Source organism: Salmo salar, chromosome ssa24 (genome assembly GCF_905237065.1).
Source record: "Salmo salar chromosome ssa24, Ssal_v3.1, whole genome shotgun sequence".
Classification (NCBI taxonomy): Eukaryota; Metazoa; Chordata; class Actinopteri; order Salmoniformes; family Salmonidae; genus Salmo; species Salmo salar.
Genome location: NC_059465.1, coordinates 4,419,624 through 4,656,250, shown reverse-complemented (window position 1 = coordinate 4,656,250; position 236,627 = coordinate 4,419,624). Strand labels below are relative to the sequence as shown.

Here is a 236,627-nt window from a genome sequence, read left to right as displayed (position 1 = left end):
AAGTTTGCTGAAAATAAACGTAGTTGACAGTGAGAGGACGTTTCTTTTTTTGCTGAGTTTAAGAATGATGTGTAACAGTGTAGGTTCCGTCCCTCTCTTCGCCCCAACCTGGGCTCGAACCAGGGACCCTTGCACACATCAACAACTGACACCCACGAAGCATCGTTACCCATCGCGCCACAAAAGCCGCGGCCCTTGCAACACAAGGGGAACAACCACTTCAGGTCTCAGAGCGAGTGACGTCACTGATTGAAACGCTATTAGCGCGCACCACCGCTAACTAACTAGCCATTTCACATCGGTTACAGATGCATGTTTCGGAAAGTGAATGTTTGTTTCGAAATCAGCACGGTGAAAAGAGCTGGAACTAAGGGTTGTCATTGTAAAACATGAGCTGACAATTATGCAGTGACGGGTGTTAAGACTAGTGGCGACCCGTCCTTCAGGGGAAAAAACAAATTGGAATAAAGGATTTTATTTTTTACAAAATTGCATGTTAGTGTGGCATTAATACGTGTCACATCAGTTAACAAACAATGTAAATTTTTTTTTTTTAAATCCATCAGTTAATAAATCCACATACAAACATGGTCTCTTTAGCTTTCTTAAGGCAGCTCCAAAATGCAGGTGTTTCAGCCTAGCTCAGTGCTTTCTGTGGTGGTGGGGCAGCCAGCGGAAAATACAGAGCGTAGGGGTTGGTAATGTTCTCTAGTTGCGCCATGATTGGCTCAGTGTTCTGTCACTCATGGGGACACTACGTCACCGCAAAACCTACAGGGAGAGCAAGAAAGTTCGAGCCCTTTGGGTGCTGCCATAGATTTACATTATAAGTGCCCATCCAAGAAGGCTCAAGGTCATTGGCCACAGATAAAATGACGTCAAATCACGTTATATCTACCATACCTTTGATTGGACTGATCATGTCAACATCATACTTTCAAAATCTCAGCTAGCAAGCTAGACAAGCAGTCATAATCATGAATTAAGTCGACTATCTCTTTGTAAATCCTTTTCAATCCTTGTCAAATGAAGAGAAATTATAGATAAAACGTATCGGTGCCCATCGCGCATTGGACATAAACATTACACAAGTTGGAAAATGCTAATTCAACAATGAGTGGTTTGGAAGGGATCACTGCAAGCATTGCAAGCAATCACTAGCATGCTATTCAGTGGAGAGGGTGTGTGGTCCAAGTATGGGTTTAAGGGTCTCTTCTAAGCTTAAAAGGATAAACATTCACATGCAACACCATGGGCCAGAAAATGTTGAATACATTGGCCAATCCAGCATGACTTATGCTATGTTGAAAGCATCATAAATCTAGAGAATGCCAGACTTTGATGACAAAATTTGCCCACAAGAATGAACGCTGTGCCACCTTCCTGTTCAAGTGAGCACAGCACAACAAAGTGAGTCCAAAAATGTATTGTATGCTGCTGCATAAATGATGTAATATGCCAGGGAGATATGATATATAAAATGTATTAGTTTTAAAATGTAGCCTATTTCTGTTGATAATACTCAATTGATTTATTAGTGATAATTAATGTGATTGATTTAATAGAGATAAACAGGGAATTCATTTCAGGGGTGAAATATAGCCACGCTAGCTTCGCCCTCATGTGAGTGCTAGCAAGCAAGCAAGCATACTAGGTAGTGCTAGGTATCTATCAACAGCCAATCCAGTAGGGGCTGGAAGCTATAGTGAGCTTTGATTGGTTAATAGCGCTGTGATGTCACAGAGTATTGCTCTCCATGGTGCTGACACCTGGTCAGATCTGTCTCCAGTATCTATGCTGCAATAGTCTATGTGCTGGGGGGCTATGGTCAGTCTGTTATGTCTGGTGTAATTCTCCTGTCTTATCTGGTGTCCTGTGTGAATTTAAGTATGCTTCCTCTAATTCTCTCTCCCTTGCTCCTTCCCCTCCCAGAGGACCTGAGCCCTATGATCATGCCTCAGGACTACCTGGCCTGATGACTTCTGGCTGTCCCTAGTCCACCTGGTCGTGCTGCTGCTCCAGTTTCAACTGTTTGGCCTGTGGCTAGGGAACCCTGACCTGTTCACCGGATGTGCCACCTTGTCCCGGACCTGCTGTTTTTGACTCTCTCTACCACACCTGCTGTCTTGACCTCTGAGTGCTCGGCTATGAAAAGCCAACTGACATTTACTCCTGAGGTACTGACCTGTTGCACCCTCTACAACCACTGTGATTATTATTTGACCCTGCTGATCATCTATGAACGTTTGAACATCTTGAAGAACAATCTGGCCTTAAATGGCCATGTACTCTTATAATCTCCACCCGGCACAGCCAGAAGACTGATCACCCAGTCCTCTCTAGGATTTTCTAGGTTCCAGCCTTTCTAGGAAGATTTTCCTAGACACCATGCTTCTACATCTGCATTGCTTGCTGTTTGGGATTTTAGGCTGGGTTTCTATATAGCACTTTGTGACCTCTGCTGATTTGATTGATTGATTGATTCCCCTCCTCCACTGGTGGTGGTGCTAGCAGTTTTTCCCTTCCCCCAACTAGCTGCAGCCACGCAGATCAACTTCCCCAGCAACACTGGAAGAATGCCCAAAAGCTTCCCTGGCTCAATGTCATGATGACTTTGCTGCACGCACTCATGCGAGTAGAGAATGTCTAACTATCTAAAATGTCCATTAATTATATGAAAAATAATTATTCACATTTCCTGTTGCTGTAGAATTGTTTTCCTGCTGTGAGAAGCAGGGTCAATTCAAACTCTGTCATGGGTTCTCACTTAGCCCTGGGCTACTCTTTTGAAACTTTATGTCAGCGGGACTTATAGGTATCATAAACATCATTAGTATATGACTGACAACACACCGCCCTGTTGCCCAAAGAACCAATCTCAATAGATGTGGGGTTATTTCATAGACTGAGGTTAGGGTGCAATAGGGTTAAAAGTGCTTACCTGCAGAGGGTTGTTCTCTGTGGAGCAGCATTGCCTCTCACTGACCACAGCTGGAAGCCTCAGGCCAGGTTCTTGTATGAGTAGGCTACGACCCACTAACGACTCCAGAGCTTCCCTGTTGAGAAAATACAAGTATTTTGAATTGGAGCGTTTTTAACTCTGGCCTAGCTGTATTTTAGATCTGCTACCTGTGGAATCTCCACAGACTATCCAAAATCTATTTGAAATACTCAGAACACCTGTTTGAATATCATCATCGCATTGACTCGTCTCGCAGATTAAGTTCAATGCCTACACAGACCTAATCGACTCAAATCCGCTTGCTAAAGTAAAATGATTCAATCATGGATTTTACGCCATAATAGACCAAATGCCCTGTGCATGCTCCCTGTGGTGGCGCTAGCTAGCCATTGCTACTGTATCTAGAGGCCAAGTGTTTGAAATTTTTGGCAGTAACCTACAGTAGACTATTGCATCTAACATTCTTCTATATCTCTCTTGCTACATGGACTGGGAGGCAGAATTATCTTTATCAGCTGTCACCAGGTCCGGTTCATTTTAAATCCATGGGGGGGCACAACTAGTATTACTTTGGAGCCATAATAACACAAGGTAAATTGGTCCTACTACTGTACAAAAATGCATCTGAAATGTAGCCGTATACATCAACCGTCGTTTTATATAATAATACATGAAAGATATGCGCCCCCCCTCATACTACATTCAAGTGTATCCGAAATGCAGCCATAGCTGCACTGGAATACCGGACCCCCCTGCAACCCACACAAGGCGTGGGGGGGGGGGGTATGAGCTCTGAGTGCCCATGTGCCTGTCATCGATTTATTTTTATATTTAACAAATCATTTTGACAGTAACACTACGAAAAGTAAATGATAAATCTGTTTAATTTCCACATGTACTAGGAAGCGAAGTATTTATTTCTAGGGCTTCAAGAATGTGACTGATCAAACTGCCTCATGCCTTGAAAAATAAATCATTGAACTGATTGAAAGTAAGGGGATATCGGTGAACAAATGCCGTGGTCAAGGCTACGACGGCGCCAGTGCAATGAGTGGCTTACTCAGGTGTCTAAAGGCGCATATCAGACCAAGAGCCTAATGCTTAGTTCTTAGGTAGTTCTTTATGAGTTTTAGTTTAGAAAACAATCTCTCTGTAGATGCAACAGTTACAGGGATGGCTAAAAACTGCTTGATTACGGTAGAAACAGCAGGGAAACTGGGCAGAAGGGAGTGGTGATTCAAATACAGCAGCTCTGCAAAATCTTTGTTTTTTCTTTTTGATACTCTGATATTAATGTGTATTGATTGGTAAGAGCTAGATTTGTACTAGCTATGCTGAATGCTGATGATCATTAAAGTGTTTCCTCTCTTTTAGGTCTCACTGAGACTGGATTCCCCAAGAGACATGCTATTCAGCTGCCCATGATTGCCTGATCTTAGTGTATGTAGATCCAATTGAAATAGCACCGCTTCTAATAATATGTTTGTAAAGCAAAAAAACATTTAACTCGCCTTTTGTTCAGGTGCAAAACCCTTGTGTCCTGATTCAACAGACACCTCCCTTGGTGAGTCATGTAAAGTTTCTCCCCTTTCTCTCTTGCTCATTCTACCTGCCGCTCACTCAAACGCACAAACATGCACAGAGAAGAAGAGATTTGCCAATTAAACACATTTCTAACGATGTTTGTTGCAGGAATGATGACAGAACTTTTTGAAAATATAATATGTTATTGTCTGTTTACTGTCTCTTTACACACACTTTAAAGAAAAATTTCAACATTTCTCAACTTCATATTCATCATCTCCAGCACCACCCCAATGACATAATCTGTGTGCATCATGTGATTTTAACCAATTATGATTAGGCATTGCTTACAACTTGTCTACTAATTGGTTGATAAAATCAATGGAAACACTTACCTCCCTCGCTCTTTTTTTAGTACAAACATAGAAATGTGCCATTTTCACATATGTTTATGTTGGGGTGATGCTGGAGATTATGAATATGTTTTAGTTTTTTTCTGCATTTCCCTTTCTTTGTTTAAGACTGCCAAGCTGTCCTCTGTCTGGTACAATGTCCTCAGGATTATGGAGAGAATATAACAACATGTATTAGGTTTAAGCAAAACTTTACCATTTAGAGATGAGTAAAAAATTGTCATTATCTAACTACTAATTTCAGATTGATGACCAATTAATTAATGTCCCACTTCAATATGAAGGGACAGAGGAGCAAACATGCATTTGCTACCACTCGTGTGTGTGCTCCATTGTAGTTGGTAAGTAAATGTGAGCAGTTGAGACATTTGACATAGACAATTACACTTTTTTTGTACATTCTGACTGTTATTGATATTTTACTGTGCATTACTGTTCTGTGTGTCCTGCATGCCCACATTATGCCAATCGTTAATAAATGTTCTTCTCTTTTAATGCTTACAGTAAAGCCGTGTGTACACTACACGACTTTCAAAATCTTAACATTGCTGAGACTCTCACATTAAACAACCTTCTTTCCTGTAGTGTGTTTTATCTTGTTAACATAGTGGTGCACACACTACAAGATTCTTCACTAGGTCGTGATTAGATTTAACGTAGTTACGAGCTGTGGCTCAAAGCAGGCTCATAAACGTTTTCAGTCAGACATTCACGCTTGCCAAATCAAATTTATTTATATAGCCCTTCTTACATCAGCTGATATCTCAAAGTGCTGTACAGAAACCCAGCCTAAAACCCCAAACAGCAAGCAATGCAGGTGTAGAAGCACGGCAATGCAGGTGTAGAAACCATACAGTTGAAATATCTAGCCAACATTTTGAATTTTATAACTGCTGGTGAACTTCAGAGTGGGAATGATTTGACACTTTGGCTTTGGTTAAAGGCAAGTACAAATGTATACTAGTAGTAGTCATCGCTCCTGCTCGAGAGTCTACACATTCTGGGTGATGTGAAACAACCTCATCATCTCACTGGTTTCTTCTCTGGTGAGCTCTCCTTGGCTATTACTGATCACCGTTCTCATAACTTGTCGTTGCACATCTCACACTACAAGAGCACTGCAGATTTTGTGCCGATGAAATCGAACATGCTTGAAAATATCAGGACATCTGGGACTACTCAAAGACGAGATCGGTAGCCCTCAGATTGCATCTCTGACCTGCTCACGTTAAATGAGCATAGGTGACGGCCGCGCGCCCTGAGTTCGCAACAGCATGTCTCCGATTTTTGTTCGGGACTGCTAAATCGATGGCCAAAATCGTGTAGTGTACACCTGGCTTAAGTGTCATGAAAGTCCTAAAATATGCCCCTGAATGCTGTGGTAGAAGAAGACACAAATTATGTATATGAGCAAGTTGCTCTTTTTTAATGATATCTCTAAGCTATAACTGCCACAAACTTCTTCTAGTACCATGGAAATAATTTTAGCCAGCTGAGTCCACAAAGTTTCTTCAGGAATGTATTTTTCTAGTTTTCTTTTAAAATCTCTAAGTTATAAAGGTGTAATGTGCTGATTCTCTGCACTGCAGATCTGACCCATCACACCACTCGTATTAATCATTAATCAAATAAAACAATGGGCCTTTATATACTCTGCATCCCAATAAGCTGTAGTCGGGTGGTCATTACCAGTTTATGATGAGGTCTTAACTATGACTAGTAGAACTTAATATAGTGGTCAGAATTATGACCAGCTGGCCAGATAGATTTCACAATTATGGCCAACTGGTCGTTTGGTGATCAGAAAAAGACGTTATATTCTGGTCCGTAAAAATACTTGATTTTTTGCTCTTGACAGTGCCCAGCCATTTTCGGATATCCATGCTGATCAAAGCTTAGCCAACTAGCTATAATTATTCAGTGCGCCGCTACCAAAACTTTACGAAGCTGCTAGCTGCTAGCTGCTAGCTGGATTTGGAAATGCATAAATAGGGATTACTGTCTCATCTTCTTTTTCTGTTCGGGGCCTTGATCTGTTCCTATGGGAGTGACCCTTAACTCGACATGGTATAATTGTGTACGTTCGGCATTTAGCGGCGTGGGCTGTGGCCTAAACAATAGCCCAGTTTAGGAATAAACCTGTGTTCTGACCTGCACACCTAGAGTCCGTCTCTTTTCCCTTTATGACCCAGCCGGGTCATTACATTGGCGTCAGAAGTGCTTTCGAACTACGGGATCGAGACTAGGCGAGTTAGCTGTTCAGTATAGGCCGGGTTGGCTTTAGCGTGACTCGCATCTACGGTCATGATGCTTGGGGCGAGGCGGAAAATTAAGGAAGAGTCGGACAATGTGTCCGTTGTGGGCTCGGGGGTACCCGGTCGGGAGGGTCGGGCGGCGACTGCCGTAGAAGAGCTGGAGGGCCACATGGCGGGAGTTAAATTGTCAGTCAGCAAGATGGCAGAACTGGCGGGTTTTCCTTCACACCGCTCGAGAGCAGACGTCACAGCGACGGGGATATCGACGTCACCGGGTGCGGAAATGGCGGGGCCTGCTTATGTAAACAGAGATGGCAGTGGCCTATTGCCATTAGCCACGGTAGCGGCTAAACTACCAAAGTTCAATGGACAAGGTAAATGGGACGTTTTTTTCACTCAATTCGAGTTGTTGGCTAGAGCCGGGAGGTGGTCTGACGAGACGAAAGCGTTACAGCTTGCCCTGAGCCTGGCAGAGGAGGGGTCAGAATGCCTGTTAACGCTAGCCCCGGACGAGAGGGGCGACTACGGTGCGCTAGTGGAGGCATTGGGGGGCCGTTTCGGCAGCGACGCGCAGCCCAACATGCTGCGGATTGAACTGAGTAACAAAAAGAGACTTCAGGGGGAATCATTAAAGGCGTTGGCAAGTGGTATTCTGAGCCTGACCAGGCGGGCTTATGCAACTATGCCGATTGGGGTGCAAGACGAGCTGGCACGGGACAGTTTTATTAGAGCGCTCTCTTCCACCAAACTGGGTAAGCATGTTCAGATGGCGGACCCACCCTCTCTGCGGGCTGCAGTGGAGAGAGCCAGGAAGAGGGAGCTGATCTGGGGTGAGGGAGTGAGAGTGGAAGTCGCCAGTCAACCAGAGGTGAGAGCAGCGGTGGCTGGGGTGCCAGGGGTCACGAAACCAGAGTGGGTCGACGAGTTGGGCGGGCTAGTCAAGACTGCTTCGCTTGTCATGGAGAGGGGCTCCAGGCAGCGTCGCAGTGTCAGCTCAACTCCTATCGTCTGCTGGGGTTGTGGCCAGCCTGGCCACATTCAGCGCGAGTGTGGCAGATTCCCCCATCACCAGGGAAATGACGGCGGGTTCAAGCGCAGGGGGCAGCGCGGACCCACCCCCCCCCGCCCCCGAACCCACTGTAAGCAAAAGAGGTACCCAGCAGCGCAGACAAGAGGGTGGGGACCTGCTCCCCCAGGGTGTAGCTGCCGCCGTGTTTCCTAGTCCGGTAGTTGTGGTGGGACGTACCACCGTTGGGGACTTCTGCAATGTCATCGTCAAGGTAGAGGGGTGGAATGTTTGGCCCTGGTCGACACGGGCTCTACAGTAACCCTGGTGAGACCAGACATACTACCTGTTGGGGTGCGGGTGGAGTCGACCCTTGTCCAGCTACGGACTGTCACGGGGGAGCTAGCCCCCATGTTAGGGAAGTGTCAGCTATCTGTGACTGTGGGGGGGAGAACTGTGGGGTGTCCGGCGTGGGTAGCAGCGGTGCAGGACCCCTGTATACTGGGAATGGACTTTTTGAAAAACTGTGGGGCTCAGTTGGACTTAGCGTCGGGCACTTTGAGGCTGTCGGGGGGGCCCGCAGTGGGAATGTCGCCTTCGGGAGGGCCAGCAGGGGGCAGGGCTGTCCCTCCGTCTTCCTCCAAGCTGGCAGAAACTCCACCGGTCATATCGGCTGCTCCCTTGGTCGTTGTGCCATTCCAGCAGCTGTCTCCGGCGGCGACGGCCTTCACCCCCCATCATGGTGCAAGCACAGGCAGCTCAGTAGCCCAAAACACACTGGCTCCTTCACCCCATCAGCCCGACGGGGGGAAGGAGGAAGCTATCGACGCCGTCAAGGCTGTGTGGCTGAAGAACTGTCATGGTCTGGATGAGAGACAACAGAGACAGTTAAAGCAGCTGCTGTTGGACTTTAAAGACAGCTTCGCTTGGGGGGAAGATGAGGTAGGACAAACACACCTAGTTCAGCACGAAATAGACACTGGGGACGCCCGACCCATTAAAATTCGGCCCCGTCGTATTCCCCTTGCCAGGAGGGAAGCAGCAGACACAGCTATTGTTGACATGTTGCGGGCTGATTTCATTGAGCCATCAGATAGCCCATGGTCCGCGCCGGTCGTCATGGTGCCTAAGAAAGGGGGTAAACTTAGGTTTTGTGTTGACTACAGGGGCCTAAATTCTGTCACCACTAAAGACTCTTATCCTCTACCGAGGATTGATGAGTCGCTAGACCACGTGAGAGGGTCCTCGTGGTTCTCCTCCCTTGATCTGCGCAGTGGCTACTGGCAGGTGCCCCTCTCGCCAGGGGCACGTGAAAAAACGGCCTTCTCCACAGATGGGGGCCATTTGCAGTTCAAGGTGCTGTGCTTCGGGCTCTGTAATGCTCCTGCCACCTTTGAGAGGCTCATGGACAGAGTGCTGGCGGGGGTTCCGAGAGACGAGTGTGTTGTGTACCTGGACGACATATTGGTTCACGGCACATCGTTTGAGGGGGCACTGGGGGCAATTAGGCGAGTGTTGGAGAGGATCTCGGGGGCGGGGCTAAAATTACATCCGGGAAAGTGCCATTTCATGCAAAGGGAGGTGGCGTTCCTGGGGCATCAGCTGGGTGGTGAGGGCATCAGCACGATGCCAGACAAAGTAGAGGCTGTGAGGGGTGGCCAGTTCCAGGGGGAAAAAAGAGGTTAAGAGCTTCCTGGGGCTGGCATCCTACTATCGTAGGTTTGTGAAGGGGTTTGCGGGGGTAGCGGCTCCTTTGAACCACCTTCTCAAGGAGGACACTGTTTTTCAGTGGACCGAAGAGCACCAGCGGGCGTTTGAGGCCCTCAAACGTGCCCTGATGGAGGCCCCTGTCCTGGCCTCACCAGACCCGAACCGTCCGTTCATCCTGGACACCGACGCAAGCAATGAGGGTTTGGGGGCTGTGCTGGCTCAGCGTGGTCCTGATGGGGGAACACGTAGTAGCTTATTACAGCAGAACTTTTGATAAGGCTGAAAAACGCTACTGCGTGACAAGGAGAGAGCTTTTGGCTGTCGTGGCAGCAGTACGCCATTTCAAGTACTACCTGGGGGCCTGCCGTTTGTGGTCCGGACGGATCACTCCGCCCTGCAGTGGCTTCTCTCCTTCAAGGAGCCAGAGGGTCAGATTGCCCGCTGGCTGGAGGAGCTGCAACCCTACGACTTCCAGGTGGAGCACAGAGCCGGCCTTCGCCACAGCAATGCAGACGCCTTGTCCCGCCGCCCATGTGCTGAGGATGGCTGTGGGTACTGCGCCAAACGGGTGGAGCGAGAGAGAGAACTGTGCAGGGAGGAGGGAGTCACCGCCACGGTGAGTCAGCTGAGTGTGACAGAGTGCCGGGAGCTTGAGGCTGTGGACGTTGGGGAGTGGAGGCGTCGCCAGGAGGAGGACGCAGAGCTGCGTCCTGTGCTGCGGTGGGTGGAAGAGAGAAGACGACCGCCGTGGGGGGAAGTAGCCCCTCTATCCCCCGTCACCAAGGGACTGTGGGCTAAATTCACAGTCCTTAGTGGCTGAGGGAGTGCTCCAGAGGGGGTGGAAAAAGCCAGAGACTGGAGAAATTACGTGGCAGGTAGTGGTGCCCAAAAGGCTGCAGGGGAGCGTGTTACAGCAGCTTCATGGGGGAGTTGGCGCAGGGCATTTGGGGGTCTCCAAAACGTTAAAGTGCGTGCGTAAAGGCTTCTATTGGGCCAGGCACAGGAGGGATGTTGAGGACTTTTGTAGGCAGTGCGACGAGTGTGCTGCTAAAAAAGGACCTCCAGGTCAGTCACACGCCCTCCTACAACAATTCCCTGTAGGGGAGCCCATGGAGGGACTGGGGGTAGACATAGTGGGGCCGTTTCCAACCACAGACAGCGGTAACAGGTGGATTCTAACCGCTATGGACTACTTCACCAAGTGGCCGGAGGCTTACGCTCTCCCAGACCAGGAGGCAGAGACAGTAGCTGATGCGTTGGTGGGGGGAATAATCAGTCGGTTTGGGGTGCCACAGTCTATTCACAGCGACCAGGGGAGAAACTTCGAGTCACGGGTGTTCTCAGAGTTGTGTAGACGGTTAGGCGCGGAGAAGACGCGCACTACTCCGCTTCACCCCCAGAGTGATGGGCTGGTGGAAAGATTTAACAGAACATTAGCACAGCAGCTGGCCAATCGTTAGCTCAAAACACCAGAGAGATTGGGACACCCACTTACCGTTTATTCTTATGGCATGTAGGTCGGCTGTTCAAGAATCGACTGCGTGCTCCCCAGCGCTACTAATGTTAGGTCGTGAGTTGCGCACCCCAGCCGAACTGACGTTTGGCCACCCTCCTGATAATGACGACGGGGTTTTGCCTGGCCCGAACTATGTGTGTCGTCTGCAGAACCGGTTAGAAGCGGCTCACACCTTCGCAAGAGAGCAACTCGAGAACGCAGGGGTGCGCCAAAAGCGCCACTACGACTCGCGCGCTAGGGGGAGGCACTTTGGAGCGGGTGAATGTGTGTGGCTTCACAACCCCACGCGCAAGAAGGGGCGGTGTCCAAAGCTGGACAGTGCATGGGTGGGGCCGTGTCTGGTGATAGAGAGAGTGGGGGAGGTGACGTACCGGGTGGAGGTCCCCCCACGGAGCAGGAAGGTGGTGGTCCACCGGGACCGATTGGCACCCTACAGAGGGAGGAAAACGGTAGGAAATGGGAGTGAGGTCTCTGATGTGAGCCCACGGGAACAGTCTAACGAGGAGACTCTAGCGCAACCTGAGCCTGGGATGGGGGCTGCTTCTTCAGAGGGCGCTGGAAATGACATGGGGGCAGATGAGTGTTCTGGGGGTTCACCGGTGAGAGCCACGGGGAGGCCCAAGAGACTGATGCGACCTCCGGGTCGTTTTAAGGATTTTGTTGTGTAACCCTAGGGGCTAGGGTTTAGAAAGGGGGGGGCTATGTAACGACCCGGTATTGTGTTCTGTGTTTGTGGGTGTGTTATGGTTCTCATGGCTACTAGCAGGGGTTAAATATGTCAGGACAGAGGGAAAGGTTGGGGGGGTATGATGGGTAATCACGCGGGATTTGGAAATGCATAAATAGGGATTACTGTCTCATCTTCTTTCTTTTTCTGTTCGGGGCCTTGATCTGTTCCTATGGGAGTGACCCTTAACTCGACATGGTATAATTGTGTACGTTCGGCATTTAGCGGCGTGGGCTGTGGCCTGAACAATAGCCCAGTTTAGGAATAAACCTGTGTTCTGACCTGCACACCTAGAGTCTGTCTCTTTTCCCTTTATGACCCAGCCGGGTCATTACAATATATTCATATGTCTGTGTGTTGTCATTGTAGCTCACATTAGGGCTTGTAGGGCCCTATGAAATCTCAGACGGAATCCAGAAATGTAAACAGAATACACGGTACCCTTCGGACAGGATACACAGGATATTTTTATTACAGTAACCCAACATTAGCGTGAATAATAGGTATTAGATATATACTGTATTTTTTAATCACCCAAATTGATTGAACACGTTAGGCAACAAAAAGTTAACACAGAATTCTGGAAAATAAAACGGCATTTGGGGAAAAAGAACAATGATTTCATAGGGCCCTATTAGTGTTTTACACAATGCGTTGTCGCCCAGGCAGGTATTGACAATGTGTGTCTTTTAGAATGAGATGTCATATGGGATGTGTAAGTAATAATGTTTTACGCTTATGTATACACAAAAAAATAATAGATTTTTATCATAATTCCGTAGGGATCAGGCAGCACATGCAATGTAAGATCTGCAGTTCTGCTGCATTCAAGTACAAATACGTGACAACCACAACATTGTGAGTGCTAAAATGGCAAAGACCTTCCCATATTGAAGACAAGATGTCGTTCAGGCCCTTCCTGTGAAGGACTTCAAAGAAAGATGGCCAGCCCTATTTGAGCCCACTCGGGTACAAAATACAGCCAAATGAAAATAGTCAATGTAGGTAAAACATTGATTTAAATATTTTGTTGTCTTGACCTAATATTCTAATCTACAATTCAATATGCATTAAAGATTAGTCTGAACATTCTCACTCTGCACAAGCCTTGGAAGGGGTTTCCCAATAGCATTCTGGCTCTCGTAGATTATCTTTTGTTCTTACATTGAGGGGGGAAAGTATTTGATCCCCTGGTGATTTTGTACGTTTTCCCACTGACAAAGAAATGATCAGTCTATCATTTTAATGGTAGGTTAATTTGAACAGTGAGAGACAGAATAACAACAAAAAAATCCAAAACAACGCATGTCAAAAATGTTATAAATTGATTTGCATTTTAATGAGGGAAGTAACTATTTGACCCCTCTGCAAAACATGACTTAGTACTTGGTGGCAAAACCCTTGTTGGCAATCACAGAGGTCAGACGTTTCTTGTAGTTGGCCACCAGGTTTGCACACATGTCAGGAGGGATTTTGTCCCACTCCTCTTTGCAGATCTTCTCCAAGTCATTAAGGTTTCGAAGCTGACGTTTGGCAACTCGAAACTTCAGCTCCCTCCACAGATTTTCTATGGGATTAAGGTCTGGAGACTGGCTAGGCCACTCCAGGACTTTAATGTGCTGCTTCTTGAGCCACTCCTTTGTTGCCTTGGCTGTGTGTTTTGGGTCATTGTCATGCTGGAATACCCATCCACGACCCATTTTCAATGCCCTGTAACAAATGTGCAATGTATGTTTTGAAAACCCATGGTTTGATTAATCTAAAACAATTTGAATGAGGTTGTATTTGAGCTAAAGTTCATATTGTGCTTTGTGTAAAGTCTATTAAGACAAATCGTTAATTTCTGTTTCTGTTCAAATATTGCTTTGTTGTTAAGGGGCACACAGACCACCAGGAAAATTCTTGCCAAACTGTACATGATGTGAGGTCAAAGTGCTAATCCCAAACTATCACCTTAACTTTATGCAGTTGTGAAGATTTAAAATGATTTGTAGTCAGGTGCAAGCTATCTTGATGTAACTTTACCTAAGCAGGCAAGGTGTAGTTATACCCAGAATGCTTACAGATTACAAAATACGAATGCCTAAGGAGTAGGGTTTAAGGGGCAATTTGAGATTGAAGTTTGAAGAAATTATAAAATGATAATTTATTTTATTCAAAATAAAGGTGTGGAAATTTGAAGTTGAACACTGTTGTTTCTTTTTGCATATTCCCTTGTATAGAAATAATCATTTTTAGTAAATTATCCCAAGGATATTGAGGTAACGATTTGCATCAGCTTTTTAAGTATAGTTGTGAGTATATATTTGAGTAGTAGGACCCCAATTTAAATACATTTTACTAACCTGAGTACCATAAGTAACTGAGCAAAAAACATTTGTAGATAAAACATAGTATCGTAATTGATATTCTGAGTAAATTCAGCAAATTAAACATACAATATTAGTTCTGTAACTGATTACATTAAGTATATCAAACGTATAACATTAGTTCTGGGACTTTAGGATTTAAGCAGGTCAAACAAAAAAAACTGTTCTGAACCTGATAAAATTTAAGTTGAAAGGAATTTTTGAGATCCAGTTAGTTGTTTACACTTCATATATTAGAGTTTGTAATACACTAAAAGCGAAGTATATTATTGGCTCATTCTCCGGTATCATGCTTAATTACAACAACAGAAAATACACTTGGCGACAGAATATGGAGAATGAACAGAGCACATCTTCAAGACCCAAAATGTATGAAATACGTAAATGAAAAAATAAAAACATTTACCAATACAAATGTAGACATAGAGGACAGAGAAGCCGACCCCCAGTATCATTTGGGATGCTTTTAAGGCGTATGATAATCTGTAATTTGTGTAATTAAGTATGATACCGGAGAATAATCCGATATCACTATGTCGTGAATTTTTGGAAATAAAAATTAATTCTTGAAATGCTTTTCTTACTTTGAGAAAAAAGGAGTAGTCTTTTGTAGTTGGGAGAGTCCCCTTATTAAATTGTGACAATAACATAATAACAAAGCTCATAAGCAATAGAAATAGTCACAAACAAATACAAGAACATGTTTTTAGTTTAATACAATACACTAAAAAACAAGATTTATCAATAATGGCTGATGATGCCGACGATTAATAGCCTTTTCTATTCAACGCTTTGGAAGCTTTCAACTTTCCAGCTAAAATAATACATTTCATGAAAATTTTTTCCTGCTTTCAATTTTTTTTCTTCCAAAAAAACACATTCTGTGACGTGCTCAGTTTTTTGGCGGCATGAAGCTTTCATTAGATCAATGAAATTGCCGAACGGGTTAAGGTCAAACAACTTTTTTTGTTTACTGTTTAGATTAAATCGAGCGCTCTCAAACTTCCCATCATTCTGATTACGGTAGTCATTTTGTCACCCTCATCATGGCAAAGACACGGAGAAATGCATATGATGCAGCTTTCAAGTTGAAGGCGATTGATCTGGCTGTTGGAAAAGGAAATAGAGCTGCTGCACTGGAGCTTGGTCTTAATGAGTCGATAAGACATTGGAAACAGCAGCATGAGGAATTGACTCAGTGCAAAAAGACAACTACCGGTAAAGCTTACTGCTAATTTTTAATTTTTTGTTACAAGCCGTGTTTCGTTAAAGCCTGTGTAAAGTTCATTTGTTTCAATGTACCGGTAGGCACCTGCGGCTTATAGACATGTGCGGCTTATTTATGTTCAAAATAATACTTTTAAAAAAATTCAGTGGATGCGGCTTATATTCAGGTGCGCTTAATAGTCCGGAAATTACGGTAAATCTGAGGACTAGGCTGCCGAAATTCTACTAACATGTTGACTGTCCTACTCGTGCTACTAAGACTCTCGACCATTGCTATTCAAACTTTCGGGATGCTTACAAGGCCCTCCCATGCCCTCCTTTCGGCAAATATGACCACGACGTCATCTTGCTCCTCCTGTCCTATAGGCAGAAACTTAAACAGGAAGTGCCCATGCTTCGTACTATTCAACGCTGGTATGACCAATCAGAATCCACGCTTCAGGATTGTTTTGATCACGTGGACTGGGATATGTTCCGGGTAGTGTGCGAAAATAATCTAGACACATACACGGATACGGTAACTGAGATCATAAGAAAGTGTATAGGAGATGTAGTACCCGCTGTGACTATTAAAACCTACCCTAACCAGAAACTGTGGATAGATGGTAGCATTGAAAGCGCGATACACCACATTTAACAATGGCAAGGCGACTGGTAATATGGCAGAATATAAACAGTGTAGTTATTCACTCTGCAAGGCAATCAAACAAGCTAAACGTCAGTATAGAGATAAAGTGGAGTCGCAATTCAACGGCTCAGACACAATATGTATGTGACAGGGACTACAGACAATCACGGACTACAAAAGGAAAACCAGCCAGGTCGCCGAGACCGACGTCTTGCTTCCGGACAGGCTAAACACATTCTTCACACGCTTTGAGGATAACACAGCACCACTGACGTGGCCCGCTACCAAGGACTGTGGGCTCCCCTTCTCTGTGGCAGACGTGAGTAAAACATTTAAACGTGTTAACCCTTGCAAGGCTGTCGGTCCAGACGGCATCCCTAGCTGCGTCCTCAGAGCATGCACAGACCAGCTGGCTGGCGTGTTTACGGGCATACTCAATCTCTCCCTATCCCAGTCTGCTGTCCCCACATGCTTCAAGATGGCCACCATTGTTCCTGTACCCAAGAAGGCAAAGTTAACTGAACTTAAAGACTATCGCCCCGTAGCACTCACCTCTGTCATCATGAAGTGCTTTGAGAAACTAGTCAAGGATCATATGACCTCTACCTTACCTGCCACCCTAGACCCACTTCAATTTGCTTACAGCCCCAATAGATCCACAGACGATGCAATTGCCATCACTCTGCACACTGCCCTATCCCATCTGGACAAGAGGAATACCTATGTAAGAATGCTGTTTATTGACAATAGCTCAGCATTCAACAGCATAGTACCCTCCAAGCTCATCATCAAGCTCAAGGCCCTGGGTCTGAACCCTGCCCTTTGCAACTGGGTCCTGGACTTCCTGATGGGCCGCCCACAGGTGGTGAAGGTAGGAAACAACATCTCCACTCCACTGATCGTCAACACTGGGACCTCACAAGGGTGCGTGCTCAGCCCCCTCCTGTACTTCCTGTTCACCCATGACTGCATGGCCAAGCACGCCTCCCAACTCAATCATCAAGTCTGCAGACGACACAACAGTAGTCGGCTTGATTAGCAACGATGATGAGACAGTCTACAGGGAGGAGGTGAGGGCTCTGGGAGTGTGGTGCCTGGAAAACAACCTCTCACTCAACGTCAACAAAACAAAGGAGAGGATCGTGGACTTCAGGAAATAGCAGAGGGTGCACCCCCCTATCTACATCAACGGGACTGCAGTGGAGAAGGTGGAAAGCTTCAAGTTCCTTGGCGTACACATCACTGACAAACTGAAATGGACCACCCACACAGACAGTGTGGTGAAGAAGGAGCAACAGAGCCTCATCAACCTTAGGAGGCTAAGGAAATGTGGCTTGTCACCTAAAACCCTCACAAATGTTTACAGATGGACAATTGAAAGCATTCTGTCGGACTGTTTCACCGCCTGGTACGGCAACTGCACCGCCTGCAACCGCAAGGCTCTCCAGGGGGTGGTGCCCAACGCATTACCGGGGACAAACTACCGGCCCTCCAGGATAGGACTGGGCGGTATACCGTATTTTATGATATACTGGTATTGATGCAGGGACCGGTTTGGGTTTTTACTTTTCCTTATATAGCGGTATTTTGGTTTGTTAAATGTGATACACCATGTGTAATTTCAATTTTTATAGTTTACTTCACTACTTGAGTCATCTCTCTCTGCTCTTTCTCTCCATGCCACTTTCCACACAGACCTAGCCACGCCCCCTGTCACTCAAGGAGGGAATTTGATGTTCCTCAACCACGAGACACTTGTGTTCAGTCTGCATGGTCAATGCAGCACATGCAACAATGTTGATGACAACAATGCTGTTTTCACTTTGCTTCTTAATATAAATCCATCACATAATTTGCATAATTGGCCATGTGCATGTAATTGTGATGGACTCTGTAGGAGAGAGGAATAATGTCGTGAGAGAGACAAAATTTGTAAAAAACACCCTAAATATGTTTAGAACTACAAATGAGCAAGCTGCAGAGAGTGGCACACACAGTGAATAAGAACCAGATATTTGAGGCCATACTCCTCCTTCAGCACTTTATGGACACCATTGTTAATCCCCATCATAACAGAGGCATTGTCAGTCCCTATCCCCGGGAGTTTCTCTTTTTTAAGACAACACTTCTCGAGGAAAGCCACAACAGCACGGGCTATAGATTTGGCATCTCCTCCCTCCAACTCAACAAGCCCCAGAAATGTTGATACAACTGTCTGCTTGGTGTCACTAAAGTACCTTATCACAACCCCCAGGTACTTAGAAACACTTACATCCGTGGACTCACCGAGGAGGAGGCTGAAAGGCTGGTCACCCACATCTGCGACCAACATTTTCAGAAAGTATGGTGCTAGAACACCATTAATCATTTATGTGCACTTTGAAGTGGGTAGCAGCAGTGGAGTCTGAGAAAGCAGCTCTACATACTTCTCCAATGTGATCACATGCCAGCGGAACAGTGTTCAGCGATAGCTAATGCCATGGAGGCCTCAGCCTTTTTTGCAGAGACATTTTTTTTAACCATAAATGGCAGCTTGTTTTGGGTGGAACTGTTATAAGGCCTGAGTATGTTTTTGAGTTGTCATGTGTTTTTTTACATCACTAAATTTGGCGTAGAAATCAGCCTTACAATACAGGCAGTATGCCCGTGTATCATCTCCAATAAAAGGCTTCAACCAGCCTTTCAATTCAGAGTTTGATTCCCACTCCTTTCTGTATTTTTGAGTGTACAGTTTAGACTGAGACATAATGAGCTAGCGAGCTAGATGTTTAGCTTATGTCACAGAGAGGCACACACACAGTGGACAAGGTGAGTAAGTGACTGAGAATGTGTGAGTCAAATGCAGTGATTTATTTTTGTGCAGTGATTTATTTTAGACAAAGAATATTTTACATCAGCCAGCGGCGGCTTCCCGCATGTGCGATTCATTTTCAGTCTGGACGCGGAGGGGTGACCATCTCCTGCTCTGACTGCAGCTGGGAGGGACTGCTGCGTGAGGACTGAACCACCTGTGAGTGCTTTGGGACGGGGGTGGGGCCCACGGCAGCACCCGCTGCTCGTTAAGAAGAATAAGAACGATACGTGCTTTCACGTCAGTATCCAATAACACCAGAAAAAGTCGCTAGATTTGTCGCTAGTCAATATTTTTGAAATGTGTCCCTAGAGGGGTCTATAGGGTCCCCTAGGAAACATTTATCAACACTTCAGTTCCTATCATGTCACAATAACTCCCCCCTGCCATTTTAATTTATTGTCATCTCAAACTACACTATTCAAAGTGCCCACTACTATATTCTAACTATAGAATTAGAATAGTCATTCTATTTCCATGATTCTAACATGGATTTCGCAAGTCAAATCGCAATTGCAACATTTGGTTAAAAATAAGTCCTAGAATATTTGCCCATATCGTGCAGCCCTACATGGCAGTGTGGAAATACTTTAGTAAAAATACTTTCAAGTACTACTTTAGTTTTTTTGGTGTCTGTACTCTACTATTTTCATTTTTGACAACTTTTACTTCACTACATTCCTAAGGAAAATACTGTACTTTTTACTCCATACATTTTTCCTGACACCTAAAAGTACTCGTTACATTTTGAATGCTTAGCAGAACAGGAAAATGCTCCTATTCACACACTTGTCAAGAGAACATTCCTGGTCATCTACTGCCTCTGATCTGGAGGACTCACTAAACACAAATGCTTTGTTTGTAAATTATGTCTGAGTGTTGGAGTGTGCCCCTGGTTATCCATGAATACATTTTTTTTTTAAGAAAATGGTGCCATCTGGTTTGCTTAATATAAGGAATTTGAAATTATTTATACTTTTACTTTTGATACTTACCGTAATTTCCGGACTATAAGCCGCAACTTTTTTCCCATGCTTTGAATCTCGCGGCTTAAACAATGATGCAGCTAATATATGGATTTTTCCCGCTTTCAAATTTTTTTTCTACAAAAAACACATTCTGTGACGTGCTGTTTTTTGGCGGCATGAAGCTTTCATTAGACCAATGAAATTGCCGAACGGGTTAAGGTCAAACAACTTTTTTGTTTACTGTTTAGATTAAATCGAGCGCTCTCAAACTTCCCATCATTCTGATTACGGTAGTCATTTTGTCACCCTCATGGCAAAGACACGGAGAAATGCATATGATGCAGCTTTAAAGTTGAAGGCGATTGATCTGGCTGTTGGAAAAGGAAATAGAGCTGCTGCACGGGAGCTTGGTCTTAATGAGTCGATGATAAGACGTTGGAAACAGCAGCGTGAGGAATTGACTCAGTGCAAAAAAGACAACTAAAGCATACTGCTAATTTTTTAAAGCTTATTTATTTTTGTTACAAGCCGTGTTTCGTTAAAGCCTGTGTAAAGTTCATTTGTTTCAATGTACCGGTAGGCACCTGCGGCTTATAGCCATGTGCGGCTTATTTATGTTCAAAATATATATATTGTTTTTTAATTCAGTGGGTGCGGCTTATATTCAGGTGCGCTCAATAGTCCGGAAATTACGCTAAGTACATTTTATCAATTACATTTACTTTTGATACTTAAGTATATTTAAAACCAAATACTTTTAGATGTTTATTCAAGTAGTATTTTACTGGGTGACTTTCACTTTTACTTGAGTCATTTTCTAGTAACGTATCTTTACTTTTACTCAAGTATGACAATTGGGTACTTTTCCCACCACTGCAATTGAGTGCAGGAAATGCAGAAATGATAAAAGGGCTGAGATTTGTTTTGGTTGAAGTTGAATTGAACAGTATAAAACAATCAGAATGGAGAAAGACTAATTGAAATCACTTAGAATGTATATGTTGCCACCCTAGGATCACTCACTACTCATAAAGCAAACGTAAATCCTTTATTATTCAAAAACTAAAAATACCGTCAAATACCGTCATACCGTCCAATTTTTTTTAAATACCGTGATATAATATTTTGGCCATATCGCCCAGCCCTACTCCAGGACACCTACGTCACAGGAAGGCCAAAAAGATCATCAAGGACATCAACCACCCGAGCCACTGCCTGTTCACCCCGCTATCATCCAGAAGGTGAGGTCAGTACAGGTGCAACAAAGCTGGGACCGAGAGACTGAAAAACAGCTTCTATCTCAAGAACATCAGACTGTTAAACAGCCATCACTAGCACATTAGAGGCTGCTGCCTGTAGGCATAGACTAGGAATCATTGCCCACTTTAAGGAATGGAAGACTAGTCACTTTAATAATGTTTATGTATCTGGTATTACTCATCTCATATGTATCAATTTGTAAGTCGCTCTGGATAAGAGCGTCTGCTAAATGACTTAAATGTAAATGTAAATGTATATACTGTGTTCTATACTATTCTACGGTATCTTAGTCACTTAATAATGTTTACATATCTTGCATTACTCATCTCATATGTATACTGTATACTGGTTTTCTATACTATTCTACTGTATCTTAGTCCGTTCCGCTCTGACATCGCTCGTCCATATGTATATAGTCTTAATTCATTCCTACTTAGATTTTTGTGTATTGGGTATCTGTTGTGTAATTTTTTAGATATTACTTGTTAGATATTACTGCACTGTCGGAGCTAGAAGCACAAGCATTTAGCTTCACCCGCAATAACATCTGCTAATCACGTGTGACCAATACAATTTGATTTGATGCAGCACTCCATCACTCTCCTTCTTGGTCAAATAGCCCTTACACAGCCTGGAGGCCTCTTGGGTCATTGTCCTGTTGAAAAACAATTGATAGCCCCACTAAGCGCAAACCAGATGGGATGGTGTATCGCCACTAGCGGTTCTGGGGGGGCAGGGGGGGGGGCCAGTGCCCCTGTGACAACAATTTTGGACCCCCTTGTGGCCCCCCTAAATGTGGAGTATGAAATCATTTTTACATAACTAATTTTTGCTATCGTTCTTTTTTTACATCCGTTATTAGACAGTGGCAACGATGATGATGATTATGAACATGGTCTTTTGCCTGCTAATGCCTGCAATGCAGTTTAGAAAATGATATGACAACAATAACGTCTAATGTAACTGGCCACTCTAACAGTACAACTGGCCCCAGCTTGGCCCCCCCCAGTTGAAATGGTCTAGAACCGCCACTGTGTATCGCTACAGAATGCTGTGGTAGCCATGCTGGTAAATGTGTCTTAGTGGTAGTAAGTGTGTCCTCCTCCATGCTTCACGGTGGGAACCACACGTGAGGAGATCATCCGTTCACCTACTCTGCGTCTCACAAAGACACGACGGTTGAACCAAAAATCTCAAATTTGGACTCATCAGACCAAAGGACAGATTTCCACCGGTCTAATGTCTATTGCTCGTGTTTCTTGGCCCAAGCAAGTCTCTTATTATTATTGGTGTCCTTTATTCACACAGCCTGATTCACACAGTCTTCTCTGAACAGTTGATGTTGAGATGTGTCTCTTGAACTCTGTGAAGCATTTATTTGGGCTGCAATCTGAGCTGCAGTTAACTCTAATGAACCTATCCTCTGCAGCAGAGGTAACTCTGGGTCTTCCTTTCCTGTGGCAGTCCTCATCAGAGCCAATTTCATCATAGCGCTTGAAGGTTTTTGCGACTGTACTTTCAAAGTTCTTAATTTTCCGCATTGACTGACCTTCATGTCTTAAAGTAATGATGGACTGTCATTTCTCTTTGCTTATTTGAGCTGTTCTTGCCATAATATGGACTTGGTCTTTTACCAAATAGGGCTATCTTCTGTATACCACCCCTACCTTGTCACAACACAACTGATTGGCTCAAACGCATTAAAGGAAATAAATTCCACAAATTAACATTTAATAAGGCACACCTGTTAATTGAAATGCATTCCAGTTGACTACCTCATGAAGCTGGTTGAGAGAATGCCAGTGTGCAAAGCTGTCATCAAGGCAAAGGGTGGTTCTTTTGAAGAATCTAAAATATATATTGATTTGTTTAACACTTTTTTGGTTACTACATGATTACATATGTTTTATTTCATAGTTTTTATGTAATCAGTATTATTCTACAATGTAAAAATAAAGAAAAAACCCTTGAATGAGTAGGTGTGTCCAAATGTTCAACTGGTACTGTATATTTATTCTTTGCTAAACAGGTGGGGCTCAAAACAGGTGGGCTCTGGGATGCAGACAAGGTCCTCTGCCCTTATACATTTAATTCACACAGACTCAAGCTTCTATCTTTCTGCCAGTCCACAACCCTATTAAAAGAATATCACTTGTTGTTCAATGTGGGCACTAAGGTAAAGTAGGCCTAATATAATTAGGGAATGGTATTATTGCAAGTTCATTATTTCAATAATACGTTTTTTACAAAAAAGACCCATAGGGCTACAAGGTTTTTTTCTTTAACGCCATTCTTACAACTAGATCATTTTAGTTTAACATATATACTTAATCATAGAGGGAGTAACAACGATATTACAGTATATCAGTGATACATATTCAGTCACGGTGGTTGACAGTAAGTGGAAAAGGTGAACCACTTTTAAAGGCCTTTACAACATTCCATAAGTACCTGTTTGACCAAATGCTAAGGCAACAAGCCCACTTTGTCTATTCCCTCTGAGTTCATGGAAAATGTCAGTGGCTTTGACAGGCAGGCAGCAAACACAATATGTAATCCTCCATCAGATAACCACAGAAACACATGAAGAGATGACATATAGTCTCAGGACTGACTCCGATGAAGGCCAATGACAGCCGTCATGATCCCAACTCGAAATAGATAAATACAGTATCACGTTTTTGATTGTGTGCAAGAGCTGCGCCTATTTCTTACAAATGCCGTTTAGATTTTTTGGGTTGCCTAATCTCATGTTGGTTGAGGTCCTTCTAGTCCTCCGCATATAGCCTGCATCTCAAATGGCACCCTATCCCCTAAATAGTGCATTACTTTTGACCAGGGCCTATAGGGGTCTATTCCCGGGCGGGGGGGGACGACGACCCCCACATACACCTCAAATATACATTAACACACAGAAACTGCAAAACCTCCATATAATTAATCTCATAGGCCTAATAGTACTGTAGAGCTCTTTTTACTTGCACACATTATAGCTGGGTCGCCCTGTCCTGTCCCTAGGGGTCCACCACCCTGCAATGCCCCAACTCAACACACCCCACTCAGCTTTAGGATCTTAGTGAAACATTCATTTATTGGTTTTGGGTGTGTTAGGCCAAGGCCAGCGTGAAAAGCAACAGGACAGCAGACCCCCAGGGTCAGGACTGAGCAGCCCAGCAGTTAGGGATTGCCTAAATAGGTATCTCCCCTGACATGGGCATGTTTTCAATATAGACTCCTTTACCTGTACTGTATTCCATATAAGGCATCCAGACCCTATGAAAGTTGCCCAGTATACTCATAATCTTGTAATAAATCAATATTGTTTTAAAATCATCATTGAGGAAAAAAGAAAAGGCACACAACACACGCATAGGTTAGACTACTATGTTAAGCGAGCGTTGAACCTTTTCATTTTCAATAAGTATTGATTATCCATTTATTTGTCTCTGTTTTGTAAATGGTAGACTATATCCTATAGGCCTATGCAAAATGTAGGAAGTGTTGCTGTCATAATTCTTGCTGCTTCAAGTTCAGTAGCCATACCTGTGAGATCAGGTGCACGTGTGATCTGAATTAAATAGAGTAGGCTATAGCCTATGCATGGGCGGAGAAGCACGGGGCAGTTATCTTTCCGAGGAAATGTACTTCCTAAATACTTTACTACATTGCCTAGAAATAGATCACCCATATTTCTCAATTTTAGGCGTATGTGACACAGGTCACTTGCCAGCCATGGTCCCAGAAATGTTGTGCCCTATAGGCAATATCAAATGCGCAAAAATAACTTAAGAAATAGTTTAAATTACCAAAGATTCGGCACATGGCCATAATATTAGGCTATCTGTATTACTGGGCAGTCAGTATGCTAAATGTAGTTTGAAGAGAGCAGAGTAGGAGAGACTTTCTTGGCCCAAGCAAGTCTCTTATTATTATTGGTGTCCTTTAGTAGTAGTTACTTTGCAGCAATTCGACCATGAAGGCCTGATTCACACAGTCTTCTCTGAACAGTTGATGTTGAGATGTGTCTCTTGAACTCTGTGAAGCATTTATTTGGGCTGCAAACTACATTTAGCATACTGACTGCCCAGTAATACAGATAGCCTAATATTATGGCCATGTGCCGAATCTTTGGTAATTTAAACTATTTCTTAAGTTATTTTTGCGCATTTGATATTGCCTATAGGGCACAACATTTCTGGGACCATGGCTGGCCAGTGACCTGTGTCACATACGCCTAAAATAACATTGAGGGACTGCGGTTGGGTTTGGGACAAGTTCTTGCAGTAGCAGGTGGGAGTCAGACAGAAAGCCAGCGTAGCGGGCGGGGTGCTGGTGGAGTGCGGTATGAAAAGCTGCAGATTAAGGAATCGGTCCCACCCAGACCTCTTCTGTGCACCATGACAGTGAAGGCTGTAATGTTAGAGCTGTTTATTACTGTGTCAGTGTGAAAAGTAGGGAATTAGCTAGGGAAACTGACAAATCAATAAAGTTACATTGCCATACTGCCTAATAAAAACTCACATTGCACTGAAAAAACATCATAATATCAATTTTCAATCATTTGGCTGATGGTTTCATCATTTGATTGAGGTCTAGTGTGATTGAGTCTAAAATAATAGCTAACATTAGCCAACCTTTGGCCAACTGTCTCTTTTTAACGGTACTTCAACTGGCGAAAGCTAGGCAAGTTCACTTTCCTTCTGTTGAAACAGAACAAAACAAAGGCTAAAAAACATTTCCATACAAACAACTGCTGTTAGATAGCGATATGAGGTGGCTATTATTACTATCTGACAGATAGCTAGACGCTAGAACTGACCTAGATGTGGTAGCTACAGTACTAGCTAACATACACACTGAACTATGCTCAACTCTCCCGTGCCGGTCCAGCCAGCCTCCCAGAAGCTTTGCCTTCAGACAGCCTGTCAGCCCGCTCTGTGGTATCCAAGTGGTCCTAAATCCAGCTGGCTGAACACTCCAAACAGCCTACCTGACCACTCGGAGGCATGGTCCTAAAGCACACCATTGCCTCTTTTTGTATCACATTGCAAAGATGCAATTTCAGAATGTGGGGGGGACATGACCCCCCCCGTCCGCAGTGAAAGTTGCACCCCTGGTTGTGGAGAGCTCTTCTTCCCGATAGGCAAAACAGCTGGGGAAGATGCCAATGTAACCAGCACAGTGTCCCTCCAGCCACTCCTCGTTGACTGGTAGACAGAGGGGGGGGGATAGAGTAATTTGTCAGAACAGGAGGTTACGTACTTACTGTGCACTTAAAAAGCACAAGACTTCATAATTTCTCATGCTCCATTACCTTCACTGAGAATGTCAATAGAGTCTCCCTCACTGAACTCCAAGTCCTCTGGGCCGTCTGCTGCATAGTCATACAGTGCCACCATCTGGTAGAGAATGGTACGGTTGTCCAGGCGGTCCTCAGTCTGACACAGCGAGAGCAGAGGAACATACGGGTATATTAGCCACACAATCCATTGATGAATTTACATTCAAAATGGCCCTGTGCTACATACAGTATATTGTACTACTGATTATTCCAGAGGCATACACTATAGGTCTTTGTCCAAAATGGCACCCTATTCCCTATATACTGCAAAACTTTTTTCCTGAGCCCTGTGGATCTCACCTGGCACCACAGTGTGGTTCTGCCTGCCTCTGCCACCTCCAGCAGGGCCCTGAGCCCCTCCTCCCCATCCAGAGGCTTCAGCACCTGGGAGCCATGCTGCCTGTGTCTGGGGGGAGAGGAGAGAAGGAGAGGAAGAGGAAGGAGGGGAGAGGGAATGAGAGAAAGGAAGAGAGGGGGAGAGAGTGGCAAAGAGGGAGAGGAAGAGAGAGGAGGGGATAAAGTGGGCACACATGAGGGTGAGTGGTTATATTTTTAGTGCGGTAGCAGCACTTGTTAAAATTGAAGGTGACAGAAATGGGTTGGCAGGTCTGCAGTTACCTGAGGCGCAAGTGTGAGGCTGGCTGCCCCAATTTGTGTGCAATTCTCTCCTGTAGTTCATCGTACGGTGTGCCTAAAGGGACACTCAGAGCCACGGTGTATCTGTAATGCACCTTTACCACCACAGACCCAGCCTCTGCTCCCTGGGGTAAAGTGGGATCCTGTGAGAAAACATGTAAATTGTATGGCATGGGACTAAAACAAAACAAATTCTACAAAAAGCACTTTCTACATGATTGTATAGGAAACAAACATGAGTGAATGATCATAAGGAAGCTTTCAGAATTTTTTTTATCTCCTGACTGTATAACTGGATTGGCAGTTTTTGCCTGGACAGAAATGGAGATAAGTCTAGTCTAGTCTAGAACACTCTCACTGAAACCTCTCTTTCCCCTAGCCAGCCAGTCAGGCATCTTATGGGAAAGTATAGCAGCCTTCACACGAGAAGTCCATTAAATTTTGGCACAGGTATCAGGGAGATTTTAAGAGGTCATTTCTTCTTATGAAACAAATTCAGGTCACTGACATGCTGAGTCATAAAATAACATTTTTTTATCTCCCTCCCCTAGGCATTCTATGGACTTAATCAGGGCACATCATCAGCATTCTACTCATTACACCACTACAACGCTTTATGAGTCGTAAAATGATTTTCTATTTATCCACAACTCCATCAGAATACTGTATATGTAAACCCAGCTGGAAGGAAGTATAATATAACACAGTTTGTGGGTGTCAAGTGATTACTCCTGTACACCTGCACATTGAATAAGGTGCTGGCACTGACCTGTATATACTTGCATTCTCATGCTTCTTTAACTCACATTGTAGTTGTTGTGCGTTTGAAAAAATATATATATTTCTGTTATTATCTATATTATTATTATCATCATCACTGCTTTGTTGGGAAATAGCTTTCAAGGTAAGAATTTCCCTGTACTGTTTTACACCTCTTGTTTCCTGTGCAAATAAACGTTGAAACCTTGACCCTTCTTTGAATCACGCTGATAACCATTCTAGTTTCCCTTTGAGATACGTACATATCCTGCGGTACAACCTGAGGACACCTGCTACCTTTAGAGGAATAAATCGCATTATCATAATCTTCATTTTATCTTTAAATGTATTATTTCGCTGGTGATTAACAGTTACAAACTCAGATACAAACACTGATTAAGTCAGGCCCTTTACTCACCAGTTCAGTGGGGCTGTCTACTGTGGATGTGTACTTGCGTAGCGAGGTGGAGCTGTTTGGTGAGTGTGTGGCAGAGGCATAGGATGGTGGTGGTGCCTGTCTAACTGGGCTCTCTGCAGATGAATTACAGTACAACATTAAAACACTCAGTGAAGAGGTTTTCAAAATTATCAAATTTATACCAGTAGTACTGTACGTGGGCATGCCAGAATGACGACTGTTATAATTAAATTAACAACAAAAGGTGCTTTAGTTTAGATGGATGCTGGCCTGGCCTGGCTCCATCCCCTTGTCCTGTCCTCTGCCAGAGGGGTTAAATGAGTTGAGCCTACCCTGAGGAGATGCTATGGGGCCGGGCTGGTTCTGTGGGCGAGTGGGCGGCCTGAGGCCCGGTGGGAGGGGGATCCCACTGGGAATACTCTGTGGAGGACACATCAGAACAGGGTAGTCAAGGTAACAGATCTCTCTCTGTGCTTTCCATTACAGCAGTGAACTATCCAGAGAGGCTGGGCTAATAATTGCTATTCCTTTTATGACACCTTTCTCCCTCATCGTTAAAATCCAAGGGAATTCAACAGGCCTGTCTGTCCTCTACATCTAGAAGCGTTAAGCAGGTGCAACTTTAGTACATTGTGATACAGCAACTTTTTCCCTGACACATCACTTTTTCCCCACTAAGTCCCGGGGGGGGTACAGTGAAGAAAAAGCTCTGAAGCTCTGAAGTAAATGAAGCTGCTCCTAAATGTAGTGGCACATTTAGTTCACCTCTATGACAGACATTGTCTTTGTAAAATAATAGAAACAAAAAGTCTTACTTTATTATTTCTTCTGCCTTTGTATTTCTTGACATCCACTGGGTCTAGCAGTGTCATGGGGACAAGTCCTTTCTAAAGGAAGAAAGAAATTCAAAATGAGAGATGAGTGGTAATCAAATATTGGCATAGATACACAATCATACAGAAAGAAGACAGGCCACAATAAAAGGAGGAGGTGCACTGGCGTTGTGGAAACCCCCGCAGTCCCTGTTGTCTAATTTATTTGTAAATGTTTAATAAATAATTTTGACATTTTTCATTTCCACACGTAGCAAGCTAAGTGTTTGTGTTGTCCAGTCTAGATGGTAGTAGGTGAGGCAGACAGACAATATAGTTGTCATGCTTCTAATTAGCCTATTTCTCGGCCGCCTCGGCCTTCTCACCTGATTGGCTATCAAATATCAAAAAAGTTAAGTGAATCAGGTCGGACTCGGGTGGAGAGTGAGTGCGTTGTTCAAGATGGATAAACAAAAGGCAAGATAGACCAAGTGGTGCACAAAAACGCTGTAAAAAATCTATCTTGTGCCAAATTACTGAAGATAAGCATCAGCAAAGCTACCACCTTGTCCTCGAATTACGAAACACCATCGCAGGTGGATGCTAGTAGGCCTAGTTATGCAGCAGCTAGCACTAGCAGCCTCCCAGTCCCGACAGAGCCCTCACTACCCTGGCCTGGCAATGACAGTGGCCTTGCTCCTCCTCTTCTTCCTCCCCTCAAGAATAGTGACAGTTCCTCTAGTGATAGTCCCTCCTTCTCCTCCTCCTCTCCCAGAAAACCAAGCTGATGACTGCCAGAGACCCAGCGGCGCTCATGAGAGCAACCTCCATTCTGTGAACACTGGTAAGCCTACGAGTGATGGAACGGATAGCCCCGACAGCATGGAGTCCAAGTTCCAATGTGTAATATAAATAGTCTACCAGTTAAATACTGTATATAGCTATAGATAGGCTAGTAGGCTATCAATTGCCAGACAGCTCTTGTGGGCAGCGGCGCCTCCTGTGGAATATGGAAGTATTGCATTGCTATGTGCTTTGTAATTCAAGCATCATTGTTAGCTTCTACTATGGAGTAGCGGCCACTAGTTACAGGGGTCTTTCACCTGTCCATCGTGTATGACCGTGGCCAGTCCATCTCTTTCCATATCACTGAAGACAAACACCATGGCTCCCCCTGGCACAGTCAGCTGACCAGGGCCCCCGGATATGTAGGGGGTACGCAGACGCATGTAGCGAGAATCCCTATGGGGAGGCAAATACACCATTAGAAGTAAAGGGTAAACATGCACACTACCATGCTTTTCTCACTTGTAGTGCAGAGAGTGAAAAACCCAAAATAAACACACCCAATTTTACTTTTGGCCACCATGTCACTCAATCCACCATATTAACAATGAACATCTTCTTTGGATTCAAATATCAGCTCTGAGCTCTTTCTATGATGTCCCTGATCATTTTTCTGTTCCAATGACATTCAATTTGGGAACATAATGAAATATCAGTGTGAATAATGTAACTTACTCCACTCTATCCACCTTGGGCTCGTAGTATCCAGGTTTCTGTTCAGAGGACAGAGTCACAGTCAGAGGGAGAGGCAGAAGGCATGGGCTTTGGGCTGTGTCCCAAATGGTACCCTATTCCCTTTATAGTGCACTACTTTGGGTGGGGCTTGGGGGGCAGAAAATAATAATAATAATAAGGTGTACATTGCAAATTGACCACAACTAATCCCAAAAAGAGATTGTATTTGAAAATAACAATAATTTCATACCTTGATTACATTGAGACGTACAGTATGTCCATTTTTTTATTTGTGGGAATACTCGGGAACAGATTTCCTAAAATAAAGTCGATTTCTGCTGCGCTACTGGTAATTGTACAGTCATTTTTTACCCAAAACTGTATTTTTTCAAATATTTGAGGGGATAAAAAAAAACCTGTTGCCGACCCCTGAAATAGTGTGTCATTTGGGATGCACACAAGGTTCTGTGTAATTCCAATGCTATTCTAACAGCATTATTCAGCCTTACCTGAACCCTGAGCGGTTCAAATCCACCAAAGTCATCATTGGGTATCATAGAGGAAATGACCTGAAAGCACAGGAAAGGCCAATCTGTGATTAAATCTGATTCAATCGAGACACACACACACAGAGAGTGGTGTGGATTTACTGTACCTTTGGTTTGCCCAGGAAGTCTCTCTCTCCCAGCTGTTCTATGTCCTGTTTCCTGGGGCGGAACACCTGCCCCTCTGGCACCAGGAGGACAGGCAGCACCTCTCCCCTCTGGGGATGGACGCACACACACACAGAGAGACAGACAGAGAGACAGACAGAGAGACAGACAGACAGACAGACAGACAGACAGACAGACAGACAGACAGACAGACAGACAGACAGACAGACAGACAGACAGACAGACAGACAGACAGACAGACAGAGAGAAACTCAGCACAAAGAGAAATGTAGCCATGTAGGACAGGACACCACCATGCCAATGTCAAAGGATTATGTGGGGATATAGCCAGGACTTTTTCCTGGTCATGTGACTTGATCAGTGAGAAACCACCTCTGGTCCTATGTGGGGAGATTCCGATGTCTTACGTGTATGTTTCTGATAGTGTACTTACAGAGATCATGTCTAAAGCCACCTCCATGTTCCCTCCTCGCCCCCCTCTTCCTTTCTCCTGGGAGGCTGAGATCAGGATGTCCCGGGCTTTGTCCAACTGGTCCAGTCTAGAGTGGGCAGCTGCTGCGTTATACAAGACCTGGACAACCATAGAGAAACTGTCACAAATGGCACCTTATTCCTTATATAGTGCACTAGATTCCCTATCTAGTGCACTATTTTTAACCAGAGCCCTATGTGCACAGGTCAAAAGTAATGCAGTATAGGAATAGGGTGCCATAATAACAAAATCAAATCAAACTTTATTTGTCACAACATAACAAGCCCTTAAGTAAGCATTTCATGGTAATACCTGTTGTATTCGGCACATGTGACAAATAAAGTTTGATTTGATTTTGTTGTACACTCCATATGCTCACACAGACACGTAATACTCAACAACAGCCCATGAGAGAGCTAAATTATGCTGCAATTGAAAACTTAGGTGACGCCTCATCTCTTAACAAAAATATATAGATTTGTCTGGGTGCTACAGCCAATACGTAATTCAACTTGAATCAATAAAGGTCTCACAAATGTGGTTAATAAACCAAAAACAATAAACACATTTGTTCTAGCTGATAGATTTGGGGAAATAAATTCCTATGCAATTCCTATGTCAAGAATGCCTTCGCCTGAGACAGACACATAGTCGGTTGCCCAGATTGAGACAAACACAGCCACAGGTGTACATGGGGTAGGAATGTGTAATATGTCTTATCTTCATTATGAGAGGTATTTAATATTGTGTAACCTCAGAAACATTCCCCCCTTCCTTCATTGAGGCTTTGTCAAAAATCCCTACCAGGTGGTGTATCTGGCTTCTGAACTGCACAATGAAAGTGTTGACATATTGGAACTGAGGATATTCTCAGTCATGAATTTCTCAGTGTACACCCCAAATAGCACCCTATTTCCTATATAGTGCACTTCTTTTGACAAGAGCCCTATTATAACAAGTCACACGACCAGAATTGATGCCCTTTAAAGAGAAAAGGGTTGCATTTGGGATGCAAACTTAATTCAAATATCTGACACCATTATATCTGATACTATATACATTTGGATTGTCATAGATCCATTTAGAATCTTGTTTAATCATACTTTACTCCACTACTGGTACATGGTGCACACATATAAGGTAAAAACTACACCTACACAGAGATCCTATTATATTAGAATTCTAATACAGTATGTAATTATATGTACACCTATAAGACTGTGGTGTAAGTCTACACCTATAAGTTACAAGTCCACCTATAGGATCATGGTGTTAGTATGATACAAGTCCACCTATAGGATCATGGTGTTAGTATGATACAAGTCCACCTATAGGATCATGGTGTTAGTATGATACAAGTCCACCTATAGGATCATGGTGTTAGTATGATACAAGTCCACCTATAGGATCATGGTGTTAGTATGATACAAGTCCACCTATACGATCACGGTGTTAGTATGATACAAGTGTACGCATTTAAGAGCATGGTGTAAGTCTGTTGTACCTGCCAACTGTAGAGCTTGTAGCGTAGCCCCAGCTGTTTGTAATCAATGACCATGTTCCCTCTCATGTGTTTCTGAGCTGAGATACAGTCATTCAGAGCCTCCTCCAGCCTGCACACATACCCACACACACACACACACACACACACACACACACACACAGCAGCAAGGAGATGTCAGATATAATGGCTATCAGCTAAATGTCTCTTGTAATCCAAAGAATGAATAAACAGTAATTTTGCCTTCATAGGTTAACCAATGTCTAAAAACTGTACAGACTCAACCTGTTGTTTACTTTAATAAAAGACAGAACATCAGTAGACCGAAGAGGAACCATAATGTTGTACAGTGATCACTTACCTGCTAGCCATCATGAATGCTCCAGCTCTTTGGAAAAAGCCAACTGCAAGTCGCTCATCCTTTGCTATGGTCTGGTCTAGAGCCTTGGCAACACAGGGTGACAGATAAATATGACACACACACACGTGCACACCCATACACTCCAGATATTGATTAATCACTCTCCTCCAGACTTACCTGGATGGCAGGTTCCAGCTGCCCCAAGGCGAGGTGAGCAGAGGCGGTCAGAAACAGAGTCCGGGAGGTAGGTTCAGTGATCTGGTTGAGTTTAGACAGGGCTCCCTGCCAGTCTCTGGCATCCACTGCCTTTACCGCCTCATCCCACAACCGCAAAAACTCTGTGTACAACATCCTCCTCCTGTGATAGGAAGTTTAATATAAAGGACAAGTTATACCACAAAAAAAGTTAGGACAAGTGGGAAGCAGAAGAATTGTATACACTGCATTTTTAAAGAGAATCTGGTACATCCATTTTCACACTTTTAAATGATTGATATAGAGCCATTGTAGTTTATATCGCCTCTGTTGTTTTTCAAAACCCAGACAGCCTAATTAACCGATAACCTAGACAAGTCTGAGTGTAATGAAGAAAATAACAAGATTACTCAGAGAATTTAAGAAAGTTATTTCTATTTTCAACATTTCATGTAGGCCTACAATGTAATAACTGGACTAACTGCTGTGGTAGCCTATAAGAAGGGGGGGGGGGGAGAAATAACACAACAAATAAAATAATTAGCTGATCTTCATCATTAAACAACAACAACCAGCTCTGTGCTCACACTCAGCAAAAAAAGCAGGGAGATTTTGATTGGGTGACCTTTAAAGAGTATGCCAGTCTTTCACATGTGATAATCAACCACATGCAAGCTAGAAGGACTTCCTTAAATATATCTTGCCTTTAAATATGTATTTAAATCATTGTTAAATATATTCAAAAAAATGGTTACTTACAGGTTCTCCCTCCAACACTTAAAACATAAACAAGAAGAGAATCCTATGGTCAGTTATAGGTTCCTGGTAAAGTATTCCACCTGAGCACCTTGAATCTCCCTCAGGATGGTAGTGAGAGCTGCATGCTTTGGTGACAGCAGTGAGTGAGCCACAACCCTGCTCTACAAGGAAGTCAGTCGCATTCCCCGGGGTGGGGAGGGGAGCAAGCAAACAGGGCATGGAATGCACCTGGGCTGTTTCTCAAATGGAACCCTATTCCCTAAATAGAGCACTACTCTTGACCAGGGTCCATAGGGCAAAAGTCAAAAGTAATGTATTATATAGAGAATAGGGTGCCATTTGGGACAAACTCCAGGAGACAGTGACAATAGCAAGTACACAATAGCTTCAATAACAAAGTTTTACTGATTCACAAAGGGCGAGACTACAGTGGAAGGCACACACCCACTGAGGTTGACTTAGGTCATGGCTGATTCACACTTTTTTATAACACACTCATTATGAAACAAGGACACATTCATTTACATTCCGTTTTTACCTGTCTACAGGAGGGGCTTGCTTTGAGCGCTCACCTTTCCAGTTGGCTTAACTGCTTTACAAGCTATGTTGTGATAAAGAACAGGTTCTGCCCATAGCTTTTTTAAAATTTTTTATTTCACCTTTATTTAACCAGGTAGGCCAGTTGAGAACAATTTCTCATTTACAACTGCCACCTGGCCAAGATAAAGCAAAGCAGTGCGACAAAAACAACAACAACACAGAGTTACACAAAAACAAACGTAGTCAATAACACAAAAGAAAAGAAAAATAGAAAAATCTATGTACAGTGTGTGCAAATGTAGAAAAGTAGGGAGGTAGGCAATAAATGGGCCATAGAGGTGAAAATAATGACAATTTAGCATTAATACTAGAGTGATAGATGTGCAGATGATGATGGGGCGGCAGGGTAGCCTAGTGGTTAGAGCGTTGGGCTAGTAACCGAAAGGTTGCAAGTTCGAATCCCTAAGCTGACATGGTACAAATCCTGGATAAAACGTTCCACTGTAATAGTGAAGGTGGCAGTAGAAAATCTTAACAGTATATTTGACCTATCAAATCTCAAATACAAAACTGAAGAACATGAACAACAATGACAAATGGTTTGATGAAGAATGCAAAGAAATTGAGAAACCTGTCCAACCAAAAACATAGAGACCTGGAAAATCTCAGTCTACCCCCAATTGGAAAACACTAAACAAACAACATGAAGAATTATTTATCCAAAATGGAGATGTATGGGTAAACCAGTTCTTCTATCTTTTTGGCTCTATAACAAAGAGCAAAAAAAATATACATGATCAAATACAAATCTTAGAATGAACTATTAAAGACTACCAGAACCCACTGAATTCTCCAATTACCTTGAATGAGCTACAGGACAAAATAAAAACCCTCCAACCCAAAAAGGCATGTGGTGTTGATGGTATTCTGAATGAAATGATCAAATATACAGACAACAAATTCCAATTGGCTATACTAAAACTCTTTAACATCATCCTTAGCTCTGGCATCTTCCCCAATATTTGGAAACAAGGACTGATCACCTCAATCCACAAAAGTGGAGACAAATTTGACCCCAATAATTACCGTGGGATATGCGTCAACAGCAACCTTGGGAAAATCCTCTCCATTATCATTAACAGCAGACTCGTACATTTCCTCAATGAAAACAATGTACTGAGAAAATGTCAAATTGGCCTTTTTACCAAATTACCGTACAACAGACCATGTATTCACCCTGCACACCCTAATTGACAAACAAACAAACCAAAAAAGGCAAAGTCTTCTCATGCTTTGTTGATTTCAAAAAAGCCTTCGACTCAACTTGGCATGAGGGTCTGCTATACAAATTTATGGAAAGTGGTGTTGGGGGTAAATCATATGACATTATAAAATCCATGTACACAAACAACAAGTGTGCGGTTAAAATAGGCAAAAAACACACACACTTCTTCCCACAGGGCCGTGGGGTGAGACAGGGATGCAGCTTAAGTCCCACCCTATTCAACATATATATCAACGAATTGGCGCGGGCACTAGAAAAGTCTGCAGCACCCGGCCTCACCCTACTAGAATCTGAAGTCAAATGTCTACTGTTTGCTGATGACCTGGTGCTTCTGTCACCAACCAAGGAGGGCCTACAGCAGCACCTAGATATTCTGCACAGATTCTGCCAGACCTGGGCCCTGACAGTAAATCTCAGTAAGACCAAAATAATGGTGTTCCAAAAAAGGTCCAGTCGCCAGGACCACAAATACAAATTCCATCTAGACACCGTTGCCCTAGAGCACACAAAAAACTATACATACCTTGGCCTAAACATCAGCGCCACAGGTAACTTCCACAAAGCTGTGAACGATCTGAGAGACAAGGCAAGAAGTGCATTCTATGCCATCAAAAGGAACATAAAATTCAACATACCAATTAGGATCTGGCTAAAAATACTTGAATCAGTTATAGAACCCATTGCCCTTTATGGTTGTGAGGTCTGGGGTCCGCTCACCAACCAAGAATTCACAAAATGGGACAAACACCAAATTGAGACTCTGCATGCAGAATTCTGCAAAAATATCCTCTGTGTACAACGTAGAACACCAAAATAATGCATGCAGAGCAGAATTAGGCCGATACCCGCTAATTATCAAAATCCAGAAAAGAGCCGTTCAATTCTACAACCACCTAAAAGGAAGCGATTCCCAAACCTTCCATAACAAAGCCATCACCTACAGAGAGATGAACCTGGAGAAGAGTTCCCTAAGCAAGCTGGTCCTGGGGCTCTGTTCACAAACACATTGCAGCTAAAGGTGGCACAACCAGTTAATGAGGGTAAGGGGGCAATTACTTTTTCAAACCGGGGCATTGAGTGTAGCATCATTTTGTTTATGAAATAAGCATGTTATTGTGTTATGTGCTCACACAAAAAACAAAAATTAGGTTTAGGTTGAAAATCTGAAAACTTTTAGTATAAAAAAATACGCAAAAGTAGAGAGAACTTTTTTTCACAGCACTGTGTGTGTATATAAACTCAGCAAAAAAAGAAACGTCCTCTCACTGTCAACTGCGTTTATTTTCAGCAAACTTAACATGTGTAAATATTTGTATGAACATAACAAGATTCAACAACTGAGACATAAACTGAACAAGTTCCACAGACATGTGACTAACAGAAATTGAATAATGTGTCCCTGAACAAAGGGGGGTGTCAAAATCAAAAGTAACAGTCAGTATCTGGTGTGGCCACCAGCTGCATGAAGTACTGCAGTGCATCTCCTCCTCATGGACTGCACCAGATTTGCCAGTTCTTGCTGTGAGATGTTACCCCACTCTTTCACCAAGGCACCTGCAAGTTCCCGGACATTTCTGGGGGGAATGGCCCTAGCCCTCACCCTCCGATCCAACAGGTCCCAGACGTGCTCAATGGGATTGTGATCCGGGCTCTTCGCTGGCCATGGCAGATCACAGACATTCCTGTCTTGCAGGAAATCACGCATAGAACGAGCAGTATGGCTGGTGGCATTGTCATGCTGGAGGGTCATGTCAGGATGAACCTGCAGGAAGGGTACCACATGAGGGAGGAGGATGTCTTCCCTGTAACGCACAGCGTTGAGACTGCCTGCAGTGACAACAAGCTCAGTCCGATGATGCTGTGACACACCGCCCCAGACCATGACGGACCCTCCACCTCCAAATTGATCCCCCTCCAGAGTACGGGCCCCAGTGTAACGCTCATTCCTTCGACAATAAACGCAAATCCGACCATCCCCCCTGGTGAGACAAAACCGCGACTCGTCAGTGAAGAGCACCTTTTGCCAGTCTTGTCTGGTCCAGCGAAGGTGGGTTTGTGCCCATAGGCGATGTTGTTGCCGGTGATGTCTGGTGAGGACCTGCCTTACAACAGGCCTACAAGCCCTCAGTCCAGCCTCTCTCAGCCTATTGCGGACAGTCTGAGCACTGATGCAGGGATTGTGAGTTTCTGGTGTAACTCGGTCAGTTGTTGTTGCCATCCTGTGCCTGTACCGCAGGTGTGATGTTCGGATGTACCGATCCTGTGCAGGTGTTGTTACACGTGGTCTGCCACTGCGAGGACGATTAGCTGTCCGTCCTGTCTCCCTGTAGCGCTGTCTTAGGCGTCTCACAGTATGGACAATGCAATTTATTGCCCTGGCCACATCTGCAGTCCTCATGCCTCCTTGCAGCATGCCCAAGGCACATTAACGCAGATGAGCAGGGACCATGGGCATCTTTCGTTTGGTGATTTTCAGAGTCAGTAGAAAGGCCTCTTTAGTGTCCTAAGTTTTTATAACTGTGACCTTAATTGCCTACCGTCTGTAAGCTGTTAGTGTCTTAACGACCGTTCCACAGGTGCATGTTCATTAATTGTTTATGGTTCAATTAACAAGCATGGGAAACAGTGTATCAACCCTTTACCATGAAGATCTGTGAAATTATTTGGATTTTTACAAATTATCTTTGAAAGACAGGGTCCTGAAAAAGGGACGTTTCTTTTTTTGCTGCGTTCATATACACTACCGTTCAAAAGTTTGGGGTCACATAGAAATGTCCTTGTTTTTGAAAGAAAAGCAAATGTTTTGTCCATTAAAATAACATCAAATTGATCAGAAATACAGTGCAGACATTGTTAATGTTGTAATTGACTATTGCAGCTGGAAACGGCAGATTTTTTATGGAATATCTACATAGGCCCATTATCAGCAACCATCACTCCTGTGTTCCAATGGCACGTCCAATTGCACAAATTGCCAAGAAACTGAAGATCTCGTACAACGCTGTGTACTACTCCCTTTACAGAACAGCACAAACTGGCCCTAACCAGAATTGAAAGTTGAATGGGTGGCCCCGGTGCACAACTGAGCAAGAGGACAAGTACATTAGAGTGTCTAGTCCTCAACTGGCAACTTAATTAAAAAGTACCCGCAAAATATCAGTCGCAACATCAACAGTGAAGAGGCGACTCCAGGATTCTGGCCTTCTAGGCAGAGTTGCAAAGAAAAAGCCATGTCTCAGACTGGCCAATAAAAAGAAAAGATTAAGATGGGCAAAATAACACAGACACTGAACTGAGGAACTCTGCCTCGAAGGCCAGCATCCCTGAGTTGCCTCTTCACTGTTGATGTTGCGACTGGTGTTTTGCGGGTACTATTTAATGAAGCTGCCAGTTGAGGACTTCTGAGGCGTCTGTTTTGAACCGAATCTTGTTTCTCATGTTCTGAGAGTCCTTTAGCTGCCTTTTGGTAAACTCCAAGCGGGCTGTCGTGCATTTTACAGAGGAGTGGATTCTGTCTGGCCACTCCACCATAAAGGCCTGATTGGTTGAGTGCTGCAGAGATAGTTGTCCTTCTGGAAGGTTCTCCCATCTCCACAGAGGACCTCTGGTGCTCAATCACAGAGACCTCAATCAGAGAGTCACCTCCCTGACCAAGGCCCTTCTCCCCTCATTGCTCAGTTTGGCCGCGCGGCCATCTCTAGGAAGAGTCTTGGTGGTTCCAAACTTCTTCCATTTAAGAAGAATGATGGAGGCCACTGTGTTCTTGGGGACCTTCAATGCTGCAGATTTTATTTTTTACCTTCCCCGGATCTGTGCCTCGACACAGTCCTGTCTCTGAGTTCTACGGACAATTTGTTCGACCTCATGGCTTTTTGCTCTGACATGCACTGTCAACTGTGAGACCTTTTATAAACAGGTGTGTGCCTTCCAAATCATATTCAATCAAATGAATTTACTACAGGTGGACTCCAATCAAGTTGTAGAAACATCAAGGATGATCAATGGAAACAGGATGCACCTGAGCTCAATTTCGAGTTTCATAGCAAAGGATCTGAGTACTTATGTAAATAAGGTATTTCTGTTTTTTATTTCTAATCCTACATTTCTAAAAAAAACTTTTTTCACTTTGTCATTATAGGGTATTGTGTGTAGATTGATGAGGGAAAATAATTTAATCAATTTTAGAACAAGTTTGTAACATAACAAAATGTGGAAAAAGTCAAAGGGTCTGAAAACTTTCTGAATGCACCGTATATATATATATATATACACACAGTTGAAGTCAGAAGATTACATACACTTAGGTTGGAAAACATTTCTTGTTAGCAAACTATAGTTTTGGCAAGTAGGTTAGGATATCTACTTTGTGCATGACACAAATCATTTTTGGAACAATTGTTTACAGACAAATTATTTCACTTATAATTCGCTGTATCACAACTCCAGTGGGTCAGAAGCTTACATACACTAAATTGACTGTGCCTTTAAAAAGCATGGAATATCCTTTGCTTGACATCATGGGAAATCAAAAGAAGTCAGCCAACACCTCAGAAAAAAATTGTAGACCTCCACAAGTCTGATTCATCCTTGGGAGCAATTTCCAAACGCCTGAAGGTACCACGTTCATCTGTACAAACAATATTACGCAAGTATAAACACCATGGGACCACACAGCAGTCATACCACTCAGGAAGGAGACGCATTCTGTCTCCTAGAGATTAACGTACTTTGGTGCGAAAAGTGCAAATCAATCTCAGAACAACAGCAAAGGACCTTGTGAAGATGCGGGAGGAAACAGGTACAAAAGTATCTATATCCACAGTAAAACGAGTCCTATATCGACATAACCTGAAAGGCCGCTCAGCAAGGAAGAAGCCACTGCTCCAAAACCGCCACAAAAATAGCCAGACTATGGTTTGCAACTGCACATGGGGACAAAGATCTGACTATTTGGAGAAATGTCCTCTGGTCTGATGAAACAAAAATAGAACTGTTTGACCATAATGACCATCGTTATGTTTGGAGGAAAAAGGGGGAGGCTTGCAAGCCGAAGAACACCATGCCAACCGTGAAGCACGGGGGTGGCAGCATCATGTTGTGGGGGTGCTTTGCTGCAGGAGGGACTGGTGCACTTCACAAAATAGACGGCATCATGAGGCAGGAAAATTATGTGGATATATTGAAGCAACAGCTCAAGACATCAGTCGGGAAGTTAAAGCTTGGTCGCAAATGGGTCTTCCAAATGGACAATGACCCCAAGCATACTTCCAAAGTTGTGGCAAAATGGCTTAAGGACAACAACGTCAAGGTATTGGAGTGGCCATCACAAAGCCCTGACCTCAATCCTATAGAAAATGTGTGGGCAGAACTGAAAAAGCATCTGTGAGCAAGAAGGCCTACAAACCTGACTCAGTTACACCAGCTCTGTCAGGAGGAATGGGCCGAAATTAACCCAACTTATTTTGGGAAGCTTGTGGAAGGCTACCCGAAACGTTTCACCCAAGTTAAACAATTTAAAGGCAATGCTACCAAATACTAATTGAGTGTATCTAAACTTCTGACCCACTGGGAATGTGATGAAAGAAATAAAAGATTAAATAAATAATTCTCTCTACTATTATTCTGACATAATCTGGTGATCTGGTGATCCTAACTGACCTAAAACAAGGAATTTTTACTAGGATTAAATATCAGGAATTGTGATAAACTGAGTTTAAATGTATTTGGCTAAGGTGTATGTAAACTTCTGACTTCAACTGTATATATATACACAGTGGGGGGAAAAAGTATTTGATCCCCTGCTGAATTTGTACGTTTGCCCACTTACAAAGAAATGATCAGTCTACAATTTTAATGGTAGGTTTATTTGAACAGTGAGAGACAGAATAACAACAACAAAATCCAGAAAAACGCATGTCAAAAATGTTAGAAATTGATTTGCATTTCAATGAGGGAAATAAGCATTTGACCCCTCTGCAAAACATGATTTACTGTAAATTCCGGACTATAAACCGCAACTTTTTTCCCAGCTTTGAATCTCGCGGCTTAAACAATGACGCGGCTAATATATGGATTTTCCCCGCTTTCAATTTTTTTTCCCCAAAAATACACATTCTGTGACGTGCTCAGTTTTTTGGCGGCATGAAGCTTTCATTAGACCAATGAAATTGCCGAACGGGTTAAGGTCAAAAACTTTTTTGTTTACCGTTTAGATTAAATCGAGCGCTCTCAAACTTCCCATCATTCCGATTACGGTAGTCATTTTGTCACCCTCATCATGGCAAAGACACGGAGAAATGCATATGATGCAGCTTTCAAGTTGAAGGGGATTGATCTGGCTGTTGGAAAAGGAAATAGAGCTGCTGCACGGGAGCTTGGTCTTAATGAGTCGATGATAAGACGTTGGAAACAGCAGCATTAGGAATTGACTCAGTGCAAAAAGACAACTAAAGCTTACTGCTAATTTTTTATTTTTTGTTACAAGCCGTGTTTCGTTAAAGCCTATTTATTTTTGTTACCACTCGTGTTTCGTTAAAGCCTATTTATTTTTGTTACAAGCCGTGTTTCGTTAAAGCCTGTGTAAAGTTCATTTGTTTCAATGTACCGGTAGGCACCTGCGGCTTATAGACGTGTGCGGCTTAATATATATTTTTTTAATTCAGTGGGTGCGGCTTATATTCAGGTGCGCTTAATAGTCCGGAAATTACGGTAGTACTTGGTGGCAAAACCCTTGTTGGCAATCACAGAGGTCAGACGTTTCTTGTAGTTGGCCACCAGGTTTGGACACATCTCAGGAGGGATTTTGTCCCACTCCTCTTTGCAGATCTTCTCCAAGTCATTAAGGTTTCGAGGCTGACGTTTGGCAACTCGAACCTTCAGCTCCCTCCACAGATTTTCTATGGGATTAAGGTCTGGAGACTGGCTAGGCCACTCCAGGACCTTAATGTGCTTCTTCTTGAGCCACTCCTTTGTTGCCTTGACCGTGTGCTTTGGGTCATTGTCATGCTGGAATACCCATCCACGACCCATTTTCAATGCCCTGGCTGAGGGAAGGAGGTTCTCACTCAAGATTTGATGGTACATGGCCCCGTCCATCGTCCCTTTGATGCGGTGAAGTTGTCCTGTCCCCTTAGCAGAAAAACACCCCCAAAGCATAATGTTTCCACCTCCATGTTTGACGGTGGAGATGGTGTTCTTGGGGTCATAGGCAGCATTCCTCCTCCTCCAAACACGGTGAGTTGAGTTGATGTCAAATAGCTCCATTTTGGTCTCATCTGACCACAACACTTTCACCAGTTGTCCTCTGAGTCATTCAGATGTTCATTGGCAGACTTCAGACGGTCCTGTATATGTATTCTTGAGCAGGGGGACCTTGCAGGCGCTGCAGGATTTCAGTCCTTCACGGCGTAGTGTGTTATCAATTGTTTTCTTGGTGACTATGGTCCCAGCTGCCTTGAGATCATTGATAAGATCCTCCCGTGTAGTTCTGGGCTGATTCCTCACCGTTCTCATGATCATTGCAACTCCACGAAGTGAGATCTTGCATGGAGCCCCAGGCCGAGGGATATTGACAGTTCTTTTGTGTTTCTTCCATTTGCGATTAATCGCACCAAATGTTATCACCTTCTCACCAAGCTGCTTGGCGATGGTCTTGTAGCCCATTGCAGCCTTGTGTAGGTTCTACAATCTTGTCCCTGACATCCTTGGAGAGCTCTTTGGTCTTGGCCATGGTGGAGAGTTTGGAATCTGATTGATTGATTGCTTCTGTGGACAGGTGCCTTTTTTACAGGTAACAAGCTGCGGTTAGGAGCACTCCCTTCAAGAGTGTGCTCCTAATCTCAGCTCGTTACCTGTATAAAAGACACCTGGGAGCCAGAAATCTTTCTGATTGAGAGGGGGTCAAATATTTATTTCCCTCATTAAAATGCAAATCAATTTCTAACATTTTTGACATGCGTTTTTCTGGATATTTTTGTTGTTATTCTGTCTCTCACTGTTCAAATAAACCTACCATTAAAATTATAGACTGATCATTTCTTTGTCAGTGGGCAAACGTACAAAATCAGCAGGGGATCAAATACTTTTTTCCCCCACTGTATATATATATATATATATATATATCCAGTATATGCCGTCTTATATTTTTCCATTCTATAATTTTACTTAGTATTATTACTATTATTGTTTCACTCACTTCTCTTTGACCTACATTGTTGAAGCTTGGAGCATAAGCATTTCACTGGTCCCTGCAATTACATCTGCGACCCAGTGCATGTGACTAATAAACTCTGAATTGTATTTGTATTTATTATTGATCCCCATAAGCTGCTGCCAAGGCAGGGGTCTGTCAAAATTAAGGCAGTTCTACAATTTTAAAAACATTACATTCATAACAGATTTCACAACACACTAAGTATGCTCTCTCAGGCCCCTACTCCACTACCACATATGTACAATACAAAATCCTTGTGGGTATAGTGCGTACGTTATCGTGTGTGTATGCATGTGTCTGCCCCTATGTTTTTGTGTTTATTACACAGCCACTGCTATTCTATAAGATGTACTTTAATCTGGTTTTTAAATCTGACTCTACTGCTTGCATCAGTTACCCAATGTGGAATAGAGTTCCATGTAGTCATGGCTCTATGTAGTACTGTGTGCTAGTAGTTTAAACAGACAGCTCGGTGCTTTCAACATGTCAATAACTCTCACAAATACAAGTAGTGATGAAGTCAATCTCTGCTCCACTTTGAGCCAGGAAAGAGTAACATGCAGATTATTAATGTTTGCTCTCTGTGTACATCCAATGGCCAGACGTGCTGCCCTGTTCTGAGCCAATTGAAATTTACTAAGGGTTGGTAAAAGGCTGATTGGTCGGCGATTTGAGCTAGTAAAGGGGGCTTTACTATTCTTAGGTAGCGGAATGACTTTTGTTTCCCTCCAGGCTTGAGGGCACACACTTTCTAGTAGGCTTGAATTGAAGATATGGCAAATAGGAGTGGCAATATCATCCGCTATTATCCTCTAATTTTCCATCCAAGTTGTCAGACCCCAGTGGCTTGTCATTCTTGATAGATACCAATATTTTTTTCACTTCTTCCACACTCACTTTACGGAATTCAAAATGACAAAATTTTCCATGGCTTATGTGTGTTCATATGATACCAGGAGTCGAATCCCGACTGAACGCCCCCCCCAAAAAAACTATTGTTGTGACCCGCAGTCCTTGTTTTACCCATTCTGGGTCGGGATTACGACCTACGGTCCACCAGTTGAGAATGTGCTGTGACCTTGCCATAGAGCAGCCATAGGGGAAAATATATTCTTTATCACATTTAAAGAGTTGTAGCATACACCTGCAATTGACACAAACTTCCATGAAAGGATGGAGGCACTACAAGGACAGGAAGCAGTTGGTTTTCAGAAAGCAGTGAATGGTAAACACACAAAATTAGCACTGCCGCGCATCAGGTAAATTCAAAACCTTTATTGGTATTAACAAACGTGAGAAGTGATGTTTACAAGGCTTTTCATTTTCCACAGTTGAGGAATATACACATTCACATTAAGATGACCCAGCGTGACAGCTGAATTGTGTGAAACTAGATCAGATAGTTTGTGAGGACCTGCTCAGAGCAACAGTTGGTCGCAATGTGCTCCATAGCCCCCCCCCCCTAACCCATTGATGTCTGTGGATCTGAAGGCTTTGGAAAGGTATAAGCAGTGTAGTGGTGCAGGGTCCACCTTACAGATCTGCAGACATCCAAGGGTCAGGTCCACATACTGGTTAGGACCAAGAGCGTAGCAGTAGGGAGCAAATTGGGACCAGCTGCAAGACAAGAGTTGGGCAAATAGAGGTGTAAGTACATGAGCAGATAATCACCAGACAAATACCAAGTCACTGTGATGATACTTAAATCAACAGAAGAGTCGTGTACGTGTCAGTGCTGTACACAACATGCATCCTGAGATCACACAGCAGCATAGGCTAATAAGTGCTTAAAGTGGTTTAACAGCAAAAATGGCAGTCTGTTTTAGCATTAGATATCCTGCAGCATAGTCTGGGCTGGCTAATGCTAGAACAGAATACCATCCCGGTTAGTAGTTTGTTTCACATCTAAAACAACACAAAAGCTTGTCGGTATGAAATGCATTGAGCACCTATGATTTTCTCTCTCAGGTCAATACTATCTCCGGGAGTTGAAACAAAACGTACTCCCCATTTCACGTAAACAAAGCACAGGATTCAAAAAGAATACTGCAACAGAAATGCTCTTAATGTAATAACGATTTGAATGACTGTAGCCCCGAGGGCTGTTGTGAATACTGCAACGGTCCCGTGTGGCTCAGTTGGTAGAGCATGGTGTTTGCAACGCCAGGGTTGTGGGTTCGATTCCCACGGGGGACCAGTACGGGGGGAAAAAAAATGTATGTAATGTATGCATTCACTACTGTAAGTGGCTCTGGATAAGAGCGTCTGCTAAATGACAAAAAAAATAAAAAAGGCGAGGCTAGTCGGTTTAACAGAATGAAAGATTATATTGCATTGGTTGTTGGTACCGGACAGTACTGTATGAACCATCCCAACTGCCAAAATGACTCACACACACCAAGAAGACACCCAAGCACTGATCAAAGGTAAATCGTTAAAGAATGGCGCCGGAGGGGATGGCTGCGGTTTTACGTGCTCTTCAAAAATTGTGCTATTTTGTGTGTTTTTTCACATTGCTTGTAACTTATTTTGTACATAATGTTGAGGCTACCATGTCTTATGAATGAAAAGAGCTTCAGGATAAGAACAGCGATTACTCACCTCAAACTGGACTCATTTTTTCTCTAATGAGTCTGACGAGAAGGATATAAAGCTGCTCTCAGACAAAAGCCCAAATCCCTGTCATTCGCATGAAGAAAATAAAGAAATACAAGGGGCAGAGATCAGGGTGCCTTGTGAGAATTTGTAGGCGAGTGGATAACCCACCTCTACCATCCATTCTATTGGCCAACATGAAATCACTGGAGAATAAACTGGATGAGCTCCGTTCGAGACTATCCTACCAACGTGACATTAAAAACTGTAATATCTTATATTTCACAGTCGTGGCTGAAAGAAGACACGGATAATATACAGTTGGCTGGGTTTCCCGTGCATCGGCAGGACAGAACAGCTACGTCTGGTAAGACGAGGGGTGGGGGTGTGTGACTATTTGTCAATAACAGCTGCTGCGCAATGTCTAATATTAAGGTCTCGAGGTATTGCTCGCCTGAGTTAGAGTACCTCATGATAAGCTGTAGGCCACACTATCTACCAAGGTTTTCATCTATATTTTCGTAGCCGTCTATTTACCACCACAAACCGACGCTGGCACTAAGAAAATGCTGATCCAGAAGCGACGCTCCTAGTGGCCAGGGACTTTACTGCAGGCAAACTTAAATCTGTTTTACCTCATTTCTACCAGCATGTCACATGAGCAACCAAAAATGCTAGACCACCCTTTACTCCACATACAGAGACGCGTACAAAGCTCTCCCTCGCCCTCCATTTGGCAAATCTGACCTTAATTCTATCCTCCTGACTCCTGCTTCCAAGCAACAACTAAAGCAGGAAGTACCAGTGACTCACTCAATACGGAAGTGGTCATATGACGCGGATGCTACGCTACAGGACTCTTTTGCTAGCACAGACTGGAACATGTTCTGGGATTCATCCAATGTAATTGAGGAGTATACCACCTCAGTCACCGGCTTCATCAATAAGTGCATTGACGACGTCATTCCCACAGTGACCGTACTTACATATCCCAACCAGAAGCCATGGATTACAGGCAACATCCGCACCGAGCTAAAGGCTAGAGCTGCTGCTTTCAAGGAGCGGGACACTAATCCGGACGCTTATAAGAAATCCCGCGATGCCCTCTGACGAACCATCAAACAGGCAAAGCATCAATACAGGACTAAGATTGAATCCTACTACACCGGCTCTGATGCTCGTCAGATGTGGCAGGGCTTGCAAACTATTATGGACTACAAAGGGAAACCCAGCCACGAGCTGCCCAGTGACGCTAGCCAACCAGACGGGCTAAATGCCTTTTATGGTCGCGTCAAGGCAATCAACACTGAAGCATGCATGAGAGCACCAGCTATTCCGGACGACTGTGTGATTATGCTCTCCGTAGCCGATGTGAGCAAGACGTTTAAACAGGTCAACATTCACAAGGCCGCGGGGCCAGACGGATTACCATGACGTGTACTCCGAGCATGCATGGACCAACTGGCAAGTGTCTTCACTGACGTTTTCAACCTTTCTCTGACCGAGTCTGTAATACCTATACGTTTCAAGCAAACCCCCATAGTCCCTGTGCACAAGAAAGCGAAGGTAACCTGCCTAAATGACTACCGCCCCGTAGCACTCACGATGGTAGCCATGAAGTGCTTTGAAAGGCTGGTCATGGCTCACCTCAACACAATCATCCCGGAAATCCTAGACCGACTCCAATTCCCATGCCGCTCCAACAGATCCACAGATGACACAATCTCAACCCACACTCCCCTTTCCCACCTGGACAAAAGGAACACCTATGTGAGAATGCTATTCATTGACTACAGCTTAGCGTTCAACAACATAGTGCCCTCAAAGCCCATCACTAAGTTAATAAGGACCCTGGGAGTAAACACCTCCCTCTGCAACTGGATCCTGGACTTCCTGACGGGCAGCCCCCAGGTGGTAAGGGTAGGTAACAACACATCTGCCACGCTGATCCTTAACACGGGGGCACCTTAGGGGTGTGTGCTTAGTCCCCTCATGTACTCCCAGTTCATCCACGTTTGCGTGGCCAAACACGACTCCAACACCATCATTAAGTTTGCTGACGACACAACGGCTGTAGGCCTGATCACCGACAACGATGAGACAGCCTATAGGGAGGAGGGCAAGAGGCCTGGCAGTTGTGCCAGGACCACAACCTCTCCCTCCACGTGAGCAAGACAAAGGAGATGATTGTGGACTACAGGAAAAGGAGGACCGAGCACAACCCCCATTCACATCAACTGGGCTGTAGCGGAGTGGGTCGAGAGTTAAGTTCCTTGGTGTCCACATCACTAACAAACTAACATGGTCCAAACACACCAAGAAAGTTGTGAAGAGGGCATGACAATGCCTTTTCCACCCTCAGGAGACTGAAAAGATTTGGCATGGGTCCTCAGATCCTCAAAGGTTTCACAGCTGCACCATTGAGAGCCTCCAGACCGGTTGCATCACCACCTGGTATGGCAACTGCTCAGCATCTGACCATAAGGCACTACAGAGGGTAGTGCATACAACCCAGTACATTGCTGGTGCCAAGCTTCCTACCATCCAGGACCTATTACACTAGGCAGTGTCAGAGGATGGCCCAACAAATTGTCAAAGACTCCAGTCACCCAAGTCATTGACTGTTCTCTCTGCAACCGCACGGCAAGTGGTACCGGAGCACCAGGTCTAGGTCCAAAAGGCTCCTTAGTAGCTTCTACCCCCAAGCCATAAAACTGCTGATCAATTAATCAAATAGTCCACCAGGACTATTTACAGTGCATTCTCAACCTGTATACAGAAAGGCTGCCAATATAGTCTGTAGCCTCTATACAAATGCATTGAATATTCAACACTGCTACATTTTCTCAAGGTCTATCTATTTTGTAAAGAAATTGTATTTCAATAACTTGAAGGGCAAATGTAATATTATTAATAAGAGCAAGTAACTATTTTGCTTAACTATAAATACACACACAATTCAAGGAAATACTTATTTAAAAAAAAAAAAATCTAAATCATGTTCAAATATTGCATTTGACCAAACCATACTTATTGACGCTCTGTTCAATAAGCCACGTTACCATGGATTAGTTAAAGCCATAAAAGGAGTAGAGGTTTGGCCTCACAGTGGCATAGCTAGAAAAAACAACATCAGCCTCCCTGAGGACAGTCACATCAACAGCACATTTCAAATATTGAATACAAAAACTCAAAGCTTGCAAAACACACCTCCCATCAGCCATGTTCTTCTTATAGACGAAACTCAACATTAAATTAAGGTTGCATCCCACCATTCCCTAATATAGTGCACTACTACACTGAAGAAAAACATAAAACACAACATGTACAGTGTTGGTCCCATGTTTCATGAGCTGAAATAAAAGATCCCAGAAATGTTCCGTATGCACAAAACACTTACTTCTTTGTGTACACAAACTCGTTTACACGCGTTAGTGAGCATTTTATCCTTTGTCAAGATAATCCATCCACCTGACAGGTGTGGAAATATCAAGAAGCTGATTAAACAGTATTATCATTACACAAGTGCACCTTGTGCTGTGGAAAATAAAAGGCCACTAAAATGTGTAGTTGTCTCACACAACACAATGCCAGAGATGTTTCAAATTTTGAGGAAGTGTGCAGTTGCCATGCTGACTGCAGGAATGTCCACCGGAGCCGTTGCCAGAGAATTGAATGTTAATTTCTCTTGCATAAGGTTGTTTTAGAGAATTTTGCAGTACGTCCAACCGGCCTTACAACCACAGACCACGTGTAGCCACGCCAGCCCAGGACCGCCACATCTGGGTTCTTCACCTGCGGAATCGTCAGAGGGGGGAGGAGTATATCTATCTATAATAAAGCCATTTTGTGGGGGAAATCTTATTCTGATTTTTACAATTTTTATTTAACCTTTGGCTGGGGCTGGCTCCCCAGTGGGTTGGCCTGGCTCCCAAGGCAAAGGGTGGCTACTTTGAAGAATAAAATATATTTTATTTGTCTAACACTTTTTTGGTTACTACATGATTCCATATGTGTTATTTCATAGTTTTGATGTCTTCACTATTATTTCTACAATGTAGAACATAGTAAAATAAAGAAAAATCCTTGAATGAGACGGTGTGTCCAAACTTTCGACTGGTACTGTATATATTTTAGGGAATGGGGTGCCATTTGAGACGGAGCCTAAAATAATCAGTCATATTGATTCATCAAAAGCAGTACTAGCGCGTCTGAGTACTTACTATAAATTGTAAAAATATATAGAATAAAGATATAGCCTTACTAACTCATTTCAATTCACACATTTCTGACACACTAATCAAATATATTTATACAGGTCTTGCTTTTGCACAAAAATGCACCATTATTACAGGTCTATCTTATGACAAGGCAAGTCATCACACAGTCAATAATAAGTGCATGATGTTTTGGTTAAACAGCTCACATGTAATTTACTCTCAAAAGAAGAGTGGCCCACTATTCAACTATCAGTTTTACTTAGCTCAGTATACCACTGCATGTCAAATTCTTCAATGCATTGGCTTGTATGTTTATACTAAGATAGCTTGTTTCATTGCAGGAAGGAATGATACACCATCACTCAATCAACCCCCTTCCACTAATGTGACATCCGTGGATCAAGCATCAATTTCCCCTGAAACCTATCATAGGTAGCCTGGTCCCAGATCTGTTTGTGCTCTTGCCAACTCCAACGCTCAGTGTCATTTTCTGCTATTGAAATCCTTGGACGGGCCGCGTAAGCATCCAAACTGTGTAAAAAAAGAAAAAAGATAAACAGGCCGGTTGCACCCATTGTCACGTCCACCACCTAAGACACTTCTTGATCCAGAAAAACCCCTGCAATCAGTGACAGGAGTTGGTCTAATAGCACAAACAGACAGGCACTCAGACTAATCATACCGCCCATTGTCAGAAAATACAAGTACTATTTTTCCTGGTGTAGTGAGTTGTTTTAAGAGCATTGAGAACAGGCGCAGAATTAGAGCAACATGATAACATTCAGAGCACAATGACAACTAATTAATACATACAGTACCAGTCAAAAGTTTGGACACCTACTCATTCAAGGGTTTTTATTTTTACTATGTTCTACATTGTAGAAATAATAGTGAAGACATCAAAACTATGAAATAACACATATGGAATCATGTAGTTGCCAAAAAAGTAGCCACCCTTTGCCTTGACAGTTTTGCACACTCTTGGCATTCTCTAAACCAGCTTCATGAGGTAGTCAACCTGGAATGCATTTCAATGTGCCTTGATAAAAGTTAATATCCGGAATTTCTTTCCTTCTTAATGCATTTGATCAGTTGTGTTATGACAAGTTATGGGTGGAATACAGAAGATAGCCCTATTTGGTGAAAGACCAAGTCCATAATATGGCAAGAACAGCTCAAACAAGCATTGCACTGACACAACGTCCATCATTACTTTAAGACATGAAGGTCAGTCAATGCGGAACATTTCAAGAACTTTGAAAGTTTCTTCAAGTGCAGTCGCAAAAACCAAGCGCTATGATGTAACTGGCTCTCCCAACACAGGAAAGGAAGATCCAGAGTTACCTCTGCTGCAGAAGATAAGTTCATTAGAGTTACCTGCACGTCAGATTGCAGCACAAATAAATGATTCAGAGTTCAAGTAACAGACACATCTCAACATCAACTGTTCAGAGGAGACTGAGTGAATCAGGCCTTCATGGTTTAATTGCTGCAAAGAAACCACGACTAAAGGACACCAATAACAAGAGACTTGTTTGAGCCAAGAAACACAAGCAATGGACATTAGACCGGTGGATATCTGTCCTTTGGTCTGATGAGTCCAAAGATGCAGAGTAGGTGAACGGATGATCTCTGCATGTGTAGTTCCCATCGTGAAGCATGGAGGTGGTGTGATGGTGCTTTGCTGGTGACATGGTTGGTGATTTATTTAGAACTCAAGGCACACTTAACCAGCATGGCTACCACAGCATTCTGCAGCGATACACCATCCCATCTGGTTTGCGCTTAGTGGGACTATAATTTGTTTTTCGACAGGACAATGACCCAAAACACAACTCCAGGCTGTGTAAGGGCTATTTGACCATGAATATTGATGGAGTGATGCATCAGATGACCTGGCCTCCACAATCACCCAACCTCAACCCAATCGAGATGGTTTGGGATGAGTTGGATCGCAGAGTGAAGGACAAGCAGCCAACAACTGCTCAGCATGTAATGTAGAAAATAAAAAATAGAACAAAATAGAAAAACCCTTGAATGAGTAGGTGTCCAAACTTTTGACCTGGTACTGTGGGTCTCTAGATGGTCTTGATTTATATAAAAAAATAATAATAAAAAAATATATATATATATTAACAAGACAGACTTGACTTCAGACACCAAAAAGACAGCACATAATACACTTTTCTAAAAAGAAAGCAATTGAATAAATATTTGGGAGAAGGACAATGTCCTCCTTTACTTTCCCACTTCTTTGAGTAGTGTCACACTGTGACTCACAGCAGGCAGACCACTAGGCTCCCAAGGTTGAACACACAGAGAGAGATTGTGAGCGAAAGCAAAAGATAAAGTCAGTGTGTCTGACCACCCAAATCCACCTGTACCTCCACACTCTAAGTTCTGGACTTAATGTGATAAGCACAACTATTGCCATCACAGCAAGTGCATCCCAATACTTCCTACAAATCTAAAAGCATCAGATTTGTGGAGGCATGGACTAGAGGGAGTTTCAACCACATTTCTTAAACCAGTAATTTCCTTTTAAACCACAGAAGGGAAATGAACAAGTGCACAATTTAGAAGGAAGGAGAGGTTAACTGGAACATAGCCATAACCTGGGGTTTAATCATTCAGGAAGGGTGGAACGTTACACAACTTTATGATAGAAACACGTAATTTAGAACAGACCTTATTTGTCACAGAGAATAATCAAATCGGATCCGCTCTATACATTACATGTCCATCTACAACCTTTGGAACGTTTTGAACAAACCTCTGGTTAGTACTGAACACTCATTTCATCATCACGCAACAGTTTGATGCATGTTCACTTGCAGTCTGACTTGTCTTCAACCAAATTATACAGACTGCCTGGAGTCATTCAACTCTCGCTAGAAACATTCACCTTTGAGGAAATGTAACAATTTAAGGAGACAAATTAAACTAATTGATATTTGAATATGGCAAAAAAGGAACGTTGTTGAAGAGTAAACATTGGTTTGATGCCTGATGGTCTTTTTTTGTACATGGAGAAATGTATCAAATAAATCATGTGTGTCTTAACTATAAACTGTTATTTTTAAAATGTAAAAAAAAAAAAATGTATTGTAATAATCATGTTAACATAGTTTTGTACAAGGTTTTCTGTGGTATAAATAAATATGTATTTTACCCCCCCCGGCTTTGACTTTAAGGCAAAAAACAATACTTGTCACAGCCGTGTGCACACTCACACAAGCTCACCTACACACACACACACACGCTCACCTACACACACACACACACACAAGCTCACCTACAAACACACACACACACACACACACACACACACACACGCTCACCTACAAACACACACACACACACACACTCTACGTGCGGTTGAGTGTCTGGAAGATTCTGGAGATCTGCAGCATGACAGGCCCAGTCTCAGGGTCATTCATCCATTGGGTGCTGTTCAGAGGGTTCTCCAACATGTCCTCAAACGCTACACACAAACAGAAGGTTTAAGAGGGTTGTAGAGACTACACAACAATTCAATAAGTAGCCTCGTCTGAGCCAGAACAGTCCATAGGACTGAAGCATGTTTCTGTAGCGTGACGCTTGATGTACAGGTACACCCCCTCCCCTTATCCTCTGAGCTTGGTTATTTTTAACTGTACAATTAGTTTTACTCCAAACCTACCGAGCAGTGTTTTGGGATTTGTGAGGCCCAGCTGGACCACAGGGTTCTCCAGGATGGCCTGGAACAGAGAACTGTTGATGTCGATGCCTTTATCCAAGTCCTCCGGAGACGGCTTCCTGTCCCCCAGCAGCCACTCGCACTGTGGGTTTAGATCGGTTAGTTAACTTCTCTTAAACTAGGACGGTCAATGGAGAACCAGTTCTCATTCCAAATGACAACATGGGTAATAGGTGTAAAATGCAGTCCATTCATAGACAGGAAGCAATGACTTATTTTTTTAGTCAATAAGTGTGTGCTTCATGTTCTTTGATCCTTTATTCCTGTGTGGACAGTAAACCTACTGCAGCATCCTGTTGGTTGTTATTGACTCTCAGGGCATCAACCACCTCCTTCTCATCAAAGCCCATCTCCATTAACGCAATGACAGCCTGCAGAGACAAAGAACGATACGGAGTTAGTTTATCATTACACACTACACTGTCATTCTATAAAAGGACCAATAGTTTATCACAGTTTGAAGCCAACATTCAGTAAGAGAGTAGCAGACACACATTTTACAACATTTTAGGTAAGCTAGCTAACAGCTATATACACAGTGTACAAAACATTAGTAATTGCTCTTTCCAGGTGAAAGCTATGATCCCTTATTTATGTCACTTGTTAAATCCCCTTCAATCAGTTGATGGATTCTGTTAAAATGTAACGTTTCATTTTAAACTATAGTTTGTTTGTATACTGTTTAGTGAATAATCATTAACAAGTGAGTATTAATGGAGTTCAGGCCATGAAACTGTGTGTATGCTAATTTGGAAAAGTTGACCTAATCAGATAGAGGAAATTGCCTAGGATCAGAGAGCAGGGTCAGGCCCAGGACAATAAAGATGGACGGGGTGTGATTCTGACATCTAGCTAAACAAAGAGAGGACCATCGTCATTCCACAGTCCAGATATGGGATACTCATTGGGGTCATAAAATGTATAGCTGGGGTGGTGACTAAAAGGAGAGAAAAGTATAAGATGTGTTGTGAACTTTCTAAATGTATGCACTCAGCTGACGGCATCCCTGGTAATAAAATCTTTAAACTTCTCTTGAGCTTTTGGTCTCAATTCCAGGCTGCATCACATCCGGCCATGATTGGGAGTCCCATAGGGCGGTACACAATTGGCCCAGCGCCGTCCGGGTTTGGCCGGGGTAGGCCGTCATTGTAATTAAGAATTTGTTCTTAACTGACTTGCATAGTTAAATAAAGGTTCCATAAATTTTATTTTTTAAACAATTCCTTATTGCAAAGAGGTTGCAATAGCAATGGGGAGGAGAGACAGATTAAAGGATTTTTAAGCCTTTAGACAACTGAAACATGGATTGTGTATGTGTACATGTCAGAGGGTGAATGGGCAAGACAAAAGATTGAAGTGCCTTTGAACGGGGTATGGTAGTATGTGCCAGGCACACCATCCCTGTGAAACACTTTCTATATCTTGTAGAGTTGAGGCTGATGAATTGAGGCTGTTCTGAGGGTAAATTGGTGTGCAACTCAATATTAGGAAGGTATCTTGCCTGGTCACAGATTTGTTTGTCGTCTTGCTAAATCCTTCAGTTGGCTATTCAGCACAAACAGATATGGGACCAGTCTAACATGTAACCGTTTTAGCTTGGTATATCCCAGGGCATTGGGACAGAAAGATCACTCACCCGTGAGTCGGGCCTGAACTCTCTTTTCCTTCGGATCCTCTTGAAGATCTCAGTGAGTTCGTCCTGCCTGGCGGCGGCATCTGTGTTGGTCTGGGAGAGGGTGCGGAGGAGGTTTGGAAATGAGGCGGAGATAGAGGGGATCAGGGGTGGTGCTGTGGCTCCTACTGCTCCTGGGGCGTCCTGGCCGGGCAGGGTGGTGTCCACCGTGGGGTCGTCTACGTGCTCAATCAGCCACTCCATGGCCTGGGTCACTGACATGCTGCAGGAGAGGCAGTGAGGGAGGGGCATGGTTAAATTTGTTGTTTCAGACTCATCTGATCAGACTGGATTCACTTGTTGTGATGGATAGAATCACAGGCTAAGTGTCTAATTGATTCTTTATAGACTTCACTGATATGACCACTGACCAGTATCATTGACTCAGACTATACTCCAGGGCAGTGGTCCATCCTCAGTGAATTTATTTGTTATTTATTTTTTATGTCAGACATTTATCCTTTTTGGATAAAACTATACTAAATATAGTCACGTCACCAAATAATTGATTATAACACACTATTCTGCAAAGAAGTTCTACAGTAGCCTCAACAGCACTCTGTAGGGTAGCACCATGGTGTAGCCGGAAGACAGCTAGCTTCCATCCTCCTCTGGGTACATTGACTTCAACAAAAAACCTAGGAGGCTCGTAGTTCTTACCTCCTTCCATAGACTTACACAGTAATTATGACAACTTTCAGAGGACTTCCTCCAACCTCAGAGCTCTTGCAGCATGAACTGACATTTTGTCCACCCAATCAAAGGATCAGAGAATGAATCTAGTACTGAAAGCATAAACTACAGCTAGCTAGCACTAGTGTATAAAATGTGGTGAGTAGTTGACTCAGAGAGAGAAAGACAATAGTTGAATAGTTAAATTAATTTCTTCCAAAATGGAGAAGCAAGAGAGAGTAATTTCTCTCTCTCACTTTGCTAGCAAATGCAGCTAGCTAGTTTAGCCTACTGAACACCCTGCTCAAACAGAGGGATGCTATGTTAGCTAGCTGGCTATGACTTTCCAACACAACACTGGAACTCAAGGTAAGCTTTTGGTTTTACAAATGTATTGTCACCAGGGCCGCCGGTGTAACTGCTTAGTGACTATACAGTACACTAACATTACTGCATGATTGTAGCGGGTTTACTAACGCGTTAGTTGTATTAGCTTTGCTGACTATGACGTTAATTTAGCTAATATGGTGACAATGATGTAGGCTGAGTGTAGCAGTTTGGCTTGGAAAGGTTTTTTCGTAGCTGATGTGTTGCACATTGAAGTCCACAAGCGAAAGGGAAGAGGTGAGATGAGGAGAGCGCATAGATGCGAGAAGGAATACAACGTGGCTGCTATGAAAGCGAACTGTGTTTATGTGTGATCAGGGGTGAATTTTTTCTGCCGATTCTGTTGAAAAAAATTCTTAAAAAGGAAGAAAACGGAACAAAACGAGTATAAACATAGCTGAATTTGTCGATTAGAAAATCTAGTTTGCAACTGTTGGACTAATGATTACACCCTATATCAGCTAGATGCAGGCAAGAGTGTGCAAGGCAGTATTTAAATGGCACTGTCTGTCCATGTGTCAACAACAAAAAAAGTGTCACTGTCTGTCACCCTAAATTTGGTGTCTCGCCCTGTGTGCACCTACGTTGTAAACTTTTATTCATAGGCTAGGTTGTAGCAACCTCATGATGGGTATAGGGAAAATGTGAGTATCATGTGGCAGCCTAAACCTATTGCAGTTACATTGAACATGAATGAGTGTCATCCAATATGCTGTAATAGAAATAAGGCCATGCTCACAAAAAAAATTAAAAAATCTTCCCTCATCTTAAACACTCCAGGTTTTTTGGTTTTGCATAGAAAAGTCTTGGGGCGAACAGCCTAATCATTTGTTTAGGTCCAAACAGTGTTTTCAGGGGAGGGGGATTAATTTTTGGGATGGAAAAACATTCTCGGTGTTGTTGTATATAGAAAAAACAAACCAGTTAGTATCAAGTATGTAAAAAAAAGATAATGAACCTATATATTTTTAAATAACAATTTGAGAAATAAAAATCACTCAGATAAAAGCTAGACAAAAACAATGAATTCAGGAGTATTGGTTTTGTTATCATGTTTGAGCAAAATAACACAGCATTAGCCATGGCAAAATGCATAAAAACTGCAGGTGGAAACATGCAGGAAAATAGATAAATGTTCTCTCAGCTCCAAAGCAGAATTGCAGAAAATTGGCTTACAAACGGCAAAAGTTCTCTCAGCTTCATGGTAAAATCTGCAGAATTGCAGGAAATAGCCTCGCGGCCAAGATGGGGGCCTCAAATGTTCTTGCCCAGGGCCTTGACCAACATACAGCTGGGCCAAGATAGCACTAACCATGGGCTGAGCATGCCCATTGCCACACCCCACATCACGGCCCTTTTTGATTCAGAAAAAACCCTGCACTCGTTGTGTCAGTGATTCTGATTATCTCATTTGACTTCAGGTGCTGATAAGTATTATTGATTGTGACTCACTGGTTGAGTCTGAGAGCTTTGATGGCTCTGCTCTCAGGGAAACCCATCTCAGTCAGCTGCTGAAGGGTCGTCTCATCCACCCGGTCCTCCTCCTCCTCATCCAGCATGGCTGACAAACCACACACAGAATATTAGTGAATAATAGTATAACTATAATAATACTTTATGCCATGGCATTGCTACTGATTGCCTTGAAGGGAATTCTAGAGCGTGCATTATTTAAGTGATAATGCCCAAGAAGCCGGTGTTTGAGATATATTGGCAAACCGTGCCAATATATCCTCCAAACACCGGCTTCTCTGGGATTATCACTTTTATACAACGGGTTACCAAAATAGACATTATTAATTTTATTTTGATTCATTTATTCATACTATTTAATCATTCCACAAGATATAGTACTGACACAAATCTAGGGTTGCTAGCCAAGCTGGCTGGTCGTTCGTTCTATCGGTTCAGTTGCCAGAGACGTGACCCAGTCATTTAGTCTTTTTGCTCTGTATCTACAGTTGAAGTCAGAACATACACATTAGCCAAATATATTTAAACTCAGTTTCACAATTCCTGACATTTAATCCTAGTAAAAATTCCCTGTCTTAGGTCAGTTAGGATCACCACTTTATTTTAAGAATGTGAAATGTCAGAATAATAGTAGAGAGAATGATTTATTTCTTTCATCACATTCCCAGTGGGTCAGAGGTTTACATACACTCAATTAGTATTCCCTTTAAATTGTTTAACTTGGGTCAAACATTTCAGGTATCCTTCCACAAGCTTCCCACAATAAGTTGGGTGAATTTTGGCCCATTCCTCCTGACAGAGCGGGTGTAACTGAGTCAGGTTTGTAGGCCCCCTGGCTAGCACACGCTTTTTCAGTTCTGCCCACACATTTTCTATAGGATTGAGGTCAGGCCTTTGTGATGGCCACTCCAATACCTTGACTTTGTTGTCTTTAAGCCATTTTTCCATAACTTTGGAAGAATGCTTGGGGTCATTATCCATTTGGAAGACCCATTTGGGACCAAGCTTTAACTTCCTGACTGATGTCTTGAGATGTTGCTTCAATATATCCACATAATTTTCCTCCCTCATGATGCCATCTATTTTGTGAAGTACACCAGTCCCTCTTGCAGCAAAGCACTCCCACAACATGATGCTGCCACCCCCGTGCTTCACGGTTGGGATGGTGTTCTTTGGCTTGCATGCCTCCCCCTTTTTCCTCCAAACATAACAATGGTCACTATGGCCAAACAGTTCTATTTTTGTTTCATCAGAGCAGAGGACATTTCTCCAAAAAGTACGATCTTTGTCCCCATGTGCAGTTGCAAACCATTGTCTGGCTTTTTTAAGGCGGTTTTGGAGCAGTGGTTTCTTCCTTGCTGAGCGGCCTTTCAGGTTATCTGGATATAGGACTTTTTTTTACTGTGGATATAGATCCTTTTGTACCTGTTTCCTCCAGCATCTTCACAAGGTCCTTTGCTGTTGTTCTGGAATTGATTTGCACTTTTCGCACCAAAGTATGTTAATCTCTAGGATACAGAATGCGTCTCCTTCCTGAGCGGTATGACGGCTGCGTGGTCCCGTGGTGTTTATACTTGCGTACTATTGTTTGTACAGAATTTACCTTCAGTTGTTTGGAAATTGCTCCCAAGGATGAACCAGACTTGTGGAGGCCTACAATTTTTTTCTGAGGTCTTGGCTGATTTCTTTTGATTTTCCCATGATGTCAAGCAAAGAGGCACTGAGTTTGAAGGTAGGCCTTGAAATACATCCACAGGTACACCTCCAATTGACTCAAATGAGGTCAATTAGCCTATGAGAAGCTTCTAAAGCCATGACATCATTTTCTGGGATTTTCCAAGCTGTTTAAAGGCACAGTCAACTTAGTAAACACAGTAAACTTCTGACCCAATGGAATTGTGATACAGTGAATTATAAGTGAAATAATCTGTCTGTAAACAATTGTTGGAAAAATTACTTGTGTCATGCACAAAGTAGATGTCCTAACCAACTTGCCAAAACTATAGTTTGTCAACAATAAATTTGTGGAGCGGTTGAAAAACGAGTTTTAATGACTCCAACCTAAGTGTATGTAAACTTCCGACTTCAACTGTATTGGCGCAACCCAGTCGTTCATTCTAAATGTTCCATTGCCATACTGGCTGGCAACGTTCTTATCCCTTGCTTGCTTGCTTGCTATTCAACTACGGCTAACTTACAGTCACGTCAAACAGTGCAGCCAGAATAACATCTGCATTTGCGTTTGTTTAAGCTGTTTTCTAGTGATATTTTTTGGGATACATCCATAACAATGAGCTAATGATGCGTGATTTCACCTGGCATAGAAAATGTACTCTCATCTGGACACTGTTGTTCAGAGATGCTAGCCAACAACACAGCTAACACAATCACTTCAAACTGAAGCTGGAAAAACTGCACTTCATTTAGCTTTACCTGTTCATTGACATTTCTTTGTACCCATAAAAATGTATGCCGATTCATGATTTCGACTGGCTGAGAAAAGCTGCCCGTCTGTCTCAAATTTGAATATTGAAATGTTGCAAATGTCAGAAAGCAAGATGTATACAAATCTCTGCTTTTGAAAACTAAATGTTAGTCTAAAAGAAAGGTGAGATAATGTCTAGATCCTTTTTATAGTAGAGATCAAGTTTAGAAATTGCCTGGCTGGGCTGATGAGACAGTGGATTGCGCAGTCAGATGGAACAGAGTAAATAGGCATTTTAACGGCATAGATTTAACCAGTGGTAACTTGTGGAATAGACTCCGACCTCAACACAGTTTTAACCAATCAGCATTCAGAATTAGACCCACCCGCTGTATAATTAAGCAATAAGGCACGAGGGGGTGTGGTATATGGCCAACATATCACTGCTAAGGGCTGTTCTTAGGCACGATGCCAACCCACAAAGCCCAGAGGTGCCTTATTGCTATTATAAACTGGTTACCAACGTAATTAGAGCAGTAAAAATAAATGTTGTCATACCCGTGGTATACGGTCTGATATACCACGATTGTCAGCCAATCAGCATTCAGGGCTCGAACAACCCAGTTTATAATTCCCTATAATGCACAGTATAATTCAGTGGCTATGAAATTCATACTTACATGTTCTGTTTGAGCTGCTTTTGAAAGCAAAAGTTGATTTGAAAACATTATTGGCATTGTTGAATTAGATTTTCATAATAGCAAGCTAGGACTAATGCTTTGGCCATAGAAATCAGAATCAATCATACTGATTTATATGGGTTTGGTTAGCGGAGCTAGCAAGTCTATTTGTTTGGTTACCAAGGCAACTACTATAGATATCGAGTAAACTTGCTAGCTACTTCAGTGGATGTTGAACACATTTCTAGCATCAAATGTGTTAAATTATAGCCATGGTATAAAAAAAGGGATAATCAACTTGGGAGCTCTAATGCGTACTCTGGAAAATAATGCAACTCTGTGGAAGGTGAGTTCCACGTCGCACATTATTTTCCAGAGAATGTATAGCCACTAGTTGATTATCCCTTACATAATGCACTATTCTGTCACTCATACATAAGCTCAGTGACAATATGACTGTTACAGCTCCAACTTGTTGTTCATTAAAAACGGCAGGTGGCCGTTGGGGCGGCAGGTAGCCTAGTGGTTAGAGCGTTGGGCCAGTAACCGAAAGGCTGCTAGATCGAATCCCCGAGCTGACAAGGTGTCGTTCTGAACAAGGCAGTTAACCCACTGTTCCTAGACCATCATTGTAAATAAGAATTTGTTCTTAACTGACTTGCCTAGTTAAAAAATAAACTAATGCAAAACCAGCCTCTTACAGCAAGGCAGGTGCCAAAAACAATCTTTGATAATTAAATAATGTCTGCACTGTGCACACTGTACCATTGGCCTTTTTGAAGAGCTCCACGGCATCAGGGTTCAAGGCAAGAAGCTTCTGGGCCACTTCAATGAGAGAGACAAGGATTTTCCTGAGCTCCGTCTGAAACTGATGGAAAATGTACACACACACATAAACCAGAATGAATAACCTCTCTTTAAGAATGAGGTTCTTTGGGAATGAGGTCTCCTGACCTCATTGGAACTTCCTGGTTAAAAAAAAAAATATGACCAAATTCACTCATTTGAATATGTCTCTGATAAGTTTGCAGGCCCATGCATTTTAGGACTATAGTTGAATTTCAGTACAATAGTCAGTGGAAAGCTCCTGCAGTGCCTTGAACTATGCATTCTGACAGGCTATTTACTGTATTGTGCTGTACTTACATCTCTGATGTTATGCTGGGTGACAGTGCGGTCTGTGTGGCGAGTGGACAGCCCGGCGGTGGCCTTCAGGATGGCATCTTTATCTGGAGCCTTGTTATCCTGCTTCTTCTGACAGACAAGGAGGAAACACACATTAAGATAGGTGGAAACAGTACAACTAGTTTCTTGATGTGTTGTCCCTGTTTCTAGCAGTCTTAGCAATTCATTAAACATTTTTGTCTGATGATCAGTGCCTATTGAGTTTAAGTGCCGAGTTTGATAAGCCACAAACCAATACAATTAGGGAGAGTATTTAAATCTGTTGTTTGGCCTACCTTTTCCTCTGCAGTTATGTCAGCCATTTTCGGAGGGGGTGGCAGTGGTCTCTTCTTAATCAGTAGAAGAACATCTAAAACCAAAGGAAAACATTCACTTAATGGCATGTAGTAGCATTGATCATATTGGCTAATTGTTTGATTGGAAAATATAAACATTGAGACAACTTCAGACCTTTAAATCCATAGGAGTACCTTTATCTTTTAGACTTTCATCTGCAACCGTTTTAGTTTCTGTGAGGATCCTCTCCGTGGCAGCATGGACAAGTTTATGGTGTGTGATTGTTTTGGGGTCTTCGAGGCTTCCATGTACATACTGCAAAACAAGCAAACCCCCCCTCCCCAAATTATCCCACCGACAGGAACAAGTAGCAGTACTTTTACCCTAGTAATTATTTTACTGTTTTTTAAGTTAACCACGCAAATAATTGGTAATGGACAGGCTAGCTAGACCTATATCAATAGCTAAACCCATTTCTAAAGGTACCAATGATTTCTGCATTAGCTGGGTCTCTTACTGTTATCTCGCTTATCTAAACTTGTACTGGAAGGATGCAGTTCAGAAAGAGACTGGCACCCATATGGGGTAGGCTAGCTGCATGTGGGGCATCACACTGGCACTTACAGAAGAATCAAGTGTAAAAATGGGTAGCCCTAACTAGCAACAGTACAGTATAGTCTGTGGAACAAATAAGGAAAACTCAGAAGGCAGGAGCCTAGGAACATAAACAGAGTAACTTACATAGCTACAGCAATAGACACGAGCATTTGGGCTAGGCTAGCTATCACATTTTGCCAAGGAGCTCATGGGGTGCGCCTAGCCTGCAGGGATTATAGGCTCGCTAACTTGTGCACAAACTTGCTAAATTATAAATAGCAGTGTCTACCCAGTTACTATAAATACGGAACGACTGACACCGACACTGACTATTTCAACTAGGGCTGCAAACATCAGCGATACAGTTACACAATTACGTTACAATTTCACCCGAGCAAACACCAATCAATGAGCAAGTAGGAAAATAAACAAGCATACATGTTTCAAGCACTTCTCTTTGAGTTGTTCAATAGTGGTATCCTCTGTTACTTCTTCCAACCACTCTGTACCCTCCATAGTACAAATGTGGATTTTTAATATTTTTCCAGCGAATATCTTCTCTTCTTGCACAAACATAGCTGTAGCTTTGTGTGTAACTATCTAGCTAGCGAGCCAGTTCAGTGATGGCTACGTTAGTTTGCTAACATTAGCTGGCGCCTTCGAAAAACAGCGACAATAGTGCAAACACCTACACTTATGATTTTCAGACAGTTTGATCGGACTTCAATGCTATAGCAGTCGAGTGCTGTTAATTTCGCAAAGACGAGTTGTTTATCTTTCTCCAAGAGCCGAGCAGCTAGCCAAGTACACTATTGTGTTGGTTATGATTAACCTTTGAACCTAGGCAACGTTTGTCCCTGTGCAAAATGGGAATTGTAGTTGTTTTGCGCTCAATTAGCTTAGCTGTGAATCCTAAAAGATACCACCAGAAGAGGGAGACAAAGCCTGCAGTGCCTGGGTCTACTACACTGAACATACATATAAATGCAACATTTAACAATTTCAAAGATTTGACTGAGTTACAGTTCATATAAGGAAATCAGTCAATAAAAAAAAAAAATGAGGCCTTAATCTATGGATTTCACATGAATGGGAAAACAGATATGTATCTGTTGGTTAAAGGTAGGGGCGTGGATCAGAAAACCAGTCAGCATACAGGCCCCCCAAAGAAATGCCACCCCACACCATGACTGACCCACCGCCAAACCGGTCATGCTGGAGGATGTTGCAGGCAGCAGAACGTTCTCCACGGCGTCTCCAGACTCTGTCACATGTGCTCAGTGGGAACCTGCTTTCATCGGTGAAGAGCACAGAGCGCCAGTGGCGAATTTGCCAATCTTGGTGTTCTCTGGCAAATGCCAAACGTCCTGCACGGTGTTGGGCTGTAAGCACAACCCCCACCTGTGGACGTCGGGCCCTCATACCACCCTCATGGAGTCTGTTTCTGACCGTTTGAGCAGACATATGCACATTTGTGGCCTGCTGGAGGTCATTTTGCAGGGCTCTGGCAGTGCTCCTCCTTGCACAAAGGCGGAGGTAGTGGTCCTGCTGCTGGGTTGTTGCCCTCCTACGGCCTCCTCCACGTCTCCTGATGTACTGGCCTGTCTCCTGGTAGCGCCTCCATGCTCTGGACACTACGCTGACAGACACAGCAAACCTTCTTGCCACAGCTCGCATTGATGTGCCATCCTGGATGAGCTGCACTACCTGAGCCACTTGTGTGGGTTGTAGGCTCCGTCTCATGCTACCACTAGAGTGAAAGCACCGCCAGCATTCAAAAGTGACCAAAACATCAGCCAGGAAGCATAGGAACTGAGAAGTGGTCTGTGGTCTCCACCTGCAGAACCACTCCTTTATTGGGGGTATCTTGCTTATTGCCTATAATTTCCACCTGTTGTCTATTCCATTTGCACAACAGCATGTGAAATTTATTGTCAATCAGTGTTGCTTCCTAAGTGGACAGTTTGATTTCACAGAAGTGTGATTGACTTGGAGTTACATTGTGTTGTTTAAGTGTTCCCTTTATTTTTTTGAGCAGTATATATATATATACCAAACCCTCCCCTAACCCGGACAACGCTTGGCCAATTGTGCACCGCCCCATGGGTCTCCCGGTCGCAGCCGGTCATATTCAACAGATGTTGCGCGTTCATAAATTCATTCACACTCAGACGAGAGTGCTCTGAAATCGGAGTAGATAGCCAGAGGGAATTTACGAATGCACCCTACAGACAAAACAATGAGAGATATTTCACCGGATGTATAAATGTGAAGCATCCTCTTGGCATTTCTATTCACTACCAAATATGGTAGTGAGAGGAAGCCCGCTGGCCGGCAGTGAGAGAAAATTTAACGATATGGATTTTGGCCGCACATTCTGCACATTTCCTCATTGGTGAAACATTTGATGTCAATACAGTTTTCTGTTCCCAAAACTAGAATATGTTATGAACAGAGTGGACTAGGTTTTATATATAAATGGTTTGTTTTTTACCTTTATTTAACTAGGCAAGTCAGTTTAGAACAAATTCTTATTTACAATGAAGGCCTACCAAACCCTAACCCGGATGATGCTGAGCCAGTTGTGCGCCACCCTAACGGACTCCCGATCACAGCTGGTTGTGATACAGCCCGGGATCAAACCAGGGTCTGTAGTGATGCCTCTAGTACTAAGATGCAGTGCCTTAGACCGCTGCGCCACTCGGGAGCCCTAGTATATTGTGTTACCATCATTTGCCTCATGCATCTCCTTCGCATAGAGTTTATCAGGCTGTTGACTGTGGCCTGTGGAATGTTGTCCCACTCCTCTTCAGTGGCTTTGCGAAGTTGCTGGATATTGGCGGGAACTGGAACATGCTGTCGTACACGTAGATCCAGAGCATCCCAAACATGCTCAATTGGTGAGTATGTAGGCCATGGAAGAACTGGGACATTTTCAGCTTCCAGGAATTGTGTACAGATCCTTGTGACATGGGGCCGTGCATTATCATGCTGAAAGGTAAGGTGATGGCGGCATGACAATGGGCCTCAGGATCTCGTCACGGTATCTCTGTACATTCAAATTGCCATCAATAAAATGCAATTGAGTTTGATGTCCGTAACTTATGCCTGCCCATACCATAACCCTACTGCCACTATGGGGCACTATGTTCACAATGTTGACATCAGCAAACTGCTCGCCCACACAATGCCATAGGATTCATCCATGAAGAGCACACTACTCCAGCGTGCCAGTGGCCATCGAAGGTGAGCATTTGGCCACTGAAGCTGGTTTACGATGCCGAATTGTAGTCAGGTCAAGACCTTGATGAGGATGATGAGCACGCAGATAAGCTTCCCTGAGACGTTTTCTGACCGTTTTCTGACAGAAATTCTTTGTCTATGCAAACCCACAGTTTCATCAGCTGTCTCAGACAATCCCTGCAGCGGTCTCAGACGATCCTGCAGGTGAAGAAGCCGGATGTGGAGGTCTGAGCTGGCGTGGTTACACATGGTCAGCGGTTGTGAGGCCAGTTGGACGTACTGCCAAATTCTCTAAAACAACATTGGATGAGGCTTTTAGGTAGAGAAATTAACATTTAATTCGACGGGAACAGCTCTGGTGGACATTCCTGCAGTCAGCATGTCAACTGAGACATCTGAGTAACAAAACTGCACATTTTAGAGTGGCTTTTTATTGTCCCCAGCACAAGGTGCACCTGTGCAATGATCATGCTGTTTAATCAGCTTCTTGATATGCCACACCTGTCAGGTAGATTGATTATCTTGGCAAAGAGAAATGCTCACTAACAGGGATGTAAACATGGAACATGTTTGTGATTTTTGATTTCAGCTCATGAAATATGGGACCGACACTTTACATGTTGTGTTTTATATTTTTGTTCAGTATAAATATTGCCTTACTGAGGCATCCCATTTCTGCCACAGAAGGATCAGCCTTTCATGGGAAACACATTACAATTCAGATTCTACACACTTCACTACTTCCAGTATCCCCTTAACTTTTTTCTGTAGGCCAATATGTATTTCATAAACAGTGTAATGCATTGGGATGAATGGGCCACGGAAACACACTGGGTCCATACTTGCCAACATTAGAAAACATTTAAAGGTGCAATATGCAAAAATCACTCCGCCATTTCCTGGTTTCTAAAATTTTAGTTTAACTGACAAAATAAGTTGTGTATAAACAGTGTAGAGAATCATTGTACCATCTAAACCGGTGAAATATATTTTCAATAACCAAAAATATTGTATTTCCAGCTGGTAGACAAAACCGACATTAAAAGACTCAAAAACTAAACTTAAAGTCAATTCATGCTTGATCCGAAAATGTTTTCGGAGACTTGGTATGGAGGGTGTGACGCAATTGCGGTGCCTCCGGAGGCATGCAGCGGCCAAATAAAACTCCTTTCTGCATTACTGTGCACCTCTCAAATGTTCTAATGTGGAGGGCTCTGCATTGTTCCGCATTGACATGATTGGTTTATGGTAGGTGGGGGCAGTACATCCTGTATAAACACAAACTCACTTCCTTGACAACTTCCTTCACAATAGCTCTGCTCAGCTCAGCTAAGTGCAAGAAGTATGAAAGCCCTGATGTCTTCGGAGGCTGCATCGCAGTAAATGCTGTATGGCCACTTCAGACTGCTGATTGACCATGTAGAGCAGGGGTTCGTAACCCTGGTGTGGTCTTAACATTCTGTATACTCCCTTGTCCTGAGGGTAAAAAAAATGACCCGCCTTCACTCAACCCCTAAAATAAAGCAGCTTAATTGAATTTTAAACTACAAATCTATTTTGCATGAAGAAACAACCTGTCATTCATCACAAACTTTGTGAATATCTGGGTTTTCCCTCTTCACAATGCAGAAAGACTGCATTTAATCAGTGGACACCACTCATTTTTATTATCACACACCTGTCATAATTGTTTTCTTTACTAAAGTAGAGGTTTATTATTATTGCTAAAGGTACTACATAGGTGTAAACATACATTTTTTAGCAAGAAATAACACTTGTATAGCCTAAGAAAGTAGCAGAAATGTGCAAAAAGTAGTTTTGAATGCATTTTATTGAAGGGAAACAACAGTCTTGAACTTTTTTGGCAACATAGTGATATATTCTTATATACACTGTACAATGAGGAGTTCAACTACCAAATACTAGTCTTCTCCCATTTTTTAACCATTGTCCCCACCCACAAGGTGTATAAACAACAATAAATAAGAATAAAATAAGGTAATATATACAAAACAGAAATGTGAAGAACATCTAATTAGCTCTAATTAGCACATGTAGGACGGTATGCAAGTGTGTGTGCATGGACGTTGCAGGTGTATTTCTCACATGTGCAGCACATAGTATTTGTTTTACAGTCCTTCTTTGGGGGGCAGAATTGGCATCTCCTACTCTTGCCTGCCCCAGCTGCAGCCTCAGGTGGATCAGGACAAGATTCAGCCCACTGAACAGCTTTCACAAGCGCTGCAGAGGCTGCTGTGTGGGGAAGGCGCTCCCTTCTTTGAATGTGTGGGGTTTCAAGTGCCTTTCCCAGCTGCTCCAGGAAACCCTCCTCTTGTTCCGCTTATCAGGCATCCAGGTAGGGTTGATCTTGTCATTTTATGAGGACACATCAATGATATTATGGAAGATGACCAGGGGCCAGCGGGCAGTCATCCTCCTGCAGCTGTAAGTTCCAATCACCTTGTCCAGGTTGTCCACGCCTCCTTTGTTGTGGTTGTAGTCCAGGATGACGGCTGGCTTCCTGTCCTCACGATTACTGGTCTCAGCCATTTTGTGCAGTGTGCTCAGGAGGACCACATTCTTGTTCCTCTTTGGGAGGTAAGAAACTATAGTGGTGGTGAAGGCAAACTTTGATGAGAAGGCCTCTCTCCCCCTGGTTGCGAGGAGTGCACGGGGGGGAGCTCAGGCTTGTTTTTTCTAACTGTGCCAACCATGGTGATCTTCCTCTTCAGGAGCTGCTGGCTGAGTTAATAAGAGGTGAAGAATTTGTCACACGTGACACTGTGCCCCCTAAATCCATCTGTCACATCAAGCACAACCCAGGACTGTCATCTGGTTCTTCTCCGGGCCTCCACCGGTCGGCTTCCCTGCGTAGACTTGCATCTTCCAAGCATAGCTGGATTGTGTGTCACAGGCCACCCATATCTTGATGCCATACGTTGCTGGCTTGCTCGGTTGGTTAGGACATCTACTTTGTGCATGACACAAGTAATTTTTCCAACAATTGTTTACAGGCAGATTATTTCACGTATAATTCACTGTATCACAATTCCATTGGGTCAGAAGTTTACATACACTAAGTTGACTGTGCCTTTAAAAAGCTTGGAAAATTCCAGAAAATGATGTCATGGCTTTAGAAGCTTCTCATAGGCTAATTGACCTCATTTGAGTCAATTGGAGGTGTACCTGTGGATGTATTTCAAGGCCTGCCTTCAAACTCAGTGCCTCTTTGATTGACATCATGGGAAAATCAAAAGAAATCAGCCTAGACCCCAGGAAAAAATTGTAGACTTCCACAAGTTTGGTTCATCCTTGGGAGCAATTTCCAAACGCCTGAAGGTACCATGTTCATCTGTACAAACAATAGTACGCAAGTACAAACACCATGGGACCACGCAGCCGTCATACTGTTCAGGAAGGACACGCGTTCTGTCTCCTAGAGATGAACGTACTTTGGTGCGAAAAGTGCACATCAATCCCAGAACAACAGCAAAGGACCTTGTGAAGATGCTGGAGGAAACAGGTACAAAAGTATCTATATCCACAGTAAAACGAGTCCTATATCGACATAACCTGAAAGGCTGCTCAGCAAGGAAGAAGCCACTGCTCCAAAACCGCATAAAAAAGCCAGACTACGGTTTGCAACTGCACATGGGGACAAAGATCGTACTTTTTGGAGAAATGTCCTCTGGTCTGATGAAACAAAAATAGAACTGTTTGGCCATAATGACCATCCTTATGTTTGGAGGAAAAAGGGGGAGGCTTACAAGCCGAATAACACCATCCCAATTGTGAAGCACGGGGGTGGCAACATCATGTTGTGGGAGTGCTTTGCTGCAGGAGGGACTGGTGCAAAATAGATGGCATCATGAGGCATGAAAATTATGTGGATATATTGAAGCAACATCTCAGGACATCAGTCAGGAAGTGAAAGCTTGGTCACAAATGGGTCTTCCAAATCGACAATGACCCCAAGCATACTTCCAAAGTTGTTGCAAAATGGCTTAACAAAGTCAAGGTATTGGAGTGGCCATCACAAAGCCCTGACCTCAATCCTATAGACATTTTGTGGGCAGAACTGAAAAAGCATGTGCAAGCAAGGAGGCCTACAAACCTGACTCAGTTACACCAGCTCTGTTAGAGGAATGGGCCATAATTCACCCAACTTATTGTGGGAAGCTTGTGGAAGACTACCCAAAATGTTTGACCCAAGTTAAACAATTTATAGTCAATGCTATCAAATACTAATTGAGTGTATGTAAACTTCTGACCCACTGGGAATGTGATGAAAGAAATAAAAGCTGAAATAAATCATTCTCTCTACTATTATTCTGACATGTCACATTCTTAAAATAAAGTGGTGATCCTAACTGACCTAAGACAGGGAATTGTTATTAGAATAAAATGTATTTGGCTAAGGTGTATGTAACTTCCGACTTCAACTGTATGTGGTGCCAAACTGGATCAGAACATCTACTGCTTTCTCAGTCAGGCAGCAGACTGCTTCTTGTAGATTAGCAACCCAGAACTGTGTGAGTGTTTGCCTCAAAAAGCATCTTGCTTCAATCAGTTTATTCCAGTTAACAATACAATTATTACTTGTATTTTAACAGCAACAGTTCCAACCTAGACTTGTTTTCAACAATAATTTCTACAGTAAGATGTACAGTAGGCCTGATAATTTTTCATCTTCATCTGCACTGTTATTAGTGTCGCTAGCTCGCTTGCTTTGGCTAACGCTAGCTATTAGCTGTGTACAAGGCCAGGGGACTGTTTGAAAGAGAAACTCAAATCTACTACGAGAGATAATACTCCCTTATTTCACCTGTTTTAAAATGACAACAATGCCTCTCCGCTGTCGAAGCACTGTTTCCTGAAGCGTTCTGCCCTGTTTAGTAAGAACTCCCTGGGTTTACCGTCATGCTGTGGATGATGTGTCATATTAATTTGTTCGTTTTAAGACTCATTACTAAGCACTTCCCCGCACGAAACACATTGTGGGCGCCCCTCGTTATTTCTCAAAGTTTGTATGAAAGAGAGAGAAACTCATCGCTGTATTTGCGTTTCATGACGATTGCGCTCAGTCAGAACTTGTGGCTAGCATGAGTCCATTTGATGACAGCGGTGAGTGGGAATGACAAGTCAGTGACAGCGCATCATCTGCTGCTGAACGACAGCGCTGCAGCGTGTGTCGCGGAGTGAAGTTCAAGAAAACTGCAGAAAAAAAGGTAAACCGCGAAACACACGGGCATCTCCCACTCGCACAGCTGCCAAACCGAGCAGAGATCGCTGCTAATCAGAGAGTGCACTGAACAGAGAGCGCAGTTACACTTGGCCAAATCAATTCCAGTAATTCATGAATTATTTATACATTTACTCTGACACCTCGCGACCCACTTTGGAATGACAGATCTGTAACTGTCATTTCTATGTGAATTTGGTCGTGTCTCCCAAAAAGTTACAGCTTTAAGTTAAACTTTTTTCTTCTCAAAATGTGCATCAGCCAATTCAAATCGTCAACGGTGGTCTATGAAAACCCCTGTGTTTTCCCTCACTGTGGGGAAATTGTGAATAGCGACTTGGGGAAGGCCTATTGGCTGATGCATAATTTGTTACAGGAAATAATACATGTTCAAGGTGTTGTTAGAATATAGGGCAAGTGTGCCAGGTTTAGGCTATCAGATGGTAAAAGCTAACATTTAGCGTTTTATCATGTGCAACTACCAATTACAAATGTTGTACGTGATCGAACCGCATGTCTATGGATGCCCCAGGCCTGCCCGGGTGAACAGGGTTACACGGAACCCAAACCGGCTGCGCGTGTGCGCCATCGTGCATTAATGTATTTTGTCCCCCTACACCAAACGCGATCACGACACGCAGGTTAAAATATCAAAACAAACTCTGAACCAATGACATTAATTTGGGGACAGGTCGAAAAGCATTAAACATTTATGGAAATTTAGCTTTCACTTGCTAGCTAATTTGTCCTAATTAGCTAGCTTGCTGTTGCTAGCTAATTTGTCCTGGGATATAAACATTAGGTTGTTATTTTACCTGAAATACACAAGGTCCTCTACTCCAACAATTAATCCACACATAAAAACGGTCAACCGAATCGTTTCTAGTAGAGGTCGACTGATTATGATTTTTCAACTCCGATGCCGATTATTGGAGGACCAAAAAAAGACGACACTGATTAATCGGACGATTTATTATATATATATATATATATATATTTGTAATAATGACAATTACAACAATACTGAATGAACAATGAACACTTATTTAATATAATACATTAATAAAATCAATTCAGTCTCAAATAAATAATGAAACATGTTCAATTTGGTTTAAATAATGCAAAAACAAAGTGATGGAGAAGAAAGTAAAAGTGCAATATGTGCCATGTAAAAAAAGCTAAAGTTTAAGTTCCTTGCTCAGAACATGAGAACATGTGAAAGCTGGTGGTTCCTTTTAACATGAGTCTTCAATATTCCCAGGTAAGAAGTTTTAGGTTGTAGTTATTATAGGACTATTTCTCTCTATACCATTTGTATTTCATATACCTTTGACTATTGGATGTTCTAATAGGTACTTTAGTATTGCCAGTCTAATCTCGGGAGTTGATAGGCTTGAAGTCATAAACAGAGCAATGCTTGAAGCATTGCGAAGAGCTGCTGGCAAACGCAGTGAAGTGCTGTTTGAATGAATGCTTACCAGCCTACTGCTGCCTACCACCGCTCAGTCAGACTGCTCTATCAAATATCAAATCATAGACTTAATTATAATATAATAACACACAGAAATACGAGCCTTAGGTCATTAATATGGTCAAATCCGGAAACTATCATTTTGAAAACAAAACGTTTATTCTTTCAGTGAAATACGGAACCGTTACGTATTTTATCTAACGGGTGGCATCCATAAGTCTAAATATTGCTGTTACATTGCACAACCTTGAAGGTTATGTCATAATTACGTAAAATTCTGGCAAATTAGTTCGCAACGAGCCAGGCGGCCCAAACTGTTGCATATACCCTGACTCTGCGTGTAATGAACAAGAGAAGTGACACAATTTCCCTAGTTTAATATTGCCTGCTAACATTAATTTATTTAAACTAAATATGCAAGTTAAAAAAAAATATACTTCTGTGTATTGATTTTAAGAAAGGCATTGATGTTTATGGTTAAGTACATTCGTGCAACGATTGTGCTTTTTTTGCAAATGCTCTTTTGTTAAATCATCCCGTTTGGCGAAGTTGGCTGTCTTTGTTAGGAAGAAATTGTCTTCACACAGTTCGCAACGAGCCAGGCGGCCCAAACTGCTGCATATACCCTGACTCTGTTGCACAGAACGCAAGAGAAGTGACACAATTTCCCTAATTAAAAGAAATTCATGTTAGCAGGCAATATTAACTAAATATGCAGGTTTAAAAATATATACTTGTGTATTGATTTTAACGAAGGCGTTGATGTTTATGGTTAGGTACACATTGGTGCAACGACAGTGCTTTTTTCGCGAATGCGCTTGTTAAATCACCCGTTTGGTGAAGTAGGCTGTGATTCAATGATAAATTAACAGGCACCGCATCGATAGATAAACTAGTAATATCATCAACCATGTGTAGTTAACTAGTGATTATGTTAAGATTGATTGGTTTTTTATAAGATACGTTTAATGCTAGCTAGCACCTTACCTTGGCTCCTTGCTGCACTCGCATAACAGGTTGTCAGCCTGCCACGCAGTCTCCTCGCGGAGCGCAATGTAATCGGCCATGATCGGTGTCCAAAAATGAAGATTACCGATTGTTATGAAAACTTGAAATCGACCCTAATTAATCAGCCATTCCGATTAATTGGTCGACCTCTAGTTTCTAATCATCTCTCCTCCTTCCAGGCTTTTTCATCATTTAACTTATATGGTGATTGGCATCTAAACTTTCATAGTATTACCATGACAACCGGCAACAGTTTGTCTTTCAATCACCCATGTGGGTATAACCAATGAGGAGATGGCACGTGGGTACCTGCTTCTATATAGGAGATGGGAGAGGCAGGACTTGCAGCGCGATCTGCGTCAGAAATAGGAATGACTTCTATTTGCCCTTGGCAACGCAGATGCTCGTTGACGCGTGCGAGCAGTGTGGGTGCAATAATTGAATAGCATAGATTCCTACATATATTTTGCGACGCGAGCGGTGTAGTCAGGGTATTGGCATTGATTGCATTCATCTTGAAACCGGGCTGCCTCCCAGGGGTGAGCTGGGTCGCCTGGTAAAAGCCAACGGCAAAGTCGTTTGAAAACAAAAGTGACATATGCCAAGCACGTGGAGGATTCAGTGTTTTCACATGCAAAAGTGTTAACCCTTATAAAAATGCATTTATCGCTTTACCTGCCTTCCCAAAGAAAACTACTTTGAAAATTGTAACATATATTTAGAAAATGCATGTTTTGTGTTTCGGAACAGTTAATCAGGCTATTTTGTTGACATTATGGCCCCGTGATGCTCAATTTGTACCAGGCATTCCTCCTTCACCGCTTTTGCCCGGTGATGTGATGGGCCATAGCACGGTTTACCATGGTTCAGTCTAATCGAACTCGCTCACTATTTCATTTAAGCCACACGCCACGATTTCCCCCCCGTCTTTATTTAACCAGGTAGACTAGTTGAGAACAAGTTCTCATTTAAAACTGCGACCTGGCCAAGATAAAGCAAAGCAGTGCGACAAAAACAACAACACAGAGTTACACATGGGCTAAACAAACGTACAGTCAATAACACAATAGAAAAATCTATGTACAGTGTGTGCAAATGTGGTAAGATGTAGTAAGATTAGGGAGGTAGGGCAATAAATAGGCCATAGTGGCAAAATAATTACAATTTAGCATTAACAGCGGAGTGATAGATGTGCAGATGATGTGCAAGTAGAGATACTGGGGTGCAAAAGAGAATAAATAAATAAATAACAATATGGGGATGAGGTAGTTGGGTGTGCTATTTACAGATGGGCTGCAAATAAAAGTGACTGAACGGCACTGCGTGTTCAGTCCGAAGTCTGCATTAGCCATACAGCATTTACTGTGATGATGTGATCTCTGCAATGTTCCCTAAAAAAATGTGGACACTGAGCAAATTTCAGGTCTGCTGAGGGGAAACGTGAATATTCTGTGTAATTTCTAGCATGCGTTTACTGTGAACACTAAGGTTGTACCCGGTTTCAGTTTCAGACAGTGGTCAAGTTGGCTACTGTGTATGATCATAATGTAGGCCTACCAGAGTGGCCTACAATCAAAACAATGTAGAAAATGCATTACATAACATTTTAACTGTTCTATTGTTCATCCTACAGTTGCAGCCAAACAACAAACAACACATACAAAGTTATATAGCGGCAGAATAAGATACCGGGTAGGGAGTGGGCAATTTTGTTACGTTTTTCACTCACCACGTTTATTCTGAAAATTGTCTGTCCTCACTCTGGTAGCCTATTGACAAACATTAAGAATAAGCTACGTGGTGAGTTGATGCCTATTCCTTAGCTAGTTAGCAAGGTGAATTGATCATGCTACTTTGTATGCATTGTTTGTTGGCATCCTTGTTATTTACAAAGATTTGGAATAGATTCCTGTTGGAATGTTCCACAAATTATACCCACCCGTCTAAAAATGTACATGTCTTGTGCTCTTGTAAGAAGCAAATCACTCCCCCCCCCCATTGCTGACAACACATTATTTATAACTGGGATAATAACTCACTAACTGGTAAAGGAAATGAACAAGATGTGCACATCTGGCTACATGCAGCTCTTACTTTGATCTCATTACAAGCACATCTACTAATGACAGCTCATGCTGTAAAAACAGTCCAGTTCAAAGTGAATGGCACAGATCCATATATGGCAATGGTCTATTTGCATATAGGCCTACTGCAGCTATGATTTGTTATACCGCACTGGTTTGTGTCGAGTATGGGCTGAGTCCTGCCTGCCAATGCAATAGAATCCTACGATGCGTTCTGCCGACAACAAAATCTCTTGCATAGTTCGTTTTGTTTCTGTATGTTGCATCGAAAGTGGCTAATATTGCGTTGATTCGATCACAATTCCCACAGTAAAGGGAAACGTTGATAGTGTGAACTAAAGGGGGAAAACTAGAAAGTTCAGTGAAGTTCAATCTCGTGCTTCTCTGTGCAGGCAGTCCGGCGGAATTGCACTCCTGCGCACACACGCATGCAGATTAAAGGCTCTGAGTGGTCTGCATTGGCCTTGCAGCATTTAGGGTGATAAGACCTTTGCAGAAATAAGGTCATTCATACTTTTGTGCAGAGCTGTTGTGAACAAAATTGTCAAGGAAGTGAGTTTGTGTTTATGCAGGACCTCCCGCCCTCACCTACCGTCAACCAATCATGTCAATGCAGAGCCCTCCACATTCTTAAAAAAATTAAGAGGTGCACAGCGATGCTGTATGGAGCTCAATTTGGCCTCTGCATGCCTCCAGAAGCTCCGTAATTGCATCACACCATACATACGGCGCTTCCGACCACATTTTCAGATCAAGCATAAATTACCAGGAGTCATGCTCGCTATACTGTGATCAAATAACATGTTATTTGTTACATCATTCGTAAACAACAGGTGTACTAATGCCGCGTTCAAAACAACTGGGAACTCTGAAATGTCCAACTTCAGTGCATTCAAGATAACGGTGCTTTTAAGATGCACACAAAATTTCAGCTTTACACATAGCTCACTGTTATGATGCGTTCAAGAAAACTGGGAACTCTGAAAAATACGAGGTCGAATCATGACGTCAGTGATCATGAGGTCAGAGTTCTAGAAAGAGGCCTGAGTTCCTGAGTTGGAATTCCAAGTTGGATGACCATTCAAAATGTAAAAAATGTTGTGGGTCGGGGGCGACCGCTTATGTCGCCTATGCCTGGAACCGGCCCGGGTTCCACCTGAGCGAGTCTGACTCTGACCACAAGTCAGAGACCACTATGATGACCAAATGCGTTGGATGGATCCTTTTTTGGCTTGGCACCTAAAACCCTCACAAACATTTGCAGATGCACAATTGAGAGCATCCTGTCGGGCTGTATTACCGCTTGATACAGCAACTGCAGGGCTCTCCAGAGGGTTGTGCGGTCTGCCCAACGCATCACCATGGGCAAACTACCTGCCCTCCAGGACACCTACAGCACCCAATGTCACAGGAAGGCCAAAACGAGCATCAAGGACAACAACCACCCGAGCCACTGCATGTTCACCCTGCTATCATCCAGAAGGCGAGGTCAGTACAGGTGTATCAAAGCTGGGACTGAGAGACTGAAAAACAGCTTCTATCTCAAGGCATGTTAAATAGTCATCACTAGCACATAGAGGCTGGCCACTTTAATAAATTAAACACTAGTCACTTTAATAATGTTTACATATCTTGCATTACTCATCTCATATGTATATACTGTATTATATACTATTCTACTGTATCTTTTTTTTCTTCTTAGGGGTGGATCAGCTTTAATATTGCGGATAGATTGTTGCTTCCATCAATGTAATTGTCTGCATCATTTCCAATCTATTGAATCATTTCTGCCCTCCAAATTCATATTCATTATATAAATAGGCCCTTTCAATTTTGTCTGCCTTGCCATTCCAAATAAAATGTCATATTTTTTGCTCATATAATTTAAAAAGCAGGTCGCTGCTGCTCTGACATTGCTCGTCCATATATGTATATATTCTTAATTCCATTCCTTACTTATATTTGTGTGTATTGAGTATACGTTGGGAAGTTGTTTGATATTACTTGTTAGATATTACTGCACTGTCAGAGATAGGAAAACAAGCACTTCGCTACACCAGCAATAACATCTGCTAAACACGTGTATGTGACCAATAACATTTGATTTGATTTTGTCTTCTAAGGAGAATGTAATCCAAAAGTAACTGAAAGTAATCAGGTTATGATACTGAGTTTGGGGTAATCCAAAAGTTGTTACTGATTACAATTTGAGTGGTAACTAATAAATGTAGCTGATTACATTTAGAAAGTAACCTACCCAACCCTGTTCAATATACTATAATTGATTGATAAGTTGAAGGGTCATATAAAGTACTTATTAACAAATGCAGTTTATATTACACTGTTTCATAAAATTTCCAAGGACTAATTTCAGAACATAACAAAAGTTGTTGGTATGGGCATACACACCATATACAGACCGTATTGCATACACATGGGCTGGGTCGTTCCTGATACTTTTTTTGCAAAAAAACATACAATGTATCATTGTTTCATATCTACCTTCATACGCCCTTCTTTGTCACTGAATGAATGGTTACTCTGAATCTCGGTTGGAGTGTTGCGTGATAGTTTCAGCATCCACGCAGGCGTAGTGATTACTGGTTACCTAGCTATGTATGTATTGCTAACCGACTGACTATTAGATTTGTATGGGAAAGCGCAGACACGGAGGTACACAAGGTGCTTATTGCGAATAAGTCAAATTCTTCGGCCTAAAATGAGCCATAAAATAGAAGGGATAAAAGGTAAAACGCCGAATGATTAAATACTGTGTTCCGTAACCTCCGTACATTTATATGTGGCATTGGTAGTAAGTAAGCGCTCCTCGGGTTGCCGTGGCCGCAAATTTCTCAGGCCGCAAATTTCTCAGGCCGCAAATTGTTTTTTTGTTGCTGGGGAGGAGACCGTTCGTTCACCTCGCTGCTGTTATGTGCTGCTTGGGCTTTGCTCGAGCAATTGCATAAGAACGTCCTAATGTTGAATCCATTATCCTGTCGGATCTAAAGGGTGGATTGAGGACACATCGCGGCTTTGAAGGTAAATTGAAAATATTGTTTGATTTAGCTAGCGAATGTCCGCTTGATTCGCCCAGTTGCTGTAACCTAGCGTAGATACTATCAGACAGGCTGTTGTTTTTAACCTCCTAGGTAGCTAACGTTAGCGTCTGTGTTGGCCAATGTGCTTTCTAACTTAGCTAGCAAAGCTATTTTGTAAAACATGTAACTTACGACACAGATTTAACATAACAGCCCACCCAGTTGTCAGCTCGCTAGTTAGCCACCTGTCCAAGGATGGGCGTCCAATGAAGCTACGCTAGGAAGCTAGCGTTAGTGGGTTAGTTAGCTGGCTACAGTAACCATTTAGCTAACTAAGAACATTTATTCAGTGACTAGCTAACATTAGCTAGTTAACGTATTGCATTCATGAAATCACTTGTCGTATGTTTGATGTAAAAAGGGCTTTATAAATACATTTGATAAGTACATGTGATTGAATTTGACTGTTTTATAGGATGGATATGGAATTGTGTGCTGGCGGGCACAGCACCCGAAGAAAGATGGATTCAGCTGGCGAAGGGACAGTGGAGGTTGTACCTCTGGAATTGTACGACTCTGCCAGAGCAAAAATAGACGCCAACCTACGGTGGCTGTTCGCCAAAGCCTATGGCATTGGTAAGTTATTACACACACACAACATAGGCATTGGAAAGTTCCAAAATAGTCGTCTGTCACACACAGCGCAAATGTCTTGGTGCATGTAACGTTATACTGAAGAAAAATATAAAGGCAAAAGATTTTACTGAGTTACAGTTCATATAAGGAAATCAGTCAATTGAATAAATGAATTAGGCCCTAATCTATGGATTTGACATGACTGGGAATACAGATATACATCTGTTGGTCCCAGATACCTGGGGGAAAAAAACTAGGGGCGTGGATCAGAATCTGGTGTGACCATTAGTTGCCTCATGCAGCGCAGCACATCTGTCGCATAGGGTTGATCAGGCTGTCAGTTGTGGACTGTGGAATGTTGAACTACTCTTCAATGGTTGTGCTTGGATATTGGTGGGAACTGGAACACGCTGTCACGTAGATTCAGAGCATCCCAAACATGCTCAACGAGTGACATGTCTGGTGAGTATGCAGGCCATGGAAGAACTGGGACATTTTCAGCTTCCAGGAATTGTGTACAGATCGTTGCGACATGGGGTTGTGCATTATCATGCTGAAACATGAAGTGATGACGGAAGATGAATGGCACGACAATGGGCCTCAGGATCTCGTCCCGGTATCTATGTGCATTCAAATTGCCGGTTGGACCTACTGCCAAATTCTCTAAAACATCATTGAAGGCGGCTTATGGTAGAGGAATGAACATTCAATTCTCAGGCAAGAGCTCTGGTGGACATTCCTGCAGTCAGCATGCCAATTGCAAACTCCCTCAACTTGATACATCTCTGGTATTGTGTGACAACATTTATATAGCCCTTATTACATCAGCTGATATCTCAAAGTGCTGTACAGAAACCCAGCCTAAAACGGCAAACAGCAAGCAATGCAGGTGTAGAAGCACAGGTGCATCAGGTGCACCAGTGTAATGATCATGCTGTTTATCAGTTTCTTGATATGCCACACCGGTTAGGTGGTTCGATTGTCTTGGCAAGGAAAAATGCTCACCAACAGGGATGTAAACAAATTTGTGCACAACATTTGAGAGAAATAAGCTTTTTGTGTGAATGGAACATTTCTGGGCTCTTCTATTTGAGCTTTTTTAGTTAACCTTTAACTAGGCAAGTCGGTTAAGAACAAGTTCTTATTTACAATAACAGCCTACCCCTGCCAAACTCTTCCCTAACCCAGGTGATGCTCGGCTAATTGTGCGCCGCCCTATCGGACTCCCGATCACGGCAGGTTGTGATACAACCCGGGATCGAACCAGGGTCTGTAGTGACGCCTTAGACCGCTGCGCCACTCGGGAGCCCAAGAATCACACATGGGACCTACACTTTACATGTTGTTTTATATTTTTGTTCAGTATAATTTTCTTTTACTGTTCTCACTATAGGGTGTTTACCCTATATGAACCAAAATGTTATTGAGACGTGAGGTTTTTAATTACCAGAAAAACAACACTGCCCAAGCCAGTGTCCATTGAACCTGGAATTGAAAGTGAGGATCAGCTGTCTTTATTCCTCATCTGCAAGGCTGGCAGAGTTGGGCCCAAATGTTGTTGGGCAGGAAACGTGTCTGTGTGTTTGTCCACACCCCAGACTAACAGTTAGCAGTTAGAGCTAGTACTAATGAGCCACGCCTGGAACAGACCTAGATAGTGGGATCCATTCAGAATGGTTCCCACCGTCTAGATTTTCTGTTATTCATCAAAATGTGTGTGTGTGTGTGCTAAACTGGCTGCCCCCCCCCACCCCTCCAGTATGACTTGGCAAATGATCTGCCTCCCCACTGACTCACCAGATTTTGCCATTCTGTTTTTGTGCAATGGCTTTTAGCAGCAGTGAGACGGGAGTCGCAGGAAGCTGATATATAAATCCACAGAATCTACTTTCAGACTGTCATCAGGTCATGGAAAATGCAGAACAAGACATTAACCTTTCTCACTCTCTTGTGAAGATAGCCTGGCTTGTTGTAATGACGCTATATTTAGGTAAAGAACATAATTGACAAAAAATAGGCTACCTGGATCTAGTGCGAACTCCAACCGAATCCTCTTTTGACCCCAAGGCCAACCCACCCATCCCTTCAGACACAACGTCTGGGCTCTGCCTGGCCAGAGAGGGGGGCACGGATATTGGGGTGGCACTCCAGGCATGGCTTACTGTTAGGGACCACTGTAGCAAGTGTTGACCTTTAGTATTACCCTTTTCTAGGTGCCCAAGTTCTCTGAGCTGTTGTGGGTAATCACTAGAGCAAGGTAACCACTAGAGCAAGCAATAGTTCATGGGTGGCAGGTACCCCAGTGGTTAAGAGCGTTGGGCCAGTAACCGAAAGGTTGCTCGTTTGAATCCCAGAGCGGACTAGTTGAAAAATCTGTCTATGCTCTTGAGCAGGTCACTAAACCCTAATTGCTCCTGTAAGTCGCAATGGTTAAGAGCGTCTGCTAAATGACACATGTACATTTGTCAAACTTCTTCATAGCAAAACAACCTAAATATTTTGACGCTTCTGGATTTCTAGTTGGTTGCATGATTTGGCCTTTGTTAGCCAAAACAGAGGCAGGATGCAGAGAGAACTTTGTCTGTGCATTCATGTGATATTAGTGACACACAAATTACTACAATTTCTATGGGCAAAAAAATGAAATAGAAACATTCGTTGACCTGGACATTTCTGACAAGTTATAAATAGCTCTCTAAGTTATGCAATGACTAACATGACAAGAGGAACTGATGGTGCACTACCCAATTTATAAATTGCACCTTGTGCATTCTACTATTACAACTTTCAATAGTAAGTTTAAAGTTCCTTAAAAAGAAAAACCTGCTTGCCCCACAGATTGGGAACAACTGTCTTAAAGGACCAAAGAGTTTGGTCTGCTTTGTGTTTTCATTTCTGCCATGGGCAAAATATTGTGATACTGGTATCGTCAGTCCTAAAAGGCATCGGCTTACTCTACCAACCAATCATCTCCCACAACACCTTCCCCTGCACGCTAGCATACTACAAGCACAAAGCTACGCCTCAAATGTGTGATTTGCTGAAATGAAATGACAAATACTTTACTCAGTAGTTCAGTTCCACTAAGGTCAACTGAATGAGTGATTATCCCAGGCTTAGGCTCTATAAAATAAAATAGTATTTGTCACATGCACTGAATACAACAGGTGTAGACCTTACCGTGAAATGCTTACTTACAAGCCCTTAACCAACAATGCAGTTTTAAGAAGATTCAAGAAAATATTTACTAAATAAGCTAAAGTTAAAAAATAATAAGTAACACAATAAAATAACAATAATGAGGCTATACAGAGGGGTACTGGTACTGAGTCAATGTGCGGGGGTACAGGTTAGTTGAGACTGTGCGTAATAGCTTGGGGAAGAGGTTACAATATTTCAATTACTCACTGTTCTGTAGCTCATCAGTTACCCTCACCTCCAGTATTTACATTTGTTTGTTTGGGAGCGTAATTGCATAGATACAGGTAGGAAATCCTTTAAAATAGCAATCAGGCCTAGCATTGTTATTGAAGGGCTGTGGTTACATGCAGAAGAGATGCTAAGATGTTGTGGAGGAGCCAGAGCTAGGTCTGTCTATCAATTGTAGAGAACCTGTCATGTGTGAGACGTGTGACCTAATTTCACCGAAAGAGCACATACTCTGGCCATGAATCTTTAATTGCTGAACAGTCATGTCAATGGAGTGTGTCGTCTGTGCCTGTTGTCATTGGAAGAACAGAATGACTCCATCCATTGTTTTCATATTATGGCTTCTTTGGATTGCCGTTCATATTACCACTTCTGGCTTCAAGGGTCTATTTATTTTTGTATTAACTTACTGTTCAGACCTTACAGTAAGTTAATCACCTCCCTTAGTAATAAATAAGCACCTGCATCTTTGCAGTCTATTGTAGTATATCATAGCCTACATTGTTCTTATTTAGGCCTAGGTTCAATTTCATGATCCTACCCTTTAGATTTCTGCATTCATTACTGTGATTTCATGATATCACTCAGACTCGACTGCACAAAGAAAGCAAATTATCCTAGATTTAGTTTATAATGGTTATCTATATGGATGGTATGAATGCTGTTCTCCCATTTTAAGGATGTTTTCCTGCTTACTCTCCTAAAAGCTCCCTGTGTTCTAACAGCGAGCTGTGGACCCAGAGAGCTCAGAAACAGTAATTGGCTTTTGTCCTGATGACGAACTCTGCCTGGCACTCATCCTCCTCTCCACTCCTCTTCTCTCACTCTGAGGAGTCTCCCCACTGTCTGTCTGTCATCTGCTCTAAGGGCCCTGGCTAACAAAGCCATGCAGGCAAATCAAAGTTTGTCACGTGCGCCGAATGCAACAGGTGTAGACCTTACAGTTAAATGCGTACTTAAAGGCCCTAACCAACAGTGCAACTTTTAAGTAAAAAATAGGTATTAGGTAAACAATAGATAAGTAAAGAAATAAAAACAACAGTGAAAATAGCAGTAGCTTGGCTATATACAGGCACCAGTTAGTCGGGCTAATTGAGGCAAAATGTAGGTATAGTTAAAGTGACTATGCATATATGATAAACAGAGTAGCAGTAGTATAAAAGAGGGGGGGACACACAAGGCAAATTACATGTTCAGGAGTCTTATAACTTGGTGGTAAAAGCTGTTGAGAAGCCTTTCGGTCCTAGACTTGATGCTCCGGTACCGCTTGTCATGCGGTTGTAGAGAGAACAGTCTATGACTGGGGTGGCTGGGGTCTTTGAGAAATTTTTGGGTATTCCTCTGACACCGCCTGGTACAGAGGTCCTGGATGGCAGGCAGCTTAGCCCCAGTGATGTACTGGGCCGGACACGCTACCCTCTGTAGTGCTTTGGGGTCAGAGGCCTAACAGTTGCCGTACCAGGCAGTGATGCAACCAGTCAGGATGCTCTCCATGGTGCAGCTGTAGAACTTTTTGAAGATCTGGTGACCCATGCCAAATCTTTTCAGTCTCCTGAGGGGGAATAGGCTTTGTCGTTCCCTCTTCACGACTGTCTTGGTGTGTTTGGACCATTCTAGTTTGTTGATGTGGACACCAAGGAACTTGAAGCTCTCAACCTACTCCACTACAGCCCCGTCGATGAGAATAGGGGTTTGCTCGGCCCTCCTTTTCCTATAGTCCACAATCATCTCCTTTGCCTTGATCACGTTGAGGGATAGGTTGTTATTCTGGCACCACCTAGCCAGGTCTCTGACCTCCCTATAGACTGTCTCGTCGTTGATCAGGCTTACCATTGTTGTGTTGTCTGCAAACTTAATGATGGTGTTGGAGTCGTGCCTGGCCACGCAGTTGTGGGTGAACAGGGAGTACAGGAGGGGACTGAACACGCACCCCTTGAGGATCAGCGTGGCAGACGTTTTGCTACCTACCCTCACCACCTGGGAGTGGCCTGTCAGGAAGTCCAGGATCCAGTTGCAGAGGGAGATGTTTAGTCCCAGGATCCTTTGCTTAGTGATGAGCTTTGAGGGCACTATGGTATTGAACGCTGAGCTGTAGTCAATGAATAGCATTCTCATGTAGGTGTTCCTTTTGTCCAGGTGGGTAAGGGCAGTGTGGAGTGCAATAGAGATTGCATCATCTGTGGATCTTTTTGGCCGGTATGCAAATTGGAGTGGGTCTAGGGTTTCTGGGATAATGGTGGTAATGTGAGCCATTATCAGCCTTTCAAAGCACTTCATGGATGTGAGTGCTTCGGGTCTGTAGTCATTTAGGCAGGTTACCTTAGTCTTCTTGGGCAGAGGGACAATGGTGGTCTGCTTGAAACATGTTGGTGTTACAGACTCAATCAGGGACATGTTGAAAATGTCAGTGAAGACACCTGCCAGTTGGTCTGCATACGTCCTGGTAATCCTTCTGGCCCCGCGGCCTTGTGAATGTTGACCTGTTTAAAAGGTCTTACTCACGTCTGCTATGGAGGGCGTGTTCACAGTTGTCCGGAACAGCTGATGCTCTCATGCATGCCTCAGGGTTGCTTGCCTCGAAGCGAGCATAGAGGTGATTTAGCTTGTCTGGTAGGCTCGTGTCACTGGGCAGCTCGCAGCTGTGCATCCCTTTGTAGTCTGTAATAGTTTGCAGGTCCTGCCGCAAGACGAGCCTCGGAGTCGGTGTAGTACGATTCAATCGTAGTCCTGTATTGGTGCTTTGCCTGTTTGATGGTTCGTCGGAGGTCATAGCAGGACTTCTTATAAGCTTCCGGGTTAGAGTCCCACACCTTGAAAGCGGCAGCACTACCCTTTAGCTCAGTGCGAATGTTGCCTGTAATCCATGGTTTCTGTTTGGAGTATGTACGTACAGTCACTGTGGGGATGACATCCTCGATGCACTTATTGACAAAGCCAGTAACTAATGTGGTGTACTCCTCAATGCCATCGGCAGAATCCCGAAAACATATTCCAGTCTGTGCTAGCAAAACAGTCCTGTAGTTTAGCATCGGCTTCATCTGACCACTTTGTTTTTGTAGACTGAGTCACTGGCACTTCCTGCTTAAATTTTTGCTTGTAAGCAGGAATCAGGAGGATAGAATTGTGGTCAGATTTACTAAATGGAGGGAGAGCTCTGTGTGTGGAGTACAGGTGATCTAGAATTAATTTCCCCCCTGGTTGTGCATTTAACATGCTAATAGAAATGAGGTATAACTGATTTAAGTTTCCCTGAATTAAAATCCCTGGCCACTAGGAGCGCAACCTCTGGCTGAGAGGTTTCCTGTTTGCTTATTTCCTTTTTCTACTGACTGAGTGCGGTCTTAGTGCCAGCATCTGCCTGTGGAGGTAAATAAACAGCCACGAAAATATAGATGAAAACTCTCTTGGCAAATAGTGTGGTCTACAGCTTATCATGAGATACTCTACTTCAGGCGAGTAAAATCTAGAGACTTCCTTAGATTTCATGGACCAGCTGTTGTTTACAAATATGCCCAGACACCCCCTCGTTTTACCGGAGTGTGCTGTTCTATCTAGCCAGTGCAGTGTATGTCCCGCAAGCTGAATATCCATGTCGTCTTTCAGCCACGATTCGGTAAAACATAAGATGTTAGATTTTGATGTCCAATTGGTAGGATATTTGTGACCGTACCTCGTCTAATTTATTGTCCAATGATTGTACGTTGGCAAGTAATATTGCCGGTAAAGGCAGATTTCCCACTCGCCGTCTGTGGATCCTTACGAGGCACCCCACTCTGTGTCCGCTGTACTTGAGTCTCTTTCCCTTGCCAATGACTGTGATTTTGGCCTTGTCGGGTGTTCGCAGTACATCCTGTGCTTCCTGCTTTTTGAATAAAAAAATATTAGTCTAATCTGAGATGAGTGATCGCTGTCCTGATATCCAGAAGCTATTTTTTGCCGTAAGATACGGTGGCAGAAACATTATGTACAAAATAAGTTACAAATAACGTGAGAAAAAAACACAATTGTTTTGGCGCCTGTAAAACAGCTGCCATTTCTTTCCGGCGCCATTTAAAAAAAAAAAAATTAGGCAGAGACTGAGCACAGTACAGTCACATGCACAACATCTCTCTGCTATCTTCAGTTGAAGTCGAAAGTTTACATTTAAATTCAGTTTTTCAAAATTCCTGACATTTAATCCTAGTAAAAAGTCCCTGTCTTAGGTCAGTTAGGATCACCTCTTTATTTTAAGAACGTGAAATGTCAAAATAATAGTAGAGAATGATTTATTTCAGCTTTTATTTATTTCATCACATTCCCAGTGGGTCAGAAGTTTACATACACTCAATTAGTATTTGGTAGCATTTCCTTTAAATTGTTTAACTTGGGTCAAACGTTTCAGGTAGCCTTCCACAAGCTTCCCACAATTTTTTATTCATTTTACCTTTATTTAACTAGGCAAGTCAGTCAAGAACAAATTAAGAACAAAAGTTGGGCGAATTTTTTAATTTTTTGGCCCATTCCTCCTGACAAAGCTGGTGTAACGGAGTCAGGTTTGTAGGCCTCCTTGCTCGCACACACTTTTTCTACACTGCTCAAAAAAATAAAGGGAACACTTAAACAACACAATGTAACTCCAAGTCAATCACACTTCTGTGAAATCAAACTGTCCACTTAGGAAGCAACACTGATTGACAATACATTTCACATGCTGTTGTGCAAATGGAATAGACAACAGGTGGAAATTATAGGCAATAAGCAAGATACCCCCAATAAAGGAGTGGTTCTGCAGGTGGAGACCGCAGACCACTTCTCAGTTCCTATGCTTCCTGGCTGATGTTTTGGTCACTTTTGAATGCTGGCGGTGCTTTCACTCTAGTGGTAGCATGAGACGGAGCCTACAACCCACACAAGTGGCTCAGGTAGTGCAGCTCATCCAGGATGGCACATCAATGCGAGCTGTGGCAAGAAGGTTTGCTGTGTCTGTCAGCGTAGTGTCCAGAGCATGGAGGCGCTACCAGGAGACAGGCCAGTACATCAGGAGACGTGGAGGAGGCTGTAGGAGGGCAACAACCCAGCAGCAGGACCGCTACCGCCGCCTTTGTGCAAGGAGGAGCAGGAGAAGCACTGCCAGAGCCCTGCAAAATGACCTCCAGCAGGCCACAAATGTGCATGTGTCTGCTCAAACGGTCAGAAACAGACTCCATGAGGGTGGTATGAGGGCCCGACGTTCACAGGTGGGGGTTGTGCTTACAGCCCAACACCGTACAGGACGTTTGGCATTTGCCAGAGAACAACAAGATTGGCAAATTCGCCACTGGCGCCCTGTGCTCTTCACAGATGAAAGCAGGTTCACACTGAGCACATGTGACAGACGTGACAGAGTCTGGAGACGCCGTGGAGAACGTTCTGCTGCCTGCAACATCCTCCAGCATGACCGGTTTGGCGGTGGGTCAGTCATGGTGTGGGGTGGCATTTCTTTGGGGGGGCTGCACAGCCCTCCATGTGCTCGCCAGAGGTAGCCTGACTGCCATTAGGTACCGAGATGAGATCCTCAGACCCCTTGTGAGACTATATGCTGGTGCGGTTGGCCCTGGGTTCCTCCTAATGCAAAACAATGCTAGACCTCATGTGGCTGGAGTGTGTCAGCAGTTCCTGCAAGAGGAAGGCATTGATGCTACGGACTGGCCCGCCCATTCCCCAGACCTGAAACCAATTGAGCACATCTGGGACATCATGTCTCGCTCCATCCACCAACGCCACGTTGCACCACAGACTGTCCAGGAGTTGGCGGATGCTTTAGTCCAGGTCTGGGAGGAGATCCCTCAGGAGACCATCCGCCACCTCATCAGGAGCATGCCCAGGCGTTGTAGGGAGGTCATACAGGCACGTGGAGGCCACACACACTACTGAGCCTCATTTTGACTTGTTTTAAGGACATTACATCAAAGTTGGATCAGCCTGTAGTGTGGTTTTCCACTTTAATTTTGAGTGTGACTCCAAATCCAGACCTCCATGGGTTGATAAATTGGATTTCCGTTGATTACTTTGTGTGATTTTTGTTGTCAGCACATTCAACTATGTAAAGAAAAAAGTATTTAATAAGATTATTTCTTTCATTCAGATCTAGGATGTGGTGTTTAAGTGTTCCCTTTATTTTTTTGAGCAGTATAGTTCTGCCCACACATTTTCTATAGGATTGTGGTCAGGGCCTTGTGATGGCCACTCCAATACCTTGACTTTGTTGTCCTTAAGCCATTTTGCCACAACTTTGGAAGTATGCTTGGGGTTATTGTCCATGTGGAAGACCCGTTTGCGACCTAAGCTTTAACTTCCTGACTGATGTCTTGAGATGTTGCTTCAATATATCCACATAATTTTCCTCCCTCATATGATGCCATCTATTTTGTGAAGTGCACCAGTCCCTCCTGCAGCAAAGCACCCCCACAACATGATGCTGCCACCCCGGTGCTTCACGGTTGGGATGGTGTTCTTTGGCTTGCAAGCCTCCCCCTTTTTCCTCCAAGCATAAGGATGGTCATTATGGCCAAACAGTTCTATTTTTGTTTCATCAGACCAGAGGACATTTCTCCAAAAAGTACTATTTTTGTCCCCATGTGCAGTTGCAAACCGTAGTCTGGCTTTTTTTAATGGAGGTTTTGGAGCTGTGGCTTCTTCCTTGCTGAGCGGCTTTTCAGGTTCTGTCGTTATAGGACTCATTTTACCGTGGATCTAGATACTTTTGTAACTGTTTCCTCCAGCATCTTCACAAGGTCCTTTGCTGTTGTTCTGTTATTTATTTGCACTTTTCGCACCAAAGTACGTTCATCTCTAGGAGACAGAACGCGTGTCCTTGCTGAGCGTTATGACGGCAGCTTGGTCCCGTGGTGTTTATACTTGCGTACTATTGTTTGTACAGATGAACGTGGTCTTGGCTGATTTTTTTTTTCTTCTGAGGTCTTCTTTTGATTTTCCCATGATGTCAAGCAAAGAGTCACTGAGTTTGAAATACATCCACAGGTACACCTCCAACTTACTCAAATGAGGTCAATTAGCCTATCAGAAGCTTCTAAAGCCATGAAATCATTTTCAGGAATTTTCCAAGCTGTTTAAAGGCACAGTCAACTTAGTGTATGTAAACTTCTGACCCATTGGAATTGTGATACAGTGAATTGTAAGTTAAATAATCTGTCTGTAAATAATTGTTCGAAAAATGACTTATCTTGCACAAAGTAGATGTCCTAACCGACTTGCCAAAACTATAGTTTGTTAACAAGAAATTTGTGGAGTGGTTGAAAAACAAGTTTTAATCACTCCAACCTAAGTGTATGTAAACTTCTGACTTCAACTGTAAGTACATCATTGACTGGAGATTAACTAGGGGTAAAGCACTGTTAATGGAGAGAGTAGACTAAAACCTTGGTCTATGCTCAGGTGCAGCAGTAATCTTCTCCAAATGGGAGTAGCGTGTATTAGGCCTATTAGCTTTTTTTAGCCCTTTTTTGCAACAGCCATTGTAGAGTAGGGATGCACCGATATAACATTTTTGGCCGATACCGATATTTACAATTTTAGCGGCCTTTTAAGCATTCTAGTAGAGTTAAATAGTTGAAACATTCACACACACACACACAGACCAAAAAGTTATTTGTTGGCATGTATGTATGTATGTCCCAATTAACAGTAAAACAAATCAAAACCTATTTCTTTCACTTACTTGCTGTTTCGTTGTTCTTTTGCTCAGTCTCAACCAGGATTTCATCATACATGTCAAGCAGGGAAGTTTCAGCTCTGTCGGTCCGTGGCGCCGCTTCCTCAGTGCGCACTGTCACTGTGTCCGTTTCCATCTTATCCAGCTGTGTCTGTAACATTTCACGTAAACCCTGTTTCTTGTTTGCATCGAATTAGCAGGCCTTGTACCTAGAATCGAGCATGGTAGCGACACAGTAAAGAGGCTCAGAGAGAATGCCACCGACTGGCTTGTTCTCCCGTCCTCTAGTAGAGAACTTTTCCAAGTTAACCCGACGGTCTTTTTGCATTTTTGTTGAGCAGGCGTTTCAATGCCATGACAGAGGGTATCACGTCTGCTGCAGATGCAGTTGAGCTTATTTTCTCCAGTCAGTTGTTCAAATGGCGCTAGAAGTGTGTTCATGTTTCAAACATGTTCTCAAATGCCATTAAAATGGCAGCAGAGGTATGAGAACCAGCACATTCTTGAGCTTTCCTCTGTACAAAATCCTCGTCAACCCACTGTGCTGTCGGACTCCGCGTGCTCATGGGGCTGACATCGCTGGTCCAAATGTCAGTCGTGACGCTAATAGCAGTGACGCCCATAGCAAGTAGCTCATGGATGTGCGTTTCAACAATACTGTGTAACTCCGGTAGGGCTACATTATCTGAAAAATAGCGCCTACTTGGCAGTGTGTACTGGTGCTCGACCAGTTGGCGAAAGCCAACATCATCCACGACAGAGAATGGTTGATTGTCAAGGGCAATGAATTCCATTATCTTGGCGTAAGGGATTTCGCCTTTGCGTTTTCTCGCTAAAATCTTTTCAAATGACTGCTTGACTTGAACTTGTTTAGTTGTTGGAAGTGCGTGCTTTGTAATTTTCTGCTTTTGTTTTGTGTAGCGCTGTATTTTTCGTGGCGTCATTACGTCATCTACCTGCGTCTCAAGTATGCACATCAGCTTTGACATCAGTTTTGCACGTCAGTGTTAAACTAGACATCGGGCCGATGTTGGCATTTTTAGCTAATATCGTTCGATTCCGATATACTTACAAAAAAAAAAATCGGTATTTAAATTAAATTTATGTATTTTTTTATTTATTTTTATATATATATTTTTTTTATATTGTGGATCCCTATTGTAGAGTGTATTGGTCATGCTGCTGCACCGATGCTGGGCTGGCCCTATAAAAAATACTTCACCACCAGGAGATGGGCTGCCTGCCCATCCCTGTCTAGTTGACAATTCAGCCTCTCCCACCAGAGATGCATCTTGGAAGGTGTGTGTGTGTGTGTGTGTGTGTGTGTGTGTGTGAGAGCGAGAGCGGGTGGCTGCGTCATGTGTGTTAGCATGCCTGTGTATCTGTTTCTCCCTGTGTAGTGTCTGTGCGCACGCATACTCGCGCCTGTGTGTTTGTATCCACCCCAGTGCCGACACAGACAGAACATGGCTGGCACAGCTCCTCACACCAGCGGCCAGCCATCCAGTCAGATTGCCACCCGTTGGGGCAAGCTGGTGTTCTGCTCTCCTGACTGGTCTGATGGTGATTGGGGGATGCACTACAGCTGGTCCTGGCAATGGAGCGAAAGGGTGTTTACAATGCAGAGCCCTCTCCCTGTCCCAGTAGTTGGCTATCCCAGCCTCTCTGTGCAGAGGGGGTAGGAGAGGGGAAGCTGCTGTCACACAGTATCAGTGTCTCCAGGGGGAAGTCAAACATGAAGACCCATCCGGGTCCCAGCCAGACCAGACCCCTTTTGTTTTCACTCAATGCATTATATAAAGTGCAACACTCACACACATCTCTCTCGGAATGACAGACTGTTATACAATAACAGGATTATTATTGAATCTGTTTTAATGCCCAGACAGATACTCCCCTACAGGAATCACACGTTGTTATACAATCCCAGGTGTATTATCCATACATCCCTACTTCTCATAACAATATTGTTATGGGCATTGAGCGCCTACTCACACTGTGTATTGCAGTAAAATCCAAATCAGATCAGACTATCTTACCTGCTGTGTTGTTGACTGGTTCAAGGAGACCTCTGCTTGCCTCAACCTGTATGTCTTCCTGTTAGTGTGGTCGGATGGGAGAATGCTGACGATCCGATCCCTTCGGATCGGATTTAGGCTCTGCCTCTATGCCGTCAGTCAGTCAGTCATGACTGGAGCTGGGAGGGTGTCATAACACGCAGATGTAGGAGTTTAGATATGGAGATGGAGTTCTGTTAGCTCAGCCTCACAGCCACAACTGCGAGCGAGCTGTCTGAATAATGGAGTTCATCAGGGTTATTTTTGCCCTGAAGAACATAACACCTTCCTGAGAGTGTGTGCATGGGCTTGTCACATGCACACACATGCTTGTCGCTTTCTGTTTTATGCCTCCGCTTTACTGTTATTAAGATCATAAAGTCATGGATTGTATGCACGTTTCCTATTAGATGACCAGAGTATGACATCAACAGACATCGATTATCATGATCCGATTCCTATCCTTCAACACTCGAGTCATTTAGCCTAATATGGTGGGCTTTCAAGTCATTGCAAATGCAAAACAGACTAGGATAACTCCTAGATCTGTGTTTATTTTCCTCCTCTGTGGTGGAAACTGGAAAAGCTTTGTTGCAGACTAGAACAACCAGAGAATCCAACTCTGCTCTCATTAGTGTTACTGTAGCCCATCTGTTTCTGAGTGGAAATATAGGTCCCACGCCGTGACTATATTTACACAGAGTAAACTGAGCCCTCTTGCAGAACAAATACACTACATGGCCAAAGGTATGTGGACAATTAATCTGAATGGTGTTAGATGGGGATGAGGTCAGGGCTCTGTGCAGGCCAGTCAAGTTCTTCCACACCAATCTCGACAAACCATTTTTGTATGGACCTTGCTTTGTGCCCGGGGGCATTGTCATGAGGAAACGGGAAAGGGCCTCTCCCAAACTGTTGCCACAAAGTTGGAAGCACAGAATCACCTAGAATGTAATTGTGTACTGTAGCATTAAGATTTCCTTTAACTGGAACCTAGCCCGAACCATGAAAAACAGCCCCAGGCCATTATTCCTCTTCCACTAAACTTTACAGTTGGCACTATGCATTCGGGCAGGTAGCGTTCTCCTGGCATCCGCCAAACCCAGATTCGTCCTCCAGATGGGGAAGCGTGATTCATCACTCCAGAGAACGCGTTTCCACTGCTCCAGAGTCCAATTGCAGCGAGCTTTACACCACTCCAGCTGATGCTTGGCAATGCGCGTGGTGATCCTAGGCTTATATGCAACTGCTCGGCCATGGAAACCCATTTCATGAAGCTCCCGATGAACAGTTCCTGTGCTGACGTTGCTTCCAGAGGCAGCTTGGAACACGGTAGTGAGTGTTGCAACTGAGGAGAGAATATTTTTTTACGCGCTTCAGCACTCGGCGGTTCTGTTCTGTGAGCTTGTGGCCTTCCACTTTGTGGCTGAGCTGTTGTTGCTCCTAGACGTTTCCGCTTCACAATAACAGCACTTACAGTTTTACCGTTGCAGCTCTAGCAGGGCAGGAATTTGACGAACTGACTTGTTGGAAAGGTGGCAGCCTATGACGGTGCCACGTTGAAAGTCACTGAGCTCCTCAGTAAGGCCATTCTACTGCCAATGTTTGTCTAAGGAGATTGCATGGCTGTGTGCTTGATTTAAAAAAAAAAAAAAAAATGTATACACCTGTCAGCAATCGGTGCGGCTGAAATAACCAAATCCACTAATTAAGGGGTGTCCACATACTTTTGGCCATGTGGTATATTTGTACACAGCGAGCAGTTGCTGTTGTCACATTCCCTTTCATTGTTGAAAGGTTTGATATTCCCTAAGAAGCTTAATACTACAGAGACGCTTCTGGAGTTTTCAAAGTAAAAAGTTCAGTTTCACATTTGGCTATCCATGAAACATGAGGCTCATGTGTATATAGCCCTATGCATCTTAGTCATCACAGCAGTGTTTCCCCTAGATTATTCCTGAAATAGGCAAAGGGCTGCACGCACCAAAATATTCCATTGAAACCAATAGCAACCAAATATTTTCATGCAGGTTGCTATACAAATAGATTCAGGAATTTGAGCCTAACCAGTCTGTTACAACATAACTAACCACGTCTCTTCCCCTCCAGACCACATCCCAGAGGACCTGCGGGACCCATTCTACACAGACCAGTATGAGCAAGAGCACATCAAGCCCCCCGTCCTCCACCTACTGCTGTCCTGTGAGCTCTACTGCCGTGTGTGTGCCCTCATCCTAAAGACGGACCAGGCCGCCTCGCTGCAGTCACACCTGTCAGTTATACAGGCCCTGAGCCGTAAAGGGATCTATGTCATGGAGAGTGATGACACACCTGTCACAGAGGCCGACCTCGCCTGTGTGCCCATCAAAATGGTGAGTGGTAGAGAATGGGTAGTGTGTGTGTGTGTGTGTAGGAAGGATGAAATAGGCCTACTGTTCAGAAGGTAATGGCAGCATCTCAATAGTCTTAAAGGTCGACTTTGGGCATGAAAAACAGTCCAACTCTGCCTCTTTTGGATTTTTCAAACAGAAATGGGGGGGGGTTCCTTTGGTGGTTCATCGACGTGTCGTTCTAGTCATGCGCACCGCGACTGACGTAGTGCACAATAACTCTTCCAGTATGTGTTGATGTCATTTCTCAGGATTTATTTTTGGACGGGGTCTGTTGTGATCGGTAAGATATTGCACTTCTGAAGCCAAAAATCTTATGCATCCATTTCTTTTTTTTATATATATAATTACATTTCATGCTATAATGGTGCGTTTGTCAGTTATACAGTTTAAAGCTGTTATTTTTGCATTTTTGCCCAAGGTCGAGCTTTAAGTGGTTCAAGTATTTCTCATTGTCTCCTCTTCTTAATCTGCACTGAAAACATTGGAGAGAGAAAAGCAATATGGTGGATGCCTCACATGAGTACAGATTAAGGAAAAGAAGCGATTGAGATGCACCCAATGGCCTCTTCATCACAGACCAGGAGCGTCCTATTTGGGGCGTTGGGACTGATTTGGTAGGCGATCTATGGTGTTTGTGGGAGTCTTTGCCAGAAGCTGCTCATGATTTGTGGTCGAGAGAAGTTTTTAAAATGAATTAGCCCCTGTGCAAAAAAACGGATATAAATCAAGTCAGAAAAGCACACGCTGCCTTTCTGCTGGTGCAGTGTTGCCTTTTTAACTGGCCAAGGATGAGCGAAGTCAAGAACCAGTGTAGGTACACTGCCCTTTTATATAGACGTCAAGCTGGCCAAGGCAATGTGAGGGAGAGGGAAAGGAGTTTGGAAATGTTACAGGTGCCAGTATTGCCAGTATCAGTATCCCTTCCTGCTGTAGGCCTTCTTATCTCTTCTGATTTATCCAATGAAAGTAGCCATTGTTCTCTTCTCTCTATCAAACTATGGCATCTCTCTACAGCCCTAAGCCTCTAACACTGGAATACCTCATCTACTAGATCTGAGCAAACAGCTTTTAACCTCTAGTCTTGCCTTTGACCTCGCGTCTTTGTTGTTGATGATACTTTCTCATAACATTCCGGCTTACAGTAATTGACATGTTGTTCATTTGTTTGACCTATTAAATTACTTCCAGACCATTTGGCTGCTTCCTTATCTTTGGCTACCTTGGTGATTCAAATTTGTCTCCGATTCATGTCCATATAAAGTCATTTCCTATTCCTTGTACATTCACAACAAAGCTCTTGGCCCATTCTGGTTCTTTAGGTCATTGTGAAGTGAACACTGATTCAGTTGATCTCGTTGATAATCATTTTGGATGGAGAAAGGCTAGCAGGCCTCTCCATGGTGAGAGGAGAGTGCGGTGTTGAGTTAGGCCTAATATGAGCTAAATGACCCAGTGGGGTTCCTTCTGTCCTGCACAACCTTTTCCACTCTCCTGTAGTGTACCCTTGTTCCTAACATGGCCATTTTCCATGTTGACTAGTCAATATGGAAAGTCTGGTGCAGCAGTTGCATAATGATTGATTGAACATTTTAGCGCTCTATTCTGTCTCCACTAGCTCATGTAGCCTAGTTCTCATGAAGCACAAAGCTTCTCCTTTATGACTTTAAAATCTGTGACTGGTATTTTTTTTATTTTTTATTGGGCTTGTACTTTGCTGCGGTCTCGATTTTTAATTCCTGAGATGGCACAGGAAGGTGAATGTTTTGACACGAGTCACCCTGCTGATGTCTATCAGGTCAGGAAACTACTGACCCATAGCAACATCTCCAACTAGCTTTGTGGAATGAACGCCACTTCCTCCATGCATGTAATGTTGAATTGAATACATTACACCAGTATTTCCTTTCATAAGAGATCCAATAATATGTCTCACTGAAAGCACTTAGAGTACCAACACCGGTGTTCGGCAGCATTAAAACGTTCTACCCTGCCGTTGCCACGGAGACACGTTGTAGCCGAGGCAGCTTCGTACTGGTGCGTGATTAGTCAAGTGTGTGTGTGTCTAGGTCTAGGTTGGTAATCCAACCAAGGTGCTATGTAAGCAACCAGACACACATGCTTAGGAAAAGTCTGAAATCCTCCTGACCAGAGAGAACAGCTTGTCTTTGATAGACTAGGCAGGTCTGTGTAAGGGTTGAGAACCCCCCCTGGTTGCTGAGTTGGCAAGGCGGTGTTTCCATGGCAACACCAGTGTTCTTCCGCCACTCCTCATGTGCAGCCCCTGGGCTCTCGTGTGTGTGTGTGTGTGTGGAGGCTGAAGAAATTTGGCTTGGCCCCACAGACCCTCACTTCTACAGATTTACCATTTGAGAGCGTCACGACTGACATTTGGACCAGCGATGTCAGCCCCATGAGCGTGCGGAGTCTGACAGCACAGTGGGTCGACGAGGATTTCGTGCTGAGGAAAGCTGTATTGCATGCTCAAAGAAAATATCGGATATTGGTATCGGCCAAAAATGTCATATCGCTGCATCCCTAGCGATAACATCTGCAAATGTGTAAGCGACAATTCAAATTAGATTAGATAGAGAGCGATACCTGCTCAGTGCTCTGCTTCCTGTTTGACTCCTGCTGCCTAGCAGCTGGGGCTAATAAAACAGCAGTGCACTGCTTCCTGGGTCTACTCCGACAGGTTGGAGGAAATGCATTGTCTTTGTGAGGGGGAGAGAGACGGGAGACTTGAAAGTCAGCTTGGGGCAATATAACAGTAGTAGTCCATCCATACTCTCCTGGGTTCCTTTCTTTCAGACAGGTCTGGGGAAGGGGATTGTTGGTTTTGTGTGTGTCTGGTGTATTCATTGTCTTCTAACACTAGCACATGACAGTTAGGCTATGCTGTTTATGCTAGTATTATCATTTGACTCAATATTTTTTTGTTTAGATACAGCGTCCTGAGGATGAATCCAACAACATTGTAGTTACTCCAAAATAATAAACTAATTGACAGGGAAAAGAAGGAAGCCTGTACAGAAATATTCCAAAACATACATCCTTTTTGCAACAAGGCACTAAAGTAGTACTGCACTTTTTGTTCTGAATACACAGTGTTATGTTTGGGGCAAATACAAAACATTACCGAGTACCACGCTCCATATTTTTAAATAAAATCAAATTTTATTTATAGAGCACACTTCAGACATGGAATGCAACGCAATGAAAATAAAAACAAATGTACTACACAACAAACAAAATAATACAAAACTGAATGACAAAAAAAAACTAAAACGTGTGTTTTAAAATCTCTTTTTAAATATGTAAACAGTTTCGGCCCCCCCCAGGTTCTCTGGCTGGGGCAGAATCTGATTCTTCAGAAGGGGTTTTGCCATAGCAATGTTTACTGCATTGAGGAAAGTGCCTGTGAACAGGGAGTAGTTAACACTAGCTTGCAATTCTTCAGAAATGCAATTAACTGTTTTGAAGAAGGTGGTGAGGACCGGGTCGAGAAGGCAGGTAGAAGGCTTAAGTTGTGATATCACTTTCCTGAGAATGTCTGTGTCAGCCACAGAAAATCAATCCATAGTGCCTTTGCGTGGTATGCTAGGGCACATATAATCAAAGTTCTCATCTGGTCTTGATTGACTGATTCCCAGCCTAATGTTTATCTTCTCTGAAATAGGTTTGCGGGGCTAGGATTTATTAGGCCGACAATGGTCGATAAGAGTGCACTCAAATGATTCTGATTAACAGGGATCAAGTTTGAAAAATGAGCCCGTCTGGCATTTCGAATTGGCTTGTTATACAGTACCAGTCAAAGGTTTGGACAAACGTACTCATTCAAGGGTTTTTCTTTATAATTACTATTTTCTACATTGTAAAATAATAGTGAAGACATCAAAACTATGAAATAACACATATGGAATCATGTAGTAACCAAAAAATGTTAAACAAATTAAAATATATTTGAGATTCTTCAAAGTTGCCACCCTTTGCCTTTATGACAGCTTTGCACACTCTTGGCATTCTCTCAACCAGCTTCACCTGGAATGCTTTTCCAACAGTCTTGAAGGAGTTCCCACATATGCTGAGCACTTGTTGGCTGCTTTTCCTTCACTCTGCGGTCCCAACTCATCCCGAACCATCTCAATTGGGTTGAAGTCGGGTGATTGTGGATGACAAGTCATCTGATGCACTTTCCCTCTTGGTAAAATAGCCCTTGCACAGCCTGGATGTGTGTTGGGTCATTGTCCCTGTTGAAAAATAAATGATGGGAACCACACATGCGGAGATCATCCGTTCACCTACTCGGCGTCTCAAAAAGACACGTTTGGAACCAAAAATCTCAAATTTGGGCTCATCAGACCGAAGGAGAGATTGCCACCGGTCTAATATCCATTGATAGTGTTTCTTGGATCTCTTCTTATTGGTGTCCTTTAGTAGTGGTTTCTTTGCAGCAATTCGACCATCAAGGCCTGATTCAGAGTCTCCTCTGAACAGTTGATGTGTCTGTTACTTGAACTCTGAAGCAGTTATTTGAGCTGCAATCTGAGGTGCAGGTAACTCTAATGAACTTATCCTCTGCAGCAGAGGTAACTCTGGGTCTTCCTTTCCTGTGGCGGTCCTCATGAGAGCCAGTTTCATCATAACGCTTGATGGTTTTTGCGACTGCACCTGAAGAAACTTTCAAAGTTCTTGACATTTTTAAAGTAATCATGGACTGTTTCTCTCTGGTTATTTGAGCTGTTCTTGCCATAATGTGGACTTGGTCTTTTACCAAATAGGACAGTCTTCTATATTCCACCCCTACCCTCTCACAACACAACTGATTTGGCTCAAATGCATTAAGAAATTCCACAATTTAACTTTTAACAAGGCACACCTGTTAATTGAAGTGCATTCCAGGTGACTACCTCGTGAAGATGTTTGAGAGAATGCCAAGAGTGTGCAAAGCCGTCATCAAGGCAAAGGGTGGCTACTTTGAAGAATCTAAAATATATTTTGATTACGGTAAGCACTTTTGGTTACTACATGATTTCATGATGTCTTCGCTGTTTTTCTACAATGTAGAAAATAGTAACAATAAAGAAAGACCCTTGAATGAGTTGGTGTGTCCAAACCTTTGACTGGTAGTGTATATGCCAAGATGCTCTCTCAGAATATCATAATGGAAGTGCAACTTTGACTTTCTCCACTTTCGCTCTGCCTTTCTGCAATTTCTCTTTTAATTGATTAGTTTCCTCATTCATCCAAGGGGCTTTCTGTTTGGATGTGGCCTTTTTCAACTTTACCAGACAATGGCATCAATGGTTTCCCTTTTAATTTGCTATTAAAGTTATCAACTAAATGATCACAAGAGGAAGGCAGAATAGGTGATGCTAATTGTTCATAAATCTGCATGTTAGTGTGTTTTAATGTGTTCAGTATTACCATGTGCTATGGGCAACAAGGTAGTAGAAAACACACAATGGTGATCAGATAAAGCAACATCAACAATAGAGGATATGTCAATAGAAAGCCCCTTGGTAATAATCAGGTCCAGATTTTGGCTGCTGTTTTTGGTGGGCCTAATAACATGTCGGATAATGTCCATAGAGCTCAAAAGATTAAGTAATTCAATGACCTTGGAGTCACTCTTTGTCAACATGAATATTAAATCGACCCTTAAGGACAATAGGTAATAGTAAAGAGATCAGTAAAGAAAGTGGGGCAGTGGATAAGTATTCTCTTCTCTGTGCTAGCAAGGGTGTGTTAAATTATTTTATTTTTTTGTAGTCCTTCCTGGGTTTGGACTGCCTCGGGCAGGGGGGATGGAGGCTTCGAGCCAGGCTAGCCTGAACCTTGGCAACAGCAGATGGTGTCGGAAACCCCAGGAAGGTGGAGGATGGCCCAAGACCCTTCTGGGCTCCTGAGTGGCGCAACGGTCTAAGGCACTGCATATCAGTGCTAGCGGTGTCACTACAGACCCTGGTTCGATTTCAGGCTGTATTACAATCGGCCATGTTTGGGAGTCCCGTAGGACGGCGCACAAGCCGGGGTAGGCCGTCATTGTAAACAAGAATTTATTTTTAACTGACTTGCCTAGTTAAATAAAAAAATACAAGTAAAAGTCAGGGACCTGCTGAACTGTGGGATTGGGACAGATCAACACCGCTCAACTCATAAACATCTTTGCTATAGGAGGCATTTAATTCTAAGATTCGTTTGGCCTGGGTTACAGCAAGGTCAGTGTACTTAGAAAGCAGGTTATCCTTTTCTCGCAGCCGAGCAAACAGCCGGAGGATCTCTTCCCTAAGCTGCTTGCACGTGGCGCATTTAGGGCAAACAAATCTCTGTCCAGTTCCAGTTCCACCTGATCCTTCATCTTGTGATTGTCATTTCTGCTCAGCGGTGGATACAAGCACCGGTTGGCTAGCACTGCTAGTGTTAGCCTGCTCCTTTTTCGTGATGGCTAACTGCTAAGGACAGGCAAAATCCTAGACACTGGGAGATGAATTAACCTTTTCAGCAGGACAACCTATAACACAAGGCCAAATCTACACTGGAGTTGCTTACCAAGAAGACAGTGACTATTCCTGACTTGCATCTGCTTGAAAATCTATGGCAAGACATGGAAATGGTTGTCTAGCAATTTTACAGAGCTTAAAGAGCTTTGAAAATAATTAAAGGCAAATATTGTACAAACCTGTTGTGCAAAGCTCTTAGAGACTTATCCAGCAAGACCCACAGCTGTAATCGCTGCCAAAGGTGACTCTAATATGTATTAGCTCAGGGGTGTGAATACTTACAGTGCGTTCGGAACGTATACAGACCCCTTGACTTTTTCCAGATTTTGTTATTCTGAAATTGATTACATTTGTTTTTTTCCCTCATCAATCTACACCCAATACCCCATAATGACAAGGCGAAAGCAGTTTTTTGTTGCTGCAAATCTATAATTTATTTTTTATTTTTTAAACACCTTATTTACTTAAGTATTCTCAGACCCTTTGTTATGACACTCGAAATTGAGCTCAGGTGCATGGTGTTCCCATTTACCATCCTTGATGTTTCTACAACTTGATTGGAGTCCACCTGTTACATTCAATTGATTGTACATGATTTGGAAAGGCACAAACCTCTCTATATAAGGTCCCACAGTTGACAGTGCATATCAGAGCATGTCAGAGCCTCCCCCTTCTGGGGAAGGGAACAAAAACATTTCTGTCGCATTGAAGGTCCCAAAGAACACCGTGGCCTCCATCATTCTTAAATGGAAGAAGTTTGGAACCACCAAGACTCTTTCTAGAGCTGGCTGCCTGGCAAAACTGAGCAATCGGGGGAGAATGGCCCAAGAACCCGATGGTCACTCTGACAGAGCTCCAGAGTTCCTCTGTGGAGATGGGAGAAACTTCCAGAAGGACAACCATCTCTGCAGCACTCTACCAATCAAGCCTTTATGGTAGAGTGGCCAGACGGAAGCCGCTCTGAGAAAAGGCACATGACAGCCCGCTTTGAGTTTGCCAAAAGGCACCTAAAGGACTCTGGCCATGAGAAACATTATTCTCTGGTCTAATGAAACCAAGATTGAACTCTTTGGCCTGAAAGCCAAGCGTCATGTCTGGAGGAAACCAGGCACTGCTCATCACCTGGCCAATACCATCCCTATGGTGAAGCATGGTGACTAGTCGGGATCGAGGGAAAGATGAACAGAGCAAAGTACAGAGATCCTTGATGGAAACCTACACCAGAGCACTTAGGACCTCAGACAGGGGCGATGGTTTACCTTCAATCAGGACAATGACCCCAAGCACACAGCCAAGGTAATGCAGGCATGGCTTCGGGACAAGTCTCTGAATGTCCTTGAGTGGCCCAGCCAGAGCCTGAACATCTCTGGAGAGACTTGAAAATAGCTGTGCAGCGACGCTCCCCATCCATCCTGACAGAGCTTGAGATGGTCTGCAGAGAGGAATGGGAGAAACTCCCCAAATACAGGTGTGCCAAGCTTGTATCATCATACCCAAGAAGACTCGGCTGTAATCTCTGCCAAAGGTGCTTCAACAAAGTACTGAGTAAAGGGTCTGAATACTTACAGTACCAGTCATAAGTTTGGACACCTACTCATTCCAGAGTTTTTCTTTTTTTACATAGTAGAATAATAGTGAAGACATACAACTATTAAATAACACACACTACTAAAGGACACCAATAAGAAGAAGCGCAATGGACATTAGACCGGTGAAATCTGTCCTTTGGTCTGATGAGTCCAAATGTAAGATTGTTGGTTCCAACCGCTGTGTCTTTGAGACGCAGAGTAGGTGAACGGATGATCTCCGAATGTGCGTTTCCCACCGTGAAGCATGTAGGAGGAGGTGTGATGGTGTGAGGGTGTTTTTCTGGTGAAGCTGTCAGTGATTCATTTAGAATTCAAGACACACTTAACCAGCATGGCTACAACAGCATTCTGCAGCGATGAACCATCACATCTTGTTTGGGCTTAGTGGGACAATCATTTGTTTTTCAACAGGACAATGACCCAACACACCTCCAGGCTGTGTATGGGCTATTTGACCAAGACGGAGAGTGATGGAGTGCTGCATCAGATGACCTGGCCTCCACAATCACCTAACCTCAACCCAATTGAGATGGTTTGGGATGAGTTGGGACCGCAGAGTGAAGGAAAAGCAGCCAACAAGTGCTCAGCATATGTGGGAACTCCTTTAAGACTGTTGGTAAAGCATTCCAGGTAAAGCTGGTTGATTTGAATGTCAAAAGTGTGCAAAGCTGTCATCAAGGCAAAGGGTGGCTACTTTGAAGAATCTCAAATATAAAATATATTTAGATTTAACACGTTTTGGTTACTACGTGATTCCATATGTGCTATTTCATAGTTTTGATGCCTTCGCTATTATTCCCTGGAATGAGTAGGTCTGTCTGAAGTTTTTGAATGGTACTGTATGTAAATGTGATATTTCAGTATATTTTTTATAAATGAACAAACATTTCTAAACCTGTTTTTGCTTTGTGGTATTGTGTGTAGATTGGGGTGTGTAACCGAACAAAATGTGGAAAAATGTAAGGGGTCTGAATACTTTCCGATGGCACTGTATGAACCACATTGACACATCCATCCCAAAGTGGGAGGTTAAAATATCTGGAGCATGTCTTTTTAATTAGACTTATGTGCCCATGTCCCCACATACCCCTGATTTTTGTTTTTCTGTGTCTCTGCCCCTCCACCCACCCATCCATGCCCATAATCTTTGCCGTGATGGACCTGCTCTTTGCCATCCCTGTCCCCTCTCACAGAGTGCCCTGTGCCCACAGTCGATGCCCTGATTTTGACGTGATTGTTGTTCTGGCTCGTCCTGCCCCCACACAATGCCAACATACCCATGATTGATCAATACCCTACTGTTTTCTGAACTGACCTATCCCATGATTGATCAATAACCTGGTGTTTTCGGAACTGACCTAGACCTATGTATCCCTCGCTCCCCCTCCATCTACCAGAGTTCCCACATGCCCCTACGATGACCTACCTTTACACAGTGTGTGTGTGTGTTTTCTGATCTAATCTGTGCCATCGTTTCCTTCCTCCAGAGTGCCCACATGCCGATGGTTGATGCCCTGATGATGGCCTACACGGTGGAGATGATCAGCATAGAGAAGGTGGTGGCCTGTGTTAAACGCTTCTCCACCTTCAGCGCCTCCAAGGAGCTGCCCTTTGACCTGGAGGACGCCATGGTATTCTGGATCAACAAGGTATGGTGGGGAATACACAAACATGTATTTTCACACACACACACACACACACACACACACACACAATATTATAAGAGTGGAGGTGTCTGTCTGTGTGTGTGTTAACATACAGGTTATTATTTTAGTTGTCTATTAGCAATTATTACCTAGAGACGTTCAGAAAATAGCACTTTAAGAACTAAGAGTGAATGTTGCTTTTGTTGCAGGTGAACCTGAAGATGAGGGAGATCACAGAGAGAGAGCTTAAAGTCAAGCATCACCCGCTGGAGTCTCCCAATCACCAGAAGGTAAGGCTGGAGCAGCACAGTGCTCTCATGGCACTGCCATAGATAGAAGATGAGGAAACTGAAGCGCTAGAGCCAAAATGGCCCCCATGGAGCTTGCTGCTCTTGATGCACCATCAGTCTCTAGACTGCAGTCTATACATCCAGGACACATTACAAGAATAATTGCTGTTGTAAAACCAATTTATTTGTATTTATGCAGGTTAGTCTCATTGACATATCTCTTTTTCAAGAAAAACCTCGTCCAAGTTAACGTAGCTCTTCATCTCCTGCCATTTGGGGTTGAACCCTGATTGACCTCTGTTCTCTTACCCCTTAACCCGGAAGCAGATCCAATCCTGTCTGACCTTTGACCTTTCTGCTCCTATTCTTCCTGTCTGTCTGTCTCCTCCCCCCCCCCTCCCCTCTCTCCTGCTACTTGGATAGTCTCCCTCCAAATGGTATTGGAAACTAGTACCTGTAAGTTGGCTGCTAATAGTCCCCCCTCTCCTCCCTTTTGCACGCATAGTTCTGTGTCTATGTGCACATGCACCACACCACCCCACCATGGCTCATCCAAGCCCATTCTGTGCTGCTTGTAGCCAGTGAGTCAGCCAGCCAGTGGGAGAAGGCTGGTGTTTCGGGTTATTCCATTTTTTTTAGTTGAGAATGTCACACACTTGTCTAGTCCGATGGTTTTGGATATTTGGTGTCAATGTTTATTTTGGGTGAACAATGTTTTTTGCCTTTCATTTCAAGCTGCTGCAAACTGTGGAGTCATAATGGCGTGTGGACAAGAGAGAAAGATGGTGTGTGTGTGTGTGTGTGTGTGTGTGTGTGTGTGTGGAAAAACAGAAAATGTGTAAGTGTCTTGAGTGAGAGAGAGCCATGTATCCATCGCTCAGCCCTTGCTTTCCTTTGCTCATGTGCTGAGATATTGATGCCATTTCCACCTGTGCCCACAACCTTTACCATGCCCACCCCTCCTATGCTGCCTCTGTCTGCTGTACCCATGTGGTCTCTTCCTGGCCTCTCACGGTGTCTCTCTGCTCTGCCCACGGTCTCCTTCTTACACTGCTGTCTGTGCGACTCAGTCTGATTTCATGCACGCCCTGGCCCACTGCATGCTGGAGCCAGAGGAGCTGGAGCTCGCCACAGTGGTAGTACACCTACAGTAGTCCTCCTTACTGTAGATGTCCCTGCCTCCCTAGAGATCTGGAACCTTCTAGTAATCTTTTTCTCTGACTTGTCACTCTAGTTAGGCCTAGCCATGTAGAGTTGGCTACTTCCCAATTAAAGATTAGTGTGTTTTATGTTAGTTACACTTGAATAATTAGCCTCCACCCCCCCACCCTGAAGATTTGTATATTCAGATTGCAGGATGGGTTGTTTTATTTACTACTACTGTGGCCAAGTTGTGATTAGACTGGGAGGCCTATGGATTGTGATCCATTCAGTATCCCTTATCACAAATTCAGTCTGTAGTTCTTGTATTTGGTTGATGGTTGGAGTTTAGTTTGACTAATCATTAAGTTAATGTAGTAATGTGGTTCAGGCTGTTCAGCTAGTCCTGGCCATTAGACTACAGCATTGATGAATACAATAGGCTAGCTCAGGTTTTTGTTTTTACACCACACAGTTAGCCAGCAGAAGTGGGCCAGTGATTCCCATGTGACCCTCTTCTGTATGCTAGTGGCCTGGTTTGACTGTGGGGACAGTGACACCGCATTCACAGAGTGGTTTGTGAGGGTTGGTGGCAGACCAACCATAGCTCCATGTCACTGCTCTATGAAGGACATCTCCACCCTCACACAGACCGATTGGGGCTTATTCAGGGAGTGCCACTGAATGAATTCCGATAGAAATGCATTGTCTAGACCGGACATGATTCTGTTTTATTCAATAGGGAACCGTGTCTGCCTTAGAAATGTAATGACAATCTACTCTTGTCACTATATTTCTATCTGCAACCTTATAAACATTGCCGTCCACTGAATAAGCCCTAGGCTGTATGGTAGGACTATAATAACTCAGAGGGGCTCAAGCCATAGAGATGGGCTGACTCTCTCCCTCCCCCTGGTGGTCAGGTGCGGTACCGCAGGGAGCACACGTCAGGGCGCCAGTTGCCCTTCTTCCCCCTACTGGAGGACCTGATGAGGGATGTGTGTGATGGAGCCGCACTCCTCACCGTGGTCCACTACTACTGCCCCAACCTCATGAAGCTTGACGGTAGGACATGGACGCCATCCCACTCAACAAACTTAGGCTAATCATTTAGATATGCTGAATTACTTTGTTGGTCAGAGGAAGCCTATGCAATTTGTTTCCCTGGTTAGGCCTAGTTAGAAGGCCTTGACTGAACTAAGCAATCACGAATGTCTTTCATCTGATTTATAATTGAAATAGACTATGGCAAACTAGTGTTGCTCTCTTACTGTAGTAAGCCGAGTTGTGTAATCCTGTGCTCCTTCTATGTGATATCTTAGCAGCAGGTCTTTCAGCGCCATCCTGACCTTTTTGACCTGTGTGTCTCCTATCAGATATATGCCTGAAGGAGGTGACCTCCATAGCTGACAGTCTGTATAACATCCAGCTGCTCAAGGAGTTTGCCAACGAGTATCTCAACAAGAGCTTTTACCTAACGATAGAAGATATGCTCTACTCTCCACTGGTGCTCAAGGTAAATATTCCATATATTAGCGTTTATGAGCTGTTGCACGTACCAAACTACTTCTGGGATTTGATACCATACAGCAGTACTCTGCTAGCCCACAAAATATTGGTTGTTAGGGCGACAGTACTTAGTCTCTCACGGGGAAAGGCAATGTCATTGTGCGATGCTAAGTTAGCCACAGATAGCTAGCTGCCAGGGCGTTAGGTTTTATGTCTGTTGTCTAACATGGTCCCTATTCTCTCCCTGCAGCACAATGTGATGGTGTTCATTGCGGAGTTCTTCTGGTGGTTTGAGACGGTCAAGCCAGAGTTTGTCCAACCCAGGACTGAGGAGTTCAAAGATGGTGAGCATCATCTGCTCTTCATCTGGTTCAGTTGGGGATTGGGTGGGTGTGTCTGCTGTAACCAATAAGCTTGATCTTGCATGGTAGCTACTTAGCTAGCAAGTTAGCAAGCCAAATGCATAGCTGGAGCACTGAGCCTGAGATCATTTATTTGGCACATCTTAGATGGTGAACCTATATTTTTAATCAGTGGCGTAGCACGTACCCCCTGAGCTTCAGGGGGCCCCAAATCCTATATAATTACGTTTTGACGATATTGAGAATCATACCATCGGTATTTCAAAATACCCCAGTATACGGTGTACCGCCAAAGCTAGTTGAGATATAGTGATGTATTGTGCAGTATGTTTTATTTGTGTGAGCAGGGAGGGTAGCGCCAACTGGGTGGATCAACTAAAGCTGTTGAACCTGTAAGACGAGGTAGAACAGTATTAATGGTTTCTTACTTATAGAAAATGATTTGGTTAAACTGAAGTGTCACTTGTCTTTTAATTTTTTTTACTGTAGTTCCCACTTTTCATTGCACATTTGTAGGTAATCCCCTTGCAATTTTCAATCGTCTGTTATGTATGATGACTTGCAGATTTTGCTGATCTTAACAGAAAACATTTAGACAGAACTTGACTGGGAATGAAAAATGAGCAGCTGCAGTTCAATGAGACAATTTACATTATTCTCCACTCCTTACCCACCCACCTCTGTTTTGATTGATGCCTCACCCCTCTCACAACAGCCCGAGCCATGGCTCAGCCGAAGAGTGCCCGCCCCTCAGTGCCCATCTCCAACGCCACCAAGCGTAGCTTCCAGGTGACCCCTGGCATCACCGAGGCCTCTCTGTCCGTCTCTGCCCAGAGCAGCCCTGATGTCTCCAACAGGTACTTCCTGCACCCTGCTGAAGACTCTGACCCTCTGTAAGTCTCTCCTTCCTCTTTCTCCACCCTTCTCATTTCATATTTCATCAACCTGTGTTTCCCATATAGAGATCTTGGAAAATATTACATTGTTTCCTCTCACCTTTCACATGCATTTGCTGGCCCTTCCAATTTTTGCCCTCACTTTCTCCTCCACTGTGTTTATCGATATTAGTTAATTTATGTTCCACATTCATTCCAGCCTTGAAGAAAACATGTTGCGTGAACATTGTGTATCGTGTTTGTTGGTTGATCAGTGGGAGGGTAAAAGATTAGGATTAATTAATGGGATTAAAGGGACAGTAGGTCGGGATAAACAACAACCATAGTGTCAACTAACTGACTGGGTTGTTTATCCGTGTGGAGGGTGGGTGGTTATGGGGTGTCTCTTCCTGATGCCTGTTTACTTTTAGTACTCACTTTCACTCATTCTTAAAGGCCCAGTGCTGTCAAATAAATAATTTTCCTGTGTTTTATATATGTTTCTACACTGAGGTTGGAATAATACTGTGAAAGTTATGATAATGCCCTTTTAGTGTAAGAACTGTTTGAAAAGACAGCCTGAAATTTCAGCCTGTTTTGGTGGGATGGAGTTTTGGCCTACCTGGTGACATCACCATGTAGTAAATTAGTTGATAGACCAATAAGTGTTCCAAACCCCTCTGCTAATAACAGCTAATTTGAAGTTTTCCCCTCCCCATTCAGACCACCCCCAGACAGTCCTAGCAACATTTTTGCCTAAGAAATTGCACTTTAAGACATCTTTTGACCATTTAAAAAAACAATCACAGTAAGGTACTTAATTGTTACCCAGAAATGATTTGATATTTAGATAAAACCATTGCATTGGACCTTTAAAAATGCAAGCAATAAGAGACGGCTAAACCGATTTAAATGTTCTAGGGAATGTGGGTCAATCTGCTTTACCGAAGGTGTAAGAGGGGCTAATCCCATAAACTGTCTGTGTACTTAAGACCTGAATGAATCACGTAAGGCCTCAATGAATTCACATAGTCTAGGAAAGGATATACAGTGCCTTTGGAAAGTATTCAGACCCCTTGACTTTTTCCACATTTTGTTATATTACAGCCTTATTCTAAATTGAGGAAAAAAAACATTTAATCAATCTACACACAATACCCCATAATGACAAAGCAAAAAACAGGTTTAGAAATGTTTGCAAATAATTACAAATAAAAAACTGAAATCACATTTACATAAGTATTCAGACCCTTTACTCAGTACTTTGTTGAAGCACCTTTGTCAGCGATTACAGCCTCAAGTATTCTTGGGTGTGACGCTACAAGCTTGGCACACCTATATTTGGGGAGTTTCTCCCATTCCTCTCTGGATGGGGAGCATCACTGCATGCACAGGTATTTTCAGGTCTCTCCAGAGATATTAGATTGGGTTCAAGTCTGGGCTCTGGCTGGGTCACTCAAGGACATTCAGAGACTTGTCCCAAAGCCACTCCTGCGTTGTCTTGGCTGTGTGCTTCGGGTCGTTGTCCTGATGGAAGGTGAACCTTCACCCCAATCTGAGGTCCCGAGCGCTCTGGAGAAGGTTTTCTTTAAGGATCTCTCTGTACTTTGCTCCATTCATTGGCTTCCGTCTGGCCACTCTACCATAAGTGCCTGATTGGTGGAGTGCTGCGGAGATGGTTGTCCTTCTGGAAGATTTTCCCATCTCCACAGAAGAGCTCTGTCAGAGACCATCGGGTTCTTGGTCACCTCCCTGACCAAGGCTCTTCTCCCCCGATTGCTCAGTTTGGCCAGGCGGCCAGCTCTAAATCATGTCCAATCAATTGAATTTACCACAGGTGGACTCCAATTACGTTGTAGAAACATCTCAAGGATGATCAATGGAAACAGGATGCACCTGAGCTCAATTTCGAGTCTCATAGCAAAGGGTCTGAATACTTATGGAAATAAGGTATTTCTGTTTTTTCGATTTGTCATTATGGTGTATTGTGTGTAAATTGATGAGAAAAAATTAATATTTAATCCATTTTAGAATAAGTCTGTAACATAACAAAATGTGGAAAATGTCAAGAGATCTGAATGCGCTGTAATCCTACAAAAATAGAATTTTAGCTGTACAGCAGCAGACAACATCCAAAGACTGACTAGGTAGGTAATCGAAAATGGTTTGTGTGCGTGTGATTCACAGTACTAAAGGAGGTCCTGCTGCAGCCTTCAGCACCTCCCACCCACTCCTCCCTCTGAGGCAGAGACAACAGAAGCAGCAACAGGGAGAGGATGGATCAGGTGAGGGTACCACACTACACAACACCACAGTTACCATTTACCATAGAAGACTATCCAAAACCACCCATAGGCACATTTTAGAAATTACATTTATACTTTGGTTATACTGATGGTTTTTCTCTAGTTGTGTAGCTTTTGTTGTAGTGGAATAATACTACAGTGCACATTTCAATATCAGAGATGGCTTTTCTATTGTGTCTTATAGGTAGCTGTATGGTCAATGTTTTGTCTGTGTGGGTCTAGGAATTAGAAACCGCTCCAACTCCTTGGAGAACAGACAGCCACGAGGCTCAGTGCAGGCCTGGCCTGACAAGAGACAGAGGTATAGTATGACCATAACACCTTTCTTAATTAATAATGCATATGTGTATCAGAATCAGGAATCTCCGATTTTATTGTATTTTAACTCCAGAAAACCTGAAACCATTTTCCCCCCCCCAGGCCAATGTCAACTCTCAACCCGTACACATTTGGTATCTCAGCCACCGACAGCGACGCTGATATAGCCTCTGGGGACAGTGTGAGTCTGGCCCGCTCCATCAGTAAAGACAGCCTGGCCTCTAACGTAGCCAACCTCACCCCCAAACACCAGGTTCTCACCCCCCAGGGCCACACCCTGATCGGACCCGCCCAGGTAGGCCGTGCCCCAGTCAGCCCTGCACCCCGCCGAGTCAACGGCCACGGCCTGCTGGGAAACGTCAACATGGAGGAGGAGCAGCTTGTGTCGGTGATGAGGACTGATGCGTCAACAGCTCTCCCCAGTCAGGAAGAGGCGATGCAGCCACCTGCTGGGGCCAGGCCCAAGGACAGCTTTTACTTAGAACCACTGATGCCTGCTGTGTTGAAATCGGCAAAAGAGAAGTCTGTATGCCTGAATAAGGAGGAGGAGAGTGGAGAGGTGGGTCGATCGTGGGGAGCGGGGTCTATCCGGAGAGTAGAGGGGGTGCCTGGACTCGTGGCGTCGGCCAGGAGGAAAATCCCCACCAGCCTAAATCGGACATCTACTCCCACTTCTAGTGGGGAGTTTGCCGTGTCTGCTGAAGCTTCAGTGGCTGGGCCACCCCAGGGACAAGGAGCATGCAAAAACCTGGTCTCCAGTAGTGTGGACCCCTCCTCCAGAGAGCCACCTGGGGGCTTCTACCTCCACTCTGACAGTGACAACCAGAATCCTGGTCAGGACCTGGAGCCAGACCTGGAAGAGGCTGATGAGGAGGACCTGGATGAAGCTCTCACCACCAAGGACCCAACCAGGCCTAGGAAGGCCTTCAACGAGGAGGAAGAGTCAGCCAAGCTGCACGAGGACCTGAAGGAGAAAGAGGACAAGGATAAAGGGGATGATGGTGGTAGTGGACGCTCCAGCCCCTGTCTCAGCACCCACTCCCAGGCCAGCAGCCTGGCCAGCGGCAGCGTACGCATGACCAGCTTCGCTGAACGAAAGGCACAGCAGCGCTTTGGCAGCAACCATGACCTGCGACCCAGCACATCCAGCTCCCAAAGGACCACTCCAGATGGCTCCGAGTGCAGCGGGCCCCTCTCTCTGCCCACCTCCTGGAGGCTGAAGAGGGACCAGAGCCCCTCCTCGCCTCAGGGGGGGCGGGGGGAGGGTGGCACCAACTTGCTGGCTTCTGAGCTGGTCCAGCTCCACATGCAGCTGGAGGAGAAGAGGAAGGCCATCGAGCACCAGAAGAAGAAGATGGAGGTGCTGTCAGCCAGACATAGGCAGAAGCTGGGCAAGGCTGCCTTTCTGCACATCGTCAAGAAGGGCAAGAGCGACACCCTGCCCCACCCGCTCAAACCAGACTACTACTCCAAAGAGGAGCTCAACGGGGACAAAGGGGGGAGCTCGAAAGATGACTCGTGCCTGGACGCACTGAGAGGGGCCAAAGAGACAGAGTCTGCCACCTCGCCAGTCCCAGATGCCTTAGAGACGGTGGAAAGGAAGTGCAGCGGTAGCCCCGGTCTGCTGCTGGACGAAGAACTGGACCTGAACGAATGTAACCGCTCCATTGAGATGCTGAATGACGCCATCGGCAGCATCCAGCAGCAGATGATGCAGCTGTCCCTCCAGCAGGACCTACTGATGAAACAGAATGTACAGTCCCCTCCCGGCCCACCTCCTCCCAACGACAAGACCAGCGGCTCTGAACCAAAGGCCCAATCTGCCATCCACTTTGTGGAGATGGGCAGCGGTGCACCAACCACAGGTACCGCACCAACCAGGAAACCCCCCAAGCTGACCTCGGCCAGAGGCCCAAGGTCCAAGCCGTCTGAGCTGAAGCTGGTCAAGGAGCACGGGCGGCAGGGCCTTACCTCCAGCAGGGCAATCACCCCCACCCACAGCCTGGAGAACCTGCCCCACTTGAGGCAGTTCCCCGGGGGCAGGTCCCCCAGGGCAGACCCCCCTGACACCAGAACCCCCTCTGTTGGAGGAGAGACAATCGGTGTGCAGGACAAGCCTGGACGGAGTGCCACCTTTAGGCTCAACGATGAGGCTAACCTGCGCACAGTGGCCCGTATCGACCCGGTAAATGTCACCCCAGAAGTGTCCTTTGAGTGCCTGTCCAGTACCTTGAGGGAGGGGGAGCTGAATTCCTCGGACAGCTCGGGGAAGGAGAACGTCCCTTTGGAGGAGGTGTCATGGAGCAAAGCCCCCCTGATAGAGGTGGACCTGTCAGACCTGAAGGACCCAGAGGAGATGGAGGGAGGCTGTGGTCAAAACAGCACCATGGATGGGGAAGACGGAGAACAGAAGTCTGGCCTGGGATTCTTCTTCAAGGTGTGTGTGTGTGTGGTTTTCTGTCAAAAATTTGCCGCTGGACAATGTGACTGGGAAGATTTTAATTTACCGGACATTTTAGAAATTTACCGGACATCCATATGCGTTCAGATCTGAGAGTAGAGAGAGAACGAAAACTCTTACTTGGCCAAATGATCCATATTTACGTGTCCTTAAAAACAGCCTATAACAAATTACAAAAACACTAGGCTTTTCTGTGTTTCGATGTGTATCATATACAAAACGCTGTAGCCTATTGTTTTTTACTTTTCTAAAATAATAATTGTTCAGCTGTCTGAGATTTGAGCACTAAATGGATCAGGGCATTGCATGCGGCCTATTGGCTTAGCGGTCCACTGTATGATATTAATATTTAAAATGTATAAAGGAAGAAAAGCTTAGGCCTAGTTCCAGAGAGATATGCTTGCGGCATGCTACGACACCAACGTTCATTTCTTTATCCTTGTCAGATAGGCTACAGTGTCTGCAATAGAGATAAAGACGTACAGAAGGAGGCTAATTAGTTCATTTTTTTTATCAGAATATTTTTTATAAAGATGAACATTATATTGTTAGATTATAGGAGTAAATCTGGTAGGCCTAAAACATTCCTAACCTCAAGTTCAACTGTCGGACTCCGTTGGATTGCCGGTGCGCACTGCCTTCATATCATAGACCTGCAGTAGCTAAAGCATAGCATAATTTAGCCAATGAAAATGTCTCAACAGAATGAAACAAAACATGTTTGCATATTTAAATTACTGGTTTAGATTAATACGCCTACAAAAATTAAGCAATAAGGCCTGAGGGGGTGTGGTATATGGCCAATATACCACAGCTAAGGGCTGTTCTTAAGCACGACGCAACACGGAGTGCCTGGACACAGGCAGTGATATATATTGGCAATATATCACAAACCCCCGAGGTGCCTTAATGCTATTATAAACTGGTTACCAACGTAATTGGAGCAGTAAAAATAAATGTTTTGTCATACCCATGGTATATGGTTTGATATACCACAGTTTTCAGCCAATCAGCAGTCGGGGCTCGAACCACCCAGTTTATAATAAGTGATATACAATAATAATGATCAAACCAATGATTATACATTCACCCAGGATGCAACTTTCCAGTGCAACTATTTTTGCCCTGTAATGTTAAAACAAAATCAGACAACCCTATAGTAGAATAGTTTACATATTTATTACCTAGTCGGGTTGATGTGTTCTATGCGAGAAATATTATTCTCTAGGTGCTTTCAAGTTGAGAGCCATAGGGAGGGAAACATGTATTCTGACAAGCAGTCAATGCACAAAAGTTCTTAACGCAATCGTTGGAAAACACATTTGTTTATATATTCGTTTTATTGTTATGAATTTTTTCTTTGTAATTTCCCCCCATTTTTCTCCCCAATTTCAGGATATCAATTGCTAGTTACGATCTTATCTCATCGCTGCAACTCGGGAGAGGCGAATGTCGAAACATGACCTGCCAAGCCGCGTTGCTTCTTAACACACTGCTCGATTAACCCAGAAGCCTGCCGTACCAATTTTTTGGCCTTTGTTAAGAGAGGGGGATCCCAGTTTTTCCATTGCTACCATGTTTATTTCTCTACTTCAGTTGTGCAAGTTCCATCGTTTTACAAATGCAATTACAACTGGAGTTTCAAGCATGGTTTAGGCGCAGCTGCGCAACACAGAGATCAATGGGGGCAATGGCATCTTAAAAGGGCAATGGCATACTTTCATTATAGAATTTTTTTTTTATCAAATGAATAATTATTTGTATATTTATAATAAAATAATTAACAATCAGGATGGGGTAAATGTAGATGGACAAATCCCATGATTCAGATGGACAAATCCCATGATTCAGCCTATGCTAATTGTATAGCCACTATGTTGCATCAGTTGGGCTACAGACGATGATGCCTATTGCTAATAGCGCATCTAAGAATATCGACCATTCATAGGTTATTTTTATTTAATTTAACCTTTTATTTAACTAGGCAAGTCATTTAAGAACAAATTCTTATTTACAGTGACGGCCTAGGAACAGTGGGTTAACTGCCTTGTTCAGGGGCAGAATGACAGATTTTTACCTTGTCAGCTCGGGGATTTGATCCAGCAACCTTTTGGTTACTGGCCCAACGCTCTTACCACTAGGCTGCCTGCCATTATATACATGGTCCAATATGTAAAAATTGTTTTAAATGCCCAATGCAGCTGTTTAATTGCAATATCAAATAATTTCTGGGTAACAATTGAAGTACCTTGTTGTAATAGTTTTCCATTAAAATTGACAAAAATAGCTGAACTATTTTACAGTGCTCGTTTTATCAGTGGTTGTACAATATGATGTATTTTGACTGCACTGGACCTTTTTAAAATACTTTTTACCGATATGTTATTGGGCACATTGCTAGTGGTGGAAATTATATTTTAGATGGTGTCAGCGTAATTTTATTTAAATTCATTTTGAGTAGAATGTATTTTTTTTAAGTCACCAGAACTGAGCTTCTCAGTTCTACATAAAAATGGTCTCGGGGAGGACCCAGGACAACCTAAGCAAGGGAACTGGAATTGACAAACTTGCCGTTTTACTTTTTTTTTTCCTATTTCCCTAAAGGCATGATGGTCATGACTTTCTTACATGAAAGGGGAGGTTAACATTCGATCTGAGATTGACAATAAGTTTCAGTCATTGTATTTTTTTAGTTGTTGCTTTAACCCTTGTAAATACGAAGATAAATGAAAGTTCCAAAATTGCATTCTACCTGAAGAGCGATTTGCACACAGTAGCCTGCATTTGGCTGCGCTAATGTTCTTCTCATCTTTGTCCACTACAATAGGCATTTTCACTGAAGGCAAACTTTTTCCCCCTCCAGCTTTCATTTTACTTCAATGAAAAAGGCCTCCATCTTCTCAACAACAGTAGCCTAGGCCAGGGGTAGGCAACTGGATTCCGCAACGGACCGATTCTTATTTTTTATTTTTTTTGTCCCAGCAGATGGTCGGGGGCAATTATAAAATTTGTAAGCTGCAAATTGACCATAACTAAGCCTAAAAATAGATTGTATTTGAAAATACAATTTGATACCTTGAATTACATTGAGACATGATCATATGCAGTATGGCTCTTGGGAGCAGATTTCCCAAAAATTTTTGTTGCTAAATTATTGTGGGCCAAGGCTCCTCTCACTCGTTTTTTTCTCTCAGCAGCAGGTGCAAGTAAGGCAGCGCGCAAGGAGTGCGGGAATGGTGCTGTAGCACGGATTCACGGTGTATGATAGGTAGCCTAATTGGGGGATTGTTTTTCTCCCAGACATTTTGGCCGGCTACAATTTTATACTTTTTTTTTATTGGCCAGAAGACAGCAATTACCGGCTAACTGTGTGTGTGTCATAAAGTGGACAATATATAGGGCATATTCTCATCTTTTGGGGGGGCGAATGTCTAGGACAGGGAAAGGTATTATATCATTTTTAGAGTACAATATTTTCCGGGAAGGAATAATATAAAATTCTACATTTTATTGAATAAATAAAGCAAGAGATGAGGGAAGAGACACAGGCAATTGTTTGTGGCATAAATCAAGTTTTATTGAATGTAATTGAGTAAGATGCTACTAGTAAGTGTGTTGTATCGTGCTACAGGATGAACAGAAGGCGGAGGATGAGCTGGCTAAGAAGAGGGCAGCGTTTCTCGTAAGGCAGCAGAAGAAGGCTGAGGATGCCCGGTTACGCAAACTACAGCTGGAGGCAGAGACCGAACAGAAGCGGGAAGAGTCCAGGTAACAAACATATAACGTCTTTACAACCAAATCAAAACGATGTCTGCTAGATAAGACATAATGCTCAGGTAGGATAAGACTGTCTAAGCACAAGCTTAATAACCACCACCAAAACCCTCCCACAAAATCGTGTGTTACCGGTATAGTCACAAGTTTTGCACACCTGTGTATTTGCTCTTTACACCTCAAATGTAGTGCGTACGGCCCAGTACATCACTGGGGCCAAGCTTTCTGCTATCCAGGACCTATATATACTAGGCAGTGTCAGAGGAAGGCCCCAAAAATTGTCAGACTCCAGTCACCCAAGTCATAGACTGTTCTTTCTGCTACCGCAAGGCAAGCGGTACCGGAGCACCAAGTCTAGGTCCAAAAGGCTCCTTAACAGCTTCTACCCCGAAGTCATAATACCGCTGAACAATTAATCAAATGGCCACCTGGACTATTTGCGTTGACCCCCTACCTACATGTACAAATTACCTCGACTAACCTGTACCCCCGCACATTGACTCGGTACTGGTACCCCATGTATATAGCCTCTTTATTGTTACTTTTTATTTTATTTTTTACTTTAGTTTATATTGTAAATATTTTCTTAACCAACAAAGCAGTTCAATAAATAGTTAAGGGCTTTTAAGTAACCATTTCACGGTAAGGTCTACACCTGTTGAATTCAGTACATGTGAAAAATAACATTTGAAATGTTCGTTCATAGAAAAACACAGAAAATGGCAATATTGTCCCTCCTCCGTCCTCTTCCGTGTTAAGTCTGTTCAAATGCTGCAGTTGTTGAGCCTGTGGTCTGTCTCTCCCCCTAGGCGGAAGGCGGAGGAGGACCGGATGAGGAAGGAGGAGGAGAAGGCCCGTAGGGAGCTGATCAAGGAGCAGTACCTGAGGAGGAAGCAGCAGGAGCTGATAGAGGAGCAGGGCCTTGGCACCCCAGCCAAGCCCAAGACCCCCAAGACCAAGCCTAAGAAACCCAGTCACCAGACTCACAGACCCAAGTCTGCGTTCAGCAGAGAGGAGTCCTCCAGCGACACCTTCTCTTCCAAGTGCTCTTCTTCTACACGTAAAAACCACCACACTTTTGTTCATCAGACTAGGCCAGGGGTTAATAACTCCTGTCCCAGAGGGCTACAGTGTGTGCAGGCTTTTGTTCCAGTCCTGCACTAATACATCTCATTCAGCTGCGCTGGGGGGAAAAAAACATGTTAACACTGTGGTTCTCTGGAACCAGGATTGGTTGACATCCTTGGTCCAGGTCAGTTTCATGTCTCCCAATTCCCTTTGAGAAAATATTGCAGATTTTGCAATCATGCATTTCTGTGTGTGAGGATAGGAGTGTAATAGGAAGAGTTAGCTATACTAAGATGGAATCTATATTTTGGTTCTCGGTAGCTGACAACCTGAGCAGTGCCCAGTCAGGCTCCAGTCTGTCCCTGGCCTCCGCTGCCACCACTGAGGCGGACAGCGTTAACTCTGGAGGAGCAGGATCCCAACGGTAAGTGCGCCAAATATGTAGGTGGGTGCTTGTTTAAGAATTTTGGTTTGGGTGTAATTGATGTCAGTGTTATCGATCTCTGTGCCATTTTTAAACCTCTTTTTTTTTTTTTTTTTTTTTATCATCTCTGTGTGCTCTGCTATCCGTTGCCAGTGGTGAGTCTGAGTTTTTCCCAGGCCTGAGTCGGAACGCCAGTCGGAACACTGAGAGAGACTGGGACAACGGCTCTACTGCATCTTCAATCAACTCCATGGCAGAATACACTGGTCAGTACACATGAAAATCAGTCTCTTGTCATACTGGGAAACAGTCTTTCCCATAATGTTCCAATAATATTCCCATAACACCCCTACAATGTTCCCATAAAACCATTGCTCTGCTCACGTTCTCCTCGTCTCTATTAATGTTAGCATTTAATGCTAAGACTTGTCGTTCCACTCTGTCCTCAGGTCCCAAGCTGTTCAAGGAGCCCAGTTCCAAGTCCAATAAGCCCATCATCTTCAACGCTATTTCTCACTGCTGCCTGGCTGGCAAGGTCAATGAGCCCCAAAAGAACACCCTCCTAGAGGTAAAGCTTTACCTAACTGTGAAATGCTATTAACGTGCACTCCAGAGCAAATGGTCACACGCACACAGGTCAGCCATCATCTCACTGTTGTGACTTTTGGCTATGGATATTCAAGATAATTTACTGATTTCATTACTGGAATAATTGATCTAATTTCATTAATTTGGTTATCCTATCCAAATTAATCTGAGGGGCACCATTTAAGGGTTTTGATATAAAGACCCCTTGAATTAACACTATCAGTAGTTATTAACCGTTATACCATTTAATCCTATATCAACAGTAGTCATAATCAACACTCAATTTACTATATTTTCATTCTGAACGGTCATCAAGCTCTGACTTCAAGAATCAAATTGCTCCTTAGGGACTTCAATGCAACAGATATACTTCAAAGTTGTATTGCTAGACTCAAATGGATTGAAAATAAGGTAGGTACAGTTGTCTTAAACCTCTCTTGGACATGTGGGACGCTAGCGTCCCACCTTGCCAACAGCCAGTGAAATAGCAGAACGCCAAATTCAAAACAACAACAAATGTCATAATTCAAATTTCTCACACATACAAGTATTATACACCATTTTAAAGATAATCTTCTCGTTAATCCAACCACAGTGTCCGATTATCAAAAAGGCTTTACAGCGAAAGGATACCATTAGATTATGTTAGGACAGCACCTAGACAAGAAAAACCACACAGCCATTTTCCAAGCAAGGAGAGGTCTCACAAAAACCAGAAATACAGCTAAAATGAATCACTAACCTTTGATCTTCATCAGATGGCACTCATAAGACTTCATGTTACACAATACATGTACAGTGGGGCAAAAAAGTATTTAGTCAGCCACCAATTGTGCAAGTTCTCCCACTTAAAAAGATGAGAGAGGCCTGTAATTCTCATCATAGGTACACGTCAACTATGACAGACAAAATGATTTTAAAAAATCCAGAAAATCACATTGTAGGATTTTTTATGAATTTATTTGCAAATGATGGTGGAAAATAAGTATTTGATCACCTACAAACAAGCAAGATTTCTGGCTCTCACAGACCTGTAACTTATTTTTTAAGAGGCTCCTCTCCTCCACTCGTTACCTGTATTAATGGCACCTGTTTGAACTTGTTATCAGTATAAAAGACACCTGTCCACCACCTCAAACAGTCACACTCCAAACTCCACTATGGCTAAGACCAAAGAGCTGTCAAAGGACACCAGAAACAAAATTGTAGACCTGCACCAGGCTGGGAAGACTGAATCTGCAATAGGTAAGCAGCTTGGTTTGACGAAATCAACTGTGGGAGCAATTATTAGGAAATGGAAGACATACAAGACCACTGATAATCACCCTCGATCTGGGGCTTCACGCAAGATCTCACCCCGTGGGGTCAAAATGATCACAAGAACGGTGAGCAAAAAACCTAGAACCACACGGGGGGACCTAGTGAATGACCTGCAGAGAGCTGGGACCAAAGTAACAAAGCCTACCATCAGTAACACACAATGCCGCCAGGGACTAAAATCCTGCAGTGCCAGACGTGTCCCCCTGCTTAAGCCAGTACGTGTCCAGGCCCGTCTGAAGTTTGCTAGAGAGCATTTGGATGATCCAGAAGAGGATTGTGAGAATGTCATATGGTCAGATGAAACCAAAATATAACTTTTTAGTAAAAACTCAACTCGTCGTGTTTGGAGGACAAAGAATGCTGAGTTGCATCCAAAGAACACCATACCTACTGTGAAGCATGGGGGTGGAAACATCATGCTTTGGGGCTGTTTTTCTGCAAAGGGACCAGGACGACTGATCCGTGTAAAGGAAAGAATGAATGGGGCCATGTATCGTGAGATTTTGAGTGAAAACCTCCTTCCATCAGCAAGGGCATTGAAGATGAAACGTGGCTGGGTCTTTCAGCATGACAATGATCCCAAACACACCGCCCGGGCAACGAAGCATTTCAAGGTCCTGGAGTGGCCTAGCCAGTCTCCAGATCTCAACCCCATAGAAAATCTTTGGAGGGAGTTGAAAGTCCGTGTTACCCAGCGACAGCCCCAAAACATCACTGCTCTAGAGGAGATCTGCATGGAGGAATGGGCCAAAATACCAGCAACAGTGTGTGAAAACCTTGTGAAGACTTACAGAAAACGTTTGACCTGTGTCATTGCCAACAAAGGGTATATGACAAAGTATTTAGATAAATAAGTATTTGGTCAATAATAAAAAGTTTTCCACCATAATTTGCAAATAAATTCATAAAAAATCCTACAATGTGATTTTCTGGATTTTTTTTCTAATTTTGTCTGTCATAGTTGATCCCAGGAATCCTATGATGAAAATTACAGGCCTCTCTCATCTTTATAAGTGGGAGAACTTGCACAATTGGTGGCTGACTAAATACTTTTTTGCCCCACTGTATGTTTTGCTCGATAAAGTTCATATTTATATACAAAAACCCCATTTTACTTTGGCGTGTAATGTTCAGAAATGTTTTGCCTCAAACTCCCGTTGAATGAGCACATCAATTTACAGAAATACTCATCATAAGCGTTGATAAAAGATACAAGTGTTATGCATAGGATTATAGATGCTCTTCTCCTTAATGCAACCGCTGTGTCAGATTTCAAAAAAGCTTTATGGCGAAAGCAAACTTTGCAATAATCTGAGTACAGCGCTCAGACATCAAAACAAGCCATACAGATACCCGCCATTTTGGAGTCAACAGAAGTCAGAAATAACATTAGAAATATTCACTTACCTTTGATCTTCATCGGAATGCACTCCCAGGAATCCCAGTTCCACAATAAATGTTAGTTTTGTTCGATAAAGTTAATCTTTGTCCTATTACCTCCATTTTGTTTGTGCGTTTAATCCAGCACTCCAAATTCACTAAGCGCACGAGTTTAGTCCAGACAAAGTCAAAATAGTTCCAAATACAGTTCGTAGAAACATGTCAAATGATGTATAGAATCAATCTTTAGGATGTTTTTATCATAAATCTGCAATAATATTCCAACCGGACAATTCCACTGTCTTTAGAATTGAAAGGAAAGGCAGCTCGCTCTCACGGCCGCGTGCATGTTTGAGCTCATGCCAATTTTCCAGACACATGACTGAATCAGCTCTTATTCTCTTCCCATTCAGAGTAGAAGCCTGAAACAAGGTTCTAAAGACTGTTGACATCTAGTGGAAGCCGTAGAAAGTGCAATATGACCCCACAGACACTGTATATTGGATAGACAATCACTTGAAAAACTACAAACCTCAGATTTCCCACTTCTTGGTTGGATTTTTTCTCAGGTTTTTGCCTGCCATATGAGTTCTGTTATACTCAGACATCATTCAAACAGTTTTAGAAACTTCAGTGTTTTCTATCCAAATCTACTAATTGTATGCATATTCTAGCTTTTGTGCCTGAGTAGCAGCCATTTTACTTTGGGCATGTTTTTCATCCAAGCTACTCAATACCGCCCCCCTTTCCTAGAGAAGTTAATAGACACAAGATACAAATAGAATGCAGTACAATCATTGAAGTAGAAAACTCTACAGATTAGTTTCAGGCTTATGTACTCACAGGCAGATATGATAACACTTGAACAGGACTTTGGAGAATTTAAAAAAATTTTATTTGTGAAAACAGGAGAAGTGAAAGAGGCTACATCAGTGAAGTTTCACAGCCGTGAAACTATAGGCTCCCCAATCAGGGGTATACTGGCCCGGTTACAGGTTAACACCTGCTGTGGGCAGCGCTTGGACAGTATTGGTTATTAATTCAGACTAACAGTCTTAGAATAATCAATTACTGCCACGTTTACACACACACACCGTCACCCAATGGGAAATGAAATACAATGCATTTACATGTATTTCAGCCGAGTGTCATCTGGTTCAGTTGGATTTCTGTTATAACCGAGATGAAACAGGAAAAAGGTCAGTGGTCCTGGCATTGGAGTTTGCAGCCGAAGAAGCTTCTTCCCTCATCGGAGCTCTTTCTTTCTCAGTCCTCAATTACATTCGGTCCAAAGAGATGACGTTTAAGGCACTAGGATGCAGTAGAATGTTTGGGTCCTCATTGGGAGAGCGAGAAACTCAGCGGGAGCAGAGCGTGTTCAGCCAAGTTCCTATCAGGAGATGGCCACCTCTGTCAGAGTTGGATTGTGCAAGTCAAAGTTGCATTAGGTTCTCAAGGAGATGGATCGTTACCTCTAAGGCGTGGCCGCACCTCACGACGAGCTGATCTAATTTCTGTTTAGTACGTTTTTTTAATTTATAGGGATAGTCGCGGAAGGCGGGCTCAAATGGTCGGATAGAGTGACGTGGGAACATAATTTTCACATGAGATAAACCTGAGATTTCCTCATAAGTGTTCACAAAATGTTAAAATGTGTTTATACAAGAAAAACGATCTCTTGGATGAAGTACATACAGTAGTCCCCCCCCCCCAACACACAAAAAAATAGGCCATTCAGTCGTAAAGGGAGAGCAGTTTATTTTTCTTATAATAGCCTTTAAAGGGGCGCTGTCTAATTCAGAACTGTAACTTTTGACCTGGAATGTGGTACTTAAGGATCTTTGTTCTCCGTCACCCACTCCGCCCCCCCCTTGTTGGCTCTTCGTCACAACATAGTCAAATTGCAAGTTAGGGATGTGAACCACGAAACTCAAGAGTTTTTAGTTCTTCTGTCCTATTTATCAATAATTTAGTCCAGCCAAACCCCATGCTGTGGTAATGAGCACAGTAACATGTAGGTCACATCTAGTGGGCCAGAATGAGCTGCTCAGCTCAATATTATCCAGCTGTAGTACAGCATGTTCTTGTCCTAAACACATACTGATGTCCTGTTTAAAGTGCTCTGAGTTTTCCTGACTACAACTTAAGTCTAGCGTTTTTGCGGGTCAATCAGGTGGTCAGGAAGGTAAAACTCCCGACCCTTCCCAGGAGGACATCCAGACATCACTGTACCTGGGGGTATGAAATTGCTTAAAATGTGAGACTGCTTCTCAAGATATTTCTCAGCCATACAAACTAACAATTCCCCCCCATCTCATCCCAGGAGCTGGAGAAGGTTGAGGCCCACCACCTGATGATCCTGTTCAGGGACGGGGGCTGCCAGTTCCGGGGAGTCTACTCCTTCTTCCCAGACACGGAGGAGATCCTCAAGCTGACTGGCACGGGCCCCAAGAGCATCAGCAAGAAGATGATTGACAAGCTCTACAAGTACAGCTCGGACCGCAAGCAGTTCACCGTCATCCCCGCCAAGACTGTGTCGGTCAGCATAGACGCCATCACCATCCACAACCACCTGTGGCAGGCCAAGAGAACCACTGTGCCAAAGAAGAGTGGGAAATAATCTGTGGAGGCCCTTGGAACTCTGGGGTTCCATTCCACTCTATGGTTGTCCTAGGTTCCATTCCACCCTGCTCTCCTGGATAAACTGCATTGATGTCCACAGCCAATAAACTCCCTCTATCAATCTGAAGGAGAGGCCACATGTATGGACAGACACGTGGCCCCTTCAGTTCACACTAATGTGGGGGGCATGGATGGATGTATGCATCTGTGCTGGTGTCCTGCGAGTGGGATTGTCATCTGCATGAACCAATATGGAGGGTCCTCTTTGTCTGGATCTCAATGTATTCTGTTCAGGGTGTCCATCGATCAATTCATTCGGTTCTGTTTTTCTAAAGACTCTTAAGAGAAGCATGTGGCGTTTTTTCATGTGGTGGATTTCTTTTTACTTGAAGTATTTATTGGTTTGGCACTGAATGGTTGAGCTCAGCTGCAGCGTACATACAGTAGTCCACACAACACTACCCCCCCCCGCTCTTATTGGACTGGTTATGACCCTACGAACACCCCTCTCGCTCTTGTTGGAGGGGGTGGGTTGTTCAAAATTTCTCTACTGCAAAATCTGACCTGAAAGGACCTTGTGTCCCTTCAGGACTTAAAGGACCGTTCCGCTGCAACAAAACAATCTGCAGTCAAACAAACTAGAACTTATCTACCAGACAAGCATCGCCAACCTTGCCTCTCCAGTTATCTTTCTGTCCAATGTGCTGCTTTGATCTCCTGTTTGTTACCTGGGCTCCTCCCAGACCATCTGCTGGCCTTCTTCATGTGTCATAGTGGTACTGTCAACTGTCTATTTATTCAAACTTCAACTGCTTTTAAATGCATATCAGCCTGTTGTAGCACTGTCTATCTGGTGTGTAGAATTATGATGGTCGTTTTTAAACTACTCGTCTACTCGCCTTTTAACCCTCTAAAACGAGGGTGTGAAGACGGTGAATAATAGGCTTTGGTACTGTAGAAAAATGTCACGATGCTTATTTTTTTGTTTTTGTGTTACCATTTTTTTTATATTGCGCAGTGTGGTTGGTTATACAGCAATTGAGCTGATGTTATGTGTTTTTCATCATAACATACATGAATCTGTCTGACATACGTTAGCTAGTTAGACCTAGTCGTGTTTCTCTTCACTGGGCACTACTATGTTCCTGTATAAAGGTGCACTCCACTCATGATCACGTTTCAAAGGCTTTTATCATGCAATGTACCTCCCTCCCTTCTATTCCATGAGTGATCGGCTACCCACCAGGGGTGGGGTCCATTCCATTTCAATTCAGGAAGTAAAATATCATTTAGGCTTAGTTCCTAAATTAACTGAATTGACCCCAACCCTGCTACCCACCCAGCTTTCTCCCCTCCCCTTCTACAGCCCTTTCTCCAGAGAGCTGCATGCTCTTGTTCTGAAGAGTGTGTGCGCCCTGCTGTAACCGGTTTGAATGACATTATTTCATATATTCATAATGGGTTACTCTGTGGGACTGTGGTCTATTTATTTACCTACCAACCAACATTAAAGAACATTCCTGAAAGGTGTAAACAAACACTGCCACCATTTTCCATTTTTCTCTGTCCAAGTGCTTATTATTAGATACCATATGTTGGCCTCAAGAACAACTAATAAGTGTTGCACGTGCACTTTACTTACTGAGTACAAAAAGTGGAATTCAACTTTAAACGGACATTTGAAACGTATTGCAAACGAACGGAACATGGTCGAGTTAAAAAAAAAAACGGAACTCCTGTACGCTCCCAACAGACAAACACTACCCTTCCTGAACTTTAAACAAAACACTAAGATTTAACACTGAGCAGTCGATTTAAGAAGTCCTCGTTTCTTCACTACTACGGCTGTCTCCAAAAATACGTAGAATACTTGATTATAATTTGCTGCATTTGGTTTATTTTTTTTAATATATCTTTTCGATGTTAGTGTTTTTATGTTTACTAAAGATTGTATAGGCATTGATGACCATTTGTTGTTACTGTATGCAATTTCCATCCCTGTTCATTTGACTATTTCTTTCAGATCATACCATCTATTTATTTTAAACGGACGCACTGAAACTGAATAAAATTTTGAAGTTAATAAAACACATTTTCATCTTTTTTGTTCACATTGCTTGTTGAATACATTTGACTTAAAATACATGTTTCAGCCTACATCACCAACAGTTCAATTTATAGTTTGGCATTCATGTGCATGTTCACGACTATTCAGATGCCTACAATACATATTTGCAGTATATTTTTGCATGCCCTGTTTTCACTCCCACACCAGTTACCTAGGGATTATTGATGGCATCTTTCACTTAAATTGAATATCATGTAGATCTAAAGTTCTTTTCACCGGTGCTGGGCCAGAAATACTAATAAGTGAAGTTAAACCCAGATCACAAGTAACCTACAAGGGTGTTAGTGAGATGTGCTGCTATCCCCCAAGCCTCCCTGGTGTTAACTATCTCCCCCACCACCCAACTGGAACAGCGGTGCCCGGCATGCTTCGATGGCAGCAGGACTCATAACCATGGTAAACACCTACAGATATACATAGGCCTGCCATGGCAACGGACAGTTTATTCTCTGCAGGTGGCTCAGTGTCAGGTATTCTGTCACAACATAATCTGTGACTTGCAGGTCCCATCTGAGAGACTAGTTCTAACTCTGTTCTGTGTCTGAAGAAAACTATTACAGAAGCAAACCAGATGCCTGTGCATTTGAGGCCACATTGAATTCATCATGAACGGTGAGTTCTTATTCCTTGTTTGGATGGTTGTCACAGCCATGTATTTGTATTGAAGGTATGCTATGTGCTGAGGTTGCCTTACTATTGCATATCCCACAGTGTCTGCTGCTGGCCTTTCTGTGTTGATGCTGTGTGGGGTTCTGGTCTCGGTGCGCTCTAACATTTGTACTCTGGAGGGTAAGATTTACATCTGTCAAGAGATCCCACAAAGTAAGTCCTTTAGAAACAAAGATATTTGATCACAAAACTAAACATTAATATGGATCTTTTGGCTCTCATCTATGGCATTTATATTGTATATTTGGGTCAATCTATTCTCTACTTAATGATCAACATTCTATAAAATACCTATGAACAAGACTTAACGCCACTACACACTTTTCTTTTTATTACCTCAGGTTACCCTGCTGGCCTGGTCTCTCTGGTGCTCTTTGTAAGTAATGTTGGAGCAATCAACCGTACTGTGTTCAGTAGTGACAACCTGGCCTCAATCACCCGCCTCACCATCAACAACGCTGGTATCACCGACATCGCATCCAGAGCTCTCTGGTTCTTCCGCAACCTCAAAACCCTCAGCCTGGACCTCAACAACATCTCCCAGCTCAACCCAGCCTGGTTCAGCCAACCAGCCATCCTCCAAAACCTCACCCTTATTCAGAACCATATTGAGGTTGTAGAGGACTCCATGCTTAGTGGGTTAACTGGTCTAATTAGCCTAAACCTGACCAGGAATATGATCAAGAGCATTGCTCCTGGTAGTTTTAGCACCCAGACACATCTGGCCAGTTTGGACCTGTCTGGTAATAGGATCGTAACCATCAGTCCTGGTAATGTAGCATGATGTACTACATTACCCATAATGCACCATGTATGATATCCTGTTTTATCTTAGTAAAGAAGTTCCTGAAGCTAACAATGGTGTACTGTCTTATCAATACAGGTAGTTTCAGTGGACTCACTGGCCTAACTAGTCTAAACTTGGCCAGGAATAGGATCAAGACCATCAGTCCTGGCTGTTTTAGCACCCTGACCAGTCTGGCCTACTTGGATCTGTCTGATAACAGGCTGACCAGGGTTAACCCCCAGGACCTGCTCCCACTCTCCCCCGCCACACAGATCAGGCTGGATGGCAACCCCTGGGACTGCTCCTGTGGAGTGGAGGACTTTGTCATCTTCCTCAGAGGTAGCGTTTTCTAGTCATTTGTGGGTAGGGGTTATAGTGGGGTATAAGTACTGAAATGCTGTAAAGTGATCATATTTAGTGTATTTTTATTGCAAAAAGCTTGTTTAATTCAGTTTTTAAAAAATCTACAAATGCTATGAAAATTGTGAAGTGAAACGAATTAATTGGGCTTGAGCCACCCACACATTGTGTTCGAGATGTCACTATTGTGTGTCCAGGTCTGCAGAATGCCTCTCTGCTGGAGAGGGAGATGGAAGTGACGTGTGCCAGCCCTTCAGCCCTGAGAGGCCAGCCTGTGTGGAATGTGTCCAAGTGTTTGATACCTAACCCACAGCCCCAAGAGGATACCCACATACAGCCCCCAGCCATGTCCATCACTGTCTCCACACTCATAGCAGTGATAGGTAGGTTCTGGAGCAATGCTGTACAGTGTACACTACAAAGAAATCAAATAGAACACAATAGTATTGCCTATACATATCTATGGTACAGTACAGTATGTTAAGACTGGTTTTAGTCAATCTCATAACGAACAATTTACACTATTATGCAATCAGGCAAAATATGTATCGTGGTCCATTCTGCATATAACACAACAGAATCAAGTGTGAACATAGTCTTCACTAACTCTAGCCTGTCTTGTCTTCCAGTGGTGCTGTGTATCCTGATCTGTGTGGTCTGTGCCCTGGCTGTAGTCTGGAGGAGAAAACGTGAGACCAAACAGGTGAAGCCCAGTCTGGAGACAAAAGAGGAGGAGGAAGCCGCAGAGCAGCCAGACAGTTCCACCCTCCACAGACAGGTGGCTTCAATGTCTGACTGGGATCCAGAGCTTGCTGCAAGGATTTACAGATCTGGAGTCAGAGCCAAGTCTGCTGATGCTGTCCTCTCCACGTCCCAGTTCTGTAGAGCAGAGAGAGAAGCACACAGGGCGGTGGTGGAGACTGAGAGAGAACTATACAGGACGGAAGGTGTGAGAGAGCGCCCGTTAAAAGAGATGAGGAACTCCGAGGAAGAGAAGAGCAAAGAGCCAGGAGATAATGAGTCCCAGGGGGTAGATAGAAACCTGACAGGAAAAGATGATATTAAGGGTGAAGTGAGTCAGGAAAATGACAGAGATGATGGAACTGTGAATCTACAAGATGGCGGCCAAAACATAATCTGTGTATCCCAGGATTCGGAGACCATACCGTACCTGACCATCGGTGCTGACCCGGCCGAACCAAACCTTGAACGCCACAAAGGTCCAAGTCCACAGAAAGTCATGACAAGGATTTCCACTTGGCCCCCCACCTCAGCTCAGTGGCAGACCCACTTCGCCATACAGAGAGAGGGGCTCTGTGTCTTCCCTGAGAATGACCCTGGCCAAGAGGTCGAAGGTGGAACAGAGAACCAATCACCTGACCACGAGGTCAAACAGATCCAGTCACCTGACCCTGGTGAAACCAAGAACCAATCACCTGACCTTGAGCAAGAGTTTAAAGATGAGACAGATAATCGTTCAGCTGATGTTTCTGTCAGTGTTCTGGAATCTTCCCCTTCACCCATTGCTCTGGAGTCTTCACCCCCAGAAGGGGACATGGGTGAGGTCAATGCTGAGGAGAACTGCAGTACGTCTCCAGAGTATGATCCAGTCTCACTGGATGATACTGAACCAGAACCTCTCATTGAGACAAGCGAGACCCTGTCAGACCTGGTCGACACTTCCCTGTCTAGTAATGCCCTGACCCAGACTGAGACCAATCCTGGTCAAGAAAATCCTGAAGAATTGGATAACAAACCCACACAAATTATAAACAGGGCTGTACAGAGTGAAGGCAAATCGAACAGAAATGGGGTGCCAAAGAGAGCAGGCAGGAGCAGAGAGAGTACAGCTCCCCCTAGTGGTGTCTCCCCCAGTGACGACAACCTGCTACTGGATAATGAATACGTCTATATTGACTTGCTGCACGAGGTGGTTCAGAACCAGGGCCGATGGACCAGAGAGAGGTGGAAACAGACTCACCTCAACAAAGCAGCAAGCAAGAGAAGCAAGCACCAGGGACATTAAACTACAGACTGTGGCTTTTATCGTTCAATATAGTCTTGTTTTTTACTTGTCCTGTCTATTGATGTATGTAGTGTTTTGAAAAGTGCTATACATAATAAAATGTATTATTAACTAATGTTTCTCCCCTTTCCTGTGGTGACAAAGGGTGAGCAACCCCACCATTAGAAGTGTTTGAACAAACTACAAGAGTATTTTTCCATTTCAATGTTTCCGGCTGCATGCAGCATTTATTGTTCATATTTTACATCATGGTAGAGAAGTACACATACTTCGGAATAAGAAAAAGTACAAAATGGATCAAACCTTTTTGACAATTAACTAAAAATATGATAAAGGTAAACAGAAGATTTTGTCTGGAGGACATGCATGGTCCCATATAAAGATATCAAATGATATGCTGACAAATAACAAGCGGGAGATATGATTAATTTTCTAGTTGTGATACTTCACACAGGTCACCTAAATGTAGGAAAACATATCTGGTTTGGCAAGCTTTCTCTCAAAACATGCTTTTTGTGTTTGCATGCCCCTTTCTATATTACAGTATGAACTTCAAAAACATATTTTTTTACTGAACTTCTCCAATAAGGGAATTCCCTTGGGGTTCCGTTCACATACAACAATGATGAGGGGGGAGGACACAAGAGGTGATGATCTGTAAACTGCCCTTCTGGGGGCCTGGCTAGTATGGAACATATTTTATCTACACATACATACAGTACTTCAATGGGAGTGGGGACACATTGCATTACATCCCAAAACACATCAAGGACTACTCCAGAGATCTTCAAACTGCAAAATAATGTAAAAGCCTGACTTTACCCACTTTTTTTCCTATCTAACCTTTCTATCAACTTAATCTCATTCATGCAATCAGGCAATGCATGTTCAGAACTACTTCCCTATTACATTTTATAACAAACGAGCAGAAATGGCACATATCAAAATATATTCTGTTTACAATGACAATGATCATTTAAAACTTTGCAAATGTACTTAACAAAGGCCTAGGGCTCTATTCAATCTTTACAGATTCCGCGATAGAAATGTAAAGGTAATTTCCGATTGAGCCGCCATATGCAGTGTTTACAGTGAATGCCGTCTCCGCTAAATTGGGAACAGCCAATGGCAATGTCCTCTTTAGGTATAATGCCAGAAGCTGTTTGTGGATTTGACAGCTCTAACACAGTTCCACCTCTGACACCGAAAAACAACTGCTACGCGGATGTCGTCTAAAGCGGATCGGATTGAATACAGCCCTTAAAGTTGATATATAACACTTCTGACTGTATGGAGACTGTGCGAATACTAAAGTATTTTGTTGTACAGTTAAAGTTTCGGGTTAAAGGGTCATGCTATAATGCTCTATTAACAACCACAGAGCTTAGTGCAAAAATATTTCAAGTCCCATTTGTTTTCATTTGACTAATAATGACCAAAAGAACACTGAACCAAACAATGCGGATAAAAAATGTTAACAATGATATAACCACACATATTAGTCCAAGCAAACACTATCAGAAATACAACAGATAAATAATTATTAAAATATATAAAGCACACACACAATACTACATTTACTGTACAAGTGATGCATGTACAAGTGAAATGCCATATTGGAAGGCAGCTTGCAACACTGCACTCCAAGCCCAGGTACTGGCCATATTAACAGACTTCAAGTAATAGTTCACTCCAACTCATCTTAACATCAGATTACTTTTGATATCTGAAAACATGTTCATTTTGGAGTGAACTATCACTTTAACTATGCCTGTGTCTTATTGTGCAAAATAAGTACTGATAACAAGTGTTCATAACATAGGGATGCCACTGTAAACAGCTGTGAAAGATTATTCATTACAGTAGAACAAAGTCCTGTCAGAAATGTGGAATGATTGAGCATTGGCTTTCGTAGAACATTGACTGATACATAAAGAAGAACCAGAAACTGTATGGCACAAATAGAATGACGTAGGTGCATGGCGTAATTTATTAAGGTTCATCAATCCATTAAGTATTCTATACTTTTTAATAACAAATAGCATGATATTCGAGAAAAAAAAATGTCATACAGAATGAGCAATAAAAGATGGTGTTTAAAAAAATTGCTTATAAAAGTCTTCCCACTGGCCACATGCTGTTTTCACATAATTCTAATGAAATTACGTTGAACCAACGTGGAATAGATGTTGAATTGACGTCTGGGCCCAGTGGGTTGTGCTCATAGGGAAAATAATAAGTTCTCATGTACTTTCATGATTGATGTGTATGAATACTGCCAGGAATTCTTGTTAAGGAATAACAATTTCTGTACATGACTTGATTTTGCAACTGATATTCACACAGTCTACACACACACACATGCCAAGTGTGCTTGGTGTAGTTCGCAGGCCAGCCATTTGGGTAGAGTTTGCCCTTTTGACACCTTTCTATTGGTGCTAAAGTGCAAGCAAGCTCCACCCACCTAGTATGCCGACGAGCTAAATCAAACAAACCTCTAAATATTCAGAGCATCACATGACCTCCGACATAATCTGTCTCTCCTCTCCTTTGGTTGGTTACCAGTATGTTTCCATCGACTGGTGCATTGTTCATGTTCTATCTTTTGCAAAGAGGGCCATGTCTGAGTCTTTGTGTCTGATGCTCTCTCTAAGGGGTTAGGTTAGGTAATGACGAGGCACTCTTCATGCATCCTCCCATAGCAGCTCAGTGACACGTGTCTCTCTGTAAGTCTGACACAGGGTGGAGGGGGATTGGAAGGTAAGGGTGGGCAAGGGCAGTGGGGATCTTCCCCTTGTATGGCACAAATAGAATGTATCGTGCAAAGGCGGTGAGACAAGGGGGCAAGAGGTTCGGGGGTGGTGAGACAAGGGGGCGAGAGGTTCGAGGGTGCCAGGGGGGCGAGGGGATTTCAGAGGTGGGTCTCATCCCTGGTCTCTGTGCCAAAGTCCTGCCTCGTCCGGCCGCCGCCGCTCTGCCCCTGAGCCGCATCCTCGGGCACGTCGGGCCCCGCCAGCGGGTCGGACCGGATAATGTAGCTAGAGAGAGAGGAGGACAAAACCAACTCTCTTGGGTCACATCCAGATATTTATAGAACACACTACTAGATAACTGTACTGTCCTATACCCACGCTAGTGACCAGTCGACACAGCTTGGTACAGTATAGTACCGATACTGTAAAGAAGAAGGGATGAAAAGAGAAGAGACGCCTCTCCTGCTGGTACTTACACAATGTCATTGAGCTCCAGCATGGTGTCTGGAGGGGGGTTGATGAGAACGTAGGACAGAGTGTTCTGGTGATCGTTCATCTCATCTGGAACAGAACAGATGCAGGGACAGCTCTTAGCAGCAGCTCTGGCTGTACCAGTACCTCACAGTCACCAATTACACACAACATTAGGCAACTAATGGTCCATTTAGAAAATGGAAGTATAGGATTCCCTGATCTTCAGTAAATAAATGATATACAGTAAGAGCCGTTTTAAGGGCCGTTCTGGCTGGACAAGGCTTATTTATATATAGTAAGCCTACAAGTCCTGTATGATATAAGTCCTGTGTTCGTTTTCTTAATGTCTATTCAAATACAGTATAATCAATGGTGTGTAACTGAATATCCCTTGACATGGGATACTTTGATGTCCTGTGCTTGTCTTGGAGTAGGATCAAGTTGCCCCTGGACACTGATCTAAGGTCAGTTTCCCCCTGATCTTAGACCTTTGCCTAGGGGGGGGCAACGTCTATTCAGAGTGAGTGTCTGTGAGTGAGAAGTGATTGTGTTTTACCTGTTTCGCGTGTATGAGTGAGAAACTGTGTACCTGGGACAGAATGAGGCTCAAGCTTGGAGGGTAAAGTGCATCTGCTTCTCCAAACCCACCTGTGTTTGCCCCTTATAATGCCAGGCGGGGTGGGTAGGAGAGAGAGAAGGTCTAACTGTTACTGACAGGGCATGGCTGGTACAGGGTAGGCCCATGCTGCCACAAGGCAAGCGCATCCCTCCATGCGCAGTTTAAGAAAGACATGCAGACACTGTCCGCATCGATTCACCTTCTGCGCATTCCACACGTCGGCCTGGTCACTCACGGCGACAGGTCACCATGGTTGCCATGCCAACGACACTCAGCCCCCATATAAAAATGTTGACACACCCACAAACACAACTAGAACATGCTCTTGCATCCGGCAGGGCAGACTCAACCAAACAAAGTGAGGCTCAACCAATCTTAAGAGTGAAGCAAAATACATTGGGTGTGTGGGATTAGAAGGGGTCCTAATATAGAGTCAATCTAGGATAGTCTTTCAGAGGGCCTAAAATGTGATGAATATTTTGAAATCATATTGTATTTAGGCTAATAAAATGCTAAATGTTTTTTCTGTTAGCAACCATTGTTATATTCTTCAAGATTCTCAGTGTAGCTTTGGTTTGTTGATAGTAATGTACTGTTGACCTTCCCGAACAACACAGTCATAATGCTTTCTGCTCCACTCTGTCCCATCCCGCTGCACTGTAGTGTATCCAACACTCGTCTGCCCTGCAGTAACTTGGTAGTCTGTCTGGCCGTCTCTCACCTTCCATCATCGGTCAATAAGTCCTAGTTCACACAGGTTGTACAACTGATGTACAATGCATTTGAAACAACTGTTGTGTACATCAGTTGTACAATTTGAACTAGGCCTAAGTCTCCCACTTCAGTCCACACAACGCAGAGGACAGAGAGAATGAAAGACTGCTTGTCTGCCACCCACCACTGCCATCATCATTATCACACAGAGTCATGCAGCAGTGCTGTATGATTATGATTCTCCATCTAACCTGTTCTGGTCTCTTCTCTTAACGGATGCTCTGAAATTCCCTGCAACTCTAAGACAGTCAACACTGTTAACTCACAGGCTACTGTCGTACTTTCATTCAATAACACAACATTCTGACTGCCTATACTAACATACAGTAGCCTAGCTATTCAAAACAGGTACTAAACTACTAGTATGACATCGATCTATCCACTATGTATTGTAATGAATATGGTACCATCTTCAACCGATCTCGCCTTTTAAAAGGGATGGTGGTATACCACCACTTGAGATGTCTTACAAAGTAGAATATTAGAAGCATATACAGAGCCTTCGTAAAGTATTCAGACCCCTTGACTTTTTCCACATTGTGTTACGTTACAGCCTTATTCTAAAATTGATTAAATTAAAAATAAATCCTCAGCAATCTACACACACTACCTTATAATGACAAAACAAAAACAGGTCTTTAGAAATTGTTGCAAAAAATATATAAAAATAAAAAAATAAACAGATACCTTATTTACATAAGTATTCTGACCCTTTTCTATGAGACTCGAAATTGAGCTCAGGTGCATCCTGTTTCCATTGATCATCCTTGAGAGGTTTCTACAACTTCATTGGAGTCCACCCGTGGTAAATTCAATTAATTGGACATGATTTGGAAAGGCACACACCTGTCTATATAAGGTCCCACAGCTGCATGTCAAAGCAAAAACCAAGCCATGAGGTCGAAAGAATTGTCCGCAGAGCTCCGAGACAGGATTGTGTCGAGGCACAGATCTGGGGAAGGGTACCAAAAAATGTCTGCGGCATTGAAGGTCCCAAAGAACACAGTGGCCTCCATCATTCTTAAATGGAAAAAGTTTGGAATCACCAAGACTCTTCCTAGAGCTGTCCGCCCGGTCAAACTGAGCAATCGGGGTAGAAGGGCCTTAGTCAAGGAGGTGACCAAGAACCCAATGGTCACTCTGACAGAGCTCTAGAGTTCTTCTGAGGAGATGGGAGAACCTTCCAGAAGGACAACCATCTGTGCAACACTCCACCAATCAGGCCTTTATCGTAGAGTGGCCAGACGGATGCCACTCCTCAGTAAAAGGCACATGACAGCCTGTTTGGAGTTTGCCAAAAGGCACTTAAAGTGTCTTAGAACATGAGAAACAAGATTCTCTGATGGTCTGATGAAACCAAGATTGAACTCATGTCTGGAGGAAACCTAGCACCAGCCCTACGGTGAAGCATGGTGGTGGCAGCATAATGCTGTGGGGGCGTTTTCCAGTGGCAGGGACTGGGAGATTAGTCAGGATCGAGGCAAAGATGAATGGAGCAAAGTACAGAGAGATCCTTGATGAAAAACCTGCTCCAGAGCGCTCAGGACCTCAGACTGGGGCGAAGGTTCACCTTCCATCAGGACAACGACCCTATGCACCCAGGAGAGGCTTTGACAACCCAGGAGTGGCTTTGGGACAAGTGTCTGAATGTCCATGAGTGGCCCAGCCAGAGCCCAGACTTGAACCCAATCTAACATCTCTGGAGAGACCTCAAAATAGCTCTACAGCAACGCTCCCCATCCAACCTGACAGAGCTTGAGAGGATCTGCAGAGAAGAATGGGAGAAACTCCCCAAATAGAGGTGTGCCAAGCTTGTGTAGCAGCATAACCAAGAAGACTCAAGGCTGTAATTGCTGCCAAAGGTGCTTCAACAAAGTACTGAGTAAAGAGTCTGAATACTTTTTGAAGGCACTGTATAATTTCCCTAACAACATTCTTCTCTGAGCAATGAGCATAGTTTTCAGGAAAGTAGCACTACACTTGAACATATAGAATGAAATTCTAATTTCACACCACTTGACATATTTAAGAGATGGGAGTGATGACGAAATGAAATGTGTTGCATTGCATACCGTATGTGAACACTACTGTATGTGGGATTACCTTGTAAATATCCTAGATTTACTCGGTTCATGACATCACTCGCAGTAAGATTAGCAACATCCTCTACAAGACAGAAAATAAAAAGAGGAGAATGAAAAGATTAGGGAAGCAGCAAAAATGCAATTGCAGTTTTCAAAAGGGGATGCAAAAATGACCTAACATGCAAACAAATGTTTTTTTGAATTATTTCATAAATATTAGATCATTTATTATGTAAATATTTACAGTATTTGTCTCAATCATCCAATTTAAAATCACCAGTAAATAATTTAAGTATTTAATTCTTCAGTATTTTTTTTATGCTTCTCTGGCAGTATTACGTAATAAGCATTTTCCCTCGACAGGGATTATATGAATGAGTCATCTTAATGTTTTGGCATGAGGTATTGTATGCAGAATTATATAGGGAAATATTTTGGGTTTTGCAAAAGAAGGCGAAGGAAGTTGAGGAGAGTGGAAAAGAGTGAAAAGAAGTGAGAGGGGAGGAGATGCAGTCTGAGGGGAGGTAAAATGCAGTCTGCGATTAAATGCTTCATTATACTTCAGTTGTCCATCCATCCGTCCATAGGCTACAAGTAACATGAAGGTTTATGCACATTCATAAAGAGGTTATGCAGGTACATTATCATACTATCTAGAATAATGGAGAATAGTCCTCAATATTTACAGTATGTTAGGCGTTGTGAGGTGTTTATATGGTTATTGGTGTTATGGTACTTCTTGTACACCCCTTTGAAATAGTGTTCAATGAAGTGAAGTGAATGGATGGACAGATTGCATGGTGAAAACAACAGTCAGAAGCTATGTAATACATCTTTAAAAAACTAACACAACTCAATAATATTACTATGATAGAATTTTCATCTGCTGAGATAATTAGTAATTGACAAACAATCAGATTTAACATATAGCAAAATATATCCCAAACATCAACAATATATCCCAAACTAATCCCCCATCATTGTCATTCCATACAACACCAATTCCCAAACTATGACAGTTGACTAGGGTTGCAAAATTCTGGGAACTTTTAATAAATTCCCTGGTTTTCCAGAAATCGGGAAAACCAGGGAATTTATTGAACGTTCCCGGAATTTTGCAACCCTACAGGTGACACATAAGACCACCAAACTAAATATGACACAGCACCCTATAATGTCACTCAGTATTACCAGGGTGTCCTGTAACTTTCCACTCACCGTATCCGACAGTGGGTAAGCCTAGGTGCTTCATGCGGTTCTTGACCAGCTCAGACAGCTCCTGTCTCTCGGAGCGCCGGTACAAGTTGAGGCGCTGCTGGGAGATCCGCTCGGTGCGACTCGGTGCCTTGGTGTTCTTACGGCTCAGACGCCGTGCCCACTGGAGGCTCTTCTTCCTCAGCAACGGATGTTCTGATTGGTCGCTGGTGGTGGAGTTCCGCTGAGCTGTTTTCTCCTTCCACGACTCGCGACGATTGTTTCTCTGGTCGTCACCACCAGTGTTCTCTACGTTGATGGATACTTGAGACTAGGGGAGGGTGAAGGGTTAATACCAAATGAACTGTGTGGACAGTATGAGGATCCAATAGGATGTCTTGGTGACACTTTACATCAGTAATAGAAGCTCTAGATACGCATTTATAATGCATTACGAAGAAGCGCTTGACTGACAGCATTACTGAAGTGCCAAACAAAACACAACGCATACTTTCATTTTGTTGTACTGCAAATATGAGCAGATAATGACAGTCATGTTATGTAAAATGTTAAGACAAGGATGTCATCTTAACTGTGGGTAACTAGGAAGGAGGATACTTGGACAGACCAACAAACAAAAACACACAATGATGGATGAAATAAAAAAAACTTGCACAGAGTAGCAGTGGCAAAAGTAAATATAATTTACTTGAGCAAGAATGTTTGTTTGTGAATGGTTGCACCAAATAGTTCAATGATGCATTTAAAGCATAATTACAATGACTAGCAGCACAATTATAGCACAAATACACTGAGTGTACTTTCCATGACAGACCGTAAAGGTGAATCCAGGTGAAAGCTATGATCCTTTTGAGGTCACCTGTTAAAGCCACTTCAGTCAATGTAGATGAAGGGGAGGAGACAGGATTTTTAAGCCTTGAGACAATTGAGACATGGATTGTGTATGTGTGCCATTCAGAGGGAGAATGGGCAGGACAAAAGATTTAAGTGCCTTTGAACGGGGTGTGGTAGTAGGTGCCAGGCACACCGGTTTGAGTGTCAGGAATGGCAATGCTGCTGGGTTTTTCACGCTCAACAGTTTCCCGTGTGTATCAAGAATGGCCCACCACCCAAAGGACATCCAGCCAACGGCAGGCCAGTAGTCGAAAACGGGTAATTGATGAAAGAGGACAAAGAAGGCTGAGACAAATTGTGCAGAGCAACATACAGGCTACAGTTAGTCAACTGATGGTCCAGTACAACACTGGTGCCCAAAGACCCATAAAAGAATGCACAACTCGTAGTACCTTGACATGAATGGGGTATGGCAGCCAACGACCTTACAGAGTTCCACTTCTTTCAGCAAAAAAACAAGAAATTGAGGTTGCAGTGGGCTAAGGAACGAAAACACTGGACCTTGGAAAAACATGCCTGGTCTGATGAATCCCGGGTCCTGCTGTTTCACGCTGATGGGAGGACTAGGGTATGGAGAAAACCACATGAGTACATGCATCCATCATGCAGCGTGTCAACATTGCAGGCTGGTGGTGGTGTGGGGAGAATTTTCATGGCACACAATGGTCCTCTTGAAAAAACTGCCGCAACATTTCAATTCCACATGATATCTGAACATCATTGCCAATAAGTTGCATCCCTTCATAGCAGCAGTGTACACATCTGCAAATTGATTTTTTTCAGCAGGATAATGCCCCATGCCACAAGGCTAGGATTGTCCAGGAATGGTTCCACGAACATGACCGTGAATTCAACTTACTACAGGGGCCTGCCCAGTCACCAGATCTCAATCCATATGAGCATCTGTGGGATGAGATGAAACAATCTATTCGGAGTAGAGATCCACTACCAGCTAACTTGGAATCAATATGAGCCAGCATCCCTGTGGAACGCTTTCGACACCTTGTAGAGTCCATGCCCCAACGAACTAAGGCTGTTCTGAGGGCAAAATGGGGTGCAACACAATATTAGGAAGTTGTTCCTATTGTTTTGTACACTCAGTAATCTATTGATGACTCAGAGGTGGCTTTGTTCAAATTATTATTTTTAGAATGCATCCTTCTTTCTTTCCATCCTTCCTTCCTTGAGCTAATCATTTATCATTCTGTGATTTGACAAGCGAAAGCTTGTCAAATCATTTACCTCAAGGAAGAAATTAAGAGAAAAAATAAATAGGGGAAGAAAGGAAGGAAATAATAAAGTTAGGATGCCTCTCCAGACTTTTTGAACAGGGACTGTCTCTATCTTGTCTTACCTCTGAGGAGGAGAACATGTGTGACTCTGTACGGTAGATGCCTATTGGAATCTCTGCACTGGAAGAACACAGCTTTTGGAATAACCTGCCATACGTCCTGATCCACAGGTCCTCCTCTGTCACCTTCATCTGGGAAGGAGGAGGGAGCACATTCAGTATACACATCACATGTATATAAGCACGCACACCCGCCAGCGGGCACACGCACACACACACACAAAAAGGAAGACCCAGTTGTGCGTTGACCTATGATGCCTCCCTCCCAGACGAACTCAATACATTCTATGCTCGCTTCGAGGTAAACATTAATCCATGCATGAGGGCTCCCGCTGTTCCGGATCTTGCTCTCCGTGGCTGACATGAGAAAGACTTAAACAGCTTAAAACTGGTAAGGCTGCAGGACCTGATGGAATACCAGGGCAAATCCTCAGAGCATGCGCAGATCAGGTGGCAAGCGTCTTCACCAACATTTTCAACCTTTCCTTGACCTTGTTGAAAAACGAGTTTTAATGACTCCAACCTAAGTGTATGTAAACTTCCGACTTCAACTGTACATATTACCTCAGCCTCCACCATATCCCTGCACATTGATATGGTACTGAACTGACCTTGAAAACACAGATGAAGTTGGAAGTTTACATACAATTAGGTTGGAGTCATTAAAACTCGTTTTTCAACCACTCCACACATTTCTTGTTAACAAACTATAGTTTTGGCAAGTCGGTTAGGAGATCTATTTTGTGCATGACAAGTAATTTTTCCAACAACTGTTTACCGACAGGCTATTTCACTTATAATTCACTGTATCACAATTCCAGTGGGTCAGAAGTTTACATACACTAAGCTGACTGTGCCTTTAAAAGGCTTGGAAAATTCCAGAAAATGATGTCATGGCTATAGAAAGTTCTGATAGGCTAATATTACATCATTTGATTCAATTGGATGCATTTCAAGGCCTACCTTCAAACTCAGCACCTCTTTGCTTGATATCATGGGAAAATCAAAAGAAATCAGCCAAGACCTCAGAAAAGAAATTGTAGACCTCCACAAGTCTGGTTCATCCTTAGGAGCAATTTCCAAACGCCTGAAGGTACCACGTTCATCTGTACAAACAATAGTAAGCAAGTATAAACACCATGGGACCACGCAGCCGTCATACCGCTCAGGTAGGAGACGCGTTCTGTCTTCTACAGATGAACGTACTTTGGTGCGAAAAGTGCAAATCAATCCCAGAACAACAGCAAAGGACCTTGTGAAGATGCTGGAGGAAACAGGTACAAAAGTATCTATATCCCACAGTAAAACAAGTCCTATATCGACATAACCTGAAAGGCCGCTCAGTAAGGAAGAAGCCACTGCTCCAAAACCGCCATAAAAAAGCCAGACTACGGTTTGCAACTGCACATGGGGATAAATGTCCACTGGTCTGATGAAACAAAAATAGAACTGTTAGCCCATAATGCCCATCGTTATGTTTGGAGGAAAAAGGGGGAGGCTTGCAAGCCGAAGAACACCATCCCAACTGTGAAGCACGGGGGTGGCAGCATCATGTTGTGGGGGTGCTTTGCTGCAGGAGGGACTGGTGCACTTCACAAAATAGATGGCATCATGAGGGAGGAAAATTATGTGGATATATTGAAGCAACATCTCAAGACATCAGTCAGGAAGTTAAAGCTTGGTCGCAAATGGGTCTTCCAAATGGACAATGACACCAAAGCATACTTCCTAAGCTGTGGCAAAATGGCTTAAGGACAGCAAAGTCAAGGTATTGGAGTGGCCATCACAAAGCCCTGACCTCAATCCTATAGAAAATGTGTGGGCAGAACTGAAAAAGCATGTGCAAGCAAGGAGGCCTACAAACCTGACTCAGTTACACCAGCTCTGTCAAACCTGACTCACCCAACTTATTGTGGGAAACTTGTGGAAGGCTACCCAAAACGTTTGACCCAAGTTAAACAATTTAAAGGCAATGCTACAAAATACTAATTGAGTGTATGTAAACTTCTGACCCACTGGGAATGTGATGAAAGAAATAAAAGCTGAAATAAATAACTCTACTATTATTCTGACATTTCAAATTCTTAAAATAAAGTGGTGATCCTAACTGACCTAAGACAGGGACTTTTAACTAGGATTAAATGTCAGGAATTGTGAAAAACTGAGTTTAAATGTATTTGGCTAAGGTGTACGTAAACTTCCGACTGCAACTGTAGCTTACATTCTTGTGTGTTTTTATGTTTATCTGACCTGTTGTTGCTTTTTTTAAAGATCCTATTCTTGACTCTATTTCATACATTTGATATTGAACTCTGCATTGCTGAGGAAGAGCTTGTAAGTAAGCATTTCCTGGTATGGTTTACATGTGTGCATGTGACAAATTAACTTGGATTTCATTTGAACACACCCACACAACCACACACCCAAAACAGGTGTGCTGGAAATGTTTATGCTTTTCTAATAACCAATTTCTGTGTTCTTTATTTGTGCTTTTCTAATAACCAACTTCTGTGTTCATGCAAGTGACTGATTGAACGTGCCTGGGATAAATCCTCACTCTAGTATCTGCAATTTGGCAGTACGCCCAGACCCTTGTTTGGAGAAAAATATCTCAGTTTCAAGGTCTCAGCTTGGAGAGGAAGAAGCCTCGTGAGGTATTGGTAGGCCACATTCACGAACCAGTATTGGTCGGTCACATGAACGAAGCAAACATTAATGCTGAATTAAATATGAATAATGAATATGCAAAATCATGCAAATATTACTTTCTGTGTAAGTGTATAAGAGAACTAACGGGACTGCCCCGTTAGAACTAACGGGACTGTACATGTTGCATTGAGATGGTTGGAACCTCTCCAGCATGCTGATAATAAAGAATGATTAATTTAAGATCGACTTTGAGTGTCCCTGTGTAAGAATTTCCACGACAGATATCCATACTTACTGCACATAGGTAACCAGACCCTGGTGTGGTATCCAGGCCTAGTAAAAGTCTTGCTATGGGAATCATATAGTCCTTTACAAATGACTGTAAAAAAGCAAGAGAATGTATAAGCAAACAAGAGGAACCAGAGACTGAAAACACACTCGTGTAGTTCCAAAGAAAACACTATTGAGGAGAGGTGAGAAACTACTGAATATCATTGCGCTCAAAAATACTTTAGCTCTCTCTCTCCCTTCAAAGACAATATCAGATGATTTTCTCTGTAAGTACTGGAGTAAGATTATATCATACACTGATAAGCTCCACACACCCCTGTGAACAGAGTATTCCCTCAAGACACTGATCTAAGATCAGTTTGCGGTTCCCCACCTAATAGTTAAGGGTTACAATTTAGAGAAGTTAAGCTGATCATAGCCTAAGGGAGTGACTAAGTGATCAAACAGTCCACTCTGCTGGCTGAGAAGGTGATACACTGCAGATAAGCTCCCTAGCTACGTCTCAAATGGGACCCTGGTCAAAAGTAGTGCAGTATATAGGGAATAGGGTACTATTTGGGACTCCTAATATCCTAATACATTACATCTGGTAACCCACCTGGTAGAGCAGCGTATCCAGCATACTGATACTGAACACTCTGCCTGCAGCGAACGGCAGGCGGAACATGAAGGCCAGGTTGGAACCCTTATCACGCTCTATCTGTAGGGGGGAGAGGGAAGAGGAGGGGAGGGAGAGAGTGTGGGGGGAGGGAGCAGAGGGAGAGGGGGTGAGGAGAAGAGGGAGGGGAAAGAGTTAGGAGAGAGAAAGAATGAGTGCACATGAAATGTCACCAGCTGGCTTGCTAACCCAGCCCCAGGGCTCTATATCTTCATGTCTGAGTCTGTATAACAGCGCACCTCCCACACGACATCCACAGACAGATAATAATAATTAGGGCTGAAGCCTGAGATCTAAAGATGAAGGAGTGACATGCCCCTGAACTGCTCTGCTCACCTTCTCTAGCTTGGAGAGAGCCAGGGAGTAGCAATCCTTAGCCCTGAACTGCATAAACCTCATGTTGGAGGGGTGGGTCAGCTCGGTGATGATACTGAGACTGGGGAACAGCCTGGACAAAATGGAGAGAGAGAAAGAGAGAGGTGGAGGAGAGAGTAGGGAGGGGGTGGGAAGAAGGGATGGAGGGAAGAGGGGGCGAGATGGAGGGGATGGAGGGAGAGAAATAGAGACAGAGAGAGAGCGAGAGAAAGGGAAGAGGGAGGGAGCAAGAGGGAGAGAGAGCAGTAGGGAGGGGGTGGGAGGGAGAGAAATAGAGAGAGAGAAGAGAGATTAAATGCTTTGGGCTCATGGGTAGGACCAAGCTGGCAGTGATGCATAGTTTACATTTTAAGATGTTGAAGAAGAAAACCTTGCAGAGGTTTTCTACCCTGATAGATGCTGTTTAATATAGTTTCACCCAGGGTTTTAATAACTTTAGAGACTTTTCAGGGAAAAGCAACTACAGTGGCTTGCAAAAGTATTCACGCCCCTTGGCATTTTTCCTATTTTGTTGCCTTACAAGCTGGAACTAAAATGGGGGGTTTGTTTGTATCATTTGATTTAAACAACAAGCAAAATATTTTTATTGTGAAACAAACAAGAAATAAGACAAAAAAAACAGAAAACTTGAGCTGCATGACTATTCACCCCCCCAAAGTCAATACTTTGTAGAGGCACCTTTAGCAGCAATTACAGCTGCAAGTCTCTTGGGGTATGTCTCTATAAGCTTGGCACATCTAGCCACTGAGATTTCTGCCCATTCTTCAAGGCAAACCTGCTCTGGCTCCTTCAAGTTGAATGGGTTCTGCTGGTGTACAGCAATCTTTAAGTCATACCACAGATTTTCAATTGGATTGAGGTCTGGGCTTTGACTAGGCCATTCCAAGACATTTAAATGTTTTCCCTTAAACTGTTTTCCCTTAAAAAGTGTTGCGTTAGCATTATGCTTAGGGTCATTGTCCTGCTGGAAGGGGAGCCTCCATCCCAGTCTCAAATCTCTGGAAGACAAACAGGTTTCCCTCAAGAATTTCCCTGTATTTAGCGCCATCCATCATTCCTTCAATTCTGACCAGTTTCCCAGTCCCTGCCAATGAAAAACATCCCCATAGCATGATGCTGCCACCACCATGCTTCACTGTGGGTATGGTGTTCTCGGGGTGATGAGAGGTGTTGGGTTGCGCCAGACATAGCGTTTTCCTTGATTGCTAAAAATCTCAATTTTAGTCTCATCTGACCAGAGTACCTTCTTCCATATGTTTGGGGAGTCTCCCACATGCCTTTTGGCGAACACCAAATGTGTTTGCTTATTTTATTCTTTAAGCAATGGATTTTTTTCGGGCCACTCCTCCGTAAAGCCCAGTTCTATGGAGTGTACGGCTTAAAGTGGTCCTATGGACAGATACTCCAATCTCTGCCGTGGAGCTTTGCATCTCCTTCAGGGTTATCTTTGGTCTCTTTGTTGCCTCTCTGGTTAATACCCTCCTTGCCTGGTACGTGAGTTTTGGTGGGCGGCCCTCTCTTGGCAGGTTTGCTGTGGTGCCATATTCTTTCAATTTTTTTTTATAATGGATTTAATGGTGCTCTGTGGGATGATCAAAGTTTCAGATTTTTTTTTATAGCCCAACGCTGATCTGTAGTTCTCCACAACTTTGTCCCTGACTTGTTTGGAGAGCTCGTTGGTCTTCATAGTGCCGCTTGCTTGGTGGTGCCCCTTGCTTAGTGGTGTTGCACTCTGGGGCCTTTCAGAACAGGTGTTCAGATACACTGAGATCATGTGACAGATCATGTGGCACTTAGATTGCACACAGGTGGATTTTATTTAAAACTTCTTAGGGATAGGCGGTGTGTCAACGGGACAGTTGTAAATCATGTAGCGCCGTGTGTCATGATCGCAGATTTTAGAGAAACAACAAATGTCAGTACATATAAGTGTCTTATATCGCCTGAAAGCTTAAATTCTTGTTAATATAACTGCACTGTCCAATTTACAGTAGCTATTACTGCGAAAAAATGCCATGCTATTGTTTGAGGAGAGCTCAAAACATCAAAACACTTTTTTCACTGCGACAGAATCGATGAATTCACCTGTGTACTTACATTCTGAAATCTTGGTCTGATTTATCATCCCAAGGGTCCCAGAGATAAAATGAAGTGTCATTTTGTTAGATAAAAATCATTTTTCATATCCTAAAAAAGGTCCATATAGCATGCACGATTGATTTTGTATTTCCACTAGTTCAATTTGCAAAGAAAGGAATTTGTAAAGAAAGGAAGAAAGGAATTGTTTTTCTGTCAGTTCCATGCTTGCAAAACAAATGTCCCTCTTGGATAATAAGATTGTTGTTCATAATAAAGCTCTACTAGACTACTGCTTTACTAGTAGTCTACACAATAGTTCATTCAAAATGGAGAGCTAAAACTCCGTGTGCAGTCGATAATTTAACATGGGAGTATGCCTCCCATACCATACCTGAACATGGTCTGTACGTTGACGATAGTCTTGGCATCTGCCATATAGTCCTCCTCAGCACTCATGGTGCTCTCCTTGTCCACCACCACCAGGTTATCGGCATAGATGATGCCACACTGTAGCAGATTGTCCAGGCTGCCACAGAGAGAGCACAAAATAACGCATAATGAAAATCTGCCACAAAGAGAACCCAACACAATACACCATATTATGATATTCATGACTTTGAAATTTAGCAGCCTATATAAGATGCACATGTGTAATTGATTTCACTTGATAATTGCAAATCCCTGGGATGTAATAATATGGTACGTCATGGAATGATATGTGCTTTATTGTTACCTGTCCGTGCATGATGTCATTTGAATAGAGAAGAGTAATTGTAATTCTGTGAGGAGGGGCATTATGTTTATAATGATTGAGTAATGAACACCTACTTATCTATGGTTCCGGCCATGAAGTAGACCATTGGGAAACAGCAGATGGCTTCTAGGAAGTGGTTGTCAGGCCTGCAAACAGGAAACACACATCAATAGGGACAGGACAACTGCAACCACACACAGATTAAATACAGGTAACTGCCAAAAATAAAGGAAACACCAACATAAAGTGTCTTAATAGGGAGTTGGGCCACCACGAGCCACTAGAACAGCTTAAATTAGACCTGCCATAAATTCTACAAGTGTCTGGAACTCTATCGGAGGGATGCAACACCATTCTTTCACAAGAAACTCCATAATTTGGAGTTTTGCTAATGGTTGTGGAAAACACCGTCTCAGGCGCCGCTCCAGAATCTCCTATAAGTGTTTAATTGGGTTAAGATCTGGTGACTGACACACACACACACTCTTTAAACCCCCTATGCTCCTTTGAAACCCCTTTTTCAAAGTCACTGAGATCGATTCCTCTAGCCATGGTACCAAAAATATTGGGCAACTGGGCATTTTTATACATGACCCTAATACCCTGACTACACCGCTCGCGTCGCGTGTGCGAGCGCTGCAAAATAAACTTAGAAATCTATGTTATTCAATTATTGCACCGACACTGCTCACGCGAGTCTGCGTTGCCAAGGGCTAAAATAAGTCCTTTCTATTTCTAACGCAGATCGCGCTGCAAGTCCTGCCTCTCCCATCTCCTCATTGGTTTATAGAAGGCAGGTACCCACATGCCATCTCCTCATTGGTTATACCCACGTGGGTGATTGAAAGACGAACTGTGTTGCCGGTCATCATGGTAATGCTATGAACGTTTAGATGCCAAATCACCATATAAGTTCAAAGATGAAAAAGCCTGAAAGGAGGAGAGATGACTAGAAACGATTCGGTTGACCGTTTTATGTGTGGATTAATTGTCGGAGTAGAGGACCTTGTTCATTTCAGGTAAAATAACAACTCAATGTTTATATCCCAGGACAAATTAGCTAGCAACAGCAAGCTAGCTAAATAGGACAAATTAGCTAGCAAGTGCAAGCTAGCTAAATTGCCATACATGTTTAATGCTTTTCGACCTGTCCCCAAATTAACCTCTTACATCTAGACGTTCCGCTAGCGGAACACCTGCTCCAATATCCAATGATAGGCGTGGCGCGAATTACAAATTCCTCAAAAATACAAAAACTTCCATTTTTCAAACATATGACTATTTTACAGCATTTTAAAGACAAGACTCTCCTTTATCTAACCACACTGTCCGATTTCAAAAAGGCTTTACAGCGAAAGCAAAACATTAGATTATGTCAGCAGAGTACCCAGCCAGAAATAATCAGACACCCATTTTTCAAGCTAGCATATAATGTCACAAAAAACAAAACCACAGCTAAATGCAGCACTAACCTTTGATGATCTTCATCAGATGACACACCTAGGACATTATGTTATACAATACATGCATGTTTTGTTCAATCAAGTTCATATTTATATCAAAAACCAGCTTTTTACATTAGCATGTGACGTTCAGAACTAGCATACCCCCCGCAAACCTCCGGTGAATTTACTAAATTACTCACGATAAACGTTCACAAAAAACATAACAATTATTTTAAGAATTATAGATACAGAACTCCTTTGTGCAATCGAGGCGTCCGATTTTAAAAGAGCTTTTCTGTGAAAGCACATTTTGCAATATTCTGAGTAGATAGCCCAGCCATCACGGCTAGCTATTTAGACACCCACCAAGTTTAGCCCTGACCAAACTCCGATTTACTATTAGAAAAGTTTGATTACCTTTGGTGTTCTTCGTCAGAATGCACTCCCAGGACTGCTACTTCAATAACAAATGTTGGTTTGGTCCCAAATAATCCATTGTTATATCCAAACAGCGGCGTTTTGTTCGTGCGTTCAAGACACTATCCGAATGGTAAATAAGGGTCACGAGCATGGCGCATTTCGTGACAAAAGATTTCTAAATATTCCATTACCGTACTTCGAAGCATGTCAACCGCTGTTTAAAATCAATTTTTATGCAATTTTTCTCGTAAAAAAGCGATAATATTCCGACCGGGAAAAAGACGAAAGAAAATAAAGCATGGGGTCGACTCGGGCACGAGCCTGAGTCTCACAGTACTGTGACCAGCCACTATCCAAACGCGCTACTTTTTTTTCAGCCAGAGCCTGCAAAGCCACGATTCAGCTTTTTGACGCCTTCTGAGAGCCCATGGGAGCCGTAGGAAGTGTCACGTAACAGCAGAGATCCCCTGTATTGGATAGAGATAATCAAGAAGGGCAAGAAATTGTCAGACAGGGCACTTCCTGCATGGAATCTTCTCAGGTTTTGGCCTGCCAAATGAGTTCTGTTATACTCACAGACACCATTCAAACAGTTTTAGAAACTTTGGAGTGTTTTCTATCCAAAGCTAATAATTATATGCATATTCTAGTTTCTGGGCAGGAGTAATAATCAGATTAAATCGGGTACGTTTTTTATCCTGCCGTGAAAATACTGCCCCCTAGCCATAACAGGTTAATGTAATTGTTTCAGAGTTTGTTTTGATATTTTAACCTGCGTGTCGCGATCGCGTTTGGTGAGGGGGGACAAAATACATTTATGCACGATGGCGCAAACGTGCAGCCGGTTTGGGTTCCGTGTAAGCGTGATGTGATGTTAATTGCTTAACTCAGGAACCACACCTGTGTGGAAGCACCTGCTTTCAATATATGTTGTATCCCTCATTTACTCAAGCTTTTCCTTTATTTTGGCAGTTACCTGTACATACAAGTGGGAATTTAGACAATTAGAAACCTCAGCGAATCATCATAGCAAATCAATGCGCCTTTGGCTATGCATTGAATTACATAATGCCCTAAAATGCGTATGTAACAAACATGTATTATGTTAACTGTTTGCTCACTGGATTACAAAATACTGCTTCCTCATAATTACTCAGGATATATGCAATATGGCCAATTAGACTGTTGCCATGATAAAAGCTGCCTACTGTATGAGGGGTTAAGTGGCACTTGGCTAGATAAACAGACAGTGTTAGTATCTCTGCTTCAGACTCCTACCCATCTTTCTGATTTGGTCCTGCCGTACATACCTACACGTACGCTACGGTGTTGTGTCTTTGGCGTCATTAAAGGTGAATTTTATCAAATCAATTCGCTGTAATTATTATTACGTGATTAAACTAATCATGTAAATTTAATTAACTAGGAAGTCGGGGCACCACGGAAAATCTTCAGATTACAAAGTTATAATTTTACGAATATAACTCTTCAGATATTTTAAAATCTGATCAATTAGTCTTCTATTAATGAATTATTCTTAACCTCACGTCAGTCTCATCTGAACGTCGAAAATTGTTGGTTATCTGCATGAACCCAGCCTTTACTATAAATCATCCATACACCAATTGGCTTAATCATTTATTTACTAACTAACTAAATAATCACAGAAATGAATAAACAAACAAACAGTAGATATTGGTTACTAACAAATGATAGGGAAGATTCCCTAGTGAGCTAAGCCGATATGACGGCTTGGTGGATAAAGGGAAGTGGGTGTGGACTGAAAAAGAAGCGGGAAAGACAAAAAGGGATCACTACACACAGTTGATAATTATCTTAATTGAAATGCTAATCCTTTGCACATGAACGCTCACTCATTCGGGAATAATTGTAATCAATATATACTGCTCAAAAAAATAAAGGGAACACTAAAATAACACATCCTAGATTTGAATGAATGAAATAATCTTATTAAATACTTTTTTCTTTACATAGTTGAATGTGCTGACAACAAAATCACACACAAATAATCAATGGAAATCCAATTTATCAACCCATGGAGGTCTGGATTTGGAGTCACACTCAAAATTAAAGTGGAAAACCACACTACAGGCTGATCCAACTTTGATGTAATGTCCTTAAAACAAGTCAAAATGAGGCTCAGTAGTGTGTGTGGCCTCCACGTGCCTGTATGATCTCCCTACAACGCCTGGGCATGCTCCTGATGAGGTGGCGGATGGTATCCTGAGGGATCTCCTCCCAGACCTGGACTAAAGCATCTGCCAACTCCTGGACAGTCTGTGGTGCAACGTGGCGTTGGTGGATGGAGCGAGACATGATGTCCCAGATGTGCTCAATTGGATTCAGGTCTGGGGAACGGGCGGGCCAGTCCATAGCATCAATGCCTTCCTCTTGCAGGAACTGCTGACACACTCCAGCCACATGAGGTCTAGCATTGTCTTGCATTAGGAGGAACCCAGGGCCAACCGCACCAGCATATGGTCTCACAAGGGGTCTGAGGATCTCATCTCGGTACCTAATGGCAGTCAGGCTACCTCTGCCGAGCACATGGAGGGCTATGCGGCCCCCCCCAAAGAAATGCCACCCCACACCATGACTGACCCACCGCCAAACCGGTCATGCTGGAGGATGTTGCAGGCAGCAGAACGTTCTCCACGGCGTCTCCAGACTCTGTCACGTCTGTCACGTGCTCAGTGTGAACCTGCTTCCATCTGTGAAGAGCACAGGGCGCCAGTGGCGAATTTGCCAATCTTGGTGTTCTCTGGCAAATGCCAAACGTCCTGCACGGTGTTGGGCTGTAAGCACAACCCCCACCTGTGGACGTCGGGCCCTCATACCACCCTCATGGAGTCTGTTTCTGACCGTTTGAGCAGACACATGCACATTTGTGGCCTGCTGGAGGTCATTTTGCAGGGCTCTGGCAGTGCTCCTCCTGCTCCTCCTTGCACAAAGGCGGAGGTAGCGGTCCTGCTGCTGGGTTGTTGCCCTCCTACGGCCTCCTCCACGTCTCCTGATGTACTGGCCTGTCTCCTGGTAGCGCCTCCATCCTTCTTGCCACAGCTCGCATTGATCTGCCATCCTGGATGAGCTGCACTACCTGAGCCACTTGTGTGGGTTGTAGACTCCGTCTCATGCTACCACTAGAGTGAAAGCACCGCCAGCATTCAAAAGTGACCAAAACATCAGCCAGGAAGCTTAGGAACTGAGAAGTGGTCTGTGGTCCCCACCTGCAGAACCACTCCTTTATTGGGGGTGTCTTGCTAATTGCCTATAATTTCCACCTGTTGTCTATTCCATTTGCACAACAGCATGTGAAATTTACTGTCAATCAGTGTTGCTTCCTAAGTGGACAGTTTGATTTCACAGAAGTGTGATTGACTTGGAGTTACATTGTGTTGTTTAAGTGTTCCCTTTATTTTTTTGAGCAGTGTATATTTACGCCCATGTGTCATTGTGATCTTCTCTGTTGAAATCCGGTCCGTCTGCTGGAGAGTTCATCAGAGTGTCTCTCGCTCTCTTTCTGTTTCCCTGAAGATCAAAGTCTTTCGTGGTTAGAATGGATACTTCAGAGTACCATTCAGAAATGTTCTCCTAGAATAGATGTTTTGGCGGTTGTCGGTATTCTCGTCTCAGGTGTACATAATTTCTAGCTGCAGACTAGTAATTATTATCCAAGATTTGCTCTTATTCTGTAGGGATCGATAGTCTCAGAGTTTAACCATTTCCAGCCATGTAGCCAATGCTCCACGTGGTATGGTTAGCAATTCAATAACTATTCACAATCACAGCTCACGCTGTGGGTTTGCTCAGTCTTGGTACTCAAACCTGTGCCACCTTAGCTTACACCGAGGTATGCGTGGTCTAAACTATTCGCAATCACAGCTCACGCTGTGGGTTTGCTTAGTCTGAAGAGAATTTTCTCTTGATGCCTGATCATGTCTGTGCTCACGGGGGCGGACCTATGGCTTAGTTAAACTTTAAAGGGAATACAATTCTCTCACATTAAAAGGTTTAACATCACATAATTTCACAAATAGTTTAATCTTTACTCATTCATTTTATACAATAATTAGATGCAAGCCTCATAACTGAGGAACCTGTATAAAAGAGTTAGGGTAATGTGGCTGTGTTGTCTTTCATGGGGTCACAAACATGAAACAAAATGGACCGGGTCGTAGCTGGGTTCTCCACCGACCGTTTACACATATGGATATTGTTCAATTCTTAAATTCTGGAATGTAGTAGAATTTGGTGGGAGTTCCTTTGTTCTACTGTGAAACTCTCTCTCTCTCAATACTGCATGGCCAGGGGGAGAGAGTCTCCGCCAGGAATTTACGACCTGAGATAACAGAACCTGGGTGTAGGAGAGAGTGAGAAGCCACGATCTATACCCAGAAAGGGCCACATCATGACAACGGTCACAAGACGCAGGCCTCCTTATTGTCCTTAGAATTTCTAAGCAAACAGCTGGAGGCAGGGCTTTTTCCTATAGAGCTTCAATTTTATGGAATGGTCTGCCTATCCATGTGAGGGAGGCAGACTCGGTCTCGACCTTTAAGTCTTTATTTAAGACTAATCTCTTCAATAGGTCCTATGACTGAGTAGTCTGGCCCAGGGGTGTGAAGGTGAATGGAAAGGCCTGGAGCGACGAACCACCCTTGCTGTCTCTGCCTGGCCGGTTCCCCTCTCTCTACTGGGATTCTCTGCCTCTAACCCTATTACGGGAGCTGAGTCACTGGCTTACTGGTGCTCTTCCATGCCGTCCCTAGGAGGGGTGCGTCACTTGAGTGGGTTGAGTCACAGATGTGATCTTCCTATTCGGGTTGGCACCCCCCTCGGGTTTGTGCCGTGGGGGAGATCTTTGTGGTCTCTGGGTAGTAAGTTGGTGGTTCAAGATATCCCTCTAGTGCTGTGCTTTGGCAAAGTGGGTGGGGTTATATCCTGCCTGGTTTGCCCTGTCCGGGGGTATAGTCGGACGGGGCCACAGTGTCCCCCGATCCCTCCCGTCTCAGCCTCCAGTAATTATGCTGCAATAGTTTGTGTGTCGGGGGGCTAGGGTCAGTCTTATATCTGGAGTATCTCTCCTGTCTTATCCGGTGTCCTGTGTGAATTTAAGTATGCTCCCTCTAATTCTCTCTCTTTCTCTTCTCTCTGAGGACCAGAGCCCTAGGACCATGCCTCAGGACTACCTGGCCTGATGACTCCTTGCTGTCCCCAGTCCACCTGGTCGTGCTGCTGCTCCAGTTTCAACTGTTCTGCCTGCGGCTATGGAACCCTGACCTGTTCATCGGACGTGCTACTTTGTGCAGGACCTGCTATCTCTTAACTCTGAATGATCGGCTATGAAAAGCCAGCTGACATTTACTCCTGAGGTGCTGACCTGTTGCACCCTCTACAACCACAGTGATTATTATTATTTGACCCTGCTGGTCAACTATGAACGTTTGAACATCTTGGCCATGTACTGTTAGAATCTCCACCCGGCAAAGACAGAAGAGGACTGGCCACCCCTCAGAGCCTGGTTCCTCTCTAGGTTTCTTCCTAGGTTCCTGCCTTTCTAGGGAGTTTTTCCTAGCCACTGTGCTTCTACATCTGCATTGCTTGCTGTTTGGGGCTTTTAGGCTGGGTTTCTGTATAGCACTTTGTGACATCGGCTGATGTGAAAAGGGCTTTATAAATCAATTTGATTGATTGATATTACCATAGACTAGGCCTGGGCGATAAATCAATAATTGAAGGTAATTACTTCCCTCAATAACGATATTAAAAACGTTTAGATGAATTTTCGATAATGTCGATATAGAATAATTAGGTACAGCAGTCAATTTGACCTCTGACGCAGCAGGAACGTTCGGAGAAGTGACAGAATGCACGTGGAGAGGTATACGCCCACTAAAAACAACTTAGCACCTCGAGTGATGGAGTAGCCACTATTAACCACGGAAAATTAGTGATGTAGGGGAAAACAGTGGCAGTGATAGCCATGGAGCCATATGCCGAGTTTAGGGAAAAGGTTGTGGAACAGCTCAAGACAGATTTTACGTATTTTGCTACTACTACCGATCGTGGTCTAGTCTCACGTCAGAGCCTTATATTAGCCTCACTATCCACTATACTAACAAAGACTGGAATCTTCTAAATAAATGCCTTCAAACATCATACTTTCCCGACTACCACACGGGTGAAGCTATAGCAGAGCGGCTCATTGACGCTCTCGCCTCCTGGGGACTCAGTCAAGACAGACAGGTCTGCATTACAACAGATAGTGGTGCGAACGTGGTGAAGGCCGCTCAAATCAACAAATGGAACCGACTGCAATGTTTTGGACATTGTCTGCACTTGGCCATTGGTAAGTAACCTTGTCAATTGTGTATATTGAAGTGATTTTTTTTTCATCAACTGATTAAGTTAAATATTACATTTGTACATAACTAAAAGGGATTATTGTGATTTGAAGATTTTATTAAAATCTCTTGATTTCTCTTAAACAATAGACAAACGGTGGCTCAAGCAATTGGAGTATGCGAGAAAGTGGTAGGTGCCTTTTCCTATTCGTGGAGAAAGCAGAGACCTGGCAGAACACAACCTACCCCAGCACAAGTTGGTGACAGTCACCTACCAGGTGGGGATCACGACAAAAGATGGTGCAAAGAGTACTGGAGCAGGAGAAAGCCATTTCACAGGTCTTGTCCAGTGACAAGAAGACCCGGCACTTAGCTCCCACCTATACAGATATAGATGTTCTTGAGTCCATTAACCAGGCATTGACCCCACTCCTAGAATTCACAGGTGCTCTGTCTGGTGAGTCTTATGTCACTGTGTCTTACCTGAAGCCAGTACTACACCTGTTCAATACAGAGGTCATGAAACCTGATGATGGTGAAACAGAGCTTACCCAAACCACCAAAACGATATTCATGGACTATCTGAATGAGAAATATGATGACCTCCTGGACTTATCCTCGTTGGTCGACCCTCGGTTTAAAGCACATTACATCAAAGAGAAGGTGGGCCATCTCAGAGATGGTCAATGAAGGACATGAAAACACAAGCCCAGCATAGGGAGACATTGCTGCTTTTTCACCACAACTGACAGCTAAAAAGAGAAAGTCACTGGGCAGTTTTTTCAAAAAGCCATGCTCCACCACCACAGGTCTTACTGAAATCCAGCTGATAGAAAATAAATTCAGCTGCTACCTTCAGTCTCCTGATGCTGACAGTGAAACCAATCCACTGAACTGGTGGAAGATCTACCCAAAAATACATTCCCAAAGTCAGCCACCTGGCAAAGCGCTACCTGTGCATTCCTGCGTCCAGCTCCCCCACAAAGCGTGTTTTTAGCACAGGTGGCAACATAGTGACCTGCCATAGGGCAACTTTAAAGCCAGAGACCGTAGACAGACTTGTCTTTGTTGCTTGTAACTTGTAAGACAACAACCCCAACTGTGATGTGCCATTAAGCTAACAGTTATAATGCATATTGACTTGCACCATTTTATTTTTGTATTTCTTGCTCATGACTTGTAAGGGTTTACAAGTTAAAATGTTATTTGTAAGTTCTACTTCTGACAATAAATAAGAAACATTAAAGCTTTTGGTTTGTTAAGGCATTCTTGAGTCTGAAGCAGAAATTACCCTTTTAAACATGATTTGATTAATATCGTGATAATTACCATTATTGAATGAAATATATATATATATATATATATGCGCCATATCGCCCAGCCCTACCCTACCATAGACTGTATGTTATTACAGAGCAACATGGCTCTCTGTTTATCTACACAAATAAAACTTCACTGGAGAGTCTTTTGAAGTTATTGTAATGAAATCCCTACTGAATAATTAGTGGCAAAAACATAATACACTTACATGCGCACGCACACGCACACACCCGAAGGCTCCCCAGTGCTCCATTAATCCAACAGAGGCACTGCCAGCAATGAATAATGCAGAAATCATTTCTCAACCTGCGTCACGTCACTAAAGTTAACCCCAGGCTGCTGCTGTATAATAACCCCTCTCTCGCTCTACTGAGGTAACACTGGCAATTCCTTCATGTACACTTCATTCATCTTCATGTAGCCAAACAATACATCTTGGTAACACTTTCTTTTAAAGTTACCATCTGTGTGTAATGTATTTTACTGCTATAATTAAGCAATAAGGCCTGAGGAGGTGTGGCACAGCATATGGCCAATATACCACAGCTAAGGGCTGTTCTTAGCACAACGCAACACGGAGTGCCTGGACACAGCCCTTAGTCATGGTATATTGGCCATATATCACACACCCTCGAGGGTATGTTTTGTCATACCCTTGGTATACGGTCTGATACACCACAGCTTTCAGCCAATCAGCATTCAAGGCTCGACCCACCCAGTTTATAAGTAGTTTACCAACTGAATGTAATGCATTATGAAAAGAACATACAGTATATATAAGCAGGAATACTGCGTTATGCATTTATAAAGGCTTTTATAAGATTCCATAAGTCATTACCAATGCTTACAGTCTTAAAATGCACTTTGAGTGTCCTATATAGCACTATAAATACATTATAAACAGGTGGTTTCAAGGATGTGTTAGCTAAAACCCTTATAAAGAAGCAGAGTGATTTCTTACGGGTAGTCTAGTAGCAGTACAATAGGGTTGAGCTCTTTTCTGGGGCGGTAGTAAGCACGTAGAGGGACGATGAAGTTATAAAGGCCGTTCCCTGCCGTCTCCGCGGATACTATGATCAGCTTGTTCTTAAAACCATAGGCCTTGGCATCCTCAAAACTGTTGTGTCTGCAACCCTGGATATGAAAATGAAAAATATATTTTTTATTATGTTTAAAGGTTTATTGAAGGTTGAAGGTTTATTGAATAAATCCTAAGGCAACTTTTGTTTCCATAAACAAACTTTTCCATAAACTATTGTGTTGGCAATATACAATTATATTTTTCTGCTCTATTCTATTATTCAAAGCTACAAAGACTTTCTATTATATTATTCATACAGTCAAGTTTACAAAAGAGGAGCCATACAATTGTTTAGACACGGCACAACACAATAGGATACAATATAATTGTTTACCGTCTTTGGAATAGGATTATGTGGCTTAACAAGAGAATAAAAACAAGTTTGTTTTTGCACAGTAGGCCTCATGTCCTTGTCTCTACTTACCTTGTCCAGCCGAAGGCAGCAGAATGAGGCTTTCTGAGGTAGGAGATGGCACAGGGTTGGAGAGCTGCCAATGTATGGGGAGTTGGGAGGGTATCCTTTCACAAAGCTGAGGTAAAATAACAGCAAAAACACACATTCAGAGAAAGGCTTGAGAAGAGGCAATAGACCAAAAACTTTAGCAACAAGGCAATCGATTGAATAATCAAATCAAATTGTATTCGTCACATGCCTTGTAAACAACTTGGTGCATCCGTACTGCTTTTCGTGCGGTAGCACAGAGATCAGTCTATGACTTGGGTGGCTGGAGTCTTTGAAACATGTTTGTGCCTTCCTCTGACGTCGCCTAGTATAGAGGTCCTGGATGGCAGGGAGCTCGGCCCCAGTGATAAACTGGGTCGTACGCTCTACCCTCTGTAGGTGTCCAAAATGTTTAATGGTACTGTATATATTCAAAGCGTTGTTGTATTGAAGGTTCACACAGAGGAGTGATGGATTGCTACATACAGTATTGAGACTGGGTGAGTGTATCCTTTTTCCAAAGGCTTGTCTATCACATGACCACGCAGGGGCACTGTAGAACAAAAAGCTCAATTTTAGTCTCATCTGACCAGAGTACCTTCTTCCATATGTTTGGGGAATCTCCCACATGCCTTTTGGTTAACACCAAACGTGTTTTCTTATTTTTTTTATTTAAGCAATGGCTTTTTTTCTGGCCACTCTTCCGTAAAGCCCAGCTCTGTGGAGTGTATGGCTTAAAGTGGTCCTATGGACAGATACTCCAATCTCCGCTGTGGAGCTTTGCATCTCCTTCAGGGTTATCTTTGGTCTCTTTGTTGCCTCTCTGGTTAATACCCTCCTTGCCTGGTACGTGAGTTTTGGTGGGCGGCCCTCTCTTGGTAGGTTTGCTGTGGTGCCATATTCTTTCCATTTTTTTATAATGGATTTAATGGTGCTCTGTGGGATGATCAAAGTTTCAGATATTTTTTTATAGCCCAACGCTGATCTGTACTTCTCCACAACTTTGTCCCTGACCTGTTTGGAGAGCTCCTTGGTCTTCATAGTGCCGCTTGCTTGGTGATGCTCTTGCTTAGTGGTGTTGCAGACTCTGGGGCCTTTCAGAACAGGTGTATACATACTGTGATCATGTGACAGATCATGTGACACTTAAATAAAGTCCACCTGTGTGCAATCTAACCAATTATGTGACTTCTGAAGGTAATTGGTTGCACCAGATCTTATTTAGGGGCTTCATCGCGAAGGGGGTATATACCAATTTTCCGTTTTTTATTTTTTAGACTTTTTTGACACAAGTAATTTTTTTGGATTTCACCACCAATTTTGACTATTTTGTGTATGTCCAATCGCATGTTATCCAAATAAAAATCGATTTAAATTATAGGTTGTAATGCAACAAAATAGGAAAAACGCCAAGGGGGGTGAATACTTTTGCAAGGCACTGTAAGTGACCGTTGAGAGGGTGTGAGGGGGGAAATGAACATAGGGGGAGTAGCAGGGACTAGGTAGCTGACTAGTGATGGCTATTCAGCAGCCTGATGGTCTAAGGGTAGAAACTATTGGCCAGTCTTCCAATTTTTGTCATGATGCTCCTGTACTGCCCACGTCTGAGTGATTGAATCGGGGAGAACAAGGCATGGCTTGGGTGGCTGGGGTCCCTGATGATATTCTTGGCCTTCCTGCGACACCTGGTGTTGTAGGTGTCCTGTAGGGCATGCAGTGTGCACCCAATGGTGCGTTTGGCTGCACGTATCACCCGCTGAAGCACCTTGCAGTGTGCGGTGATGAAGTTGCCATACCAGGCTGTGATGCAGCCCAACAGTATGCTCTCGATGGTGCTCCTGTAGAACAGGATTCTCCCTCTCTCTCTTTTCCAGCCAGCAGTACATCCAGCACCACTCAAAGCATGGAAGCTAAACATGCACCATGCATGGAAGGCAGAGAGCATAAAAGAGCCTGGAGGCTAGGAGAGGCTAAATCATGTCTTGCTCTGTGAGAGGAGAGCGTGTAGTGGCCAAGACTGCCCTAAACTGCTGTCTGCTGAGTGGGGTTGTATGGGCTGAGACAAGCAGTGACATTGCCAGACATTGCCAGTGACATTGCCAGAAGCACAGCCAGACACATGCAATATGTTCTGAGCAGTGGCAGTCTCTTGCCGCAGGATGCCATGGCAGAGAGTGTTATTTATGTAACTGTGGTCTAAGGGCTCAATGTTATGCACTGAAAGAGAGAAAGAAAGGAAGAAAGGCATAGACAGAAAAAGAGAGAGAAAAAAATTCTGAAAACGAACGAACGAAAAAAGGAATCCAGTAGTCTAGCCTACTCTAACACACAGATAGGATCTGAGTAACTTGTCCTGTCTCAATCTATGAGGTATGAGTTGAGAAGGAGCCATATCAGGTGGAAAAGCATTCTACCTTTCATCAGACACATCCATCACCCACATGCCACCTCAGTACCTTAAGACATCACCACACAGGTTACTTGTCATTACCTACACATTCCAACTCAATCCTTTCAATCTCACACCCATGACCTTTGTGACATAAAGTCAAATGAGCGTAATCCAAAGTCACCCGCTCTAACCCCCATCCATCCATCCCACTCACCTCCTCTCTCCTTCTGTCATTGAATGGATAGAGTAGATATGGTTCAACCTTGAGCTGAATGGACTCTTACTTCTTGTAACCCTACAGATTATTTAAATAATGTTTCTAGGTACAGCCCAGTCATAATCCATCAAGTAGGAAATTTACTGCAATTCACCAATCTATTCCCGACCCGCCAAAGAAACTCCTACACCCCTCCTCTGTGATTGGACACTCACTCTGACACCGACGAGCCCTCCTCGTCTGAGTGGTTGGTCTCGTCCTCTGATTGGTCACTGAGCAGGTCGCAGGGCAAAATGGAGGAGGAGTCAGCTATCTCCAGGACGGGGGCAATGCTGGGCCGTCTGCTCCCAGCCCCGTTCTCTGTAGGCAGGGTCAGCTTGCTGCAGTCCTCTGGGGGGTCCGCCGGGTTCTGGAGGTCCATGGCTACCGTCCCTGAAAAAGGTGGTAGAATGGAGGGTGAGACAATTATATGTATGTGATGGTGCTGAGGTGTAAAAAGCCCTAGTGTTAGATAGATGGACTTCATTGTCAATGACATTGTCCATTTATTGATAACTGTTTGACTGTTTGCAAAAAACTTTGGTGATACTTCCTATTAAAACACTATACATAGTGCATTTTAAGCACATGATGTTGCCTAGCGATGATACTCATGATTATTTTTTATTATTGAAATTAACCCGCACAGCAGCCATGCGGTCATTACTTTCGGTTGAATTAGAAATCTTTGTCTTTTGTCCTTCCGCAAAGCGGCACACTCATCCATCAAACTCATATTTCCTCTCTACATTTAATTTTAGTGGACTTTACAGACTAATGTCTTCTACTCAACAATATCTGGGTCGTTCCACGAAATGGATGCCTTTTGCGTCCCTTTGATATTTTAAGTAGAAATGATGCACCAATATTGAATATACATTTTATTTTAAAAGCATGTTATATTAAAATGAAGTGCACTTTAATATAGACCACATTCAATAAGAATTCAATCACATGTTTTATATAATTAAAGGCTTGCTAAAGTGCAAAATTCAGCATTTTCAACCCACTTAATCCAAAAATGTCTCCAAGTTTCACCATCTATGCAAAGGCCTAGTTATTTTGCTGCTTTGACAAAGTAATTTCGGAATATTATTATTTATATTCAGATTTGTGATGCATTTGTCTGTCCTTCATTTTAAAGTGAAACCAATTTACACCTTTAAAATAATGTACCATTCCACCAAGATAAATTATTCACAGCAGGTGACATCATTTGGGTCTTCTGAACAGCATGGTGGAAAAGGAAGTCAGTCTTCTCTCTCTTTTTGGTCTATTTATAATTCTTCATGCTAGGAAAACTTACATTTGATTATATTTTCATTATGTGTGGAACATACAGTATGTACAGTTGAAGTCGGAAGTTTACATACACTTAGGTTGGAGTTATTAAAACTCGTTTTTTAACCACTCCCCAAATTTCTTGTTAACAAACAATAGTTTTGGCAAGTTGGTTAGGACATCTACTTTGTGCATGACACAAGTCATTTTTCCAACAACTGTTTACAGACAGATTATTTCACTGTATCACAATTCCAGTGGGTCAGAAGTTTACATACACTAATTTGACTGTGCATTTAAACAGCTTGGAAAATTCCAGAAAATTATGTCATGGCTTTAGAAGTTTCTGATAGGCTAATTGACCTCATTTGAGTCAATTGGAGGTGTACCTGTGGATGTATTTCAAGGCCTACCTTCAAACTCAGTGCCTCTTTGCTTGACATCATGGGAAAATCAAAAGAAATCAGCCAAGATTTTTTTGGGAGACCTCCACAAGTCTGGTTCATCCTTGGGAGCAATTTCCAAACGCCTGAAGGTACCACGTTCATCTGTACAAACAATAGTACCACGGGACCACGCAGCCGTCATACCGTTCAGGAAGGAGACACATTCTGTATCCTAGAGATGAACGTACTTTGGTGCGAAAAGTGCAAATCAATCCCAGAACAACAGCAAAGGACCTTGTGAAGCTGCTGAGGGGAAACGGTACAAAAGTATCTATATCCGCAGTAAAACAAGTCCTATATCGACATAACCTGAAAGGCCGCTCAGCAACGAAGAAGACACTGCTCCAAAACTGCCATAAAAAAGCCAGACTACGGTTTGCAACTGCACATGAGGATAAAGATCGTACTTTTTGGAGAAATTTCCTCTGGTCTGATGAAACAAAAATAGAACTGTTAGCCCATAATGACCATTGTTATATTTGCAGGAAAAAGGGGGAGGCTTGCAAGCCGAAGAACACCATCCCAACTGTGAAGCACATCGCTGCAGGAGGGACTGCTGCACTTCACAAAATAGATGGCATCATGAGGGAGGAAAATTATGTGGATATATTGAAGCAACATCTCAAGACATCAGTCCGGAAGTTAAAGCTTGGTCGCAAATGGGTCTTCCAAATGGACAATGACCCCAAGCATACTTCCAAAGTTGTGGCAAAATGACAACAAAGTCAAAAGGACAACAAAGTCAAGGTATTGGAGTGGCCATCACAAAGCCCTGACTTCAATCCTGTAGAAAATTTGTGGGCAGAACTGAAAAAGCATGTGCGAGCAAGGAGGCCTACAAACCTGACTCAGTTACACCAGCTCTGTCAGGAGGAATGGGACAAAATTCACCAAACTTATTGTGGGAAGCTTGTGGAAGGCTACCCGAAACGTTTGACCCAAGTTTAAATTGTTTAAGGCAATGCTACCAAATACTAATTGAGTGTATGTAAACTTCTGACCCACTGGGAATGTGATGAAAGAAATAAAAGCTGAAATAAATCACTTATTATTCTGACATTTCATATTCTTAAACCTGTTGGGGCTCGGGGGCAGTATTGAGACATTTTGAAAAAAATATGTGCCCATTTTTAACTGCCTCCTACACCAACTCAGAAGCTAGGATATGCATATTATTAACACATTCGGATAGAAAACACTCTGAATTTTCTAAAACAGTTTGAATGGTGTCTGTAAGTATAACAAAACTCATATTGCAGGCAAAAACCTGTGAAAAATAGATTTTAAAAAAAAATGTGAATTTTGTGACTGTACTATTTAGTGTCATTGTTTTATAGATACCATAGTGAGAAAGGATTCATTTCGCAACACCTACGGCTTCCACTAGATGTCAACGATCTTTATAAAGTTGTTTGAAGCGTCTATGATAAACAGAGAGCAAATTAGAATCCAAGGAAGTTGACATGTCATCACTTCATTTTTTTGCGCCTGCGCATAAATCTGAGAAGCGTGAGTTTTCATCATTGTTTATCTAGACATAGGATAGGTTGTGTGAAAATATTACTGATGTTTAACGTTAAAAATGGACCAAAAGATTAATGCTAAACAACATTTGACATGTTTGAACGGACGTAAATAGATTATTTACTAGGTTTTTTAGCTTTTCGGGGTGATTTTACACTCCCCCCACCACGTTTTGTGGGAGCATAATGAACGCTAAGTACTTGGTGTTATTTGGACATAAATTATGAACTTTGTCAAAAGAAACCACATTTGTTCCGGACCTGGGATGCCTTCCGGACCTGGGATGCCTGCCTTCTGATGGAGATAATCAAAGGTAAGGGGATATTTACAATGTTATTATCGATTTTAGATGATGCTAACTGTATAGCATAGCCTGTTGTTCTTAGCATAGCACCCCGTTTATTGCAAAATGTGATTTCCCAGTAAAGTTATTTTGAGATCTGGCCATTCGGTAGCAATTACGAGATGATAATATATTATTCTTTGAAAGACAATATTATAATTTACCAATTTTTTCGAATAGTAATTTTGTTATGTTCACCGGAAGCATTTCAGAGAAGAAAAAAATCTGAATTTCACGCTACTGTAAAATGCTGTTTTTGGATATAAATATGAACTTGATGGAACAAAAAATGCATGTATTGTATAACATAATGTCCTAGGAGTGTCATCTGATGGAGATTGACAAAAGTTAGTGCATAATTCTAGCTGGTTTCTGCTTTTGGTGACGCCTGACCTTGAATTGAAAATGGATGTTTGTACTTTTGTGGCTATGTACTGTCCTAACATAATCTAACTTTATGCTTTTGCTGTAAAGCCTCTTTGAAAATCGAACAATGTGGTTAGATTAAGGAGATGTTTATCATTTAAATTGTGTAAAATAGTTGATTGTTTGAGAAATTGAAATTATTAGATTTTTGATGTTTTGAATTTCCAGCCTTGTTAGCAATCCCGACTCGGGGTTCATTGCTAACCTGTAGCCCCAACAGGTTAAAATAAAGTGTGATCCTAAATGATCTAAGACAGGGAATTTTTACTATGATTAAATGTCAGGAATTTAGAAAAACTGAGTTTAAATGTATTTGTCTAAGGTGTATTTAAACTTCAACGGTATAATTTCTTATTTCATTAACACTATGTGGTCACATGCTTTTCACCACATGAGGAGTAATGTCCGATCTTCACCTAAAACTTCAACCCTGTTATTGTCAACCCTGTCAGAGGCCCAATGGTAACTTTATCGGTGTGATATGTGAGTTTATTTGTACAAGGGATGCTTAAACAATGAGAATTTTTGGGGGATTTCTCTCAAACATGCTTTTAATAGTGAGGAAGTTACATAAGTGTCCGTAACAGGGTTGACAGACATTGTAGTACTAATGCAGATAAAATACTCTTAGTTCATAGGATTTTTTATGCCTGAGATGGGAAACAGTGTTTTTATGTAGACTAAACCATCTTTGATGGACTAGACTATCTTTGATGGTTGTACAGTCATCTCAAATAAAACTGTGAAGGACCTCGGCGTTACTCTGGATCCTGATCTCTCTTTTGACCAACATATCAGGAATATTTCATGGACAGCTTATTTCCATCTTCGTAACAGTGTAAAAATAAGAAACTTTTTGTCCAAAAAGAACAATCTGGCGTTAAATAGTATTGTACTCTTATCTCCACCTGGCACAGCCAGAAGAGGACTGGCCACCTATCAGAGCCTGGTTCCTCTCTAGGTTTCTTCCCAGGTTCCGGCCTTTCTAGGGAGTTTTTCCTAGCCATCGTGCTTCTAGATCTGTATTGCTTGCTGTTTGGGGTTTCTGTATAGCACTTTGTGACATCTGCTGATGTAAAAAGGGCTTTATAAATACATTTGATTGATTGATTGATTGATCTTCCATGCAATTGAATGTTGAAAGGAGATATATTTTAAAGTTAATTTCTTAAAAGTTTGCATGTCCAAAAGGCACCCATTTCATGGAACGACCCATCTACACTGTACCATCTACCCTCCTTCTATAGAATTATAAAGTATCCGTCACAGCTGTGCTATACACTACCTTGACAAAAACAGTTGAATACAAAATTACTTCAATGCCGTCACTGAATGGATGGATGCCCTTGAGGTCATTGTCAGCATGGTAAATTACAAGTTCTAAAGCCATCCATTCAGAGCAGATGTGTCCACCTTTTGCATCTCATTTCTGAAAGGCTACAAATGCAGGCAAAACTTTATCTTGTAATAGTGGGGAGTAGCTTCATCACCTGACTTTAGGGTTTTAAAGGCACTATGCTGAAAGTAAAGGAACCCTACAACACATGCAAAACCACATAGATGTGCTTATGTCAAAAGTATATATGGACTGCATACTATATGAAAAGTAATCCATTTGTATCACATACAACGTTTTGACAGGACAGTTAATGCTTATTTGAAAAACAGAACTAAAATGATGCAAAATGATGTGCAAAAACCTGTCAAGAAAACACTGACTAACAGCAAATACATTTACACAACATATCAAGCTTTAACAATCACAACAACAAAAGCAAAAATTACCCTACATAATACAGAACACAATGATATGGTAGCAACATGCACAAACTTACCATAAAAAGTGGCCTGATCAACTTTAACAAGTGATAGTAGAAAAAAATATATAAAAAAAAAAAAATCACAAAATTTTAACATTCTGTCAGAAAGAGCACATGTTCTACTTCATAAAAAACATTTTTTCCATCTCAAGAGGTCGAATAAATAAATAACAAATACTATAGTAAGTGTCTATTAAGTTCCAAATAAGGTAACAAGGTTGAACGTAACAGGGTTGATGATTTCTTCGTAAATCATCCATTAATCCCCTTGTGACGGGGGAATGGAAGCTTGTTGTGCGGAACAGAGTGGCAAGCTTCACAATAAAAAATGTAAAAATTGGTATAACATTTCTAGCCCGTCTATCTATGGGTAACAGGGTTGACGTGTTATGCTCGACCCGCTCAGTTTTCCACCACAAAACACCAGTAAATGGCCAAAAAGAGTAGAACCAGCTCACCTGCTTGTACTCTATGATTTGACTATTAGCTGTTCAATGTTTCTTTAGAAATAAATATTTAAAAATTCATAGTTTCACCATCTTAAAAGAGAATTCAGTTCAAGTTACAGGGTTGACCTTAAAATGAGGGACGGACATAAATAAATCACTAATCATGAAATAAATAATAATCTTCAGAAATTAACTTGTCAAAGCAACAAAATAACTAGGGCTTTACAATGATGGTGAAACTTCGATAAATTTTGAGATGAAGTGGGTTACAATCTTCCTAGAAGTGATACAGGGTTGACGGAGGGACATGTCAAAATGCTGAATTTTGGAACTTTAGCAAGCCTTTATTCATATAAAAACCTTAGATTTAAATCTTCATGTGGTTGTAATGGATTAAATGTACTTTGTGCATCTTATCTTTGGTGTCATAAACAATATTAGGGTTCCTGTCTGTGTCTGGTCATGAGAGGAGGGGAAGGGCCCCTCCGAAGGAACTTCTGGCAGAACGGCCAGAATATGTGACCAGATTCTGGAAACTAGGCGTATGTCACAAGTCACCACTACACAGGAGAGCCGTTTGAACTTTATTTTTTTTAATCAAAATGCGTTTTTGTTTGCCAGAAATGCCTTCTTGAACATGTGAACTTTCATGTGCCTTAAGGTTAGGTATAGGATCTAGGGTTAGGTTAGGTTTAGGATCTAGGGTTAGGTTAAGGTTAGGTATAGGATCTAGGGTTAGGATCTAGGGTTAGCTTAAGGTTAGGTTTAGGATCTAGGGTTAGGTTAAAATTAGGTTTAGCCGTGGGAAGTAGGGGTGCTGAGGGTGATGCAGCACCCCCTCCATTTTTTAAATTATTTTTATATATAAACTTCTTTGGGATAGGGGGCGGTATTTTGACATCCGGATAAAAAGCGTGCCCAAAGTAAACTGCCTGCTACTCAGGCCCAGAAGCTAGGATATGCATATAATTGGATAGAAAACACTAAAGTTTCTAAAACCGTTAAAATAATGTCTGTGAGTATAACAGAACTGAAATGGCAGGCGAAACCCCAAGGACAAACCATCAAAAAAAGAAAACAATTCAGCATACCACTGATTTCAGTGCCTGGCACTTTTATAATAGGGCGAAATCGTCCCCAATTGCAGTTCCTAGGGCTTCCACTAGATGTCAACAGTCTTTAGAAAGAGTTTCAGGCTGGTTTTTGGAAAAATTAAGGAGAAGTTGTAGTTTTTCTAAGTGGCTCCCATTTTGGCTGTAGTGTTTCCAAGCGCATGGCCGAGACAGCGCGTTCTTTTTGTTTATCTCCGGAAAAGACAATAACGATTCTCCGTCTTAAATTTTATTGTTTATTTGCGTATTAGGGTACCTAAGGATTGATTATAAACGTTGATTGACTTGTTTGGATAAGTTTATTGGTAACGTTTGGGATTCATTTTGTATGCATTTTGAAGGAGGGAAACCGAGTGGATTGTTGACTGAAGCGCGCCAGCTAAACTGAGTTTTTATCGATATAAAAACGGACTTTATCGAACAAAAGGACCATTTGTAATGTAACTGGGACATTTTGGAGTGCCAACAGAAGATCCTCAAATGGTAAGGCATATATTATATCGCTATTTCTGACTTTCGTGTCACAACTCCCTAGTTGAAAATGATTTGTTATGCATTTGTGTGCTGGACGCTGTCCTCAGATAGTCGCATGGTTTGCTTTCGCCGTAAAGCCTTTTTGAAATCTGACACCTTGGCTGGATTAACAACAAGTTAAACTTTATTTTGATGTATTGCACTTGTGATTTCATGAAAGTTTAATATTTATAGTAATTTCATTTGAATTTCGCGCTCTGCAATTTCACCAGATGTTGGCCAGATGGGTAGCTACTGTCCCACCTATCCCAAAGAAGTTAATAATAAACTTGTATGCCATCTGTAAATACGAATACATTTCGTATTTTTCGTATGTTAAATTACGAGCCTTGTTGGTTAAGCCACAGAAGTTGGCAAACCTTCCCACTAGTCATGATTGGCTGAGATAATGAATAGGCTGGACATGCCAAGAGAGGAGTTTGGATTGGTCTGCCATATTGAAGGCATCTGTCTATTTGAGCTCATCAGTCTGTTGGTAATCCTGTCAAACGCGGCTTTTAAATTTGTTTTATTGTGTAGTGGAGCTGCATAAGTGTTGCTCTCCATTTTCTGGAGGATCAAGTTTTGAAAATCAGTGGAATTAGAGTATGATAGCTAAAGAGATGGTGAAAACACCCGTCTCTGGATTACATCTTCAAACTTAGCTAGCTAACATTGGACCTGGTTGGTTAGTTCCCAGCACTGTGGCATTGTTGCCATTTTGTTCATTGTTGTTTAACTAGCTAACGTTAGCTAGCTGCCTCGTTAGCTAATGTTACGTGACGTGTGTGGTCTTAAACATTGTTTACCTAGTTAGGTTCATTGTTTACCTAGCTAGCTAGCTATACGTTTTAAGCTAAAGTGTACTGTTAGCTAGCTAGCTAATGTTAGCTGGCTGGCTCCCTAGCGGACGTTACTATTCGTTTCCCAGAGCTTGGGACTTTGTTCATTATTGTTTAACTAGCTAACGTTAGCTGGCTGGCTCATTAGCTAACATTACGTGATGTGTGTAAAACACCCGTTGAATATGGCCGGTGTCAGTAAACATCTGCAAAAAAGCGTAATGAAATTGATGCCAACAGAGGCTGTTTTCATGTTATCCAGAGGTAAACAAATCGGACAGAGCGTCACGTGTGCGCTCCGAGATGGGTGGGGATAAAGCTAAGAGGGTGAAAACGATGCTGAATGGGTGTAGACAAAGAAGAGCGCTTCACTAGATACCAAAACATTCAAAGGCGATTTTCTCAAAAGTGAGTTTACAAGTTCATCAACTTTCAAAGAAAAATTACTTTCCCATTTATCCTCAAATGCAGTGTATGATATACCATTTTGTACTTTTATCAAATGTAAAAAACACAATTTCACATTTGACTATATAAGACCGAATGTGAGTCACATATGTTCTTTAAGTTAAGATAGACGGAGCCAGTCACATGTGTAAACCGATCAAATTAATCATGTAGGTGTCACGCCCTGATCTGTTTCACCTGTCTTTGTGCTCGTCTCCACCCCCTCCAGGTATCGCCCATCTTCCCCATTATCCCCTGTGTATTTATACCTGTGTTCTCCGTTTGTCTGTTGCCAGTTCGTCTTGTTCGTCAAGCTTACCAGCTTTTGTCCTGTCAGCTCCTGTTTTTTCCCAGCCTCTTTTTCTCGCCTTTCTGGTTTTGACCCTCGCCTGTCCCGTCTCTGTACCCGCCTGCCTGACCACTCTGCCTGCCCCTGACCCTGCCTGCCGACCTGTACCCTTGCCCCAACTCTGGATTATTGAAGGAATGCCCTTTTAGAGTTCACTTCAGACTGGTACTTATGCATCTAAGTTTGACTGTGACCTCTCCAGCTTGCTGACAATAAAGAGTGATTCATTTAATACTGACTTTGAGTGTCCTATATAACAATTTCCATAACATATAACAGGCTTTAAAAAAATATATATTGGTGCACAACATCTACTTCAAATATCAAATGGACGCAAAAGGCACTCATTTCGTGGAATGACCCATACAGCAGGTGCACTGTGAAATCTATGACCCGGCAAAAGGTGTAGCTAAACTCATACACAGCAGTGAAGAGTGAAGAAATAAAACAAAACTCAGTCATCCCTCTCCTTCACCCTCGCCATATCTTCCCCAATCTCTTCTTCCTTCCTCCAATAATAGAACCCCCCATTCCCCCCCCTTACCTCTACATGAGACTTCCCCTCACCCCCCCTTCCTCCCTCCCCACTAACCCCTTTATCAGACTCACCCATCCCTCTCCCCGTTTCTCACCCATGCTGGCGATGATGCTGTGTACAGGCAGCCTGGAGGGGGCGTCATACAGCCCGGTCACCGGCATGCCCTTCTTGTCTTTCTCCTCCTGTTTGAATATGAACGCGGAATTCTCTTCCTTGGTGATGTTGATGTAGTAGCAGGTGTCTGGGGCGGACATGATGTGGCGAGGACCTGGGTTCAGCAGGATGCTCTTGTTGTCTTCCCTCTTCACCCCGATCAGACACACACCATACCTGAGGGGAGATGGACTAGATACTTTATTGTCCGTTTGGTTAGAACAGAAATTAGCCTTCTGACTTTTTTCCAACACCCCCAGAGAAATGAAGAGTAGGCTCAGTCATCTGATATGCTGCAGTTTAATCCAGTGGTGTACAACTCCGGACCTAGAGGGCGCCTGCAGGCTATCCTGGTTTGTCTTTTATACAGAGACTGATACATTCCTGGGTTACCAGGATAATCAGTAAGCCTGTCTACTCACTTTTTGTGTGCGTGGAAGGAGGCGTAGGTGAAACTCTTCCCGTCGTACTCCCCGAAGAACTTGCTGTCGCACAGACGGATGTGGTAGACCTCGTTCCCAGAGCAACGTCCATACGTCCTCTGCCACTGCTCTGGTGACAGCTGGCCCTCCCTGTAGTCAAGGACAGAAGTCGTCGAGGAAACTCATTGTGGCCTTATGTCCCAACAGGGATGAAGATGATTGAGCAATTAATTGACTCCCTCTGTAATAGCAAGCAGTACCTGAGAAGAGAGACTCAGTGGTCTTATACCTGACAACACCTTGACCTGAGATGCTAAGACAATGTTAGACAGTGACGAACTACTAGCTATTATGAAGAGAATCTGATACACTTTTCACAGTACAGTCTCCGCCTGAACCGTAATGTGCTGGCTCAGATATTTTATTTTCACATTGTCCTTTCCAGCAACTTTGGTGTATGGATGTGTAAATTGGCCAGCACAGTACAGCTCAGAACGGTATTGTTTGCCTCAGTAGTGTGAAAAATATATGGTTCTTCTTCTTCTTTATGTATGACAAATGGCAGACTGAACGCTTTCAGACTGAATGCTTTTAGGGGTATTGATATACACTCTGGTTTGGCTCAGTTACCTCCACTCCCGTAGTACTCCTTTGGCTTGATTTGCAACTCAGCACTTTCCCTTGAATAATTGCTCCATCTGGCCAAACAAAATGTTTCTGACCTTTTATGAGCTTGTACTCATCCATACCCTCCTTCCATTGTTCTTCTCTCTCTCTCTCGCTTCTCTCTCCTTCTCGCTCTCCCTTTCACATTTTCACTTTTAATCAATCTGATGACTTCAGAGAAACTTTTCCATAAAAACCTGACACATAAAAATAAAATAGCCTATCCAAGTTTCCATAAAGAGGATTATGATAGCTTTTCTGCGGTGTTGAAGTTTTTATCTCCTTGGCTTGGTGTAGATGGAAGCGCACTGTGAGATTTATGAGTGTGGAGGCACAAGGTAAACTCTATGGCAGTGCAGTAGTTTTCAGGAAGGAGACCATAATAGGGTAAGGCCTTTGGACAGTGCCACATTTGGTTGTTGTTGTGGCTTCCTGGCACTTGTTTAGAAAGAAGGAAACCTCAATGTATAGGTTACGGTTTCACACGTCAAAACCTGCATGTATAATAATGTATTTTATTTGTATTGCACTTTCTCACAACCCCAAAGTCTGAGGTTTATGGTTTCAATATTTATGCTTATGTGCAGTGTTTTCAGTAGGAGGGAGAGTATCATTAGTGTTTTAATGGGAAGTTAATGAGGTGTACTCACTGTCCTCTGGAGGTGTGCACCAGGAGTGTGACCAGTGTGGATGTGGCTGGACATACACAGTTCAGAGCCAGCATGGCATACTTGAATTCCTCCTCACAGACCACATGATCTAACAAAGTCAGAGCAAATAGGTGTTGTAAGGACTTGTTTTTTGTAAGGCTTGCAAATGAAGGAGACAGAAATTGAGAGAAAGAGTTGTGGGGTGGGGAGGGAAGGAGCGACCAAGTTATAGAGATAAAGTGAAGAATGGAGTGATTTGGAGAATGGAGTGGAGAGAATGTAAGAGAAAGCGACAAAGGGAGACAGGGCGACAGAATGAAAGAGACAGGGAGACAGAATGAAAGAGACAGGGAGACAGAATGAAAGAGCACTATTTGCGAGGAGGTAAGCTCACCAGCAAACTTTACATGGAATTTGTTCTCTGGTTTGAGGATCTGGACATACAGGGGGCAGTTTGGGGCAAAGTCCTTCACAGCCCAGGCTCTCAGTATGGTCTGGTGGTCCTGCAGGACAAAACAACATCCCTTACCATCTGACACTTCTGCCATTTCCACCTTCAATATTGTCATCATGCCTCAACCGTAAATGTAATCCAGATTTTATGAGCCGAGAATTGGCGAGCTAGGCTGTAATGTGTGACCAATATGGTTATATAAATCTAATACATATTTTTCATTTTCTTCCCATTTCTGTCCATCTTGAAAAATCAGCTGATTGGAAAAGTAAAAGAGTACTTGAGCCACAGAGCCAATCAGCACGATCTAACTGAGAGGGAGTTGGAGTGGAAATATTCAGTTAATTGCAATCGTAACTCTATTCATATTTAGACATGTGTTGAGTTATGATTGCAATGAGCTGAATATGAAGTCATGAATCTGATAATAAACTTACAGCAGCAGTGCGGTCCACCTCGTTCCTACTGCTCAGGATAAAACAGGCTTCTGCATCATCCATCCTGTAGGAAACACACTGTATTAACAGAAACACACACACACCAAGCCAAGCTAGCTTCAGACAAGTAATATTAGTGAGAACTACCTGTGAGAAAAGCCAATAGGCTAACAGCACCATGTTGTTGTAATATGAACTGTACCATTACTGTATTTCTGTATCATCCTGAGTCATTTCATATGTGAAAAGGGCAGAGTGGAGGGATGAGCTGCTGGAATTATGACTCAGTTTTCACTGAATGGCCATGCAGCGCTTCGCTGCAGTTGATAGGGTAAATTTCACTCCATCCCAGTTTTCCCTCATGGGGACAAGCAGTATTATCACAATTCAACCACCATTCCATAACATCCACTCTATGGCCACAATACAAACTGGAGCTATATATTAGAACAGCTGCATATATCAATGAATGCCTGTATTGTGTTACTGACAGGTCAGCCCGTGCCACTGCCAACACGTTATGGTGTGATATACCCAGGCAAAAATGTGTGCTGATGCTTATGAACTTGGCTGTTATGACGAGGATGAGCAGTAGTGAGAAATCCCATCACACTGATAAACTGTACTAGGAGAGGACAGCCAACTAAATGAATACCGTCGGCCGCCATTTTCCTGACTTCACTGTTCTCAAATCTGCCAGCACCACAAGGTACACAGACGCTTGACTAATATCTGAGATCAGAAAGCCTATCAGCCAGTAAGTATGAGGACTCAATAACAGGTTCATGAGAGGTTGGTCCTTATCTAAGGTAACCACAGCCGACCTATGTGACCTCAACTGATGGTGTCATTAACTTTTCTGATCCCCCCTTATCATTGCTATTAGAAATGCTATAGAATGGAGCTGACCGAGAGATGTGATATTTGTATCTATAACGCACCACAACATATCTATAACGCACCACGGCCCTGTTCAATGCTGCCCTTCTCTCCCATTGAGACTCTTTACTCCCCGTGGGTTGTGGGTCACTCACTTGGCCCTCATGAGGTCTGTGTCTTTGAGTGCTGAGCCCTGGAGATAGATGACCCTCTGGGACCACAGGGGGATCTGGAGGATACGACGCACCTGGATGTCCATCTCTGTAGGACAGAGGATCACGACATAGTAGTCCTGCAGGAGAGCAGGGTAGATACCTGTTAGATACCTTACATCTAGACTGAATGTTTGCATTTTTACATTATATTTTGCAAGCAAATTGCACAAGTTGTTAGGCACGATTTCATTGTCTTAATGACAAGGGTGACAAATAAAACGGAAATATTGAGCGTTGTCCTTTAGCGCTGCCTTTGGAGTACACACCAAATAACATAGCCTTCCTCTATTCCTGTAGACGTACCTGTAATCTAGGATGAGCGTAGAACTCGTTGAGGAAGTCCATGAGCAAGTCTATCTTCAGAGAGCTGACGCACAGGACAGCATGCTTCTCTGTCTGGGCCCGGTGTCTGCTGTAGTTCCCTCCTGACTTCTGACGCTCCATCCACAGATAGGCCAACTCCTCAAACTGACACACACACACCCACTTGGGGTTACAACAACCTGCTGTACGCTACTGTAAGTAATACACTTATAGCCTAATGATGTGCTTTTGGATGGTGACAGAGTGAGGAGTTAAAATGCTGATGCAGAAGTTAAGTTCATGAAATGGATTTCTATGGATTCTATTCATTAGCTAATGTATACTGTGGGGATTTTGGCCTTATATCAAAATGTTTTATGAGGAGGGTTGCTGCTCTGTGAAGTCCTTCTTTCTTTTCTTTCCATAACTCCTGAGCGTGCGGTCTCTGATCAAGTCTCTCGTTATCGCTCTCAGAACAAGCGTCTTGACCCTAACCAGTCAGGCTTCAAGACGGGTCACTCAACCGAGACTGCTCTTCTCGGTGTCACGGAGGCTCTCTGCACTGCCACAGCTGACTCTCTCGCCCCTCTGTTCTCATCCTCCTAGATCTATCCACTGCCTTCGACACTGAGCACGCACCCGAGGGGCTCCAGTGTTGAGGATCAGCGTGGCAGAAGTGTTGCTACCTAACCTCACCACCTCGGGGCGGTCCGTCAGGAAGTCCAGGATCCTGTTGCAGAAGGTGTTTAGTCCCAGGATCCTTAGCTTAGTGATGAGCTTTGAGGGCACTATGGTGTTGAACGCTGAGCTGTAGTCAATGAATAGCATTCTCACGTAGGTGTTCCTTTTGTCCAGGTGGGTAAGGGCAGTGTGGAGTGCAATAGAGATTGCATCATCTGTGGATCTGTTTGGGCGGTATGCAAATTGGAGTGGGTCAAGGGTTTCTGGAATAATGGTGTTAATGTGAGCCATTACCAGCCTTTCAAAGCACTTCATTGCTACGGACGTGAGTGCTATGGGTCTATAATTATTTAGGTAGGTTCTTGGGCACAGGGACTATGGTGGTCTGCTTGAAACATGTTGGTATTTCAGACTCAATCAGGGACATGTTGAAAATGTCAGTGAAGACACCTGCCAGTTCATCAGCACATGCCCTGAATACACGTCCTGGTAATCCGTCTGGCCCCGCGGCACTGTGAATGTTGACCTGTTTAAAGGTCTTACTCTCGTCGGCTACGGAGAGCGTGATCACACAGTCGTCCGGAACAGCTGATGCTCTCATGCATGCCTCAGGGTTGCTTGCCTCGAAGCGAGCATAGAAGTGATTTAGCTCATCTGGTAAGCTCGTCACTGGGCAGCTCGCAGCTGTGCTTCCCTTTGTAGTCTGTAATAGTTTGCAGGCCCTGCCACATAAGATGAGTGTCAGAGCCGGTGTAGTACGATTCAATCTTAGCCCTGTATTGGCTCTTTGCCTGTTTGATGGTTCGTCGGAAGTCATAGCAGGATTTCTTATAAGCTTCAGGGTTAGAGTCCCACACCATAAAAGCGGCAGCTCTACCCTTTAGCTCAGTGCGAATGTTGCTTCTGGTTGGGGTATGTACAGTCACTGTGGGGACAACGTCCTCGATGCACTTATTGACAAAGCCAGTAACTAATGTGGTGTACTCCTCAATGCCATCGGAAGAATCCCGGAACATGTTCCAGTCTGTGCTAGCAAAACAGTCCTGTAGTTTAGCATCGGCTTCATCTGACCACTTTTTTTATAGACTGAGTCACTGGTGCTTCTTGCTTTAATTTTAGCTTGTATGCAGGAATCAGGAGGATAGAATTGTGGTTACATTTACCAAAATGGAGGGCGAGGGAGAGCTTTGTATGCGTCTCAGTGTGTGGAGTACAGGTGATCTAGAATTTTTTCCCCCTCTGGTTGCGCATTTAACATGATAATATTTGATTATTTCCTTATACAGCTGACTGAGTGCAGTCTGAGTGCCAGCATCTGTCTGTGGTGGTAAATAAACAGCCACAAAAAGTATGGATGAAAACTCTCTTGGCAAATACTGTGGTCTACAGTTTATCATAAGATACTCTACTTCAGGTGAGCAAAATCTAGAGACTTCCTTAGATTTTGTGCACCAGCTGTTGTTTACAAATATGCACAGACCCCCCCCGTAAGATACGGTGGCAGAAACATTATGTACAAAATAAGTTACAAACAACGCAAGAAAAAACACATAATAGCAAATTGGTTAGGCGCCCGTAAAACTGCTGCCATTTCTTCCGGCGCCATTTTAGGTATACTTCACACAGGAAGCAGTGCAGGTCCTAATCGAGGCACTTGTAATCTCCCGTCTGGACTACTGCAACTCACTGTTGGTTGGGCCTTCCGCTTGTGCCATCAAACCCCTGCAACTTATCCAGAACGCTGCAGTCCGCCTGGTTTTCAACCTTCCCAAGTTCTACCATGTACCCCATTCTTCTGCACACTCAACTGGCTTCCAGTCGAAGCTCGCATCCACTACAAGACCTTGCCTACAGAGCAGCAAGTGGAACTGCCCCACCCTACCTTCAGGCTATGCTCAAACCCTACACCCCATCCCGAGCACTCCGTTCTGCCACCTTTGGTCTCTTGGCCCTCTCACCAGCTCCTGCTTAACCCAGTCCAAGCTCTTCTCTGATATGTCACCCCAATTGTGGAACCAACTTCCCCCTGAAGCTAGGACAGCAGAGTCCCTGCCCATCCTCTGAAAGCACCTGAAACGCTACCTCTTCAAATAGTATTTTAAATAAATCCCCTCCTCAACCCCCCTCACCCAACAGTTAGTGAATGCAATAACTGATCAAATGTGTCCTCATTTCTGAGTTCCAAAAACAGATGGACAGTGCATGAGGTCAGAGTATGACAAGCAGATTAATTTCAGTTTTTACACCAGATGCAACTACGTCTGTTTCTTTTTAGTTCTAGATCATGATGTTTGTTCAAGCCGTCTTAGCATTGAGGATGTCACTTTATGGTTACTACTACAGGTATACAGCTATCATTTCCAAACAGCTCTGATCAGGTACTTCTTAAATCAAATGTTGTGATACAGTGTTTGAGAACAATCAACAGTCAACCCAGGAAACATTATGGGAAATAATTTTCAGCCTCAATTATCTTTCAAAAAACATCTGGGGCCACACAGGCTATTTTCCCATTGTATAAGCTCTGTTATATTCAGTCTCATACCTGTAGCGGGAGCACCACGAGGGCCACACAGATGAGAATGACCACCAGCAGCTGAGAAGGCCAGATATGAGGTGTGACGTCACCATAGCCCACCGTAGAGAAGGTGACAATGCAGAAATACAGAGAGTTGAACAGAGTCAGGTTCTTTCCGGCCCTCTCTAGATGCTGGATACCACACGCCCTGGAAGGAGGAGAGGGATTTCACATTTAGGGGGCAACATTTTGCACGAGGTAGTCTTGCGAGCATAGACGCTCAGTGCTCAATATTGTACGTTTCTGAATCTGTATTATGGAGAACCACTAGAACGCTGGAACTAGGCTTTGCATGAGGAAATAGCAGTGTGCTTATGTAACCGATGTGAAATGGCTGGCTGGTTAGCGGTGGTGGCGTTTCAATCGGTGACGTCACTCGCTCTGAGACCTGAAGTAGTTGTTCCCCTTGCTCTGCAAGGGCTGCGGCTTTTGTGGCGCGATGGGTAACGATGCTTCGTGGGTGTCAGTTGTTGATGTGTGCAGAGGGTCCCTGGTTCAAGCCCAGGTTGGGGCGAAGAGAGGGACGGAAGCTATACTGTTACACTTATTAGAATAAGGATAGATTTAATTAAAATATGGATACGTTGAATTAACAAAGAGAAAGGTGAATTACACTATCATGTAATGATAGTAGGGTGATGAGTCAATATGACCTACTCATTTCTACCGGCTTCATTACCGATAATATTTCAGAGGCTTTGGCATACATCTACATTGAAATTCAGCCTGGCAGATTAAGGATCAAAATCCTACTTTCCCCATGATCAATGCACCACAACACTTCTGCTCTGATCTGTGTAATCAGTGAGAATGATACCATTGATTCTGCTGTCTGTTCTGACTGACTTCCTCAGTTAGTTCTCTGTATTGGATAATGACATGTAGAGGTCGACCGATTAATCAGGGCCGATTTCAAGTTTTCATAACAATCGGTAATCGGTATTTTTGGCCACCGATTTGCCGAATGACAATTACAACAATACTGAATGAACACTTTTCTTTTACCTTAATATAATACATCAATAAAATCAATTTAGCCTCAAATAAATAATGAAACATGTTCAATTTGGTTTAAATAATGCAAAAGCAAAGTGTTGGAGAAGAAAGTAAAAGTGCAATATGTGCCATGTAAAAAGCTAACGTTTAAGTTCCTTGCTCAGAACATGAGAACATATGAAAGCTGGTGGTTCCTTTTAACATGAGTCTTCAATATTCCCAGGTAAGAAGTTTTAGGTTGTAGTTATTATAGGAATTATAGGACTATTTCTCTCTATACCATTTGTATTTCATATACCTTTGACTATTGGATGTTCTTATAGGCACTTTAGTATTGCCAGTGTAACAGTATAGCTTCCGTCCCTCTCCTCGCCCCTACCTGGGCTCGAAGCAGGAACACATCAACAACAGCCACCCTCGAAGCATACTACTCCAAGTCTCAGAGCGAGTGTCATCACCGATTGAAACGCTATTAGCGCGCACCCCGCTAACTAGCTAGCCATTTCACATCGGTTACACCAGCCTAATCTCAAGAGTTGACAGGCTTGAAATCATAAACAGCTCAATGCTTGAAGCACAGCGAAGAGCTGCTGGCAAACACACAAAAGTGCTGTTTGAATGAATGCTTACGAGCCTGCTGCTGCAAACCATCGCTCAGTCAGACTGCTCTATCAAATATCAAATCATAGACTTAATTATAACATAATAACACACAGAAATACGAGCCTTTGGTCATTGATATGGCCGAATCTGGAAACTATCATTTCGAAAACAAAACGTTTATTCTTTCAGTGAAATACGGAACTGTTCCGTATTTTATCTAACGGGTGGCATCCCTAAGTCTAAATATTGCTGTTACATTCTACAACCTTCAATGTTATGTCATAATTATGTACAATTCTGGCAAATTAATTACGGTCTTTCTTAGGAATAAATGGACTTCACACAGTTCGCAACGAGCCAGGCGGCCCAAACTGCTGCATATACCCTGACTGCTTGCACAGAAGGCAAGAGAAGTGACACAATTTCCCTGTTTATAAGAAATTCATGTTAGCAGGCAATATTAATTAAATATGCAGGTTTAAAAATATATACGTGTGTTTTGATTTTAAAGAAAGGCATTGATGTTTATGGTTAGATTTGGTGCAACGACACTGCTAAATCATCACCCGTTTGGCGAAGTAGGCTGTGATTCGATGAGAAATTAACAGGCACCGCATCGATTATATGCAACGCAGGACACGCTAGATAAACTAGTAATATCATCAACCATGTGTAGTCAACTAGTGATTATGTTAAGATTGATTGTTTTTTACAAGATAAGTTTAATGCTAGCTAGCAACTTACCTTGGCTTCTTGCTGCCCTTGCGTAACAGGTAGTCAGCCTGCCATGCAGGCTCCTCGTGGAGTGCAATGTAAGGCAGGTGGTTAGAGCGTTGGACTAGTAACCGGAAGGTTGCAAAAACGAATCCCCGAGCTGACAAGGTAAAAATCTGTCGTTCTGCCCCTGAACAAGGCAGTTAACCCACCGTTCCTAGGCCGTCATTGAAAATAAGAATGTGTTCTTAACTGACTTGCCTAGTTAAATAAAGGTGTATACATTTTTTTTAAATAATAAAATAAATCAAATCAGCCAAATCGGTGCCCAAAAATACCGATTTCCGATTGTTATGAAAACTTGAAATCGGCCCTAATTAATCGGCCATTCCGATTAATCGGTTGACCTCTAATTACGACCAATTTGGCCCATTTTAATAGCGTCACCTTTTTTCAATGTTTCTTACACCTAACCAGATTCTATCAGATCTGTGTGTAATGGGAGGGAACCTTTTTGTGGAATGAGATGCTGCCCATGGTGCCAGATCCATGGAGTTTCAAGGGAAAAGGGTCTGGGATCAGGGAGAACATACCCAGTGAAGACCAGACAGAGAAGGGTGCAGATAAGTATGAGGACCTGGTTGAACATGGCAGAGTGGGTCCTCTGGATGGCACGATGGAGATCGTTCTGAGGAGAAAGAGGGGTAGCGGGAGAGTGGGAAGGAGAAAGACAGTGAGAAGGAGTGTTAATATTAAATCGGTTGGTCAGTCAATTGGTCTGCTGGTCAACCAGTCTGTCTGCCTATCTATCTACGCCAGTGTCACGACTTCCGCCGAAGTCGGTCCCTCTCCTTGTTCGGGCGGCGTTCAGCGGTCGACGTCACCGGTCTTCTAGCCATCGCCGATCCACCTTTCATTTTCCATTTATTTTGTCTTCCCACACACCTGGTTTCAATTCCATCATTACATGTTGTGTATTCAACCCTCTGTTCCCCCCATGTCCTTGTCCGGAATTGTTTATTGTACTGCTTGTGCACGTTATGCTGGTGTGTAATGGGTTTTGTTTGCACATTGATTTATTGTTCTGTTTACGGTGGTTTTGTTTATTAAACTGCGCCATTGTAAATCAGTTTTTGCTCTCCTGCGCCTGACTTCTCTGCCGCCAGTACGCACCCCCTACAGCCAGTGGTATTTAAACATTTTCACCGGGCATCCCATTTTTTCTGCCAGAACTTCTGGGGACCCCATTTTTTCACCAAGAACTTCTTGCAACCCCACCCCACCCTAAATCTAATGACACAACCTTAAAAATCGGTACATTTATATTTTTACACCAATAAATACAGTAACCTTTAATTCAATTTTCAAAATGAAAAGAACCCAATAAATACATTTACTTAATAACATTTTATTTTCAAATTATCTTTCTCAAAAACTTGTGTACAGTATATTGTCCCATTTTAATTTCAAAAATATATATTTTGGCAAACCCGACTTTGAATAGCACTGATCTACACCATCTCTGTCTGTTTATTTCTATAGCAAACATATCTGGTTACTTTGATACTGATGCAACCATTCATTAAACATGACCTTTCCTCAGATATACCAGTGGGCATGCAGTCCATGCCACACCTTGTTAAATGTTTCTGCCTGGCTGATTTGCTACCCACCATCTCCCCTCCATTCTCTTCAAGCTACCTACCCACCACGTCTCTTCATTACGTGTTAATGTTTCTGCCTGTCTGACTAGCTACTTCCCTCCAACCTCTCTAGGCTAGATCTGTTCTCTGTTCTCTCTCACAGCACTGGTCTCCTTGGCCCTGGACCTAACCATCTGCCCACAGAGAGATGCTGCTGGCTCTGCCTCAAATCTACACTCATTGACGGTTTGCTTTACTCAATACAAATAGAAACTGGGTGTCTTTTGACTATTTATAACTAGAGAATTTCTACCCACCACTGCTTTGGACTGTCTTCTCACATAATGCAGACAGAGTTTGGCTATTCTACTGGTAGACTACTGTATATAATCTCTTAGAACTGATTCATGTATTGTCACGTGTGCTCCCTCTCCGGCCTCTAGGTCACCAGGCTGCTCGTTAGGGCACACCTGTCACCAGCGTTACGCGCATAACGACACTCAACTGGACTAACCGCTTTGATTACCTGCCCTTTATATGTCACTCCCTTTCGTTTCTTCCCTAGTCGTCATTGTTGCTGTTTCATGTCAGTGCGCTGTTTGTTTCTTGTTTTATTCATTTATTTATTAAATGTATTCACTCCCTGAACTTGCTTCCCGACTCTCAGCGTACATCGTTACATGTATTCCCCGCGAATGAAACTGGTTGAAATGACGTCATTGCAACTAGTTTTGTCCGGTTTTGCCTGCTGCGTTATGGTTATAGCATATACTCACAATCATATTCTCCAGGGCACACTTGGCTAACCAGCAGTTGAGAAACACTGGGATGAAGATGTTTCTCAACGGCGGCCAGAAGATCTGAAAAGACAATTGAATGAGTGAATACTCGAGCCTAGGGCAATATGCACATGTACAGTGTAGGCCTATGCTCCCATCATCAAGTTTCGATACTCATAGTCTTGCGTTACGATACTCCTAAGTCTCGAGAGCCTGAAATCGACACCATAAACACTGCAAAAAGTAATATGTTTGCTAATGGGCCTTGTTTGCTTGTGGAATATGGTGTGTGTGTGTGTGCGTGTGTGTGAGATCAGATAGAAGAAGACTCACAGTAATTATAAATGGCACGGTATTAATCATCTCCAGGATGAAGGAGATCTGGAACATCTGCTCCCAGATATTCCCCTGGAACAAAGAAACAGGGTCAATGCAGTGTAAGCCAAGGCTGTGTATTAATTACAGTAATAGTGAACAGATCAGAACTATTATATTTTATTTAACCTTTATTTAACTAGGCAAGTCATTTAAGAACAAATTCTTATTTACAATGATGGTCTACCGGAGAACAGTGGGTTAACTGCCTTGTTCAGGGGCAGAATGACAGACTTTTACCTTGTCAGCTCGGTGATTCAATCCAGCAACCTTTCGGTTACTAGCCCAACGCTCTAACCACCGGGCTACCTGCCGCCTCGAATGCGAAAATAACTATGATCAATCACACCTGGGTTCAAACACTATTCTAAATAACTTAAAATACTTTAGCTGAGCTTGACTGAGCTTGCCTGGTGCAATGGAACCAATAAAATAGGGACAAAACTGCGAACCCCGCCCATCTGGTAGACTGAGCGTTTGCTCTAAAGTGTTAGCCGTGGCATTAGCTCTGTCTGTGTACTAATTACAGTAATAGTGACTAGGTCCGAATACCAAAACAACACCAATATCGTTGTAGTAATGACAAGCCCTCATAACTTATCATAATAAAAGGATTCATTAAAACAAATGGGGATGGGATCTATCTGCCAAAACAAACTAAACCCAATGTACTTTGTCCTCCTGAAGTAGATCAAACTTCACCTAAATCATCAAAGACACATAGCAAAGTAGCACTTTAATTAATGGGTCATTTAAGGAAATAAAATCAATGTAGGATGGACACCTAATCTTTAATTCATTGGGATTCCAGGACTTTGTTCAATGGGATAGCGTATTAATTATCTGTTCTTCTGGCCCAGGTTAGAGCTAAGTGAAGGTGCATTCACACTGGTCGCTGTAAAAACTTTGCCAGAAAGTTCACCAATTAAATGCAATCTCACACAGACATGCCTCAGGACTGCTCAATGAAATTACTTCCTTCTAGCTTATACGACCCTGACTGAGTACAGCTGAGGTGGCTTACCTTGTAGCTGAGATATGTGAGGAGCATTGCCTCCAGGAAACTGATTAAGGCCACGGTCACCTGGAGCAGAACAGACAGAAGAAACATATTACCTGGGCTGCAATCTAACCAAGGCACCTAGGCAATTCATTACTTGAGAGAGATGTGTTGTAAAGTCGTTCCTGTTCTAAAAACTTTCCGGCTGTAAAATGTTTTCAGTTTAAATGCTGTGTGTTAAGATGCTACGTTTTACTTGGACTCCAGTACCAATAAAGATGACTCTTGGTAGGGTCAAAATTCCAAAATGTTTGGAAAGGCATAGAGGACGGAATCTTGAAATCTGCATGAATTCCTACATTGGTGTCAATGGGAGATTCACAGGGATATGTACGCATATGGGTTCGGCCCAGAGTGATTGTGTGGCTATTGTTGAATGAAAAACATGAGATGCTATGTTTGTGACTCTCAGTCTCCTCTTACCTGTATCGCCCAGACAGGAACCCTTCTGTTCACCCAGAAAATCAACTCCCTTTCACAAGACAAAACAACCTTATTGATTATATAGTATGTACTGTATATTTATTATTATTATTATTATTATTAATATTATTATTATCATCATCATACAAAATTAATTCTCCCTTTCACAAGACAAAACAGTATTATTGAGTAGGCTATAAATACACCATATGGGTTAGACCAGGGGTCACCAACCTTTTTGAAACAGAGCTACTTCATGGGTACTGAGTCATATGAAGGGCTACCAGTTTGATACGCTCTTCTGAAATAACAAATTTGCTCAGTTTGCCTTTAGTTATACGTTATTAATAATGATTAATGATACTCATCTATGTGAAGACACTGATCACGTTAATAATTTCTCACAATAATTATCAACAATGACAATAAGGTGGGAAACAGATATCAATATTCAGCACTTTAATCTCAGTAATTGTTAAATGTTCAGATGATCACTTACATCACTACATTTCATAGGAAAAATGTCCCATTTTCACTAGCCACTGACAAACCCTTTTAACAAATCATGAACTATGTTGCACTATGTTTCAAAAAGTTATCAATTATGTAATGTTAGAAAAATCAACTTATTTTTCAATAAATCTTGTCACATTTTGAACTAATGACCAAATCTGCTGCATTTTTAACACACTTTTAAATTGAACACAATTCTTCAATATTTTAATTCAACTTCGCCATGGCACTGCCATGTTGCCACTGACAACATCTGGTATGTTTCTTTGTTAGTGGGAAGAGTGGCATTGCATGCTGTTCACCAGTGTATTGTAATCTGGTGTGTAACTTGACACTGCAATTGTGAGTGAGTCTTTCAGATGTGCATCAGTGAGGCGTGTTCTGTGTTTGTTCTTGATGAAGTTCATGTCAGAAAACGCTGATTCACAGAGATAGGTTGAACCAAACAGGCTAGCAACCTTCATAGCTGCTGTGCATACTCCACTGCACTTCTCTGTGTCAACAAGGCACCAAAAGTTTGGTGCAGCCTGGTAGGCTTTGAGGTGGAGGTCATTTTGCAATGTTATGATTTCAATCTCCACCTGTCCAGCATCCAAGTTGAACGTTGCACTTAGTTGCTCAGCAAAGAATGTTGTGTCCACATTCATGAAAGGATTGGAAATGAACGACACACATGGCTCAAGCTGATGAAGGTCACAAAACCTATTCTCAAACTCTTGCCCAAGTCTGGGCAAGAGTTTGAGTACTTTGAGTACAGTACTTTTCTGCAACTTTGTCAAATGTCTCAGATGCAGAAGCATTGTCTTTCAGCACCGACTGCACAGAGGGAAAGTGCAGCACCTTTTTTTTCTGTAAATCCACAGAGAAAATGTTCATCTTGGCTTTAAATGCATTTAAAGCACTTATCAGATCAACAACAGTCTTACCTTTGCCTTGCAGCTTGCAGTTCAAGTCGTTTAGTTTCCCAGTAATGTCCGTCAAAAATGCAAGGTCAAGTGTCCACTCTGTGTCCTCTAGCAGTGAGACGTCTTCACCTTTGGACTGCTCGAACTCTTTGATTTCACCCAAAAGTGACAAAAAACGAAGTAAAACTCATCCTCTGCTAAGCCATCGGATTTCTGTGTGTAGCAGCAGGTCACCATATTCAGCTGACATCTCCTCCAATAGCACCTTGAAAATCCTGTGCTGTTTTGCTTTGGAGCGGATGTTGTTTATGATGCCTGCTGGTGAATGATGCAGTGGTAATGCAGAAATTTTGAGAAGTCTGGGTCACTTTTACAGTGAGCGATGAAACCTGTATGTCGGCCGATCATAGCAGGAGCCCCGTCTGTAGTCACCGCTACCAGCTTTTCCAATGGTACCATTTTCTGCACGAAAAACTCCTTCACCGTGTTATAAATGTCAACTCCCCTCGTAGTTGTCTTTAAGGGCAGTAGTGCCAGGAGTTCTTCTCTTGTGGAGAAATCTTCAAACACCATCCGGATAAAAACTAACAGCTGCGCTATACTGCTGCTGTCCACGGACTCGTCGCACTGGATGCTAAACCAGCTGCACTTCGCCAGAAACTGCATTCAGCTACCATCTTCGCTGCGCCCGCTAGCTTACTCTCCACGAGCACTGTTTTTTTTTCGAGCGCACAATACTGACCTTTGAACTAGAGTAGGTCAGAGTTCACCTAAACTTATCTAAACTCATGTATAATCAAAATATTTTTAAGATATTGTCATTTTTAAATATATATAAATGCAAGTGTGATTAAAAAGAATAGCAACAGGATACAATTAAATTTCAGACGCGGCTCACTAGTGAGTTGTGCTATTTTTAGACCAGGCCTGCGGGCGACTCATCTGGTCCCTGGGGGCGACCTGGTGCCCGCGGGCACCGTGTTGGTGACCCCTGGGCTAGACAATACTAATTCCAAAACACCACCTGATAACTATGGAATTAGCTGAGCACATTACAATCCAAAACACATTCAAAGCCCAGGGTCAAGTCAATGTACAGTGACCCTCATAACTTACCAGTTGATTTCTGTGATTTCTGTGGATTCTGCTGTGGCTGTGCTTGTTCTATTCTGACAGTTGACACTGCAAATGAAATGCATAGGAAAGGTGGGGGGAAGGAAGTCATTCAGAGAGTGTGTGTGTGTGTGGTGAAAAATATACCCTGTGGGTAATAGTCACCATCACTCACTCAGTACTGTATGCTGCCATGGTGATGGCCGGGAGGCAGAGGGACTATGTCATTAAGAGCTTCTGGCGGCGGGATACACAAACAAACATATCCTGCTTCCCCATCACTACACTAAGACTGAGAGAAAGGCTGCCCCATCACCAACATCGCTCTTTCAGGCTTTGTGTCTCACACTCACAAATAAAAAACTAATTTCAGTCATAGAAACTCTGAATCTTTTTTTATCTGGACCAAATAGTTCTCTTTTCAACTGTGTGAAAGTTAGATTCTCTGAATCAAACTATACCCACATGGATGAATACCACATTTATCAATCAATAGGAATAAAATACGTAATCAGTAAAGTATGTATGTATTCTGTCTCCTAGCGCCCACACAAGGCTGTATTCACCAGCTAAATGACAAATCACAGTTTAGCATACATGGTGAGTCACTAGTAAGAGGTGAAATAGCAGGACTCTAGTAAGAGATAGATGCAATTGTAGGAGTCTCACCATACTCCAGTGACCTGTTCAGGGTCGTCCAGAGCCACTCTGATGACGTAAAGGGCACACGTCAACAGCTTCAAGGAGAAGTTAAACAGACGGATCCTTAGGCCTGCAGGGGAGCAAACACAATATAACACTAAAGGCCAGATTTACTAAGTAATTGCATTGGGAGCAAATCTGTTCACCTGTTTCCAAGAGGGAATTAAACGATTATAGCTGACAAAGGTCAAATCAAGCTTAATAACTTATTATGGTAAAGAGTAACTGAATTTGTGCTGATTTATCACCTATTAAAAAACGAATATGCTTAATCCGGGCTATTGTATATTAATAAATCTGGATGATGTTTGCAGTAAAGTTTTTGTAATGCAAGACACATTAGTATAGGGATATACTAGTTTAGGAAATGCATTTTTAACTTGGAAACTGACCTCATCCTGGGCCAATGAAATAAGAGGTGGGGACATTTAATCGAATATCCGGATATCCAAGCAGACGTTAGTATTCGATTACTTGAGTGAGTGTTCATTTTCGGAGAACAGAAATTGTAGGCCTATTTTGACAATAAAAAAGATTTGTTATAAATTAAATGATATTATCCTTGTGACATTGTTACCTACCATGACATTTGAAATACTTAATAAAATATATTCTATTTTTATAACCGTGCTGAGCTAATGCTGCACATTTAGACTTCCAGTCAGAATCAGTTCTATCACGGCAAAAAAAATCAGACTTCTTTCATTGTTGCTTTTAGCCAAAAACTACAGAGAAGAGCAGCCAGCCCTCTGTTAATTACCTCTGCCATGTGCATTTGCGGCATTCTGAATGGTCAAGAGTCGAGGGCATTTTTTATTTCAACTACGCTTTACAGATTTCCGAATGTTTTAAAATGATTCTACCTGACAGATGTATCATCTCTCACCTGAACCTGTTAGAGTGCTGCCCTTCTGTATCTTCTCCGTCTGTCTGTGGCCAGAAAAAAGTGATTATATCCGTCTACGGACAGAGCCAGTGATTCTGCCTTACCGGACATCTCTCCTCCCCTGAACCCTATCTGTCTAAGTGCCCAGGCTGTGCTTTCTGCTCTCTCTCTGACCAGTCTAAAGTGACAATATATGTCTATGCACAGAGCCATGACTGACACGGCTTCATGCTGGTCTGGCAAGCCTTCACAACTGATTTACCCCGACTCTTCTTTTTCACACACAGCTCCCAGCAACAACACAGCACAGGTGTCACTGCTTTGAAGTAGGGATTAAAGACAAGGTTCAACAACTATATGGCAACCTGTGGGGGAGGTCGTGTTTGAATGCTGTATGTTGTGGCAGGTATATAAAGCAGTGGAATAGAGGATTAATTATTATGATAATTGGGGAAGAATAACACAACCCAGAGTACGGTGACAGTAAAGTCATTACAACAACACTGTGTTTGCACAAGGCTGACACACACACACACACCACACACACACACACACACACACACACACACACACACACACACACACACACCCCTTGCCTGGCTGCAGATACACATGTAAGTCAGAGGATGGTGCTAGTTGCTTTACAAAGACAATTTTCATTTTTAAATCATCCAAGCCTGCCTGCCATTGAATCTCTTTGCAATATAAACTCACCAGGGGACCCAGTTACAACATCGACGCTTCACAATGGTTCTAAACTGAACAGGCCAAAACAATCATTGTAAATGGCTTGCTGGCTCAGCAGTAGGCTCTATACAGGTTGGATTTGCATGACATTTCTATTTGGCCCTGATGCTTTTTTTCTATAACAGATGGGAAGTTGCTCAGAGATAACGACTACTACATTGCAAACAGTAACAACATACTGCAACCACACACACACACACACACACCTAAGATTGATGTCTAACACACACATTGTGCATGGCAAGTTGGACAGATATGTCCATTTTAGAAAGCCTACTGTACCTTATGTCCTAATCAGAAATGATAATACCTTCTCCCTCAACAAAAAACCTAAAGTATTGTCCTCCTTTCACACTTACATGGTGTGTAGATACAGCACCATGTGTCGCGACAACTAATTGAAAACCCTGACTGGAGCTGAAATTGCATATGCAATGCACCTTATCACTTAGATTAAAGTTATTATCCTTCTCGTTTCCAGGTCTCTGACTTCCTTGTTATGTGACAGTACTGTACTTCTCTGTGCTGTAATCTACTTACTTGACCTTTGGTTTTTGATGAAGAACAGCTTGAGCCTCTCCTTGAAGGTGTTTTCATTCACATAGAACTCCACCTGCACCCTGGACAGAAGAGAGACAGTCAGTACAACTACCATGGAAGGTCACATGCATCCATATAGATACAAGGACCATGGTTTTGTGGTTAAATTCTGAATGGTGTCATGATATTAGTGAGTACATGAACTTTATCAAGATGCATTCTGGTGAATACTGGGAAGCTCTGTTTTTTTGTGTATCTGTGACATCCAATGTTGCATTAGAGTACCATATGAGGAATTCAACAGTGTGAGTGAAGGAACATAGCTGGTCCTGGATGGGAGACCAGATGCTGCTGGAAGTGGTGTTGGAGGGCCAGTAGGAGGCACCCTTTCCTCTGGTCTAAATGAAATACCAATGCCACATGGCAGTGATTGGGGACATTGCCCTGTGTAGGGTGCTGTATTTCGGATGAGATGTTAAACAGGTGTCCTGACTCCCTGTGGTCACTAAAGATCCCATGGCACTCGTAAGAGTAGGGGTGTTAACCCTGGAGTCCTGGCTAAATTCCCAATCTGGCCCTCATACAAAACCAGTTCCTTTCATTGATTCTGTTTTCCTGGAATGGGTAGCTAGACAGATAATGCTTAGATTTAAAGAAGTAATACATCGTAATGGCCCCTTTATAGTCTGTTATTACCCACAGTGGTCCAATTACGACCACAAAGTTTAATAAATTATTAAAGAGATGAACAGTAACCATGGGAATTTGGAAACATATATTAGAGGTTGAATATTGTTATACGACAGAGCAATGGATCTGATGTGGCACAACAACACATTGAGAATGCAATCTGTTTTAACATCAATGCCTTCCCTGTCTGCAGGGATGCAAATTGGTGAGGGCCCAAAAAGGTGACACTTTTTTGTTGTTGCACTGAAACATGCAAAAACAATCCCTGCTAGGGGGAAATGCAGGTTAACTAATTAAACAACAAAGAATATGATCTACATGATCAGTCTCTGTGTGAAAAATAAAGTGGTTCATGTGAACCTAACTCACAGCTAAAAAATGTAAAGAAAGCAATCCAATGTTATTTGTTGCCTAGACTTTACTGCAAATGACACTCAAATCTTGAGAGAAAAAAAACAATACACTAATATTGTAGTTAGCCATGACAGCCTTTATAATAGAACACATGTGACCACACACATCTAAATATTGCACTTGGGGAAAAAACATCTTAATTTAAAGTAGAAATAGAATTAAAAAAACAGGCATTCTATTTTTGCTCTATTAAACTGCCCACATGTGTGCAAAAATTACATTCACTGAGTAAAAAAAATGTAATAACACCCCCTCACTCAAACGTGTTACTGTCAAATTCAACACAACAAAAGCAATATCTTTGGGCTACACATTATTACATTGTACACTTTCTGCTTGTAAGAGGGAAAGTGTGTGGTGTTCCTTTCACCTCTATGTTGGCATCCAGCTTAAGCCAGGCCCAGCTCCAGCTCCACTTCATCATCCCTGAATCCACTTGTTTAACAAGCAACGCCTCATTTTCACCTAATTCTCTCATTCAAAAATTAACCACATAACGTTACTTTAGAGGAAAAACATCAGTTCACAGATAGTTCGTTAGCTAGTTAGTTAACATTTCACACAGATTGCCAGGGTCCAGTAAGCAACTAACGAGTTATAACTTGAGGAAAGGCAAGGAGTCGTATACGAGTTAATGCTAATGCGAATTGGTTAGCAGCCAGCTAATTTTCACACCATGAACTAAATTATTTGATCAGTTAAAGTTGGCAAATGTTGCTCAACATTTCTCTGGCTAGGTAACGGAGAATTCAATCCAGCTAGCAAGATACTTAATGCTAACAACACTTGTTCCACCACACTTTGTCCCTCACCTCAAACTTTTCAAATGCCAGCTGTTTTTCTGTTATAGCTCAAAAAGTACGCTTCATCACATTCTCAACACCCGTCTCTGCGGTCAGGCTTCTCACCTACCTCTTCGTATCGTTCAGGGGACGAGCAAACTGCCTTTCCTCTCTCCCGCTGTCTTTCCAGAGTGCGCACTGGATGACGTAAACTAGCAAATTGGTTGTCTTTTCTCTCTCTTTCTTCTGTTATGTGTACGATTGGATGAGCCTTGGATGATACAAAGCCCCCCCAAAAAAACGATTCTCATCGGATCTACACGAAGCACATAGCACACATATTTTGGATTCAAAAAGGCGAATTTCGCCGAAAGGTGACTAGTTTGCATCCCTGCTGTCTGGAAGAACCGTTACCTGTCTGTTGAAATGTGTGGCATTTAAGCTACACGCCACATTCATCTTCAATTTGACACTCTGATAGCTATGGAGTGACATCGTTTCCGGTGGAGGATTTGAACAGACCTTAAATAATGTATTTCTTTAAAGTGTAATGGATCCTCCTACTTATTTCGCAGCCTTGAGCATAATTGTTCTCCCATGATGCAATTTAAAACCACATATCCTACATCCTTAGGGAGCCTAGAATTTACCCTAACAGCTTACACACATAACTGTATGTGGTTTAATAACTTAGGAACATCAATAAATGAGTCATGTTGACTTTCTGTGATTGTTCCTCCAACTTATTTCTTTATTTTACACCGACCACCTTGAGCATTATTTTGATCTACTTCTTCTCCCATGATGCAATTTGCTAAGCCACCCCCTTAGTAGGCCTACAATACAATTTATCCAAGGAAGTTACATACTGTACTAGTGTGAGAAGTTCAGTAATGTAAGAAGTAGGAACTCTCATTAAGTTCAGTCATATGTTGATTATAATGCATATTACCTAATGATCAACACATTACATAGCTGTGGCTCCTATATGTAGAAAGCTTTGTTGTGGTGCGAATAATTTTAGTGTACTAAAAAAGGAAGAGGCGAATGCAGTATTTCTGGTGTTCCCCAGGGTAGCACATCCCTACCCATCCTTTCCTGTGTGTGACATCCTCAGAGACGAGAGGTTCTTAATATTTATATCCTGCACTGTTAGAAAGAAGGTTCTGGATAGAACCACCAAGGGTTTTATGCACGCTTCATATATATCACCCTGAAATTGGTTCCATATGGAAACAATTTTTGTTCAGTGAAGAAGAACCCCTGGGGTTCTGATCAGAGAACTCTACAAAACGGTTCTATATAGAACCTTTAGGGGTGTCATATATGCAGCAAGCACTATAACCTTTATTGGTTCTATCCAGAACCTTTTTTTCTAAGAATGTGCACTCTGATTGGTCCCTCAGCTATTCCATGTATTCCAATTGGACTCTCCTAATCCATCATGTCATGAATAAGTAAAACAGAAAGGTGTAGTCACTGTGATTTATGGATCACCCATGTGGTACCACTTATTCATAATTGACAAGCTAGTCACTCTAAAAATATATATTTCATCCTATACAGTTGCATAAACATATACTGTAGCTATCTAATGAAACACATTGACGTTCATGTAAAGCAATTACATTAATAAGGGCCCATGGACTGGACGCTGGGGTGTGTCTGGGAGGTTACAAATGATGGGAGAGCTAACTGTGACTAACTGTGAGTCAACTAATCTAAAGTGGGGGTGAAACAGATTTATTTGATCTCTTTCTGTAACAAAATGGTTGCCTCCCCTAACTCCTGCAGAGGGTAAAAAATAATGGGCTCTAAGCTCCTGCAGGGACCTTGGAACCTTGTTTGTGCCTGACAGAGGTTAGATTGTATACTACGAGATGTGTAGCTATTGAGCCAGAATCTTCCTCTGCATCTCGCTTTCATTCATTTCATGTTTCATGAGCTGAAATAAAAGATCCCAGAAATGTTCCATATGCACAAAAAACATATTTCTCTCAACTTTTGTGCACAAATGTGTTTACATTCCTATTAGTGAGCGTTTCTCCTTTGCCAAGATAATCCATCCACCTGACAGGTGTGGTATATCAAGAAGCTGATTAAACAACATGATCATAACACAGGTGCAACTTGTGCTGGGGACAAGAAAAGGCTACTCTAAAATGTGCAGTTTTGTCACACAACACAATGACACAGATTAGCATGCTGACTGCATGAATGTCCACCAGAACTGCTGCCAGAGAATTTAATGCTCTTTTCTCTCCCATAAGCCGCCTCCAATGTCGTTTTAGAGAATTTGGCAGTATATCCAACTGGCCTCACAACCACAGACCGTGTGTATGGTGTCGTGTGGGCGAGCGGTTTGCTGATCTCAACGTTGTTTAACAGAGTACACAATGGTGGCGGTGGGGTAATTGTATTGGCAAGTTACAAACACAATTGTGTCACACCCTGATCTGTTTCACCTGCCCTCGTTATTGTCTCTACCCCCTCCAGGTGTCGCTTGTTTTCCCAGTGTATCCTGTGTTTCCTGTCTCTCTGTGCCAGTTCGTCTTGTATGTTCAAGCCTACCAGCGGTTTTCCTGGTTTCCTGCTTTGCCTTTTCTCCTTTTTCTAGTACTCCCGGTTTTGACCCTTGCTTGTTCTGGACTCTGTACCCACCTGCCTGACCATTCTGCCTGCCCTGACCTCGAGCCTGCCTGCCACTCTGTACCTCCTGGACTCTGATCTGGTTATGACCTTTTGCCTGTCCACGACCATTCTCTTGCCTATTCCCTTTGGATTTATTAAACATCTTAAACTCCAACCATCTGCCTCCTGTGTCTGCATTTGGGTCTCGCCTAGTGTCATGATACAATTGCATTTTATCAATGGCAATTTGAATGCACAAGAATACTGTGATGAGATCCTGAGGCCCATTGTGAGGCCAATTTATTTTTAAGGTATCTGTGACCAATAGATGCATATCTGTATTTCCAGTCATGTGAAATCCATAGATTAAGGCCTAATGAATTTGTCAATTGACTGATTTCCTTCTATGATCTGTAACTCAGTAAAATCTTTGAAATTGTTGCATTTATATTTTTGTTCAGTATACATGCACACACAAATGTATATTTTATTAGAATTCACAATGTAACTTAAATATTTAATTTTCATTCACATTGAACGCACGCACATGTGTGCGTGCAAAGACATGCACACACACACACTATTGCCTACGAGAAGATTACGATTTCAAGCCGCTTTGAAAATGACACACTGAAGTGAAGACTGTGCACTGTATATAAACATCAAACAGCTTTTTGAAGAGAACAAAGCTGCTTTAAATGCTCTGTTATCTGATTCACTATCATCTGTTGGGAGAAGTGAAACCATGATAAATGAAAGAGACAGATGTTTCATTCCATATGTCTTGTTAATTAAAAGGCGTAGAAGTAACACACACAGATGACAGTGTCAGTGATTGTTACTTCTCTAAGGTAGACAGGACAACCATGGGGGGGGAGTGTGTCACGATTTCCACCGAAGGTGGCGCCTCTCCCTGTTCGGGTGGTGCTCGGCTTTAGGAGACTAAATCCCTGTCAGGCTAGGTGGGCGATGTTTTCCACCAGATTCCGCTTCACCATCTCGTATAGACCAGGTTCCCAAAACACTAAGGCTGACGCACTGTCCCGTCTCTATGACACTGAGGAGAGGTCGATCCATCCCACTCCCATACTTCCGGCCTCTTGCCTGGTGGCACCGGTGGTGTGGGAGGTGGACGCGGACATTGAGCGGGCATCACGATCAGACCCCCCTCCACCAGGTTGTCCAGCTGGTCGGAAGTACGTTCCGCTTGGTGTTCGCGATAGATTGATCAGATGGGCTCACACGCTACCCTCCTCTGGTCATCCAGGTATTGATCAGACGGTGCGGGGTCTTAGAGGGAAGTACTGGTGGCCCACTTTAGCTAAGGACGTGAGGATGTACGTCTCTTCCTTTTCGGTGTGTGCTCAGTGTAAGGCTCCTAGACACCTGCCTAGTCAAACCCACTGCTAGCTAGCCGACCTTTACTGACTAGCAGCACTGTAGAAACTAATACATTACAATGGAACGATTTGACTAGTGCAGTGTTAGCTAGCTACATAGTTGTCTTTGTCATAGTTTGATAATTGTGTAGTTTAGAGTAATTATCGAGGTTAGCTAGCCAGCCGCGCCGCGACGCCGTTGTCCAGACTCCAGACTTAGTCAACACACCTAGTCATCGTCAAACCCACTGCTAGCTAGCCGACCTTTACTGACTAGCAGCACTGTAGAAACTAATACATTACAATGGAAAGATTTGACTAGTGCAGTGTTAGCTAGCTACATAGTTGTCTTTGTCATAGTTTGATAATTGTGTAGTTTAGAGTAATTATCGAGGTTAGCTAGCCAGCCGCGACGCGACGCGACGCCATTGTCCAGACTCCAGACTTAGTCAACACACCTAGTCATCGTCAAACCCACTGCTAGCTAGCTGACCTTTACTGACTAGCAGCACTGTAGAATCTAATACATTACAACGGAACGATTTGACTAGTGCAGTGTTAGCTAGCTACATAGTTGTCTTTGTCATAGTTTGATAATTGTGTAGTTTAGAGTAATTATCGAGGTTAGCTAGCCAGCTATTTTCGTCCCCCGCGACACCATTTTTCCAAACCTAGCCAACTATTACCGACGAGCAGCATTGTAGAAACTAAATACATTACAAAGGAAACTAAATACATTACAAAGGATTAGTGCTATGTTAGCTAGCTACATAGTTGCTTTTGTATCATGATAAGGTGTAGTACTGAAACTATCGAGGTTACCTAGCCAGCTACACGTTCAAACAAAGTCAACAACGCAGCCACTGCTAGCTAGCCTACTTCACCAGCCAGCAGTACTGTATCACTTGTCATTTTAGTCAATAAGATTTTTGCAACGTAAGCTTAACTTTCTGAACATTCGAGACGTGTAGTCCACTTGTCATTCCAACCTCCTTTGCATTAGCGTAGCCTCTTCTGTAGCCTGTCAACTATGTGTCTGTCTATCCCTGTTCTCTCCCCTCTGCACAGGCCACACAAACGCTTCACACCGCGTGGCCGCTGCCACTCTAACCTGGTGGTCCCAGCGCGCACAACCCACGTGGAGTTCCAGGTCTCCGGCAGCCTCTGGAACTGCCGGTCTGCGGCCAACAAGGCAGAGTTCATCTCAGCCTATGCTGCCCTCCAGTCCCTCGACTTCTTGGCGCTGACGGAAAGATGGATTACCACAGATAACACTGCTACTCCTACTGCTCTGTCCTCGTCTGCCCACGTGTTCTCGCATACCCCGAGAGCATCTGGCCAGCGGGGTGGTGGCACTGGAATCCTCATCTCTCCCAAGTGGACATTCTCTCTTTCTCCCCTGACCCATCTGTCTATCTCCTCATTTGAATTCCATGCTGTCACAGTTACCAGCCCTTTCAAGCTTAACATCCTTATCATTTATCGCCCTCCAGGTTCCCTTGGAGAGTTCATCAATGAGCTTGATGTCTTGATAAGTTCCTTTCCTGAGGATGGCTCAACTCTCACAGTTCTGGGTGACTTTAACCTCCCCACGTCTACCTTTGACTCATTCCCTCTCTGCCTCCTTCTTTCCACTCCTCTCCTCTTTTGACCTCACCCTCTCACCTTCCCCCCCTACTCACAAGGCAGGCAATACGCTTGACCTCATCTTTACTAGATGCTGTTCTTCCACTAATCTCATTGCAACTCCCCTCCAAGTCTCCGACCACTACCTTGTATCCTTTTCCCTCTCGCTCTCATCCAACACTTCTCACTCTGCCCCTACTCGGATGGTATTGCGCCGTCCCAACCTTCGCTCTCTCTCTCCAGCTACTCTCTCCTCTTCCATCCTATCATCTCTTCCCTCTACTCAAACCTTCTCCAACCTATCCCCTGATTCTGCCTCCTCAACCCTCCTCTCCTCCCTTTCTGCATCCTTTGATTCTCTATGTCCCCTATCCTCCAGGCCGGCTCGGTCCTCCCCTCCTGCTCCGTGGCTCGACGACTCATTGCGAGCTCACAGAACAGGGCACCCGGGCAGCCGAGCGGAAATGGAGGAAAACTCGCCTCCCCTGCGGACCTGGCATCCTTTCACTCCCTCCTCTCTACATTTTCCTCTTCTGTCTCTGCTGCTAAAGCCACTTTCTACCACTCTAAATTCCAAGCATCTGCCTCTAACCCTAGGAAGCTCTTTGCCACCTTCTCCTCCCTCCTGAATCCTCCTCCCCCCCCCCCCTCCTCCCTCTCTGCGGATGACTAAGTCAACCATTTTGAAAAGAAGGTCGACGACATCCGATCCTCGTTTGCTAAGTCAAACGACACCGCTGGTCCTGCTCACACTGCCCTACCCTGTGCTTTGACCTCTTTCTCCCCTCTCTCCAGATGAAATCTCGCGTCTTGTGACGGCCGGCCGCCCAACAACCTGCCCGCTTGACCCTATCCCCTCCTCTCTTCTCCAGACCATTTCCGGAGACCTTCTCCCTTACCTCACCTCGCTCATCAACTCATCCTTGACCGCTGGCTACGTTCCTTCCGTTTTCAAGAGAGCGAGAGTTGCACCCCTTCTGAAAAAACCTACACTCGATCCCTCCGATGTCAACAACTACAGACCAGTATCCCTTCTTTCTTTTCACTCCAAAACTCTTGAACGTGCCGTCCTTGGCCAGCTCTCCTGCTATCTCTCTCAGAATGACCTTCTTGATCCAAATCAGTCAGGTTTCAAGACTGGTCATTCAACTGAGACTGCTCTTCTCTGTGTCACGGAGGCTCTCCGCACTGCTAAAGCTAACTCTCTCTCCTCTGCTCTCATCCTCCTAGACCTATCTGCTGCCTTTGATACTGTGAACCATCAGATCCTCCTCTCCACCCTCTCCGAGTTGGGCATCTCCGGCGCAGCCCACGCTTGGATTGCGTCCTACCTGACAGGTCGCTCCTACCAGGTCGCGTGGCGAGAATCTGTCTCCGCACCATGTGCTCTCACCACTGGTGTCCCCCAGGGCTCTGTTCTAGGCCCTCTCCTATTCTCGCTATACACCAAGTCACTTGGCTCTGTCATATCCTCACATGGTCTCTCCTATCATTGCTATGCAGACGACACACAATTAATCTTCTCCTTCCCCCTTCTGATAACCAGGTGGCGAATCGCATCTCTGCATGTCTGGCAGACATATCAGTGTGGATGACAGATCACCACCTCAAGCTGAACCTCGGCAAGACGGAGCTGCTCTTCCTCCCGGGGAAGGACTGCCCGTTCCATGATCTCGCCATCACGGTTGACATCTCCCTTGTGTCCTCCTCCCAGAGTGCTAAGAACCTTGGCGTGACCCTGGACAACAACCTGTCGTTCTCCACTAACATCAAGGCGGTGACCCGATCCTGTAGGTTCATGCTCTACAACATTCGCAGAGTACGACCCTGCCTCACACAGGAAGCGGCGCAGGTCCTAATCCAGGCACTTGTCATCTCCCGTCTGGATTACTGCAACTCGCTGTTGGCTGGGCTCCCTGCCTGTGCCATTAAACCCCTACAACTCATCCAGAACGCCGCAGCCCGTCTCTCACGTCACCCCGCTCCTCCGCTCTCTCCACTGGCTTCCAGTTGAAGCTCGCATCCGCTACAAGACCATGGTGCTTGCCTACGGAGCTGTGAGGGGAACGGCACCTCAGTACCTTCAGGCACTGATCAAGCCCTACACCGAAACAAGGGCACTGCGTTCATCCACCTCTGGCCTGCTCGCCTCCCTACCTCTGAGGAAGCACAGTTCCCGCTCAGCCCAGTCAAAACTGTTCGCTGCTCTGGCACCCCAATGGTGGAACAAGCTCCCTCACGACACCAGGACAGCGGAGTCAATCACCACCTTCCGGAGACACCTGAAACCCCACCTCTTTAAGGAATACCTAGGATAGGATAAAGTAATCCTTCTAACCCCCCCCCCCTTAAAATATTTAGATGCACTATTGTAAAGTGGTTGTTCCACTGGATATCATAAGGTGAATGCACCAATTTGTAAGTCGCTCTGGATAAGAGCATCTGCTAAATGACTTAAATGTAAATGTAAATGTAGAGGGGAGTTACAGCCCTTTCCCGTTCCACAGTGACCTGTCGGTGGATTTCCTTACTGATTTTCCTCCATCACAGGGGAACACTACGATCCTGTTCGTTGTGGATACGTTTTCTAAGTCCTGCCGTCTCCTCCCTTTGCCCGGTCTGCCTACGGCCCTGCAGACCGCAGAGGCCCTGTTTACACACGTTTTCCGGCACTATGGGGTGCCTGAGGACATAGTTTCTGATCGGGGTCCCCAGTTTACGTCCAGGGCGTGGAGGGTGTTTTGTGGAGCGTCTGGGGGTCTCGATCAGCCTGACCTCTGGTTTTCACCCCGAGAGTAATGGGCAGGTGGAAAGGGTTAATCAAGATGTGGGCAGGTTTTTGCGGTCATATTGCCAGGACCGGCCAGGAGAGTGGGCGAGGTTCGTCCCATGGGCCGAGATGGCCCAGAATTCACTCCGCCACTCTTCCACGAACATGTCACCGTTTCAGTGCGTGTTGGGCTATCAGCCGGGTCCTGGTACCATGGCATCAGGGCCAGACCGAGGTTCCTGCGGTGGAGGATTGGGTGCAGCGCTCAAAGGAGACCTGGAGAGCCGTCCAGGAGTCTCTTAAACAGGCTGGGGGACGGCAGAAGGTGAGCGCTGACCGCCACCGCAGTAAGGCTCCAGTGTTCGCGCCGGGAGACCGGGTCTGGCTCTCGACCCGAAACCTGCCCCTCCGCCTGCCCTGCTGGAAGCTGTGCCGATGGTTTGTAGGGCCATTTAAAGTCCTGAGGAGAATAAACAAGGTATGTTATAGGTTAAGGCTCCCCCCTCACTATCGTATTAACCCCTCGTTTCATGTGTCTCTCCTCAGGCCGGTGGTAGCTGGTCCACTGCAGGACGCTGAGGTGTGGGAGGTCCCTCCTCCCCCCCGGACATCGAGGGGGCACCGGCGTACACTGTCGGGTCCATGCTGGACTCTAGGCGTCGGGTGGGGGGCCTGCAGTACCTCGTGGATTGGGAGGGGTACGGCCCGGAGGAGAGGTGCTGGGTAAGGAGGGGGGTGTCCGCTGTCCGGATCGCCCTGCACCTCGTCCCCCGGGTCGTCCTCGAGGCCGGTGCGCTGAGAGAGCCGCGAGTTGGGGGGGGGTACTGTCACGATTTCCACCGACGGTGGCTCCTCTCCCTGTTCGGGTGGTGCTCGGCGGTCGTCGTCACCGGTCTACTATGTGCCACCAATCCTTTTTTCTTTTTCGTTTGGTCTTGTCTGCTTTGATTGTGCACCTGTTCCTTGTTTAGGTTAATTAGTGTGGTTATTTATTTTCTCCCTACCCGCTTTGTTTCGTGCGGGTTTATTTTCGTTTCCCTGTTTCTATGTTGGGCAACGTTATTTTTGTTCATGTATATTCATTCAGGTTTTTCCCTAGATTGTTTCTTCTAGTGGTGTTAACAGACTGTATTTAGGTCCTGGGCCTGTATGTTTTGGATGGACTCATTAAACATTTTTTGCATCTACTCCTCTCCTGCGCCTGACTACTACACCCACCTCTCGTAGAGAGTTCTGACAGAGTGACTGAGATGCAACCAAACAGTTGGACACTTGGAAAATTGTCTAGGTAATTTCCTACACATTCTAAACACGTTCAGAACAGTTATCCCATCGGCTGAGCCGAGGCTTGTTTGATAGGAGACACACAGCTGTGTTGATTTCCCATGTTATCTTCCTACATACATTTATTTGCATACTGAACAATATTCTATATATCTCTCTCTCTTTCTCTCTCTCTCTCTAGTCAACCAACTCCACTGCTCTAGTCAACCTATTTCTATCTTTGATGGCTGTGGATAGAGTAAAGTCAGACTATCCATAATATACACAAAGTGATCAGAAATAGAAATAGCAGTTCTTACTCAAGCACAATGTCTGTTGAGATATGTTGGAAGTAGAGAATCAGGTGCTCATGCAAATACAAGACTTTTAAAACTTTCAAGCATAGGCTATGTTTAGCTTTCAAATGTACATTTATTGATCAACAGAACCAGCCTTCCATAGCCTTCTGGTTTGGATCGTCCAGCCCAGGCTGACTGGAGGTGTATTACAACACAGAGACTACAGCTTTCAGGGAAACAACCGAGCCAGTCCCTGCATGTCTAACAACTCCTACTTGGAGGTCTTGTTCTGTGGTTGCCATGGCGTGTTGAGGAAGCCTAGGCAGAGAACTATGTCAATTTTGTACTGTTTTTTTTTAAAGTGTTTTTTATTGAATTTTTTAATAAACCCCTTTATAGGGGGCTTTTCCGAACAACCACCAAGTGTGGTGGTCTTACTGCCGCTTTTACAGTCACCGAGGCATCACCCAGGTGGGTGGTACACTTTGATAGTGGATGATCCAGCCTACTTACTGTCATGCCTACTCCCTCTTTCCAGCGCTCAACGTCGCCGGTCTACTAACCACCGGCCCTGGCAACCATTATTACGCACACCTGCTCCCCATCATTACGCCTGGACTTCATCACCTTGATTATATTCCCTTTATTTACATTTTACATTACATTTTAGTCATTTAGCAGACGCTCTTATCCAGAGCGACTTACAGTAGTGAATGCATACATTTCATTTAAAAAAATTCCATACTGGTCCCCCGTGGGAATCTAACCCACAACCCTGGCGTTGCAAACACCATGCTCTACCAACTGAGCCACATGGGACCATTTAGCCCTCAGTAGCCTCAGTCACCAGGCAGTATTGGTTTGTTGTCCTGTTCAGTACGAATCCCCTGTTTTTTTGCACCTGTTTCCTGACTCGTATTTGTGACAGCATACTGCCTCGCAATATGGAAGCATTAGAGGAGAAAACCATCTTCTAGAAGGTCCAGGAACAGGGTCATCTGCTCGACCAACCCCGCGACAAGCTGGCGCAACTGGGTAAGGCCATGGAGGAGGTTCTCCACCGCCTCAACACTACCAGGGAGGCTATCCATACCCCTATCAGAGGGTCTCCTACCAAGGGTCGTCACAGTGAGCCAGTCCCCCAGCCTACCCAGCCATCCACCCAGGTCAGCGAAGCCCTATTGTCCCTTCCGGAGAAGTATAACAGTACTTCATCAAAATGCCATGACTTCCTACTCAAGTGCTCCCTCTATTTCGCCCATCAGACGGGAGCCCCAACCACCGAGAGGTCCAAGGTTGCCACGGTCATTTCCCTACTGGTCGGGCGGGCGTTGAAGTGGGCTACCACCGCCTGGGAGAGAGGAGTGGAGGAGCTGGGTTCCTATGAGAGGTTCACGGCTCTGTTCGGGACGGTTTTTGACCATCTTCCAGAGGGCAGAGAGGGAGGTGAGCGACATCTCCAACTCCAGCAGGGTCCCCAGACCGCTGCGGAGTACGCCCTTACCTTCGGACTGTGGCAGCCTCTAGCGGATGGAATGAGACGGGCCTCCACACTCTCTTCTGGAGAGGACGGCGCAAAGAGGTCCAGATGGAGTTGGCGTGTCGGGATGACAACCTATCCTTGGACACACTCATCACGATGGCTATCAATTTTGATAAACTTCTTCGGGAGCGCCGTTGCTCAACTCGCCACTCACCTCCCACCTTTGGCTGTCCTGAGGCTGAGCCTGAACCCATGGAGGTAGGGGCCACACACCTCTCCCTGGCAGAGCGGAGTTGCCGGAGACAGCTGGGGCTCTGTCCCTATTGCAGCCAGGAGGGGCACCAGCTTCAGCGGTGTCCGGTGCGTCCCAACCCCGAGTCCACTAGGGCAGAGGTGATCTTCCGTCTCCCAGGGTAGGTGTGCGTATTCCATCATCGTTTTCTGCCAAACCCTTTCTGGTTCCCATTTCACTGGCTGGCTGTCTCTCAGGTGTTGTCTCTACAGCTCTAGTGGACTCGGGTGCCACAAGGAATTTCCTTGACCAGGCCCTTGCCTCCTCCTTGAACATAAATTCGTACACACTCTCCTCTCCTTTTCCGGTCCAAGCCCTGGATAAGCAACCATTGGGATTTGTCACAATCACGCACATCACAGCACCACTCACCTTCACCGTGGGACCCATGCACCAGGAAAGACTCCCCTTCCTCATCATCATTCCTCATAATTTATTTAGCCCTCAGTAGCCTCAGTATCAGGCAGTTTTGGTTTGTTTTCATGTTCGTTTTGTTAATTTGCCTTGCATCATTGTAATTAACCTCTCCTACTGCACCTGCTTCCTAACTCCCTGCGTATACGTGACACTTACGAAGGAGAAGCTATACACATCGAAGATGACAAGGTGCCCGATGAAAAGCTCCGGCGCCGTTCTGTCAGATGTTTTCCAGCCAATTCCTTGCCTGGCTGCACTATCAATGATCCCTCCGCTCAAGACACTAATTTTCCAAACTGGCTAGATTCATCTGAAGCTGTGGACGACCATCGCCCAAAAATCACCAGATCCCCAAAATTATTGTGCGCCTTTGAGATTTTACTTGGAATGAAATGTATAATTATTATTACTTGTTCTGTAATTAAGACTGCTAGCTAATTGACTTCTTCACATGCTCCACATTCATTAGGGAGGAATTTATGAAGCAGGACATAATCTATTTCCCGTGTTCAGCCCCCTGCATTAGACAGTGATGATGATACATCTTAAAGAAACACTGTTGCTGTGAGTGGTAACACGATCAAGATTGATTATAATCATGTTTTCCATTCTAAATTGGTGTTTCTGAGTCAATTCCAAAGCCTGGTCAGATCACATATCACATTATGTAGGACCACTTTGCTCTCAAATATCCACTTTGACCACAAGAGCAAAATACAATTTGTAAGCTATAACTGCTTGTTTTTTTTAACCAAAGTTATTTTATGATACAAGATACTGTTTCAAAAGCGATTTGACTTTGAACTATTTTAGTACATGAAATTAACAAATCGAGTACCAAATGCTCAAAAGCAGAATGCCATCATATGGAAATATTGTGAGGAAAACCCTGTTTTGTTTAAACATTTTGCCACCCACTGCTCGATTGATTCTTTCTCCATAAATGGCAAGCAAATAGGGCTGGGAATTGCCAGGGACCTCACGATACAATATTATCATGATACTTAGGTGCTGATACGATGCGTATTGCGATTCTATATGTATCAATGATTTATCACAATTCTATATGTATTCCATTTCGATACGGCAATTTTATTGCGATTCAATGTTCCAAACATATTGCTCACTATATGTCTGCTGCAGAGGGACAAGAAAGAACCATCATAAAAACGAGTTTTGATCGGTCATGGAAATAAAAGTGCTGAAAACATGTTGACTCACCATTTAAAAATAAGACTGAGGGCCAAGCTATAGGTGGAGAATCATTTTTGGCGCAGGTACAGCCGACTAGCGCTAGCTAGCGTTAACTACGTTTTTTGAGAATCGACACAATAGACACAATAGAATATAATATAATATCGTCCAAAATAATTTTGTGATACTAATTCCCTTCCTCCTTCCCTCCCCTTTCCTGCCCCACCTCTAGAGGGGAAAGACGATGGGAGAGAACACTTGTGCCAACATTTAAGCTCAGCTGCATGCCTCTGACACCGCACCATCAGCACTTACAGCATCCCTAAGGAAACCTATTCACCGTCCATCTCCTCGGCAGACAGATAGACAGACAGACAATACAGAAACCACAGAGAGCACAGAAAGCATGTTATCAGTTATAATTTCCAGCCTGCCAGGCATAGCAGCCCACAAGAAAATGAACCACACACGCACTACATCAAAATTGCTGTTTGATTTAGTGGCGTTGGTGATTGTTCTGCGGGCCGGAGCGCTGTATTGATATTTTTTTTAAATACGCGATAATGTGATTTTAGTAACCAGTAGCCCGTTTAGCCCACTTTGATAATGATCTCTCTAAAAAGTAATTTGCAATAAAATGCTGAGGGAACACTTATCAAACCGGCTGACAATGGTTGATAAGCGTTCCTCTATGAAGACAATCAATTACTAATTTGCAGTTCTTCTAGATAGCACTATACAATATGTACATTGTAATGCCTACGGTACGCTGCAATAATGTATAGGCAGGCAAGCAGACAGTCAATGTACTCCAACCATATCCACTGACTGCATCACTGAACAAAATCAAATAATCTGAAGGTTTTAGCACCTAAAGTACTTCTCTAAACTCCTCCAGTGGTTGATGACACAAGCTCAACGGTTTTATCTGGTGCTGTGACTAAGGCAACATCCTAAATGGCACCCTATTCCCTATACAGTGAGTGCACTACTTTTGACCAGGTCCCATATGGCTCTGGTCAAAAGTAGTGCTCACTGTATAGGGAATAGGGTGCCATTTTGGACGCATGCTCAAGTCAAAAGGGAGGGATAGAAGAACGACAAGCTGTGTGTGTTTATCAATCTCCCATAGTGGACAGAGTCACAGGACACATGCCATGCCATGCTAGCATGATGCTGGAGGTCTGTCCCAAATGGCACCCTATTCCCTACATAGGGCACTACTTTTAAGCAGAGTCCTATAGGCCCTAGTCAAAAGTAATGCACTATATAGGGAGTCGGGTGCCATTTGGGATGTACCCTGGGACTTACTGGGCGTTGGTAGAGTCCATACTGTACTCCTCCTGATACCTATAGGCACAGCACACATGGACACAGATAGGGAGATGTTAAGAGGAGAAAAGGAGGAAAGGAAGAGGGAGGGATGGGGGGCAGCGGCATGCTTTTATAGAGGACACATAACACCAGAAAGACAAAAGGGTCTCAGAGTAGGAGTGCTGATCTATTAGCAGGTGCCATGATTTACAAAAATGAAAAACTGATCATAGGTCAGGATCACGATCACACATTAGGATTGACAGGGATTCTCGGATACAATGCTTTGATTGGTTTAAGAACAGACGGGAGACTCTCATTGCAAACCACAGGAGACTACAGGACAGCAGGAAGGAAACCCACTGGGTCAATCGCAATGGCTTCAGCATTCAAATGACGACAAATTGGACAGATTATACTTCGTTCTGTAGCAGGTTGAATGAATGTATCATGGTGACATTGAGCCGAGCGGTGCCATGGACACATTAATAACATATGGTGACAGCAAACAGAGAAGGATAATGTTGAGAATCAAAGGCTCAATGTCAAACATGGAGGATATGCGAATAGTCATGGAGGATATAAGAAAAGTGAGTCAATTAAATAAGAATTTGTTCTTAACTGACTTGCCTAGTTAAATAAAATATTTTTTAAATCGGAATGAAATCGTATGGAACAGATTTGTATAAAATGACTGTACCATACTTTATACTGAGCAATATGCTAGCTAAAGTTATAGACTTCCTGAAGTTTGCTAATGAGAATCTTAGTTATAAGAATCAACAGCTTATAGAGAGAGACCTTGGGGAGAGACCATTACTTTACTTACAATGTACTTTTGATCAAACATAGTCATAAAAATAAACTAATATGGACAGATTGAGTTCTTATTAGGAGGGGCATGGTGATTCCCTAGATATAGTACCTGACAAATTAAAAAGATAGAATCGGACAAATACCTTTTATGGATTTGTCACTTCCTATACTTGTAGATGGATAAAAATATTCAAATATTTTTTTGGAACCTGTTCCTGATCTAAGCATTTTCTCAAGCGACACTTAAAATAGGCCTACTATACTACCGTTCAAAAGTTTGGGGTCACTTAGAAATGTCCTTGTTTTTTAAAGAAAAGTACATTTTTTGGTCCATTAAAATAACAGCAAATTGATCAGAAATACAGTGTAGACATTGTTAATGTTGTAAATGACTATTGTAGCTGGAAACAGATGCTTTTTATGGAATAAACTGGCCTTCTTTAGACTTTTGAACGGTATTGTACATCAGAGGCAGATTACAATGTTGTCCAGGCCACATACTTTTGAGCTAAACCTAAATCCCTGAGCTCAACTACATTCAGGTCACTCAGTGTGGATGAAGAGAATAGTGTGTTGCGCATCACAATCAGGAAGTAGTCAGGACCCTGGAGAGGTCCAGTAACCACTTAGGTGTGAACAGAGATGTTTTATCCACACTACTCTAAACTGGAACTCATCACCTATTGAGTCTCTAAGGCGAAAACTTTTGACTGCCAAATAAAAAACCCTATTTTAGTATTCAGTCTGTCCCTGACATCGTTGTACACTGCAACATTTTTAGAAGCAATTTATTTGGACAGTCTTCAACAGATGATCTACACAGGTGTTTCTCAACTGCAGTCCTCTTCTACCCTTTTTTGTTCATGCCCCGTACAAGCACCCCTGATTCAACTAATCAAGGGTTTGATGATTTGCTGGAGAATATACATTTGCAACCTTGGGGAACTTGACAAACTTCACACTGATATACAGTATAGATGTTCAATCAATCAATAATTTACACGCTGTCTGTTTGATTTATTATGTTTCAGTTGACATTTAAAGAGCGACTGCCTTTAAAAAGCAACAAATCCCTTTGAAAACGGCATATGTGGCATCGATATGAGTCAGAAACAGTAATTCTAGTGTCAGAATTGACTACAAAGTGTAAATAGGATAATGGGGGACAAACATCATTAACGAAATGCGTAATCGGTCAGGAAACACACCCCAAAGACTGAAATCTCATTTTTCGAATGAGATTTTAAAAAAACACACTTGCCAATCAGCGTGTTCAGTGGCTCTTTAATACAAATCCAACTGAAAGTCTGTTGATAGTCTGAGCATTTCTAAGCTATACATCATATGTAGAGGTTGGGACAATCCAAATACAAGTGAGACTGGTGTCTCCATGGCAATGGACAGAGTGGTTTTGTCAACATCTCTCTAGGTGAGTGTCGGTCTGTTTGATGGCTGTAGTTGAGGGCTGTGAAATGAACAATAAAGATGGTATCTAATTATAAAGCACTTATCTGGTACTCAAGCGGTAGGCCATACACAGATGTTCTTCCTCTCATCAGCTCTGCTGATTACATATCTACTGCTACATCAACAACCACTCGATCTCTGCCTCTGGTATCAGAGGCATCACAGGCCCACTGGAAGAGCCTGCAAGTCTCTGTTGTCTTGGTAATCATGCAGGTGAGGTAGTGTATCATAAACACTGTCACATTCTGTTTAGCCCCTGAGGCATGCAATGCAGGAACAAATTGATTCTCACCTCACCTTGACAGTAGATCCGGCAAACCAATTTATATAAAAAACAGCAACTGCTAGTGCTAAACCAGTGCTAAACACTGCATGTATTTGTGAATTAATGCAGATCCATGCTGCTAACACTGGCTGAACCCTCTGTCACTTGTTCCCTCAAGGACCTATTGAAATGTTGTGGGGCCACATGAGTCTCTGCAGTAATTTAGAGGGATGCTGGAACTTGTAGTTTTGATTCCGTTTCCCAAAAGTGGAAGCTTGCCAGTGGGGCATAAAACTACACCCCTCCTGAAGTCACACCTGCCTCTGCCAACACCTCTGGGGAATTACTCTGTCCTTATAATCCAAAGGGACAAACAGTGACTTAAACATGTAAGGCATTTGCATTTAGTGTTTGTAAGGATCTCCACGCATGCACACACAAACATATACACCCTCCTGAATGTTAATGGCAGCTTTTAGCTCCACTCGACTATCAAAGTAGGGATTGTGGGTAGGAACTCACAACGCACCAATCACGACAATGCTTCCATGGGGGCTACTTCGCTTTTCAAGTCAACTGATGAGCTACTGCATCCGCTCCAGAACACATCCCTAATGATAACAATTGTGACATAATTTACCATGAGGACCACGTTAAAGGGTGACTGCACTCCCTGATTTGGCCTCGTTTTGAAGATTGCTGATTAAGAAATGCTAGTGGACATTGAATTAAACCAAACAAGAGTTGTCTTGGGGGTGTAGTTTGATGGTGGTGTTTTATGTTTGCATACTCTGGCTAATACTGTTGTGTGCCCCCCCCCCTGAGTCATCATAGTAATAACATAGCCACTTCCTTAAAATAGTCAGAAATAATTTAGGATAAATCAAGACATCTGTCATTAATTTAGACGTTTTTGCCGAGGAGGTCTTAGTCACGCAGTTTTACACCTAGCTAAGGTGTTTGGTGAAGTATTTCTCAAGTAAATAATTGTGCATAAAAACTAGTCAGCGCATTGCATACAGTCTATCGAGTCGGGAAAGTATGGGAGCGCGCTCAGGACTGATTTTTGAGAACAATAACATGTATACAACTTCATCAACTGCAAACTGTCAAGCAATCGTAAATAAAGCACAAGTTACACGCTGTTTATCAGTGCTCAAAATCACTTGCTAGCTAGCTAAATGCCAACTCTGTGTTTGTCAATTAAGCTAGCAAGTAACGTTAGTAGCTAGCATGCTTCGGTGCAGTTTAGTTTTTAACAACTTTCTCACTATCTATTACCAGAGTGTGCGTCTGTCTGGCGGTGTCTAATAGGGAATCATGTTAAAAAATTAAAAAACAGGGGTTTGGGTTATTGATAAATTGTAGTTGGGATACAAGTGCAAACGGATCATCTCAACTGTCATTTTGCACCAAAAAGTGGCAGACTCGAGTGATTGACACTGTCAAACAAATCAGAAAATGACCACGATTAAAGCCAAGGGTTATTTCAACATCGCCTTGGTGACGTGTTGTCTTATTTAAACAAGTCTGAGGTGCTGTGTAATGTGCAGGTCTGTCTGACTTCTTGGAGATTTTGGCTGCTATGTTTGGATGGAGTGTGCAGCACAGCTACTTCTCTCGTGTTAGTGGGCACTGGGCAAGTGGGCATGATCGTAATCCATACCCAACCCTCCAGTAAATAGTGACAAACTCACTTAGAAAGCTCAGCTTTGGACGAGACTGGAGTTATGCTATTTACACTTTGTAGTCAATTTTGACACTAGAATTAATGTTTCTGACTCATATCGATGCCACATATGCCGTTTAAAAGCAGAGAAGTTGGTTCTAAGGGACAGTTGACTTTTAAAACAGCTCATTAAGCCAGAGTTGCTAAAAGGCAAGGAAATCATAACTGAACAGTTATATTAAGAAACCTAGAAATAAGCACCAACACAACCCAAGAGATGGAGATTTCAGATGCACTTCCCCTTATACAGTGAGCTCCAAAAGTATTGGGACAGTGACACATTTGTTGTTGTTTTGACTGTGTACTCCAGCACTTTGGATTTGAAATGATACAACAACTACTGGTTAAAGTGCAGACTGTCAGCTTTAATTTGAGAGAATTTTCATCCATATCGAGTGAACCGTTGGGAACAATTTCAGTTATATGTATATTAAAGTAGTAAAAAGTGAAGTATTTGGTCCCATATGCATAGGATGCAATGGCTACATCAAACTTGTGTCTCTACAAATGTGTTTGATGCATTTGCTGTTTGTTTTGGTTGTGTTTCAGATTATTTTGTGCCCAATAGAAATTAATGGTAAATAATGTATTGTGTCATTTTGGAGTCATCCCACTACTTTTGTTCACCTAATATGGGGGGGACTATGTTCCAAAACTGCTGTACTTTCTAAACAATTCACCCGATATGGATTAAAATACCCTCAAATTAAAGCTGATAGTCTAGTCTGCACTTTAACCTCATAGTCACTATAATTTCAAGTTTTGGAGTACAGAGCCAAAACATCAACTAATGTGTCACTGTCCCAATACTTTTGGAGCTCACCGTAGCTAGCTTCAGTAACACCTGCTATGAGTATACTGAAGGCAGCAGCTAATGGAGTGTGTGTTAACTTCTAAGATCTTGATGATTAAGTTGTACGCTAATTAGGGCACAGTTAAAGGTGCAACCAACATTTCTATTAAATTGAGTAAATAGCCAATTTAAGTACAGATATAGAGTAACGGATTAGAGATGGATTGATAAGAAGACATCCCAGAAGGGATCCTGGATAATAACTTGGTTCATGTTCTCCCTCCCACTAAAGGAATAAAAAATACAGCATTGAGTCCAATCAACTAACAAGCTCCTGTATTTTAACTAAGTAACCCCTTGGAAAGGTGCTCTTGGATTTATTAAAAAGGTGCGCTTGAGGTATGGGGATATCATTTGCATTTACAAAAATGAAAAACAATCTGCCAACTGTATGGGCAATTTGCACTAATAGATCATGTCTGGCACGACATACAGTGTGTGAATGACGATAGTAGTGGCCCTACATTGAACAACAGCTGAATAGGATAAGCCTATACATAATCAATTATTGTGGTACAGGGGGCTTAAGAGAGGACTGGTGAGGTTGTAAGAGATTAAACTAAGGCAGAGAACTAACAAAGAGAAAGAACATTGCGTTCAGTCTTTTCAAGCACAGCACTCTCCTCATTTCAATTAGAAAAGCAGCAGCCTCGGCCTGCAGAGGAACAAATCCCCCTGCAATCCGTCATCAGCATCCTCCAGCCATTCCCTAGACAAAAGTTGTTATTACTATTGAGGCCAGAGCATTGTGGCCAAGCCATTGCTTTTTGTCATTTAGCAGACCCGTAGCAATTAAGGTTAAGTGCTTTGCTCCCAAACTCGATCCTGGGGACCCCAAGGGGTGCACATTTAGATTTTTGCCCATCATCAAGCTTTAATTATTTGAATCAGCTGCGTAGTGTTTGGGTAAAAACCTAAACATGCACCCTTTGCGGTCCCCAGGACTGAGTTTGGGAAAGCCTGATCTATATGGATACAGTTACAAAAAATATTTTGATTTCATAACATTAAGGGACAGACTTTGGAAGCATAGAACATAGCATATTCCCATAACCATTATATAAATGATGATTTATCCCTAATGTATCAAACCTGAGTAACATCTCAATTGAGATGCACACAATTAATCTATCTTTTTAATTTCAGGATATAAGGCACATGCTTTGGAAGCGAGTACTATTAATCCTATAATCGCATAATCATAATAGTCCCATAATCAGAATATCGTACAAATATTTTACAGTATAAAAGAACAAGATCTTACAGTATCAACTTCCTGTATCCTTGGAAAGAAAACTACTATATTAGCTTACTGTAAGTTTTGGTTACACTGTTTGTTTACATCCTACATCCTTCCGACCAGCTGTTGGTATGAATGTACCGTGAAGCATCCTAGCACGGCACTGAGGGGGTTCCTAGGCATTTAAATAATGCCGTAATGAATAACTAAACAGAGAGGAGTGAGGAGGAATGGAGCGGTGGGTCAATGGAGATGGGTCATATTATGGATTCTCACTCCTTCCTTCCATCTCTCCTTACTTCCATCCTTTCTGGAGCTGAACACTGAACACGTAGAGGACAGGTCTCACACTGATCATGTTTCATTGCCTTCCCATGGAAAACTCTGATCTCTGACTGATTGACTGACTGACAGCATCCTTTCTGTCTGAAGGAAGTGAATTAAAAGTGATGGCAAGTGGGAATTTTGTTGCAATCACAGATACAGTAATGTAACGTTTTTGTACTATAAAATGTTTGTCACACAATACATGGACATGTAAAATGAAATGATATGGACACTATTATGCAAATGAGAGCCTCGACGTGGATGTTGATTAAAGGCAGCCCCCCGCACCTCTCTGATTCAGAGGGGTTGGGTTAAATGCGGAAGACACATTTCAGTTGAATGCATTCAGTTGTACAACTGACTAGGTATCCCCCTTTCCCTTTGAATTTCAGACAAGATCAATGCATAAAAGATCAGCACTCCAGACTAACTATCTAATGTGTGGTGCTGTTTGACTATCTAATATGATAACGGATATTACAAACGTCTCAGACTATCTCTGCTATACTCTGCTGTGTCTATCATTCCATGCTGCAGCAGTAAATCAACACTGTAGGCTCTTCAGTGAAGACTGCTGTGCCTGGCTGCATACAGTACACTCAACAACAGTGGGCCGATTTACTCTCATTCTCACTCCAGTGTATTTAGATCAGTGCACGATGACTCTGAGGCTTTTGTGAGTATATTAAGCTGCATGGGCTTAGAGTCATAACCACCATTATCATAATCATCTGAGGAACACTATTTTGTCCCTGCACGCAAGCACACACACATGAATGCACATACACATGCACAAGCGCTAGTGATGTACGGGTTGACTCATAACCCGCAGTCCCCGCGGTTATATCCACGTGGATGAAGGGTGGGTGCGTGGTGGGCAGACGGGTTGAATATAGAGAAAACAATGCATTAAAAATCCATAAATGTATAATTCTTGTGCAATTCATATCTATAGGCTATATTGAGGTTTTTCATTAGGTCTTAAATATATTTGCTGCATGAGAGAAACAGAGATGAAAGTGAAAACAAACTTTACCACTGTCAACTAGATTTAAGCATTCATTCTATCAATGTTTTATGACTTTTATTATTGTGAGCAAGGGTTAATGTAGTATTCTAGGGAACCAAGTAATGACATAAGAGAAGCTGCATCTAATTATAGACAAGTTGACTAACAAATAGCCTACCAAAATGTCGGAAATTATAAGCAGAAACATAGGCCTATGTAAAAAGGCCTGTCAAAAAATTGTTCCGCCACCTCTGACTGTACAGTGCATTATCTATATTTGGGGGTTAGGGTCGGGTGTAGGCCTTAGATTTTCACATATAGTCTGGCAGTTGTGGATGTGTTATTAGCAATTGCGTGCGGGTGAAACAGTTGACGCGCATCACTAGCACGTGGACACACACACACACAGGGCTCTTTACACTTCCCAATCATCTCTGTCTCAGAGCCTAAGGCTGACAGCATGGGGAAACAACAACAGGGGATAAAAAATAGGCAGGGCAGACAGGAGAAGAAGATCTGCAGAGGCCTGGTAGCTTCTACTGTTGAAAATAAATAGAAGAGAGGACAAGAACAGTAGTCTAATGTTTGGAAAAGATTTGGTGAAGTGGTAAAAGAGGATGATATGTATGTTATGTATGATGATTGTGAGGCGCTATACAAATTCGACAGCCACAAGAGGAGGAATTCAAATTGAATCAGCTGTGTTTTGTTAGGGCAAAAAACAAAATGTACATCCATTGGTGTCCCGAGGACCGAGTTTGGGAAACTCTGACCTAATATGATATTAACTCCTGCAGAATTAAGCATTTCTTGCAGTAAAATGATACACCAAATGTACATGTTGAATCAGGAACAGGAGTGGAGAAATATTATTAATTTATTATAGGATGTTGAGAGAATGAATGCGCGGTTAGGGACCGTGTGTAAAGGGTGCCAGCTTTATCGGCATCATAAACGCTGATAGTATTTCAACCACATAAAATATGCATCCAAGCTGAACTGAAATCTTATAAACAAGCATGTTGAGTCGTTTTAACAGCTTTTAATTTCCTTAAAACTGGTCAAACTGATGAAATTTGGACATTTTACATGGAAAGGCTTTCTCGTTGTTTTAGAGTTAGGCCTATTGCATTTTCTCTAAATGTCTTTGCTGCGCGAGAGAAGCAGAGATGAAATAGAAAGAGAAAACAAACTTTCCGATGTCAACTGGATTGAAGCATATCTATTTATGACATTATTCTGGTGAGCAAGGATATATTTAGCATTCTAGTAATAACAGAAGAAAAGCTACATGTATCTAATTATAGTGAGGGTGCAAAGCACCTCACACCATATTTTTATTTAACCAGGCAAGTCAGTTAAGAACACATTCTTATTTACAATGACGGCCTACCGGGGAACAGTGGGTTAACTGCCTTGTTCAGGGGCAGAATGACAGATTTTTACCTTGTTAGCTCCGGGATTCGATCGAGCAACCTTTCGGTTACTGGCCCAACGCTCTAACCACTATGCTACCTGCAACCCCTAACAAATAGCCTGACTAACAAATAGTCTACATAAATGTTGTAAATTATAAGCAGAAACATAGATCTATCTAAAAAGGCCTGTCAAAAAATAGTTCCACCATCTCTGACCGTACAGTGCATTTTCTATATTTGCGGGTTAGGATCGAGTGCGGGCCTCAAATTTTCACTTTAAATCAAAAACATGAAGTGCCTGTGGCCCCACAGGACCAGGCTTGTCTACCCCTGCTCTATGGTATACCAGCTACAGTACTTTAGACTCCATAAAAAGCCCCCTGATGAATTTTTGCTGGTGGTGCAGCAGTGGGCCTCTTGAGTTCTGCCTCAGTCTGTATTATTGATGAGAGATAGTGCCTTTGAAATAGAAACATATACTGCCTACAAACTATACTGTCCTATTTTCACAGGCAGTAAGGCAGTATACTATAGCCTCAGCAATATTGCATTCGCTTTGACAGAATTATTGTTGTAATGGTATACAGAAAACGATTAACATACGTGTGTCAATGTTTCTGAATAGCCAGTGACATTGGAAAATCACATGTAAGTGGGTCCAATGTGCATAAATGTCAGAACTAAACATTACAGGCATATGTAACTGTTAATAATGTTAAAACTGCTGTAATTAACTGTTTTGACTTGGCACAACTCTCTGCAACTATTAAAAGATTTAACACCCTGCACCAAGCTCAACCTTACTTTGCCCCTCTGGATTTTGCTACACAGCAAAAATACTGTAGCAGACTCAAAACATTGTTGCAAGTTTCTGCCCAACCAACATCATTAATTGAACTATGCAGTAACTTGCTAAGAGAAACGGCGAGAAGGGATGAGAATATTAAAGAGAGCATTTTAACACCCATACTGACTTTTATTCAGGCAGGCCATTGTAGGCTGCCTGCATATCCTCCCCCTTAATGAAACCGTGCAGTCCCATTCAGAGAGAAGCATCTCATGTGACTTGGCTGGGGAGTAAAGGTAAGGCTATTCCACTGTAGTTGCTGATGTGCTCTGACACACATGTAGCCTAGGCTACACACATAGGCGACACACACACACACACACACACACACACACACACACACACACACACACACACACACACACACACACACACACACACACTCTCTCATAATCCGCTGTGGTTTGCATTGGAAAGCAGACAGTAACTGAAAGGTTTCTGGTTAGAATTCTCGAATCCCCGAGCAGACAGGGCTCTGTCGATGTGCCCTTGAGCAAGGCATTTAACGCTTATTGCTCCTGTAAGTCGCTCTGGTTAAGAGCGTCTGCTAATTTACACAAAAGTAAATGTCTATCATGGAAATTTAAATCGATTAAATCACTTGAATGAGCAAAATATCAATACAAATGTGTCAATATCCTCCATGCAACCAATAAAGCAATTGTACGGTCTATAAAGAGCAGCAGCATCCTCGGAGTTATGTAAGCGATGCACAGGAATCAAACTGCAGACATAAAGAAAAACCCAGAAAAACCTTAAACAGGAGGCTTAGAAAAAATATGATTTACAAGTGGGTGGCACATACAGCGCCAATTTCCGCAAATGTAACAAACAGTCCCATTGCGTGCATAAATCAGTTTCATAAATCGCGCATAACATGTGTCAATATAGCCTTAACCTATCAACAGACTGGAAAACAGAGATCGCGATTTGTTATTTTCATTTTTGCAAAAAGATATAATCGACTAAGGAATGTAGGGTATATATTCGATACGAATGTATCATTACATAGGCTAATTCATATCCTTTGCCTAAATATAATAATAAATAGCTTATATGGGATACAATTTCACTGCGCTTTGCGCCGCGCGCTTGAAGCATCACACGGGTTTGAGGATGCTGCAGGTTTGATATCGAACTGGTGCTCTTAGTCTGAAACATGCAGCGGCTTCATGCGGGTCAATGTGCGGTACCTTTGCCCAGCATCACTCCCAAAAGAGCCCATCGTCCGTATCGGCTTCAACGGGTTGACCCAAGTCGGCTCCTCCGGTGTTTTCGTCGCCTCGGTCTTGACGTCTGGGTCTATCTCCGAAGGAGACGGCGTGAGTTTAGCGCCTGCCATCGTCCACCCTCTCCCAAGTTACCCCCAGCCGAGAATGACCAATATGTTACCCCTCAGTTGTCAATACCAGCCTATGGAGCGACTGAAATTCAAAACTGCATCCTGAACGCACTTCTGCGGCAATATAGACCGAGGTAGACTTGTTTTCCATTCCTTTCTGCATCACACAATCATGTGAGAAAGTGCTGGGAGCTTATTGTTATTGAGCAGCACTCCATCCTTCGGAGATGTGAGGTCCATTGCATCTCAGCCGCAAGACGTCATCAAACCAGCGTGCCTCTGTTGCTAGTGTAGCTGTACTAATTGTTACATAATTTGCAAGATGTGCAAATGGGGGCATGATCAAAGATTTATTTTGATCACTGCACATTGCCACAGCTGTCATTCTGTGCACCAAAATATAATGTGTATTAACAGTTTTGTAGTGTAAAGTGTCTTTACCCCATTATGAATTAATAACCTTTACAAGATCGGTGGGTCCCCGCAGGAAGGTTGAGCTAAAGTAGGCTAATGCGTTTAGCATGAGGTTGTAAGTAACACGAACATTTCCCAGGACATAGACATACATGATATTTGCAGAAAGCTTAAATTCTTGTTAATCTAACTACACTGTCCAATTTATAGTAGCTATTACAGTGAAAGAGTTATGAGTTATCAAGACAGTTATGAACTTGAAAAGTTATTAATAAACCAATTAGGCACTTTGGCCAGTCTTGATACAACATTTTTAACAGAAATGCAGTGGTTCATTGGATCAGTTTAAAACTTTGCACATACACTGCTGCCATCTAGTGGCCAAAATCTAAATTGCGCTTGGGCTGGATTAATACATTATGGCCTTTCTCTTGCATTTCAAAGATGATTGTACAAAAATAGCATTTTTTTCCCTTTGTATTATCTTTTACCAGCTCTAATCTGTTATATTCTCCTACATTCATTTCACATTTCCACAAACTTCAAAGTGTTTCCTTTCAAATGGTATCAAGAATATGCATATCCTTGTTCAGGTCCTGAGCTACAGGCAGTTAGATTTGGGTATGTCATTTTAGGTGAAAATTGGGAAAAAAATGGGCGGATCCTTAAGAGGTTTTTAATGCATAGGATCACTAAGGTGAGGTTTATTAATTTACAAAACAGCAGTGATGGAAGACTTATTCATACTGTGAAATCTCAGTAATGCTTGACGCTCGCAGTTGCCACCAGATCTGACACTCCTATAATCAGTAATCACTCCCATGTCTCATCTAAAGTGAGTAGTCTTTTACAGTGTAGACACAACACCTGATGTGGCACCACCAGACCAACAGCCACAGGTGCACTGCAATTAACGAACACTAGGATGCTTGTACGCACTTAATATAGGAGCTCATTTATAACACCAAAACTAAAATGGAACCTCCACTCCTCACCATGGCCTACAGTATATTATCCAACATTACTGAACCCTCAAAACCTTTTATGTTGTCCTACAGTGAAGAGGATAATACAAGGAAAGACAAAAAGACAGCCTGTCACAAACACTTTAGAATGATCAATAGATAGCAAACTCTGGGAAAAGCAATTGCAAGAAGAAAAGTGAAGGAGGACTGAGTCCAGTAAGGGAAGAAAATTATATATGTAATGTAATAAAAAAGTGATAGAGATTGAAGGGGGCGCAAGAAAAAAATAAAGATTTAGAATGAAGGATGGAAAAAGGATGAGGAAGAAAACAAAGGAGGAAACAGAGTAGAGGACCGTACTCAGTCTCCAGAGTCACCTTGTGGTGATGGAGAGAACAACAGCCATACCTCCAACAGACACTGAGCAAGAGCAGCAGTTTACTACAAGGAGCAGACAGAAACAACTGAATGATCAGTAGTATTTTATGAGCAAAATATAGCTCTTAGTATAAGTTGATGCTTTGTCAATGTGTGTATGTAACAGGGGGACTTCGTAACCAGGAGCTATTGCCATTAGATCAAAGGGAAATTACTCTGGTGCAAGGACTACTATTGGGTTTAATACATAGTCAAGGCCAATAATTGGCAGAGTGTGATTTCAAATGACCTCCGCTACATGTACCTTTTTGGAAAACAGCAATATATAGCACTAATAACACTACCACAGTCTGTGACAATAAAAAAACACTAGCTATAAAAACATACATACTGTAGTGTAGTGTTGTTAGAAGATTGAACAGTCTGCAGATAATAGGCACTTTGGGAGAGGGTCAAAAAGGTCCCCTTAAATCTCATTCCAATACTGAAAATAAGACTGGTGACGGTGGGAATGGAATGGCAGTCTGGGGGCGACAACACACACACGGACACACACACAGACACACTGCAGTCGGAGCGACCACAGTCCCCTAATCCCTCATAATCACTGGTCATGCACCACTACCTCCTTCACACTGCAGATGGCAACCGAGAGCCACAGTAACACTGCTCTGTCAAAACACATTAGAACAGGAGCAAGCAGCCTCGAGCTCCACAGGCTACACAACACCACAGCTGTCTGCTTCAACATAACATGGCCAGAGAGGGGAGAAAGGCTGACAAGTCAACACCACTGGCACACTTGGACACACACATTCATGACCACATACAGTACGCACACACATATACACACATACTGTATGTACACACACACACACACACACACACACACACACACACACACACACACACACACACACACACACACACACACACACACACACACACACACACGCCTGTGCATGCAGCAGAGGGACTGCGACCCAAGGGCTAACCTGAAAAATAGCACTTTCCTCTATGTGGTCTGAAATAGACTATGCCTCAGGGATCAGGGGGGCACATATGGACATATCTTATTGTACAGATATGTGACAGAAGTGGCAACTGGTTGTTTATTTTAATGGCATAATAGTCACGTAAAGTATGTGCTGATATAGACATTTTATATATATATGTAGTACCAGTCACCAGACACACCTACTCATTCAAGGGTTTTTCTTTATTTTTACTATTTTCTACACTGTAGAATAATAGTGAAGACATCAAAACTATGAAATAACACATATGGAATCATGTAGTAACCAAAAAAGTGTTAAACAAATCCAAATATATTTTATATTTGAGATTCTTCAAATAGCCACCCATTCTTTGCCTTGATGACAGCTTTACACACTGTTGACATTCTCTCAATCAGCTTAACCTGGAATGCTTTTCCAACAGTCTTGAAGGAGTTCCCACATACTGTATGCTGAGCACTTGTTGGCTGCTTTTCCTTCACTCATCCCAAACCATCTCAATTTGGTTAAGGTCGGGTGATTGTGGAAGCCAAGTCATCTGATGCAGCACTCCATCACTCTCCTTCTTGGTAAAATAGCCCTTACACAGTGGAGGTGTGTTGGGTCAGTGTCCTGTGTCCTCATATTTTGATTTATTTATTTAACCTTTATTTAACTGGGCAAATCAGTTAAGAACAAATTCTTATTTACGATGACGGCCTAGGATCAGTGGGTTGACTGCCTTGTTCAGGGGTAGAACGACAGATGTTTACCATGTCAGCTCGGGGATTTGATCTAGCAACCTTTTGGTTACCGGCCCAATGCTCTAACCACTAGGCTACCTGCCGCCCACCACTAGGCTACCTGCCGCCCACCACTAGGCTACCTGCCGCCCACCACTAGGCTTTACCCACATTACACCACCACTAGGCTAACCATAACACCTCCTCCTCCATTGTTTACCGTGGGAAATACACATGTGGAGATCATCTGTTCACACACACAGCGTCTCACAAAGACACGGCGGTTGGAACCAAAAATCTCAAATTTGGACTCATCAAACCAAAGGACAAATATCCACCGGTCTAATGTCCATTGCTCGTGTTTCTTGGCCCAAGCAAGTCTCTTCTTATTATTGGTGTCCTTTAGTAGTGGTTTCTTTGCAGCAATTCAACCATAAAGGCCTGATTCACACAGTCTCCTCTGAACAGTTGTTGTTGAGATGTGTCTGTTACTTGAACTCTGTGAAGCATTTATTTGGGCTGCGATTTCTGAGGCTGGTAACTCTAATGAACTTGTTCTCTGCAGCAGAGGTAACTCTGGGTCTTACATTCCTGTGGCAGTCCGCATGAGAGCCAGTTTCATCATAGCATTTGATGGATTTTGCGACTGCATAAAGTTATTGAAATTTTCTGTATTGACTGACCTTCATGTCTTAAATTAATGATGGACTGTTGTTTCTCTTTGCTTATTTGAGCTGTTCTTGCCATAATATGGACTTGGTCTTTTACCAAATAGGGCTATCTTCTGTTTACCCCCCTACTTTGTCACAACACAACTGATTGGCTCAAACTCATTCAAAAGGAAAGAAATTCCACAAATGAACTTTGAACAAGGCACACCTGTTAATTGAAATGCATTCCAGGTGACTACCTCATGAAGCTGGTTGAGAGAATGCCAAGAGTGTGCAAAGCTGTCATCAAGGCAAAGGGTGGCTATTTGAAGATATTATTTTGAGTCAATAAGTATTTAACCCCTTTGTTATGGCAAGCCAAAATAAGTTCAGGAGTAAACACTTGCTTAAAATTTGCTTAACAAGTCCCATACTGTAATAAGTTGCATGTTTAATAGTGTTAAACATGATTTTTGAATGACTACCTCATCTCTCTACCCCACACATACAATTATCTGTAAGGTCCCTCAGTCGGGCAGTGAATTTCAAACACAGACTCAACCACAAAGACCAGGGAGGTTTTCCAATGCCTCGCAAAGAAGGGCACCTACTGGTAGATGGGTAAAAAAAAAAAAAACAGACATTGAATATCCTTTTGAGCACGGGGAAGTTATTAATTACACTTTGGATGGTGTATCAATACACCCAGTCACTACAAAGATACAGGTGTCCTTCCTAACTCAGTTGCTGGAGAGGAAGGAAACCGGTCAGGGATTTCACCATGAGGCCAATTGTGACTTTAAAACAGTTACAGAGTTTAATGGCTGTGATCGGAGAAAACTGAGGATGGATCAACAACATTGTAGTTACTCCACAATACCAACCTAATTGACAGTGTGAAAAGAAGGAAGACTGTACAGAATAAAAATATTCCAAATCATGCATCCTGCTTGCAACAAGGCACTAAAGTAATACTGGAAGAAAATGGCAAAGCAATTCACTTTTTGTCCTGATAATACAAAGTGTGATGTTTGGGGCAAATCAAATACAACACATTATTGAGTACCACTCTCCACATTTTCAAACACAGTGCTGGCTGCATCATGTTATGTGTATTCTTGTAATCTTTAAAGACTGGGGAGTTTTTCAGGATAAAAAATAAACAGAATGGAGCTAAGCACAGGCAAAATCCTAGAGAAAAACCTGGTTCAGTCTGCTTTCCACCGGACACTGGGAGATGAATTCACCTTTCAGCAGGACAATAACCTAAAACACATGGCCAAATCTACACTGGAGTTACTTACCAAAAAGACCGTGAATGTTCCTGACTGGCCGAGTTACAGTTTTGACTTAAATCTACTTGACAATCTATTGCAAGACCTGAAAATGGTTGTCTAGTAATGATCAACAACCAATTTGACAGAGCTTGAAGAATTTTGAAAATAATAAATGGGCAAATGTTGCACAATCCAGGTGTGGAAAGCTCTTAGAGACTTACCCAGAAAGACTCACAGCTGTAATCGCTGTCAAAGGTGCTTCTACAAAGTATTGACTCAGGGGTGTGAATACATATGTATATGAGATATTTCAGTATTTCATTTTCAATAAATTGGCTTCAATTTCTAAAAAACGGTTTTCATGTTGTCATTATGGGGTATTTTTTTAATCCATTTTGAATTCAGGCTGTAACACAACAAAATGTGGAATAAGTCAAGGGGCATGAATACTTTCTGAAGGCACTGTACTAGCCAATTATTTTCTATGTATTCCACTTGCCTGCACAGAGAAGAGAGAAGCGGAGTAACTCTTCTACCGTTCTGCCATGTCTCATAGAAACCAATTCCCATTTCCCCTTGTCCCCACATCAGCCTCCAGTCCAGTGTGACGATGCTGCGTCTCTATAGACACACCACCTGCGCGCAAACACACACACACGCACACCACACACACACAAACACACACACACACAGTCCCTTTGCTCGCTGACGAGCTCGTCACATCCCAGTCATTACAGCAGCTTATTAAACATGACAACCACAGGGCTCCACCCTCCACCAACAGCAGCTAATTAAACAAGGGAAGACAAACGCCTGAGTGATACAATTTCCCACCTCAAATAAGTGAAGGAAAGCAATACAGAGGTTATAAAACTCAGTTCTCCCCTGACAGTTTTCCTTTCTCACTTCTGTGAAGTCTATGCTTATTGCAGTTGCCACTAGGATGAGCCTCGTGAGACTGTGCTCGACAACCAATTAGTATCCTCTGCGTTGGGGCTCTATAAAACAGCCTAACAGTAACTATTCATACTGTAGGCAAAAACTAATTTTCTAGCTAGGAGATACTGACTAATACCAGATATTAAAACACTGAAACAAGTGTTAATCATATCAGAGGGAAGTAGAAATCGATTCTCAAAGACACATTTAACACATTGGGATTCTCATACTGATTGAGCTATATTCCGCAATCCAGATGTACAGATCGAGACAGTGCAGCCAATTTAAATGGAACAATGTCTAGTGCCGATGAGGGTGAGAGGCGAGAGCTATAACTGTGGGCCACCCACACACTAGCATGATGACTAAGCCTACCTATGGTCTAGACTCCAGGCTCTGAGTCTGAAAGTGTGTGTGTGTGATGCTTGTGCACGTGTGTGCGTGTTCATGTGTGTGCCATGCGTTTGTGTCTAACCTGTAGGTGCCCTGTTTTGGAAGGAACATTTCCCAACACTCCACTCCAGGCACATCACATAATGTATCTTCACACATTAGGTGGCAGAACAGGGAAAAGTTCACACTAACCCTGGCCTTCCCTGAGGCTCATACAGCCCTTGATGCATTCAGAGGACTTCTGCTGGCTCATCATCATAGTCATCGTCATCATCATCAGTGCTACACCCTGCCATAACACTGTTATGTACACCATCCAGTTAGAGTCTTGTCCACGGCTGCCTTGTTGTTGCCTTGTTGAGAGGAGCATTTTCAAAGTATTAAACGCTTATTTCTCTATTAAACAGGCTATAGAAAGCAAGGTCAGTATTCGAACAGTGATTCTTCCTCAATGGAGCAGTTATAGTTGATTTATCATCTAATTACCACCACTCATTCCATATAGCTCCCATCAGCATCATGAAAAGCGGCAGAAGGGGGGAGGAAAACAAAATTATTAATCATAAGGGAAGATACACTACTGTTCAAAAGTTTGGGGTCACTTAGAAATGCCCTTGTTTTTGAAAGAAAAGCAATTTTTTTTGTCCATTGAAATAACATAAAATTGATCAGAAATACAGTGTAGACATTGTTAATGTTGTAAATGACTATTGTAGCTGAAAACGGCAGATTTTGAATGGTATATCTACATAGGCATACGGAGGCCCATTATCACCAACCATCACTGCTATGTTCCAATGGCATATTGTGTTAGCTAATCCAAGTTTGTCATTTTAAAAGGCTGAATGATCATTAGAAAACCCTTTTTGTAACTATATTAGCACAGCTGAAAACTATAGGCCAGTCTGAGATATGGCTTTTTCTTTGCAACTCTGCCTAGAAGGCCAGCATCCCGGAGTCACCTTTTCACTGTTGACATTGAGACTGGTGTTTTGCAGGTACTATTTAATGAAGCTGCCAGTTGAGGACTTGTGAGGCGCCTGTTTCTCAAACTAGATACTCTAATGTACTTGTCCTTTTGCTCAGTTGTGCACCAGGGCCTCCCACTCCTCTTTCTATTCTGGTTAGAGACAGTTTGCTCTGTTCTGTGAAGGGAGTAGTACAAAACGTTGTACGAGATCTTCAGTTTCTTGGCAATTTCTCGCATGGAATAGCCTTCATTTCTCAGAACAAGAATAGACTGACGAGTTTCAGAAGAAAGTTATTTGTTTCTGGCCATTTTGAGCCTGTAATCAAACCCACAAATGCTGATGCTCCAGATACTCAACTAGTCTAAAGAAGGCCAGTTTTATTGCTTCTTTAATCAGACAACAGTTTTCAGCTGTGCTAACATAATTGCAAAAGGGTTTTCTAATGATCAATTAGCCTTTTAAAATGATAAACTTGGATTAACTAACACAACGTGCCATTGGAACACAGGAGTGATGGTTGCTGATAATGGGCCTCTGTACACCTATGTAGATATTCCATTAAAAGTCAGCCGTTTCCAGCTACAATAGTCATTTACAACATTAACAATGTCTACACTGTATTTCTGATCAATTTGATGTTATTTTAATGGACAAAAAAATAGATTTTCTTTGAAAAACAAGGACATTTCTAAGTGACCTCAAACTTTTGAACGGTAGCGTAGATAGAACCAATTTTCACAAACATTACCCCGCTGCTCGTTTGGGTTTCAATCAAGAGGTGGGCGCACATAAAAGCCGAGCTACATAGAGAATCTGACTTCTGTTTTCTATTTCTGAAATGAGCATTTAACAACCCCTCCTCCTCCTCCTCCTCCTCTGCTCTGCCAGCCCTCCTTTCTCCCATCCCCCTGTCAATCATACATGTGTGTATACACACACACACACACAAACACACTCCCATCCCCCATCATATGCGTGCCGCTGGTGTGCCTGTTCCTCTCAGCAGTAATTGTCCCCCCCCTGCACCCCCCAGCCCTGGAGATAATGACAGCCAGTGAGGGGATCCCCTCTGAGAAGGACACCAATGCTAGCTTGCCAGCAACACCAGCCAGGAGCAGCAGCCAGCCTGGGAGACTGACAGCACTGACAGAGCCCACTAGCCTCACTTTACCTACTACTCAGACAGACACAGGGTGGAGGGAGGGAGAAAGCACTGACAGAGCCTGTTGGACCGCACAACTACCCCTACAATCCCATCCACTAGCCTGCATACTAGTAATAATAATAAATATAGCTATTTTCTAAAAACTGCCAGTTAGAGTGGGGGAAGAAAGAGAGAGAGAGAGAGATAAAGAAGGTGGGAGGGAGGGAGAGAGAGAGAGAGAGAGAGAGAGCGAGCAAGCTGGGGACAGTGTTGCATGGGAGTCTGGGGGTCATCCTATCATCCGTGCCTTACTATAACAAGGTCAGACTGAATTGCATGACAACCAACCTTCGAGGAATTGACTACAACACAAACAGATCAGACCACTACCAGGCAGGTACATTGGGGAACTGGTGGTTTTGGAGATGTCCCCCTCAACAAATCACAGACACGTCGGCTCGGTAATCACAACACTTCAAAACTAAATACATTTAAAAAGCAGACATTGAATATCCCTTTGAGCATGGTGAAGTTATTAATAACACTTTGGATGGTGTATAAATACACCAAGTCACTACAAAGATAATGGCTGTGATGGGATAAAACTGAGGAAGAATCAACAACATTGTAGTTACTCCAAAATACTAACCTTTTGACAGAGTGAAAAGAAGGAAGCCTGTACAGAATAAAAATATTCTAAAACATGCATCCTGTTTGCAACAAGGCAGTAAAGTAATACTGCAAATAATGTGGCAAAGCAATTAACTTTTTTGTCCTGAATACAAAGTGTTATGTTTGTGGCAAATCCAATACAGCACATTACTGAGTACCACTCTCCATATTTTCAAGCATAGTGGTGGCTGTTATGGGTACACTTGTAATTGTTAAGGACTTGGGAGTTTTTCAGGATAAAAAAGAAATGGAACGGAGCTAAGCACAGATAACATTCTAGAAGAAAACCTGGTTCAGTCCTCTTTCCACCAGATACTGGGAGATTAAATCGCCTTTCAGCAGGACAATAACCTAAAACACATGGCCAAATATACACTGTAATTGCTTACCAAGAAGACAGTGAATGTTCCTGAGTGGCCGAGTTAAAGTTTTGACTTAAATCTGCTTAAAAATCTATGGCAAGACTTGAAAATGGTTGTCTAACAATGATCAACAACCAATTTGACAGAGCTTGAAAAATGTAGAAAATAATCATGTGTAAATATTGCACAATCCAGGTGTGCAAAGCTCTTTAGGTGTTTTCAAACTTGGTCCCTTTCAGATAATTTTTGCGAACTCAGTGTGGTTCGCTTAATTTTCTGTGCAGTGTGAACACTCAAAAGGAATTCAGGCCCCTCAAAAGAGCCCCCGAAGTGAAACGAACTGAGACCATCTCGAGAGGTGGTCTGAGTTCGGTTCGCTTGAATTCCGCGGTCTGGTTCCCTTTTTTAATACAATGTGAATGCAAAGCTCCCCAGGTACTCTTGTCATTATTCCTGCACCACACACTAGACTACTGCAACACCGTTTCCCCTGCCATATACCCTCACATTGTTGCCACAAAAGAGAGAAGATGATGATGTGCAGATTTGCAGGGGGCTGTTTTTGGATATTGATTAGCGATTGTCAAGGATGCACAGAAATTCCAAAATGTGTGGAGAGAGCTATATAAGCTGTTTATTGATTGTGGGGTTCGAATAATATGAGAAGACAATATATTTGGTACAAATCACAACATAGCGTACAAAATCGATTCCAGCTCTTAAAGGGTCAGGTGCCTACCTTGTGTGTACAATTTTCAAATACAGCATTATTTATTCTGCAGTTTTTATATTGCTATTTATTCTGTTACCAATCAAATGTACATGTTAATAGTATCTTCTGTATGTTATTATTATGTCTCATATTTACCTAAATTACATCTATTAGCTTCCAAAATGTAAGTAGGTATATCAAGCTGTCTGATAACACATTCTGATTGAATGGCTTGTCCTGCACTTTGTAAAAACCCAGTGTGTATGTTGGAAAAATATCTTGGTTCCTTTCTAAACAAATCAAAGTGAATGCAAAGACGACTCAGTCCACAAAATAGGTAACGAAACTGGCAAAAGAGTTGAGTCCTCATTCAAAGGCAAGGGCAGTGTGAATACAAAGAGAACTGAGTTTAGTTTTTTTCACTTTAAAGAGGACTATATGTGAAAACACCCTTAGAGACTTACCCAGAAACACTCACAGCTGTAATCGCTGCCAAAGGTGATTCTAACATGTATTGATTCTGGGGTATGAAAACTTACAGTTGAAGTCGGTAGTTTAACCTCTCTGGGCTAGGTGGCACCAAATCGTCCCACCTACGTAACAGCCAGTGTAAACCCGTGGCGCGTTATTCAAATTCCTCAAAAATGCTAAAACTTCAATTTTTCAAACATATGACTATTTTACAGCATTTTAAAGACAAGACTCTCGTTAATCTAACCACACTGTCCGATTTCAAAAAGGCTTTACAACGAAAGCAAAACATTAGATTATGTCAGCAGAGTACCCAGCCAGAAATAATCAGACACCCATTTTTCAAGCTAGCATATAATGTCACAAAAACCCAGAAGACAGCTAAATGCAGCACTAACCTTTGATGATCTTCATCAGATGACACACCTAGGACATTATGTTATACAATACATGCATGTTTTGTTCAATCAAGTTCATATTTATATCAAAAACCAGCTTTTTACATTAGCATGTGACGTTCAGAACTAGCATACCCCCGCAAACCTCCGGTGAATTTACTAAATTACTCACGATAAACGTTCACAAAAAGCATAACAATTATTTTAAGAATTATAGATACAGAACTCCTCTATGCACTCGATATGTCCGATTTTAAAATAGCTTTTCGGTGAAAGCACATTTTGCAATATTCTGAGTACATAGCCCAGCCATCACGGCTAGCTATTTAGACACCCACCAAGTTTAGCCCTGACCAAACTCCGATTTACTATTACAAAAGTTTGATTACCTTTGATGTTCTTCGTCAGAATGCACTCTCAGGACTGCTACTTCAATAACAAATGTTGGTTTGGTCCAAAATAATCCATCGTTATATCCAAATAGCGACGTTTTGTTCGTGCGTTCAAGACACTATCCGAAGTGTAAATAAGGGTCACGAGCATGGCGCAATTCGTGACAAAAAAATTCGAAATATTCCATTACCGTACTTCGAAGCATGTCAACCGCTGTTTAAAATCCATTTTTATGCCATTTTTCTCGTAAAAAAGCGATAATCTTCCGACCGGGAATCTGCATTTAGGTAAACAGAGGAAAGAAAATAAAGCATTCGGTCGACTCGGGCACGCGCCTAAGCCCACAGTACTCTGACCAGCCCGTATCCAAACGCGATAAAGTGTTTCAGCCAGAGCCTGCCTCGATATCCTTCAGCCTTTTCCCGGGCTCTGAGAGCCTATGGGAGCCGTAGGAAGTGTCACGTTATTGCAAAGATCCTCAGTCTTCAATAAAAAGAGCCAAGATAAAACACACCTTGTCAGACAGGCCACTTCCTGCATGGAATCTTCTCAGGTTTTGGCCTGCCATATGAGTTCTGTTATACTCACAGACACCATTCAAACCGTTTTAGAAACTTTAGTGTGTTTTCTATCCAAAGCCAATAATTATATGCATATTCTAGTTACTGGGCAGGAGTAGTAACCAGATTAAATCGGGTAAGTTTTTTATCCAGCCGTGTCAATACTGCCCCCTAGCCCTAACAGGTTAAATACACCTTAGCCTGTCACGCATGTGTGTAGGAACGGACCAAGGCGCAGCGTGAGTATCGTTCCACATCTTTTATTAGAATGTGAAACTTTGCAAGACAAACAATAAACCATAAACAAAAACAAACCGTGACGACAGAGGTGCAACATGCACTAACTCAAAAATAATCTCCCACAAATACAAGTGGGAAAAACAACTACTTAAATATGATCCCCAATTAGAGACAACGATGACCAGCTGCCTCTAATTGGGAATCATACAAAAAACCCAACATAGAAAAAAATAAACTAGAACACAACATAGAAAAAAGAAACTAGATAAAAACCCCCAGTCACACCCTGACCTACTCTACCGTAGAAAATAAGAGCACTCTATGGTCTAGTGTTGGTGGCGGCTCTGGTGCAGGACGAAGAACCCTCTCATCCTGTGGATCCGCCAACATTGGAGGCGGCTCTGGTGCAGGATGAAGAACCCTCTCATCCTGCGGATCCGGCAACATTGGAGGCGGCTCTGGTGCAGGACGAAGAACCCTCTCATCCTGCGAATCCGCCAGCATCGCTGGAGGCTCCGGGCCGCCGACCGTCTCAGGAGGTTCCGGACAGTGGGCCGTCTCAGGAGGCTCCGGACTGTGGGCCGTCTCAGGAGGCTCCGGATTGGGAACTGTCGCCGGAAGCTCTGGACTGGGAACTGTCGCCGGAAGCTCTGGACTGGGAACTGTCGCCGGAAGCTCTGGACTGGGAAGGCGCACTGGAGGCCTGGGGCGTGGAGCTGGAACAGGTAGCGCCAGACTGGTGACACGCACTTTCGGGGCGAGTGCGAGGAGCAGGCACAGGACGTACCTGACTGGGCAGGCGCACTTCAGGGAGGGTGCGAGGAGCAGGCACAGGAGGTACCTGACTGAGGACACGCACTTCAGGGAGAGTGCGAGGAGGAGGCACAGAACGTACTGGGCTGTGGAGGCACACTGGAGACCTGGTGCGTAGAACCGGTGCAGGATATACTGGACCGTGGAGGCGCACTGGAGGTCTGGAGCGTAGAGCTGGCACAACCTGTCCTGGCTAAATGCTCACTTTAGCCCGGCAAGTGCGGGGCGCTGGCACAGGACGCACTGGGCTGTGAAGGTGCACTGGCGACACAGTGTGTAGAGCCGGTGCCGGATATCCTTGACCGAGGAGACGCACCGGAGACCAGGAGCGCTGAGCCGGCACAACCCGTCCTGGCTGAATGCTCACTTTAGCCCGGCAAATGCGGGGAGCCGACAATGAGCGCACCGGGCTGTGAATGCGCACTGGAGATACGGTGCGCATTATCGCATAACACGGTGCCTGACTGGTCACAAGCTCCCCACGGTTAGCACGGGGAGTTGGCTCAGGTCTAAAACCTGACTCCGCCAATCTCCCCGTGTGCCCCCCCTCCCATTTTTTTTGGAGCTGCCTCTTGGGCTTCTGTCGTTGCCGTGCTAATTCCTTGTATCGTCGCCGTTCCTCTCTCGCTGTCTCCGCCTGCTTCCATGGCAGGGTCTTGTCCCCTGCCATTACCTCCTCCCAGGTCCAGGATGTCCTCCACTCCCTTTTCTCCCGGGCCCAGGGTCCCTGCTCCTCCTGGGCACGCTGCTTGGTCCTTTGGTGCTGGGAGATTCTGTCATGCATGTGTGTTGGAACGGACCAAGGCGCAGCGTGAGTATCATTCCACATCTTTTATTAGAATGTGAAACTTTGCAAGACAAACAATAAACCATAAACAAAAACACAAACCGTGACGACAGAGGTGCAACATGCACTAACTCAAAAATAATGTCCCACAAATACAAGTGGGAAAAACAACTACTTAAATATGATCCCCAATTAGAGACAACGATGACCAGCTGCCTCTAATTGGGAATCATACAAAAACCCCAACATAGATAAATAAACTAGAACACAACATAGAAAAAATAAACTAGATAAAACCCCCCCAGTCACACCCTGACCTACTCTACCATAGAAAATAAGAGCACTCTATGGTCAGGACGTGACATAGCCCAAAATATGATTTGATTTGAACTCAGTTTTTCACAATTCCTGACATTTAATCCTAGTAAAAATTCCATGTCTTAGGTCAGTTAGGATCACCACTTTATTTTAAGAATGTGAAATGTCAGAATAATAGTAGAGAAAATGATTTATTTCAGCTTTTATTTCTTTCATCACATTCCCAGTGGGTCAGAAGTTTACATACACTCAATTAGTATTTGGTAGCATTGCCTTTAAATTGTTTAACTTGAGTCAAACGTTTCGGGTAGCCTTCCACAAGCTTCCCACAATAAGTTGGGTGAATTTCGGCCCATTCCTCCTAACAGAGCTGTTGTAACTGAGTCAGGTTTGAAGGCCTCCTCACTCACATATGCTTTTTCAGTTCTGCCCACAAATGTTCTATAAGATTGAGGCCAGGGCTTTGTGATGGCCACTCCAATACCTCGACTTTGTTGTCCTTAAGCCATTTTGCCACAACTTTGGAAGTATGCTTGGGGTCATTGTCCATTTGGAAGACCCATTTGAGACCAAGCTTTAACTTCCTGACTGATGTCTTGAGATGTTGCTTCAATATATCCACATAATTTTCACAATGCCATCTATTTTGTGAAGTGCACAAGTCCCTCCTGTAGCAAAGCACCCCCACAAC

At 43.1% G+C, this 236,627-nt stretch overlaps 5 protein-coding genes across 16 annotated transcripts; 2 read left to right on the top strand and 3 right to left on the bottom strand.

The window, feature by feature from the left end:
• Nucleotides 1-25,829: 25,829 nt before the first annotated feature.
• LOC106585217 (NADPH oxidase activator 1) lies at nucleotides 25,830-35,536 on the bottom strand. Its single transcript, XM_014171181.2, has 16 exons — nucleotides 34,866-35,536; nucleotides 34,089-34,269; nucleotides 33,912-33,994; nucleotides 33,554-33,662; nucleotides 32,011-32,148; nucleotides 31,559-31,666; nucleotides 31,413-31,472; nucleotides 30,904-30,941; nucleotides 30,486-30,624; nucleotides 29,386-29,457; nucleotides 28,903-28,990; nucleotides 28,571-28,683; nucleotides 27,376-27,536; nucleotides 27,058-27,163; nucleotides 26,731-26,854; nucleotides 25,830-26,623 (listed from the first exon to the last, which is right to left on the bottom strand). Exons 2-16 carry the CDS (start codon nucleotides 34,260-34,262, stop codon nucleotides 26,478-26,480), a joined length of 1,659 nt encoding a protein of 552 aa, XP_014026656.1. The 5' UTR covers nucleotides 34,263-34,269; nucleotides 34,866-35,536; the 3' UTR covers nucleotides 25,830-26,477.
• An 18,756-nt stretch (nucleotides 35,537-54,292) lies between these two features.
• LOC106585220 (ubiquitin-associated domain-containing protein 1) lies at nucleotides 54,293-80,451 on the bottom strand. Of its 3 annotated transcripts, none has more exons than XM_045706991.1 (10): nucleotides 80,374-80,451; nucleotides 64,421-64,541; nucleotides 64,226-64,299; nucleotides 63,912-64,019; nucleotides 63,531-63,633; nucleotides 59,640-59,748; nucleotides 57,093-57,351; nucleotides 55,741-55,827; nucleotides 55,400-55,538; nucleotides 54,293-55,201 (listed from the first exon to the last, which is right to left on the bottom strand). In XM_045706991.1, exons 1-10 carry the CDS (start codon nucleotides 80,449-80,451, stop codon nucleotides 55,086-55,088), a joined length of 1,194 nt encoding a protein of 397 aa, XP_045562947.1. In that variant the 3' UTR covers nucleotides 54,293-55,085. The 3 variants fall into 3 exon arrangements, with proteins under 3 accessions (XP_045562947.1, XP_045562946.1, XP_045562945.1); XM_045706990.1 differs by lacking the exon at nucleotides 80,374-80,451 and adding an exon at nucleotides 65,262-65,675 and having other exon boundaries at nucleotides 63,912-64,016; XM_045706989.1 differs by lacking the exon at nucleotides 80,374-80,451 and adding an exon at nucleotides 65,262-65,674.
• Nucleotides 80,452-80,495: 44 nt separating this feature from the next.
• On the top strand, nucleotides 80,496-127,752 carry camsap1b (calmodulin regulated spectrin-associated protein 1b). 3 transcript variants are annotated; one of them, XM_014171184.2, is made up of 19 exons: nucleotides 80,496-80,910; nucleotides 81,385-81,545; nucleotides 96,831-97,093; nucleotides 106,691-106,852; nucleotides 107,059-107,139; nucleotides 107,563-107,595; nucleotides 109,203-109,344; nucleotides 109,656-109,795; nucleotides 110,039-110,132; nucleotides 110,866-111,007; nucleotides 113,213-113,310; nucleotides 113,554-113,632; nucleotides 113,752-116,086; nucleotides 119,742-119,878; nucleotides 120,694-120,944; nucleotides 121,274-121,376; nucleotides 121,530-121,642; nucleotides 121,826-121,944; nucleotides 126,988-127,752. In XM_014171184.2, the coding sequence occupies exons 2-19, from the start codon at nucleotides 81,386-81,388 to the stop codon at nucleotides 127,282-127,284; spliced, it is 4,749 nt and encodes a 1,582-aa protein (XP_014026659.1). In that variant the 5' UTR covers nucleotides 80,496-80,910; nucleotide 81,385; the 3' UTR covers nucleotides 127,285-127,752. The 3 variants fall into 3 exon arrangements, with proteins under 3 accessions (XP_014026659.1, XP_014026657.1, XP_014026658.1); XM_014171182.2 differs by having other exon boundaries at nucleotides 110,866-111,043; XM_014171183.2 differs by lacking the exon at nucleotides 107,563-107,595 and having other exon boundaries at nucleotides 80,497-80,910; nucleotides 110,866-111,043.
• Nucleotides 127,753-129,657: 1,905 nt separating this feature from the next.
• Nucleotides 129,658-133,371, top strand: LOC106585219 (uncharacterized). Of its 2 annotated transcripts, none has more exons than XM_014171186.2 (6): nucleotides 129,658-130,026; nucleotides 130,126-130,236; nucleotides 130,425-130,853; nucleotides 130,967-131,209; nucleotides 131,428-131,613; nucleotides 131,905-133,371. In XM_014171186.2, the coding sequence occupies exons 1-6, from the start codon at nucleotides 130,020-130,022 to the stop codon at nucleotides 133,254-133,256; spliced, it is 2,328 nt and encodes a 775-aa protein (XP_014026661.2). In that variant the 5' UTR covers nucleotides 129,658-130,019; the 3' UTR covers nucleotides 133,257-133,371. The 2 variants fall into 2 exon arrangements, with proteins under 2 accessions (XP_014026661.2, XP_014026660.2); XM_014171185.2 differs by having other exon boundaries at nucleotides 129,659-130,026; nucleotides 131,860-133,371.
• Nucleotides 133,372-133,459: 88 nt separating this feature from the next.
• Nucleotides 133,460-221,835, bottom strand: LOC106585221 (potassium channel subfamily T member 1). 7 transcript variants are annotated; one of them, XM_014171192.2, is made up of 34 exons: nucleotides 221,193-221,835; nucleotides 210,026-210,064; nucleotides 193,475-193,554; nucleotides 191,269-191,371; nucleotides 190,603-190,668; nucleotides 188,069-188,117; nucleotides 187,610-187,669; nucleotides 186,544-186,618; nucleotides 186,208-186,291; nucleotides 184,382-184,476; nucleotides 181,443-181,623; nucleotides 178,217-178,381; nucleotides 177,854-177,990; nucleotides 176,820-176,883; nucleotides 176,323-176,431; nucleotides 175,929-176,037; nucleotides 174,613-174,762; nucleotides 174,132-174,367; nucleotides 169,803-169,823; nucleotides 164,124-164,340; nucleotides 161,282-161,387; nucleotides 160,738-160,910; nucleotides 150,301-150,372; nucleotides 149,864-149,998; nucleotides 147,355-147,466; nucleotides 146,959-147,060; nucleotides 146,365-146,448; nucleotides 143,424-143,552; nucleotides 141,179-141,485; nucleotides 139,980-140,042; nucleotides 138,068-138,115; nucleotides 137,132-137,143; nucleotides 136,486-136,570; nucleotides 133,460-136,294 (listed from the first exon to the last, which is right to left on the bottom strand). In XM_014171192.2, exons 1-34 carry the CDS (start codon nucleotides 221,339-221,341, stop codon nucleotides 136,168-136,170), a joined length of 3,744 nt encoding a protein of 1,247 aa, XP_014026667.1. In that variant the 5' UTR covers nucleotides 221,342-221,835; the 3' UTR covers nucleotides 133,460-136,167. The 7 variants fall into 7 exon arrangements, with proteins under 7 accessions (XP_014026667.1, XP_045562739.1, XP_014026668.1 ...); XM_045706783.1 differs by lacking the exon at nucleotides 138,068-138,115 and having other exon boundaries at nucleotides 221,193-221,834; XM_014171193.2 differs by lacking the exon at nucleotides 210,026-210,064 and having other exon boundaries at nucleotides 221,193-221,834.
• Between the last annotated feature and the right edge of the window lie 14,792 nt (nucleotides 221,836-236,627).

What these genes read in the sequence shown, in the direction of transcription:
- camsap1b (XM_014171182.2), top strand. Translation starts at nt 81,386, where the DNA reads ATGGATATGGAATTGTGTGCTGGCGGGCACAGCACCCGAAGAAAGATG. An exon ending in GCCTGGGATTCTTCTTCAAG is followed by an intron (nt 116,087 to 119,741) that starts GTGTGTGTGTGT and finishes ATCGTGCTACAG; the next exon opens with GATGAACAGAAGGCGGAGGA. An exon ending in CTCCATGGCAGAATACACTG is followed by an intron (nt 121,643 to 121,825) that starts GTCAGTACACAT and finishes CTCTGTCCTCAG; the next exon opens with GTCCCAAGCTGTTCAAGGAG.
- LOC106585217 (XM_014171181.2), bottom strand. Translation starts at nt 34,262, where the DNA reads ATGTTGTACACAGAGTTTTTGCGGTTGTGGGATGAGGCGGTAAAGGCA. An exon ending in AGCTGGAACCTGCCATCCAG is followed by an intron (nt 33,995 to 34,088) that starts GTAAGTCTGGAG and finishes TGTGTTGCCAAG; the next exon opens with GCTCTAGACCAGACCATAGC. An exon ending in GCATTCATGATGGCTAGCAG is followed by an intron (nt 33,663 to 33,911) that starts GTAAGTGATCAC and finishes GTATGTGTGCAG; the next exon opens with GCTGGAGGAGGCTCTGAATG.
- LOC106585221 (XM_014171192.2), bottom strand. Translation starts at nt 221,341, where the DNA reads ATGGCAGGCGCTAAACTCACGCCGTCTCCTTCGGAGATAGACCCAGAC. An exon ending in CATCAAAAACCAAAGGTCAA is followed by an intron (nt 191,372 to 193,474) that starts GTAAGTAGATTA and finishes GCTCCCCTGCAG; the next exon opens with GCCTAAGGATCCGTCTGTTT. An exon ending in TCCTTCCACGCACACAAAAA is followed by an intron (nt 174,368 to 174,612) that starts GTGAGTAGACAG and finishes ATCTCCCCTCAG; the next exon opens with GTATGGTGTGTGTCTGATCG.
- LOC106585220 (XM_045706989.1), bottom strand. Translation starts at nt 65,399, where the DNA reads ATGTTTGTGCAAGAAGAGAAGATATTCGCTGGAAAAATATTAAAAATC. An exon ending in AAGAGAAGTGCTTGAAACAT is followed by an intron (nt 64,542 to 65,261) that starts GTATGCTTGTTT and finishes CTTGTTTTGCAG; the next exon opens with TATGTACATGGAAGCCTCGA. An exon ending in TGAAAGTCTAAAAGATAAAG is followed by an intron (nt 64,300 to 64,420) that starts GTACTCCTATGG and finishes CTTTGGTTTTAG; the next exon opens with ATGTTCTTCTACTGATTAAG.
- LOC106585219 (XM_014171185.2), top strand. An exon ending in CTTTGTCATCTTCCTCAGAG is followed by an intron (nt 131,210 to 131,427) that starts GTAGCGTTTTCT and finishes TTGTGTGTCCAG; the next exon opens with GTCTGCAGAATGCCTCTCTG. An exon ending in CACACTCATAGCAGTGATAG is followed by an intron (nt 131,614 to 131,859) that starts GTAGGTTCTGGA and finishes CTTGTCTTCCAG; the next exon opens with TGGTGCTGTGTATCCTGATC.